Source organism: Microcaecilia unicolor, chromosome 1, assembly GCF_901765095.1.
Source record: "Microcaecilia unicolor chromosome 1, aMicUni1.1, whole genome shotgun sequence".
Classification (NCBI taxonomy): domain Eukaryota; kingdom Metazoa; phylum Chordata; class Amphibia; order Gymnophiona; family Siphonopidae; genus Microcaecilia; species Microcaecilia unicolor.
Genome location: NC_044031.1, coordinates 525329699 through 525552014, shown reverse-complemented (window position 1 = coordinate 525552014; position 222316 = coordinate 525329699). Strand labels below are relative to the sequence as shown.

Sequence of the window (222316 nt, the reverse complement as noted above, 5' to 3'; positions counted from 1 at the left end):
CACTCGACCTCAGCACCGAGGAGACCTGTATGGATGGTAGAAGCTGGTCGCTTTTCTGAGTCAGGCGCTGCACCATTTTGGCACTTCTATTCCACAGTGGACTCTTCACCTTTACACTTCAAACCAGAGAACACTAAAAGGTTACTATTATTTAGATTTTTTTTCTCCACTATGGGGTCCTTAGCTTGAGGTGTGGTATGTCAGAGTCATTTTCCTTTATAAGAAAAAACACATAAAAAAGGATAACATTTTAAGAGCTGGTGCAAACATTATATTCTCCAAGTACAATAGTTGTCATGCATCAACAGAGCTAAAAGTATTGAGCCTCACTGTATGAAATCTGCAGTCAGTCCATAGGAGCCAACATTTTAGAATAATTAAGGGGTACTAAACTCATCACAAATTATCCTTCCTTGGGCAGAGTGAAGCCAGCTGTTTAATATTGGGGATGCTCAACACCCACAGGGCTGGCACCTATGGTCAGAGCCAAATTAATACTAACTTGAGCTCTAGGAAAGTTAGTATTAATCCTCATTTCTTCATTCCTCATGCCCCCCCTCCCCAGACTCTTCATTCATGGCCTTCTCCCAGTAGTTCACTTCTCCAGAAGTAGCTATGGGCATGGCAGCAATAATAGTCTGTGAATCAGCACTGGAACTAGGCAATCCGTTAGACAACCCTACCATCATGCATTATGGGATGGGTAGTGCTACTTTCAATGGGAGAATCAAGGACACCTACATGCTTAGCTTGCACTAAAAACGCTAGTGCATCTTTGTAAACAGAGCCCTATGTATGTAACTCAAGTGTCCCAAAAAGGTTACTTTAAATGTGGACAATTTGTTCTTTGCCAATATTGCATTGTGACTATACTTGATACTAATAAACAATATAACCTGTATTCCACAACAGAATGTAATACAAAACAGGTTATATATGGCATACAGTGTCCATGTTCTAAATGGTATCTGGGTCAGACTAAGAGACCTATTAAATTTTGCATAGCACAGCATTTAAGTCATCTCAGGATCCACTAGTAGATTATTGGGCACAATATAATCATGAAATTAAAGATTTAAGATTCATTGTTTTAAAACAAGTTGAACTGTCAAGAGGAGGAGATCTATCATTGGTACTGGTAGGAATAGAACAAAGCATGATTTATAAGTGGCAAACAGTAGAGCCATATGGTTTAAATAAAGAAGTGGAGTAGATTTAAACCCATTGGATGCACACTATTTTAAGGGTGTTTATGAGAGTGCTAATAGTTCCAGTTTACCAGTTTACTTGATCAGTTTGAGCTACCGCTCAGAGTTTCTTATTCACTGGAAAGTGTCCGTGAAAATTTTAAATGGGAGTTTTGTGAGTAAAATTTATAGTTATTTTATAAGTAATTAGTAATTTTGTAGAGTGGAGATTGTGTAACATTAGCTTGGTAGTATAAATGTAAATGTTTTTGTTCTTTGTCTGGACTCCTGAAGACACCAAAAGCAGCAGACCATGGTTCCAAGTAAAGTCCGGTCCAGGTATTTAGTTAACTAGGCTGTGTGGAAGAACAGAATGGTTGATTTGATTGAAGCGCTTAAGCACATTGATTTGGAAAAATGTTTTAAAAGTTTGTTGTAAGCCAGTAAAGATTGATTTATTGAATGGATAAATGGTTCAAAAGGTAAGATACTTATTGTGACTAGTAACCATTAGTGTAATTGAAACCTTTGTTTTGTATTAGATTGGTAGAAATCAGAGATGCCAAGGGTAGATTTCCTCAAAGAGTGAGATTTATGGAGGTAAGATAATTATTGTGACTAGTAACCATTAGTGTAATTGAAACCTTTGTTTTGTATTAGATTGTTTGGTAGAAATCAGAAATGCCAAGGGTGGATTTCCTCAAAGAGTGAGATTTATGGATAATGCAACAGAAGTATAAAGGTACAATGTTTTACATGTGGAAGAGAGAAAATAAAATGATAGCTTTCTTTGGTGCTTCTGAAAGTGGAGGTAGAATTATGAAAGTTTTCAGGATTTTGACAATTAAGGTAGTATTAGGAAAGTTTTCAAAGGAATTTGACCAGGTAACTTAATAGCTTGGTAAATTCCCCAGGCTGAAAAATTCCCTTCATTTAGTATGTACACAGGTACATTACTAACAGTGGACCTCTCCACTCCAGGTCAGACTTTCAAAGGGAAACTCTGTTTATAAGACTAACCCCACCAGAGACACAAAACATACACGAATGTACATTCCCTCTTCATACACGTGCTGTCTTGCTCCTTATACACACATGCACATACATGCACTCTGTCAATTTTTAGACATAAATTCCTTCTCTGACCCCCTCCCCACCAGGGCTGTGCTGTTTCTGCATGTCAGGTGCTTAGTCACCCCCTCCCCCTCCATCATGTACATGCATTTTCTCAAGCTGCAGTAGACCCTTCACACTTCCTGTATTCCTCAAACACTGTACTCCTTCTCAATACCCCCCCCCCCCCAAAAAAAAAAAAAAAACTCTCAAGCCAGTCCCTGGTTTTACTGGCTGTCTCCAAGGCCACAGTCTGAGTTCACAGCCAGCCCCTCCCCCAGCAGTTGCAGTTCAGTCCCTTGTTACTGTACAGCAGCCTTTCCATTGGCTGGATACTACCACAGTCTGTCAGGCATGCCGAATCACACCATTAGGCCCCGTTATCCAGCTCACATGCCAAACTACCCTCCTTTCACATATTGGCTCCCTACCTTTGCTCTTGCCTTCACAATCTGACATTTTTTCTTTCTCTCCCTTTCTTGCCTCCTGCTCCCTTCTGCAGGAATCCAGCAAATGTCCTTTGCTACTGTTCCTCCCCCCCCCCCCCCCCCCCCCCGGGTCCAGTATCTCCCCTTCATCCTCCTTTCTCCTGCAGGTTCCAGCATCATTTCCTCTTCACCTCCCCCAGGTCTCATCACTTCATTTCCTCCCATCCATAGGTGTTCCTTTAACCTTTCTGTAGGTTGCCAGCAATGGCAGCACTCAAGATAGGCTGCCTCTAGACAGCTTGTAGGGCTTTCCTCTGCCACGTTCTGCCCACTGGAAACAGTAAGTTGCATCAGAGGAGTGAGACAAAACAGGGGGGGAATCCCACAGGCCAGCCAGTACAGTTTGTCTTGAGCACTGCCATTGCCAGCGACCTATGGCACGTTTAAAGGATCACCAAGGGAGGGGGGAAAAAGGAAATGAGTCAGGACCTGTGGGGGAAGGAGGAAGAGGGAGAGAGACTTGAATCATGGGGGTGAGAGGACAGCAGAAAGGGACACTTGCTGAATTCCTGGGGAGGGTACAGAAGGAAGAGAACATAGTAACATAGTAGATGACAGCAGAAAAGACCTGCACGGTCCATCCAGTCTGCCCAACAAGATAAACTCATATGTGCTACTTTTTGTGTATACCTTACCTTGATTTGTATCTGTCATTTTCAGAGCACAGACCGTATAAGTCTGCCCAGCACTATCCCTGCCTCCCAACCACCGGCTCTGGCACAGACCGTATAAGTCTGCCCAGCACTATCCCCGCCTACCAACCAACAGCGCCACCTCCCACCACCGGCTCTGCCACCCAATCTCAGCTAAGCTTCTGAGGATCCATTCCCTCGGAACAGGATTTTTTTATGTTTATCCCATGCATGTTTGAATTCCGTTACCGTTTTCCTCTCCACCACCTCCCATGGGAGAGCATTCCAAGCATCCACCACTCTCTCCGAGAAGAGGCAGGGAGAGATGCTGAAACCCATAGAAGGGAGCATGAGGGAGGGAAGAGGTGAGGAGAGATGCTGTCTCCAATCCCTGGGCCAGCAAGGAAGAGAGATGGAGACAAGCTATCTCCAGAAAGGGGGGGTGGCAGTGGAATAGGAGAAAGGAAAGAGTGAGGTGAGAAACTGGACATGGGGAGGGGGATAGAGACAGAGAAGGGAAATGCTGAACTCAGGAGACAGGGGGACTAAGTGGTGATGCTGGATAAGGCAAGAATAGGGATACAGAGAGGAGAGATGCAGAACATGGGAGGATAGGAGTAGAGACAAAGGGAAGATGCTGGACAAGGCAGATAGGGGAGCAGAGGAAAGATGAATGGTGGACGTGGAGAAAGAAAATATGACACTGAATTTTTGTACATCAACATCCCACAGTTAGAAGCTATTCAGACTATTAGGACAACATTACAACAAAGAGACAAGGTCATGAGAATCCCCACTGAATTTTTGGTTGAATTGGCCAGCATTGCTTTACAGGAGAACTATTTTTGTTTTAAAGTCACCCACTACAAGCAGATCAAGGGTACTGTGATGGGAGTCACTATGGCCCCGTCTACTGCCAATTTATATGTTGGCGATTTTGAAAATAAATGTTTAGGAGTACATGAATATCAGGATTATGCTATGCTAAGCTATGCTATATGATTCTTATATTCTGCTAAGTTCAAAAGAGATTCTAAGCAGATTACAAACAATAAGTCCTTCAGGAGTATTTACAATTGCATATCTAATACATTAAAAAAAAATCTTTAATCAATTGCACATCTAAAACATTAACTACAGTTGTATATCTAATACATTGAAACTATAAAGTATCTTTCTCATCAAATACACTGAAACTAAAAAACACCTTTTTCGTCAAACAAAAAACACTTTCCTGAAGGAATAATATTGTAATATTCTGTGAATTTCTAAAGGCAAGTCTGTTCCAAAGCCTAATTCTCACGTGTAAAAAGATACTCTAGCATGGTTTTCTTACAAACACCCTTGAAAGACGGATAGTTTCATTTCAAACTGCATTCCAATCTACATGAGGAAAAAGATTATGGGAAATCCAAAGAAATTAATCAGTCTACCAGATCCATCACCATACAGCATTTTGTACATTATACATGCTTGCTTAAACTTCAGTCTTGAAGATACAGGAAGCCAATGTAGCTCGTTCAACAGTGGGAATGATCTTTCATATTTTCCCAGGCTGTAAATTAATCTTGCTGCTGTATTCTGCAGAAATTAAAGTTTTTGTAATAGTTTTATAGTAAGATCCCCCAAAAGCGAGTTACAATAATCTAAGAATGGAATCAGGATTGCCTGTGCCACTGTTCTAAAGTTATCCGGGTGTAATTTAAATTGAATTGCTCTCAGCTGCCATAATCAGAAAATTATTTTTTAGATAAAGCCTTCACATGTAATTCAAAAGTTAAGTCTGAATCAATTATGACTCCCAACACTTTTGAGTGATCCTCAATCATTAGTTTCTCACCTGTACCCAATTCCAAACACTAATCACCAAAATAAACAACCTTAGAGGCATATTTTCAAAGCACTTTGGGAGGCTAAGTTCCATAGGTTTCTATGGAACTTTGGGAGGCTAAGTGCTTTGAAAATGAGCCTCTTAGTCTTTAGTCTGTTCAATTTCAGAAAATTGGCTTTAGCCCAATTATCAGTTTTGATGGCAATCTTGGTCAAGAAAGTCATAGTATCTTCACACTTTTCTTGACAGTCACACAAGAAAATATATCATCAGCATATGAGTAGACCAATACTCCCAAAGTTCCCATTGTACATAAATAGATGTTGAACAAGGAAAGTGACAATGGTGACGCTTAAGGAACTCCGTAGTCTGCATTCCACTGCAAGGATATCTTAGAATCCTTTCTTACACTATAGAGCTAATTTTCGAAAGAGAAAAACATCTAAAAAGTGGCATAAAGCAGCATTTGGATGTTTTTCTCACAAAAACATCCAAATCAATATTTTCAAAACCAATTTTTAGACATTTTTCTATAAAGACTGTCAAAAGTGCGTTCAAAACAAGGGGGCGTGTCAGGGGGTGTTAAAGGCGGGATTTGGGCATTCCTAACACTTGGATGTTCACAGCCATAATAGGACAAAACAAAACCATCCAGGCCTAAAACTTTTGAGCTAGACCTGTTTTTATAACTAATAAGGCACAAAAGGGTGCCCTAAATGACCAGATGACCACTGGAAAGAATCGGGTAACCTCCCAAAAATGTGAATAAAAATATGACTTCCCAGCCTCTATGACAGCCTAAGATAATAGAGCCAAGTCTATTAGAGCAGCATGCAGGTTCCTGGAGTAGTGTAGTGGTCAGTATAGTGCACCATGGCTTGGGGAACTCAGATCCCTGTCTCTCTCTACTTGTCACATGTGTAGAGGAAACTGTGAGCCCTCCAAAACTCACCAGAAACCCACTGTACCCACATTCAGGTGTCCCCTTCAACCATAAGGGCTATTGTGTTACGCTCTGCTACACTTCTCCAGGATGGGTCGGTTTCTGTTTCCTAACCCGGCAGCCGTCATCCGGCTTGGAGCAAGAGCAGCAGCCATCTTGGCTAGCTCAGGAGGGGGCAGCCATCTTGTCTAAACGAGAACAGGAAGGAACTCCATGTCTGGTCGTGGGAGGATCGCCTATGGGGGCTGCCATGTTGGATGCACCTGAGTTTGGTTTGCTCTGATTGCTTCACTATTTAAAGCACTGCCTCCAGGCCTTCTTTGCTTCGGCCTCAATTGTTCTGAGGAGTTGCTGTGGGAGTGCTGTTCACTGACTGTTCTTCTGTTCCTGTTTACCTGTGCACCGGACCTTGGCTAGTTTTCTCGGATTACGCTTGTTTGCTGCCTGCCTTGACCCTGGACTGATTTTGACTATTCTTTGCCTGTCGGAGTACTGGTTCTGGACTGTGTCTGTTTCCTGCCATCCTGGTCAGCGGCTGTGCAACCCCACCGGTTCCAGAAGTCCTGGTGGCCGCCTGCAGCTGGGAGCTCAACTCCCGGTGAACGGTGGTCGCTTTCCAGGTGAAGCTAGGGGTTGTCTGGCTGCCTGACTGAGTGCGGTAGCACTCCATCTCTGCCGTGCTCTGTCGGGGCACAAGGGCTCACTACTACCGGGTCATAACATATTGTAGTGGTGTACAGTTGTGGGCAGTAGGTTGGGGGGGCTCAACATACAAGATAAGGGAGCAACGGTGAGATGTGTACCTGGGAGCATGTTTTTGAAGTCCACTGCAGTGCCCCCTAGGGTGCCCCATTTATCTCCTGGAATGTCTGGGAGACCAGTCTACTAAAAATACTGGCCTCTCCTCTATCCTAATGGCTTGATGTTTTATGGACCAAAAAAAAAAACGTCCGAAGCACAAAACCTTGTTAAAAACAGTATTTTCGAAAACAAAAGATAGATGTTTCTCTTTTATGAAAATGAACTTCTTTCCTATTCAGATTTTAGACATTTTTTGCAAAATATCTAAAGTCGGACTTAGATGTCATATCGAAAATGCCCCTCCATATATCCTCCTCTGTAAAAACTCACTAAACCATTTCAAAACAGTACCACTCACTCCAATCTGACTAAGCCTATTCAATAGTTGTTCTTGGTTCACCACATCAAAGGCGGCTGATGTACTATCTTGCTCTTCAGTTATACACACATTGCTTTTTTTTGTAGGAAAAATGGTACCGGTACTCATTATGGGTGGGGTCACCATATATGGCTCCACCCATAAGGTAGTCACACCCACAGTAGCCACACCCCTTATACCAGCCATGGCGCATATAAACAGGTATCATTGAAAATACTATATCGGTATATGAGAAAAAAATAACGTGATTTTTTTTTCATTATAAATAATTTCTGTAAGATGTTACAGCTCCAGTATACCCAGTGCAAAAAAAAAAAAAGAGATGTAAATTCTCAAACTGGACATATTCCAAACACTAAAATGAAAATAAAATGATTTTTCTACCTTTGTTGGTGACTTTGTTTTTCTGATCATGTTGGTCCCTGTTTCTGATTCTGCTGCTCTCTATCTGTTCCCTTAACTCCGTTTCCAGGGCTTCCTTTCCATTTATTTCTTTACTTTCCTCCTTTCTTCTTCATTTCTTGCTCTACATCCATAGGTAAAAGCTGGGTCCTTCGCAGACTTGACTGGAGGAGGTATAGTGGATCCAGTTTTTGCTTATTTTCTCCAGCCATGTGCAGTTTTTCTCCTCTTTTCCCTTTGCTTCATCTCTGTCAGTGTCGGGCCTCTCAAGGAGAAACAGGATTTGTGAGCCCTTGGGCCACTGCTGTAGAGCGACAGTGGCAGGCAAACCCCCAACCAGTACTGGGCAACACACCAACACGGCAGGGAACTGCAGATGTAGATAAACAGGCAGGGATACAGGACTGGAACAGACTTCACCTACACTTGACCACCATTCCCCAGGGGTTGAGCCCCCAGGTGCAGGTGGCCGGCAGGACTTACAGGATCCAGGAACACACACAGGGGAAAGGACTCAAGAGCAAGCTTGACTAACAGGGCCAGGAATCAGGACACAGAACTTGGGAAACCTCCCCAGATAACAGGACTCAGCAACAAGCTTGCACAAACAAGGACTGGAGGGAAAGGCAGAGGGAAACAAGAACACAAAATAGACAGACAAGGCTAAACCCAAAGCTGGGCTACAACTACCACCTAATACCTGAACACAACAGAAGGCTGAACACCAGGCAGCCACCAACACACAGGGAAATAAAACAGAAAGCCCACAAACAGACAGAACACTGAGGCAGAGGGCAGAAGCCCACAAACCAACACACTAAGGCAGTAGGCAAAAGCCCACAAACAGACACACTAAAGTAGGAGGCAAAAGCCCACAGACAGAACACTAAAGCCAAAGGCAAAAGCCCACAAACAGAAGCAGAAGTGCAGAAGCACACCAACTGACCTATAGCGATGCAAAAGCAAAGCCTGAATGTTCCCTGGTGCTTAATAAAGTCACTACAGGTGAGGTCACCAGCAGGGTGGGGCTCAGCAACACAAGAGCAGAGCACAGCCTGGCTGGAACAGGATCCCGGAATGGACTAGCCTGGACTGGAACGGATTTCAGGATTTCCACCCAGGCTTCAGGATTTACACGCCGACTTAGCTTGGCTGGAGGAACCCCAAAGCAAGTCAGACAGGAAATATAGTCACAATCGTGACAGTCAGTATGCATCTCCTTCCTATTCTTCCCTCCCCTCTATCCATATGCTCCTCCTTCCTCTCTCTTCCATCCATGTCCAGCATTTCTCTTCTCTCCTCCCCTCCATCCATGTTCATCTCACTTCCTCTCTCTTCTCTCTCCTCCATCCATGTGCAGCATTTCAACTCTCTCCCCTCCATCCATGTCCAGAATTTCTCGTCTCCCCTAAATCCATTTGCATCTCCTCCTCTGTCTTCCCTCCCCTCCATCCATGTACAGCATTTCTCCCCCTCCCCTCCATCCATGTTCATCTCACTTCCTCTCTCTTTCCTCCTCTCCATCCATGTCCAGCATTTCAACTCTCTCCCCTCTCTTCCATCCATGTGCATCTCCTTCCTCTGTCTTCCCTCCCCTCCATCCATTTTCAGCATTTCTCCTCTCTCCCTTCCCCTCCAACCATGTGCATCTCCTTCCTCTTTCCTTCCCACCAACATTTCTCTTCCCTGCCCTCCACTCCGTCCATATCCAGCATTTCTCCTCTCCCCTCCCCTCCCCTCCATCCGTGTTCATCTCCTTAGTGTCTTCCCTCTCCTCCAACCATGTCCAGCATTTCTCCTGCCCTCCCCTCCATCCATCCATCCATGTCCAGCAACTCTCCTCTCTCACCTGCCCTCCCCTCCTATCCATGTCCAACGATTCTCCTCTGGCTTCCCCTTCCATCCATGTCCAGCGATTCTCCTCTCTCCCCTTCCCTCCCATGCATGTCCAGCCCAAGAGACAGGCAGAGCTCCAGAGTCTCAATGCATGGATGAGACGATGGTGCAGTGAGGAGGTTTTAGATTTGCTAGGAACTGGACAACATTCTGGGGAAGGGGGAGCCTATTCTGAAAGGATGGGCTCCACCTTAACCAGGAAGGAACCAGGCTGCTGTCATCGGCATTTACAAAGAAGATAGAGCAGCTTTTAAACTAGAAACGGGGGGGGGGGGGGGGAGGCTGACAGTCGCTCAAAAGCGCATGGTTCGGGATAAGGTATCTTCCAAAGATATCACCAACACAGGAAAGATAGGGTATCCTGATAGTGAGGTTGCAAAAGAGACCATAGAAGATCAGGGGTCCTTAAAATAAAAATCAGACAAAAGATTGCAAAATTAATACTATCAAGTACTGAGCATGATGTAAATAGGAACAACAAATATAGTTTGAAATGTCTATATGCGAATGCCAGGAGCCTAAGAAATAAGATGGGAGAGTTAAAATATATTGCATTAAATGAAAAATTTGATATAATAGGCATCTCTGAGACCTGGTGGAAGGAGGATAAACAGTGGGACACTGTCATATCAGGGTACAAATTATATTGTGTAAGTCTTAGGGTGGATCGAATTGGTGGAGGGATAGCATTGTATATTAACGAGAGCCTTGAATCAAATAGATTGAAAATTCTGTAGGAAAGAAAACACTTCTTGGAATCACTGTGGATTGAAATTCCATGTGTAAAGGGGAAAAGGATAGTGATAGGAGTGTACTATCGTCCGCCTGACCATGATGAACAGACAGATGCAGAAATGTTAAAGGAAATTAGGGATGCAAACAAACTGGGCAACACAATAATAATGGGTGATTTCAATTCCCCTGATATTGACTGGGTAAATGTAACATCGGGGCACGCTAGGGAGGTAAAATTCCTTGATGAAATAAAGGACCGCTTTATGGAGCAACTGGTACAGGAGCCGACGAGAGAAGGAAAAATTCTAGACCTAGTCCTTAGTGGAGAACATGATCTGGTGCGGGAGATAATGGTGCTGGGGCCGCTTGATAACAGTGATCATAATATGATTGGATTTGATATTAGCTTTGAAGTAAGTATACATAGGAAATCAAATACGTTAGCGTTTAACTTTAAAATGAGAAGAACGGTGAAAACAAACTTTGAGGAGCGGCTGCGAGGGTCAAAAATTTACATCAGGCGTGGATGCTGTTCAAAAACACCATCCTGGAAGCCCAGGCCAAATATATTCTGCGTATTAAAAAAGGAGGATGAGATTATGCAGAAGCTGGCGGTCACGTGATGCGTCGCGAGCAGTAGCCACGGTTTAGCGCTGCTCCGGGACCCCCGCTTGTCCGACGCCCGCTGCTTAACTTTAAAATCCTCCGTACCTGGACATTTGATCACCTCCAGTTCCGTGACGTTTGCATGGACCAATTTCTTATATCCATGCCGTCGGGAGTGCCCAAAAAAAGCGCAAAGCGCGAGAAGGAGAAGGTGGCAGCTTTGGGAGGCGAATCCAAGATGGCATCGGGTTCGCCGAAGAACGAGGCTGAGTTTATGCCCCGCCAATTGTCTCAGCTGGCAGCCGCGGTAGGTGCAGCGCTGGAGCCTCGGTTCGCTTCTTTGGAGGGGCAATTTGGGAAATAAGGGAGGGAGGGGGAGTATACTGTACTTGGGGGTCTGTGTGTGAGAGGTGGGAGGGATAGGCCACGGAAAAGCAAGTCACGGTCTGAATGTGTGACAGCACGCCGCTGCGGGAGATGGAGAAGTCAGGATCCCTGGGTGGGGGCTGGGCACCCGGGGGTGGTATTAACGTTAAAACTTTTGATGTGTACACAGAGGGTGACTTGGGATCCATGTAAACTTTCAAACACCTAGATTAATTTCCTGGAATGTCTCTGGCATTAACTCTCCAGTAAAGCGTTCAAAAATTCTAACAGCTCTGCAGCGTCACAAAGCCTCCATCGCATGTTTACAGGAGACAAAGTTGTCTGATGCAGAACATGTGAAATTGCGGCAGCGATGGGTGGGAGAATGCTTTTATTCCTCCGCGCAGGGGAAGAGAGGGGGAGTGGCAGTACATATTCACAAGAATTTACATTGTAAGGCGCGGGTAGTGACTTGTGATACCCAAGGACGGTATTTATTACTGCATTTAAATGTTATGGGCCAAGAGATTTTTTTGCTTAATATATATGGGCCCAATGTCTATGACCACTCCCTTTTCCAGCATAAAGATAGACTTGGGCTACAACATTCAATGGCACCGTGGATTCTCATGGGAGACTTTAATCAAGTAATGGATGGGCAGCAAGATAGATCGACCCCGGGAGCCGGAGTAGCAGTGGGCAGGGGTAAAGGCTTGCAATATTTATGTAACGTGTTAAATGTGGTAGACCCCTGGCGATTGATGAACCCTAATGTACGAGACTATACTCATCTCTCCCGAGCCCACGGTACCTGGTCAAGGATAGATTACATCCTGATAGATGGTAGTCTCTTCTCACAAGTCACACACATGGAGATTGGCCCTATGGAGGTCTCAGACCATTCCTTGATATGGGCTGATGTTGATTTGGGGGCGGCGCGTCTGAAGGGACGCCAGTGGCGTTTTCCATCACACTTGGTCGGTGACCCACATTTTCAAGAATATCTTAGGCAAAAATGGTCGTTGTTTGCGGACATTCATGCGGGGCATGAGTCAACGGCACAGTTATATTGGGATACGTCGAAGGCTGTCATGAGAGGGGAAATAATCTCTTATATGTGCACGTGGGCAAAACGTATGGCACAGGGGATAATACTGTTGGAGCATAAGTATCAGATGGCAAAACGTAGACACCTAGCGTCCCCCTCTAAATTATCTAGGGAGGAGATGGTTTTAGCGCTTGCAGCATTAAACTCCTTAATTCATGAACGTACTAAGAAGCAATTATTTAATCGTTTCTTTGCTTTCCACGATATGGCAATAAGCCAGGTAAATTGTTGGCTAGAGTGGTAAAGAATTGGAGTGGCAATCGGTTTATCCCTTCTTTGAAAAAAACAGATGGTACAAGAGATAATAGTCTGACAGGGATACTTCAGCTTTTCCGTGATATTTATGCTTCCTTATATGCGGCCCCGGATGCCCAGAGTGGCCCCTCTGTAGCGAGTTACTTAGAAGACTCAGGTATACCGCATTTGCCGGTGGAAGTGATAGACCAGCTCAATGCCCCTTTGAGAGATAAAGAAATTCAGGCAGTGGTTAAATCTATGAAGAGAGGCACTGCGCCTGGCCCCGATGGGTACACGTCTGAGTATTATCAGTGTATGTTGGCCCAGATTCTTGGTGCGTTGACTGCCTTTTTTGAAACATGAGTAACAAAAGGGGAGTTCCCTAAACACGCTAATGAGGCGTTAATTACACTTATCCCAAAACCGGGAAAGCCGTTGGAATGCCCGGAGTCATATAGGCCCATCTCACTTATAAACGTGGACTTAAAGATCTTGGCCAAAGTGTTGGCAGAACGTCTGGCGCCACACATGACCACTTTGGTGGGAGAGGGTCAGGTCGGGTTTGTATGGGGTAGACAATCTTTTGCCGGCTTCCTGCTTTTAATATACCTAGATTTAGTAGCCCCTCCCCCTTGTAGATGAAGTGGAATATTCTAAGGGGTATAAATAAAGGTGGGAGTCGCAATTTAATTGCGTATATCCTGAGGTGTCGAACAGGAGGGTTCGGTGGGACGGTTTGTTTCCCCGAAGGTAGGCTGCCATATAAATTATTTCAATAGCAGTATAAAGAACTAATTGATTGTAAATGAGTAAGGGAATGAGGTGTAGCAGAATAGTATGAAAATGTTTTATTGTTATAGGTGCGGGGTATTGTTCCTCCTGAGGAAGGGGTTTCCTGAAATGCGGTCTCGCATCGAGGAGCGAGAGGTTGGAGAGAAGTTATAATGTCAGCAGGATTTAGCTGAAAGTAACCTACAAACGAGCTGTTCAAACAGCGGGTAATATAACCTGATTGTTTATTCCACATCTCTGTCAACCTATTATCTTGCTGACCTATAGGAGTCCCTTGACCCCTGATGCAGGCGTTCGTACGCCGAAACACGGACCGTGTCGGCTCTCCATTATAAATAAAGAACTACATTTTTCTCAATCCTGAAGGCCCAGAGCATTGGGGCAGCCATCGCCATAGCATTGAGGATTTAAAATGTGTGGTGTTATAACAAATTGCCACACATCGGGGAGGAGGTGATGTGACAGCAAAATTATTGGCCATGGAACAAAGACTTATTTTTAGTTGGGATATGGTGGCTCCTAGGGGTCTAAATATAAAAAAGGAGGACGGAAGACCAAATGACAGCCGGCATGGTTAAAAAGTGAGGTGAAGGAAGCTATTAGAGCTAAAAGAAAATCTTTTAGAAAATGGAAGAAGGAACCGACTGAAAATAATAAGGAACAGCATAAGGAATGTCAAGTCAAATGCAAAGCGCTGATAAGGAAGTCTAAGAGGGACTTCGAAAAAAAATTGCGTTGGAGGCAAAAACACTTAGAGGTGTATTTTCAAAGCACTTAGACTTAAAAAATTCCATAGGTTACTATGGAATTCTGTAAGTCTAAGTATTTTGAAAATGAGCCCCATAGTAAAAGATTTTCTAGGTATATTAAAAGCAGGAAGCTGGCAAAAGAATCGGTTGGACCACTAGATGACCGAGCAGTAAAAGGGGCGATCAGGGAAGACAAAGCCGTAGCAGAGAGATTAGATGAATTCTTTGCTTCGGTCTTCACCGAGGAAGATTTGGGTGGGATACCGGTGCCAGAAATAGTATTCAAAGCTGACAAGTCGGAGAAACTGAATGCTCTGTAAACCTGGAGGATGTAATAGGGCAATTCTACAAACTGAAGAGTAGCAAATCTCCTGGACCGGATGATATTCATCCCAGAGTACTGATAGAACTGAAAAATGAACTTGCAGAGCTATTGTTAGTAATATGTAATTTATCCTTAAAATCGAGCATGGTACCGAAAGATTGGAGGGTGGCCAATGTAACGCTGATTTTTAAAAAAGGTTCCAGAGGAGATCCAGGAAATTATAGACTGGTGAGTCTGACATCAGTCCAGGCAAAATGGTAGAGACTATTATAAAGAACAAAATTACAGAGCGTATTCAAAAGCATGGATTAATGAGACAAAGTCAACATGGATTTAGTGAAGGGAAATCTTGCCTCACCAATCTACTACACTTCTTTGAAGTGGTGAACAAACATGTGGATAAAGGTGAGCCGGCTGATATTGTGAATTTGGATTTTCATAAGGCGTTTGACAAAGTACCTCATGAAAGACTCCAGAGGAAATTGGAGAGTCATGGGATAGGAGATAGTGTTCTATTGTGGATTAAAAACTGGTTAAAAGATAGAAAACAGAGAGTAGGGTTAAATGGTCAGTATTTTCAATGGAGACAGGTAGATAGTGGGGTTCCCCAGGGGTCTGTTCTGGGACTGCTGCTTTTTAACATATTTATAAATGATCTAGAGGTGGGAGTAACTTGTGAGGTAATTAAATTTGCTGACAACACAAAGTTATTGAAAGTTGTTAAATCGCGAGAGGATTGTGAAAAATTACAAGACTGTGAGTCTAAATGGCAGAAGACGTTTAATGTGAGCAAGTGCAAAGTGATGCATGTGGGAAAGAGGAACCCGAACTATAGCTACGTAATGCAAAGTTCCAGGTTAGTGCGCTTCCCGTCAGCAGCCCAAGGGATCACGATTCCAGACTACTCCGTGAGAACCTGACAGTTATCTGTACAGCGTATAGTAGATCAATGGTCACGTGATTTTGGTCCTTATATGGTGGAGGATTTCCTAAATAGCTTGAAGGATGGCCCTCGTTTGGTTCATAGTGTCCAACTCTAGGAACCCCACTATCAATTTTTGATGCATATGTCTGTACATCCCTCAAGAGCAAAAAAGATGGGTCTCCCTTCAGATGGGACCTATCCCAAATGTGGTGCAGCTGAGTCTACGTACAAATATTATATCTGGGACTGTTTCTTGTATTCAGCTCCTCTTGCAACATCTCTGGACCCATCTGAATGGTATTCTCCATCACTCGTGGGTACCTATTCCTCATTTTTGCCTTTTGGATAATACTTCTACAATCGTGGAGGACACACAGTCTTTTTCTTCACAAGGCCACACTGAAAGCAAAATGTTGCATCTTACTACAATGCATATGCTCGGACCCACCCACACTATTTCAATGCTGTAATCAGATGCACACCTTACTATGGAACATATGTCACTTGATCTCCAGGGTTCTAAGCAAAAACACATCTTATGCATATGGCTTCTGTTTTTGAACACTATGAGTATGCGTATACGATCAATGTATTTAAATACCTTGACAGTTTGAGTACCCTCCCCTTTTTATTAGGCTTTCATATGCTGGCTCAACAATTCTTGCTCTATATGATGGGAGGAGGCCTTGTTCAATAGGGAGAGAAATGGGGGGGGGGGTTGAGGGATTGTTGTTACTGATGTTATCTGTTGCTTTCATTCACATTTTTCATTGTAATCTTATATGAGAATAAAGATGACCCAAGCCCTGCCAGCAGAAGAGATCCATCTGAGCAATGGGGAAGTCAGCAGCACGCTTTCAGCCACGGATGCTGGCACTCTCCATGCATGTTCAGTTCATGCTCATGTACAGACGTTGCTCAGTCAGCATGGTGGGCTCAGGCAGAGTACCTCAGAGATATCTCTAGATAGAAATGTTTGCAGTGGCAACAGGGGAGCAAGCTAAGTATGGGGGAGGGCAAACCAAAGCGACATTTCCACACATCGTATGCCTCCTTCCTCTTGCTTTTATACATTTATAGAAATGGGGGGAAAGAGTAATATCTGGAGAGCTTTGTATACTGTGATAAGTATAGGTCCTGCCCTGACATGAAGAAGCCTCCAGGGGGAGCTCTCCCAGTGAAAAGCCTGGGTAATGACCTGAAAGGGGCCACTAGAGGGAGCTCCATCTTACAGATGACAGCCAAAAGCCAGGAAGGAAATGGTCTGCCCTTGTAGGATTAAGGGTAGAAGAGCCCATCACAGAATGGAGGAGGGCATTTTCCTTTTAACTGGTGGGCCTAGTTAAGAAGGTTCTAGACCCTTCTAGAAGCAGGAGGAGGGCCCAGAAAGGGGTGGGGAAGCTATTAGCAGCTCCATAAAAAGGCACTTCCAAGGAAGAGGAATTCAGGAGGGAAGGGGACGTGGAAGAAGGTTGGAATCCTGTGGTTAACCGGAGAAGCTGATTGGAACGGGCTGAGAATCCCAGGGCATGGACTCCAAAGAAGAAACTAGGAAAGCTGGACCAAAGAAAATTACCTGAAAGACTCAAAGAAAGAACAAAATTTTAATTGTGCTTTGTGATAACGGCAGTGTGAAGAAAACACTAGATTAACATAAGACTTGGACTAACAGCCATGGGGTGGAGGACGGGACCGTATGGTTATGGTGTGAGAAAGTCCTGTCTGTGGGGAGGTGGCTGTTGGACTGAGACCCCAAAGCCCTACAAAAGGGGCTCAGTCCTATATCACATGTGGCGGCAAGCACTACATCTGAGCTTGGAAGAAGCCAATTGTTGGTGGAACTTGCATAAGGCATCGGGAGTCGTTGCTGCGGGAGCCTCAATCGGCAGTGCACTAGCTCAGGCTGCAGGAGATGTGAACAGAGAGCTTTTAGCTCCCACGGAGTTCTCCCTGGAGTCTATTTGGAGAGCTATCCAATCCTTGACAACGCTTGTTTCAAAATCTGCTAAAGAAACGACCCTCCTTGTGAGTAAAGTAGAAACATTAACTAACTCTTTAGAAACAGTAAAGCTAGAATTGATGAATCAGATACAAATGCAACAGGAAGTAAAAGATTTAAAATCTACTACTGATATATTAATTAAAGATACAACTTTGACTTCTAGGAAAATTGAGCAACTTGAAAATTATAACAGGCGACTGAATTTAAGGCTTCTAAATTTTCCTATGACTGCAGGATTAACCCGAATAGATATATATATGTTGGAAATTCTACATTATCCCTCAGCAGCTATTCCCCCTTTAAATAAGGTGTATTATTTGCCTTTGCCTTCTCAATCCAGGGTTAATCCTAATGGACTAAGAAATTTACCACCGAATCAGGAGCCTTTAGAAATTCAAGATATATCAGCTTTACTGGAAGATTCACTGTCGGAAGTTACTAACAGGAGGACACTAATAGTCTTATTTGTCTTTGAACAGGACTTGAGTTCTGTATTGAAACTGTACTTTAAAAATGCTTAAAAAAATTTTTGTGGACAGAGAATATGGGTTTTCCCAGATGTTATAAAGACTACACAGGATAGACGAAAACAGTTTTTAGCTCTTAGAGAAGAGACGAGAGCGTTAGGAGCAACATTTTTACTAGCCTATCCTTGTAAATGTCTAGTTAGAAATCTGGGAAATAAGTATGTTTTCTTTATACCAGAACAACTTTGTACATTTCTAGATATGAAAAAGCTCTCCAATTGTCATATTGGTCAGGAAAAGTGAGCCCTTGGGCCACTACCAATAACCGGCAGTGGCAGGAGAACCACCCAAACAGGCAGCAAGGTGGACCACAGACAGACGGGCACAGGCTGGACTGGAGCAGCTGGACTGGAACAGAAGCAATAAGCAGTAAGCAGGAGAATAGTCCACAAATCAAGCAGAGTCTTACTGGCAGACAGCAAAGCAGAATAAACCAGGAAACAAGCAGGGTCTTGGGCAGGCAGCGAGCAGAAGAATAAACCAGGAAACAAGCAGGGTCTAGCTGAAACTGAAAACAGCAAGGTTAGCACTACAACAAACTCTCACAGATGAAAACTCTTCTGAGGACCTCTGTTGCAAAGGCAAACTAGAAAGTTTCCAGGTGGTTAATAAAGGCAAAATACTAGGGAGGTCACCAGGTATGGGTGCTGCTTTGTTCAAAAAATCCCAAGACAGTCTGGAAGGCTGGAAGATCCGGACCGGACCGGAATGATTTCTGGAACATGGGAAACAACAAGCAGATAGTCCATCGCAGCCACCAGGTCTGACCACCAGGTGGCGAAATGAATGAGCGGCACAATCGTGACACCAATACACCGAAGGAATGAAAAGAATGTATTGATTATGTATAGTATGCGGAAGTTAGGACAGACCATATACCTATTTGTCTTTTTCTTTTTGTTAAGGATCTCCTTATCTGTAAAATAACTCCCCCTCCTTTTATGTGGTCTAAGGAAGTCATAGTTTAAGTACAATTATTAAAGGTTATTACTGCAATGTCATAACTAATGAATGCATTCTATTTCTGTGTTTCTTAGCTTTGCAAGTTAATGCTTCTAAAATATAAAATTAAATAAAATACTTAATGGAAAAAAAGAATTTGCATAAGGCTGAGGAAGGAGTAGAGCCTCATTTGCATACTACCTCAGAGCCAGCGAACCAAGGATGTTTTCCTGCCCAAGGTAGCCGGATCAGCTCAAGTGATGCATGATGGAAAGGAGGATCCTGCCCTAGGAAGAGTGCAAAGGGAGGGGGGGGTGGTCGGTTGATTAAGTCACCCTAAGTTAGAAAGAGTCCATTAGACAAGACCCTGCAAGTATGTTCCTTTGATAAAGCTGTTGTCTCTAAGTAATTTCTTACAAGATAAAAGACTCAGGTTATTTTAAATATATATGAAAAAAACATTTTTTTTAGTGCTCAGAAAAATCCACGTGACCAACTCAAATGCTCAAGTGCAAAGGTCACTGTTCTCTATCATCACACTACGAGTGAAATGTCCAACTAATAGTTCAGATAACTGAAGGCAAAAATTGAATGTCCACTTATCTTCTCTTGACAGGATAGACCCTCCAAACATCTTTATCCACTGCAATAGTGCTCAACATGTCACATACTCGAATAGATGATAGAGACAGTGTATATTCACAAGGTACAGATCCCCAACTTGGATCCTAGTTTCACCAGCAACAGCTTCTTGAGGGGGAAATCTAAAAACAAAAAACAGTGTAGATAGAATCAAACACAAAATAAAAATAAAAAAAGCGGAATGAAGGAACAGACTGGTGAGATAGCAAACTGCCTACTTACTGAAAATGATGTATATGATATGGAAACGCCAAATCTCCTTTTAAACCCGATGCTGCCCATTCTGCTTCTTTGTTTAAACCCAGCAGGAAAGCAGTAGCACATTGAAATATCAGTCTTATATAAAAATAGTAAAAAAGGCCCATTTCTGACACAAATGAAACGGGCGGTAGCAAGGTTTTCCTCAGAGTGTGTATGTTTGAGAGAGTGAGTGTGAGAGTGACTGTGTGAGAGAGAGTGAGTGTGAGAGTGACTGTGTGAGAGAGAGTGAATGTGTGAGTGTGTGTGACAGAGAGAGAATGAGTGTGGGTGCGAGTGTGTGAGAGAGAGAGAGAGTGTGTGAGACAGATAGAGTGTGAGAGTATGTGTGCGATACACAGACTCTCTGTGAGACCGAGAGAGTGTATGAGATCGAGTGTTTGAGAGTGACTGTGTGACATATAGAGAGTGAATGTGATACGGTGTGAGACATACAGTGTGTGAGAGACAGTGTGTGAAAGAAAGACACTGCCTGTGAGAGAGAGTATGTGTGTGACAGAGATACCTCCCCCCTCCCTCTCTGGTCTCAGGACCCCCTCCCTCTCCCCCTCCTCCTCCTCCCCTCTCAGGTATCAGGACCCCCTCCACTCTGGTCTCAGGACCCCCTCCCCCTCCCTGGTCTTAGGACCCCCTCCACCCCCCTCTCTGGTCTCAGGACCCCCTCCCAATGTCTCCCCTCTTTCGTTCTGCATCCTTCCATCCAGTGTCTCCTTTTTTTTCCGTACCCTTCCATCCAGCGTCTTCCCTCTTTCTCTCCCCATCCTTCCACCCATCTACCCTCTCTCCTGGTCCTTCCATCTACTTTCTCTCTCCCCATCCTTCTATCCAGTGTCTCTCTATCTCTCTACCCTTTTTCTGTTCAGTGTCCCTTCTCTCTCCACATCCTTCCAGTCTCTCCCCTTTCTCTCTGCATCCATTCATCCATCTCCCCCTTTCTCTCCCCATCCTTCCATCGTGTCTCTCTCCCCATCCTTCCATCTGTTTTCCCTCTTTCTCTCCCCATCCTTCCATCCGTCTACCCCCTCTCCCATCCCGTGTCTCTCTCTCTATCCCCTTCTTTCCCTCCAGGCCCACCCACCACAGACCTGCCAAGTCTCCAGCGAAACACGCTACGCCAGCTCCCATTTCTGGCCACTGCTGCTTCTCTTGTTGAGCAGCAGCGGCCGCTACAAAAACAGCTGGCCTTATGGAATTTAAAGAGGGTTTGGACAGATTCCTGAGGGAAAAGTCCATTGAACATTATTAAAAGTTTTTTTTCTTTTTTTTGGTTTTGCCGGGTTCTTGAAGCCTGGATTGGCCGCTGTCGGAGACAGGATGCTGGGCTTGATGGACCCTTGGTCTTTTCCCAGTATGGCAGTGCTTATGTACTTACGTTTTTAAAAAGCAAGCGCAGCACAGCAGGCAGCCATCAGGCACTGGCTGTCAGCTCTGCAGCTGCTCCTCTCACCTCGCACGTTGCTGCGCTCCTCCGGGGTCATCCTCCACGTGAGAGGCTGCAGAGCCAACAGCCAGTGCCTGATGGCTGCCTGCGGTGCCGTGTTTGCTTTTTAAAAACAGCTGTTTTTGTTTTTGTAGCAGCCGCTGCTGCTCAACAGGAGAAGCAGCAGTGGCCGGAAATGGGAGCTGGCGCCACGTGTTTCGCGGGAGACTTGGCAAGTCTGTTTGGGTGGGCGGGCCTGGAGGGAAAGTGGTTGGGCCTGGGCGGCGACCTCGTGGGTGGAGGGGGGAGCAGTGGCTGCGGCAACCTCGGGGGGAGGAGTGGTGGCAACCTGAGGTGGAGTGCGGGGGTGGAGGGGGGAGCGGCGGCGGCAATGACCTTGGGGGAGGGGCTTGGTGGCAGGGGCGGGGCCTCGTGCTGCTGTCGTGCGGTTGGTCAGTGCTGCATGTGACGTCAGCCCGGCTTCGGAGCCTAGCAGACCAACTCAGCCACGAACACAGGTAGCAAGACAGAACGTTGGAGGTGAGAATTATTATATAGGAAGAGCTGCGTAATATCACCCCCCCCCCCCATTCAGATCCACCTGTTGTAAAACCACAAATTTTAAATCCTTTGATTCTTTTCTTGACAGTGAGACACTAACGGTGTCTCAATATGACCCAATCAAATATTACTTAGATGTTGGGCCACTCTGTGCTTAATAGGTCTCTTCGTTTGACCAATATAATATAGGTGACACGGGCATGTAATACAATACACAACTTGTTTAGAGTCACAATCCAAATATTTTCTTAAATCAAACATCCTATCTGAACGGGGAATAGGCACTTGAGTTGTTTCCCATGCATGCTGACAATATACACAGTGTCCACACGCTACATGTCCATAAAGGGACTGGTCAATTTCCAAAGTAGCCAAAGAAGAACTGGTAAGATAATCAGCAAGATTTTTATTGCGTCGATAGGCAAATTGTACTGCTCTTCTTAATGGAGGGTGAATTTATAGCATTTGCCAATGTTTTAATATAATCCTTTTTATATCAAATGTCAATGAAGAATAAGATAAAACACAGATAAGCTTAGATGTAAGCGGATGTTGTCTACGCATTAATAGCCACTCTCTTTGTGCATATAAAGCACTCATATGCTTTCCTTACTATAGCTTTTGGGTATCCCCGGTCCAAAAAACGCTGAAACATCACATAAGCTTGATCCCTGAACTCTTCCCTCAAGGTACACTTAGGAGTAAAAATTGACCAACTGGGATATTGTCCTGCAGATGTTTAGGATGGTGACTTCTATAGTGAAGAAGAGCATTGCAATCAGTCTTCTTATGAAAAATAGTAGTGGTAAATCTACCATTATGGTACATGACCAAATATCCAGGAAAGCTATAGTGTGTGGATGATAAACCTCTGTAAATTTAATATTAACATCACAACTGTTTAACCACTTTAAAAACAAAGATAAATGTGCCATATCTCCAGTCCAGATGAAAAAGATGTCATCTATAAAGCACCTCCAAAGTGGGATAACCTCAAAATACTCAGACTTATAAGCAAAATTGCATTCTAAGCGGTCCATAAACAGACAGTGTAAGGTCTCCACCACCAGGAGACTCTTGGAGACTCTTGGAAAAAGTCTCCTGCACCAGGAGACTCGAGTCCCTCGGCCCTTTAGCTGAGCTGTGTACTGTAATCCACTGCTAAAGAGCACACGGCAATCCACAAGGTCAGATCAACTGCTCTTCCAAAGGTAGTTCCTACCACAGCATTTCTCAAGAAGCATAGCAGTTCAATAGCATAGTATTCAAAACAAAATAAAAAAAAAGCCAAAAGGCTCCAAAATCTCAGCAGTTCATATAAAGCAGTTATGCAAAGCAATTCTTCAAAGTAGTTCAAAAAGGACTCAAACTCCCAGCAGTTCATGTATAGCAGGTATACAAAGTAATTCTTCAAACACAGTAGCTCCAGAAAGGGTTCAAACCCTCCCCAGCAGTTCATGTCAGCAGTTAGGCAAAACAATTCCCCAAACACAGCAATTCAGGAAGGGTTCAAACTCCCAGCAGCTCATGTATAGCAGTTATGCAAAGTAATTCTCCAAACACGGTAGATCAAAAAGGGTTCAAACTCCCCAGCAGTTCATGTAAGCAGTTATGCAAAACAATTCCCCAAACACAGCAGTTCAGAAAGGGTTCAAACTCCCAGCAGTTCATGTATAGCAGTTATGCCCAAAACCACCACTCCTCCTCTCTCCCTTTCAAAAGAAATCAACCTAGGGAGAGTGGCCAGGGTCCCTGCCCAACCAGGCCAGCATTATACCCTGACCACCACCCGCATGACCCTTCCGTAGTAAACCTGTTCTCTCGTGGGATAGTCACTTTTTCCCTTCTTCTACCAGGCTCTCCTCCCAAGCAGCCCTCTGCTGTTTCACCTCCTTTCCTTCCAGTTTAGTCAAAGCAGCAATCTCCATCACCTCCTCTTGCTCTATTCTTCCTCCTTTTCTTCCCCTTGCCAGTCCATAGGTTCCTCCCCACCCCCATTGCTCAGCTGCTCTCCATTTGCTTGATTGGGCAGGTTCAGAACTCCTTCCCTCATCTTGGCTCTCTAGGCATAGGCGCCGACTCCGTGGGTGCTCGAGCACCCCCAATGTTTTCACCCGCCCAGGCAGGGGCGGGGGGCGCTGCTTGCCCCTCCGCCCTTGCGGAAATGATGTCAGAAGAAGGCGGGACACTGAGAGGGAACGAACGAGCGAAGCGAAGGGAAGGCTAGGGGGCAGTGCTTCCACTGATGCTGCGCAGGCTCAGTTGCTGCGACGAAGGTAAATTTAAAAGATTTAGAGAAGACGGGCGGGTAGGGCAGGTGGACATGGGAGCGGGAGGGCAGGGGGGAGAGAAGCATTGATCGATGGATCTGGATGGGAGGGCAGGGCCCAGGGAGAGCGGAGAAATTGCTGTACAGGGAGGGGAGGGAGGAGAATTGCTTGAGATGGATAGATGGAGGTGGGCAGGGGACAGAGGAGCATCAATGGACATGGATGGGAGGACAGGCCCAGGGAGAGAGGAGAAATTGCTTGATATGGATGGATGGAGGTGGGCAGGGGACAGAGGAGCATGGATGGACATGGATGGGAGGGCGGGGCAGGGCCCAGGGAGAGAGGAGAAATTACTTGATATGGATGGATGGAGGTGGGCAGGGGACAGAGGAGCATGGATGGACATGGATGGGAGGACAGGGCCCAGGGAGAGAGGAGAAATTGCTTGATATGGATGGATGGAGGTGGGCAGGGGACAGTGGAGCATTTATGGACAAGGATGGGAGGGCAGGGCCCAGGGAGAGTGGAGAAATTGCTGGACATGGAGAGGAGGGCAGGGGAGAGAGGAGAATTGCTGGATATGGATGGATGGAGGGAGACAGGGGAGAGAGGAGCATCGATGGATGTGGATGGGAGGGCAGGGCCCAGGGAGAGTGGAGAAATTGCTGGACATGGAGAGGAGGGCAGGGGAGAGAGGAGAATTGCTGGATATGGATGGATGGTGGAGAATTGCTGGATATGGATGGATGGTAGATGGATGGTGGGGCAGGGGAGAGAGAAGCATGGATGGACATGGATGGGACGGCAGGGCCCAGGGAGAGAGGAGAAATTGCTGGACATGGAGGGGAGGAAGGAGAATTGCTTGATATGGATGGATGGAGGTGGGCAGGGGAGAGAGGAGCATCGATGGACATGGATGGGAGGGCAAGGCCCAGGGAGAGTGGAGAAATTGCTGGACATTTTCTGTTTCCGCAAGGGCGTGACCAGAGCTGAGAGAGAAGGAAAGGCTGAAGCACCGAGCCTGCTCACCTTTCACTGCTGCCGCCGGGACCCCGAGGTAAGATGAGTTTTAAAATTCTGGGCGGCATGCAGGAAGGCGAGGACGGACCGGCGGAGGACTGTTGTGGGAGAAGAGGTCAGGCTGGGGTTGGGACTGGCACTCGGAGGAGAGGGGGGCCTGGAAATTGGAGGAGAGGGAGGGGGCAGGGAGGGGGAGGGAGGGGGCGAGGGAATGCACCACCTGTTAAAAAATTCAGCACCCCCCAATCATTTTGAAAAGTTGGCTCCTATGATACACTCCTAATGAATGAGACTTGGCATCTTGGCATACATGCTTTTCCTAAATTATGGGTAGCTGGCCACTAGAGGGAGCTCTGGAAACCTGAAAGGAAGTAATTAGAAATAGAAGAAAGCAGAGAAGAGGGCAGAGAAAAAAAGAGGCTAGAATGCTGTCAGAAAGATAGTACACAGACTATATTCCCTTCCAGCCCTATGTCTCAGGCTGTGTTCACTTAAGAAACCTGAGCAGTTAGCTGTTAGGGCTTTTAAGCACTTTTCCAAAACATAAAAGAAAGTCTTGCTGTTATTTAACCCCTTATATCAGGGGTGGGCAACCTCGGTCTTTGAGGGTCACAATCCAGTTGGGTTTTCAAGATTTGACTCCATTTTATGCAAATAGATCATTTGCATATTCATTGGGGAAATCCTGAAAACCCAAGTGGGTTGCAGCCCTCAAGGACCGAGGTTTCCCACCCCTGCCTTATATGTATAAAAACTGATGGCAGTAAAAGACCATATGGTATATCCAGCCTGCTCATCCAAATCAACAGCCCAGTCTCTACAACCCCTTCTCCTTCAGAGATCCTTTGTGCTTGTGCCATGCTTTCTTGAATGTTGATACTCTCCTAATCACCACCTGTACTGGGAGGCTGTTCCTCATATCTATTACCCTTCCAGTAAAGAAATATTTCCTTAAATTACTCCTGAACCAGCTTTTACCCTCATCCTAAGATCCGTAGTTATGAAACCTCCTTTCCACTGCAAAAGGCCTTACGCATGTGGAAGTAGATAATTTTGTTTCAGAAATATACCTATTAATGTAGAGTTAGCTATTAGATTAGAATTCTAGATAGTGTATGCAATTAGCCTATACATGACTATACTAGCCCAGATGTGCATTACCTCACTGTCAGAGAAGCAAAAGCAAGGTATACTGTTATTTGACATGGAGGGGCATAATCGAATGGGGACGACCATCTCTAAGGGTGCCCATCTCTAAGGAAGTCCCCGCGAAGGGGCGGGGCATCCCGTATTATCAAAACAAGATGGGCGTCCATCTTTTGTTTCGATAATACGGTCAGGGATGCCCAAATCTCAACATTTAGGTCGACCTAAGAGATGGGCGACCTAAATGTTGAGATGGGCGACCTCGGTTTTCGCCGATAATGGAAACCGAGGACGCCCATCTCAAAAATTACCAAATCCAAGCCATTTGATCATGGGAGGAGCCAGCATTCGTAGTGCACTGGTCCCCCTGACATGCTAGGACACCAACCAGGCACCCTAGGGGGCACTGCAGTGGACTTCACAAATTGCTCCCAGGTGCATAGCTCCCTTACCTTGGGTGCTGAGCCCCCCAAACCCCACTCCCCACGACTGTACAATACTACCATAGCCCTTATGGGTGAAGGGGGTCACCTACATGTGGGTACAGTGGGTTTCGGGTGAGTTTTGGAGGGCTCACATTTACCAGCACAAGTGTAACAGGTAGGGGGGGATGGGCCTGGGTCCGCCTGCCTGAAGTGCACTGCTCCCACTAAAAACTGCTCTAGGGACCTGCATACAGCTGTGATGGAGCTGGGTATGGCATAGGGGTTGGAAAAAAATGTTTCTTACATTTTTTTTTGGGTGGGAGGGGGTTGGTGACCACTGGGGGAGTAAGGGGAGGTCATCCCCGATTCCCTCCGGTGGTCACCTGGTCAGTTCAGGCACCTTTTTGAGGCTTGGTTGTGAAAAAAAGGGACCAAGTAAAGTCGACCAAATGCTCATCAGGGACGCCCCTCTTTTTTCCATTATCGGCCGAGGATGCCCATCTCTTAAGCACGCCCCCATCCTGCCTTCGGTACACTACCGACACGCCCCTGGGAACTTTGGTCGTCCCCGCGACGGAAAGCAGTTGAGGACACCCAAAATTGGCTTTCGATTATGCTGATTTGGGCGACCCTGAGAGGACACCCATCTCCCGATTTGTGTCAAAAGATGAGCACCCTTCTGTTTCGATTATGCCCCTGCTAGTGACCTCTGAGAAAGGAAGATGACCTAAGTCATTCATTTTTGGGGTAGTGACCAGCTGATATCCCCACTAAATGATTGATATTCAGATAGGCTACAGGTGAAGGATAGTACCAAGGGAGATATTACAACATATGCATGAAGTCATTTGTTACCTGACCTATTCACCTGTAATAATGAATCTTTTATATGCATCTTTTGATCTTTTGTATTCACTAAATCAGATCTTCCATGTAAGGGGCTAACCACAGTCCAGAATTTAGAACATACTTTGTCTGCACCAGTGGCGTAGCCAGAAAACCAATTTTGGGTGGCACAAAAGTTTCTCTGCCTCGCCCTACCTTCACCTCAAAATATAAATACTTTAGCTAATGAGGATCCTCAAACTCTGTCAGTTGAAGACTTCCTCTGAAAGTGGCCAGAACTTCCCTTTACCAAGCTTGGCAAGCAGCAGCAACATCCCTAAGCGACCAAAGCTGGCACCCCTTGCATCCTTAGTTGTCAGTAACTCAAAGATGCTGTTGCCAACCGCAGAGCTTGGTAGAAGTGAACTCTGACTGCCTTTGGAGGATGGATGCTTGGGGAGCCCCATCAGCTATGGTTTATCTTTTTTATTGAAGACAAATTATCCTGTACAACAAAAAAATACTAAGCGATAGTTATACACTCAGATTTGTAAGTCTATATCACAACAGGAATAAAGAACATCAACCATGTCCACAACTTAATACAGTTTTTAATAAATTCCCCTGCCTCCCCAAACAACCCCCTACCACCCCTCTCTTCCCCCCTCCCCCCCAATTTACCAAAATTCCCTCCCTCCCTTTTACAATCCCTCCCCCTCCCCTTTCTTATGCATTGCCTGGGAAACTATTAAAAGTTCAGCAACCTACTCCTGGCTGCTGGGGTCAGTGTATCTAACAATGGGTGCCAAGTATCTAGAAACCGCAGACCAGGTCCAGAGTTAAAGTCATGCACCCCCATCCTTTCGACTCTCAACAGCAGGATCATACGAGTCCGCCACTGGGAATAGGATGGATAATTATAGGATACCCACTCCGACAGGATCACTTGCATGGCAACTACTATGGTTTTGTGCACAAAAGTTGTAAATCCTTTCGGTATTGGTCGGACGAGTACAGGGTGGCCCAGCAACAAACCTGGGTCATATTTCCACCTGGTCTGCCAAATATGAGACACACTGAGGCTCATTTTCAAAGCACTTAGCCTCCCAAAGTTCCATAGAAACCTATGGAACTTAGCCTCCCAAAGTGCTTTGAAAATATGCCTCATAGTGTATTAACTGCTTCCAATAGCTGACAATGCCCCTGCACCTCCAGAGCATATGCCCAAGAGAGGCTCCAGGCTCCTTACATTTGGGACACTCCCCCCACGGAGAGATCCCCATATGGAAAGCCCTCCTAGGAGGAATGTACAGTCTAAGTGCCACTTTGTACTGAGTTTCCCAGTGCGAAACCATAGAAGTGTGTTTCCTCAAAGTCAAAACATGAGTTTTCAACTGAGATATTGTAAAATCCATCGGAATATCCTGCTTCCACTGGGATAACAACTTAACATAATCAGGTTCTTGCACTGTGTCTCTAATGTGCCTGTGGTAAAACTTGAGCGGCACTTGCTGTTGTGCTGCTAAGGAAAATGCTGAGGCCAGTTCTTCCTGAATGTCTTCCGCTAAATCCTCCCAGGGCAAGGACTGGATATAGTGCTTTAACTGACTGTAGTGAAACTCGTCTGAAGGGGGCAGACCAGATTCCTCCTGGAGCTCCTGGAATGACTTTATCCGTCCTTCTGGAGAGACTACATGCAATAAGTATATCATCCCTTTCCGCTTCCACCTTTGGAAAGCTGGATATAAAATGCCTGGTGGAAAAGCAGGGTTTTCACAAATCGATAGAAACGGGGTAGTTTTTGCAGAGAATTGATGTAATTTACAGACCCATTGCCATACAGCTTTCGCCGACCTCAGAATTCCTGTCTTTTGCAGTATATATGGCGAGGGAGGCCCAGCTGTATGCAGGTAGTTACTAAAATGTGTTTCAGGATACAGATGCATTTCTATAGAAGTGGCTGTATAGTCCTGGGTTCCACGGAACCAGTCATTGATATGTTGCATTCCGCTTGCCACTGTCATATATTTGATATTTAATAGTCCCAGGCCTCCGTACTCCACTGGAACACTTAATGCGTAATATGACAGACGTGGCCTTTTCTTCTTCCATAAAAATTTTTGCACCATTTTTATCAGCTTCTGTTCATCAGATTTTTTTAGAAACAATGGGAGTGACTGAAATGTGTAGAGCCATCTGGGGGCCATAACCATGTTGAACAGCGCAATCCTTCCCATCAGAGAAAGTGGCAACGGCCCCCAGGCCTCCAACTGTCTATTAGTGTCTCGCAATAATCTCTGCACATTTTGCACATACAGTTGTGATAAATCCCTAGTGATGGTGATTCCCAAGTATTTCAAGGAGGTCTGTGTCCATTGGATGGGGGAGCTCCCCAGCCAGGTTATTGGTTCTTCTGACAACAATGGCAGGGCTATAGATTTATGTAAATTTAAACGAAACCCAGAGTATCTCCCATACTGCTCAATTAACCGCAGCAAATTTGTTAAGGTCTTCGCGGGCTCTCTCAAAATTACTAATAAATCATCTGCATAAGCTAGAATCCTAATATCCTTTCCTGCCAGATTAACCCCCTGGAGGTCTGGGGCTGAGGAGACCTTCCGCAGCAACGGTTCCAAGGACAATATAAATAATAAAGGGGACAAGGGACAACCCTGTCGTGTACCCCGGCTTATTTGGAACTCTGGCTCTCTGACTCCATTTACAAACACTCCAGCCTAAGGTTGACAATAAAGTGCCTGAACTGCATGCGTGAACCACCCCTCTATACCCATGGCAGCCAGGGTCTGGTGCATGAACTCCCACCCCACCTGGTCAAAAGCCTTTTCAGCATCTAGACTCAAGAGCAGGGTGGAGGCCCCAAGCTGCTGGCTGGCCGCCATAGCCATCAAGGTCTTCCTGATATTATGAACCGACTGACGGCCCCTAACAAACCCAACTTGCTCTTGACTGGTAGATATTCTGCCAAACGCTCAGCCATCAGCTTTGCCAATATTTTAGTGTCAACGTTTAGCAAAGAAATTGGTCGGTAAGATTCAACGTTATCCAAAGGCTTCCCTGGCTTGGGTATTAAAGTTATGAGCGCTGAGTTGGCATGCCTCGGAAATTCTTTTTTCCCCACCACCTCCTGATAATATTCCAGCAAGGATGCTAGGGCCTCCCCTGACAGTATTTTATAGTACTCCCCTGAAAATCTATCTGGGCCCGGGGCAGACCAAAGCTTTAACTTTTTAATCACACCTTGCAGTTCTAACATTGTTATCGGTTTGTTCAGGTTCTCCAACTGCTCCCCTGTTAGTCTTGGGAGCCCAATCTGGGTCAGATATTCCTGCATCTTTTGTGCCGAGGGAGACACCCTGGATTTATATAATGTTTTAAAGTACTCTGTAAAGGCCTGCCCGATCTTTCGACTATCTGTTATTAAGTTCCCTTTTGCATCTCTCAATGCAGTCACTGTCCTTGGGGCTCCCGAATTTCTAATCAGCCTACCTAACATTCTTCCTGCCCGGTTACCAAACCTCTGCAACTTATATTTGTGAAACAGGGCAGACTTCATCTCCTTTTCATGTAATAAGCTATTTAACGCTGCCTGGGTAGCTTTTAGATTCTCTAAGTTAACTGGTGTGGGGTGGTGAAGATGTATTCTTTTGGCCTTTTGCAACTGACGCTCCAAATTCAGGATGCCTGCCGCTTTCTTCCTATTTTTCATACTAAAGTAGGCTATAATGGCACCCCACAGGACTGCCTTCGAGGCCATCCAGAACAACTCAAGCTGATGAACAGCATGCCAGTGATTATCGTCTATATAGTGTTCCCAACTTTGTTGTACGTGTGCCCGTAATTGTAAATCTTGATGGAGGCCCACTGGGTATCTCCACCCCTACCTCCCCCAGCCACCGCAGAGTTAACAAGGTCTAACCACACCATAGCATGATCTGCTACTTCCTCTGGGCCTATAGATGCTGCAGCTACCAGGTGGAATAAGGAGCGAGCAAACAGAATATAGTCAATCCTGACAAATGTGCCATGGGCCCTCGACCTGTGCGTGTAATCTTTCTCTCCAGGGTGGAGTATCCTCCACGGGTCTACCAGGTCGAGGGTCCTATTAAATGTCTGAAATTCTTTGGCCTGCACTCCTCTGTACTGAGAATCTTTTGCACTGGAGCAATCCTGCCTCGGGTCCAAGACCGCATTAAAGTCTCCCACTACAATCAAATCCCCACTATTACTCTGTAAGCATTTCCCCGCTAAGTTGGTAAGGAAGGCCGGATTATGGTTGTTAGGTCCATAGAGGACCAATAGCAAAATGACTCTACCAGACAACCATATTTTTAGCAATATGTGATCCCCCTGGGCCCCTTTGTCAATTACAGTTGCTTTGTATGGGAGCCCCTTTCGAAACAGCACCGCCACCCCTCCTTTACGACTGTGGGATGACGCCGCAAATACCTCCCCCACCCAATATTTTTCCAGCTTAGAGTGTTCTAAGTCTGTGAGGCGTGTTTCCTGCAAACATGCAATATCAGCTCTGTGCCTCTTAAGTGCTGAAAGAATCTTGGATCTTTTGATTGGGGAGCTGATACCACCTACGTTCCAAGATACGATTCTAGTAGTCATCCCTGGAACCTCCCGCTCTCATTGACCATATACTCCTGGGATGCTGCAAGTCCCTCCAGCCCCAGATCCACCCTCTGCAGATAAAACTCCAGCAGATCACTTTTTAAGCCTGTGTGATACTGCCCCCTACACTGTCGAAACATACCCCTAGTCCCATAGCAAACAAATATTCCCTCAGAAACCATAAGCCCTTTACCCCAATCCCCCCCCTCAAAACTAACCCATTTGCCATATTCCCACACCAAAACCGGGAATTAGCAATGGAGCACCTAACGTGTCAAGAGCCCTCTACTCCTGCCTGCTGAAAACATTTTTATAGCTATTACTGCTACAGAAAGAAAATGAAAACCTTTTGAAACCTGTTCTCCCATAGGGTTTATCATTGTTCTCAGTCTCCTTCCAGGATACCTTGATCCTGGAGCTTAATTTTTGCATCTTCCAGTGACTTAAACACTTTCCATTGTCCATGCACCAGCACTTTCAGTGCCGCTGGGTATTGTAGAACAAAACGAATTTGTTTCTGGACCAATGCAGTGCATAATGGATGAAATTTACGTCGCCGCTCCTGGACACCTGATGAGTAGTCCTGAAATATCAGGATTTGGCGGCCTTCATGTTTCAAATCTCCTCTGCGGATCTTAAACCCCTGCAGCACTTCCAACTTATGCCTGTAGTTGAGGAGCCGCGCCACCACCACTCTAGGTCTTTCCTGATTTTTCCTGTTATGGCCCACGCGGTGCGCTCGCTCAATTACCAGGGGCCCGAAGCCATCCGACAAGGCCAGCTCCTTTGATAACCACTCCGTGAGCCAGTCAACCAAGTTTTTTTTCAGGTACTTTTTCTGAAAGGCCCACGATGCGCACGTTGTTCCTGCGGGAGCGATTTTCAAGATCTTCTAATTTGTCCATGTGCTCCTGGAGCTGCTTTTTAATCTCCCGCAGGTCCGTACTATAGCCCTGGGAATCATCTTCCAGGGCAGATACCCTGGTCTCCAAATCCTCCGTTCGGGTCCCTAAACCTTCCAGCTTCGTTTGATAAGAGTCCAGCTTTTGATCCAGAGCGTCCCACTTGGGTTGCCAAGCATTTGCCACCGCAAGCGTTAACTGCTCAAGCTGCACCGCTGTGAATATTTGGTTCGCCGAGAGCGGATCGTCCGCCATCTTGGATTCCGTTGTTGGCGCTTTACTCTTTTCCTTTTCTTTTTTTCCGGTGCACAACGCCATTCCAGCAGGGGATTGTTTAAGGTATTTGTCCATATGATATATAGAGCTCAGGTTTCCTTTTTCTACTTGCGATTTGCAGTATTTTGAAGGTTTATAGAGTGAGGGCTCAGGAGCTGAGGCAAGGCACGTCTGCTCAGCTCATCACGTCACGTGCTCTCCCGCCCCATCAGCTATAAAGCAAGGGTAAGGGCCAGTGTTAGACATGCTCTGGCCCAGGTCAGAAAATAAAGGAGGGCACTCTCTCCAATCCCCTCTCTTCCCTGCCTCCCTTCCGATTTCTGTACCTATCACACTGACAGACCCTCACCAAAAATAGAACAAGGGATCACAAGTTAGAAATAAAAATATTTACACAAAAATTGAATTGAGAACCCCAAGAAGTTAAACTTAACATGTACTACAACCCTGAAGAAATAAAAACAAAAATGCATTTCCTTTGTACTGAACACAATGCAAAGACATTTGCTATGCACTTTTCACAAAGCTAACATATTCCATTTAAACATTCAAAATAAAATGCTTTTTTCTACCTTTGATGTCTGGACGTTTTTATTTTTCCATTATGTTGCTTCTAATTTCCTGGTGTCTACTAATTCTTCTTCAAGTGACTACTGTGCATTTGTCTTTTCTCCTCTCTACTGTCTATTCCCTCACTACATCTACCTCTGACATACTGATCATTCCTTTTTAGCTGCTTCCTCTTTTTTTTATTTTCTGCCTCTCTGTCAACTCAAATTTTACTCTTTCTCGCCTTTCTCCTTCGTTTTACTTTACAGCTGCCTATCAGATCGTCATCTTCTTCTCTCACCCACTACCTCTCCCATTACCCAACTCACTCCTTCTCCAGCCATTCCCTTTCATCTTTAATCTACTCCCCATTACTATAGTTCTATCTTCTATAATCACTATCCTCTCATCCATTTCCTTGCCACCCTCTTCCTTCTCCCCCCTCCAGCATCTCCCACATGGTTCCACCATTCCCAGCATCTTCCTCCATCCACCCTTCTAGCTCCCTGTCCCTTCTCTTCTCTCCACCCCTGTCCCTTCTCTCCTCCCCTCCCCATGGTCCAGCATTTCTCCCTCTCTCTTCCCTCACTCCCATTGTCTGGCATCTCTCCATCATTCTCATTTTCTCCTGGATCCAATATCTCCCTCTCTCCCCTCTCCTATGAATCTCCCCTGCCTCCCATCCAACCCCATGTCCTACATCTCCCCCTCTCTCCCATTGTCCACATCCTTCTTTCCCCCTCCCTTGTACCCCAGATTCAATATCTGTCTTCCCCCTCCTTCCCATGCAGTATTCTCCTCCTTCCTCCACCATGTCCAACATTTCTGTCTCTCTCCCACTGTCCACCATCTGTCTCCCCCTCCCTTGTGCCCCAGATCCAATATCTCTTTCTCCTCCTCCCATACAGCATCTCTCCCTTCTTCCCATCCACTGTCATGCCCAACATTTCTCCCTCTCTTCTCCGTGCACCATCTCTCCCTCCCCTCCACCCCCATATACAAGATTTCTCCCTTTCTTGCCCCCCCTCTACCCCTTTGTCTCTCTCTCTCTCTCTTCCTTCCCTCCACCCTCATGCACCATCTCTCCCTCCTCTTCACCTGTGTCCAACATTTCTCCCTGTGTTCTCCCTCCCCCTCCATGCAACATTTCTCCTTCTCCATCCACCCCATATCTCTTGTCCCTATCCCCCTCTCCCTCCAGGCAGCATTTCTCCCTCTCCTCCCACTATACAAGATTTCTCCCTCTGCTCTGCTGCTTGTCCGGTACCTTGGCTGAGCACCAAATGTAGCTATGCGCACCTCTCCCCAGGCTCCGCTTCGCCGCATGATTGTCGCTGTATGCAGTCTTCCTCTCGCCCGCCACGCTGCACTGCCATTCACACAGGCAGCCGCGCTACCCCCCGCCGCGTCCATCCAGTCCTCTGATGCACTTCCTGTTAAGACCGAATAGACACGGCAGGGGAAAGCGCAGCCGCCTGCATGAATGGCAGCACCGCGCGACAGGCGAGAAGAAGAATGCAGAGCGATGCAGCGAAGCGGAGCCTGGGGAGAAGCAGCGAGCGAAGAAGGATGTGAATGGGCGCCTGGGCGGGCCTGGAGGGAAAGTGGGTGGGCTTGGGCCCATCCAGGCCCACCCATGGCTACACCCCTGGTCTGCACCTCAGACTCTATCTGCCCGATATTCAGAACTATTTAACTGACTAGGACCGGCTCCTGCCAATTAAATAGCGCTTAACTGGCTATCCATGAATAATCAGCGAGAGGTAGCTGGTTATCTCCTGCTGAATATTCATGGTCAGCGCTTAGCAGATAACTGGCTATATTGCGCGATATAGCCGGCTATTCATGAATATTCAGCACATTGCCAGCTAAGTTTGGTGGCCAAATTGGGCCGCTGAAATATCAGGCCTATCACTGGTCAGTTTAAACTTAACCGGTCATCGTTGAATATCAGCTTGGCGATATTCCATGCTGGTCACTGGAAACAGTCCAGCATTGAATATTCGGGCTCAGCACTAACCACAGAAGGCAGCCCGGCTAACTCCTGCAGTCTGAATATTGGCCCCTTTGTGTCCTCATATATCAATATATTAATTAAACAATTGTTTAATCTGAGCACAGGCTAGTGTTTATTCAGTTCACAGGTTTATAGTCCATTAGAACTGTCAACTTTCTGACAGAGAAAAACATTAAACTTGCCTCACTCCATGCCCCTTCCTTGCCCCACCCATGCCCTGCCCCAAGTCTCTTGCCATACCTACTGTTGCACCCGTCTCCTCCCCTGCCCCTCTACAACCAATTGTTTGCACTAAGATTGTCATCTCAAAAGAAAAAAATCACACACTTATGTTCATTCTATGATTATTTCACAAACCCTGTCTGATTTTAGGACAAACTAAAATTATATTAAAGTTTCGATTTCCCCTCCAGAAAGCCAACACACATTATCTCCACTAGAAAACACTATGCACAAAAATACACTCAGAATCTTACCATATCATAACAGCACTGTCATGCGCCCCGCTGCACCCTGACCCTATCCGGCTCACCTTGCGGGTCATGGGTGGGGTGGACTGCCACAATTGCACCAGGGAGCCTGGAACGGCGTGTCAGTGCCTGGAAAGGAGGCTGTCTGACATGAGGCACTGTGTCACATGCACTCGTACTCGGCATGTGGGCACGCTGACGCCATGCACAACCAGAGGATGTCAGAGGCGGGTCCTTGAAAACTGACACTTAATGGGCTATCACCACCTTTGCATTGTTTGCCTCTTCCATGAAGTCTCTGCCAGGTCCAGCTCCAGCTTCAGACAAGCCGCTCCAGCTTCAGACAAGCCGCTCCAGCTTCAGACAAGCCACTCCAGCTCCAGTCAGGATGCTCCAGCTCCAGGCAAGCTACTTCAGCTCCAGCCAGGATGCCTCACCTTCAACCAAGCTGCTCTAGCTCCAGCCAAGCCGCTCCAGCATCAGCCAAGCCACTTCAATCAAGCTGCTCCAGCTCCAACAAAGACACTCCAGCTCCATCCAGGACCCCCCTAGCTTCAGCTAAGTCGCTCCAGCTCCAGCCAAGCCACTCCAGCTCCAACCAAGCAGCTCAGCTCCAGCCTTAAGCCAGCCCTGCTCCAGCCTTGCCATCCTCCTACAACTCGGTGACTCATCTGCCACCGTACAGGATCCTGGCCCTTGGGATGGGCCTGACAGTGATCCAAGGGCTCACCATCAGGTTAGTGACAGCACGCGACATGAGCTTTACGGAGTCACCCACCCTACAGCTCGTGCAACAGATGGCCATCCAGCTCCAGCAGTTATTGGGAGTGGTGCAAGAATTGACACATCGGATGGACAGTTTTCAGAATCCAAGGGTAGTGCAAGCCGTTACACCTGCCCTACCTGCCAACCCAGCAATTGTCACCACCTCTCCCGATTTGGACATCTGTTTAGTGCCCCCACCTCGTTTTGATGGGAAACCAAAAGCCTGCCATGGCTTCCTGAACCACTGCCGGATTGTATTCGAGCCACGAAGTTGTGGGGAACATTTTAAGTTGGACTAGATACCCCTGGTGGAACAGAACTGGGTACAGAAAACTCTTAGAATTAATTTTGCGTTGTGGACACTAGCAGTTTGCTGTTTACCTTTTGTTTGTTACACTAGTGTTAAAACTGCTTGGTTGCAATAAAGGAATAAAGGAGTGGATTACTTTGTGGCCTTGACCTGAATGCAGGAAAAATATAAAGCTGGGAGTGTTGACCAAGCAATAGAAGGGCTCAAGGGACCCGGGACCCAGGGTTGTTTTCACAATGGCACCCCAGATGGGACTGATGCGCTGAACAACCACAGGGAAGATGGGATGTGATCGACGGCCACATGAATATGTTTGCGTGAAGAGGACCCCCAGTCACCCTTAGCAGAGCGATTTCCAGTGTCACATAAGGTAAGGGGTACTGAGTGTGGACACTGCTGGACAGGTGGAGAAGCTAAGGGGAAAGCAGAAGGAGCCTTCAAGGACCCAGGTGGGTTGGTGAAACCTTGGGTGGGGACTTAAGGAGCCATACTTGGATCCCTGTCCATATTTGTTTCCAGACCAGCAGATACCAGAGTGGATGAAGGAGCATTCTGTTCAGGGAAGATAGAAGCCCAACTGGAGGCCAACAAAGTATTAAAAGGCAATAATTTATTTCTTATCTGGTAAAAGTACATGGGAGAAAGAAAGAAAGTGGAGTGCAGAGAGTGAAAGAGTTGTAGTCTGCACTTGGATTTGCCTGTTCTTTCCTTCAAGTCCTGTTTCATCTGGAGAGACCTTGTGGAGATCAGAGACATGGGTCAAGGCAAATCCAGGAGGTCTGCTAAGACAGAGATCCTCCTGCCAGGGAAAACTCATCCTGGAGGAAAGCCCTAAAAAAAGGGCAATGGGAACTCTGAAATATGGGGTACCATGGGTCTGAGGGGACCTTTGCTGGGGAGGTATGTTGTTGACTGTGAGTAACTTGGGGATTCTGAAGGTGGGGCCAAGGCATTTGAAGGCTTAAAGGGCCCACGGGAAAAGGGTACTGGAGGGACCAGAATGGGAAATAGGTGATCATGTTGTGGGGGTGTCCAACTTGATTGCTGGGTGTTGTATGGATGACCAGATAAAGACGGTGTCACGTGAAGTGCAAGGAGAAAAGCGGTCTTCCAGTAGTTGTATGTTATGTTTGGTGGGGGGCTACACTGGGAGAGGAATGTCTGTATGGAATGAGCCCTGAGAAAGGGATTGGAGTTTCCAATGGGTTGGTGAAAACTGAACCTGGGCACAAGTTGGGACCTTGTAGCCAGTGGAAGCCCAAGGAACCAGTCCCATATAAGGTAAGCAGGGCACAGGAAGGCCTACGGGAAAATATTGCCCAGGTGGATGCAGAATTGCAGACCTTAAGGGAGTTGGGAAAGAACTCTAGTAAGGTAGAGCAGCACCTGCAGGAAGCTGTAGACTGGAAAAGGGATTTATCGCAAGTCCTTATAAGAAATATGCAGGCATTAGAGGCAGACAGTGAACATATTATGCAGAAAAATGCCCAACGTTTAGTAATGGGTCAAGTTGGGATAGACCTGGAGAAGCACTGCCAGAAAGTAGAGGCAGACACAGCTCAGAAACTGGAAGTGGTTCAAGCTGAAGCTCAGTATTAGCAGGAGATTAGTGAACAGCTTCTATCTACAGTGAAGGAAGAGCTGTTAGAAGAACAAAGGTGTAGAACCGAGAAAGAGCAAGAGTTGGCCCAAGTAAGGGGAGTGTTAAGAGACCTTAAAAGGCAACATGAGGCTCAATTGGCAGAGGTGCAGCAGTAATGCATGCAAGCTAGAGCGGCAATGACCATAGAATTACAGCAAGCCAAGGAACTGGCTATGAGCTTAGAGGAGGGTAAGTAAGCAGGGAAATGAAGTTCAGATGGTGGAACTGCAGAGGGCATTGGAGCAATCCGGGTTTATGTTAGACATAGAAAGGCATCAATGCAAAGCCTTGGCTGAGGGTCTACAGCAAGCCAAGGGGGAATTAGAACCTCAAGTGGATAAATTGCAGCATGAGCATGCACAAGAACTCACTGAGTTAGGAGAAGAGATGCAAGTAGCTCAAAAGAGAGCTGAGATTCTGGATAAAACTAACTAGGAGCAGAAAGCTCAGCTAGATAAGTTGCAACAAGTACACACCCAGGCAATAATTACCTGGATATCAGAGGTACAGCAAGCCCAGGGAGAGGCCAGGGTCCTCAGCAGGGCAAAGCAGGCGTGTGAGGTTCAGATAAAGGAACTGCGACAAGTATACACCCAGATTATGGCGGAGCTAGCCCTAGAATTACTCCAAGTGAAGGAAAAGTCAGAATGCCAAGAAAAGATAAATCAGGAACTGATTTGTAAGTGCAAGGAGCTAATGGTTAGAATAGAAAGCCTCAGGCAGGGTCAGGAATGGGTAGAGCGAGAGCGGGAGTTTTTAGGAAATCAGGTGAAAAATCTCCAGCAGCAACTCCAGGTGGTGGAGCACGCACGAGAAGCCCAGTTAGAGTTCAAAGAGAAGGTTAGAATATCCTTCCTGACTAACAAGGAGTGGAGGAGAAGCCTAGTGGTTAGCGGACTTTGATACTGAGGAGCTGGGTTCAATTCCTACTGCAGCTCCTTGTGACTCTGGGCAAGTCACTTAACCCTTCATTGCCCCAGGTACAAATAAATACCTGTATATACTATCAGGTTTATTTTCGAAAGAGAAGGGCGCCCATCTTCTCACACAAATCGGGAGATGGGCGTCCTTCTCTCAGGGTCACCCAAATCGGCATAATCGAAAGCTGATTTTGGGTGTCCTCAGCTGCTTCCCGTCGCGGGGATGACTAAAGTTCATGGGGTCGTGTCGGCACCATAGCGAAGGCTGGACTGGGGCGTGATTAAGAGATGGGCGTCCTCAGCTGATAATGGAAAAAAGAAGGTCGTCCCTGACGAGCACTTGGCCGACTTTACTTGGTTCATTTTTTCTTGCGACCAAGCCGTGAAAATGTACCCAAACTGACCAGATGACCACCGGAGGGAATAGGGGATGACCTCCCCTTACTTCCCCAGTGGTTACCAACCCCCTCCCACACACATAAAAAAAAACTTAAAATTTTCTTTTTGCCAGCCTCAAATGTCATACCCAGCTCCATGACAGCAGTATGCAGGTCCCTGGAGCAGTTTTAGTGGGTGCAGTGCACTTCAGCCAGGCGGACCCAGGCCCTCCCCCCCCCCCCCCCCCACCTGTTACACTTGTGGTGGTAAATGAGCCCTCCAAAACCCACCCAAAACCCACTGTACCCACATCTAGGTGCCCCCCTTCACCCCTTAGGGTTATGGTAGTGGTGATCATTTGTGGGGAGTGGGTTTGGGGGGGTTGGGGGGGGCTCAGCACCCAAGGTAAGGGAGCTATGCACCTGGGAGCAATTTTTGAAGTCCACTGCAGTGCCCCCTAGGGTGCCCGGTTGGTGTCCTGGCATGTCAGGGGGACCAGTGCACTATGAATTCTGGCTCCTCCCACGACCAAAGGGCTTGGATTTGGTCGTTTTTGAGATGGGCGTCCTCAGTTTCCAATATCGCCGAAAACTTGGGACAACCATCTCAACATTTAGGTCGACCATCTCTAAGGTCGACCTAAATGTGGAGATTTGGGCATCCCCGACCGTATTATCGAAACGAAAGATGGACGCCCATCTTGTTTCGATAATACAGGTTTCCCTGCCCCTTCGTGGGGCCATCCTGCAAGGACGCCCTCATGAAAACTTGGGCACCCCGTTCGATTATGCCCCTCTATGTAAACCACTTTGAATGTAGTTGCAAAAAACACAGAAAGGTGGTATATCAAGTCCCATTTCCCTTCCCCCCCCCCCCCCAAACCATGGACTTAATGTAGGCAATCCCAGGGAGATAGAAGCAGAAAATCTGCTAAGAATGCCCAAGATACTAAGGAAGCAAGGAAGAGAGCGAGTAAAATCCTTGCCCAGGATTTATTCCAATAGCAACTTGCTGGGAGATATTAGAAAAGCCACGAGTAGGCGGCTGCCTAACTCAGTTGGGAGTGAGGTTTAGGGTTCACCATGTGCAAGCTCAGAGTCCAGTGGAAAAGAAGAGCCTTAGTGGGGAAAAAAAGGTAGGGATGTCAGAATTAAAGATAAAAGCCAGAAAGGAAGGTATAGAAGCCTCTGTAAGATAGATAAAGGTTCCCTCCAAAAGGAGGTTGTGAGAAAACAAGTAGTCCCCAGACCTTAGAAGGGAACCAGAGAGAATAGAGTGCATGGAACCCAGGAGGGGTCTTGGAGGGGGAAAACTCCCAAACCTGATATCAGGAAAAAGGATGAGAGAAGATCATGGGAAATCTTTAATCTGCTACCAGGGGAAAAGGAAGGTCCGGAGAAGGGAAATCGTAGGAAAAATTAAAAGGGTCCAAATCCCAGCCAGGAGCTTGGGTGGAAGGAGTTTTGGGTTGAAGCCAAAAAGGCGGCCCTCACAGGGTATGAAAGGGATGTCAAATACCAAGAGGACAGGAGAATTCCCAGGTAAAGTCAAAAAACTTCCAGGAGAAGGGTATAGCCCCAGTGAAAGGTAAGGGACAAAAATCTGGTAGGAAATCCCTATGGAGGGGCCCCCTAAGATTTAGGATGGGTACTAGATGGAAGTTTGGATGGATCATCCCTAGGATCCCAGATCAAAGTATTAGGCTGCGATGGACCCTAATTGCAGTTAACCCTACCTCTAAGAAGAGAGGGAGAGACTTCCCCTGGGAGAGGGGGAAAGTTAGTGGCTTCAGAGGAGGAGTGTGTGGCAGGCAGGGTCAGTCACAGTCTGAAGATCTTTGTGCAGGCAAATTACATGACTATGCAGAGACCCTGTTCTGAGGCTGATAAAGCAGGGGCGTAGCTACGGGTGGGCCTGGGTGGGCCCAGGCCCACCCAATTTCAGCTCTGGCCCGCCCACCCACTTTTCCTCCAGGCCTGCGCCAGCCCCAGCTTGCCGGCCACTGCTGCTTTCCCTGATGAGCAGCAGGGCCGGCGCTACAAAAAGAAGAAGCGCTTAGCTGACTGAGCTGAGCGCCAACGCTAACGACGAGAAAAAATGTTTTTAAAAAAACACGGCACCGCAGGCAGCCTCGAAGCATTGGCTGCTGGCTCTGCAGGCTCCTCCCGTCTCTTACGTCACTGCCCCTGCTTCACTCCAGGGGCAGTGACGTAAGAGACGGGAGGAGCCTGCAGAGCCAGCAGCCAATGCTTCGAGGCTGCCTGCGGTGCCATGTTTTTTAAAAAACATTTTTTCTCGTCGTTAGCATTGGCGCTCAGCTCAGTCAGCTGAGCGCTTCTTCTTTTTGTAGCGCTGGCCCTGCTGCTCAACAGGAAAAGCAGCAGTGGCCGGCAATGGGAGCTGGGGCTGGTGGGCCTGAATCGGGAGAGGGAAAACGGATGGCAGGATGGGGAGAAAGAGGGAAAATGGAAGGATGGGGAGAGAAAGAGGGAAAACAGATGGGAGGATGGCAGAGAAAGAGGGAAAACGGAAGGATGGGGAGAGAAAGAGGGAAAACAGATGGGAGGATGGCAGAGAAAGAGGGAAAATGGGAGGATGGCAGAGAAAGAGGAAAAACGGAAGGATAGGGAGAGAAAGAAAGAGGGAAAACAGACGGAAGGATGGGAGAAAGAGGGAAAACAGATGGAAGGATGGCAGAGAAAGAGGGAAAACAGATGAATGGGGAGAGAGACACTGGATGGAAGGATGGGGAAAGAAAGAGGGGAGATGGATGAAAGGATGCAGAGAAAAAGGGGAGAGACTGGAAGGATGTGGAGAGAGGAGGGACAATGAACAGAAAAGGGTAGAGAGATAGACACTGGTTAGAAGGAGGGAGAGAGACATTAGATGGAAGGATCAGGAGAGAGGGTAGATGGGTAGAAGGATGGGGAGAGAAAGAGGGAAGACGCTGGATGGAAGGGTAGGGAGAAACAGGTGACATGATGGAAGGATGCAGAAAGAAAGAGGGGAGACTATTGGACAGGGGCGTATCTGCGTGGGGCCACAGGGGCCTGGGCCCCCCGCAGATTTTGCCCCGGACCCCCCCTACCGCCGTTAACCCTCCCTCCCTCGCCTACCGCCGTCACCTACCCCGAGGTCCGCTTCCTCCGGCTTTTTAAAATATTGCTTCAGCTGGCGGGGGACCCCAACCCCCCGCCAGCCCAGCCGCGATCTTTAACTTTTTCATCCTCGTCGTGCAGCGCGCCATGAAAGCTGCATGCATCTTTAGATTCAGTTGGATGGAGTCTGACGTCGCAGCACGTTGTAACGTCAACGTGCTGCGACGTCAGACTCCATCCAACTGAATCTAAAGATGCATGGAGCTTTCACGGCGCGCTGCACGACGAGGATGAAAAAGTTAAAGATCGCGGCTGGGCTGGCGGGGGGTTGGGGTCCTCCGCCAGCTGAAGCAATATTTTAAAAAGCCGGAGGAAGCGGACCTCGGGGTAGGTGACGGCGGTAGGCGGGGAGGGAGGGAGTGTTAACGGCGGTAGGGGGGGGTTGACAGCGGCGGCGGTGGGGTTGACGGCGGTAGGGGGCGGCTGACGGCAGTAGGGGGGGCTATAATGTGCCCCCTCACTCTAGCCCCTGCCCCCCCTACCGCCGAACCTCAGATACGCCCCTGCTATTGGAAGGATGGGGAGAGAGAGAGGGGAGACACTGGAAGGATGGGGAGAGAAAGAGGAGAGCTGCTGCATGGAAAGGGGGAGTAGTGAAAGATTGGAGAATAAGAGAAGGGGCATGGGGAGAACAAGGGTGAGAAAAAGATGAAAAGCCATAAGTAGATGAAGGAAATTAAAGAATGGATAGTAAGAATGAATTAAATCTGGACACAGAGAGAGGCAGAAAAATATTGAAGAAAGCAAAGAAAAAGGAGAAAAATGACAAATGGCCAGGAAACCCTGGCAGAAGAGTTAAGCGAAAACGAAGGAAAGCAGAATCTAGAGACTGGGAGCAACACAATGAGAAAAGTAAATGGCCATACAACAAAGGTAAAGAAAATAATTTTATTTTTAATTTAGGATAAAGTAATATGGTGTTAATAAAGTTTCAGAGACCAATACTTCCTTCCATAGGTCTGGAGAGGATACCGTAACAGCATTATACTGACCTGAGGCAGGAGGTTTTGGCCTCTGAAAGCTCATTGAAAAGGGTGTTAGGCTATTAAATAAATTGTCTGAAATCTGATGCACTGAAAAGCAGCACTTTACCCTGAGTGACAAATGCATCTGATTAGTGTGACTAAATTTTGCTGGGGGGGTGGGGTAGAGAGAAAAGTTTGTGCTCACCCACTTTGGGTTCAGGCCCACCCAAAATTGGCAGTCTGGCTACGCCACTGTGATAAAGGAGAGTCAGAGAGCTGCAATATCTTGAGGTGGGGATGTGTGATAAGGCAATCCAAGATGGCCCCTCTAGGGGGTGGATTCCCAGCAAAACAACCCTTAGGGATAAAGCTTCTGGCCTTAGACATAAGGGAGGGAAAGAAAAACTTGAATGCCCTCAGGAAGAAAGGATTAGGATGGTTCCTCCTAAGCTAGAGGTAGAGTTACCTTGTTTGGCTGCCAGGGGGAGCCTCAGTGGAAAGTTCAGCTCCATTGGGTGAAAAAAGCAAGACGTGCTTAATCAGGAGGGAAAGCTGGGGGAGCAGCCATTCCCAGCTGAAAATAGGCAGGTTTGTGCCAGAAGGGCAGAGAGGAAAGAAAGCACCTGAGAAGAGGAAGGTGTCACTCTCTCCCTCCCACCCAGAGGTTATGGACTGTAGGAAGAAAGGTAACCCTAACTCTGGCTGTGAAGTAGAGGGCGGTGAACTGGAATAGGAAGCCTGCTAAAAGAATTCCAGGTACTGCAAAAGGCAGTTGTAGGAAGCCACAGAAAGAAGCTTATTGGAGTGGGGAGCTGCCAGCCCTCGATAGTGAAGGGGGCATTATATGGGCTAAATCCAGTATAGTGGAGTGGAGGAGTAGCCTAGTGGTTAGTGCAGTGGACTTTGATCCTGGGGAACTGAGTTTGATTCCCACTGCAGCTCCTTGTGACTCTGGGCAAGTCACTTAACCCTCCATTGCCCCGGGTACAAAATAAGTACCTGAATATATGTAAAACGCTTTGAATCTAGTTGCAGAGGTGTGGTAGCCGTGTTAGTCCACTCTTAAAGGTTATCAATAAAAATCAAACAAAATAAAACATGGAAAAGAAAATAAGATGATACCTTTTTTATTGGACATAACTTAATACATTTTTTGATTAGCTTTCGAAGGTTGCCCTTCTTCGTTAGATCGGAAATAAGCAAATGTGGTAGCAGATAGTATATATTGTGTATCTGGATTTTCAAAAGGCGTTTGACAAGGTACCTCATGAAAGGCTACAGAGGAAATTGGAGGGTCATGGGATAGGAGGAAATGTCCTATTGTGGATTAAAAACTGGTTGAAGGATAGGAAACAGAGAGTGGGGTTAAATGGGCAGTATTCACAATGGAGAAGGGTAGTTAGTGGGGTTCCTCAGGGGTCTGTGCTAGGACCGCTGCTTTTTAATATATTTATAAATGATTTGGAGATAGGAGTAACTAGCGAGGTAATTAAATTTGCTGATGACACAAAGTTATTCAAAGTTGTTAAATCGCGACAGGATTGTGAAAAATTACAAGAGGACCTTACGAGACTGGGAGACTGGGCGGCTAAATGGCAGATGACGTTTAATGTGAGCAAGTGCAAGGTGATGCATGTGAGAAAAAAGAACCCGAATTCTAGCTACGTCATGCAAGGTTCCACGTTAGGAGTTACGGACCAAGAAAGGGATCTGGGTGTCATCGTCGATAACACACTGAAACCTTCTGCTCAGTGTGCTGCTGCGGCTAGGAAAGCAAATAGAATGTTGGGTATTATTAGGAAAGGTATGGAAAACAGGTGTGAGGATGTTATAATGCCGTTGTATCGCTCCATGGTGCGACCGCACCTTGAGTATTGTGTTCAATTCTGGTCGCCGCATCTCAAGAAAGATATAGTAGAATTGGAAAAGGTGCAGGGAAGGGCGACTAAAATGATAGCGGGGATGGGACGACATCCCTATGAAGAAAGATTAAGGAGGTTAGGGCTATTCAGCTTGGAGAAGAGACGGCTGAGGGGAGACATGATAGAGGTATATAAAATAATGAGTGGAGTGGAACAGGTGGATGTGAAGCATCTGTTCACGCTTTCCAAAAATACTAGGACTAGGGGGCATGCGATGAAACTGCAGTGTAGTAAATTTAAAACAAATCGGAGAAACCTTTTCTTCACCCAACGTATAATTAAACTCTGGAATTCGTTGCCGGAGAAGTCCATAAACCGCTACTAAATGGACTTAGGGAAAATCCACAATTCCGGGAATAACGTATAGAATGTTTGTACGTTGGGAAGCTTGCCAGGTGCCCTTGGCCTGGATTGGCCGCTGTCGTGGATAGGATGCTGGGCTCGATGGACCCTTGGTCTTTTCCCAGTATGGCATTACTTATGTACTTATGTAGTTGCAAAAACCTCAGAAAGGAAGTATATCAAGTCCCATTTCCCTTTATCAAGACAAGCAACTTGAAGTGGGATTGGCCACTGCTGGAAGCAGGATACTGGGTTGGATGGACCATTAGTCTGACCCAGTACGGCTGTTCTTATGTTTTTAAGACTGAAGGTCCAAACATAATTTAGGGTCCCTTTTACCACAATGTAGGGCTACTGTGCAGCAAAACAGCACTACTGCCGGGTATGCCCAGGTGCCTTGTGGTAGTTTTGGTTTTGCCACGCGCCGTTTCCCACGCAAGAAAATAATTTTTATTTTCTAGCATGGAGGTGGGAAGTAGCCTACGTATTCCAGGCAGTAATCGGGCAGCACGGGCACATTGCTGTACGCTGCCCAATTACCGCACAAGTAGTGATTGAGCCCTTACCGCCCGCTAAATAGGAGGCAGTAAGGGCCGAACACTAATTTGGAAATTTTTGAGCTGCACTATAAAGCGGCTGGAGCGCGCGGGAAATCCATGCACTATAACTACCACTGACTACTTTTTAGCATAGCTTAGTAAAAGGACCCCTTAGTTTTGTTTTTCTGCTTTTTTGTTGGTTTCTTATTGAAATCTTTCTGTCTTCATATGTTGCTGGCAGTAAATCTCTCCTTAACCTGGATTGGAATATAGTGTAGTCTTCCTTATGTTATTTGTTGAGGTTTTCTGGTTTTCCTTATTTAAATTAACATTGTTATTCATTTTAAAAATTCAATAAAAAAAAGTTTGCCATTATAGTAGATTGTGTATGGCCAAGTTTTAAGTTATGAGATACTACTGACATTCTTAAAAAAGTTGAATTGTTTCCGTAAGTGTTTATGTGGTTCGTTGATGCAGGACAGTTGTTGGGCAGGTTTAGGGACTTTTCTTTTCTAAAGCTCAGCGCACGCTAAGTGCCACATGGCCCATAGGCAGTGGTGTGCTGGAGTTGGCTCACACTGGCTCATGTGAGCCAATTGTTGATTTATGTCCAAATTTGCGAGCCGGTTGTTGCTCTAATCAGATGGGGCAGGAATGATCCTCATACGCTCCTGCCCATGCAGTTTCCACTCTCCTCTGTACTGAAAGTGACTGCCGTTTCAGCGGCAGTCTCACAAGATTGCTGCGGGAACTTGCAGCAGTCTCGTGAGATTTCTGCGGGAACTCACAGCTAACATTTTCAATAGTACGGACTATGGAGGAGAGTGGAGACTACATGGGCAAGAGTGTATGAGGATCACTCCTGCCCCAGCTGACTACCAGGACTGTGAGAGGTAGGAGTGGAGGCCTGTGTGAGGTGGGAGCATGGAGCGGGAGGGGTTTTGAAAAACATGCTGCGCGAGGGAGAGGACAAGCTGCATGGATGAGTGGATTAGAAGGGGACAAGCTGTGTCGATGAGAGGGAAAGAGGACAAGCTGCGTGGATGTGAGGGAAAGAAAAGGACAAGCTGCATGGATGAGAAAGAAGAGGACAAGCTGCATGGATGAGAGGGAGGGAAGGGGACAAGCTGTGTGGATGAAAGGGAGAGAACTTAAGGGACAAGAGAATGAGACATGCCATATATGGAGGGAAGGGTAAAGGGAGAAATGCAGCATATAGAAGGGAATGGAAAGGGGGCATGCATGCTACTCATGGATGAGAGGGGAAGGAAAGGGGAATATACTGCTCATGGTTGTTTGCTTTTTTTTGGGGGGGGGGGGGAATATATTGCTCATGGATATTTACTGTTTTGGAAATTTTGTATTTAGTGGATTATGGAAGAAAATGCATTTGTTACTTTTACCAGTATTTTCACTGCATATGTAATCTTGGCTTTCTTGGGGGGTCTTGAGTTTTTGTCTGCATATTTCTTGTGGTCCCCTATTTTGTATAAGTTGAGGGTCTGTCCAAGTTCTGCATATGTGACCGAGGTGAAAGACTCTGCTAGCATGTAGTGTCCACGTAGGAACGTGTAACCATCCAGTTTGTTCCAGTTTCTCAATAGTGGGTAATTGGTATATAGGGTGAGAAATAGTGACAGTAAATCATCTGTCAGATTTAATGTCAATAAATTTATTGCGTAAATAATTAGCAGATTGGGATGAATAGCAAACAGAGATTGCCAAGTGTGGCAAAAATCAATTGGACATTTAGAATTTACAGTAAAAAATATTGTATGTTTTAATATTATTTGTAAATTGATTGCTGCCTGCATACATAATTTGTACCAATAGAATGTATAATACAGTTACGTACACATCTATGGGTGTGTTTTTTTTTTTTTTGGAGAGCCTGTTAAAAATTTACCAGCACACCACTGCCTACAGGTATAAAATAGGATGCACAGCATTTAATGCACTCTATTGTCTGTTAGTGTGCACAAAGCTTTAGGACAAGGGTCTGAGTTCCTTTTACCAAGCCACACTAAAAAGTGGCCGGTGCTGGTGTCAAAACATGAGTTTTCCATGCGCTGTAGCAGTAAAATGCCCACCATGCCATATTTCTTTGTAATGGCTACGCACTAATTTCCCCACTAGCACATGGCCGTTACAGCGGGAGCACTGCCATCTATTTAGAAGGTGGTAAGGGCTCCTGCACTACTTGGGTAATGTGCTCATGCTACTCAATTAGCAGAGGCATATCTCCCACACTGAAAAACAAAAAATATTTTCCAGCACAGGATGTGTGCTAAGTGGAAAACTACCTTGGAACCCCTCAGCGCATCCCATGGGAGTGTCCTTTTAGCGTGTGGAAGACCTGGGTTAGGTTTACTGCACCTTAATAAAAGGACTCCTATGAAATCTGTTATCAGGTACACTCAAGGGCATTATTGTTAAAGTATACCATTTGCACCTGTAAGCCCAATACCTACCCATGTTAAAGGGGAAGAATTTGATGTACCGTCTTTCTGTGGTTACATCAAAGCAGTTTACATATATACTGGTATATATTTTATACTTGGGGCAATGGAGGGTTAAGTGACTTGCCCAGAATCACAACGAGCTGCACTGCGAATGGACCCATGGGCCCACCCAAAACGTCAGGTCTGTCTTTCACCACTGCTATTGTTTTCCTAAATAGAAACCATAGAATGAAAAGAAAGTAACAAACAAACAAAAAAAACCAACCAAAAATCATTACCATCAAAAATCAACTCATGAGGCACAATAAGAATACTTATAACTTTTTGATTGTTATGGTCGCTGAAGACCTTATTTTGGCTGTACAATCCCTTCCGCCCTAAAATCCGCCACACCTTGCCCAAACACCATCAGCCGCCGGCTGCTATGGCTGTGGATGACGTCACTTGAAACCGTTGCATTCACGTCGAGGCGGAGGCGTGACGAAATGGCGTCACGCAGGAGGTAGGGGCGGTGCCGCTGCCGCTGCCGCAGCAGTTGGGTCGGTGCCGGTGGAGGCTGAGAGACTGACGGAGCAGCGCGCGGCTGTGGCACAGTGTGTCTTTGGAATAACTGTTAGCGCCATACGGGAGCTGCGGTGTCAGGGGTTTGGAAATAGGCACGACCATGGACACCAGTAGTGAGCAAGGTGAGGATCTTTTTGCTCGAGATATATAGCTCGTAGTGTGTCTGACGTCCTATGGTAGTCGTTGTGTTCGGGTTGCAGTATGTGTGACTTGTTTTCATTGCTCTCTAGGGGGGGGGGGTGTGACCCCCTGGCCTGTGCTGTCTGGGTTGTAGTAAGCGTGTGTGCGCGCGCCTTTCAGCTGGGGTGGGGTGTTTGATTTTTAGACGGTGAGAGTGACGTTTTGTTTTCTTTTCCCCAGCCTGTAGGATGAGGGTATTTGCAGGTTGTGGCGTGTCAGGTGGGAATAATGAGTTTTCTTTGACAGGTCCTCAGGGAAGTGGAAATAAGCTCTGATTTTGTGGGAGAACAGGCGTGTGTTTTCTTTATCTGATTTCCTTCTTTTAGTGTAAATAAATGAGTAACTGGGGTGACAAACGAGGTGAACGCGTGCAAATGTTTCTCTTTGATTGTTTGTTTCATTTTCTTCTCTACTGCACCCCATCCCCCTTACATAGTTTCTCATTGTTACACAGTGTTTTGGAGTTTGAGGAAATCCCGGGTTGTGCAGCTCTCATGTGGGCTGGTAGTTCCTCTTTTTGAAAGGGGGCGTTATGAACGTGAGTGAGTTGCTGGCAGGGGGATAAACAACAGACGTGTCTCATTTAGGTGAGATCAGACGGCCTATGGATTGGCTTCTTTTCCAAAATAAGGTAAGCATTTGACACCGGAGGAAGGCTTCATTTGTTTTTTTTTTTTTCCTGGAGGTTATCAATAGAAATCAAACAAAATAAAACATAGAAAAGAAAATAAGATGATACCTTTTTTATTGGACATAACTTAATACATTAATTGATTAGCTTTCCCTTCTTCGTCAGATCGGAAATAAGCAAATGTGGTAGCAGATAGTGTATATATAAGAGAAACATCAAATCATTGCTTTGCTGGAGGAAAGTCGAACAAATATGCAAAAACCAAGATTGCATTTCCTACATGGTTGCTGGTGATCTATACAGCTTTCGAAAAGTAAAAAAAAAAATGTATGTATGGTTTATTTAAATATTACTGCTTCCCTTTTTTGAAACCTAATTTATAACTTTATATGTTAATTTTTGGGGGGACTTTTGTATAGGTGCTGTTTATTATTACAATGTTTACTGTTTTTTTTAAAGTTATCAGATGTTTGTACTGCATTTATATTTTAACACCTATCTTGTAAGATGGTTGCTGCATTAGTTTCTAGATAGAATCAGCAAAGCACCTTGATTTCCTTAAATTCATGCAGGCAAAATTATCTAAAAGAAATATTATAATTTGACATATTACATCAGGAATGAAGTATATGTCAATGTGAAACAGGATGTACTTAATAATCTTTTGCTCATCAGGCTGCTTGGATTTTAAAAGTTATTGATACTTTTGCTTTAATGTGCACTCTATGGATGGATCTGTAAAGTTTTTCTTTTGGCAGCAAACCTTATGAACAGGGCAGGATTAAGACAGGCAAACTAGGGACGTGCCTTATGTTCAGAAGTTTAGGGTAAAACATCCTTTTATCAACCACTAAATTATAAGAGACAAAATAAGACAGTGAATATATTGATAGGGAGTTTTCAGGTTACCCTGGCACTTCAGGATACCAACTCACTTTGTAGACTTGGGAGCTCAATTTTGAAATCAACCGTTTAACGACTTTCCATCAATTCTCATATACATCATTGGTGAAAATAATTTTTTTGTGTGTGTATTATAAATGTCTATACCCACCAATGTGAATTTCTCTTTTTCAACAATGTGAGTCTCTTTGTCTCAGTAAAAAAGCAGAAAGGCCACTAATATCCAATGATATAAAGCAAAATAATAAGCACTGAATGTTAATCTGTTATTGAATGACAACAGTAATAAAACTTTCTAGGCATCAAATGTGTACTACAGAGCACTCCGTTTTGAAGAATCCTTCAGGGGCAAGAATAATTCCACAGACACCAATAACAGTGTGCCCAGAGTCCACCAGCCAATCAATCCAGTGTCGTTCAGCAGATGTGGCAAACGTATCCCATTCTTACAGAGACATGATAAAGGCACACATGAGCGTAATCAACATCATGATGTTATCTATCAACAAGCTTTTTAAACTAGCAACTTTTTAGACGATGGTAGACCATTGAAATCATTGAACCCTTGAGTTGCCACTGATTGAAGCTCAAAAATCTAGTACCGTTCCCTTAATGTTAGAAGGGCGACCCTATCACCCTGATAAATCATATGGACGTGGTCAATAACAAACCAAGTTATGAGTAAAATCGTGTTTCTGTTCAAGACAATGAGCAACCATAGGAGCTATTACTGTATTTTTCGGACTGTAAGACGCACCGGACCATAAGACGCACCTAGGTTTTAGAGGAGGGAAATAGGAAAAAAAAATTTTCCTTTTTCCCTCCTCTAAAACCTAGGTGCTCCGGTGCATCTTGTCTGAATCCCTCCCTCCGAGTTCGGGATCGTCCTCCCCCCGGCCCTGTCACCACTTCTCCCTACTCACGTCACGCGATCTTCCCTGGTGGTCTAGTGATGTTGGGGCAGGAAAGAGCCCCCTCTTTCCTGCCCAGCGCGCTGCTCTCCATCCTCCTGTATGCAGCCTGACGGTCTTGGTGAGATTCAAAATGGCTGCCGAGACGTCAATTCTCGGCGGCCATTTTGAATCTCGCTGAGACCGTCAGGCTGCATACAGGAGGATGGAGAGCAGCGCGCTGGGCAGGAAAGAAGGGGCTCTTTCCTGCCCCGACGTCACTAGACCACCAGGGAAGATCGCGTGACGTGAGTAGGGAGAAGTGGTGACAGGGCCGGGGGGAGGGTGATCCCGAACTCGGAGGGTGGGCGGCAGGCCTGCCAGCCAGCCAGCCAAATCTACCTTCAGACTACAAGACGCACCCCCCATTTTCCTCCCAAATTTGGGGGGGAAAAAGTGCGTCTTATAGTCCGAAAAATACGGTAAGTTTTATTATTCAGTCAGGTCTGATGTTCATTTCGAGATTGATAAATGGATTGGTTATTTACATTGGATGACTGAATATATATTTATTTGTTACATTTGTACCCCACATTTTCCCACCTATTTGCAGGCTCAATGTGGCTTACATAGCGCTATCTCTCTTGTCATGGGTTTTGTTTGACAAGTTTAGGATGGCACTGTGAGATGTGCTCAGGACTCGAGATTAGGATAGCCAACTTTAGCCTCATTTAGGATTCAATAGTCTTTTTTTGCAAAAGGTGATGACTGTGTCTGGACATTTGTCTGAGTTAAGCATTATATAGCTCTTCAGTTCCTTGTCTGAAGTACAGAGATTGTGAGAGGATGCAGCCAGTGGGAAGACTGCTTTAGTCACAGGAAGGAGGAGACTGAGCCCTGCAGGGGATTTGGAGAGCGATCCTGTGTTACCAGTGAGTGTCCTGGGTGTGGGGGAGGGGGGGAGGGAGGGGTTGTTGAAAAGGCAGCAGGACCTTAAATGAATAGGGGAAAGCATGAGGGGTTTGTTGCTTTTCCTGATGGCTTCTACTGTGTAAGAACTTTGTGATGATGGTTGGGACTCTGAAGAATGAGCTGTTGTTGTCTGTTGCTCATATGCTCAACACCAGACGAGAGAGAATGTCTAAAAAGTGCACACCTATGCCTGTGTATGTCTGTCTATCAGAAAAAAGAATGTCCATGAATATGTGTAACTGAAGAGTGAGAGTCAATGCATGTGTGTGTTTGTCCCCACCAGAGAAACAGTCCCCTGTAGTTTCCTTTTGAAAATTTGGGCTGCAGTGGAGAAGTCCAATAGAAATATACCTGTGCATATATTAAATAAAAGGAAAGGGATATACCGCCTTTCTGTGGTATTTTGCAACTACATTCAAAGCAGTTTACATATATACAGGTACTTATTTTGTACCTGGGGCAATGGAGGGTTAAGTGACTTGCCCACAGTCACAAGGTGCTGCAGTGGGAATCGAACCCAGTTCCCCAGGATCAAAGTCTGCTGCACTAACCACTAGGCTACAGACTGGGGAATTAATTAGCTGAGTAATTTGGGTCAGTTCTTGTGAAAACTGACTTAATACTGACTCCACTCTCTACATCCTTTCAGAAGCACTAAAGAAAGCTACTTACCATTTTTTTTCACTTCTTCCATTTATGAAGCTTTTTTCACAGGTAAAACTTTGTAAATTTATACTTCAGACACATTGCCAATAGGTTTCACTTTTTGGGGCAGTGTATCCTTGGCATCTCTGGTTTCTGCCAGAGGCAGTGGATGGTGAAAATGACTTGGCAGCTCTGGAGTACTGGGCTGAGAATCAGGGAAGTTGTGCAAGGTATCCAATCCTGTTTTTTGTGTTTGCACTGCCTGAATCTGCCTGTTGAAATAAGTGCTACAGACACCATAATGCACTAGGATATGGTTGTAGAAATCCAGGACTGGCTTAAAATCTCCCTCCTTTAATTGGGTAACTTGCCAACTCTATTGGAAGCATATGTTTATGTAATCTCCATGCTCAGTCATAAACTATTACTGCTGTCATGCCTAAAGTTAGACTCTGCAGCTTTTTCTGCTACTTTTGGAGAGGTGAAGATGGTAGGGGGAGAGGATTAGGAGGAATAGATAGGGGTCCATGGTAAGACTTTTTGCCTGGGGCTTAAATACACTATTAGTTAAACCCAACAACAACAAAAAGCCTGTCAGAAACAAAAAAAAAGTTAAATACTTCACTTAGAAGGAGAAGATGCTGACCATCTTTATGAAGTTTTGTGTTGAAAGCTTCACAGCATTCTTAGCATTGGCTAAGAAGTGGGAAACCTGACCCAGGGACTGAACTCTGGTTTTACTCCTGCATTTCTATATTGCAATTAGCCATATTTAATCAATGTAGAATCAGTGGCATGGAGCATATAATCTATAGTCAGACATGAACAAGCCATCATTTTCTAGTAATCAAGTGGGTACAATAAAGTGTTCCACATGAGGGCCCAGATCACATAGGCAAGGATTTGGGGGTTAAAAGTAATTACAAGGGCTGATGCAGAAAACCATGTATTAGGGCTGTGTGCTAAATTCTGTTTAGTGTTTTCTAATACACTTGTAAAAGAAAAAAATTGCTCCCTGATGCATTAAACAAATCAAATGCAACTAGTCTTGTGTGTACTAATGTGAGAGAATGTGCACATGGGTTTGTGCTGGCTGCAGCTATCTTTTGATGAACGAGAAACTTGTGTTGCTTCTTTGACTCGTATGTGCATATATCTGCGCATGTGGTGGAATGCTGTTCTGATCAATGTGAAACAGAAGAAACTAGTCTCCAAAAGTATATAGCGTAAAACAAAACAGTGAAGATGACTTAAAAAGTGACCAATGCTTTTTAATCACGAGCTCACCCTTGAGATTTCATTGCTGACATAGCTTTATCTTATCTTGGCGCACAAGACACAGCAGCTCCTATTCAGACAAACTGAAGATGAATATTTCAAGTGAATGTATTTATTGAACACAAGAGACTCCTGATGCAGGCCTCATAGGCTGAAACACAGCTGTGTTGAGTCTTGTTCATCCTTCAATAAACAGTTATTTTTATCTGGAGCGTCGTCCAATTTTTAAATCATCTTTGCTGTTTTGTTTTACGGAATGCTATTCTGTGCATACAGTTTTGCCATACTGTTATTTATACACAGAATAGCATTCCAGTACATGTGCGGATGTATACCTCTGCAAGTCAAAGTGCCGACACAGTTTTTGCAAGTTACCAATTTTGTCAACAGTCCAACATTCTTTTGTACCAGCATACCTCCCTCCTCAGCTTCTATTCAAGGAAGCTAGAAAACATTAAGGGACCTTGTGTGAAAAAAAGGACAAGGTCTGTCATGAAACGCCTTGCCCACCCACTTGGGGTTACCCTGCGGCCACTTAGAGGGTCTATCTCCAACACAGCTCAGGTCTTCTGCACCTGCTGCTTGTGCTCTACACTAGCACCCTCCTCCTACCGACTGGGTCGCAACTGCCTCTGGGTGAGTCTTCTACTCTCATATTATCCCCAGTGATTTCTAGGTTACTGGAACCACACTCCCAGTGGTCCCACAGTTCCCAGAAAGCACTCACAGACCTAATACACAAACCACCAGGATTCTTTATCCAGATAGAGGCAATAAACTAAATATTGTTTATTGTCTTTTAAAAAATCAAACAGTGGAAAAGAATAATGCAGTTAGCAAATAACAGGTAACTGAAATATGGATCAATTATAACACTAACTAAACATTTGCATACTTCCTAGAAAGTACCTTGGGAGATCAGGACATATATAGTTGTTCAGTTATCAAATATAAATGTGTTTTTGGTTTGGTTTGGTTTTATAGGGCTTCAGCAAAGAGCTCTCTCTCTTTTCTCCTGTGCTAAAACTGCTGGGTAATTTCAAACCCCAAGCCAATCAGAGCCCAGTCAAGAAGTTATAAAAGTATACTGCTCACAGTACTGCAGATTAACTTCTTCACTAAGTGAAACTAAAAGAAGGCATGTACTTTTCTATAACAGCTTTAACATAAAACATGCACCACCTGCTGGCCAAAGTAGAGAAATGCACTTCGAGTTAAAGGCAGGTTTAAAACACACTGTTCTGTCACAGTCCTGTATGCTCGCTGATAAAGAGAAGAAACAAAATCCTCACTAGCATTGACTACAGAAGTCCTCCTCAGGACTTGGATTTAAAATCCTGGGCTCAGCCTTTGGCTCTTCTTTTCACTTTTCTGGTCTACAAAATCCTGAGTGATTTTTTTACTCGTTCCAAAACTACAAAGACTAGGGTACACTCAAGGAAGTTACATGGAAATACTTTAAAAACAAATAGAAGGAAATATTTTTTCACTTAACAAATACTTAAGCTCTGGAATTATTTGCCAGAGGATGTGGTAACAGTGGTTAGCACATCTGGGTTTAAAAATGGTTTGGCAAATTCCTGGAGGAAAAGTCCATAGTCTGCTATTGAGACAGACATGGGAAGCAACTGCTTGCCCTGGGATTTGTAGTTTAGAGTGTTTCCACGATTTGAGTTTCTGCCAGGTACTTGTGACCTGGCTTGGCCACTGTTTGGAAAACAAGATACTGGGCTAGATGGACCATTGGTCTGACTCAGTATGGCTACTCTTATGTTCATCTGTACCGAAAAACCTAATATTTTAATTTCCAAGGGATTTAAACAATCTGTGTCATAATGGCAGCATGTGGCTTTGCATATTGCTTGTGCACAGAACATTTTACATTGTGCACTAAAGCAGAACTAACCAGTGTGCGAAGCTTAGTGCACTTTATTGCATTGGCTTATCAGGTGGGTTTTTAAATAAGACTCCAATATGACTAGCGAAAGAGCAGGATGCCCACTTCAAAAAAGCCATTCCAGCCATATGGTACTGCAAGGCAGAGTGGAAGAGCAATGGAGGAGCAGCTTGTAGAACAATCAGATGGGATGTAGGGGTGATCAGAGAGGCCTCTGTGGACCTGCAGAGTAAGTGTACTTGGGGTTCTGACACAAATGAAACGGGCGCTAGCAAGGTTTTCCTCGAAGTGTGTATGTTTGAGAGAGAGAGAGAATGTGTGTGTGAGTGAGAGAGAATGAGTGAGAGACAGACAGACAGAGTGAGTGTGCGAGTGTTTGTGTCAGAGAGAGTGTGTGAAAGTGTATGTGTGTTGAGAGTGAGTGTGTGAGAGAGGGATAGAGTGTATGTGAGAGACTGTGAGTGTGTGTGTAGGGCTCCGAGTTCCATGACCCCCTCCCTCCTTTCCTCCCTCCCTCCCCAGCGTGTTCCATTCCCCCCTTTCCTCGGAGTATGGATGTTTGCGAGAGAGAGAGTGTGTGTGTGAGAGAGAATGAGTGAGAGAGACAGACAGTTTGTGTGTGTGTGTCAGAGAGAGAGAGTGTGTGAGAGACAGAGTGTGTGTGTGAGTCTGTGTGTGAGAGAGAGTGTATGTGAGACAGAGAGTGAGTGTGTGTGTGTGAGAAAGTGAAGCCTTCAAGCCTTGAAGCATTTGTGCGCTCTGTAAGGCTCCATCTCCTCAATGGACGACACGTAGTTCCGGAATGTTGCAGGAATGCTTCAAGGCTTGAAGACTTCATTTTTTCGGCTTCAGAACGTTGGAGGTGCTGGAAAAAGACCAAAGGTCCATCGAGCCCAGCATCCTGTCCACGACAGCAGCCAATCCAGGCCAAGGGCACCTGGCGAGCTTCCCAAACGTACAAACATTCTATACATATTATTCCTGGAATTGTGGATTTTTCCCAAGTCCATTTAGTAGTGGTTTATGGACTTATCCTTTAGGAAACCGTCTAGCCCCTTTTTAAACTCTGCTAAGCTAACCGCCTTCACCACGTTCTCAGGCAACGAATTCCAGAATTGAATTACGCGTTGGGTGAAGAAACATTTTCTCCAATTTGTTTTAAATTTACTACACTGTAGTTTCATTGCATGCCCCCTAGTCCTAGTATTTTTGGAAAGCGTGAACAGACGCTTCACATCCACCTGTTCCACTCTACTCAATATTTTATATACCTCTATCATGTCTCCCCTCAGCTGTCTCTTCTCCAAACTGAAAAGCCCTAGCCTCCTTAGTCTTTCTTCATAGGGAATTCGTCCCATCCCCGCTATCATTTTAGTCGCCCTTCCCTGCACCTTTTCCAATTCTACTATATCTTTCTTGAGATGTGGTGACCAGAATTGAACACAGTACTCAAGGTGCGGTCACACCATGGAGCGATACAACGGCATTATAGCATCCTCACACTTGTTAGAGAAATACAGCCAGGAAATTACTAAATGAAAATTGCATCAACATACAGGAAAAAAAAACATTACGCTTTCTCAGACCACAAAGTTGAGAGGGGGGTGAAATGAATAGAGAAGTTTACATACATATAATTATTACTTTAAACAAAACAAGCTGCATTCCTCCCATTAGAAATAAAGATGTTATTTCAGTTGTCTCCATATCTAGAAACAACTTTAGCTGATCTGGTGAATAAAACACATTTTGTCATACCCATTTTTACAATGCATTTACATGGATATGCAAGAAAAAAGGACCCCCCCATACTTCCAATGTCCTTTTCTTCATGGCTAAAAAAAGTTTCCTTTTCTGTTGGGTTTGCTTTGTAACATCAGGATATATCCATATTTTTCCCCTCCAAAGAGGGTGTTAATATTCTTAAAGTAAAGTCTGATAATGGCATTTAGATCTTGCTCATATACAAAAGAAACAATGAAAGTAGTTCTTTCTGCGGTGTTGTCCAAGGATTGTTCTAATAAAGCTGAAATATTATCCAAGTCATTATTTGTATTTCCTACATCTCTTGTTTTCCCTTCTTTCCTCTCAGGATTTGCAATGTAGTATATTTTATTTATAGGAGAATAGCTTCAAGTGGAATTTTTAATTTTCATTTAAACATCTTTTAAACAGTTCCAACAGGGAATTTCCTGAGAGTTTAGAAAAATTTAAAAGACGCAGGTTCAACCGTCTATTATAATTTTCTATCTGTTCAATTTTACGACGTAAGTCAGCATTATCCTTAACAGCTAAATTTTTAAATTCTTGAAGTAGTTCAACATCCTTCTGTGTATTTATTACTTTTGTTGTTAATTCTTTACCTGCTGTTTTACTTCTTCAAGTTTTTCATTTAAAGCATGTACTTCACCTGATGATTTTTGTATTGTTGCATCCATTTTATTCAGCTTCAGCCAAATCATCTCCAAATTTACCTCTGGAACTTTCTCTGAGAAACTAATCTCAGGACTAGGTGCATCGGGAGGACTGGATTGATAACCCCTGAGGAGAAAGTGTGCTTCCTTCTAACATATGTATATACATTATGTTTAATGAAATTATTTATATACCAAACCTGTTTTGGACAAGTCCAGCAGAGTGGTTCACAAAAAAAAAAGGAAAATGAAAGTACACTATACAGAGAAGGGAATGAAAAGAAAGGTTCAAAGAGACAGAGAAAGCCCACTGCATCAGACCTGTAGCCTTTATCCAGTACTGTATGGACAGTTAAACCAATAAATCTTATATAGCATTAGCATTAATTAATAGGTCTTTAAAAAAGTATTTAGATCTGAATGGAACTTTTTTTCAATTAGGTTCAAGACTTAAGTTGCACAGAGGACCTTTCCAGATGGTTGAACGTTGCCTGAACTCAAAGCATGCTGCTGTTGGAAGAGGAATCATTAACAAGTTTCCTGTTTCAGAGCAGAGCAAATATTTAGGGAGTATATTCACAAATTATTTTGTAATATCTTGATAATATGCTCTGTGGAACAGAATCAAAATTATAACTCCTAAAAGGCAATCAATGCTAAACCATTCAGTAAGGCAAGTTTACCTTATTGAATCACAAAAATAATCTTTAATTTATGAAATATGTAAATATTTTTATACATTTTAGTTCAATTTCATTAAATTCAATTTTTTAAAAAGGTTCCAGGGGTGATCTGGGAAATTAGACTGGTAAGCCTGACTTCGGTGCCGGACAAAATAATGGAAACTATAATAAAAAATAAAATTATTGAACACATAGACAAACATGGTTTAATGGGACAGAGTCGGTATTGATTAAAGGTAAGTCATGCCCTTGCCAGTTTGCTTCATTTCTTTGAAGGCATGAATAAACACACGAATAAAGGCGAGCCAGTTAATGTAATGTATCTAGATTTTAAGAAAGCTTTTGACAAAGTTCCTCATGAGAGACTCCTGAGAAAATTAAAAAGTCATGGGATGGGAGGCAATGTTATTCCATGGATTAGGAATTGGTTATTGGACAGAAAACATAGGGTAGGGTTAAATGGCCATTTTTCTCAATGGAGGAGAGTGACTAGTGGAGTGCTGCAAGTATATGTACTGGGACCGGTGCTATTTAACACATTTACATATAGTACATCAACCGGCTCACCTGTATCCATGTGTTTTATTCATGTGTTCAAAGAAATGAAGCAAACCGATGAGGCAAGACTTGAAGCCAGGCTGACGCTGACCCATTAAACTATGTTTGTCTAGGTGTGCCGTAATTTTATTCTTTATAATAGTTTCCACTATTTTGCCTGGCACTGACATTGGGCTTCCTGGTCTATAATTTCCTGGATCACCCCTGGAACCCTTTTTAAAAACTGGTGTTACATTGGCCACCATCCAGTCATCAGGTAGTACAAACTATTTTAACGACAGATTACAGATCACTAACAACAAATCATAGCAATTTCATATTTGAGTTTTTAGTACCCTGGTGTCCAGATAATTTATCACTCTTTAACTTGTCGATTTGGCTCAGTATGTCTCTCAAGTTCACTGAGATTTTTCAGTTCTTCTGCATTGCCACCCTTGGAAACCACTTCTGATTCAGTTAGATCTCTTACATCATCTTCTGTAAAGACCGAAGCAAAGAATTTATTCAATGTCTCTCTTTGCTATGGCCTTGTCCTCCCCGAGTACCCCTTTTGCTCCTTTATGATATATACAGATTCCCTCACAGGCTTTCTGCTTCTGATGTTTCTCTGTGGCAGGTTTTTCTTCATATTCTCTTTTAGTCTTCTTTATCAGTGCTTTGTATTTAGCTTGAGTGCTTATGTTGCTTCTTATTTATTTGGATCTTTTTTCAGGGTGTTCTTTTTGCTCTGTCTCTTTCACTTCACCTTTTAACCATGCTGGCTGTTATTTTGCTCTTTTTTTTCCACCTTTTGTTAAATATGTGGAATGCAACTGATGTGGGCTTCCATTGATTAGTTCACACTGCTTAATGTCTGCTAACCCAGTCATTTTAGGCGTACAGTTGGATAACCTTCTAGCACATTTTAATACTAGTTTTTCTATAATTGATTATCGGTGGTTATATCACTTTTCCAACACATAGAATGGTCATATTTCAATTGTGTATCTGAGGAAGCAGTAATGTATTATAGATTTAATGGTGCTGTCTCCACAGCTCCTTCCTTGGACTGATCACATGCTAATAACCTTTTGTTTGCTCGAGCACAGCAAGGCATGAACTATTCAATTTTGTCTGGAATGATATAGGGACTTACTAACTCAGGATAACTTCTCGGGCACTCTTTGGAAGAGAGCTAATTCCAACAAGCCATTTTGAAAGAAAAATGTCATTTATGGAACTCTTGTTTTATCTAATGTTTGATACATTAGTACCTTTGACCCTGCTACTCTTGAAGCATCAGTTAGGAGAGGCAGAATGTCTGTGGCTGGGAAAAAATTAACTTCCAGTATGCTTTAGGTGTATAAGAAGTTAGCTTAAACATATAAGCAATCCATACATACAGCTAAGAGAAATTACTTCTCATCATGTATTTTGAAGGCCCCTCACTAGGCTGCTCTATACAAAATATTGCATAATTTAACCAATTCCACTAGACCGAGGCATCTGATGTCGCCTACTGCTAAGATTATTACCCGTCAACGTTCTCTTTCTGGTCTTTCTACATTATCAACTACTGCTTCTTTGACTGTTGACATACAGCTCCTGGGATTGTTTCTTCCTCTTTAAGTAGTACATTGTCTGGTTACAAACTGCCAACAGTGACTAATAACATAGTAGATGACAGTAGATCTGTGCTATCCATCCAGTCTGCCCAACAAGATAAACAGTGACTAGTTATATAATAGATGATGGTAGTTAGACCTGTGCTATCCATCCAGTCTGCCCAACAAGTTAAAACTCATAGCAATAAGGTATCAAGTGATCTTGGTTTGTCCTTGCCATTTTCAGGGCACAGACCGTGGAAGTCTGCCCGGCACTGGCTTTGCTTCCTAATTGCTGGAATTGCCATCTAATTACTGCTAAGTTTGTTTGGTTCTGTTCTTTTCATAAAGGATACCTTTGTGTTTATCCCATGCATTTTTAAATTCCATTCCATATCATCAAGCAGATCAATCTATAGACTGGTGGGTTCTGTCCATCTACCAGCAGGTGGAGATAGAGAGCAATCTTTTGCCTCTCTATATGTGGTCATGTGCTACTAGGAAATCCTCAGTATTCTCTTTATCTAGCAGGTGTGTGGTCACACGCAGCAGCTCTGGCTTGGTCTCTACGCCTATTTACTTAGGCTTTGTTGAGTACCTGGGGTTGAGGGCTCTTCGTGAGCAAGTGCAAACCTGGTGGTGTCAGGTCCCTCCTTTTCTACCCCCTCCCGCTGGCTCTGTTAAAATAAAAAACACAAAACAACATAATCTTGAAGCAGAAAAGATTTTACTGCAGCTGCTCACTGGGACACAATTTGTTGCAGCTCGGAGCAAGAAGCAGGTAATTTTATCTTTTCCTAGCGGGCAGGGGGTTCCCCCGAACGTTTCCCTCGTGGATCTTGGCGTCGGCCGGTAAGGGCGCGAAAAAGCGTTCCACGGATCGTGATCGTGCAGCTAGTGGGGAGGCGCGGGGATCGGAGGCAGAGAAGCCCTTTTTGGGCGCCCTTCCGGACTTTGCTGATTTAGCTGATTTTTCCTCCACTGGGGCGTCGGCGGCCTTTCCCGCCTTAGGCACCCATCCCTCGATATCCGCCCTTCCGACGTCGGCCGCCCATGCAGCTCAGACGGCCTCTGGTATGGCCACCTTTGAGTTGGGCGGCGGTAAGAAGATGGCGCAGTTTAAGTGCCATGCTTCCCGCGCGGCTCCTTCACGGAGTGATGCGCCGGACGCCATCTTGGATGCGCAGCGTGCCTCTCCCCCGCTCTATGGAGTGGAGGTTGAGAGTTCCTCTAGGGCTGTGGCCCAGGTTGCAGAGGTGCACAAACAGGGGGGTTTCTCTCCCGAGTTTATTTTGTTGCTGCATCAGGCCTTTCAACTGCAAAACGCTGCTCCTGCTCCCCTGTCAGATATGGGGGAAGAGGCCAGGTCCGTTTCCTTGGAGGAGATTTGCAGATCGGCGACTTGGGTGTCGGCTCATACCTTCTCACGGCATTATTGCTTGGACGTGGCAGCACAGGCCGAGGCCCAGTTTGGAGCTTCAGTGTTGTGTTCTGGGATTTCCATGTCCCGCCCTGGGTGAGTACTGCTTGGGTACATCCCACCAGTCTATGGACTGATCTGCTTGATGATATGGAAGGTAAAATTATGTATCATACCTGATAATTTTCTTTAGCAGATCAATCCATAGTCCCTCCCAGATATCTGTATTGTTTGTTCTAGTTCAGTTATATTTCAGTTTCAAGTTTAGACTTCAGTTCCTGTTCAGGAGGACTTCGAGTTCAAGTTCTTCCACTTGGATTTCCCTGGAGTTGGAACGACTTTGTGTTACAGTGAGCTGCTGCTTCTTTCCCCCAGTTTCGACGGTGGTTGGATTCATAACTAAATTATGCCAGTGCTCCCTCCTGCTTCATGCGGTAGTAGGGTAGCTTTGTTTCCCTCTCGCTTTGGCAGTGATGGGTTAAGCCAGCTCCTCCTGCGGTTGCGGTAGCAGGACATGCCAGTTCCCCCCGCGTCAGCGGTGGTTGGGTGGCGGAGTGTCCCTTCGTGGGTGTAATTCTCTGTTTGGTGATTCCTGTGGATGGAGCTTTGATATCGACTATACTGAGAATTTCCTGGTAGCACATGACCACATATAGAGAGGCAAAAGATTGCTCTCTATCTCCACCTGCTGGTAGATGGACACAACCCACCAGTCTATGGATTGATCTGCTATGATTCATGGAAAGAAAATTATCAGGTATGATGCATAATTTTACCTTAATTTTCATCTCCACCACCTCCTATGGGAGGGCATTTCAACTATCTACCACCCTCTCCTTGAAAACTTGTTTCCTTCTGTTATTCCTGAGTTGGCCCCACTGCAACCTAAGTTCATTTTCTCTAGTTCTGCTACCTTTCCATCTCTGGAAAAGGCTGGTTGTATGTTAATGCGTTTCAAATATTTCAGAAGCTTTTAGAACCATCAAAGTTGGTGCAGCTCCACATGGTCATTTCCCATCAAGTTTGACACGGTTAACCACAAATTACTTCCTTTTGCAGGAAACAGGTTTTACCAGCACAGTGTATGATTGATTGGTTTGTCTGGTATTTCTCCAGATATGTTAACATTAAGTGGAAAAAACCCCAAATCTCACCCCTACTCACTTTTTTGTGGAGATCTTCAGGGCTCATTGTTGGCCCCTGTTCTTTTTTTGACATCTTTGTGGCTCCTTTACTTTGCTTGGCTCAATCACCGAGTCTTGCTCCATTCATTTATATCAATGATGTAGTTACTTTGTATCATTAATCATACTAGTTTGCAGGAAATTCAGTCCTTGACCCAGAAACACAATAGGCTTACAGACTGGCTTAGTCTAAATAGACTGAAATGTAAATCCTGTAAAAGCTTGTGAGGTCCTTTTTTGCTAAGAGTTGGAACCTACTACTAATCATTTCTAGAGTGCTACTTTTATCTGTTGCTAGAGGGCTCACAATTTTTTATTTTTTTTATTTTTTTTTAATCTGGGGCAATGGAGGGTTAAGTGACTTGCACAAGGAGCTGCAGTGGTTGCCAGGATTAAAGCCCACTGCAGTAACCATTAGGCTACTCTATCTAATTACATGACTCCCTTTATATAGCAGGTACTAAGATTACTTTTGGACCAAGTGTGAAAGTCCTGGGGATTATACTCGATCAAAAATCTGTTTGTTTTTTTTCTTTTTTTTTGTGCACAGATTTCTAGCCTGGTTCAATGCAGTTTTTACAAGTTGAGGATGATGTATTCAGTTAGGAATGTATTCTCTATAGCAGCCCTTCATATATTAACACACACTTTTATAATCGGTCAGCTTGACTATTGCAGTGCACTCTGTAATGATATATGGACATTGGACAACTACAGATGTCCAAAGTATGGCCATAAAAAATAATAAAATCTAAAATATTTGAACGTTATTCCATTGTTAAAAGCAGAACACTACTATTACTTATCATTTCTAAAGCGCTACTAGACGTACGCAGCGCTGTACACTTGAACGTGAAGAGACAGTCCCTGCTTGACAGAGCTTACAATCTAATTAGGACAGACAAACGGGACAAACAAGAGATAAGGGAATATTGAAGTGAGGATGATAAAATAAGGGTTCTGAACAGGTGAATAAGGGTTAGGAGTTAAAAGCAGCATAAAAAAGGTGGGCTTTTAGCTTAGATTTGAAGACGGCCAGAGATGGAGCTTGACGTGCCGGCTCAGGAAGTCTATTCCAGGCATATGGTTCAGCAAGATAAAAGGAACGGAGTCTGGAGTTTGCAGTGGAGGAGAAGGGTGCAAATAAGAGAGATTTACCCAGTGAACGGAGTTCCCGGGGAGGAATGTAGGGAGAGATGAGAGTGGAGAGGTACTGAGGAGCTGCAGAGTGAATGCACTTGTAGGTCAATAAGAGGAATTTGAACTGTATGCCGAAACGGATAGGAAGCCAGTGAAGTGACTTGAGGAGAGGGCTAATATGTACATAATGACACTGGCGGAATATTAGTCGTGCAGCAAAATTTGAACAGATTGAAGAGGAGCGAGATGGCTAAGTGGGAGACCTGTGAGAAGCAAGTTGCAATAGTCTAAGCGAGAGGTGATAAGAGCGTGGATGAGGGTTCTGGTAGTGTGCTCAGAAAGGAAAGGGTGAATTTTGGTGATATTATAGAGAAAGAAACGACAGGTTTTAGCAGTCTGTTGAATATGTGCAGAGAAGGAGAGGGAGGAGTCGAAGATGACCCCAAGGTTACGAGCTGATGAGACAGGAAGGATGAGAGTGTTATCCACAGAAATAGAGAATGGGGGAGGAGGAGAGGTTAGTTTAGGGGGAAAGATAAGAAGCTCAGTCTTGTCAGACAGGCAGGCTGATACTTTGGCCTGGATTTCAGCTGAGATTTCTGGTGTGGAGAGGTAGATCTGGGAGTCATCAGCGTAAAGATGATACTGAAAACCATGGGATGAGTTCAGAGTACCAAGGGAAGAAGAATAGATAAAAGAAGAGGTCCAAGGACAGATCCCTGAGGTACACCAACTGACAGTGGGATAGAAGTAGAGGAGGATCCACTAGAGTATACACTAAAGGTACACTGGGAGAGAAGAAGAAACCCAGGAAAGAACAGAGCCCTGAAATCCAAGTGAGGACAGCATATCAAGGAGTAGGCTGTGATCAACAGTGTCAAAAGCAGCAGATAGATCAAGAAGGATGAGGATAGAATAGAGACCTTTGGATCTGGCCAGCAACAGATCATTTGAGACTTTAGCAAGCGCAGTTTCAGTTGAATGAAGGGGGCGAAAGCCAGATTGAAGTGGATCAAGAATAGCTTGAGATGAAAGTCAAGGCAACGGTGGTGAACAGAGCACATTCAAGTATCTTGGATAGGAAAGGGAGGAGGGAGATGGGGCGATAGTTGAAAGGAGAGGTAGGGTCCAATTAAGGTTTTTTAAGGAGTGCTGTGACTACGGCATGTTTGAAGGCATCAGGAACAGTCACAGTGGACAGTAAAAGATTGAGGAAATGACAGATAAAAGGGATGACAGTAGGAGAGATAGTGTTAAGTAGATGGGTGGGAATAGGATCAGAGGAACAGGTAGTTAGTTTTGAGGAGGAAATAAGATGTGTAGTTTCCTCTTCAGTGATTCAGAAAAGGAGGCAGGGGTTGGAGGGTTGAGAGAATGAACTAAGGGAAGGAGAGGTGGAGGTGACCTGGTTGAGAATTCAAGTTTAATCTTGTGACCCTTATCATGAAAGAACTCAGCCAGAGTCTGGGGGGAAAGTGAAGGGGGGGGTGGTTTAGGCGAAGGCACTTTGAGGAGAGAGTTCAGTGTGGCAAAGAGACGTCAAGGGTTTGAGCCAAGAGAATTTGTCAACTGGATGTAATAGCCTTGTTTGGCAAGTAAAAGAGCAGACTGTAAGGAGGTCAGCAAGAATTTGAAATGTATGAAGTCAGCATGGGCATGGGATTTCAGCCAAAGGCGTTTGGCAGAGCGGGCACAGGAACGTAGGTAGTGGATTTTAGAGGTCAGCCAAGACTGGGGATTGGTACGTTTTACAGAATGGGGAATGGGAGAAGCGGGAGTATCCAGAGCAGAGGAGAGAATAGTATTATAGGAAGAGACAGCCTCATTGACAGACTTGGATAAATATTGTGGTAGAGAAGAGATTTGAAACACTGGAGGACAGAGTAGAAGGATCAATAGCCTGAAGATTCCTAAATGTATTGGTTAAGATTGGACGGGACTGGGGGGAGGGTGTTTAAGTGTGAAAGTTATCAGATGATGGTCAGAGAGGGGAAGAGCTGAGGCACAGAAACTGGGAAGTGAGCAGTTTGAGAAGAGGATAAGATCAAGACAGTGGCCATTCTGGTGAGTGGAGGCAGTGGAGCACAGTTGAAGATTGAAAGAGGATGTTAAAGCAAGAAACTGGAGAAGCATAAGAGTCAGAGGGATCATTAGCATGAATGTTAAAATCCCCAAGAATGAGGGAAGGAGATGAAGGTTCAAGAAAGAAGGAAAGCCAGGCATCAAAGTCAGTGAGAAAGGAAGAAAGGGACTTATCAGGGGGTCGATAAATGACTGCTACTTGGAGAGGCAGAGGAGCAAAAGACGGATTGAGTGGACTTCGAAGGAAGAAAAACAGTGAGATTGAGGTGGAAGAAGAGGTTGAAATCTACAAGAGGGTGAGAGTAGTAGCCCGACACCACCTCCGCAGCCAACCAGCGAGGAGTATGTGAGAAAAGATAACCTCCATGGTATAGGGCCGCGACTGAAGCAGAGTCTTCAGGGTAAAGCCAAGTTTCAATTAGGGCAAGCAGATGGAGAGTACGAGAGATAGAGGTCATGGATGTAGGAAAGTTTGTTACAGACAGAACGGGCATTTCACAGAGCGCAAGAGAAAGGCAGGGAAGCAGGGGGGAGGAGAGGAACAGAAATTAGATTGGAGATATCATGGTGTGACCTGCACAAATAGGATGAGAGCTGATGTGGAGAACCAGGATTGGGATTAATGTCCCCAGCGGAGAGCAGGAGAAGGAGCAAGAGAGTACAGAGAAGTGTAGGAGAGGTATGACGACAGCGACGAAGGCGAGATGTGCTCAGAATGGAGATGGATGAATGGAAGGAAGGAAATGTTGAAGGTTGAGAGCTGAGAAAAAGGAAGAGGAAAAAAGATGGTGAGATGATGAATACAGAGGATGGACAATGTGTTCCTGCAGTGTACAGTGTTTTCAGATGGAGAACAGATTAGGAAGGGACAGTATCAAGAAGAAAAAGTGTACTGGAGCCATAAGTAGTAACTGGGAGAATAAATGTAAAGAGAAAAATGCCCCCTAGAGCGGAGGCCCTGAGTGGATCGGAGTGGACCTGGGAGTCACCCCGGAGAAGGCTGTAAAGGATATGCAGGTGAGCTGCAAGTCCTCCACAGCACCTGAAAGGCAGCCGGTGGTAGAACTGGGCACCTCTCAGCCGAGGAAAGGCTTACCAGGGGTTAGGCCGAAGTCAGCATTCCTCCCTCTGAGGGTCACCTGATCCTAGCCAAAAAGCACCTGGAAACCCTGGGCACCTGGAGTGAGGGCCCTGGGAAGATCGAGGTGGACCTGGGCGTCACCCCGGATACAGCTGTGAGGATATGCAGAAGGGCTGCAAGTCCTCCACAGCACCTGGTGGGAGCGCTGGGCACCTAGAGCGGAGGCCCTGAGTGGGTCGGAGTGGACCTGGGAGTCACCCCGGAGAAGGCTGTAAAGGATATGCTGGCTGGCTCCTTGTGAGTCGCAGAATAACTATCTATAGTCCTTAAAGTTTCATACAGGCGGCGGTGAGTGCTTGTGCAGGATAGACATGCTTCATGAAGCTCAGCAATCCCCAGTAACTGACTGGCCTCACTATGTCCTTTTAACTTGGATTTTGTCCTAGTATCTTGACTTGGACTAGGCAGTTAGTGTTGTACCCACAAAATATATGGTGCCAAAGCAGTTGAAACCAAAACCAGCTGCTTTGATCAAAGATATGTACGTGGGAAAACTTTTTTTTTTTTTTTAAGGCCTCCACGTAAGTGGCGGAAAAACCTTCCAAGAGTCTGACCAGGACTCCATCTGTTTTGGATTTATTGGAACTAGCTATAGACCCTTTAAAGGGTGGATGGCAGAAAAATTCATGAAATGAAATTTTAAGGCAGAAATTGCAGATCTGGTGGTGGATAAGCTTGAGCATTTTGAGGTCATTAACACCTAGATAGATGTGGTGGAGGCATGCCTGTTTGAACTAGAAGAGGATGCTGTGGGGGCTAGAAAGGAATAGTTATAACAGCAGCGAGTGAAAACCTAGATAGACGTGGTGGAGGCATGCCTGTTAGAACTAGAAGAGGATGCTGTGGGGGTTAGAAAGGAATAGTTATAACAGCAGCGAGGGGGGGCACGTAATGGTAACGACCTGAGCGGATGTCTTTAGCTCGGCTCCCCTCTCCCTTGCTTCTTTAAGCTGTTTTTTTGTTGTTGTTGTTGTTGTTGTGAGAGACCAACGATATCAGAGAGAGAGCGCTGATTACTGTACTGAGAAAAGAGCGACTCTTTTGGCTGGGGATCCCCGAATATCTCGGGCATGCCAATGAAATCTGTGAAGCCAGGCAGAGAGAAGGCAGTACTTGCTTGGAAAAAAAATGGCGTCACCCGCCCCACATGCTTGCTCACAGCAAGAATTCTCAGAAGACACCATTCAAGTATCTATGCGGAATTTGTCTCAACTCCTTGATGATAAGTTGGCGAAGCTTAATGCTGGCATGGAGGAGGTCAGAGTTGCTAGCCATGTAGTAAGAATTCAGCATGTCGAGGAATGAGTATCTGTGCAGGAGGATCGTGTGGCATCGATGGAAGGCCAACTTTGGCGCCTTGGAGGAACAAATGCGTTCCCTATCAGATAAAGTGGAAGACCAAGAAAACAGGGGCTGAAGAAAGAATCTACGAATTATTGGTATTCCGGAGGATGTTCCTGATTCTGCCCTAATGGACCTGACTTGGAAATGGCTGCCACAAACTCAGGGTTTACCATCTGATATAGGCCCTGTGCAAGTGGAATGCATCCACAGAATTGGAGTCCGTAAGGAGAATTCTAATAAACCGAGACCGGTTATAGCTCGCTTCCTCAATTATGCAGTCAAGGCCAGACTGTTAGCTCTTTTCAAGAAGCAGCATTCTCTAGAATATAAGGGAACCCGCCTGTTGTTATTCCAGGATTTTTCAACTCGTGTGGCAGAACAACGCAGGCTGCTGGCGCCATACTGTTCTCAACTATACTCTACAGCAGTGATAGCAAACCTATGGCACGCGTCAGCCAGTTCCCGCCCCGTGCTGTCGCCTCAGTCAGTTCCCGCCCCCCCTCCGAAATTTAAAACTCATACCTGCTCGGGGGTTAAGGAGGCGTCGGCAGCGACAGCAGCAGTGAAAAGCATGCTGGGCTGGCTCGGCATGCCTTCAGCCTTCCCTTCTGTCTCTCAAGCTCTGATCCCGCCCTTGCGGAAACAGGAAATGAGGGCGGGACCAGAGCTTGAGAGACAGAAGGGAAGGCTGAAGGCGCGCCGAGCCAGCACGCTTTTCATTGCTGCTCTCGATGCCACCTTAACCCCGAGCAGGTATGAGTTTTAAATTTCGGAGGCGGGTGGGCGACCTGGTGCTCGGAGGGAGGGAGGGAGGAAGGCCTGATGCTGGGAGGGAGGGAGGGATGCCTGGTGCTTGATGCTGGGTGGGATGCCTGGTGCTGGGTGGGAGGGAGGGAGGGGTGCCTGGTGCTTGATGCTGGGTGGGTGGGAGGGAGGGAGCGGAGGGGTGCCTACTGCTTGATGGTGGGTGGGTGGTAGGGAGGGATGCCTGCCTGCCTGGTGCTTGATGCTGCGTGAGAGGGAGGGAGGGATGCTTGGTGCCTGGTGCTGGGTGGGATGCCTGGTGCTGGGTGGGAGGGAGAGGTGCCTGGTGCTTGATGCTGGGTGGGAGGGAAGGAGGGGTGCTTGGTGCCTGCTGCTGGGTGGGATGCCTGGTGCTGGGAGGGAGGGGGAGAGGAGGGCAGGGGGGAGAGGAGGGTGGCTGGACATGGATGGATGGAGGGGAGGGGAGGGCAGGGAGGAGAAAAACTGCACATGGATGGAGAAATTAGGCAAAAGCTGGATCCACATTATACCTCCTCCAGTCAATTCCACAGAGGAGGACCCAGCTTTTACTTATGGATAGAGGGCAAGAAATGAAGAAGAAAGGAGGAAAGTAAAGAAATAAATGGAAAGGAAGCCCTGGAGTTAAGAGAACAGATAGAGAGCAGCAGAATCAGAGACTCGGACCAATATGGATAGAAAAACAAAATCACCAGACAACAAAGGTAGAAAAAAATCATTTTATTTTCATTTTAGTGTTTGGAATATGTCCAATTTGAGAATTTACATCTGCTGTCTTATTTTGCACTGGGTATACTGGAGCTGTAACAGCTTACAGAAATGATTTATAATGGAAAAAAAAAAGTCATGTTATTTTTTTCTCCTATACTAGTATAATATTTTCAATGATGTCTGTTTATATGCGCCATGGCTGGTGTGAGGGGTGTGGCTACCATAAGGGTGGAGTCAAATGTGACCCCGCCCATACTGAGTACCGACACCTGTTATTCAGGTTAAATTGCCCTGTTGGCACTTTGCGATAAATAATTAGATTTTGAGTTGCTGTTTGGGCACTCGGTCTCTGAAAGGTTCGCCATCACTGCTCTAGAGGTATCAAGTTTGCTTTTCAGTTTCCTGCTAAAGTTCGTATTGCCCACGATAACCGAACTGTAACTAACTAAAGCTAAGGAGTTAAGAGCTTTTTTGGACAAACTGCCTCACTCGCAGCAGTCCTAAGTCTCTGTGGGATGGTTCCTAACTGTGATAATGTGATTGAGCACTATCGAGTTCTTGCATAGTTATACACCGAAGGAGTTTAGTTTGAAAACGGAATAGATGCTGATCCTGAAAATGTAGAAGTACTGGCATTGTATGGTCTCTCAGAAGAGGCACAGGGAGGGTACTAGACCCTTGCAGGTTAAATCATTGGACCAAATAATTGTGTAAATGATTGCTGGGTAAGCAGGGGCCCAATCCTTGGTGCCTCTGTTATCATTTGAGTGTGTTTTTTGTTTTTCTTTTTGAGTAATTGATAGTGTTGATAATGTGTTCTTATACATATATTTTGCTGGTTTGGAGGGGGAGGGGGCTTTTTGGAAGTAGAACAATCGGAGACGTTTTGTCTCTGTAGGGTTGGAAGTGTGTGAGTGGAGAGAGGGTGGGGAGTGTGGTGGAAGTTATGGTTGTGGGGGTGTTCTGGTTGATTGTGTTGTGTTTGGAGTGGTGGTGGGGTACTTGGAGGGTGGGTGGTGGCGCGAGGGGAAATATTTGGGAATGTAAGAGGTTTGGGGTAGAGGGGTTTTGTTGGGGGGGGGGGGTGGAGTACGGTAGGGGGGTTCCTAGTTCCTATGTCTGGGACAATCTAATAAATCATATTTATGTAGTCGGAGCGAATAGTCATCGTCTGTGGGGGCGGTTTGGCTGGGATGCTGTCGCCAGTTATTTGTAGTATCTTCCTTTTTGATAATACTGTGCTTGGGTGGAAAAATGGGTAGTATGCGGGTTGCCACCTTGAATGTTGATGGTATACACTCACCAAGCGCACAAAAATTCTTACCTATGGTAAACGCTTGAAGGTGGATGTTTTATTACTTCAAGAGACGCATCTCTCACACACTGAACATGCCAAATTGAAGAATTGGGTAGGAGAGTTAGCCTTTGCTTCTTATAATAATAGGCAGAGGGGTGTAGTCATTCTTATAAGTCTCTTGATTGCACGAGACACAGGGTTATACAAGACCCCGAGGGGCGTTATGTTCTGTGATTGGGGGTGATTCAGGGGTTTCGAGTAGCTCTATATTCAGTATATGCTCCAAACGTGTACTCCCATAAGTTTTGGGGTTTTTTTCCTCATTGCAGGTGACTCTGGCCCCCCTGAATGATTATAAGTTGATGGTGGGGGGAGAGTTCAATATTACAGTAGATCCATTGATAGACTGTAAGCCGCCAAAGCCTAGGGTGAAGGGGGCAGATGGGGGAAAGGTGCCAACTTTTTGATACGCGAACTGGGATTGCTGGATGCGTGGAGGGTGCTTCACTCGGATGTTCATGATTACACTTTCTATTCTCATGTACATAAGGTACAAAGCACGATTAGACTACATTCTGCAAGCATCATCATTATTATCCTTGGTGCGGGTGGCGAATATAGACGCAGATGTGGTATCGGACCATAATTTATTATGGGTGGATTTGGGTATTCCCAGAGGACCGAGCTCTTCTGGTTGGCGTACGAATCCCACCCTGTATCAGGACACTGGGTTCCGCAGGTTTCTGGGGGAAGAACGGGAACATTTTTTTTACCAGATAATCAATTCTCAGAGGTGGACCCCATAATATTTTGGGAGGCAGGGAAAGCAGTGATGAGGGGGAAAATTACTGAATATACGAGTCGCGTCCGTAAACAACGGGATGGAGAGCTTCTTAAATTACTCGAATAGCTTAAAGGGGTGTGTGCTGGTGCCCTGAGGGGGGATGATCTTGGTACCAGAGATGTGTATTGGAAGCTCAAGAGGCAAATCAATGAGGTGTTAAACCAAAGGTCTCGTCTGGATGTTCAGCTTTATAATACAACTTGCACTGATGGGGAAATAAGGCAGGCAAACTCTTGGCGGCGGTGGTTCATAGTAGAGCAGCTAAAAAACGTATTACTCGTATAAAAGATAAGAATGGCCAATTGCTCACCTCAGGGGAAAGTATTCAGAAAGCTTTCGTTAACTTTTATAAATCACTGTATGATGCAGGCAATTGTGATGTGCAGGAGCGAGAGCTTTTCTTTAAGGATTTACAACTGCCATCCTTGACGTCGGACCAGTTGGCAAGTTTAAACGCCCCTATCCAAGGCCTTGAAATTCAGCAAGCGGTAAAGAGACTAAAACGGGCGAAGGCGCCAGGGCTGGATGGTTTGGGTCCTGAATTTTATAAAGTTTTGGGCGTTCAGCTGATTGGCCCATTTGGGGACCTGTATCATCATAGCCCATAGATCTGTAGCCCAGATCATCATATAGGAGCCCTCACTCACAGTACTATTGTCGTGCTGCCCAAGCCTGGTCGAGATGCAGAACAATTGGGGTCTTACCGTCTTACCTGCAAACAGGTGGGAAAATGTGGGGTACAAATGTAACAAATAAATATCTGTATTAAATCAAGACATTAAGCTCTTTGCAAGTATACTGGCTGCCAGGTTGGGTAAAGGGTTGACTTGATCCATAAAGATTAGACAGGTTTTCTACCAGGCAGATATGCTTCTAGAAATATATTGAAACGATGAAGGCCATGCAGGCGAAGGGAAAGCTTCCTGGGGATGCAATTATTGCTAGTCTTGACAGCGTTCTTGGCAGGCGTCCAGGCCTTGTATAGAGCTGCTACAGCGCAAATTCTAATTAATGGGTGTCTCAGTGAGTTGGAGAGGGGAACTCGACAGGGGTATCCTCTGTCCCCTATGTTATTCGTATTGTCTTTGGAACCATTGGCTAGTAAGATTTGTCGGGCCAGGGACATATGGCACCTTATGCCTGGAATGGACTTCCTGAGCCTGTACGCCTAGCTCCAACTCTGCCTGTTTCCAAATCTATGCTGAAAACCCACCTTTTCACCACTGCTTTTGGCTCCTAACCACTACTCAATTCCCCTATCCTTGTTCCTTCTCACCCAGTACTTTCCTCGCCCTTAATTGTCTTGTCTGTCTGTGTTCTTAGATTGTAAGCTCTATCGAGCAGGGACTGTCTCTCTGTGTCAGGTGTTCAGCGCTGTGTGCGTCTGGTAGCACTATACAAATGTTAATAATAATAATAATAGATGGAATTCGGGTGGGATCACAGGAATTTAAAATTAATCTCTTTCCGATGATATGTTGGTATTTCTGGAAAAAGCGTCCTGGGGAATCCCTATTTTAGTAGGCCTTATCCAGCAATTCAGCTCCTTTTAGGGGCTGAAGATTAATTTTGACAAATCAGAGGCTTTGGCTATATCTGCAGACTGCGATAGCAATCGTTTGCCAAATTTCCCGTTTATTTGGTCTACAGGGTTGCTGAAATATTTGGCGGTATACCTCCACTTAGATATGGATGTCGTATATAGAAAAAATGTGCGGGAGAAATTGGAAAATATCAGAGGTTGGGGCGAAGTTGGAGTTTGGAGGCGGGTATCTGTGTGTGTCATAGAAATTGTGTGTGTGTTGAACAATGTTAGAGGGGAGGGGGCGTGTCTGGTGAGTTGGGAGGGAGTGAACTTGGAGGGCTTGGCGGCGGGGGGGGGGGGGGGCTTGTAGGGTTGAAGTCTCTGATGTTTTTCCCCTCTTAGCATTGGGAGGTGTGTTTCTGTGAACCGCCTCCTCCCTCTTCCTCCCTTTCAGCTGTCCCTTGTTATTAGTGTGGTGGGGGTTTTTTGTTTTAGTTTTGTTTGGGGGGGTGTCGGGTTTGTGAACTGGGAGGGAGTTGCAGGGGGCTTCAATTGTGGTTATTGTTTTTCTAGTGATAGAGAGAGAGAGATGTTAAGGCGCTGCAGCAGGCAACAGCTGTTCATTTCTCTTCCTTTGCTCTCTCCTTTAGTTTCTTGTTTTTCCTTAAATTATGCGAGTGTGGGACACAGGGAGGGAGGGATGCCGGAAGGGAAACGATCAGCTGTTGCTTGCTGCTGCTTGGTTTGTGTGTGTGTGTGAATGTGTGTGTGTGTGGGGGGGGGGGGGTTGTTGGCAGGTGTTTTGCGCACTGTGAGGGAACTTATGCGAATGCGGGACACAGGGAGGGAGGGATGCCGGAAGGGAAACGATCAGCTGTTGCTTGCCGCTGTTTGGTTTGTGTGTGTGTGTGGGGGGGGGGGGGGGGTTGTTGGCAGGTGCTTTGCGCACTGTGAGGGAAGTTATGCGAGTGCGGGACACAGGGAGGGAGGGATGCCGGAAGGGTAACGATCAGCTGTTGCTTGCCACTGCTTGCTGTGTGTGTGTGTGCGCGTGTGTGCTTCGCGCTGTCCTCCTCTTGTTTCCCTCCACCAACCTCTGTTTTCTCAACTTGTATATGTGAGACAAATATGCTATGTTTTTTTTCCTTGACCGTCCCTTTCACTGTCTTACGCCTGTGCTGTTGCTCCACTTTCATCCTGTAATCTCTGTACCTGGCAGTTGAGAGAGGATGGGGTAACTTTTTTGACAGGCTGCTGTCACCGGTGTCGCACGCTTCCCGCCACCATGTGTTTCTGTTGTCTGGCAATGACTGACCGGGCAGGTGGGTTGGGCGGTTTTTTAAGACAGTTGATTGGTTCTTCATTCCTGTGACGTCGCGTTTGTTTGCTTGTTAACTATGCAGCGTTCCGTTCCCTCGACGTGAGGGCGGGGACAGTGAGAGCCAATCCAACGCTGAACTACAGACTTACGAACCTTACACTGCCACAGTGCCACGGAGTCAGCTTCAGAACGTTGGAGGTGCTTTTTATTATAGTAGATAGTTGGGCATCTTGGTGTTTAGCACACAAGAATTTTTAGTGTGAGCTAAAATTAACGTTAGTGCACCTTTTGTGAAAGACCCCCTTAATTACCTCACTAGTTATTCCCATCTCTTGATCAATCATAAATGTTAAAAACTATCAGTCCTAGCACAGACCCCTGGGAAACCCCACTATCTACTCTCATCCATTGAGAAAACCATTTAACTCTTTCTGTGTTTAACCAGTTCTTTATCCACAATAGGACACACCTGCTATCCTATGACTTCTGATCCTTAGGAGTCATTCAAGGTACTTAATCAAATGCCTTTTGCAAAATTCAGATATACGATATCAACTGGCTCATCTTTATCCACATGTTTATTCACTCCTTTAAAGAAATATAGTAGGTGGGTAAGGCATGATTTCTCTTGACTAAATCCACGTTGGCTTTGTCTTATTAATCATGCCTATGTATATGATCTGTGATTTTGTTCTTTATAATAGTATCTACCATTTTGTCCGGCTCGCTGGTCTATAATTTCCTGGATCGCCTATGGAACCCTTTTAAAAAATTGGCGTTACATTGGCCACCGTCCAATTTTCCAGCATCATGCTTGATTTTAAAGATAGATTACATATTACCAAGAATAGCTCTGCAAGTATATTTTTAAAATTGTGTTAGTACTCTGGGGAGTATACCAGAGTAACGTGTATTACTATGCTTCAGTTTGTCAAATTACCCCATTACATCTTCCAGGTTTACAGAGATTTATTTGTTTCTCTGACTCATCAGCTTTGAATACTATTTCTGGCACTGGTATATCTCCCACATTTTCCTTGGTGAAAATCGAAGCAAATAATTCACTTCTCTGCTATGGCCTTGTCTTCCCTGTGTGTCCCTTTTACCTCTCAGTAATCTAGCGGTCCAATTCATTCTTTTACCGGCCTATTATTTCTAGTATACTTCTTCTTTTCAGTCTCTTTGCCTGCATTTGACTTGCCGTTCCCTCTGCTGTTTCTTATTGTTTTCTGTTGGATTCTTCTTCCATTTTCTGAAAGATTTTCTTTTAGTTCTAATACTACTACTACTACTACTACTACTACTACTATAAATCACTTCTAATAGCTTCCTTCACCTCACTTTAACCATGCTTGGCTGTTTTTTGGCTTGCCGTCCTCCTTTTTTTAATACGTGAAAATATTTCTGCTCTGGGTAGTGTCCACGTGTGATGTAAAAATTTGACCTTTTGCAGACAAGTTCCTTTATTTTATTTATTTATTTGTTGCATTTGTACCCCACATTTTCTCACCTATTTGCAGTCTCAATGTAGTTTACAATGGTGTTGGTATACTCCGGAGTAAACAGTTACAGATACAAGGTTAAGTTGTGGTAGGAAAAGGATCATGTGTTGGGAACCACGTGAAGTTCGTGTGGTGGGACCACATGATGAAAGTTAAGAGCAGATGGGGTTGTTTGGTGATCATTACGAATTGTAGTGTTGAGGTGTCGCGAACTTCATGCGTTTATGTTGGGTCGGGAGGGTATGCAACAAAACTTTTGCAGAGCCTTCCACCGCGCGGGCACACGCACCACGCATGCACGGCTATCTTCCTGCCTGTCGCGCAAGAGTCCCACTCAGTTGTTTCTTTTCCGCGGTTAGGGAGTGACTGCTTGTCGGTCTCACTCGTTTCGGGTCGAAAAGAGCCTTCGCTTTTCAAGGTTTTTTTCCTCCTATCTCTCTTTTTTTTCTTTTGATTGCCCTGTTCCCTTCAAACTTAAAAAAAAAAAAAAAAAAAAGAAAATCCTTATTTCCTAGTTTTTGTCCGTTTGTTTCCTTTCGCTTCAGTCGCGGCCCTCTTAGGCCGCGCGTACGTGGTTTCTCATTTTTGTGCCCTTTACTTTTGGCACAATTGAGAATTTTGACTTCACCGCCGTTATTTTTCCGTCCATGTCATCGAGGACTCTCAGTGGCTTCAGGAAGTGTTCTCGGTGCATCCGGGCAATCTCAGGTACCGACCCCCATGCATGGTGTCTTCAGTGCCTTGGGCCCGACTATCACCCAGACACCTGTAAGTTGTGTCTTAGCCTTAAAATGCGGACACAGGCGTCGAGAAAAGCTCTTCGGGATCGTCTTTTTGGAGTTTCGCTCGGTTCTTCGGTGTCGATGTCGACATCGGTACCAGAGATGGCATCGACTTCAGGAGCGCACCTAATGCCAGTTCGAAGACCACCACATGCTGGGAGCAGTGAGCCGTCGAGTGGATCTCCACCTGCCTCGAAGACTTCCTGCTGTGCAGGCCCAATAGGACCCGACCCCGAGGAGGTGTGTGGATTCCACGTCCTCCTCGTCGGTACCGAGGAGTATCGATGACGTGCATCGAGCGAAGGTTAAGAAGCACCGTCATCGGTCTCCTTCTAAGCATGGTACCGGGAGCTCCGGGGCATCGAGGGATTCGGCACCCATGAAGTGTTGACCCCGGGAGGCACGCTCACCCTGCATCCAAGAGGTGTCGGTCTTTGGGCAGCCCGGTACCGCCTCCTCTACAGATTCTGCTGCAGATTCCTGCACTGACCCCACAGACCTCCTCGACAGTGACTCTGGACGACTGCGTCCGAGCCATTCTTCCAGGTCTTCTGGAAGGGTTGCTGCGTCAGTCTGCTCTGGTACCGGGGGTGCTTGCGCCCTCTGTACCGTCGATGGAAGCGGCAGCTGGCTCTCCGCCTGTGGTGAGGTCTCCGATGTCGGTGCCGCCTGAGGCATCGGCCTCGGCTCCCACCCAGGTCGACTCCCCGTCGACATCGCTGGAGGGAGCTTCATCGCCGCCGGCATGGGAGTTGACTTGTTGACATCTCCATCGAGGACATGGTTCCTTGGCGTCGAGACGGTCCCGATTTCGGACTGCAGTTAAGGAACTCTTATCCGATACTGATGAGGATGCCTCGTGGGATGAAGGGCAAGATCCCAGGTATTTCTCTTCTGAGGAGTCTTGTGGTCTTCCCTCTGTTCCTACTCCTTCTCCAGAAAGAAAGCTTTATCCCCCGGAGAGTCTTTCTTTCTCTTCATTTCTCCGGGAAATGTCTGTGGCTATTCCTTTTCCTGTGGTATCTGAGGATGAGCCCAGGACTGAGATGCTCAAGGTCCTTGACTAACCTTCGCCACCTAAGGAGTCATCCACGGTTCCTTTGCATAATGTGCTCAAGGAGACTCTTATGCGGAACTGGATGAAACCACTAAGTAATCCCACCATTCCCAAGAAAGCTGAGTCCCAATATCGGATTCACGGAGAACCTGAGTTGATGAAGTCGCAGTTACCTCACGACTCTATGGTTGTGGATTCCGCTCTCAAGAGAGCCAGGAGTTCTAGAGACTTTGCCTTGGCGCCCCCGGGGAGAGAATCTAGAACCCTGGACTCTTTTGGGAGAAAGGCCTATCAGTCTTCTATGCTCGTGGCCAAAATTCAGTCTTTCCAGCTCTACACGAGTATTCACTTGAGGAACACGGTGAAGCAACTGGCGGACTTGGTCGATAAGCTCCCTCCGGAGCAGGCCAAGCCTTTTCGTGAGGTGGTCAGGCAGCAGAAGCCGTGTCGTAAATTCCTGTCCAGGGGTGCTTACGATTCTTTTGATGTTGCATCCAGAACCGCTGCCCAAGGTATAGTGATGCACAGACTCTCATGGCTGCGTGCCTCTGACCTGGACAATCAAGTTCAGCAGCGGATTGCGAATGTTACTTGCCGGGGGGATAATATTTTTGGTGAGAAAGCTGAACAAGTGGTTGATCAGATCACTCAGCCAGGAAACCGCTATGGACAATCTTTCCCACCGGGCGCTTTCTGCTGCTACCTCATCAGGTAGACATTTTTTCCGGGGAAGGAAGAATGCTCCCTATGCTTATAACAAGCGTAGGTACAATCCTCTCTCCTTGACAGTCTTCTCAGGCTCATCCCCAGCGCGTTTGTTCTCGTCAACAGCGTGCGCCAAGGCAGGCCCCTGCAGCTCCCCAGCAAAAGCAAGGGACAGACTTTTGACTGGCTCCAGCTGAGCATAGCCACTGTAAAAGTGTCCGTGCTGGTCGGCTTGCCAGTTGGAGGGAGGTTAAAGTTTTTTCACCAAAGGTGGCTTCTCATAACCTCTGACCGGTGGTTCTTCAACTAGTCCAGTTAGGATACTCTCTTAATTTGATATCCAAACCTCCAAATTGCCCACCGGGAGCTCAGTCCTTCAGCTTCCAGCACAGGCATGTACTTGCAGAGGAACTCTCCGCCCTTCTCAGCGCCAATGCGGTCAAGCCCGTTCCACCAGGGCAAGAAGGGCTGGGATTCTATTCCAGGTACTTCTTGTGCAAAAGAAAACAGGGGGGATGCATCCCATCTTAGACCTAAGGGCCCTGAACAAATTCCTAGTCCGAGAAAAGTTCAGGATGGTTTCCCTGGGCACCCTTCTTCCCATAATTCAGGAAAACGATTGGCTATGCTCTCTGGACTTAAAGGATGCTTATACGCACATCCCGATACATCCAGCTCACAGGAAGTATCTTCGATTCCGTCTGGGAGCACAGCACTTTGTCACGTCTGTGGTCGTGACCATCCTCAGACTTACCCTATTTCTGGGAATCAGTGTCTGTGCTGGTTTCTGTCTACTTCTGAGTTGGCTCTGTTTCTGTCTCTGGGTGCTGACCACTTCCAGCATGGCGCTGATTGCCTCAGTATACTGCACCTGTGTGGATTTAACCTCTCTGTGCTTCAGTATACTATTCCTGAGTTAGCTCTATCTCTGTCTTTGTGGGCCGGCTGCTCTAATGGCTTCACTACTCTACACTTGTGTGTATTGGGCCTCTCTGTACTTCAGTGGGCTGTTCCTGAGGTAGCTCTGTCTCAGGCTGAGTGGGCTGGCTGCTTCCAGCCTGACACTAATTACCTCAATAGACTACACCTGTGTGGGTTAGGTCTCTCTGGGCTTCTGTATATGCTCCTTGCCTGTGGCCTGAAGGGGTGACCTCATCTGTCAGGGCCTTCTTAAGGAACTGGTGTTCTGGTCTTCAGTGCCTTTGCATTGCCAATGCCTACGCAGTGCCTTAGGTCCCAAGGTTAGTGTGCTGTTTGCACAGTTAGCTTTCCTTGTCTTTTCTTGTGGGCTTCCAGCCCTTCTGCTTTGCTAGTTACTATCACCTGTGGGCCTTGCCTTCTGGCTCAGGGTATTTTGCACGTAGGCTTTCTGCCTAGTCTATTACTTACCTGTGGGCTTCTTGCTTTCCTGCTCTGGGTATTATTGCTCTGTGGGCTTTTAGCTCTTCTGTGTCTATTGTTCTGTGGGCTTCCAGCCTTTCTGTGCCCAATGCTCTGAGGGCCTCCAGTCTATCTGTGTATATCCCTTTTATCTGTGGGCTTCCAGGCCTTCTGGCTGTATTACTGCGGCCTGGGGGTTTCCAGCTTTTCTGTGGGCTTCTAGCCTTTCTGGGTGTATCTCTCTGACCTGTAGGCTTTCAGCCTTTCTGTGTATATTATTCTCTGTGGGCTTCTAGCCTTTCTGGGTGTATCTCTCTGACCTGTAGGCTTTCAGCCTTTCTGTGTATATTATTCTCTGTGGGCTTCTAGCCTTTCTGGGTGTATCTCTCTGACCTGTAGGCTTTCAGCCTTTCTGTGTATATTATTCTCTGTGGGCTTCTAGCCTTTCTGTTATCCCTGTGCAGTGGCTCTGCTCCCTGTCTGAGGTTGGTTAGCGGCTGATGCTGCAGCCATTTCTCTCCTTTCTATCTGTTAGCTACTGTAACTCCAGTCTAACCCTTCCTCTGGCAAGCGTATCTGTCATTCCCATTCCCTTGAGCTTAGCTTGTATGTAGCTCCTGTATCCTGCTTCTTAAGCCTGAACCCTGCTGTAGCACGTTGTTCCTGGATTCCTTGTTGCTTGCCTCTTCAGCTCCAGCCCAGCCACTCCAGTCCTGTCTACTTCAGCCCGTCTTAGGGTTGCCTGTCTCCTGTTGGGTGGTTTTGCCTGCTGCTGCCACCTCCGTGACAGCGGCCCTAGGGCTCATGTTTCCCCGAGAGACCTGACACACTTCCAGTATTGTGTGCTACCCTTTGGTCTGGCGTCTGCGCCCAGGGTCTTTACAAAATGCCTGGCAGTAGTTGCAGCGTCGCTACGCAGACTGTGAGTGCATGTGTTCCCTTATCTTGACAATTGGCTGGTGAAGAACACCTCAGAGGCAGGAGCTCTACAGTCCATGCAGATGACTATTCAACTGCTGGAGCTACTCGGGTTTGTAATAAATTTTCCCAAGTCCCATCTTTTCCTTGTTCAGAAACTGGAATTTATAGGAGCTCTGCTGGACTCAGACGGCTCGTGCCTATGTTCCAAAAGCGAGAGCAGACAATCTTCTGTCTCTAGTTTCCATGGCCATGGCGTCTCAGCAGATCACAGCTTGGCAGATGTTGAGACTTCTAGGCCATATTGCCTCCATAGTCCATGTGACACCCATGGCCTGTCTTCACATGAGATCAGCTCAATAGACCCTAACTTCCCAGTGGTATCAAGCTGCGGGGGATCTAGAAGATGCAATCCAGCTGTCCGCCAATTTTCAGAATTCCCTTCAGTGGTGGACGATTCGATCCAATTTGACCTTGGGACGTCCCTTTAAAATTCCTCAGCCACAAAAAGTGCTGACAACGGATGCGTCCCTCCTGGGATGGGGAGCTCATGTAGATGGGCTTCACACTCAAGGAGTTTGGTCCCTCCAGGAAAAGGATCTTCAGATCAACCTCCTGGAGTTACGAGCAGTCTGCAACGCTCGAAAGGCATTCGGAGATGGGCTGTCCATCCAAATTATCCAAATTCAGACAGACAATCAGGTTGCCATGTATTACATCAACAAGCAGGGGGGCACCGGATCTCGTCCACTGTGTCAGGAAGCTGTCAAGATGTGGCTTTGGGCTCACCGTTACGGCATGTTTCTCCAAGCCACTTATCTGGCAGGCGTAAACAACAGTCTGGCTACCAGATTGAGCAGGATAATGCAACATCAGGAGTGGTCGCTAAACATTGGCATTGTCCACAAGATCTTCTGAGCATGGGGCACCCCCTTGCTGGATCTTTTTGCCACTCAGGTCAATCACAAAGTCCCTCTATTTTGTTCCAGACTTCAGGCCCACGACAGACTAGCGTCTGATGCCTTTCTCCTTCATTGGGGGAAGGGCCTTCTGTACGCATATCCTCCCATACCTCTGGTGGGGAAGACTTTGCTGAAACTCAAGCAGGACCGCGGAGCCATGATACTGGTTGCTCCTTTCTGGCCGCATCAGATTTGGTTCCCTCTTCTTCTGGAGTTGTCCTCCGAAGAACCATGTACATTGGAGTGTTTTCCAACCCTCATAACTCAGATCGAGGGGGCGCTTGTGCATCCCAACCTCCAGTCTCCAGCTCTCACGGCCTGGATGTTGAGAGCATAGAATTCGCTTCCTTGGGTCACTCTGAGGATGTCTCCCGGGTCTTGCTTGCTTCCAGGAAAGATTCCACGAAGAGGTGTTACTTTTTCAAATGGAGGAGGTTTGCCGTCTGGTGTGATAGCAAGGCCTAGATCCTTGCTCTTGTCCTACACAGACCCTGCTTGAATACCTTCTACACTTGTCAGAGTCTGATCTCAAGACCAAGTCCGTAAGAGTTCACCTTAGTGCGATTAGTGCTTTTCATCAACTTGTAGATGGTAAGCCTATCTCTGGACAGCCTTTAGTTGTTTGCTTCATGAGAGGTTTGCTTTTGTCGAAGCCCCCTGTCAAACCTCCACCAGTGTCATGGGATCTCAATGTCGTTCTCACCCAGCTGATGAAAGCTCCTTTTGAGCCATTGAATTCCTGCCATCTGAAGTACTTGACTTGGAAGGTCATTTTCTTGGTGGCTGTTACTTCATTTCGTAGAGTCAGTGAGCTTCAAGCCTTGGTAGTGCATGCTCCTTATCTCAAGTTTCATCACAATAGAGTAGTGCTCCGCATGCACCCTAAGTTCTTGCCGAAGGTGGTGTCGGAGTTCCATCTTAACCAGTCAGTTGTCTTGCCAACATTTTTTCACCGTCCTCATACCCGCCCTGCTGAATGTCAGTTGCACACCTTGGACCGCAAGAGAGCATTGGCCTTTTACGTGGAGCGGACGGACAAGCCCCTTCAGACAGTCTGCCCAAATGTTTGTTGCTTTTGATCCCAATAGAAGGGGAGTCGCTGTCGGGAAATGCACCATTTCCAATTGGCTAGCAAATTGCATTTCCTTCACTTATGCCCAAGCTGGGCTGACTCTTGAGAGTCATGTCACGGCTCATAGTGTTAGAGCCATGGAAGCATCGGTGGCCCACTTGAAATCAGCCACTATAGAAGAGATTTGCAAGACTGGGACGTGGTCATCAATCCACATATTCACATCTCACTACTGCCTTCAGCAGGATACCCGACACGATAGTCGGTTCGGGCAGTCGGTGCTCAGAATCTGTTCGGGGTTTAGGATCCAACTCCACCTCCCTAAGCCCTTTTTTATTCTGTTCCAGGCTGCACTCTCAGATGTTCTAGTTCGTAGGTCAATTCTTGTTATGTCCTCGCAGTTGCGAGGCCCAATTGACCTCTCTTTGTTGTTTTGAGTGAGCCTGAGTGCTAGGGATACCCCAGTCATGAGAACAAGCAGCCTGCTTGTCATCGGAGAAAGCGAAGATACATACCTGTAGCAGGTATTCTCCGAGGACAGCAGGCTGATTGTTCTCACAAACCTGCCCCCCTCCCCTTTGGAGTTGGCCTTTTCCTTGTTATTGCTTTTTGATCTGAGCGGGACTCTCATGCGACGGGCGGGAAGGTGGCCGCGCATGTGCGGTGCGCGTGCCCGCAAGCTAGAAGGCTCTGCAAAAGTTTTGTTGCTATGGAAGATTTCCGTTTGTGGGCCCGCCGTGGACATCGACCCAGTCGTGAGAACAATCAACCTGCTGTCCTCGGAGAATACCTGCTACAGGTAGGTATCTTCGCTTTTCTGTGTGTTTGTTTCCATGCATTGAGTGCATTTTCATTTTTTGTTTTTTTTTCTATGGTGGTTCAAGTTTTCTGGATTGTGTTTTGAGTTTTTTTAGTTCGTCATTGAACCTTGGTACCGAGTTTTGTCTTTTTGATGTTCTTGTCTCTTAGGGTGCTATTTCCTTTAGTACGCTTCTGCATCTGGCCTTCCAGTGGTTGAGGTAGTGCATTGAGTCAATTCGTGTTGTCCATTCGTTGTCATATATCTGTTGCCAGAATATTTGTGGATCAATTTGCCCTCTCGTAGTATAACTTGTTTGTTCTGGTGTACGGTTTGAGTCCTTTCGCCAATTTAGGGATAGGTTCAGTTTGTAATGATCGGTCCAAGGTGCTTCTGACCATTTGATATCTGTTATTGATAGGGTTTGATCTGTGGATAGTTTGTGTGATAAGAGGTCCAGTGTGTGGCCCTTGATGTGGGTAGCTTGCATGTGAGGCCATGTGAGGTTCCAAGACTGTAGGAAGTCTTTGCATTCACATGCATCGGTTGAGTTGGGATCTTCTAGGTGAAGGTTTATGTCGCCTAGTATTAATGTATTGGAGTTGTTTACACAAGTGTTTGAGATAAAATCCGTGAAGATAGACTGGCTTTCGTTCCAGTTACCAGGTGGTCTGTAAAATAGGAAGCAGGTTAGTTGATCAGTCAGGGATTTGTTTTGGATTCTGAAAGAGGCAATTTCTAGCTGAGGTGTTATGATCTCGGCGATGGTTTCGGTAGTGAATTGTGCTTGGTGGATTAACGCGATGCCTCCACCTCTTTTTCCCAGTCTGGTCCAGTGAGTGATTTTGTAATCTGGGGGGTATAATTCGAGGATTATAGGGTCCTTTTGGTTGTGGATCCATGTTTCGCTGATGAAGATAAGATCAAGTTTTTCTGATTTAATCCAGTCTGATATTGTTGATGTTTTGTTTACTACGGACCTAGCATTAATGTAACCCACTTGGATATTTTGGTTAGGTGTTATATGGATTCTTGTAAGTTGTCGTTCGTTGGATGATGTCTGTTGTGATATTTCCTTCCATTGTTTTGGTGATGACCGTAGTTGGATGGTCTTCCTTCTCTTTTGTGAGTATCAGGTTAGTGGAGTGTGGAGTGTTTGATCAGTCTTTGGTGGATTTGAAGGATGGGTATGGTATTGTATTCTGTAAGTGAAATGGATAGTGTGAGGGAGTAGATTGCTAGGAGTATTTTGATTGTGTTCATTTTGGGTTGATTTAGGTTGATCGTTTACTCACTCCATTGTGAAACACTATAGAATGGATGATCTAGTCAGAGACTGCTCAGCTTCTGTCAGGGTGGTAATTCAGAGGGCTTTGTCTTCCCCTGCCTATTGAGATACTGCTTAAGTACACCCCACTTGTTCAGACTGGTTTGGCTGGGATACTAAGGAAGGTGAAATGTATTCATACCTGTTAATTTCCTTTCTTTTTTCCAAGCATACCAGTCTGAGACCTGCCCTAGATGACTGTTGCCTGGGGACTCCCTGGGCTCTGTTTTTCTTTGTATGTACATTGGTTAGAGGTTAATTGTTGAACACTGCAGCACTACTGAATTAAAGTGGTCCCTTGGAATTGCTCATATGACATTGCACTGCTTTGGCAGTGGCATATTGGAGAGTTCCAGGAGAGCACCAGCCTATACCCTGGTGTCATTGAAAGTCTTGGTTCTCTAACTTCATCTGCTGAGAAAAGGGGACATAATTCCACTTGTTCAGATAAGTGTTGCTGGACTAAAAGGAAGGAAATTAACACTGTATAGCGGTGCTTACTTTGCATACTGTCTAATAAAATGTCCTGTTTCATCTAAATTATTTAGGGAGTTGTCATGGCAGAGGTTTGAGCTATAATATGGAAAAACTGGAATCGGTAAAATCACAAGGAATACACAAGAGTTAATCATTAAATTGCAGGTTCCAGAATTAATACATGGCTTTTGCTGTGAGGTAAATTGGGGATGTTAATTCAATGCCTTGACATTTAAACAAAGGCAGCAAGATGGCACTTAAGATAACTGTGTACCTTGTGTCTGTATGCAAGGTGACGACAGTTTAGTTTATTCAGATACTTGCTATACCACCTTCTGAGGGAAAAGTCACCAGAGTGGTTTACAGTATGTTCAGATACTAAAACAATCAATTATACATTAAACATTAGTTATGTATATCTATTTCATTATAGTGCTGAGTTAGTGAATGCCATGTTTATAATTTTATATATATTTTACTCATGGGGGAATTCTGTGGTACTGCACAATGCAGAATTTGTGCAGAATTTTGTCATTTCCTCTCCCCTCCCTCCCACTTTTGGAGCACAGGAGTAGGCCTTTGCTTAATGTGGCAGCTGAGTGTTCAGGGAGCATGGCTCCATTCCTGCTGTGGTCCCTGCTTGTTTTAGTTGGGATGTTCAGCCCCCTTTTTCTGAGTTGTAAACTTGGGATAGATACAGTATAGAGCACATGGCTTCACAATTGGCTATCTTATGGGAGTGTTGGCTGATTCTGACCATTCTGGGCCTCAGAGACAAAGGTGGAAGAGTGTTGTTCACATTCCAGTGGGTCCAGCTTGGGTAGGATAGCTTTGTCCTCTGGAAGTGTTAGTACGGGGAAGAAATATTAATTTTAAGTCCCTTTGGCTACTTGTAGCCTGAAGCAGGGTCTATTTCATTGTGAATACGATGGCCCATCTCGGGGGCAGCATGGCTATCCTGAAGAGGAGGGCCCAAAACTGAAAGAAATTGCCAAGCACACACAAAGGGAAAAACTGCTTCTGATGATCCACAATGGGAATGTGCAGATAAGCCTTCTGGAGGTCCAAGGAGGTCAGGAACTTGCCTAGATGAACCAATCACCAATCAAAGGGTTTTCATATGAAAGTGCTGGATGCGATGATGAGCATTCACTCCCCATAGATCCAAAATGGGCTATAAGAACATGAGTAGCCCTACTGGGTCAGACCAGTGGTCCATCTAGCCCAGTATCCTGTTTTCCAAACAGTGGCCAAGCCAGGTCACAAGTATCTGGCAGAAGCCCAAATTGTGGCAACACTCCATACTACAAATCCCAGGGCAAGCAGTTTCTTTCCATGTCTAGCAGACTATGGACTTTTCCTCCAGGAATTTGTCCAAACCTTTTTAAAACTACATACATTTTTTATCACATCTTCTGGAAAAGAGTTAGCTGAAGGGAGATATGATAGAGGTGTATAAAATAATGAGTGGAGTGGAACAGGTAGACGGGAATCACTTGTTTACTCTTTCTAAAAATACTAGGACTAAGGGGCACACGATGAAGCTAAAAAATAGTAAATTTAAAACAAATCAGAGAAAATATTTCTTCACTCAGTGTAATTAAACTCTGGAATTCGTTGCAAAAGAATGTAGTAAAAGCAGTTAGCAGGGTTTAAAAAAAGGTTTGGATTACTTTCAAAAGGAAAAGTCCATAGACCATGATGAAGGCTCCTTTTGAGCCACTGAATTCCTGCCATCTGAAGTATTTGACCTGGAAGGTAATTTTCTTGGTGGCTGTTACTTGTTGGGCAGACTGGATGGACCATGCAGGTCTTTTTCTGCCGTCATCTACTATGTTACTATGTATTATTAAAATGGTTGAGGTCTACAAAATCCTGAGTGGTGTTGAATGAGTAGAAGTAAATCAATTTTTTTTTACTTGTTCCAAAAGCACAAAGACTACAGGGATACTCGAAGTTGCATGGAAATACTTTTAAAACAAATAGGAGGCAATATTTTTTCTCTCAACGAATAGTTAAGTTCTGGAGCACTTTGCCGGAGGAGGTGGTAACAGCGGTTAGCCTATCTGGGTTTAAAAAAGGTTTGGACAAATTCCTGGAGGAAAAGTTCATAGTCTGTTATTGAGACAGACGTAGGGAGCAACTGCTTGCCCTGGGATTTGTAGTATGGATTGTTGCCACGATTTGGGTTTCTGCCAGGTACTTGTAACCTGGCTTGGCCACTGTTTGGAAAACAGGATACTGGGCTAGATGGACCATTGGTCTGACTCAGTATGGCTACTCTTTTGTATTGTAAAATGGACTTGGGGAAAATCCACTGCTTATTTCTAGGATAAGCAGCATAAAATGTATTGTACTTTTTTGGGATCTTGCCAGGGTCATGCGACCTGGATTGGCCACTGTTAGAAACAGGACAAGTCCAGTATTCTGTTTCTAACAGTGGCCAATCCAGGTCGCATGTACCTTGGGCCTGCCCACTCTGGCAATACTTATGTACTTAGCTTAACTATCTGAGTGAAAAAATATTTCTTCCTATTTGTTTTAAAAGTATTTCCATGTAACTTTGTAGAGTGTCCCCTAGTCTTTGTACTTTTAGAATGATGAATGAGTAAAAAATCAATTTACTTATTCTACCCCACTCAGTGTTTTATAGACCTCAATTGTATCTCCCCTCATCTGTCTCTTTTCCAAGCTTGAGCCCTAACCTCTTTATCCTTTCCTCATACGAGAGGAGTTCTATCCCCTTTATCATTTTGGTTGCTCTTCTTTGAACCTTTTCTAATTCCGCCATATCTTTTTTTGAGATATGGCGACCAGAACTGAAAGGAATACTCAAGGTGCGGATGCACCATGGAACGATAAAGGCATTATAGTATTTTTGAACTTGTTCACCATCCCTTTCCTAATAATTCCTAGCATCCTGTTTGCTTTTTTGGCCTCTGTCACTCACTGAGCAGAAGATTTCAGCGTATTATCTATGACGACACCCAGATCTTTTTTGTGGACCCTAGCATCAACTGTGATTCAGATTATTCTTTCCATTGTGCATCACCATGCATTTGTCCACATTAAATTTCATCTGTCATTTGGATGCCCAGCCTTCCGATTTCCAAAGGTCTTCCTTCAATATTTCACAGTCCACATGTGTTTTAACAACCTTCAATAGTTTTGTATCATCTGCAAATTTGATCACCTCACTCGTTCTGATTTCCGTATCATTTATAAATGTTAAATAGCATCTGTCCCAGTACTGATCCCTGCAGCACTGTTCACCTTCCTCCATTGAGAGAAATGACCATTTAACCCTACCCTCTGTTTTCTGTCCAATAACCAATCCCTAATCCACACCAGAACCTTGCCTCCTATTCCCCTATCCCATGACTCTAATTTTCTTAAGTCTCTCTTGAGGAAGTTTATCAAAAGCTATCTGAACGTCTAGATACACTACATCAACCGACTCACTTTTATCCACATGTTTATTCACGCCTTCAAAGAAATGATGTAAATTGGTGAGGCAAGACTTCCCTTAGCTGAACCCATGCTGACTCTGTCCCATTAAACCATGTTTATCTAAGTGTTCTGTAATTATAATAGTTTTTACAATTTTGCTTGGCACCAATGTCCCTTCTTTGGGACCACAAAATAAATGGAATATTGCCCTAGTCCCTTTTCCGCTTCCGGGACAGGTTCCACTGCCCCCAGCTCTTGAAGATGATGGAAGAGGAACAACATGCCCCCAGTCAGAAACACCGAGAGGCCCAGTTTGTCCTCATTGTGCAGGCCTGACAGTTCCGGCCCATCTGGAGGAGCTTGACTTGCTGGACCCTTTGGGGCCTTGGAAGGGAGCCTGCATTCCACAAAACAAAAGGCGCATGTTCCCATATACCATCTTTCTCTTTTGATCTATGCGCTGGAAAAAAAGATTTTAAATGCTCCCTGGTTTCAACCTAATTAAGGTTTAAAAAAGAACTTTTGTAGTTAAAAATAAAAACTGTGTGTTGAGCACCTTTGTGATACCCCGGGCAAGTGTTGTGGGGTGTCCCTGTGAATAACACAGGTGCCTGCCTTGTAGCGCTGCCTTGTAGCGCTACAGAAGTTTTTAGTAGTAGTAGACAGGTATATAAATGTAAATAAATTATTTAGCTGCTCCTTCAGACCTGTTAATTCACAGGCCAGGAACATCGAGTGCAAAATCTCTATGGTTCAATAAACAGTCTTGAGCAGGCCTCTGGCTGGCAGGTCAAACAGACTGTGGCTGGTGGGGCTGCCACGCCTGAACATAGCCCATAAGTTCTCAGTTGCTTCAGCCAGACCTCAAAGCAAGGCTGTCAAGTCTTAAACAAGCAGTAAAATGGACTTACCTCTGCCAGGTCACAATTACTATGCAGGAACTGCAGCAGCATCTGCTGGGCTTCTAGTCTTCCTTTCCTGGGCTTCCTTAACCTTAGGCCCCATCTTGCATATTTCCTGGTTCCGGCTCCACCCCTCCTCCCAACTCATTTCTTCTGGGACAGAACTAGGTAGGGCTCTTAAGGTGGCTCAGTCTGTCTATGGGACTATTCTTAAGGGTGAGGGGAAGAGTTCTATAAACCCCCTCAGAACCTGATTCTTGTAACATGCCTGTTTTTGTGGCCCTTTACTAGGTGAAAAAAATCTCAGTGCCAATCAGGGGCGTATCTGCTATGGGGCCACAGGGGCCTGGCCCCCGCAGATTTGCCCCTGGACCCCCTTACCAATGACGCTCTCAACCCCCTTCCTCCTGCCGTCACTCCGCTGTTGCACCTCACCTCCCTTTGCTGGCGGGGGACCCCAACCCCCGCCAGCCGAAGTCTCCGTCCTTCCTTCCTTCCTTTGTTTGAGATTGGTGGTTTCTGACGTCCTGCACGCACGCACGCATGCACAACGTGCAGCATGCAGGACGTCAGAAACCACCAAACCCAAACGAAGGAAGGACGGAGACTTCGGCTGGCGGGGGTTGGGGTCCCCCGCCAGCAAAGGGAAGTGAGGCATGACGGCAGAGTGACGGAAGGAAGGACGGAGACTTCGGCTGGCGGGCCAGCCCCCGCCAGCAAAGGGAGGTGAGGCGCGACGGCGGGAGGAGGGGGGGGAGTGGTGGCGTATTCGTCTTCGTCTTCAGCGGGGGGGGGGGGGGCTAAAATGTGCCCCCTCTCCTCGGCTCTGGCCCCCCCTACCGTTGAAGTTCAGATACGCCCCTGGTGCCAATACAGTGCATGCTAGGGTATCCCTATAACTAGCCCTTCGAAATGATGCACTGATAAATAGAATTGACTACCACTCTAACCAATGGAAGGTTATTGCATTCTAACTATTCCTCTGTGTACATCTGTACCTACACAAACTGGCATAGTTTCTATAACTGAGATTAAATAGAAATGCTACCAACAAGGATATGTAGCATCTGTTTTGGGTAAATTAATGTGGCGGCTGCACAGTGGAGACTGCTTTGGCTTTTTGACGTCATACCATCTCGTGTCTTATTAAAACACCTTGAGTTTTCCAGTGAGCACCAGCAGGATATACTGATGATTTCACCAGAAATGATTAGTTTTTCTCTTCCTGGTAGGTGGGAATAACACTCTTGTTAAGAACAGTGCAGACAGAAGACAAGGAATGTGGACTTAAATGGGCCATAGAGGTCAGAAAACATGAGTAATTTCAGTCTATTCAGTAATGGACGTTCTTGCTATCCTCAAAATCGTTCTGCATAATACTGTATGAAAGTCCTTTTTTGGTAGCAGTCCAAGGCTGAAATGTCAGAATACACACATCAGAAATCCAATATAATAATTTGCACCTCCGTCTGGATGCCTGGGTTCGTAACACAGTTCCCATTGGTCCGCTCTGGGGATGACATCACAGGGCGGACCAATGGGAAGTGAGAGAGGAGGGAAGCCAGCACCAGCCTCCGGAGGTGAGTACAGAATCAGGCGGCCGAGTTCCATGACCCCTACCTCCCTCTCTCCCTCCTTCCACTCCTGTCCGAGTTCCATGGCCCCCCTCTCCCGCAAGTTCCATGACCCCTACCTCCCTCCCTCCTTCAACTGACGTCCTCCCTCCCTCTCTGTGGCCTCCGAGTGCAAGCAGGACGTGTGCGGCAGCTCCTCCCCTTCATAAGTGCTAAGTGCCGGCTGTTCTTCAAAACTTTTTACTTCCTGGTCCGCCGGCAACAGTGAAGTGGAGCAGGCACGACATGGCGCTTCAGACTTCTTTCGCTTCTGTTTCACCTGTGCCTCTGGTCCCGCCTTCATTTCCTGTTTGCGGAAGGGCGGGACCAGAGGCACAGGTGAAACAGAAGCGGGTGGCCCTTAAACTCGGAGGACAGGGAAGCAGGGGGCCCTGGAACTCGGAGGACAAAGACGGGGTCCTGCAACTCAGACGACAGAGACCGAGAGAGGGAGAGCTGGAACTCTGAGGACAGGGGAGCATGGAACTCTGAGAACAGGGAGTGGGGCCTGGAATTCACATGACAAGGAGGGAGGCAGGAGGCCAAGCTGCAACTGCGAGGAAAACCTTGCTAGTGCCCGTTTCATTTCTGTCAGAAATGGGCCTTTTTTACTAGTTAAAAATAATTCATAGGATTTTGTGGTTTAAGTGTACACAGCAACTGCTTGTCTTTGGTTGTTCCTGGTTTAATGAAGTGTGTGGAAATGCTCAAGGGATGATGCAACTGCATCTCTCTTCTGTGCCCTATGTTTTCTACTTCAGCAAGCCAGCTTTTTCTTTTGTCAGCTTCCATGCTGTTCCTTTTTCAGCCTCTTAATCCCAGTTTATTAATGATTATTAAGGCAGCCTTCCATCTGTGGTTGTCCGTTTTGAAGATAAACAGTTGAAAGATCTGTTCCTTCTGTATAATTGTGGTAACTTTTGAGCATTGCCCTAGGTACCATTTTAGAAAAGGTGATTTTTTTTTTTTTTTTTTGGCTAGGTTTGTTGTCTCTTTTGGAGCCTCATTATGCAGTTCCCCACGTAGAGTATGGAACATGTGGGCAAATTCCCTGCCCACTAACCTTGACAAACTATCACATTTTTTTGTACACACTTAATACATGCACTTTTTTGTTAAGGTGAAAGTAATCTTTGACACTTGTTGGTCATAACTATGGAGGAGTGGCCTAGTAGTTAGAGCACTGGTCTTTGACATCCAGAGGTGCCCGGTTCAAATCCCACTGCTGCTGCTTCTGCCTCAGGTACAAACTTAGATTGTGAGCCTTCCAGGGACAGGAAAATATCCAGTGTATCTGAATTTCTCTGAGGACAAGCAGGCTGCTTGTTCTCACGACTGGGTTGACGTCCACGGCAGCCGCCACCAACCGGAAGAAAACTTTGCGGGCACGCCCACTGCGCATGCGCGGCCGTCTTCCCTCCCGTGCGCGACCGTTCCCGCTCAGTTTTTTTCTATTCCGCGCTGGAGAGAGATGTGTTACCCGTCTCTCTCTTTGTCAGCCCCGGAAACCGGATTGCGGCCTAGCTGCGGTTTTTCTCTTTGTTTTGTACGCGTTCGCGTCTTTTTTTTCTTCAAAAAAAAAAGAAAAAGGAGTTGTCCTCGGCGTTCGTAGCCGCGAGGGCGCTTCGTCGCAGCCTTGTGGCCGCGCGGTCATTTCTTTTTCGGGTGTGCTTTCACCGCCACCATAGACGACTTTGACCTCGCCAACGCGATTTTTCCATCGATGTCCTCGAAGGTCCCGAGCGGATTCAAAAAGTGTGGTCGGTGCGGCCGGCAGATCTCGCAAACCGATACCCACGCTTGGTGCTTCCAGTGCCTCGGCCCGGAGCATAATACCAAGACGTGCACCTTGTGTCTCGGGTTAAGGAAGCGGACACAGGTGGCGAGGCAAGTTTTTCAGGACCGTCTTTTTGGAACTTGCGCCGGCCCTTCGACGTCGATCTCAACGGCATCGGTGTCGACAGCCGGGTCTTCGGTACTGGTACCGATGTCGACAAAATTGGTGCCAACTCTGGCACCGACCCCAGGAGTACAGGTACCGTAGGCCCGCCGGCCTGCCGGTGACGGCGGGGGTGACCGGCCGCGCGGGCAGTCTGCCCCGGCTACTCCCTCTACCCAGGGCCATCGGGACCGAACCCTGTCGGATCTGATTCCTCGAGGCTCGGGGGGGGGGGGTTCCACCTCCTTGTCTCTCCCGCCGAGCGCCGATGACGGGCACCAAAAGAAAGCAAAGAAGCACCGTCATCGGTCGCCCACGGGACTGCCAGCTCCGGTACTTCGAGGGACGACTCGACGCCCAAGAAGCGGCAGTGCCGGGAGGAGCATTCCCCCTCGGTTGAAGAGGTATCACTGCGTCAATCCGCGGGTACTTCGGTACCGTCTCCTGGACCCGAGCAGCTTCCGGCACCGACACCCACACCGGCCCCCCTGCCTTTCCCGACAGCGGGCCTTGACGAGTGCCTCCGAGCCACCCTTCCTGAGATTCTGGAAGGGCTGATGCGCCAAGCTCTGCCGGCACCGGGGGTGCTTGCGCCCCCAGCGCCGTTGATGGAGGCGCCGGTGTGCTCCGGCCCGATGCCGAGGCCTCCGATGCCGAAGCCGCTTGCGGCACCGGTGTCGACCGCCACGCAGGTGGAATCCCCGTCAATGGAGGGAGGTTCGTCCCCGCCGGCACGGGAGCCCACCGCTCGACGCCATCATCGAGGACATGGTTCCTCGCAGTCGAGACGGGCCCGGTTGAGGTCTGAGCTGAGAGAGCTAATGTCCGACACCTAGGAAGAGGAGGCCTCGTGGGGGGAGGAGGAGGACCCCAGATATTTCTCCTCAGAGGAGTCTATGGGTCTTCCCTCCGACCCCACTCCTTCACCGGAGAGGAAGCTCTCGCCCCTTGAGAGCCTCTCCTTTGCCTCCTTTGTCAGGGATATGTCTATTTGCATTCCCTTTCCCATGGTTACTGTGGATGGGCCGAGGTCGAAGATGCTCGAAGTCCTCGACTATCCATCACCACCTAGAGAGTCTTCCACGGTGCCGTTGCACAATGTCCTTAAGGAGACACTGCTTCGGAACTGGCTGAAGCCACTATCTAATCCCACCATCCCCAAGAAAGCAGAGTCCCAGTACAGGATCCACTCTGACCCAGAGTTGATGTGGCCTCAATTGCCTCATGACTCGGCGGTCGTGGACTCTGCTCTCAAGAGAGCACGGAGTTCGAGGGATACCGCCTCGGCGCCCCCTGGGCGGGAGTCTTGCACTCTGGACTCATTTGGGAGGAAGGCCTGCTAATCTTCCATGCTCGTGACCCGCATCCAATCATACCAGATCTACACGAGCATCCACATGCGGAACAATGTGAGGCAACTGGCGGACCTGGTCGACAAGCTCCCCCTGGAGCAGTCCAGGCCGTTTCAGGAGGTGGTCAGGCAGCTGAAGGCATGCAGAAAGTTCCTGTCTAGGGGTATCTATGACGTGATGTGGCATCTCGAGCTGCGGCCCAAGGTATAGTGATGCGCAGACTCTTATGGCTGCGTGCCTCTGACCTGGACAACCGAACCCAGCAGCGGCTGGTGGATGTCCCTTGCCGGGGGGATAACATTTTCGGCGAGAAGGTCGAGCAGTTGGTGGACCAGCTACACCAGCGGGAAACCGCTCTCGACAAGCTCTCCCACCGGGCGCCTTCAGCATCCACCTCTGCAGGTGGACGTTTTTCCCGGGCCCGGCAGGCTGCACCCTACGCTTACAGCAAGCGTAGGTACACCCAACCGGCCCGAAGGCCTCCTCAGGCACAGGGACAGTCCCAGCGCGCTCATTCCCATCAACAGCGTACGCCTAAGCAGCCCCCTGCGCCTCCACAGCAAAAGCAGGGGACGGGCTTTTGACTGGATCCATGGGAACATAGCCACCATCAAAGTACCCGTACCGGACGACCTGCCAGTCGGGGGGAGGTTGAAAGTTTTTCACCAAAGGTGGCCTCTTGTAACCTCCGACCAGTGAGTTCTCCAAATAGTGCGGTGCGGATACACCCTGAATTTGATCTCCACTCCGCCAAATTGCCCACCGGGAGCCCAATCCTTCAGCTCCCATCACAAGCAGGTACTTGCAGAGGAACTCTCCGCCCTTCTCAGCGCCAATGCGGTCGAGCCTGTGCCACCCGGGCAGGGATTCTATTCCAGGTACTTCCTTGTGGAAAAGAAAACAGGGGGGATGCGCACCATCTTAGACCTGAGAGGCCTGAACAAATATCTGGTCCGAGAAAAGTTCAGGATGCTTTCCTTGGGCACCCTTCTACCCATGATTCAGAAAGACGATTGGCTATGTTCCCTGAATTTAAAGGACGCTTACACTCGCATCCCGATACTGCCAGCTCACAGACAGTATCTCCGATTCCGTCTGGGGACACGGCACTTTCAGTATTGTGTGCTGCCCTTTGGGCTCGCCTCTGCACCATGGGTGTTCACGAAGTGTCTCGTGGTGGTTGCGGCGTATCTATGCAGGCTGGGGGTGCACGTGTTCTCGTATCTCGACGATTGGCTGGTCAAGAGCACCTCAGAGGCAGGAGCGCTTCGGTCCATGCAGTGCACTATTCACCTTCTGGAGCTGCTGGGGTTTGTGATAAATTACCCGAAGTCCCATCTCCAGCCAGTCCAATCTCTGGAATTCATAGGAGCTCTGCTGAATTCTCAGACGGCTCAGGCCTTTCTTCCCGAAGCAAGGGCGCAGAATCTCCTGTCCCTAGCTTCCCAGACCAGAGCGTCTCAGCAGGTCACAGCTCGGCAGATGTTGAGACTCCTGGGTCATATGGCCTCCACGGTTCATGTGACTCCCATGGCACGTCTTCAAATGAGACCAGCTCAATGGACCCTAGCTTCCCAGTGGTGCCAAGCTACCAGGAATCTAGAAGATGCCATCCGCCTGTCAGTTGCCGCAATTCGCTGCACTGGTGGACGATTCGGACCAATTTGACCCTGGGACGCCCATTCCAAATTCTGCAGCCCACGAAGGTGCTGATGACGGATGCATCTCGCCTGGGGTGGGGAGCTCATGTCAATGGGCTCCACACCCAGGGACTGTGGTCCCTCTAGGAACAAGATCTTCAGATCAACCTCCTGGAGCTCCGAGCGGTCTGGAACGCACTGAAGGCCTTCAGAGATCGGCTGTCCTACCAAATCATCCAAATTCGGACAGACAATCAGGTTGCAATGTATTATATCAACAAGCAGGGGGGCACCGGATCTCGCCCCCTGTGTCAGGAAGCCGTCAGGATGTGGCGCTGGGCTCGCCAGTTCGGCATGCTTCTCCAAGCCACATACCTGGAAGGCATAAACAACAGTCTGGCCGACAGGCTGAGCAGAGTCATGCAACCGCACGAGTGGTCGCTCCATTCCAGAGTGGTACGCAAGATCTTCCGAGAGTGGGGCACCCCCTCGGTGGACCTTTTTGCCTCTCAGACCAACCACAAGCTGCCTCTGTTCTGTTCCAGACTACAGGCACACGGCAGACTGGCGTCGGATGCCTTTCTCCTCCATTGGGGGACCGGCCTCCTGTATGCTTATCCTCCCATACCTTTGGTGGGGAAGACCTTGCTGAAGCTCAAACAAGACCACGGCACCATGATTCTGATAGCGCCTTTTTGGCCCCGTCAGATCTGGTTCCCTCTACTTCTGGAGTTGTCCTCCGAAGAACCGTGGAGATTGGAGTGTTTTCCAACTCTCATTTCGCAGAACGATGGAGCGCTTCTGCACCCCAACCTTCAGTCTCTGGCTCTCACGGCCTGGATGTTGAGGGCGTAGATTTTGCTTCGTTGGGTTTGTATGAGGGTGTCTTGCTTGCCTCTAGAAAGGATTCCACTAAAAAGAGTTACTGTTTCAAGTGGAGGAGGTTTGTCGTTTGTGAGAGAGAGGCCCTAGAACCGCGTTCTTGTCCTGCACAGAACCTGCTTGAATACCTTCTGCACTTATCAGAGTCTGGTCTCAAGACCAACTCAGTAAGGAATCACCTTAGTGCGATTAGTGCTTACCATCATCGTGTAGAGGGTAAAGCCATCTCTGGAGAGCCTTTAGTCGTTCGATTTATGAGAGGCTTGCTTTTGTCAAGGCCTCCTGTCAAGCCTCCTGCAGTGTCATGGGATCTCAACGTCGTCCTCACCCAGCTGATGAAACCTCCTTTTCAGCCACTGAATTCATGCCATCTGAAGTACTTGACCTGGAAGGTCATTTTCTTGGTGGCAGTTACATCAGCTCGTAGAGTCAGTGAGCTTCAAGCCCTGGTAGCTCACGCTCCTTATACCAAATTTCATCATAACAGAGTAGTACTCCGCACTCACCCTAAGTTTCTGCCAAAGGTGGTGTCGGAGTTCCATCTTAACCAGTCAATTGTCTTGCCAACATTCTTTACCAGACCGCATACCCGCCCTGCTGAGCGTTGGCCTTCTATCTGGAATGGACACAGCCCCACAGACAGTCCACCCAATTGTTTATTTCTTTTGACCCCAATAGGAAGGGGGTCGCTGTCGGGAAACGCACCATCTCCAATTGGCTAGCAGATTGCATTTCCTTCACTTACGCCCAGGCTGGGCTGGCTCTTGAGGGTCATGTCACGGCTCATAGTGTTAGAGCCATGGCAGCGTCAGTGGCCCACTTGAAGTCAGCCACTATTGAAGAGATTTTGCAAGGCTGTGACGTGGTCATCTGTCCACACATTCACATCACATTACTGCCTCCAGCAGGATACCTGACGCGACAGTCGGTTCGGGCAGTCGGTGCTGCAGAATCTGTTTGGGGTTTGAATCCAACTCCACCCTCCAGGACCCAATTTTATTCTGTTCAGGCTGCACTCTGTTAGTTGTTCTTCGTAGGTCAATTTCTGTTATGCCCTCGCCGTTGTGAGGTTAAATTGACCTGGGTTCTTGTTTTGAGTGAGCCTGAGAGCTAGGGATACCCCAGTTGTGAGAACAAGCAGCCTGCTTGGCCTCGGAGAAAGCGAATGATACATACCTGTAGCAGGTGTTCTCCGAGGACAGCAGGCTGATTGTTCTCACCTACCCTCCCTCCTCCCCTTTGGAGTTGCGTTTTACTCAATCCTTTGCTTGTCATTCAACTGAGCGGGAACGGTCGCGCACGGGCGGGAAGACGGCCGCGCATGCGCGGTGGGCGTGCCCTGCTTGCGGGACCGCCCGCAAAGTTTTCTTCTGGTTGGTGGGGGCTGCCGTGGACGTCAACCCAGTTGTGAGAACAATCAGCCTGCTGTCCTCGGAGAACACCTGCTACAGGTATGTATCATTCGCTGCAACTCACCTTGAGCTACTACTGAAAAAAGTGTGATCAAAATCCAAATAAATAAATGAAATAAAGTCTGGAATCTGGATCCATTTTACTCTGGAAGTCAAGGCTGGCTGTGATTTACAATGACCTGGACCATACAGATGTTTTTTAGCCACTGCAGTTTGACATTCTTAAAAATTCATATTTGAAATTCTTGAGCAGTACTTATTACACAGTAATATTTTCTAGAAAGCTATCAGACTTCAAAGGGTGTTCTTAACAAAAACACTTAAACATGGCATGGAGGAGTAGCCTGGTGGTTTGTGCAGCGGACTTTGATCCTGGGGAACTGGGTCAATTCCCACTGGAGCTCCTAGTGACTCTGGGCAAGTCACTTAACTCTCCATTCCATAGCGTCCCTCAGATCAATCCAGAGACTTGTGGGTTATGTCCCTCTACCAGCAGGTGGAAATAGAGAGAACCTCAGAGGTTTGCTATATGTGGTCCTGTGCAGCCACCTCAACCTCAGTATTCTCTCTATCTAGCAGGTGGAGGGACATTCCTGTTCAGCTTTGGTTTGCTCTGGCTTCTGGTGTCCCTTGGGGCCTGGTTGAGCACAGACGAGTTGAATGGCTGCTTGCAGTTTGCTGGTGTACACCTGGTGGTGCCAGATCCCTCCCGGTCTCCCCCTACGATTGCCTCTGTCATCCCGGGACTGGATGCTTGACCGGGTGTTTTCTTTCTCTCCTGCCTCAAAAAAAAAAAAAAAAGTTAAGCGGTTCCTTTAAGCCTGTTTTGGGGGGTAATCAGACAGAGGAACTTGCGGCAGTGGTGCTGGGAGCGACTCGGGGCAGTTAGTTGAGTTAGACTCATGTCGGTACCTTCGGAGGTGGCAAAGCGCTGCTCCGTGTGTGGGAGCCGGAGAGCAGCTTCGGGAGAGTGTGAGTCCTGCCAGCGTCAGGCCGCCACGAGTAGGCAGTGTGATGTGGAATCCCCTCAAGCGGGCGGTGAGGCAGAGATGCCGGGGGGATGTTCGGCAGGCTCCTCGGGAAAAGAGGTGCTCTGAGCGCTGGTGGGCGCCATTTTTTCCTAGTCAGATGCGTTCTTCCGTGCGCTAGTTTCAGGCCATGGACCGCACTTCTCCGGGTCCGGCTCCAATCGACGGGAGTCTTGTGGAGAGATCCGGGGAGTGTATTTCTGAGCCTTTTTCGCCGGAATTTATTTTACTTATTCATAATGCCTTTTCTGTTGAAGTCAGGGGTTTCTCTCCAGCAGGCCCCAGCCGTTGCCCACAGGTTCCCCCTTTTGAATTCTCAGTCTTTACTGCCCAAATGTCCTTGGGTGGATTTTGTGGACCCAGAGGACGTCTCGGATCCGGATGACCTGGTTTTGTCTGGGGGGTCTCCTTCAGATTCAGTGGATTTCATGGAGAAGACCGTTTTACCGCATGAGGAGGGTGATGATCCCACCACAGCCCACCTTTTTTGCCGGGAGGATCTTCCCACCCTTATGGTGCAGGCATTGGATGTTTTGGATATTTCTCCCCCAGAATCTTTGGGGGGGGGGGGACTGGCCCACTGCACTCGATTATGTCGGGCACCAAATGCCCGCCTCGTTCCTTTCACGTGCATGAGGTGATGAAAATCCTTATTTCCGCGCAGTGGGATACACCAGACAGTGGGCTTAAGGTAGCTAGAGCTATGGCGTGGCTCTATGCACCTCTGACTTAGAGCTGTTGAAGTTACCTACGGTGGATTCTTTGATCATAGCAGTCACCAAGAAGACCACTCTTCTGGTTGAGGGTGGCATGGCGCTTAAGGATCCTAAGGATCGTAAGTTGGAACTTCTCCAAAGCTCTCCTTCGAGGTTGCAGGGCATGGTTATGCCTGTCATGGGTGCATAAAGCCTCCTCTCTGGAGGATCTGATCACCTTTCTGCCAGCCTTGGAGTCTGGCTTGGCCTTCCTCGCTAATCTCCTTTATGATCTCTTGAGGACTTCCGCCAGGAGTGTTTCCCTTGCGGTCACTGCACCGGTGGCTTTGGTTGCTCAGAGGCCTCAGCCCTTTTGTAATGACCAGAACCCAACCTGTAGCCAGATCCTCTCAATGATGGGGCCCTGGTTCATCTCCTGCCAGTTATCAGGGGCAGGCTGTACCGCTTTCTGACAGAATGGTCCAGGGTAACATCTGACAAATGGGTCTTGGCAGTCATCTGAGATGGTTACAAATTGGAATTTGCGTGGCCCCTAGTGGACTCCGTTCTGGATTCTCCTTGCAAATGCCCCACCAAAGTGTGAGCAGTTCGACATACCCTGTTCAACTTGCAGCACCTGGGGGTAGTCCAGTTGCCCTCCCCCCCCCTCATTTATTTTGTGGTTACAAAGAAGGGCGGTTCTTGGAGGCTGGTCCTGGATCTCAAAAGTGTCATCAGATTATTGTGGGTTCGACATTTCCGCATGGAAAACCTGAGATCGGTTATCGCAGCGGTACAACCAGGGGAGTTTTTGACGTCCCTCGATCTCAAGGAGGCTTATTTACACATCCCGATTTGGCCTCCCCACAGATGCGACCACGTATGTGAACAGGAAGGGGGGCACCAGGAGTGCTCCCCTAGCGTGTGAGGCTGCTCGGCTCTGCCAATGGGCGGAGGCCCATCTCTCCCTCTTGACAGCAGCTCACATAACAAGGTTGCAAAATATTCAAGTAGACTTTTTCAGTCGCCACAAGCTGGATCCAGGGGAATGGGAGCTCTCTCCTCTAGCCTTCAGTCAGATAACAGCTCATTGTAGGCTCCTGGTGATGGACTTTGATGGCTTCCATGCTCAATGCCAAAGTGCCCCACTTTTTTCAGCAGAGGATGGGAGCTGGGCTCGGAAGGAATCGATGCCCTCCTTCAGCCTTGGCCCTGGGGCCTTCTCTATGCCTTTCCCCCTTGGGCCATGTTGGGCAGGTTGCTGACTCGTATCGCCAGTCACCCTGGGCGAGTGATTCTGGTTGCCCCTGATTGGCCTTTGTATATGGACCTGATCCAGCTTCTGTTTGATCGCCCCCTCTTTCTGACTGCGACAGATAGGCTTCTGCTCCAGGGGCCGGTTGCGATGGAGGATTCCTCCCCATTTGGTCTTATGGCCTGGCCCTTGAAAGGGCACAGTTGAGATGGAAGGGTATCTGAACCCTGTTATTGCTACCATGCTTCAGGCTCAGAAGTGCTCCACCTCAGTGGCTTACGCTGGGGTGTGGTGCTCCTTCAAGTCGTGGTGTTCAGGATTTTCGGCGACTTTGGCCTCGGTGTCGGTTATTCTCGCCTTCCTTCAAGAGGGTGCGCAGAAGGCGCTCTCTTAGTGTTCGCTAAAGGTGCAGGTAGCTGCTGTGGCCTGTTTCATGGGTAGTCTTCAGGGGGCGTCCATAGCCTCCCATCCTGATGTAGTTCGGTTCTTGAGAGGTGTGAACCGTTTGCGCCCACCTCACGTGCTTGTAGTTCTGGCCTGGAATCTAAACCTTGTCCTCAAAGCTCTACAGCAACCTCCCTTCGAACCTTTGTCGGGGATTACTTTAAAGGATCTCACCCTGAAGGCAGTTTTCCTGGTGGCCATCATTAAGTTGCAGGCCCTTTTCTTGCAGAGACCTCCATGGTAAAGGGAGGCAGGGGTGTCTCTCCAGACATTTCCTTCGTTCTTGCCCAAAGTGATTTCACATTTCCATTTAAGTCAGTTGCTGCATTTGCCGGCCTTTCGCCGTGAGGATTACCCTGAACACTTCCAGGCGCTTTGCTGCTTAGATGTGAGACGGGTTCTTATCAGGTATTTGGAGATGATGAATTAGTTCTGCCTTTCAGATCACCTCTTTGTGCTCTTTTGGGGTCGCAAAAAGGGTGATAGCATGTTGGTTGCGGGAGGCCATAAGTTCAGTGTATGTAGCCTTGGACAAGTAGGTTCGGGTACATTCTATGCGGGCTCAAGCTTCCTCAGGCTGAGTCCTGTTTGGTTTCTTTGGAAGATATTTGCAGGGCCACTACATGGGCGTCAGCCCATACCATCACTTGTCATTATCAGGTGGATGTTGTGGTCTGGCAGGATTAGGTTTTTTGGGCATCAGTGATTTCTGCCGGGGTGGGGTTGTCCCATCCTACTTGAGTACTGCTTTGATACATCCCACACGTCTCTGGATTGATCTGTGGGACGCTATGGAAGGAAAAATTAGTTCTCACCTGATAATTTTCTTTCCATTAGTCCCAACAGATTACTATTATTAGCATTTGTACAGCGCTACCAGACGCACGCAGCGCTGAACACCTGATCAATCCAGAGTCCCGCCCTGGTTTTGGTATCTGGTACAGAAGTTTGGTTTTGTTTGTTATTTGGTCGTGTTCGACAGTTGAGAATGTTTCCTTTGTGTGATTATTAAAAAAAAAAAAAAAAAAAAAAAAAAAAAAAGAGAGAGAGGCTATAGATGGTGGTTGAGTTTGTTGGTCTTTTTATGAGAGGCAGGAGAGTTTATGTAATGAAAATTGTCCACTGCTTTGGTACCGGTCATACTATCTCCACCTGCTGGTAGAGGGACATAACCCACAAGTCTCTGGATTGATCTGTTGGGACTAATGGAAAGAAAATTATCAGGTGAGAACTAATTTTTCCTTGCCCCAGGTACAAATAAGTACCTCTATATAATATGTAAACTGCTTTGAATGTAGTTTTAAAAACCACAGAAAGGCAGTATATCACTCCCGTTCCCTTTCCTCTTTAACTACATTTAACTTCTTTTCCATGTTTTATTTTGTTTAATTTCTATTGATAACCTCTTTAACTACAGAGCTTGAAAGTTACTAAAATCTGGAGAAAGTGCTTGTGTGCTGTACAGATGACATGCATCGTAGATTGAACTGTAGTCCTTCTGTGTTCTAGACGATTAAGGATATCCTGGTTTGGTTGTAATCGGATGACTTTCATTTTTTGTAACTGAGTATACCTTTGTGTAATTTTACAGATGACTAACAGAGCTGGCAGGAGCCAAGATGTGTGCTGAGCTGTGTGCATGCTCTAAGAAAATTGCTTCCGTGTAAGGTTTTGAGAGAGAACAATCCAAAGAAGTTTAGCCAATAGTGTTTACCTCAGGGGAGGCAATGTTTTGTTATTTCTGTAATCTGAAGTCTAATAATTTATTAAATGGATATGTGCAGTGCAGAGCATTTAATTGGGTGACGTTTGAGTCTTTTCAACAAAATGCTTCTTTATAGTATCTTGAAATGTGATGGCCTGTTTTGTTAAAGTAATGAAGCAGAACATCCAGTTAAGGTAACAGCGAGAGAGTGACAGCAAGAGGATCCAGAAGAATGACTTTGCAGCTGACCTGAGGTGAAAGTCAACAGTGATATATGCTTCACAGTTTCCTGGTATGGATTCCAGAGAGTTGGACGTACAGGAAGACTATCGGTCGCCATTTGATTTCAATATAGGAGTGAATAGAAATTATCTTTTCTTGTTACCAAGTATAAATATAACACCACCAGGATCACCTACACTGCAGAATATTGGTAATGTCTGTATTCTTTTGCCATATTAATTTTTCTAGATTGAAAGTGTATTAACAATGTGTAGTTTTTACAAAAAAAACTTGAGTTTAAATATTATCAAATGCATGTGCTGTAAGGCAGAATGATTTAAATGTTTCAGACCATAGGTTTTCAGAAAACGGCACTATGGTGGTGGTCTTCTAGATATTAGAAACTAATTGATACTTTTCTATTTAACCTGACCCACAGCCATAAACATTTTGAAATGTTTGAAGAGAAAAAAAATTGCCCCTGTGTAGACTGAACTAAAATGAAATAAAGTTTTAGCCAGTAGTGGATAATGAATTGCAAACCCTGTAAGTTGGTTTGATTTTCTGCATGGGATGTTCTTGCTTTTTTTAATGTGTTTAAACCGTGAGATTTCTAGCTTCACATAAGTCGATCCTTATTTATAGGATACAAATTTGGTACTGGTTACTGTAGTAAAACTGATAGCGGCTGATAGTATGTTATCCAACTGATGTGTTGGAAGCATGAACTCTTGAGGATAAGAGTCTACTTTGCATTGTAAACCATTTATTGCATCTGATAGAGATCTTCAGTACATTTCAAGCAGGGGCCAGTTTGTGAAATGTAAGAGTCAAGACAATCACTGGGTAAAGCAGCAGACACTCTGTCAACCTCCACCATCCTGTTCCTACACCAAGTCCCCTTCAAGCTGGCTCTTCCCCTGCTTCCATTTTTTAAATTTTTCTTCCCCTTCTTTATCTGGAGGTTTGTTTATGGTGCTACCTTTTGAACAGCTGTTCTTTTATTTTTTTTTTCCTTCTAGCACAACATGGCTTGCAATAAATTTGAACTGCATTGTGTTTAGGCAGCAAATAGCTCAAGCTCACTGAGAGCTGTGTGATAGTTATTAAACATGGTAACTGATTTTGATTTTTTATTTACTGCCTTCTTGAAGGAGTTCACTCAAGGCGGTGTGCAGCAAGAATAAGTTAAACATAAGCAATAGACAATTCCAGCAGTAAAAATATTCAAACAACAATGCATAGTAAACTACATTACAATGTCAGCACCATACACAATAAAACATTTTAATAGACAGCATAGGGTGTAAGCAAAGATGGAACATATAGATAAGACAGAGTAATGGGAGTAAGAAAATAAGGTACTAATTTAAAGAAAGTTACAAATGAGGTCAGAAAGGTGCTTGAACATTATCTTACGATAGCTAGGATTTGTTTACTAGCTTGATAAAATTTACTCCAGGTAGTATACAGCAAGCATAGCTTGATCTAAACAACTTAAACTGTGTTAACAGCATAACAGTAGTAAAATAATCAACTGTAAGCATAAAGTACTATCAGATTGTAGGCAAATTCTTATATGCTGCTGTAGCCAAGGTTTGGGTGTGGTGTATTCTTTCTGCTTCCATAGGAGGCACTTTGGCTATTTATGCCCATTCCTGTGCTGCCTGATGGTTCATGATGGCATTTTCCTGCTTATGGTGTACTGCGCTGCGTATGCCTTGTAGTGCTGTAGAAATGGTAAGTAGAAGTAGTAGTTCTAGCTGGGATGGTGAATGTCAGTCTTGTTTCCAGCATCGTCCTATTACATGCCCACCAGTGGTCCCCAATCTCCCCTCTCTCTTTTTCCCTCATCCTCTTCTTGCTACCACCACATCACAACAGGCACCAAACTCTTCTTTTTTTTTTTTTTAAGAAAGATATGCCAGCAACAAGTATGAGAAAAATGTGGGGAGAGAGCGTGTACTGGAGAAAGAGTTGAGGGCCACACTTGGGGTCAGTGGGTGCATTGAAGAATACCTGTTTATAATGTGATAGCCTCTTGTTGCAGTTCTTAGACTAACATAGCTTACCTATATGGATGTTTGTTGTGCTATTGCTTGCTTAAGCAAAGGTCTCCAACATTGTACCACCTATTGTAAGCAGTGCATTAAAGTGCACTAAAATACTGCATACTTCCTGAGCCCCTACGTCTTGCCCCATCCTTGGCCACCTTTAAATCTAGACTGAAAACCAACCTCTTTAACATTGCTTTTGAGTCGTAACCACTAGCCTCCACCTACCCTCCTCTCCTCCTTCCTGTACACATTAATTGATTTGATTTGCTTACTTTATTTTTTGTCTATTAGATTGTAAGCTCTTTGAGCAGGGACTGTCTTTCTTCTATGTTCGTGCAGTGCTGCGTACACCTTGTAGTGCTATAGAAATGCTAAATAGTAGTAGTAGTAGTAGTAGTTTAGAAAATTTTCATTAGTTCATCATTGCTGCTTAGACACCTCCATAATCAATTTTTTTGTGTTAGTTCTGCTCTGTGTTCTTGAATCAGGACTAAAATAACTAGTTGAGTTCATACCTGAAACAGCACATTTCTCTAATTGACAAGTGGTGGACTGAAATGAATTTAAGTTGAAAAAATGAAAACCAAAATTCTATGGTTTGGCAGCTTTGAATCAATAACTGTTATGGAATTAACTTTGGAGTCAGGAGAAATTTTGAAAATTGAAAAAAGAAATCAAGGGTACTGGATGTGTTAACCTATCAATCCCAGCTAAACAACTTAGTTAAAAAGAGCTAATAGCTATTAGGTCCTCTGTAAGTAAGAAAAGCTTTAGGATTATTACCCTATCAATGTTTCTTCCACATCTAGATAACTGTAACTCTTCGTATTGTACATCATCTTTGAAACCACAAAGAAAACTCCAATTCTTGCACAAAACTGCATCTAGGCACATTTTTTTGTTTGAGCAAATTTGAGAGGGCCACTCTCTTTTGCTGGAATCCTTACATTGGCTTCCAGTTAATTCGCGAATAGTGTTTAAAATGTGCTTGTTTTAAAAAATCTTTTCATGGTTCAGATTCTGAAGGTGGATTTTAAATATTCCAATTCCTTGTCATCAAGCAGATGAAGCCATTACGTAGGGGTTGTGTCCATCAACCAGCAGGGGGGAGATAGAGAGCACTCAACTTTTCACAGTGCCTCATGGCCAGCTAGCTCCACTGCCTCTTCAGTATTCTCTATCTCCCCAAGCAGGGTGGCTGCAGCTTCTTCGAGCTCCATCAAAAATCTGCCTGGGGGTGGCTCCTGGCTTGCCAGTTGTTAGCCGGGGTGTTAGAGGCTATAGCAGCTTCCCTTTGAAGGCACATAGGTCAGCCCTTTCCCTGCCTTACCCATGCCCCCGTGGATGTGGACATATTAGCTTGCTTTTCCCTGTCCTTTCCCACTCAGTGGATGCAGGCACATTGGTTCGCCTTTCCCACTTATCTGAGCCTCCGGAGTGTTTTTATTTACCTCTTTTGCCTCTGCTTTCCTCACAGCGTAATAAATAAATAAAGTCGCGTTGCACTTTAGCGCAGCGATATTGGAAAAGAGGTTTTTTTTCTTGAGATTCTTCTGCAGGACTGGAGCTGTGATACTCAGTCTAGTGAGGTAAGAGTGTTTTCTGACTTCTCCGGGGTGGGCCCGCGATCGGGACGTTTTTGGCGCGAACTGCCATTTTTGAATTTTACCGCCATTTTCGGCGATGGCTGCGGAGACTGTAAAGCGCAGTTCTAAATGTGGCAAGTGAAAATCAGCAGCGGGGCTCTGTAATTCGTGCTTGTCAGACGGTAGAGCCGACCCGAGCATGGCGAGCGGTGATCTTTTGCGCTCTGAGCTGGCAGTGGACGCTATTTTGGATTTTCCACATGGCGCGGCCTCCGTTGCGATGGAGAGCCCTGAATCCGGGGGGGGGGGGGGGTTCTCTGAGTGAGGCTAATAATAGAGTTGATAGCCCTGGGCAGGATCCGGGCGGTCAGGGAGCGGTTTTCTTCCCTGATTTTGTTTTAATGCTGCATAGGGCGTGCATGCTTAAAAGAACTCTTCCACAGGGATCTTCGGACCCTCTGCCTGCCCCCCCCTCCCCCCCCCGGTGGATCCTGGCCTTTTGGAGTTGGCTTTGCCTGTTTCTTATCCTCCTGATAAACGCAGAAGGGCTAATTACCCTTCTGAGTGTGGCACACCCCCCTTTTCCCCCCCGTGGTCGGGCTATGAGGATTCTGAGGGGTCTGGCAGAACTTCTTGGGCTGAGGAGCCAGAGTCGGGTGCAGAATTGCCACAGGAGCTTGATGATCCGTCTGTGGTGAGGATTTTCCACCGCAAGGAGCTGCCAGCGCTTATTTCAGATGCCTTACAAGCCCTCTCGATTGAAGATCCTGGGAGTGGCGCAGCCTCCTCTGTTAATCGAAGGATGGCTAGTACCAGAAAGCCTGCTCGAGCCTTTCCTTTGCATGACTCCATCCAAGAGCTTATTTTGGCTCAATGGGCTGACCCCGAGGGACCTTTGAAGGTTGCCAGGGCTATGGGCAATTATATCCTCTGAGTGAGGAACATTTGGCTCGCTTTGCAATGCCTAAAGTGGATGCCCTGGTCATGGCTGTGACAAAGAGAACTACCCTCCCTGTTGAAGGAGGTGTTGCCCTGAAGGATATTCAAGACCGCAGACTTGATTCAGCTCTGAAGCGGTCCTTTGATTTGGTAGGTCTCACTGTTCGGGCGTCTGCATGCAGTTGTTATGCTGCTAGAGCCTGCCTGGCTTGGTTACAGCAGGCAGTGGAACATCCAGGTGATGGAGCGGAGACCTTATCTGTAATGGCTCCGCGGATGGAGTTGGCCTTGTCCGTTTTGGCTGACGCCCTTTATGATATGGTCAGAGCTTCGGCTAAATAAATGGCTGTAGTAGTGGACAGCTTCCTAAAGGAAAAGTCCATAGACCGTTATTAAATGGACTTGGGAAAAATCCACTATTTCTGGGATAAGCAGTATAAAATATTTTGTACATTTTTGGGATCTTGCCAGGTATTTGTGACCTGGATTGGCCACTGTTGGAAACAGGATGCTGGGCTCGATGGACCTTTGGTCTTTCCCAGTATGGCAATACTTACGTACTTATGTAACACATGGAAACAATCCCTAAGAAAGTACAAATACGCTATAAGACAGACCAAAAGATCATCCTATAATACTAAAATAGGGACAGATTACAAAGACACACAGAAATTATACCAAGTCATGAACAAACTCCTAGATACCAACCTGGTCACTATATTGTATTGAGTACAGACATCTGCGCCCTGGAGCATCGCATCCGAACATCCGACTGTGAGTGAAATATCTATATCTATTCACTAAAAGAAACCCAAGATAAGAAAGTGACCCAGGTCTGATTGGAGTGCCACTGCTCACTCCAATGATTCCATCTCCTCACAGTGGATGCAGTTAATCGATAGGAGACAATTTAAACAAGAACCTCACCCTCCCTATTGTACACGGTCTACTCCAGCCCAAACTGTACTGATCCAAAATGAATGCCGTCAAATCACTCCTAGTAATCTACTCCCTATCACTGATTCACCTAACATTAACCACCCCACTCGCAGAAAACAACATCTATAAAAATAATTCTCACCTTGAACATTCTGAAGCTCACTCTGTGGCAGGGACACACTGAAGCCCTGCAGTGTTGGTAGGCTAGGCTGTCAGCACCACTCACTCACTCTCAGTCAGAGACCCACCAACAGCCATGCCCCTTCCGGACATAATTTGCAACCTCAACGTTCTAAATGAAGCTGCAACTTCCGCTCTTGCATGGTGGTGTAGATCGAAATTTGGATTTTTCACACAGGACTGTCTGTCCCTCCCTCGCGTCACGATGTTGTGATGTGGAGGGCGGAGCTATGACAATCAACGCATCGCACAGCAGCCCCACCCTTGCGTCTACACGTCATGACGTCGAGGGCGGGTCATGGAAAAAACTAACGTACTGCGCTCTGCAATGCCTGCCCCACACCGTCCCTCCAGCCTGCCACCCACGGAACGACGACAGAGAGACACAGATGAAGCGATGCCCCTTCCAGGCTCCGAAACGCTCTGCCTGCGCCCCCCCCCCCCCAGCAACATCAACCCCCTCGCCACCCTTCCCTCGCTGTCCGGCCGCTGCTGCTGCAAAAAACAGACACAACCTAAAGGTGAGAGGGAGGGAGGCGAGCAGGCAGGCAGGCAGCCTGAACGTCTGAAGGAGGGAGCGAAGCAACCAAACAACCAGCCAGCCTGAATGTGGGTGGAACGGAGGGAGGGAGCCAGCTTGATCATTGCAGTGCCAGGGATGAAAACCTTGCTAGCGCCCGTTTCATTAGTCTCTGAAACAGGCCTTTCTTACTAGTCATACCGATATTACACAACTATCAAAGACTGTCCATATACCCCACAACCCACCAAACTGTCAATAACCAAAACAAAGGAAGAATACCAACTTGTGGACAACATCAACAGAACAGAAAGAAAGGTTAAAACAACCACATGCTTAAAAATAAATGACAGCTAACAAAAATCCACACAACACCAAACCTAGTAGCCCCATACCAAAAAATTCAAGTGGGGTACGTTAACGTCAATCTGTTGTAACAGACTGGATCACGTCAGAAAACCTTGATCTAATTTTCATCACAGAAACCCGAATCCATGATCAAAAGTACCCCATAATCCTTGACCTTTGCCCCCCAGGATACAAAATCACTCACTGGACCAGAAAGGAAAAGAGAGGCGGAGGCATAGCATTAATCTACTGATCCCACTTTACCACCGAAACCATTGCTGAGTCCATAACAACCCAACTTGAAATCGCCTCAATAAGAATCCACAACAAATCCCTGCTTGATCACCTGAACTGTGTCTTGTTCTACAGACCACCAGGTAACTGGAACGAAAGCCAGTCAGACTTCACAGACTTCATCTCAAATACTTGTGTTACCAACTCCAATATACTAGTAGTAGGAGACATCAACCTTTACTTAGAAGATCCAAACTCTACCAATGTACATGAATGCAAGGAATTCCTCCACCTATGGGATCTCAAATGGCCACACATGCAAGCAACCCACGTCAAAGGGCACACACTTGACCTCATCGCACACAAATGGTCCACAGACCAGAACCTGATGATAACAGACATTAAATGGTCAGAAACACCTTGAACCGATCACTACAAACTAAATGTATCCCTAAATTGGTGGGAAAAGGGCTCATACTGTATACAAGAACATAACTACCTACAGCACAAGAGGCCAAATAGACTCGAAAACATTCTGGCAACAGATATACAATAACAAATGGACAGCATAGACGGATTCCATAAACTACCTCTCTGAATGGGACAAAAGATGTAGAAGCATACTAGACGAAATAGCACCCCTACGAACAAGGACATAACTCAATACCATGGTTCAACGTCGAACTGAAAAAGCTAAAAAACGCAAACCAGGAAGCTCGAACAAGCATGGGCAAAAATAAAAAATTGACCACACACTCAACGCTTGGAAACAAATGCAAAGAAAATACAAATACGCAATAAGACAGACCAAAAGGTCATATTTTAAAACTAAATTAGGACCAGATTACAAAGACATGAAAAAACTATACCAGCTCGTACACAAACTACTAGACACTACCTCGGTCACCACAACTAATACAGACATCCCAACGGCAGACAAACTTGCCAAATACTTCAATGAAAAAATCGTAAAACTACGCAACTCACTTCCTCAGAACACTACTGATATTGAAAACTTCATCAATGGTCTGGATCCAACCTCAGGAGAATCCCCAGCGGACCGAACCTGGTCAAACTTCACTCTGCTCTCGGCCAAAACAATTACCCATGCGATCCGCAGGTTCTCAAACACTCATTGCAAATTGGACACCTGCCCCAGCCACCTAATAAAATCTGCCCCCGACTGCTTCATAACAGACCTCACATCCCACCTGAACTTCATGCTCCAACAAGGTCTCTTCCCTAAGGAAAATGGTAACATCCTACTCACCCCTATACCAAAAGATACCAAGATAAATATAAATGAACTCACCAACTACCGCCCAGTGGCATCCATCTGATCTGCTATGGATTTACAGCCTGTCTCACTAACACAGACTACCCAATAATTACCATGGATTCTTTTGGATTCGTAATGAGTAAATGAAACCTTTATTAGAGGAAGCTAGATTCTACAATGATTCTGATATATACAATGATTAACTATATGCACACACTGATTAGCTATATACCTAAACAATCATTACATCACTGGGCTTTACATCTCCATTCATCATTGGGCTTCTATATCTAAGCAATGCTAAGAGTTCTTAGACCAGGAACAGAAGTAATCAATCATCACTGGCCCTCTATAGGACAGATATATACATATATATACATACATCATCACTGGTCAGGGATTTCAGGCTCTTAACTCATCAGCTGGGGAGGCCAGGTCCAACGAAAGCTTGAAGTCTGAACACAGGAATGGATCCAATGATTCCTGCTTCTACACAGCACGTCTGCTTGTAGATGACCTCAAGCTTTCGCTGTAGCATGACCCCTTTTATAGAGAGTTAAAGCTTGTTTTCAGAGCAGAGGAAAATTACCAGAATGAACAGGAAGATGCAGTCACATGCTCTCGGTTTCAGACAACAAAAAACACTGGCCAGGTGGTTTTCCTCCTGAACCTCAAGCACATCCTGCATCCCCCCTTCACCAGCTGGCTTCAAGGACATTCCAGCCTGTTGTTGAGATGTGGAAGAAGAGTTACTTTTGGTCAAAGACAGAAAGTTACTCTCGGTCAAAGTTAAACAGAATTACTTCTAATTAAAGATACAGGCCCCAAGTGCACTGGTCTGTCAAGGCAGACAGAGTTGAAAAGCAATCTTTTAAAATTCACTTCCATTACACCATCCCACTAGCAGTCAAACTTGCTGAAAAGTATGGTAACCAAACAACTTACAGATTACATAAACAAATTCTCAATATTACATGAATCACAATCTGGATTTCGCCCCCTCCATAGCACCGAAACAGTGCTAACTACTCTCCTAGCCAAATTCAAGCAGGAAATAGCAACAGGCAAAAGCATACTCCTCCTTCAATTCGACATGGTAAACCATAATATACTATTAAGACTCCTAGACTACTTCGGGACTGGTGGAAATATACGTAGCTGGATCAAAGGTTTCCTCACAACCAGAACATACCAAGTGAAATCAAACTCAAACATATCATCTCCGTGGAAAGCAGACTGTGGAGTACCGCAAGGATCACCACTATCACCGATCCTCTTCAACCTAATGATGACCCCACTAGCAAAGTCCTTAGCCATCCAAGGCCTCAACCCATTCATCTGTGCAGACGACGTTACAATATACATTCCTTTCAAACACGACTTGACAGAAATCACCAACAAAATCATGCTCAGCTTGAATACTATGAACTCATGGGCAAATGCATTCCAATTAAAACTCAACACAGAAAAAACACATTGCCTCATCCTCTTATCCCAACACAACATGAACAAACCTACAAATTTAAACACCCCAGATTACACCCTTCCTATCTCAGCCTGAAAATCCTTGGGGTCACAATCGACCGTAACCTCACACTCGAGAGCCAAGTGAACTCTACAACCAAGAAAATGTTCCACTCTATGTGGAAACTCAAACACGTGAAACAATTCTTCCCGGGGGAACTTTTCGCAACCTGATACAGTCAATGGCACTAAGCCATGCTGACTACTGCAATGGAATCTATGCGGGATGTAAAGAGCAACTCATAAAGAAACTTCAGACTGCTCAAAACACAGCAGCCAGACTAATATTCAGAAAAATGTGATTTGAAAGCACCAAACCCCTCTGAGAAAAACTGCACTGCCTTCCAATCAAAGAACGCATAGCTTTCAAAATCTGCACCCTGGCCCATAAAATTATCTATGGTGAAGCCCCGTGATACATGGCCGACCTCATAGACCTACCAACCAGAAACGCAGTCAGATCAACATGAACATGCTTAAATCTCCACTACGCAAGCTGTAAAGGACTCAAATATAAATCAATTTATGCATCCAGCTTCTCCTACATAAGTACACAATTGTGGAGTGCATTACCAAAAGCTGTGAAAATAACGTACGACCATCTTAACTTCCGGAAGTCACTAAAGACCAACCTGTTCGAAAAGGCATACCCTACCGACCCAACTTAAGTGCCTGAACCCTGCAACACAGCGTAACCAAAGCTCGTAATGAACACTATATAACTCTCCTTCTCTGCTATTTCCAACCTTATTAGACTACAACATCACTTTGTATTTGTTTCTCTATCGGAGTTGGCGAACGCCTTCACGGTACTATGTAAGCCACATTGAGCCTGCAAATAGGTGGGAAAATGTGGGGTATAAATGTAACGAAAATAAATAAAATCAAACTCAAACATATCATCACCATGGAAAGCAGACTGCGGAGTACCACAAGGATCAACGCTATCACCAATCCTCTTCAACCTAATGATGACCCCTCTAGCCAAGTCCTTATCCAATCAAGGCCTTAAGCCCGTCATCTATGCAGGCGATGTTACAATATACATTCCTTACAAATCTAAACTGACAGTAATCACCAACGAAATCACGACCAGCTTGAACATCATGGATTCCTGGACAAATGCATTTCAACTAAAACTCAACAAAGAAAAAACACAGTCGTATCCTCTCACCCCAACACAACGCGGACAACCCCACAATTATCAACACCCCAGATTACACCCTCCCTATCTCAGACAGCCTGAAAATCCTCGACGTTACACTGGACCACAACCTAACACTAGAGAGTCAAGTGACATCCACAACAAAGAAAATGTTCCATTCAATGTGGAAACTCAAATGAGTGAAACAATTCTTCCCGAGGGAAACCTTGTGCAACCTGATACAATCAATGGTACTAAGCCATGTAGACTACTGCAATGGAATTTATGCGGGATGCAAAGAACAAAAATTAAAGAAACTTCAGACCACCCAAAACACGGCAGCTAGGCTTATCTTCGGAAAAACATGATTTGAAAGTGCAAAATCCCTCTGCGAAAAACTACACTGGCACTGCTTTTAAAATCTGCATTCTGGTCCACAAAATTATCTACGGTGAAGCCCCGGGATACATGACAGACTTGATCGACCTACCACCTAGAAGCACATCTGAATCAACATGAACGTACCTAAATCTGCACTACCCAAGCTGCAAAGGACTCAAATACAAATCAACCTACGCATCCAATTTCTCCTACATAAACCCACAACTGTGGAACGCATTATGAAAAGCCTTGAAAACTACGTTCGACCACCTAAGCTTCCGGAAAAAAACTAAAAACTAACCTGTTTAAAAAGGCATACCCTACCAATCCATCATAAATGCCTGATCTCTGCAACACAACAAACCTAAAGGACGAAATGGACATAACACAACTCTTCAGTTGAACAATTCCCTAATGTGGCTGTGCCACATGAGCTTTCACTTTGTATTTGTTTACACCGGAGTATGCAAACTTCTCTTCGGTACTATGTAAGCAACATTGAGCCTGCAAATAGGTGGGAAAATGTGGGATACAAATGTAACAAATAAATAAAAAATAAATCTGATGTTTTTGTTAATAAGCTCTGCACAGAGTGGGTGAAATTGATGGCGCTTCTCTTGCACTCCTTGTGAAAAATCTTGAAAAAATTAACAGACGCTGGTCCTCGTGCCGTAGCAAATCCCTTTTCATGCGGAATCCCTGCATGATTTCCAGCTTGTGCGTGTAATTAAGGATTTTCACAATGACAACTCTGTGGTCTAGAGGGTGCTCCACCACCAACGGGCCCACCGAGTCTGTCAGGGTCAGTTCTTTAGACAACCAACTTTCAAGCCAAGTAGATAAGTTTTTATCTGGAATACGTTCTGAGAGTCCCAAAACGCGGATGTTTTTTCTTCTTGAACGGTTCTCTAAGTCTTCCAACTTGTGCGATAGATCTACTACTTGTTTGCTCAAGCGCAGAAAATCAGGGGTCTGTTGTCTCGAGTCATCTTCCAACGTGGCCACCCTGGTTTCTAAATTGCTCGTTCTTAGCGTCAGTCCATCCAGCCCTGTTGCGAAACTGTCTAACTTTTGTGTAAGTCCCAGCGTGGTTCTAATGCTTTTACCACTACTGACATTAATTGCAAGAGTTGTTTCTCTGAAAAGCTTACAATGTACGCGGGCGCGCCCTCCACCATCGTGGATTCCCTGTTCCCAGGCATTGCTCTTTCTTTCTTCGTTGTTTTTTGAGCTATCGTCGCTGGGGACTTCTCCAAAAATCTGTCCATACAACCCACACTTCGGTATCAGTTAGGGAGGAGCTGTATAGCATAATATACTATTTATTGGCGCGCCGAGGGTCCCGGAGCTGCAACTCAAAGCTGCTTCTCAGCTCACAGCATCGAGAGATCTCTGTGGAATTGGGACTTATATACCGCCTTTTTGTGGGGGGTTTTTTCTGCAACTATATTCAAGGCAGTTTACATAGTATATACAGGTACTTATTTGTACTTGGGGCAACGGAGGGTTAAGCGACTTGCCCAGAGTCGCAAGGAGCTGCAGTGGGAATCAAACCCAGTTCCCCAGGATTGAAATCCACTTGACTAACCAGTAGGCTACTCCTCCACTCCACAAACCCACAGAAAGGCGGCATATCAAATCCATGGCTCTTCACCCTTACGTTCTCTCTCGGGACTGTTAGAAATGGCTGCTTCGAGACCCTGTGACACTGGGAGCAGTGAAGCATCAAGTGGGTCTTCATCTGTCTTGATGCCTTCTGCTATGCAGACTCCGAGGCATCGAGAAAATTCAACGTCCTTGTCGGTACCGAGGAGCTTGGGTCATGTGCATCAAGCAAAGGCCAAGAAGCACAGACACAGATCTCCTTCGATGCATGGTGCCAGGAGCTCCTGGGTGCCGAGGGATTCGGCACCCGAGAAGTGTCGACACCGGGAGGACCGCTCCCCCTCTATCCAGGAGGTGCCGATGCATTCATCTCCAAGCAGCAGAGATCCTTTTCCTACACCAGCCCCAGCAGTTCTGCAACCTGCGCCTACTACTTACTACTACAGCTTATCATTTCTATAGCGCTACTAGACGTACGCAGTGCCTCAGCCGATGCCACAGTCTTTCCTGATGGTGGCCTTCGATGAACGCATCTGGGCCTTGATCCCTGAGCTTCTGGATAGCCTAATGCAGCGATGTATGTCGATATTGGGGGTGTTTGCGCCTACTGTACCTACCACTGCGGCCCCGCCTGGCCTTCAGCCCGCAGTGCAACCACTGATGCTGCTTGAGACACCGGTGTCGACAGCCATCCAGGCCAGCACACCCTCGATGTCGGTGGAGGAAGCTTCACCGGAGTCGAGATGGAAGCCAGTTTCTCTACGCTGCTCTCAAGGGCATAGATCCTCGGCATCGAGGCGGGCCCCCGGTCTTGGACATCCCTTGGGGAAGTGCTGTCTGACACCAAGGAAGAGCGCTCATGGGAATCAGAAGAAGATCCCAGGTACTTTTCCTCTGACCAGTCCTATGGGATTCCTTTTGAGCCCTGCCCTTCACCTGAGAACCTCTCTTTCACCTCTTTTGTACAGGAAATGACTTAGTCCATTCCATTCCCCATAGAAGTGGAGGATGAGCCCAGGGCCAAGATTCTCGAGGTCCTGGACTATACCTCCCCTCCTAAGGAGGCAGTGACGTTTCCTCTGCATGAGATACTCATGGAAGTCCTTGTATCAACTGGTAGTTCCCTCTGTCTGTTCCTGTGGTTCCCAAGAAACTCAAGCAGGATCGTGGGACCATGATTCTGATCGCTCCGTTCTGGCCGCGTCAGATCTGGTTCCCTCTTCTTTTGGAGTTGTCCTCCGAAGAACCGTGGAGATTGGAGTGTTTTCCAACCCTCATTACTCACACCAAGGGGGCGCTTCTGCATCCCAACCTCCATTCCCTGGCTCTCACGGCCTGGATGTTGAGAGCGTAGATGTCGCCTCCTTGGGTCTTTCTGAGGGTGTCTCCCAAATCTTGCTTGCTTCCAGGAAAGATTCCACGAAGAGGTGTTGTGCTTTCAAATGGAAGAGGTTTACCGTCTGGTGTGACAGCCAGGCCCTAGATCCTCGTTCTTGTCCTACACAGACCCTGCTTGAATACCTTCTGCACTTGTCCGAGTCTGGTCTTAAGACCAACTCTGTAAGAGTTCATCTTAGTGCAATTAGTGCTTTCCATTATCGTGTAGAGGGTAAGCCTATCTCGGGACAGCCTTTAGTTCTTCGCTTCATGAGAGGTTTGCTTTTGTCAAAGCCCCCTATCAAGCCTCCTACAGTGTCATGGGATCTCAATGTCGTTCTCACCCAGCTGATGAAACCTCTTTTTGAGCCACTGAATTCCTGCCATCTGAAGTACTTGACCTGGAAGGTCATTTTTTTGGTGGCAGTCACTTCAGCTCGTAGAGTCAGTGAGCTTCAGGCCTTAGTAGCTCATGCTTCTTTTACCAAATTTCATCATAACAGAGTAGTCCTCTGCACTCACCCTAGATTCTTGCCAAAGGTGGTGTTGGAGTTCCATCTTAACCAGTCAATTGTCTTGCCAACATTCTTTCCCCGGCCTCATACCCGCCCTGCTGAATGTCAGTTGCACACATTGGACTGCAAGCGAGCATTGGCCTTCTATCTGGAGCGGACAAGCCCCTTCAGACAGTCCGCCCAAATGTTTGTTTCTTTTGATCCCAACAGAAGGGGAGTGGCTGTCGGGAAACGCACCATTTCAAATTGGCTAGCAGATTGCATTTCCTTCACTTACGCCCAAGCTGGGCTGACTCTTGAGGGTCATGTCACGGCTCATAGTGTTAGAGCCATGGCAGCGTCAGTGGCCCACTTGAAGTCAGCCACTATCGAAGAGATTTGCAAGGCTGCGACGTGGTCATCTGTCCACACATTCACATCTCATTACTGCCTACAGCAGGATACCCGACGCAACAGTCGGTTCGGGCAGTCAGTGCTGCAGAATCTGTTCAGAGTTTAGAATCCAACTCCACCCCCCTAGGCCCATTTTTATTCTGTTCCAGGCTGCACTCTCAGTTAGTTGTAATTGTTTAGGTCAATCTCAGTTATGTCTGAGGCCCAATTGACCAATGTTTGTTTTTTTGAGTGAGCCTGGGGGCTAGGGATACCCCAATCGTGAGAACAAGCAGCCTGCTTGTCCTCGGAGAAAGCGAGGTTACTAACCTGTAGCAGGTATTCTCCGAGGACAGCAGGCTGATTGTTCTCACATACCCGCCCTCCTCCCCTTTGGAGTTGTGTCTTCCCTTGTCTTTTGCTTTCTACTGGACTGACGAGCAAGCTCGCGTTCGGGCGGGAAGACGGTCGCGAATGCACAATGCGCACGGATCACGCGAGAGCTGTCAAACTTCTGTTGCTAGGAAGATCTTCCGATCCTGGGGGCTGCCGTGGACATCACCCATTGTCTTTGGAGTGGAGGAGTAGCCTAGTGGTTAGTGCAGCGGATTTTGATCCTGGGGAACTGGATTCAATTCCCACTGCAGCTCCTTGTTACTATGGGCAAGTCACTTAACCCTCCATTGCCCTAGGTACAAATAAGTACCTGTATATACTATGTAAACCGCTTTGAGTGTAGTCGCAAATAACGCAAAGGTGGTATATCAAGTCCCATCCTACCCCCACCCCCGATCAGAGCTTGAATTATGTTTAAAACATGTACATTAATCTTCAAAATTTTGTTTGTCGTGGTACCAGACTATATGGCTGTCTTAACTGTATTCTTGGCTAGAAATGCAAAACCAACATTTGAGAGAACATCTGCTGTTACATCTACTTAGTTGTAAAAATGTAACCTATAAGACTGTTTATACAGCTGGATTTGGTTATCTAGGTTCTACATGGTGGAATCTCATCCCAAAAGAAATCAGAAGTATAAGCTCATATCTTCTATTCCGAAAAGCTTTGAAGACTTATCTGTTTAAAAAAATCGTTTCTCCACCTAATTGTTAATTTGAAAGTTCAGTTTATTAAATGGAAGCTGTTGTATACCATTGTTCATTATAGGCCACATTGAACTGAAACTTGTTTTTGGATAATGTGGGGTATTAGAATGAATGGATAAATAAAGATACATAGACACTGGCACCGGAAGCATCGACCTAGATGGCTGCCAAGACTTCAGTATCCACTAGGAGTGCACTGGCATCAAGGAGATCTCCACCTCACTCGATGTCAGGCGCTGAGAGTAGGCCCCGGGACCAAACAACCTCGGACTTGACATTTAGGATGCACATGGGTTCAATGACATCCTCTTTGGCATCGAAGGACCACGATGCTATGCATTGGGGGGAAACCCAAGAAGCATAAGCATCGATCCTCCTCTATTATACGTGGTGCGGGGAGTGCCAGGGCATCAGCATTGCAGGTACCCGAGAAGCAGCAGCACTGGGAGGAGCACTCCTCCTCCTTGGAAGAGATGCTGGTGTGCAGGACTCACAGCAGCCAGGTCCCTGCTACCGGTCTGTCACAGACACCTCAGGCTGCCTCTCTTCCGACTCCCTTGCCTTTGCCAATGCCTTCCTTCAATGAGCCGAGCCATGCTCAGGGAAGAGCTGGCACAGATGCTGCAGTTGTAAACTGCTCAGTCATCGAGGGCACTTGTACCAACTGCAGATCCATCCCAGATTCTTCCTGAGGCTCCTTCCATGCTGGTGCAGAGATCCTTGGCGCCAGCACCTTAAAGGGTGTTGACCTCAATGCATACAGTACTGCTGTTGATATTGGAGGAGGAAGCTTCACCAGAGTTGGAGAGTAGGGCTGTATCTCGGCACTCTTTGGGGCATGAACATAGAGGCACAGACTCATTCAGTATAACCTTAGTACGGTGAAGAGTCTGAGTGGGGACCATTCATGGGATTCAGAGGAGGAGCCACATTACTTCTCAGAGGAGTCGTCGTATGGGGTACCTTATGATCCCTTGTCACCTCACGAGAGATGAAAATCTCCACCTGAGAGTCTCTTTCACTGGTTTCATCGGAGAGATCGCTTCTGCCATCCCATTTCATCTGGAAACGGAGGAAGAACCCAGGGTAGAGATGTTGATTCTCCTCCTAAGGAAGGGGTCACTGTACCATTACACTGTATCCTTAAGGATGCACTGATGAAGAACTGGGAATCTTTCCTCTCAGTGCAGGCAGTCCTTCCAGCTCTATATGAGCCTTTACTTGCAGACTTTTATCCACAGTACACTAAGTCTTGTGGATGCTCTCCCACATGAGCAGGCCACAGAGCTTTGCCAGTTGGCCAGCAAGCAGCTAGAGTGTAGAATATATCTGGCCAGGGGCACGTATGATTCCTTTGATATAGCATCCAGGCTGTCCACTATCCAGCTTATTTTCGAAAGAGAAAAACGCCTATAGTGCGACCTAAATCGGGAGATAGACGTTTGTCTCGCAAAGGCGCCCAAATCGGTATAATCAAAAGCCGATTTTGGGCGTTTCCAACTGCACTCCGTCGCGGAAATGAATAAAGTTGACAGGGGCGTGTTGGAGGCGTGGTGGAGGCGGAACTGGGGCGTGGTTATCAGCCGAGGAGAGATGGGCATCTTTAGCTGATAAAAAAAAAAAGGCGTTTTTACCGCGATTTTGGGTCACTTTTTTTAGACCCTTTTTTTTCACGAACAAGTCCCAAAAAAGTGCTCCAACTGCCCAGATGACCACTGGAGGTCGGGGATGACCTCCCCGGACTCCCCCAGTGGTCACTAACCCCCTCCCACCAAAAAAACCCCCCACTTTACAAACTTTGTTTTCCAGCCTCTATGCCAGCCTCAAATGCCGTACCCACCTCCATGACAACAGAATGTGTTCGATCCTCTCACAGCCTTTCCCTGGGTCAGATGTGGCTCTCGGGTGCACTACAGGGTCACATCAGCATTGCATTGTGGTGGGTGTAGGGTATTGGGCTCCATGATTTCATTAGCTTGTGTTACAGTCTCACGATGTTGGTAGTTGGTAGGCTCTTCTCCCGTGGTGCTTGTCCCCTGCCTACTGGGTCAGAGTGTGCCCTGTTGTGTTTCCTGTTGTAGTCCATGCGGTAGTGGCCATTTTTGTAAGCCACTACCTTTCCTGTGGTAGCCACGTTAGACAACTTAGTTCTTACCTTGAATGTGGCTGAAAGAGGGCATTGTACAGCATTCTGCCAGCTCTGACCTACTGCTAATATCAGTACCAGGGAGACTCGTTGCCAGTGGGGCACAACCTCTGATCTGCAGTTAACTGTGAGTAAAGGCGGTTATTCCAATAAAGGACGTTTTCGGAGAGATTAGTCTTCAAGTATCAACTGGTGTGCCAGTGTTATATAGCAGCATCCAGTCCTAGAGGCCTGCGTGTATGCAGGTCCCTGGAGCACTTTTAGTGGGTACCGCAGTGCACTTCAGCCAGGTGGTCCCAGGCCCATCCCCCCCACCTGTAACACTTGTGCTGGTAAATGGGAGGTCTCCAAAACCCACTGTACCCACATGTAGGTGCCCCCTTCACCCCTAAGAGCTATGGTAGTGTTGTACATTTGTGGGTAGTGGGTTTTGGGGGAGGGGGGTTAGGAGCTCAGCACCCGTGGTAAGGGAGCTATGCATGTGGGAGCTTTTTCTGAAGTCCACCGCACTGACCTAGGGTGCCCAGTTGGTGTCCTGGCATATCAGGGGGGCCAGTGTACTGCGAATCCTGGCCCCTCCCACGACCAAATGGCTCGGATTAGGACGTTTTTGAGCTGGGCGTTTTAGTTTCCATTATCGCTAAAAAAAACAAACGCCCAGCTCAAAAATGTCCATTTTTTTCGAAAATTCGGTTCGGCCCGCCCCTTCACGTACCCGTTCTCGGAGATAAACGCCCATGGAGATAGGCGTTTCCATTTGATTATGCCCCTCCATGGGTGTGGGAATGCGCAAACTGACATGGTTGCGTGTCTCTGACTTAGAGCCAGTGGTTCAGGAGAGGGCAGACATTTCTGGGTGACAACTTGTTTTGGAGATAAGGTAGAAGAGGTCACCGACCGCATATGGAAACATACGGACAGCATCCAAACTCTCTCTGCTTCCTCTAGCTGCATCCTCTTCCTCGTGGAGATTTTTGAGTGGTTCTAGATGACAAACCTACTATTCTGACTGTGGATTCTTCAAATATTCTGTTACAGTTACACACTGTGTTGTGTCAAAGACCACCAAATTGCCCACCAAGAGCGTTGGCGCTCTGCTCTCAGCACAGGCAGGTACTTATAGAGGAAATTTCCACCCTTCTACAAGCCAATGCGGTCAAAACCATTGCCCCCAGGGGACAAAGGTACAAACAGATCTCCATGTCAATCTCCTTGAGCTCGGTGCCATTTGGAACGCTCTAAAGGCTTTCAGAGATCAGCTACAAAACCAAAGTTTCATCCAAACAGATAACTAGGTTGCAATGTTATATGTGAACAAGCAGGGGGTACTGGATCCTACCTTTATGCCAGGAAGCAGTTGGCCTTCCTTCATGGGATGGCCCTCAGAGCCATATACCTCCCAGGAAAGGACAACTGCCTGGCAGACAGACTGATCAAGGTTTTGCAACCGCACGAGTGGTCTCTCAATATGGGTGTAGCTTGCAAGATCTTCCGAGAGTGGGGTATCACCTTGGTGGATCTTTTTGCTACTTGCCTCAAAAACAAGGTCCCCTAGTTCTGCTCCAAGCTCAGATGACACAGTAGACTAGCATCAGATGCCTTTCTCCTACATTGGGGGAAGGAATTTCTGTATGCGTATCCTATGATACCTCACATAGAGAAGACTTTGCTGAAACTCAGGTAAGACCAGGGAACTATGATCCTAATTGCACCTTCGTGGCCAAGGCAAATCTGGTTCCCTTTTCATGAGTTATTCTCCGAAGACCTGTAGAGATTGGCTTGTTTTCCGGACCTCCTCATTCAGAATGAGGGGTCTCTTCTACATCCCAACCTCCACTCCCTGGTTTTCACTGCTTGGATGTTGCAAGCATAGAATTTCAAATCTTGGATTTGCCAGAGGGTGTCTCCCGCATCTTGTTGGCTTCCAGAAAAGACTTCACTAAGAGGTTACTCATTTAATTAGAGGAGGTTTGCCATCTGGTGTGAGGGCAAGGCATTAGATCTCCCTTGCTTGAATGCCTCCTGCACCTCACTTAATTGGGTTTGAAAACTAACTCTGTAAGGGTTCATCTCAGTGGAATTAGTGTTCATCACCGTGTAGGAGGTAAGCCCATCTCTGCCTCTGGTTGTTCCTTCATGTGAGTTTTGTTATTGATAAAACACCCTATCAAACCTCCAATTGTGTCATGGTATCTCAACGTTGTCTTCACTCAGCTGATGAAAGCTTCTTTTGAGCTGCTTGATTCCTGTCATCTGAAAGTATTTTACCTGAAAATTTGTGGCGGTCACTTCAGCTGACAGGGTCACTGAGCTTCAGGCCCTGATAGTGTTGACCCACCTTACACATAGAGTAGTTGTCCACATGTAACCTAGGTTCCTTCATAAGGTGGTGTCGGAGTTTCATCTTAATCAGTCAATCATTCTACCAAAACTTTTCCCAAAACCACATGCCCAACCTGGTGAGAATGTACTTCATACCTTGGATTACAAGCAAGCCTTAGCCTACTATGTGGAGAGGGTTAAAGGTCATAGATAGTCCACCCAGCTTTTTGTTTCTTTTGACCCAAACAGGAATGAGGTAGCCATTGGCAAATGCACAATTTCTAATTGGCTAGTATATTGCATCTCCTTTATTTATACCCAGACTGGGCTGACTCGAGGGTCAATTCAAGGCTCATATCAGAGTCATGTCAGTAGCCCACTTGAGGTCAGCCTCCATAGAGGGGATTTGCAAAGCTGCGAGTGGCCTAGTGGTTAGAGTGGTGGACTTTGGTCCTGGGGAAATGGGTTCGATTCCCATTGCAGGCACAGGCAGCTCCTTGTGACTCTGGGCAAGTCACTTAACCCTCCATTGCCCCAGGTACAAATAAGTACCTGTATATAATATGTAAGCCGCATTGAGCCTGCTATGAGTGGGAAAGCGCGGGGTCCAAATGTAAGAAAAAAAAAATCTGTTCACAAATTCACATGTCATTACTGCTTTGAGCAGGATTCCCTGCTCTAGACTTCATCCTCCTAGGCCTAGTTTTCTTCTGTTCCAGGCTGCAGCTCCACAACTAGTAATCAGATTGTTTCAGGTTAATTTGAATAATAGGCCTAGATGTTTCGAATCCCTATTGTCCTAGCATTGTTATTTTTTGGTCAGCCTGGTAACCAAGGATTCCTAGCTGTGAGAATATGATGGCCTGCTTGTCTTCAGATAAAGTAAAGTTACTCATGTGTAGCAGATGTTCTCTGAGGACAGCAGGCGAAATATTCACACACAGCCTCCACCTCCCCTTGGATATGTATTCTTTAGATTTTTACAATGATTGAGTGATCGTTGCTAGTGCATTATGCGGGAAGGCACCAGCACATGCATAATGAGATGCTGCTAGAAACTTCTTTATCTTGCTAGTCAATGTCCAAACTGGCTCCTTCGGATTACGTCACCCAGCTGTGAGAATATTTGGCTGCAGTACGCGGAGATCACCTGCTACAGGTGAGTAACTTTGCTTTACTTCTCCATACCCTCGACAAAGTATTTCAGCAGGTTTTGATGATCTATACTAACAGTTCACTCAGTTATGTGCTACCTGACATTCATTACAAGCGACTTTTGCCCTGTCATCACAGTCCAACAAGACACAGTCTTGTGGTTGCCATTATGGTCATGACTTAGAATTTTGTGAGTTTTTTTTTGTGTGTGTTTGTTGTTGAATAATTGAAGCTTTAGGTAAATTCTGGTTTGTCAAATCTCTGTCCATCAATGTCTAAGTGTGGGTTTTTTTTTTTTCATTTTTAAATCTGCGGAATAAAATTCATTTTGATGTGATATATTAGCACCGATGGCTTAAATAACAATAACAGGAATCATGTAACACTGCTTACCTTGCACAAATACTATTAGCCAGTTGTTTCAATGAGTTACAGGGTTTTAAATTATCTGTTTTCCTTGTATTCTAGGTTTATTGAAAACAGAGACAACAGAAGTTGAGGAATCTGCAGTTAGTACAGTAGAAGCATTATCAGAAGAAGAGCAAGTAAAATTAAGAAAAGAACTTGAAAAGGTAAGGTTTTGTGATTATCAGTGTTTCCCACTGAAAGCTACTGAAGCATTCAATGTATGATATTTATTAGTTCAGTATTTGTTCCGCATCTCTAAACCAAAGAAAAATTCACGAGTCATACCTAAATACACATAATTAAACGCAGAACAATGCAAACATTCATATGCAAAAATGAAAACAAAAACCTAGAATCTTTTGTTTACTGTCCAAAGTCAGCACCCCTGATCATTTTATCCTGTATAGGTCTGTTGGCTTTAAGTAGCTTTCTAAACATTAAAACATCCTATTCCTCCCTAAAGGCTTCTGGCAAAGAATCCTATTATTTTGGGCTTGCAACTAAGAACCTAGTTTGGTGTTCTTGCAAGATGTGCTATCTTAAGACTGAACTAATAATCTTTGAGTCTCTGCAGAATGCAGGGAATGACTTGGTTTGTAAGGTATCAAGCTATCTCTTGGAACCCTTGGCTTATTGAAGGTAATCGTCTACAAAATTCCGCTGCCCACTTATTGGCAGTCTGTAGAAAGAAGGAGCATGGTTACACCTCAAAAGATTGAGAGGTGATGGTAATAAACGGTAGGAGGCTTACCACACAGCTTAGCATAGCTTCAGTTCACAGATGTCTGTGTTATGGCTGCTATATACACAGAGGGGTTTAACATAAAAAAATGTGCAATGAATTCTGTAGACATAAGCTCGCTCTTTTTATTTAAATACTAGTAAAAAAAAGGCCCGTTTCTGACACAAATGAAACGGGCGCTAGCAAGGTTTTCCTCGGAGTGTGTATGTTTGAGAAGAGTGTATGTGAGAGTGACTGTGTGTGTGTGAGAGAGAGAGAGTGTATGTGAGAGTGACTGTGTGAGAGAGAGAGAGTGAATGTGCGAGTATGGGTGTGTGAGAGAGAGTGAGTCTGGTGCGAGTGTGTCTGTGAGAGAGAGAGTGTGTGTGTGAGAATGAGAGTGTGTGCAAGTGCGTATGTGAGACACAGTATGAGAGAGAGAGTGTGTGTTTCACACATACAGTGTGTGCGAGAGAGAGTGTGTGTGAGACACAGACTCTCTGTGAAGACTGAGTGTGTGAGTGACTGTGTGAGACGTAGAATGTGTGAGAGAGAGTGTGTGAGAGTGAGAGAGAGTGTGTGAGAGTGAGAGAGAGTGTGTGAGAGAGAGAGAGAGTGTGTGTGACAAGAGATACCTCCCCCCCCCCCCCCTCTGGTGTCAGGCCCCCCTCTCTCTCTCTCTTGTGTCTGAGCGTTACTGTGCAGGACGCTGAGCTCTGGCTGTGCTTCAAGGAACTGACCAATCCTATTTAATAGAATTCACCTCCAACATTCTGAAGCCGAGAAACCTCGTGTGGTTGGTCACTTCTGCTTGTGACGAACCCGGAAGTATGTGATGTCAATTCAGGTGATGGATTCAAAGAACAGGAATGCCTCAGCCATGCAGTCAGCTTCAGAATGTTGGAGGTGCGTTTTATTATATAGGATTTTGGTAATGATGGCAATAGCTATTGAATCCAAATGCAAAAAACTGTACTGAACCTGAGTATACATTTAGCATTCGATATGTATATCTAGAGAGCAATTCTATAACTTACGTGCATAAATTTGAGTATGTTTAACACATGTGAATGTTTAGAATACTTCCACAGTACATAGATACAAGAGCAGCATACACAGAGGTGGAACATAGGTGGGACTAAATACCTAACGAAAAATACTGCAAGTTATGTGAATAGTTGCTGCAGTTAAGTGCACTCTCCTACACCTATGGCTGGTGTAAATGCGAGTGCCTAAATGTTAAGCACAATGATACTGGGTTATACTAGTGTTCTATAAAGGATCCTAGGTGCCTAGGTTCCCTTATCGAAAAGGTTCTTCCTGCATACCTTTGGGGCACTTAAATGGAGGCACCTAGTTACAAACATAAGAACATAAGAGTAGCCATACTGGGTCAGACCAATGGTCCATCTTGCCCAGTATCCTGTTTTTCCAAACAGTGGCCAAGCCAGGTCACAAGTACCTGGCAGAAACCCAAATCGTGGCAACACTCTACACTACAAATCCCAGGGCAAGCAGTTGCTTCCCATGTCTGCCTCAATGGCAGACTATAGACTTTTCCTCCAGGAATTTGTCCAAACCTTTTTTAAACCCAGATACGCTAACCACTGTTCCAGAGCTTAACTATTTGTTGAGTGAAAAAATATTTCCTCCTATTTGTTTTAAAAGTATTTCCATGTAACTTCCTCGAGTGTCCCCTAGTCTTTGTACTTTTGGAACAAGTAAAAAAAAATCGAGTTACTTCTCATTCTACACAACTCAGGATTTTGTAGACCTCAATCATATCTCCCCTCATCCGTCTCTTTCCCAATCTGAAGAGCCCTAACCTCTTTAGCCTTTCCTTGTATGAGAGGAGTTCCATTCCCTTTATCATTTTGGTCACTCTTCTTTGAACCTTTTCTGATTTTTCTATATCTTTATTGAGATACGGTGACCAGAACTGAACGCAGTAGTCAAAGTGCAGACGCACCATGGAGTGATACAAAGGCATTATAATGTTTTCGGTCTTATTCACCATCCCTTTCCTAATAATTCCTAGCACCTGTTTGCTTTTTTGGCTGCTGTCGCCATGTACTGAGCAGAAGGTTTCAGTATATTGTCTACAATGAAAACCAGATCCTTTTTTTGAGTCCTGACCCCCAGTGTGGACCCTACTAGCATCAGGTAACTATGATTTGGATTATTCTTTCCAATGTGCATCATCTTGCATTTGTCCACATTAAATTTCATCTGCCATTTGGATGCCCAGTCTTCTAATTTCCTAATGTCTTCCTGCAATATTTCACAATCCACACGTGTTTTAACAACCTGAATAGTTTTGCATCATCTGCAAATTTGATGATCTCACTCGTCATTCAGATTTGCATATCATTTATAAATAAGTTAAATAGTACCGGTCCCAGTACAGATCCCTGTGGCACTCCACTGTTCATCCTCCTCCATTGAGAGAAATGATCATTTAACCCTCCACTCTGTTTTCTGTCCAATAACCAATTCCTAATTCACACCAGAACCTTGCCTCCTATCCCATGACTTTCTAATTTTCTCAGGAGTCTCTCATGAGAAACTTTATTAAAAGCTTTATGAAAATCTAGATACACTACTTCAACTAACTCACCTTTATCCACATGTTTGTTCATGCCTTCAAAGAAATAAAGCAAGTTGGTGAGGCAAGACTTTCCTCGGCTGAACCCATGCTGACTCTGTCCCATTAAACCATGTTTGTCTACGTGTTCTGTAATTTTATTCTTTAAAATATTTTCCACTATTTTGCCAGGCACCGACATCAGGCTTACTGGTCTATAATTTCCTGGATCATCCCTAGAACCCTTTCTAAAAATCGGTGTCACATTGACCACCCTCCAATCTTCAGGTACTACAGACGATTTTAACGACAGGTTACTTGTTAGTAAGAGAAGATCAGCAATTTTATGCTTGAGTTCTTTGAAAACCCTTGGATGTATGCCATCCGGCCCAGGTGATTTACTACTACAGTGCAATCCGCTTAAGTGCAAGGGTCTGGGACCAAAGAAATACATGCAGTTAACCGGAGCGTGCACTTAACCATTGTGACCCAAAGAAGCTTGACATCTGATAAACATATATACAGTACTGTTTATTATACGTACAGTATACAGTCTCCGTTAACTGACGTTAGGCTTACTTGAAGTAATCAGTTGTAGTCCTCTGTACGCTATTGTGTCTGTGAGTTCCATAGACTACGTCTGCCAGACAGTAAAAACTGTCATAACACTGACATCCAGTGGCCTCCAGATAGGCCCGCACGGTGTTGAGACTTTCCAGCGCGCTTGCAAAAGTGACAGGAGGTTGTTGAATTTCGTCAGCATGTGCCTCATTGCTCATTTCATCATGTGTTTCATCATCAGCCGTTGCCTGCGTGTAGGTGCATATCTCGACATCAGTGCTATCGTCAGCTGTTTGTAGATCATAATCAACAGCTACGTAGCGATGAAACTCCTCTTCAGTAACACCAGCTGGGATGTCAATAGCCTGTTCATCTGACGCGTTTGCAACAGCTGCATCTGTTTCGTTCCTCTCCACATCTTTAACAAAGCTTGCCCGATTGTAGCAGTTCACAATGGTTGCCTGTGTAACCAGGCTTTTTTTCTGCATATGTATGGAATCCAACAGTGATAAATTACGAGCCAGTTCAACAGCACGTTTATCCTTGCCAGTCTGGTCATCCATAACGCTCATCATGCAACGTAGCACAAGAGCCCGATAATATTCTTTGAAATTGGCTATTATGCCCTGATCCATAGGTTGGACCAGAGAGGTTGTGTTTAGTGGCAGGAAGACCACCTTGACGTTAGACAGCCTGACATCATCACTGTGTGCAGCACAATTATCACAAAGCAACAAAATCTGACGCTTTTGTGCCCACATTCTAGTGTCTAACTTCTTTAGCCACTGCTTCCAAATTTCCCCCGTCATCCATGAATTTGCGTTGGCCTCGTATGACACAGGAAGTCGCTTAACATTCTTGAAGCAACGGGGCTGTTTGCTCTTTCCAATGGCGAGTGGTTCTAATTTCTCACTCCCATCCATATTGCAGCAAAGGAGGATAGTCAGTCGGTCCTTCGACGTTTTACTTCCTGTATTTTTGGCTTGTTTGAATGCAAATGTTACATCAGGAATTGCTCACCAGTAGAGACCTTTTTCGTCACCATTGAAAATGTCACGAGGTGCAAACTCCTCATTCAAGATGGTAGGAAGAACTGAAACAACCCAATTTTCAGCACCAAAGTCATCAGCGTCTTGTATTTCACCATGCTGTTTCTTGAATTTTATGTTGTTCATCTCCTTCCATCTTTCCAACCATCCAACAGTGGCTTTGAATTCAGTTAGTCCGAGACTTTCAGCTAGCTGATTTGCTTTCTCCATAAGCAGTGGACCACTGGCAAGCAACTGCTCCTGACTGGAGAAAACCATTGAAGAAGAGCATCTTCTCTACCTCCTCAGCTTTTCCCGCCCGTTTACATTTCCTATGTGGATTTGTATTGTTTTGCCAGTCTTCCAGAAGCTGATCTTTCTGCTTCAAGATACGTGAAATTTGACTGGGATTGACACCATATTCTTTAGCAATAGATGCTTGACTTTGTTTTCTAATTTTTTAAGAACTTCTATTTGTTCAGCCAGTGTTAAAGTCTTACAGTTGTGCGATGACGACGACAACTCCAGTGTACACTCAAACTTTCTTTCGCTTATTCTGCCTGTGGCAGTTAACCAATGAGATTTCAAATTTATCGCCCCTTTGTCACGTGCCAATCTGCTTCCATGTTCCGTGTGTGCGTTTATGCGGAGTCTTTCCTGCAGAGGAGCAGTCTTAAACCATGCATGTAAGCGAATCTTGCACTTATCAGTGGTGCGCTAAACCGAAGATTGTCCCCATAGAAATTGATGGTGCCAAAAACGGGACCAAAGTATGGCATGCGCTTATCCAACGTGCACTTAAATGGAGTGCACTGTATTTAATTTGTCAGTTTGACTCAGTACATCTTCCAGGTTCACAGAGATTTCTTTCAATTCCTCTGCAATATTACCTTTGAAAACCAGTTCCGGTACAGGCAAATCTCTTCCGTAAAGACAGAAGATGCTGAGGTTGCTGGTCCACATGGCTTCCACGGTTTATGTGACATCCATGATATGCCTTCACATGAGATCCTCCCAATGGACCTTAGCCTCTTAGTGTTGTCAGCCTACGCGAGATCTAGCAGGTATCATCCAAGTGTCTCCAGAGTTTGTTCATCTCCTCTGGTGGACCATTCGATCCAATTTGACTCTGGACTACCATTCCAAATTCCTCAGCCTCAATAGGTACTGACGACTGATGGGGAAATCAGGTAGATAGGCTTCACAATCGGAAAGCATGGTCTCTCCAGGAAACAGGTCTTCAGATCAGTCTTCTGGCGCTTCGGGTGATCTGGAACGCTCTAAAGTCTTTCAGGGATCAGCTGTCCCACCAAATTGTGCTCATTCAAACAGGCAACCAGGTTGCAATGTATTACACCAACAAGCAGGGGGTCACCAGATCATGCCCTCTGTGTCAGGAGGCCATTCAGATGTGGCGAGGGCTTGCCAACACGGCATGTTCCTGCGGGCCACTTATCTGGGGGACAAAAACAACATTCTCCGAGGACAAGGAGGCTTCCTGTTCTCACATGTGGGTCGACATCCGCGGCGGCCCAGGAATCGGCAAAAAATTTTGCAAGCAAAATAAAATCAAAGACTTTCGAGAGAGTTCTGTCATGCGGGCAGCGCGAACCACTCATGCGTGAACGACTTCCTACCCCCCGCCCGAGCGTGCCTCTTCAGTTCTTTTTTCTCCGCAGTGAGGTGCGGTCTGTTTTCCTGATCGCTTCTTTCAGGCCCAGGAAGAACTTCTCTATTTCGAGTTTGGCTTTTTTCTTTTTTGATTTGTTAAAAAAACAAACTGTTTTTAGGTTAGTTTCCTGTATTTTCTTTTCCTTTTTTCCCCTGTTAAAGTTTCCTTTCTTTTTCGACCCGGCCGGCCTTTTGGCTGTGCGGTCAGTTTTTTCCCTTTTTTGTGCTTTTTCTTTTTTGGCACAATCGCGTCGTTTGATTTCGCCAAAGCCGTTTTTTCTTCCATGTCATCGAAGACACCCAGCGGCTTCAAACATTGTACTCGGTGCAACCGGACCATCTCAGGTACAGATACCCACGCCTGGTGTATCCAGTGCCTTGGACCAGACCATAGTCCAGCCACTTGTAGTCTGTGTCTTCGTATGAAGAAATGGACCCAAGCGTCTCGAGAAGCCCAACGAGAGAAGCTTTTTGGGGCTCAGTCCGGTCCTTTGTCATTGGTACCGAGGTCGGCGTTGACATCGACAGGAGAATCGACGTTGAGGAGAGAGGTAATGGCTGCTGAGAGACCAACTCACGCTGGGAGCAGTGAGGCGTCGAGTGGGTCTCCACCTGCCTCGAGGCCTCCTGTTAATGCAGGCCCCCCGGGACTGACCTTTGTCAGACCTGGCCCCGAGGAGACGTGAGGATTCCACGTCCTCTTCATCGGTACTGAGGAGTCTCAATGACGAACGTCGAGCAAAGGCTAAGAAGCACCATCATCGTTCTCCTTCGACGCACGGTACTGGGAGCTCCAGGGCGTCAAGAGAGTCGGCACGTGAGAAGCGTCGGCGCCGAGAGGACTGTACCCCCTCGGTACAGGAGGTGCCGATGCGTCGGTCTCTTGGCAGCCCGGTACCTGCTCCTGAGCCTCCACAGATTCTGACCACCTGTTCCACCGGCCCCGCAGCCTTCTCCGATGGCGGCTGTCGACGAGCGTATCTGGGCCTTGTTTCCAGAACCTCTGGAAGGTTTATTGCGACAATCAGCTTCAGTGTCGGGGGTGCTTCCACCTTCTGTGCCATCTGCTGCAGCGGTGTCTGGCCCTTCGCCTGTGGTGAGGTCTCCGACTGCGGTGCCGCCTGCTGCCACCCAGGTCGACTCCCCTTCGACGTCAGTGGAGGGAGCTTCGCCGCAGTCGGATCGGGTGTCGACTTCTCAACATCGCCACAGACGACATCGTTCCTCGACGTCAAGGCAGGTCCAGTGTCGAAGTACCTTGACACAGGTTTATCCGACACTGAGCAGGAGCGCTCGTGGGAATCAGAAGAAGATCCCAGGTACTTCTCTTCTAATGAGTCCTTTGGGATTCCCTCTGACCCTTCCTCCCCTTCGCTGGAAAGAAGACTGTCTCCACTGGAGAGTCTGTTTTTTTCCTCCTTTGTCCGGGAAATGGCTGTGGCTATTCCTTTCCCTGTGGATGTTGAAGATGAGACTGGGACTGAGATGCTCGAGGTCCTGGATTATTCTTCTCCACCTAAAGAGGCTGTGACAGTCCTTCTGCATAAGGTACTGAAGGAAGTCCTTATGCAAAACTGGTCCGCCCTTCTGGCCCTGTGGTTCCCAAGAAAGCTGAGTCCCAATACCGGATCCACGGTGAACCTGTATTGATGAGGTCCCAATTACCCCACAATTCCATGGTGGTGGATTCCGCTCTCAAGAGAGCTATGAGTACTAGAGACTATGCTGTGACGCCCCCAGGCAGAGAAGCTAGGACATTTGACTCTTTTGGGAGAAAGACGTATCAGGCCGCTCTGCTCACTGCCAAGATCCAGTCATACCAGCTCTTCACGTGCGTACACTTGTGGAACTCAATATGTCAACTGTCCAGCTTGGTTGATACACTTGCTACGGAGCTGGCCGAGCCTTTTGGCCAGGTGGTCAGGCAGGAGAAGGCGTGTCGCAAGTTCCTGGCCAGGGATACGTTTGACGTGACATCCAGAATCGCTGCTCAAGGTATAGTGATGCGCAGACTCTCATGGCTGCGCGTCTCTGACCTGGATCATTCTGTCTAGCAGCGGATGGCGGATGTTCCTTGCCGGGGGGGGGGGGGGGGGGGGGACAATCTTTTTGGAGAAAAAGTAGAGGATCTAGTTGATCAGATCAAGAAGCATCATTCTGCTACTGCCTCCTCATCTAGGAGGGCTTTTGGAGGGAGGAAGCGTGCCCCCTATATCTGCTCTAGGTGTAGATACACTCCTGCTTCTCGGCAGCCTACCCAGGCTCAGCCCCAGCTCGCTCGTTCTCGTCAACAGCGTGCGACTAAGGCCCATTCTGCTCCCCACCCCAAAAGCAAGGGATGGGCTTTTGACTGGCTCCAGTTCAGCATAGCCTCTGTAAAAGTGTCCGTTCCGGATGACTTGCCGTAAGCTCTTCCGAGCAGGGACCGTCCTTAATTGTTGGTTTGTGCAGCGCTGCGTGACCCTGGTGGCGCTCTGGAGGTGTTAAGTAGTAGTAGTACCCTCATGTCCCCTTACGTTCCCGCCCGTAACCTCCGCTCACAGGACAAATCCCTCCTCTCAGTACCCTTCTCCACCACCGCCAACTCCAGGCTCCGCTCATTCTGCCTCGCCTCACCCTATGCTTGGAATCAACTTTCTGAGCCCTTACGCCAAGCCCCCTCCCTACCCATCTTCAAATCCTTGCTCAAGCCCACCTCTTCAATGTTGCTTTCGGCACCTAACCTTTGTACCTTTCAGGAAATCTAGACTGCCCCTATTTGACTGACTGTACATTTGTCCTTTAAATTGTAAGCTCCTTTGAGCAGGGACTGTCCTTCTATGTTAAATTGTACAGCGCTGCGTAACCCTAGTAGCGCTTTAGAAATGTCTAGTAGTAGTAGGTTAATGTTTTTTTCACCAAAGGTGGCCTCTCATAACCTCCGACCGGTGGGTTCTTCAAATAGTCCGGTTAGGATACACCCTCAATCTGGAATCCAAACCTCCAAATTGCCCACCAGGAGCTCATTCTTACGTCTCCCAGCACAGGCAGGTTCTTGCAGAGGAACTCTCCGCCCTTCTAAAGGCCATTGCCATCCCTGGGCACCCTTCTTCCCATGATTCAAGAGAATGATTGGCTATGCTCTCTGGACTTAAAGGATGCTTATACACCCATCTCGATACTCCCAGCTCACAGGAAGTATCTTTGATTTCGGCGGGGTACCCAGCACTTTCAGTACCTTGTACTGCCCTTTGGTCTGGTGTCTGCTCCCAGAGTGTTCACAAAGTGCCTAGTGGTAGTCGCAGCATCGCTACGCAGACTGGGAGTGCATGTGTTCCCTTATCTCAAAGATTGGCTGGTGAAGAGCACCTCAGAGGCAGGCACTCTACAGTCCATGCGAATGGCTATTCAGGTGCTAGAACTACTGGGGTTCGTGATCAATTATTCCAAGTCCCATCTCACCCCAGTTCAAAAATTGGAATTCATTGGAGCTCTGTTGAACACAAAGACAGCTCGAGCTTATCTTCCCAAGGCAAGGTCAGACAACCTCCTGTCCCTAGTGTCTATTGTTCTAGTGTCTCAACAGATCATGGTTCGGCAGATGTTAAGACTTCTGGGGCACATGGCCTCCATGGTTCATGTGACTCCCATGGCACACTTACACATGAGATCAGCTCCATGGACCCTAGCTTCCCAGTGGTATCAAGCTGCAGGAAGTCTAGAGGATGTGATCCAACTGTCCACTGACTTCGGAATTCCTTTGCAGTGGTGGACGATTTGATCAAATTTGACCTTGGGATGTCCATTCCAAATTCCTCAGCTGCAAAATGTGCTGACGACAGATGCATCCCTCATGGGGTGGGGAGCTCATGTAGATGGACTTCACACTCAAGGAGCTTGGTCTTTTCAGGAAAAAGGTATTCATATCAATCTCCTGGAATTGCGAGCGATTTGGAACGCTCTAAAGGCTTTCAGAGACCGGCTGTCCAACCAAATCATATTGATTCAGACAGACAATCAGGTTGCCATGTATTACACCAACAAGCAGGGGGCACCGGATCTCGCCCTCTGTGTCAGGAAGCTGTCCAGATGTGTCTTTGGGCACACCATCATGGCATGTTTCTCCAAGCCACTTATCTGGCAGGTGTAAACAACAGTCTGGCTGACAGGCTGAGCAGGGTAATGCAACCTCACAAGTGGTCACTGAACATGGGTGTAGTTCGCAAGATCTTCCGAGCATGGGGCACCCCCCTCAGTGGATCTTTTTGCCACTCAGATCAATCACAAGGTCCCTCAGTTCTGTTCCAGGCTTCAGGCCCACGACAGACTAGTGTCAGACGCCTTTCTCCTACATTGGGGAGCAGGCCTTCTGTATGCGTATCCTTCCATACCTCTAATAGGGAAGACTTTGCTGAAACTCAAACAAGACTGCGGAACCATGATTCTGATAGCTCCTTTTGAGCCACTGAATTCCTGCCATCTGATGTATTTGACCTGGAAGGTCATTTTCTTGGTGGCTGTTACTTCAGCTCGTAGGGTCAGTGAGCTTCAGGCCTTGGTGGTGCATGCACCGTATATCAAGTTCCATCATAATAGAGTAGTCCTCCGCACCTAAGTTCCTGCCGAAGGTGGTGTCAGAGTTCCATCTGAACCAGTCAATTCTCTTGCCAACATTCTTTCCCCGTCCTCATACCTGCCCTGGCGAAAGCAGTTTGCATACCTTGGACTGCAAGAGAGCATTGGCCTTTTACGTGGAGCATACACAGTCCTTCAGACAGTCCACCCAGTTCTTTGTTCCTTTCAATCCCAACAGGAGGGGAGTCGCCATCGGAAAACGCACAATCTCCAATTAGCTAGTAGATTGCATTTCCTTCACTTATGCCCAAGCTGGGCTGACTCTTGAGGGTCATGTCACGGCTCATAATGTTAGAGCCATGGCTGTGTCAATGGCCCACTTAAAGTCGGCCTCCATTGAAGAGATTTGCAAAGCTGCAACGTCATCATCAATCCACACATTCACAACTCACTATTGCCTTCAGCAGGATACCCGATGCAACAGTCTGTTTGGGCAGGCAGTGCTGCAGAATCTGTTTGGGGTTTAGAATCCTACTCCACCCTCCTAGACCCATTTTGATTCTGTTCCAGGCTGTACTCTGTTAGTTGATTTTGGTTTCAGGTCAATCTATGTTATGTCCTCGCCGTTGCGAGGCCTAATTGACCAATGTTTATTGTTTTGAGTGAGCCTGGTTGCTAGGGATACCCCACATGTGAGAACAAGCAGCCTGCTTGTTCTCGGAGAAAGTGAAGATACTTACCTGTAGCAGGTTTTCTCAGAGGACAGCAGGGTGATTGTTCTCACAAACCCGCCCTCCTCCCCTTTGAAGTTGTTGATGTTGTTGTTTCTTGTTTGTATGCTTTTTGATTAAACTGAAGAGGCATGCTCGCATGGTGGGCGGGAAGTCGTTTGCGCATGTTCGGTTCACGCTGCCAGCGTGACAGAACTCTCTCGAAAGTCTTTGATTTTATTTTGCTTGCAAAATTTTTTGCCAATTCCTGGGCCGCTGCGGACGTCGACCCACATGTGAGAACAATCAGCCTGCTGTCCTCAGAGAATACCTGGTACGGGGAAGTATCTTCGCTGTCTGGCCGACAGTCTGAACAGGGTTATGCAACCGCATGAGTGGTCTTTCAACATGGGCATTGTCTGCAAGATCTTCTGAGTGTGAGGCACCCCCTCAGTGGATCTTTTTGCTACTCAACTGAAGTCCCTCAGTTCTGTTCCAGACTGCAGGCTTATGACAGCCTTGCATCACATACCTTCCAGGTCTTCTGTATGTGTATCCTCCCATTCCTCTTGTGGGGAAGACTTTGCTGAAACTCAAGCAAGGCCACGGGATCATGATCTTGATTGCACCTTACTGGCCTTGGCAGTATTCTCCGAAGTATCCTCTGAAGAACCATGGAGATTGGAGTGTTTTCCATCCCTCAGAACGAGGGATCTGTTCTGCATCCCGAACTTTGTCTCTGGCCCTCACAATCTGAATTTTGAGAGCCTGGAATTTGCTTCTTTGGGTCTGTCAGAGAGTGTCTCTCGGGTCTTGCTGACTTCCAGGAAAGATTCCACTAAGCGGAACTGTTCTTTCAAATGGGAGCAGGCTTGGCATCTGGTGTGAGGACAAGGCCCTAGATCTTATTTACTGCTGTACACAGACCCTGCTTGAATACCTTCTACACCTCTGAATCTGGTGTCAAGATCCACTCCATAAGGGTTCACCTTGATGCAATGAATGCTTAACACTGTGTAGAGGGTAAGCCCATCTGTGGGCGGCCTCTAGTTGTTTGCTTCATGAGAGGTTTGCTTTTGTCAAAGCCCCCTGTCAAACCTCCACCTATGTCATGGGCCTTCAATGTCGTTCTCACCCAGCTGATGAAAGCTCCTTTCGAGCCATTGACTTCCTGCTTTCTAAAGTACTTGACCTAGAAGGTCAAATTCTTGGTGGCTGTTATTTCATCTTGTAGATTCAGTGAGGTTCAGACTCTAGTATTGGATGCACCTTATACTAAGTTTCATCACAACAGAGTAGTCCTTCGTATACGCCCCAAGTTCCTACCTAAGGTCATGTTGTAGTTCCATCTGAAGCAGTCGGTTGTCTTGCCAGCTTTCTTTCCCCTACCTCATGTCCATCCTGGCGAGAGCACCTTGCACACTGGAAGCGAGCATTGGCCTATTATATGGAGTGGACAAGGCCCCACAGACAGTCCGCCAAACTTTGTGTTTCTTTTGATCCCAATAGTATGGGAGTCACTATTGTGAAATGCACAATATCTAATTGGCTGGCAGATTGCATTTCTTTCATTTACACCCAGGCTGGGCTGTAGACAGCCATAACAAGGCTCACAATGTCAGAGCTATGGCTGCGTTGGTAGCCCACTTGTGGTCATTCTCCACTGAAGAAATTTTCAAGGCTGTGATGTGATCTTCAGTCCACACATTCACATCTCATTACTTCCTGGAGCTGGATACCTGATGTGGCAGTCGGTTTGGCCAGACAGTGTTGCAGAATCTGTTTGGGGTCTATAGTCCAATTCCACCCCCTAGGCCCATTTTATTCTGTTCAAGGCTGCACTTTCACTCAGCTTGTATATAGTTTCAGATCTGAGTTATGCCCTAGCTATTGCGAGGCACAGTTGACCAATGTTTGTTGTTTTCAGTGAGCCTGGATTCTAGGGATTCTCCACTCGTGAGAATAAATAGGCCTGCTTGTCCTTGGAGAATGCAAAGATCCTTATCTGTAGCAGATATTTTCCAAGGACAGCAGGTGTTATATTCTCACAATCCCTCCCAGCTCAGGACCGGGCAAAATGGTGCCGCATTACCCATTTGTCAGAATATAAGGTCTGCTGTTCTCGAAGAATACCTGCTACAGGTAAGTATCTTCGCTATGCTACCATCAATAAAAAATGACAACGTAAATGCAGCAGCTCATAGGTTTGTTTACTATATTTTGAGTGTATGTGGAAGACAACTGCGCAGGGAAGAGGAAACAGAGACAAACCTAATTGGCTTCAACTTTTTGATGTCATACCTTCTGTTCTCAATCAAACTTCTTTTCTCTTAATGTACATTTCTTGTTATGCGTACCAGGAGAGTAAAGAGTAGTGTTGTTCCTTAATAGAACCCTGTGTAGCTCAGGCAATTTAGTATTTTATCTCTGGCAGTTGGTAAATGGTAGGGTTACCATATGTCTGGATTTACCCATACATGTCCTCTTTTTGAGAACATGTCCGGACGGGTTTTGCCAGTCCTCCTGTTTGTCCGGATTTCTGGACAAACGGGCGGCGGGCCTATCCTAGCCTCCCCTTCCCTTACTTACTATCTACTGCCTGGTGGTCTGGTGACCTCTTCGGGGCAGGAAAGAGCTCCCTCTTTTCTGCCCGTAGCGCTGCCCTTGCCCTGCATCCTGTTGCTGTGACAGTCTCGGGATTCAAAATGGCCACCAAGAGTTGAAGTGGCCTCGCGAGACGTCAATTCTCGGCGGCCATTTTGGATCCTGAGACCGTCACAGCAACAGGATGCAGGGCAAGGACAGAGCTCCTGGCAGGAAAGAAGGGGGCTCTTTCCTGCCCCAAAGAGGTCACTAGACCACCAGGGCAGTAGATAGTAAGAAAGGGGAGGGGAATATGTGATGGGGCGGGGCAAGGATGCAAAAGGGGTGGGGCAGGGGGACAGGACATGTGTCCTCTTTTTGAGAGGACAAAATACGGTAACCCTAGTAAATGGTCACTGTGCAGCTTCAGGTTTGAATTTTACTTTTAGCTTCTGATCTGGTTGGTGACTAGTGTATCAGAAGTTAGGGGGTAGGACCAGCAAAGTTGTGTGGAGAAAGGTTGCTGATATTGTAGTATAATTGGTCTTTTGAGGTCCCACTCCATCTTCCCTGTTTCCCCAAGCTTTAATTTGCTCATCTTTCTCAGCTCTTTCTTCCTCCTTTCTCCTCCCCCAATTCCCTTGCTTTCTCCAAGCCATCTTCCCCCCCCCCCCCCACACCCCCCCAGCAAAACCTCCAGCTTTTTTCTCTGTTCCCCATCTCGAGTTTTGTTCGCTCTCTCTATTTCTCCATTCTGGCTTTCAGCTTACCTTTGGCCCTGCCAAGCGGTGCCCATGGCTACAGCCATCTTTCACTAAACTTTGGGGCTGTGACCATGTGCACAGACACTCATGGTTGCAGCTTCAATTACATGCCTGTGGAAATCTGCTCCCACTGCTGTAGCTGCATTGCTCTTCGTTTTGCATGCACAGCTGCTGTCTCCATTCACTTTCTGCAGGTGGAGTTGTCTAGACTTGTATAGCTGCGACCTCATCTTAAAACCACTATGAGCTGACATTAGTAGCTGTGGCCATCCACCTCTGGGCTGCTGTCCTGTTGGCTGTGGCATTCTCCGAGGACAAGCAGGCTGCTTGTTCTCACTGATGGGTGACGTCGACGGCAGCCCCAGGACCGGAATTCTCCCTAGCAACAAAGAGTTTGCTAGCCTCGCGCTCCTGTGCGTATCGCGCATGTGCGACCGTCTTCCCGCCCGAACGCGAGCGTGCTCCTCAGTTTTGTTTTTTCCGCGGCTCGGGATGCTGCTTTGCTGGTGTTCTCTGCCCCAGAGACCCCTCGCTGCGGTTTTACGGACTCCCCGTGAGTTTTTTCGCCGTTTTTTCGGCTATTTTCGCTTTCGTGATCTTCTGTTTAAAAAAAAAAAATTTTCCTTTTATTTCGTAGAACTTTGCTCCCGTAAGTTTTCTTTCTTTTTCTTCGGCAGCCATTTTGGGCCGCCCGTGCGGAACCCCTTTTTTCTTTGTTTGGTGTCCTCTTTTTTTCGACACCATCGCGTTCGACCTCGCCGGCGTGATTTTTCCGCCCATGTCCACGAAGCCTACCAGCGGCTTTAAAAAGTGCATGTCGTGCAACCGGACAATCTCGCTCACTGACAGAGACGTTTCGTGTCTTCAATGTTTGGGAGCTGGTCATTGTCCCAACGCCTGTATTTTGTGCCTCCAATTGAAAAAGAGGACTCAGGCGGCGAGATTGGCTCAGTGGAACATTCTGTTCGGAGCCAGGTCTGGTCCTTCGGTATCGACGGAGTCGGCGGTATCGAGGTCATCGCCGGTATCGATGTCGGTACCGGAGACTGCATCGACGTCCGGAGTGCAGGTAAGGGCTGTCCATAAGTCCCATGCTGGTGGCAGTGAGCCATCGAGCGGGTCTCCACCTGCCTCGAGGACTCCTGTTCTACAGGCCCCCCCGGGATCGACCTTCTTCGGACCCGGCCCTGAGGAGACGTGTGGATTCCACGTCTTCCTCTTCGGTACCGGAGGGTACCGTTGGCGTGCTTCGAGTGAAGGCTAAGAAGCATCGCCATCGGTCACCTTCCTGCCACGGTACCGAGAGCTCCGGGACGCCAAGGTCTTCGGCACCCGAGAACCGCCAACGCCGGGAGGATCGCTCGCCCTCCATTCAGGAGGTGTCAGTGCGCCCTACACAGGACAGCTCGGTACCAACTCCGAGCCCCAGACAGATTCTGTCATCGTCGCCCGTACCGGCTCCTTTGCCTTTCTCTACAGCTACTCTGAATGATAGCCTCCGGGCCGTACTGCCAGAGATTCTGGGAGACCTGTTGCAACTATCTCCGGTACCTTCGGTGCTTGCGCCGTCGGTACCGTTGAGGGAGGCAGCGGTTGGCTCGTCGCCCATGGTGAAGTCTCCGACCCCGGTACCGCTATCGGCCACCACCCAGGTTGACTCCCCGCCAACGTCGCTGAAGGAAGCTTCATCGCCTGCGGCTCGGGGGTCTTCCTCTCGACAACGCCATGAAGGACATCGTTCCTCGGCATCGAGACGGGCCCAGCTTCGGACCGGTTCATCAACTCATGTCCGATACCGATGGAGAGGACTCGTGGGAAACGGAGGAGGACACCAGGTATTTCTCGGATGAGGAGTCCTGTGGTGTGCCTTCCGATCCTACTCCCTCACCTGAGAGAAAGCTTTCTCCCCCGGAGAGTCTTTCTTTCTCCCCCGGAGAGTCTTTCTTTCTCTTCATTTGTCCAGGAAATGTCTACGGCCATTCCCTTCCCTGTGGAGACGGTGGATGAGCCCAGGGCTGAGATGTTCGAGGTCCTAGACTATCCATCTCCACCTAAGGAATCTACCACAGTTCCTCTTCATAATGTCCTTAGGCAGACATTGTTGACGAACTGGGTGAAACCATTAACTACTCCCCACATTCCCAAGAAAATTGAGTCCCAATACCGAATACACGGGGACCCAGAGTTAATGAAGACCCAATTACCTCGTGACTCTGGGGTGGTGGATTTGGCCCTTAAGAAGGCCAAGAGTTCTAGGGATTACGCCTCGGCGCCCCCTGGGCGTGAGTCTAGAACCATGGATTCTTTTGGGTGGAAGGCCTACCATTCTGCTGTGCTCGTGTCCAAAATTCAGTCTTACCAGCTCTACACGAGCATTCACTTGCGGAATAACGTGAGGCAGTTGGCAGACTTGGTGGACAAGCTCCCTTCTGAGCAAGCCAAGCCTTTTCAGGAGGTGGTCAGGCAGCTGAAGGCGTGTCGTAAATTCCTGTCCAGGGGTGCTTACGATACTTTTGATGTTGCATCCAGAGCCGCTGCTCAGGGTATAGTGATGCGCAGACTCTCATGGCTGCGTGCCACTGACCTAGACAGTAGAGTCCAGAAGCGAGTGGCGGATGCGCCTTGCCGGGGGGGGGGGGGGCGGATAATATTTTTGGTGAGTGGGTCGAACAGGTGGTCGAACAGCTCCACCAGCGTGACACTGCATTTGACAAGCTCTCCGATCGGGCGCCTTCAGCATTTACCTCAACTGGTAGACTGTTTTTTTGGAGGAAAGAGGAATGCTTCCTACGCTTTTAATAAGCGCAGGTACAAGCCACCTTCCCGAAAGCCGGCTCAGGCTAAACCCCAGCGCGCTCGTTCTCATCAACAGCGTGCGCCTCAGCAGGCCTCTGCAGCTCCCCAGCAAAAGCAAGGGACGGACGTTTGACTGGCTCCAGTTGAGCATAGCCGACATCAAAGTGTCCGTGCCGGACAATCTGCCGGTCGGAGGGAGGTTAAAATTTTTTCACCAAAGGTGGCCTCTCATAACCTCCGACCAGTGGGTTCTCCAAATAGTCCGGCTAGGATACGCCCTCAATTTGGCCTCCAAACCTCCAAATTGCCCACGTCCTTCAGCTTCCAACACAAGCAGGTACTTGCAGAGGAACTCTGCGCCCTTCTCAGCGCCAATGCAGTCGAGCCCATACCACCGGGGCAGGAAGGGCTGGGATTCTATTCCAGGTAGTTCCTTGAGGTAAAGAAAACAGGGGGGATGCGTCCCATCCTTCACCTAAGAGCCCTGAACAAATACCTGGTCCGAGAAAAGTTCAGGATGCTTTCCCTGGGCACCCATCTTCCCATGATTCAGGAAAACGGTTGGCTATGCTCTCTGGACTTAAAGGATGCTTATACTCACATTCCGATACTGCCAGCTCACAGACAATATCTTTGATTCCGTCTGGGAACACGGCACTTTCAGTACTGTGTGCTACCCTTTGGTCTCGCCTCTGCGCCCAGAGTATTCACAAAGTGCCTGGCTGTCGTAGCGGCGGCTCTTCGCAGACTGGGAGTGCACGTGTTCCCCTATCTCGACGATTGGCTGGTGAAGAACACCTCAGAAGCAGGAGCCCTACAGTCGATGTGGATGACTATTCAACTCCTGCAGCTACTAGGGTTTGTGATAAATTATCCAAAGTCCCACCTTCTTCCTGTACAGAAACTAGAATTCATAGGAGCTCTGCTGGACTCTCAGACAGCTTGTGCCTACCTTCCCGAGCCTTCTCCTGGCTCTCGTCTCTCAGGTGCGGGCGTCTCAGAAGATCACAGCTCGGCCACATGGCCTCCACAGTTCATGTGACTCTCATGGCCCATCTTCACATGAGATCAGCTCAGTGGACCCTAGCTTCCCAATGGTACCAAGCTGCCGGGAATCTAGAAGACGTCATCCATCTGTCCACGAGTTTTCTCAAATCCCTACATTGGTGGACAATTTGATCCAATTTGACCCTGGGACGTCCTTTTCAAATTCCTGAGCCACAAAAAGTGCTGACTACAGATGCGTCTCTCCTGGGGTGGGGAGCTCATGTCGATGGACTCCACACCCAAGGATTTTGGTCCCTCCAGGAAAGATGATTTCAGATCAATCTTCTGGACTTACGAGCGGTCTGGAACGCGCTAAAGGCTTTCCGGGATCGGCTGTCCTATCAAATTATCCAAATTCAGACAGACAACCAGGTTGCTATGTATTTCATCAACAAGCAGGGGAGCACAGGATCTCGCCCTCTGTGTCAGGAAGCCGTCAGAATGTGGCTTTGTACTCGCCGTCATGGCATGTTCCTCCAAGCCATGTACCTGGCAGGCGTAAACAACAGTCTGGCCAACAGGTTGAGCGGGATCATGCAACCTCACAAGTGGACTTTCAACTCGGGAGTGGTACGCAAGATCTTCCAAGCGTGGGGCACCCCCTTGGTAGATCTTTTTGCCACTCAGATCAATCACAAGGTCCCTCAATTCTGTTCCAGGCTTCAGGCCCAAGGCAGACTAGCGTCGGATGCCTTCCTCCTTCATTGGGGGGAGGGCCTCCTGTATGCGTATCCTCCCATACCTTTGGTGGGGAAGACTTTACTGAAACTCCAGCAAGATTCCGGAACCATGATTTTGATTGCGCCTTTCTGGCCCCGTCAGATTTGGTTCCCTCTTCTTCTGGAGCTATCCTCCAAAGAACCGTGGAGATTGGAGTGTTTTCCAACACTCAGAATGAGGGGGCGCTTCTGCATCCCAACCTCCAGTCTCTGGCTCTCTCGGCCTGGATGTTGAGAGCGTAGACTTTGCCTCCTTGGGTCTTTCAGAGGGTGTCTCCCGAATCTTACTGCTTCCAGAAAAGATTCCACTAAGAAGAGTTACTTCTTTTTATGGAGGAGGTTTACTGTTTGGTGTGACAGCAAGGCCCTAGATCCTCGTTCTTGTCCTACATAGACCCTGCTTGAGTACCTTCTACACTTGTCTGAGTCTGGTCTCAAGACCAGCTCTGTAAGGGTTCATCTTAGTGCGATTAGTGCATACCATTACCATGTGGAAGGTAAGCCGATCTCAGGACAGCCTTTTAGTTGTTCTTCCTCCGCTCTCGATCTCAGTTGATAACACCCTCATCCTCCCCGTCTCATCTGCCCGCAACCTCAGAGTCATCTTCGACTCTTCCCTCTCCTTCTCTGCACATATCCAACAAACAGCCAAGACCTGTCGCTTCGTCCTCTTTAATATCAGCAAGATTCGCCCTTTCCTCTCTGAGCACACCACCCGAACTCTCATCCACGCTCTCATCACCTCTCGCCTTGACTATTGCAACCTACTCCTCACTGGCCTCCCTCTTAACCATCTATCCCCCCTTCAATCAGTTCAGAACTCCGCTGCACGCCTTATATTCCGCTTGAACCGATATACTCATATCACCCCTCTCCTCAAGTCACTTCACTGGCTTCCGATCAGATACCGCATACAGTTCAAGCTTCTCCTTCTTACCTACAAATGCACTCAGTCTGCAGCACCTCATTACCTCTCTAGCCTCATCTCCCCTTATATTCCTGCCCGTAACCTCCGCTCACAGGACAAATCCCTCCTCTCAACACCCTTCTCCACCACCGCCAATTCCAGGCTCCGCCCATTCTGCCTCGCATCACCTTACGCATGGAATAAACTTCCTGAACCCCTACGCCAAGCCCCCTCCTTACCCGTCTTCAAATCATTGCTCAAAGCCCACCTCTTCAATATTGCTTTCGGCACCTAACCTTTATACCTTTCATGTAATCGTGAATGCCCCAAATTGACTACCCCTACTTGACTGACTCTACACTTGTCCTTTAGATTGTAAGTTCTTTGAGCAGGGATTGTCCTTTTGTGTTAAAATTGTACAGCGCTGCGTAACCCTGGCAGCGCTTTAGAAATGTTAAGTAGTAGTAGTTGTTCGCTTCATGAGAGGTTTGCTTTTGACAAAGCCCCCCATCAAACCTCCTACAGTGTCATGGGATCTCAATGTCGTTCTCACCCAGCTGATGAAACCTTCCTTTGAGCCACTGGATTCCTGCCATCTGAAGTACTTGACCTGGAAGGTCATTTTCTTGGTGGTAGTTACTTCAGCTCGCAGAGTCAGTGAGCTTCAAGCCTTAGTAGCTCATGCTCCTTATACCAAGTTTCATCATAACAGAGTAGTCCTCCGCACTCACCCTAAGTTCTTGCCAACATTCTTTCCCCGTCCTCATACCCGTCCTGCTGAACGTCAACTGCATACATTAGACTGCAAGAGAGCATTGGCCTTCTATCTGGAGTGGACACAGCCCCACAGACAGTCCGCTCAAATGTTTGTTTCTTTTGATCCCAACAAGAGGGGAGTGGCTGTAGGGAAACGCACCATATCCAATTGGCTAGCAGATTGCATTTCCTTCACTTATGCCCAGGCTGGGCTGAGTCTTGAGGGTCATGTCACGGCTCATAATGTTCGAGCCATGGCTGCGTCAGTAGCCCACTTGAAGTCAGCCACTATTGAGGAGATTTGCAAAGCTGCGATGTGGTCATCTGTCCACACATTCACATCTCATTACTGCCTACAGCAGGATACCCGACGCGACAGTCGGTTTGGGCAGTCTGTGCTGCAGAATCTGTTTGGGGATAAAGTGGAGGAGTGGCCTAGTGGTTAGGGTGGTTGACTTTGGTCCTGAGGAACTGAGTTCAATTCCCACTTCAGGCACAGGCAGCTCCTTGTGACTCTGGGCAAGTCACTTAACCCTCCATTGCCCCAGGTACAAATAAGTACCTGTATACAATATGTAAGCCGCATTGAGCCTGCCATGAATGGGAAAGTGCTGGGTACAAATGTAACAAAAATTTTAAAACAAATCCAACTCCTGCCCCCTAGGCCCATTTTTGTTCTGTTCCAGTTAGTTGTATAAGTTAGGTCAATCTCAGTTATGTCCTCGCCGTTGCAAGGCCCAATTGACCAATGTTCGTTGTTTTGAGTGAGAACAAGCAGCCTGCTTGTCCTTGGAGAAAGCGAAAGCTACATACCTGTAGAAGGTATTCTCTGAGGACAGCAAGCTAATTGTTCTCACAATCCCGCCCACCTCTCTTTAGGAGTTGTGTCTTCCCTTTCTTTGCTTTTTACTGGACTGAGGAGCACGCTCGCGTTTGGGCGGGAAGACAGTCGCGCATACGCGATACGCACGGGAGCGCGAGGCTAGCAAACTCTTTGTTGCTAGGGAGAATTCTGGTCCTGGGGCTGCCGTTGACGTCACCCATCAGTGAGAACAATCAGCCTGCTGTCCTCGGAGAATACCTTCTACAGGTATGTAGCTTTCGCTGACTGTTAATGGTTGCTTACTGCACAGAGAATTCTGCAAGGCAAATGCAATATTCTCTGGGAATTCTGCATTGCACAATTTGTGCAGAATTCCCCAGGAGTATTTGATAGGCCTCAGTTTACCAAATTGACATGTGTGCATATGAGCCATGTTATCTCTTAGGTTATGCCAGTGGTTCCCAAACCTAGTCCTGGAGGCACCCCAGCCACTCAGGTTTTTAAGGTACCCACAGTAAATATTCATAAGAGAGATTTACATGCACTACCTTCACTGTATGCAAAAGTATCTCATGAATATTCATTGTGAGTATCCTGAAAACATGACTGGCTGGGGTGCCTCTAAGACCAGATTTGGGAATCACTGGGTTACACATTATTTTGGAGTACCACTGAGGATGGAATGGTGGTAGTCTACCGCATCAAGCCCTGAGCCTTGAAGACAGTTCCTTTCTGTACCATATTTACACGTAGTAGTTACCTGAGTAGTCTCAAAAGCTAGTCACTTTCCATAAGTTGTATGTTTGATTTTTATTGATGGGACTGGATGTCAAATGATAGCCTCCTTTATGTATAACATTTTGTCTTGTAAAAATTGATTTTTTTTTTTGGTCTATTGATAACTTAGGTAGAAGAGGAAATCCAGACGCTTTCTCAAGTTCTAGCTGCCAAGGAGAAGCATTTAGCAGAAATCAAACGAAAATTAGGAATCACGCCACTGGCAGAGCTGAAGCAGAATATTTCCAAAGGGTTTCAAGATGTGACTTCAACCACAGTGTATGTCTTCAACACAGAAATTGTTTTATACTGATGTATATATTACCGCACCATTAACTAACTGGTCTTTCACTTCTTGCCCCCCATTACTTAGTAAGTCTGTAATGTTTCTGTAAGCCAAAGATTTCTATAGGCCTTTCTGATGTCAGGGTAGGATTGCTGAGGAAGCCATTGCAGAGCCTGAGGATGGATCCAAAGAACAATTCAAGTCTTGTTATCTCAGCTTATTCTAGCATCGGGCTGAGTGAGCATTGAGCCTGTCAATGACTTGTAGCATTAATGAGTTTTTTTTCTTTTTCTCTCCTCTTTGACAGCCAGCAGTTCACATCGATCATATCTAGTCATATAGATGGGTCACGGCACCAACCCATAACACATTTTCTGGACTATTTCAATGAAGACTTGAAAAAACATCTGGGCATATGCAACCACTTGTCTTTTTCTATGAGCACAAGCAGTATAACAAGTCTTCACAGCATGAGTGATATCACCAACAGAGCCTGCGCAAGAGCTACTACAATTTAGTGATGCTAAAAGTTTTTTAGCCCCCTTGCTGTGCATGCATGTCATTTCCTACCTGCCACTTTTATGCAGGACCACATCAGTCTTCATCTTTCTGCGGATCTGGGTGTGAAGCCAGAAACCAAGAAGAGAAATTGTGCATTTCTTAACCTCGAGGGGGGGAGGAGGCGGAGTCTGTCAGATATGCCGGATGGTCAGAATAGTGAACGCCCTCTTAGGCCTAAGCATCAGCCAGGTACTATTCCTTGTTTTTCTTTATGATTCCGCCTTCACCATAGTGTAGTTTGATTTAGCCATGGCTGTTTTCCCTTCCATGTAATCGAAGGTTCCCAATGGCATTAAGCACTGTGCTTGGTGGCAGTCGGACCATCTCTGGGGCTGATGGTCATTCCTGGTGTATCCAGTGTTTGGGGCCAGACCATAAATCGAAGTGTATTCTTTGTTTGCTATGCCAAAAAGAACACAGAAATCCAGAGAGGCTCAAACAAAGAGAATTTTTGGAGCGAGGTCCGAATCGTAGGCGTCGACATTGGTGCTCACACCGGCATTAGGAACATCTGGCCCTATGGCTACTAGATCTCTAACAGACACTGGGAGTGGAAACGTATTGAGTAGGTCTCTATCTTCCTCAACGCCGGCTGCTATGCAAGGCACCCGGGACTGGTCTTCATCGGACCCGAGGAGAGGGGAGGATTCGACGTTGGCCTCAATCCCATTCAATGCATGGTATCAGGAACATCAGAGCACCGAGAGAATTGGTACCCGAAAATCATCTGTGCTGGGTTGTAAGCCCCCCCCCCCCCCTTCTATTGAAGAGGTGCCTTCACACATGTCTCAGACTAGCTGGGCCCCGGTACCTGAGTCAGCACAGTTCAGCAGGCTGTCTCTGAACTGATACCCCAGCCTTGACCAATGTCCACCCTCGATGAGCAGATCTGGGCGTGCTCCAAAAGCACCTGCCAGGACTTTTAAGTAGAGTTCATTGGCATCAGGGGTACTTGTGCCAAGCCATGACTGTATCACCTACCTCATAGGGCCTTCAGCCTGTGGTGAGGGCACAGACGCCGGTGCTGTGTGTGGTACCGGCATCAACAGCTGCCCATGAGGATACTCTCTCGACGTCGATGGAGGAAGTTTCACTGGAGTCGAGAGTAGAGCCTGCATCTTCGCACCATTCCAGGTCGGGACATGGTTCCTCGTATCCGAGGCAGGCATGGTCTTGGCCCTCCTATGAGGAGTTTTTTTGCTTGTTCCGATAACGGACTGCTCATGGATGTATGGTGATGATCCTTGGTACTTCTCGGAGGAGTCCTATGGTATTCCATCAGACCCCCCCACCCCACCACCACCACCACCACCACCACCACTACCAGAAGAGAGACAAAAATCTCCACCAGAATGTCTTTCCTTCCCTGCTTTTGTGAAGGATATGGCTGCTGCTATCCCAATTAAGTTGGAGATGGAGGAGGAGCCCAGGGCTGAGATATTTAAGGTCCTGGACTATTACTGTTCATCTAGAGAGGCTGTCACTGCCCCTCTTCACAAGATCTTACATGATGTTCAGGTGAAGAATTGGGATTCCCCTCTGTCCCAGTCCTCCCTAAGAAATTTGACACCATGTATCGGATTCAGAGTACACCTGGATTTGGTAAGCCGCAGTTGCCTCCTCATTCTCTAGTAGTAGAATTTGTGCTCAATGGGCCAGAAGTTCCAGAGACTGTGTTGGCACTCCAGGCTGAACTCTGGACTTATTTGGGTGTAAGATCTATCAGGCTTCAATGCTCATTTCTCATATCCAGTCATATGAGCCTTTATTCACTGTCCTTGGTACGCAGTATTACTGATTTGGCAGATTAGGTCCCCCTGGAGCAGGCCAAATCACCACTCGGCCAAGCAGCAGAAGGCTTGTCGCAGATACCTGGCCAGGGGCGCATATATCTTTGATGTCACGTCCAGGATCTTTGCACAAAGTATAGCGATGTGCAGGCTCTCATTGGTGCGTGTCTGACTTGGATCCAGCGGTCCAGCAGAGATTGGTGGATGCCACTTGCTGTAGAGATAATCTTTTTGGAGAGAAGGTGGAAGAGGTCACAGACCTCATTAAGAAACACATTGATACCATTTACACACTCTCCCAGTGGACACCTGTTCCCTCTTCTTCTAGGAGAGTTCTGGACAAGTCAAAACAAGGTCCCTACTATTCTCAAAGACATAGGTACACACCTTCTTGCCCTGCTCAACCTGTTCAGCCCCAGTACACTTGTTTTCTTCAACAGTGTGTGCAAAAGGCCCAGCTGGCTTATCAGTCGAAGCAAGGGACAAGTTTAGATGGCTTCAGCAGAGCATAGCCACAGTAAAATTCTGTGCTGGACAACCTTCCAGTCAGAGAGAGGCTGAGAATTATCTAACAAAGGTGACCCCTTATAATCTCCGACAGGTAGGTACTTCAAATTATCCATCTCAGTTACGCTCTTCATTAGCAAATGAGACCACCAAATTGCCCCCCCCCCCCCCCAACCCCCATGAGCAACTTTCATCAGCTCTTGCAACATGGAAGTACTTGTAGAGGAACCCTCCGCTCTTCTCAAGGCCTATGAGGTCGAACCTGTTCCACCAGGGGATGAAGGGCTGGGATTCTATTCCAAATACTTCCTTGTTCCAAAAAAGACAGGGGGGATGCCCCACTCTATACCCAAGGGCCCTGAATAAATATCTGGTTAAATAAAAGTCAGGATGGTTTCCCTCGGCACCTTTCTCCCAATGATTCAAGAACAAGATTGGTTATGCTGACTGGACTTAAAGGATGCCTACACGCATATCACAATATTTCCAGGCAATAGCAAGAATCTCAGATTTCAAGTTGGGACACAGTGTTCTGCCATTTACCAGATGTCTAGCAGTAATCGCAGCATTTCTACACAGACTGGAAGTCCATGTGTTTCCCTACCTGGACAATTGGTTAGTGAAGAGCAAAGAAGGTGCCCAGGAGTCTTTTGAGAGAACTAGTTGGGTGCTACAGCTACTAGGGTTCACTTGTAACCAACCACTTGTAACCACTCACCTCCACCTACCCTCCTCTCTTCCTTCCCGTTCACATTAATTGATTTGATTTGCTTACTTTATTTTTTGTCTATTAGATTGTAAGCTCTTTGAGCAGGGACTGTCTTTCTTCTATGTTTGTGCAGTGCTGCATACGCCTTGTAGCGCTATAGAAATGCTAAGTAGTAGTAGTAGTAGTAGTAATTTTAAACTACCCCAAGGCCCATCTACTTACTCCCTGTTCAACAATTGGAGTTTATAGGAGCCCTGCTAGATACCATTCTATGGCAAACAGTTAAATCCACATAGAATCCCTTTGTGTATTAGATGCTAAATAAAAGTTTTTCTTTAGACCGGCTACAATTGGTCTGAAGCCAGGGCCAGTGTTAAGGTCTCTAGCGCCCCCCTGCAAACTAGCAGTTGGTGCCCCCCCCCCCCCCCCCCCCCCCGGTGTCCAACATCTCCTTTCTCTCTTCTTCCTCCCCCCCCATCTCCCACCCCAACGACTTTTTCAGCCCAGTACCTTAAAAGGTGAAGAACAAAAGTTTTTATTTTTTACTCAACAGCTTTTTAATTTGTTTGAAAGTTTCCTTTATGTAGATATAAATACCATGAAATAAAATTGAATGTCATTAAAACTGCTTAAAAATTATCGTAGCTGGTGGAAACAGCACTAATAAAGGCTATATTTTGTGCTTCTTTTTCTACACTGTTCTATACAATACAGTAATACATGGCCAAATTTCAGTGAGGATATCCTGTTTTACTGATGGGTTCATCTTAACTGTTGCTGTAATCTGCCTTGGGAAGCCTGGTGTTATGAGAATTGGAAATAAAATTAAACACTGGCCCATGGAATTGCATCTTCATCTCATACAAGTGGATTATTCTGTTTTGAGCATGTTTCAGAGACAAGTGGTTTTCAGAAGTCAAAATAACTAAAATAAATATTTTTTTCATGCAGATCTCTCATTTGCTTAAACATAACTAAATTTACTATAAGTCCCTAATACAGTCCATTGGTTTTCTTATATTTTGTTCTTGTGATGACTTATATTGTGCCAAAACCTGCCATCATCCCCCTCCCATATACTACAAACCCTCTCTCTCACACACTACAGTCCTACCTTGAAGGGCCCGCTCGCCCTGGTGGTGTAGTGGCCTCTGCGGGATCAAGAAAGAATTCCACTCTTTCCTGCCCACTGCCACTACTCTGTTTCCGCTTTGCTCTTCTGTGCTGCGGGTGGCGCCGCCGTGTTTTCAAAATGGCTGTCAAGACTTCAGCAGCAGTCTCAGCAGCCATTTATAAAATACAGCGGCGGTGCCTACAGCACAGAAGAGCAAAGCAGAGATGGAGTAGGGTAGGATCTTACCCTTTCCTGCCCTCACAATCGCAGAGGCCATTACACCACCAGGGCAGCCTTCAAGGATCTAGGTAGGTCTTGGAAAGGCAGTAGTGTGCGGCTGCAGTGGCCAGTGAAGTGCCACGGGTAAGCATTGGCAATTTCTGGTGCCCTCAGAATGTTGGCGCCCCCTTATCATGCATACCCTGTGTACCGCATTCCGACGGCCCTGTCTAAAGCAAACGGTGCAAGCACAGTAAGCTTTGTGCAGGGGGCCCTCAGTCCACTGTGTAGAACCATTCAATTTAAATAGCAGTGAGAATATACGAAAGAGTTGCCTGATCTTGGTGTGTCTGCTAGTCAGCCACCCTCTTCCTTCCACCATTCCCAGGAGGGCCACATCTTCTGTGTCAGGGCCCAGTGGTGATGGAAGACTTGGATCTCTTTTGTCTTATGGCTTCACCCTTGAGAAGCAGCACCTGAGCTACAGAGAGTATTCTACTTCAGTTATAACCACTATGCTAAAAGTTTGTTGGCCTTCTATTTCCTTAGCTTATTTCTGGGTGTGGAGAGTGTTGAGTGCTGGTGGTTAAGTTGTAGTATGTCACCTTGGCAGGCAGACAGGAATCATCTTAGCCTTTCTTAAGGGAGGACTTGAACAAGTGTTGATTGTCAACTCAAGGTGCAAGTGGCAGCTTTGCCTCTTTCCAGGGGTAAGGTGAAAGGGGTCTCTCTGGTGACACAGGTGGCCAATGTGCATTTCTTTGAGAGGTTAACCAGATTCATTCTCATCTCAGAGGTACTGCCACAGTGAGACCTTAACTTGGCTCTACAAATACTCAGTCTTTCTCAGGAATTTTAGGTGGGGCTCAGTATTATAGACCCTTTTATTCAGGGATCTTTCTTTGTCCTTTGTTTGATTTGGTAATGGTTTGAACAGTTCTTTCCTTTGATGGGGGTTTCTCCATTCTACATGGAACGGGTGGTTTCACTGCCATCTTTTTTTTCTATATATATATTTGTAAAGTTTATTGAAATAAATCTCAAACAGCAGTACAAATCCAAACCATTTTCTACAATAACCATCCAATATTCTCCGAACCCACCCTTGGGGATTGTACATGAAAACTTGAATGTATAACAAAATCTCTTTTAATTCCCCCCCCCCCCCCCCGTTCCACCTTTTGATTGTCCCTTTCCTCCCCCCCCCCTCAAACATCCCATCTATTCGTGCCTATATATCTGTTCCAAACGCTTCCATTCCTCTGCTTCAGAATTGTACCTCCCCCTTTGTTTATCTGTTAATTCCTCCAACATGGAAATTCCTCTAATTCTCCCAATCCAATTCTTCACCATGGGCCCACCCTCCTGTTTCCAAAACGCAGCAATCATAGGTTTTGCTGCCGCCAAGCCTATCCTCTTGAGCCTTCGTTCCCATTTCTCCCCTCTTTGATTCCCCCAGCCTAATAAGCACCATTTAGGGTCACATGGGAATGGAATTTTCAATACCTCGGTCAATAACCCCGTTACTCCCCCCCAAAAGTCCCGAATTGGAGTGCATTCCCACCACACATGATAGAAAGTGCCCTTTTCCTTCCCACATCTCCAACATAGATCTGAGGAGCCAGGAAACATTGCTTTCACTCTTTCGGGCGTATAATACCATCTGCTTAGTATTTTGTAAGCATTCTCTTTAATTAAAACGCAAATAGATGCTTTCTTAACTTCCCTACACACCCGGCCCCATTCAAAATCTGTCAGTTCCTGCTTCAGGTCCTTTTCTCAGGCCTGCATGTACGCATGTTTAACAAATTGTGCCCCTCTAATATGATCATAAAGCCTGGAGATCCCCTTCCCCCATAATTCTATCTTGCTCCATATATTCTCTAACCCTTCCTTTTCAACTAATTTGTCTCTAACCCACCTCACCGAATTTATATAGTGTATGACTAGTGTATAAGCATATTTGTCAGTGGCCGGCAGCTCGTAGGCGTCCTGTAATTCAGCAAAAGGCTTGATACCTCCCTCCGTAATAAAGTCTCTGAAGCGGATCAGCCCTTTGTGGAACCACGCATCGAAAATCCCGCCTTGTGCTCCTGCTGGAAATCCAGGTTCCTGGGTAATCCAGGCGTATGTGGATTTACTCCTGGACTCTCTCAATTTGTATTTAAGAGTGCCCCATAGTCTCAGCAAGTGTGAGACAAATGGATTCAAGGATAATCGCTTATACCTATTGTTTGGGATTGAGGCCCATAACAACTCCTCTAGTACAAAGATCTGTTTCAATCTAGCTATAGGGAATAGATCTACCTTGCTCCAAACTGCAATTTGCTTAAGCTGTGAAGCCCAGTAATACCAAACTATATTTGGCATTCCCCTCCCCCCTTGTTTGGGAGTATCTTTCGAGCCAATCTTGCTGATGCCCCCCCCCCCCCCCCCCCCCCTCAGACAAATGCGCCCAGATCCGATTGTAACCATATCAATTCCCATTTTGGTACTGGAATTGGCAACGTCTGAAATAGAAATAGTAGCCTGGGTAAAACATTCATTTTCACAGAGGCTATACGGCCCCACCAAGAGAGCCACCCTTTCTTCCATTTGTTTAGATCTCCTCTGATTTCCCGTAGTAAAGGTAAGTAATTTAATTGAAATAATTTATCCAGGTTCCGGGGGATCCATATTCCTAAATATTTAAAGATCATCCGTGATTTTAAATTTAAAGGCCCTCCTTATCCTTTCCTGCTCCAAGTCTGATATAGTAACCCCCATTACTTCAGACTTATCATAATTTACCTTGAACCCCGAAACTACCCCATAAGATTTTAATTACTATGGGTAGAGTCAACATGGGGGCGGAAATGTAAAATAGAATGTCATCCGCAAAAAGTGCAATCTTGTGCTCCCGTCCTCCCATCCGGACCCCCTGAATATCTTTAAGGGAGCGTATCCATTGGGCCAATGGTTCTATAACTAGAGCAAAGAGCAGTGGGGATAGCGGGCACCCCTGACATGTACCCCTTTGTATAGAAAATTGCTCAGAGTACTCCCCATTAACCTTTATTGTGGCTACCGGGTTTGCGTACAACCTCTTCATCCATTCTATAAAGCTTCTTCCCATCACCATTTGTGTCATAACCTCCCACAAGAAACCCCACTCCACCCTATCGAAAGCCTTCTCTGCGTCAATTGTGAGCAGTATCAAGGAGTCCCCCCTTCTTTGAGCCCTCCACATAATATTTAGAGTCCGTCGTATATTGTCTGCTACTTGCCTATTCGCTACAAATCCAGCCTGGTCTTCATGGACCAAGAGGGGCAGTATTTTACTCAAGCGGTTGGCTATTACTTTAGCTAAAATTTTAACATCTATATTTAACAGGGATATCGGCCTATAGGATCCGCATAGTGCTGGGTCCCGCCCTGGTTTTAAAAGGACCGATATCCCTGCCGCTCTCATTCTAGGAGGCATGTCTTCCCCCCCAAAAACAAGCATTGCCGACCCTGACCAGTATGGGAGCTAATTCTTGACCAAATATTTTATAATATTTTCCCGTGAACCCGTCCAATCCCGGGGCTTTCCCTCCTTTTAGTCCTTTAATGACAGCACTTCCGACTCTGAAATCTGGGCCTCCAGTTCAACCCTTTGGTTATCTGTTACTTTGTTCAGGCCTATGCCCTGTAAATATTCTCGCACCGCTTCCCATAAGCCCCCTTCTTCTCTTGCATATCATTGAGTATAATAATGCACAAATTCTGCCCTAATATCTGCATCCTGGTGTAATATATGTCCACCCCCCTGTTTTAATTTTGTTATCGTATTTTGTGTTTGTCTATGTCAGAGTTTCCTAGCCAACATATTACCCGCTTTGTTACTATGTTCAAAAAATTTCTGTTGCAATAACTTCCTTTGATATTCCATTTCCCCAACTGCAGCTTTTGCAGCTCACTTCTACATGATACCAATTCCTAAAATACCCGTGAATGCCCCCGTTTGATGTAGCAGTTCAAGAGTTACCAGCTTTTGCCGAAGCAACACTTCTTGGGTCTCCCTCTCTCTTTTTTGCTGCACTCCTTTTTTAATAAGATGTCCCCTGGCAACTGTTTTAAGGGCATCCCACAGCATTCCATCGGATACCTCGCCATTATCATTGAATTTCATATACTCTGTAATGACATTTCGTATCTCCTGATAATCTTGCTCCTTATCTAGTAAGGATTCGTTTAATCGCCAAACCGTCTCCCCTCTTGCCTTGCCCAGCCCCCCCAACCTTACCCAAACTGGGGCATGATCTGATGCGTGTATACTTCCTATCTCTGACCCCTTTACTGCTCCCCATAGAGATCAACTACACCAAACCGCATCTATTCTAGCATGTGAGTAATGGGAAAATGTCTTTTGATCTGGATGTTCCAACCTCCAAATATCCAACAGATCTAAATCCCGCATCAGTCTAAGGAATTTCCCCCTCGTATACTTTGCCCCATGCTCCTTACCTTTAGAGTGATCCAACTCCCCTACAGAGAAGTTAAAATCTCCCCCGAGGACTATCTGGCCTTGGGCAAAAGACACCAGATCAGATCTGATCCTATCAAAAAATGCCCCTTGTCCATCATTTGGTGCATATATGTTAATGAATGTGAAAGGTTAATTCTTTATCTTTCCCTTGAGTGCTATACATCTACCATCCCTCGCTATGTATTCATGTTCTTTATTGAATTGTAGGTTCTCTTTAACATAAATTACCAGCCCTCCAGTTTTACCCCCCTTAGGATTTGCACATGGGTACCCCTCGCCGAGTCCCTTGTGTCGAATCAGAGCTTCATCTCTTTTCTGAATATGGGTTTCTTGCAGCATGTTCACATCCCAATTTAATTTTCGTAACTCTCTGAATATAATGCTTCTCTTCCCTGGATTATTTAGGCCATTCACATTCCAAGACCCTACCCTCAACTCCCCCCCTCCCCCTCAACTGGCCTTCCGCCCTTCTTGCCAGTGTACTCCCAAAGGAAGTAGGTCCCCACCAGAGATATCTTCCCGACAGCATACTCCCTTATAATTCCCTCCCCCTCCCTCGTATCCATCATCATTCAACACTCATACCGGATACCATACATGGTTACTACTCATGACAGTGACCTTCAATGCCTGTTGGAAAAGGTCCCCTCAATGTCTCTTATCTTGTCTTGCTCAGTCCACTCCCTCAGCTCCATCTTCTGTCCTCGTCTCTTTCAGGGGAGATGTTCCGTTCCCTCCAGATGTTGTCGTTCCTCCTTGCTGTTGATGATGCACTATCCCAGCCTCTGCCGGCAGATCTTCACATCCTAGATCTTTCAGGATTTTCCAAGCCCCTTTAGATGTTTAATTTCCTGTGTTTATCTCCAACTGTAACTAGTAGCCCAAACGGGTACAGCCACCGGTATCGTAGACCCACCTTCTGTAAATATCGAGTCACTTCTTTAAATTCCTGCCGCCTCTGGAGAGTGAGTTTAGCCAAGTCTTGAAATACTCTGGGTTTGCAGTTTTTTCTAGCTGAAATCCCCCAGAGCCTGAGCTGCTTTCCACACGGCTTCCTTCGCTCCATATTCATGGAAGCAGGCTATAATGTCCCGGGGTTGGCCCCCTCTTTGCGGCCCCAGGCTCCGGTGTGCTCTGTCTATAACAAGGTGTTCGTTAGCACTGTCATCTCCACCCCTTGGTCTTTCTTTGAATAAGTAGGAGCACAGGTCTTGCACAACTTTCGCTGCATCTCTGAACTGCTCTTCTTCAGGTATGCCTTTAAATCGAAGGTTGCATCTCCGTGAGCGATTTTCCAAATCCTCTACTGTATATTCCAAGTCCATTCTCAATTGCTGTTCTTTTTTGAGAGCCACCTGCAAGGTTTGCATTTCCTCTCCCATCGTGTCCATTCTCTCCTCTGTCTCAGCAACCCTGGACCCCATCTTTAGCTCTTTGTGAAGCTCTGCCACAGAAGACTGTATGCTCCTTCTGGTAGCTATCATCTCTGCCTTTAATTCTTTAAACCATCTGGCTATCTCCGATTTATCAATTTCAGCACCACTCACTGTCAGCTCCTCGGGGTTGGGCTTGGATTCTGATTCTCCCGCCGCCATTTTGCCGCCTCGTGGCACCGATCACGGAGCGGCGATTTTTCCCACTCCGTCTTTCTCTGCTATGTATTTAAACTTAGCGAGCCGCTTTCTCGCTGCCATGCTGTGTAGCTACGTTCGCGTGCTATTCTGAGGGTTCTGCACTTCGTTTTTGGGGAAGTTAAAATTTCAGCCTCGTCGAGATCGGAGCTCTACCATCAGGCCTCCATCTCTGTGCGCTGACGTCACTTCCTCCTCCACTGCCATCTTTTTGTCACCCATCTTTCTCAGTCATCTGTGTGAGATTGGGCTCTGTGTAAAGCTGGATGTTTGCAGAGTCTTGTTAGACTATTTAGAGGTGACAAATGCCTTCAGGAAACTGAACAGTCCATGGCCTACCCAAAAAGACTGCTGAGGACATATTCTTTGTAAGGGCATCAGTATATATTCCCTTAGGCTCCTTCAGTGCTTTAAGTTAAGAATTCTGTTGTCCAAATCAGCTGTTTTTGGCAGTAGGCGTGAGAGGTTTTGATGCTTTAAGTGTTGATAGGGGAGCACAACCCACTGGTCTAGCATGTGTCAAGGAAAGGAAATTTTATCAGTTAAAACCAAATTTCACCATAAATGTTTTTTTTTAAAGTTTTTATCTATTAACTTGCGAAAAAAAAATTCTTCACTGTTTAGACTGCCCCCCCTTTTTTTGTTAGAAGACTACCTTTAAACATGGCTTTTCTCTCCCATAATGCTATTGAAAACACTACGTGGCAAATGACTTGATGAGAAGAATACTCAAAATATACAAAATAGTAAGCATACCTCATTTTACTTCATTGAGTGATTTTATCAATGGCTCCCTATCCGTTTCCGTATTCAGTTCAAGCTTCTCTTATTGACCTATAAGTGCATTCACTCTGCCGCTCCCCAGTACCTCTCCACTCTCGTCTCTCCCTACGCCCCCCCCATCGGGTACTCCGTTCTGTCGATAAATCTCTCTTATCCGTCCCCTTCTCCTCTACTGCTAATTCTAGACTCCGTTCCTTTTATCTTGCTGCACCTCACGCCTGGAATAGACATCCCGAGCCTGTACGTCTAGCCGTTTAAGTCCAAACTTAAAGCCCACCTCTTTACCACTGCTTTTGACTCCTAACCACCACTCACTTGCCCTGTCCTTTATCCTCACCTCTTATTCCCTTACCCTTAATTGTTCTGTCTGTTTACCTGTCTTATCTAGATTGTAAGCTCTTTGAGCAGGGACTGTCTTTTTGTGTATTGTGTACAGCGCTGCGTATGCCTTGTAGCGCTATAGAAATGATAAATAGTAGTAGTAGAAGGAAAAGACCTCAGATTCTTGACTTATTATTGTGAATGGTTCCACAGAACTGCCAGACTTCCTCACCACTCTGAAAAACCTCCTGATAACTGATCTTGGGAATTTTTATGGCATTTTTATAACTTTTTTTTTAAGGTTTCTTAAATGCTTTCTTGCATATTTATCAAATTGTCTTACTGCTAAATTGTTAGGGAGAGGTTATCCAGACAGAATTTTAAAACAAGCCTATACAAGAGCAAAATACAATCATAGAGAACACCTGTTGAGCTGCAAGAAAACAGATGATCCTAAAGATATATAAACATGTATTGTGCAATACACTGTAGGAACCCCACTGGCGGCTAAAATAAATAACATTGGAGAATCATACAAACTCATCCAGCATTTAAAAACCAACAACTAGGAATAGCTTATTCCCATAAAACCAACATCAGTGAAATACTACAAAGCAATGATTTTTCAGTGACTTCAGATGAAGAAATTATGGGACATAAAAGCTGTGGAGCATGCATTTTTTGCTCCAACGTGCTGATTGCCAAAGAATTCATAAATCTGATGGACAAAAAATATTTTTGAAGAGTAATACTGACTGTAATAGCATTCATGTAGTTTACGTTTTAATTTGTCCCTGTCAGAAAATGTATGTGGGCAAAACCACTAGAGCTTTAAAACAAAGGTTAAGTGAACATAAATGTAATATGCTCCACCAGAAAATAGATGCTGCAGTGGTTGCGCTTAACACAAAACAGCAACATCAATTCCAAGACTACCATTGTTTAGTCATTGATCAAGTAACCTACTCTATCACAGGGGGAGATTGAGACCGAAAATTATTACAAATAGAACAAAGATGGATATACAAATTACAATCGACTTTTCCTAAAGGTCTCAACAATAAAGCAGAATGGAAAGTGTTCCTCTAAGCGAAACAATTCTCTAAGTAAAATCAGATAGATTCCCCTATAGGTTCAAGTATGAAGAGGTAAGAAGCCAGTCAGTATATGAAGTTAGCTTCCTTTTAAAAAAAAGCAGGGGGCCATGTTTTATTTGGACTTGCCGGGTGAAGAAAGCCAGAGAGTTTGTAATCAGGTAAATGCCATAAATCACAATAAATAACTGGAGTAATATAGTTCATGTAGCATTAGATTTTACATGTGGATTCTCTTTGTGGACAGGACACTTGCCGGTTTATCTCTCGAAAAAGCTTACAGTGAAACTGAGTCACTCAGAGAAAACCGACAAGCAGCAATTCTGAATTTTTTTTAGGTATATTACAAGCAAGAAGCAGGCAAAAGAATCGGTTGGACCGCTAGATGACCGAGGGGTAAAAGGGGCAATCAGGAAAGATAAAGCCATAGCGGAGAGATTAAATGGATTCTTCAGTCTTCACCGAGGAAGATTTGGGACAGATACCGGTGCCAGAAATGGTATTCGAACCTGACGAGTCGGAGAAAGTGAATGAAATCTCTATAAACTTGGAGGATGTAATGGGGCAATTTGACAAATTGAAGAGTAACAAATCTGGACCGAATAGTATTCATCCCAGAGTACTGATAGAATTGAAAAATGATCTTGCGGAACTATTGTTAGTAATATGTAATTTATCTTTAAAATCGAGCGTGGTACCGAAAGATTGGAGGGTAGCCCATGTAACACCGATATTTAAAAAAGGTTCCAGAGGGGATCCTGGAAATTATAGACCGGTGAGCAAAGAATTCATTTAATCTCTCCGCTATGGCTTTGTCGTCCCTGATTGCCCCTTTTACCCCTTGGTCTTCTAGTGGTCCAACCGATTCTTTTGCCAGCTTCCTGCTTTTAATATACCTAAAAAAAAATTTACTGTGTGTTTTTTGCTTCCAATGCAATCTTTTTTCGAAGTCCCTCTTAGCCTTTCTTATCAGCGCTTGGCATTTGACTTGACATTCCTTATGCTGTTTCTTATTATTTTCAGTTGGTTCCTTTTTCCATTTTCTGAAGGATTTTCTTTTAGCTCTAATAGCTTCCTTCACCTCACTTTTTAACCATGCCGGCTGTCGTTTGGTCTTCGTCCTCCTTTTTTAATACGCGGAATATATTTGGCCTGGGCTTCCAGGATAGTGTTTTTGAACAGCATCCATGCCTGATGTAAAATTTTGACCCTCGCAGCCGCTCCTCTAAGGTTTTTCCCACCGTTTTTCTCATTTTATCATAGTCTCCTTTTTTTAAAGTTAAATGCTAACATATTTGATTTCCTATGTGTACTTACTTCAAAGCTAATATCAAATCCGATCATATTATGATCACTGTTATCAAGCAGCACTAGAACCATTACCTCCCACACCAGATCATGTGCTCCACTAAGGTCTAGGTCTAGAATTTTTCCTTCTCTCGTTGGCTCCTGTACCAGCCGCTCCATAAAGCAGTCCTTGATTTCGTCAAGGAATTTTACCTCCCTAGCATGCCCCAATGTTACATTTACCCAGTCAGTATCGAGGTAATTGAAATCACCCATTATTATTGTGTTGCCCAGTTTGTTTGTGTCCCTGATTTCCTTTAACATTTCTGCATCCATCTGTTTATCCTGGCCAGTTGGACAGTAGTACACTCCTATCACTATCCTTTTCCCTTTTACACATGGAATTTCAGTTCATAGTGATTCCAAGATGTGTTTTGTTTCCTGCAGAATTTTCAGTCTATTTGATTCAAGGGTCTCCTTAATATACAGTGCTACCCCTCCACCAATTCGATCTTCCCTATTACTACGATGTAATTTGTACCCTGATATGACAGTGTCCCACTGGTTATCCTCCTTCCACCAGGTCTCAGAGATGCCTATTATATCTAATTTTTCATTTAGTGCAATATATTCTAACTCTCCCATCTTATTTCTTAGACTCCTGGCATTCGCATTTCAAACAATGTTGTTCCTATTTACATCATGCTCAGTACTTGACAGTATTAATTTGCACTCCTTTGTCTGATTTTTATTTAAGGACACCTGATCTACTATGGTCTCTTGCAACCTCACTGCTGGGATACCCTATCTTTCCTGTTTTGGTGATATCTTTGAAAGATACCTTATCCCGAACCATGCGCTTTTGAGCGACTGTCTGCCTTCCCCCAGTTTCTAGTTTAAAAGGAGAAGTGTAGATAGTGGGGTCTTCGGTCTGTGCTGGGACTGCTGCTTTTTAACATATTTATAAATGATCTAGAGATGGGATTAACTAGTGAGGTAATTACATTTGCTGACTAAACAAAGTTATTTAAAGTTTGTTAAATCGCGAGAGGATTGTGAAAAATTACCTTACTAGACAGGGAGACTGGGCGTCTAAATGGCAGGTGACGTTTAATGTGAGCAATTGCAAAGTGATGCATGTGGGAAAGATGAACCCGAACTTATAGCTACATAATGGAAGGTTCCACGTTAGCCGTCACCGACCAAGAAAGGGATCTTGGCTTCGTTGTTGATGATACGTTGAAACCCTCTGCTCAGTGTGCTGCGGCGGCTAAGAAAGCAAATAGAATGGTAGGCATTATTAGGAAAGGAATGGAAAAAAGTGAAGATGTTATAATGCCTTTGTATCGCTCCATGGTGCGACCACACCTCAAATACTATGTTCAGTTCTGGTTGCTTCATCTCAAAAAAGAAATAGTGGAATTAGAAAAGGTACAGAGAAGGGTGACGAAACTGATAAAAGGGATGGGACGACTTCCCTATGAGGAAAGGCTAAAGCATCTAGGGCTTTTCAGTTTGGAGAAGAGACGGCTGAGGGGAGATATGATAGAGGTCTATAAAATAATGAGTGGAGTGGAATGGGTAGACGTGAATCGTTTGTTTGCTCATTCCAAAAATACTCGGACTAGGGGGCATGCGATGAAGCTACAAGTAGTAAATTTAATATGAATCGGAGAAACATTTTCTTCATTCAACGTGTAATTAAACTCTGGAATTCGTTGCCAAAGACTGTGGTAAAGGCAGTTAGCTTAGCGGGGTTTAAAAAAAGGTCTGGACAGCTTCCTAAAGGAAAAGCTGATCGACCATTATTAAACTGACTTGTGGAAAATCCACTGCTTATTTCTGGGATAAGCAGCATAAAATGTATTGATCTTTTTTGGGATCTTGCCAGGTATTTGTGACCTGGATTAGCCACTGTTGGAAACAGGATGCTGGGCTTGATGGACCTTTAGTCTGTTCCAGTGTGACAGTACTTATGTACTTATGTCCTTCTGCTTTAAAGTCCTCATTTGATAAATATGAAAGAAAGCATTTAAGAAGCCTTTAAAAAAGTTATAAAAAATGTTATGAAAATTCCCAAGATCAGTTATTAGGAGGTTTTTCAGAGCGGTGAGGAAGTTCGCCTGGCAGTTCTGTGGAACTATTAACAATAGTAAGCCAATCATCTGAGATCTTTTCCTCCGTTGATAAAATCACTCAATGAAGTATGTTTGCTATTTTGCATTTTTAGAGTCTCCCATAATTCTGCAAGAAGGGCTGCAAAATTCGCCCTATCTAGTGAAATTTGTAGGAGACTGGGGGGTCCAGCTGAACTAGGTCACAGAGTTGGAAGACAATATGCCATGATGGCAAATTTATCTTCCTCCCCTTGATACCTTTTTTAGTCCCCTCTACCATCACCACATGCTGATCATACTCTTTGGTCAGTTGCTGTACTGAGCTGTTCAGTTTTACTAGGCAAGCACGCCCTGGGCATCAGAGGAGGAAGATATGTAGTTGCTGTGCTTGTCCTCCTGCTGTGTGATCCTCATAAAGGGAGGGGGAAGCAAGAGGGGATTGAAGTAGGATTTTGGATATAGAGTCTTTGGTGGGGATTATCCAAATGAGGATTTGGGAGATGGGGATGTGGTGAGTGATGTAAAATGGGATGGGAGTTAATGGTCTGGGAGGGTGTATTGTGAAGGAACCTTAGGCATGCGCAATTGTATGAGGCAGAAAATGGACTGAGGGAGGAAGAGAGGAAAGAGGATGGAATGAAAATGAGGAGAAAGGGATGTGAGGTGGAGCAAACCTGGACGTGTCCCTTATTTCTCCAGATTTCTCCCCACCCCAATCCCAGTACTACTTCCTCCCACTTCAGTATTCCCCTTTGATCCCATTTCCACTACCACCACCTTCTACCCTTTGCTTCCCCAAAGATTGTTGAACTTCTTATTTATCTTGGCTTGGATCTCTTTCAGGGAGAGAAAACTAACAACATAGCAGCAGCTTCAGAGAGCATTTTCCATCTCACAGATAGGCTGCAGAGAATACCTTCTCCTGCTTCCACCCACCCTACCCCTCTACCCACCCACCCCTAGAGTGACATGTCTTATATAACCTCCCTATCAACCCACTCATTACTTTACCTCACCCATTTCTATTCTTCTATCACCTTCTCCCACTACTCCAACCAGAGTTACACCTAATCACACTGACCACCCTTCAACATCTTCTGTCCTTCTGTGACTGTTCTCTTGTGCTTGACTGCTTAAATATTTTAAATTTAAATGCTTTACTTTTTGTCTATTAGATTGTAAGCTCTTTGAGCAGGGACTGTCTTTCTTCTGTGTTTGTACAGCGCTGCGTACACTTTGTAGCGCTCTAGAAATGTTAAATAGTAGTAGTAGTATTTATCTTCTTTTACCTCAATTAGCCATCCTGATCTTTCATCCCTCTCTCCTCCTCGTTTCCCCATCTCCAGTCCTCCATTTTCCTTCCCTCTCCTGAACCTCCTCCTTCCCTCTCCTCCACATTGATAACTGAAATTTCCCACTCATTAAATTCCCAAAAGAACAAAATCAAATAGACCCAATGCATCACTGGAAGGTTAATTTATTTTTATTATGCAAAATAATTGTAAAATGTGTAGTATGTAAAATAATTAAAATATAAAGCCCCTCCGAAGGGACACCACCTTGTAGGGGTGGAGGGGCTTCCGTGTTTCAATGACTCAGAGGGCTACTTTGGAGAGATTCGGGGATATCGGTTTCTGCTTCGGGGAACAGCAAGGCTTTTTCGCCGAATCTCAGTGGAGAGGGAGTGACTTTGAGTCCCCCTGCTGGCATGACCCCTCCAAGACCCGGAAACAGTAATGCTTCGCTGTGGAGGTCGACAGTGGAAACGCCCGAAGTGGATTAGGATTTTCACGCGACCCGAGGAGGTCCTGGCGCAGCATCGACTCTGGATAATAAACCAACTGGGGGATTGGAGAGTGAGCTCTTCCCCCCCCCGAAGATATCTGGAGCGGTTTCTGTGGAGAAATTGGATCTGGTGAAGCCAATAATGTCACAATGGACGTGCTATGGGAAGTGCTGCAGAGTGTGAATAACTCTCTTCTTCAGATGTTGAAAAATTTTCAGGAATAAACATGTGAGTTAATTTATATTAATACTTATCAAACAAAGTAGAAGTCCAAGATATAAAAATAGAGACTTTGACTAAAAATGGTTTCTGTACGAAAAATCAGTTAATTTGGTAATGAAGGACAGCTATGTTTCTTGTAAAAATTGGAATTTCTGGAGAACCAATTAAGGAAAAATAACTTGAGAATGATAAATTTTCCTTTAACATCCTATATATCAGCTACTGAACTGTTGAAGAAATATTTCTCTGATATTTTGCAAATACCTTCTGATAGCCACCCTCTGGTGTCTAAAGTGATTTATATTTCCCTTAAATTTTTCTTTATCAGAAATTACAGATAGTTATATTATTAGTAACTTTCCCCTTTTATTTAGATAGGAACAATGTTTTGAAATTGTATTTCAGACACATGGCTGATAGTTTTTTGGGTTCAAAGATGAATATATTTCCTGACATATCAAGGGAATCGCAGACTAGGCGGCGTGAATTCTTGGCTTTTAAGCCAGGAATCATTGCCCTAGGTGGGACCTTCCTAGTGCGATTCCCTTGTAAGTGTTTTATTTCCTTATTACTTATTTGTTGAACCTAAGTTTGTGAAGTTGAAAGAACAGATGAAGAACCCTCTGCAGCAACTTCCTTTAGTTACCACTGTACCGGCTGCAATTACTGATTAACCTTCCTCCCTCCCTCAGAAAATGTGAATTGTAAGATTAACCATTTTGAGTTTTTCTTATTTTCTTGAGATTGTTTTCCTGATCTTGGATCTCCCAATTGTGGACAATTATATAATATATATTGATGAGAGAAAATGTTTTCTTTTTACTTTATATTAATTTCTGTTTTTCCTTACATTTATGTGATGTGAATGTAATTAAGTAAAATGATAAAATAAAAAATATATATAAAGGGGAAAAGTATCAGACTTGATATACTGCCTTTCTGTGGTACAACCAAAGCAGTTTATATATTCTGTGCAGGTACTTTCTCTGTCCTTACTTGGCTGGACAAGTAAAGTGTAATCTTTTTTATGTTTCAACAGTTTTTATTGATGACAATACAGAGTGAACATACAGCCAGCATAGCATATGTACTCAGAACACATAGCAAAAAAGATATTATATTGTGTCATCAAACTTTTAACAATCTTAATCTCCCCATTTCCTACCAAACCCCCACCCCCTCCATATTTGTTAAAACTATTTAATGTATAAACAACTTTATGAAGAACAAAATATCCGAAACAGTGAACATCAACTAATCCATATTTTAAGGAATCAAGAACAAAACCCCCTACCCCACCCCCCTTCCTAACACAAACAACAACAAAAAACCTCTACAGATTCCTGAGAGATAAAACTTCCCTAATCACATGAAAGTGTCACATTTGTACTCAATAAGGCAATAATGAGGCTGCATCCCTGAGGACTTAAAATTTGTAGGTAAGGATTCCACAGCAACAAGAACTTCTGCCTACGTTTGGGGGATCTCCGCGCCTCTTGAACTTTCCAAGTAAGCAGCAGATGCACTTGATTCCTCCAATGCCAAAACGCCAGAGACTCTAGGGAAGTCCAGTATTGCAAAATGGCCTTTCGGGCCACCAAGCTGTTTGTTTAATCTTTTTTTGGTACTTAGAAGGTCCACATTAACTTTTTAGTTATAATTAACATATTACATTTTTCTTTTTTTTCACTCTTAAACTATTTTTTTAATTACTGATTTTTTTTTATCTTTTTGTTAATTTAGATACCGGAAGACATCTGAAACACTTACTCAAGCTGGACAGAAGGCTTCTGCTGCCTTTTCATCAGTGGGCTCTGTGATTACCAAAAAACTGGAGGATGTAAAGTACGTTTCCTCCTGTGGTACATTCAGGATCTAATGTATGCTATTTTGCCTTTGAACAAAAAAAGTCCTTTATACCCAGGGCTGTCAGAAAGTGTGAATAAGAAGGGTTACACACTTGTCTGTCAAGCCATGATGGAGGCATCATGCTTCCCTTTTAAGTCTGTGAGTCTGCATGCAGCCCCCCAAAAAAGGCATAGACTGAAAGTAACCCTAGTCCTAGGTACTATTTTATCCAGTGACTGCCTTGTCAATACCATTGCTATTAGGGTGCCTCAAGCTCCCATCAGATCTGGTGATTTAGAACAGTACATGAAGTAATGCCACAGTTTACAGAATAAACTTCGTTTCACTTTATCCTATGTAATATTAGGATCTGCAAGAAATTTTCAATTACTTAATGCTTTTGTGCCCATACATTTTTATTACTGTTTCTGTAGCTGTAAGTACAGCTGCAGTATGTCAGATTTGTGAAATTTTGTCATGTTAACATTTAATTGCCAATTTAACCAGTGATGGGACATTTTCATCACCTCTTAGTCATTTATAATTGTGTGTTAGGTTTTGGTTTTTTTTTTGTATTTGATGCTTTTATGGAGTCATATTTTTGTTTGTTGTGGTATTTTTGCATCCTCATACCAAGGGCTGGATTTTATTATTATGTGACTGACTTTTGCAGCATATTTTTTGTTTTTTACAGTTAAAACCAAAACCACTAAAAACACCTCTTAAGCAGCAAAGTGATTGATGCCTTCAAAATATGGCCTGTTTTGAGTTTAGAATAAGATTAGTCTATTTCCAAAAACTGCTCAAATTATTCACAAGGTAAAGACAGCCCTCATATTCCCATACATAATCAGGTCCTAGTAAAACAGCTACTTTTATACCTGAAATAAGTTTTGTTCACGTATGTTTTGTAGTGTAATTACAATATACTACGTCAAGCATCACAAATGAAGGCGACCATGTTTCATAAATGTACGCTGGCTGATTGAAAGGATATAAAAGATATCGTACATTTGCATTGGTTATCAATGATAATGAAGTCAGTCCAGATTTTTTTGTCCTAAGTGTAGCCTTCATCTCTACATTTTTATTTTTATGGTTGCTAGTTAAATGTAACTCTTTGCTTCATATGTCACTTTTCATTTTTTGATTATTGAATTGTTAGATTTATTGGAACTTGCTTTCTTTTTGTTTTTTACTGCTTACTCTGGCTTCCTGTAGATTGCAGGCCATTTCACACTCTGTTAGGTAAGGTAGGAAACAAAGCATTTTGTGAAATCAGTCATGCCAGTACAAACTATTTTTAATAACATATTACCATTCTTGTTTAGACCACATAATTTTTTTTTACTATGTGGAGCCTTTTATTCATTATGTATATGCTAGGAATCTGTATTTGAGTCCATGGGTATTCAGCTTTGGTTTATCTAAGAATGGGAACTGATCCAGGGCTTGTAAACAGGAAACCTTCTTTTTAAAATTGTAGATCAGTATGTTTGTGGGCATGTGAGCACTGGAGGCAACATATTGTGTAGAATGATCTAAAATAGAGGTGACAAACTGCAGTCCTCAACATACACAGAGATCTGGTTTTAGAATATCCACAATGATTATGTATGACAGATCGGCATGCGTTACCACGATTGTGTGCAAGTATACCTATCACCTAAACTAACCTTGTTGTGTGCTCTTAAAGATTGGAGCTGGCCATTCCTACACTTTATATGGTCAGCTAAGAGCTCAGGATAGGGCCCTACACTGTAAGAGGTACAAGACATAAATGAGGAGGATGGAACCATAAAAAGCCTAAGTTGACATGGGTAGCTTCTAGGCCTGTTTTGACCTGGGATTTGATTGCAGGGTTTCTGTGTCATAGTTTGGGGCTGGGAATACTGCGAGAGGATAGGAGTCTCAGCTGTCAGACAAGATCCTCTTAAGCTGTGTTCTGAGGGGGAGCTATGGCTTGAGGTACTTGGCTGTGATTGAGCCAGTTTGGGAGTATGATTATATCCAGAGTAGAGGCAAATGAGAATTTATGATTTGTAGCCCAGTAGTGCCAGGTTCAGTTTGAGCTGGAAACCCAAAAGAAGCAGGAGAAAATCAGAGTCAGACTGAAAAAAATAGATCTTTTCACCCATACTGCTTGATAAGTGTGCATTTAGGAATGGAGAGGGAGCTGAAACAGAACCTTTGCACTGACTTGGGGAAGCCTTTGTAGTGTTGGCAGAACTAGTTTGAATATTTTGTGTTCATTCCTGGTGCATAGAAATAAACTATTAAAACTTCAAGGGCTTACGCTGCAGAAACTAAGTAAAGAGGTGAAGTTGTGCACAGTTAAAATGAACTACAGAATAGGGGGGGAGCCATGAGTGCCATGGCATCCCCAAAAGTTTCCCTACCCCCCCCCCCACCCCAAACGAGAGATTTTCTTCCTTACCTCCCTCCCACGGGGTGGAAACACTATTCTCTGAGGACAAGTAGGCCAAATGTGTTCTCACATGTAGGTGATGTTATCTGATGGAGCCTGGTGCGGATGCTGCCTAGTTCGTTTTTTTTTTCCCCAAATTTATATTCTGCTTAAAACCAAAATGAGTTACAGTCAAGCATACATAATTTAAAAACACAGACAAAAATACACCATATCAATTGCCTCTCCAGCAATTCTCAAAACTAAATTGAGTTCATCTCTCAGAATAACTACTTGAATCCAGTCTGAAGTTATTCTTCCAAGAAAGCTTTTATGAAATAGTGAGTTCCTTAGCATCAGCAGCAGATGAATCCAGAGACTTGTGGGTTGTGACCATCTACCAGCAGGTGGAGATAGAGCGCTGCACTGCCTTGTAGGATGGAATGCTCCTTGATCAGTCAGTATTCTCTATCTCCAACAGGTGGATAGATGGTCTGTCCCAAGCTCCTGGTCTCAACTGATAGTGGCTCCTGCTCTGGGTCTCTCAGTTCAGTAGAGCTTTGGGGTGCACAACTGAGCGGTGCCGGCTTTAGGGGGTACACCTGGTGATACCAGGTCCCTCTCCCACCTTTCTCCCCTCTCCAGCCCTTCCTCCATTCTCTTTCCTCGCTGAAAAAAATTGGGATAAGTCTTTAAAGCCCACATCCATGGCTACAGGAGAGATACTGGTTTGGACCAGTATAAAGGGCTGAGTAATGGAGAGGATGTGAGTGTGCTTCCAGCAGCACTGAGTTTCATAGGCAGGATTCCTGATGGCTGGCTCTCCCAGGGTGAGAGTAAAATTTCTTTCACCTTTGGGTCAGTTGCGGCCTTTTGTTTTCTTTGCAATGGCTGCCAAAGTTGTTAAAAGCTGCCCCCGCTCTGGGAAGCAGAGAGCAGCATTGGGGCAGTGTCCGGGTGGCTGTGCAGGCTGTACTCTGGCAGAGGGGCTGTGTTTGGGGAGGCCTCATTAGTTTCCCACACAGGAGAGATGCTGGCTCTTTCTCATGAGGCCGAAAGTGATCCGGCAACCTTTTTATAGCAGCGTGATATGGGAACTGACGCTCCTTTACCCAGCACTGCTTCAGAGGTCCTTATGCACGTGTCAACTGCTCTGGAGGTTTCTTCCAACCTTTTTTCTTCCCTGAATTTGTTCTGCTGCTCCATAATGCCTGTGTGTTGCAGAAGTTTGGTAGAGTAATTGAGCCTTTGGAGATTTCTGGCTTGTTCTGCCTCAAAGTCTCCACTGATGGACCCTACCCCTAAGAGGAGATGTTTGCACTAGAGAGTTGCATGGGGACAGAAATCTAACCCATCCAAGCTAACCCGTCCCCACCTCAAGTAATTTCCTCCATCCTAACCCCTAGCTTGCCCTGCCCTTGCTGTGCCGCAGTCACCTTGATTCCCTCCCAAGAAATCCAGATTCTATAAGCAGTAAAAATGCTAGTAAAAGTAACATAAATTAATTTTCTTCCGTACTCTAGATACAAAATTAAGTAAGATACACATAACCATGAGCAGCATGTCCTCTTCTCCTCTCCATCCTCTTATATCCCTTGTGCTCTGTTTCCACTTTTCCCTTCCCCACTCCTCCATGTATGTCCCTCTTACCAATTTTTTTTCTCTCTTCTCTGCACCCACCCACCCACACTCCCTCCACCCTTTTTACCAAGGAGGTTAGATAAAACAGGAGATAGGATGAATCTATCTAGCCCATTATATGGGCTGAAGCCAGTAGGCGGATTGACATCAAACTGGTTCGCCCAAAACAATAGCAAACACTATTGAAAACAATAGCAAAAAGAATGTTAGAAATAAGAGACTTTTTTTTTACATTTATATCACACATTATCCCAACAAATTCTGATTCAATGTAGCTTACATTTGAAAATACAGTGAGACAAAATAATAGAATTCAGTTATATCATTGGCGCAAGTAGATGGATATGTCTGAAACATTTAATAAAGTTGAGATTAGCATGTATACCCAACTGGGCATTTAAAAAAAAAGGCAAGTGCATTTTTATAATATACCATTGGATACTTGCAGACGGGATATCCCATTCACAGTCACAATTCACAAGTATAATCCTCTCACGAATAACTCACTCACTGAGGATAGGGCTTCAGATACTTGGCTCTAGCCAATATTACTTAGCTTGAACCGAGACGCTCAGCCGTCACTTCAAAAGATATTTCTCTTATGTAGGTGAAAACAACTGGCGAGTATCCTCATAAGCCCAGTACCTCAGTCTGTGCTGCCTATGCGTTATGCTTGGCTAACTACCCCTCTATATAAGGGAGTACTTAATTGCCATGCAGTATAAGTTCTCAGTGGGTGCGCCTGACAGCGAGCTGCTGTTTCGCTAAACCGCTTCTTAAGGAGCCAAACCCATCTGTCTTTCTGTAAAATAAATACACAGCATTAAGTATAACTAGAAAATGGGAGAGTAAATAACTAAGAAATACGTGGAAACGCAGTATCTAGCTAATAGCCTACCTGAGACCTTAAAGTGCAGTCTTTCTGATAAATTTCAAAATGGCGGCAACTTTTTCAATCTGACGCCTACTGACTCAACCAATCTGCTTACGCGGTTTATTTAAAGGGAACCTGACAATCCCAACCCGACAGAAACCATGCTTAAAAATCAACCTCTTACTCTATTGTAATCAGATTTACAAAAAAGCCTTCCATTCCATTCTATTATTCATCCCTCTTGGAACTAGGGCTTTCAACCTATATATCCATCGTTGCTCCCTAGCCCACTATCCTGTTTTCCAAACAGTGGCCAAGCCCAGGTCACAAGTACCTGGCAGAAACCCAAATCATGGCAACACTCCATGCTACAAATCCCAGGACAAGCAATTGCTTTCCATGTCTGTCTCAATAGCAGACTATGGATTTTTTTCTCCAGGAATTTGTCCAAACCTTTTTTAAACCCAGATACGCTAACTGCTGTTCCCACCGTCTCTAGCAAAGAGTTCCAGAGCTTAACTATTCGTTGAGTGAAAAAATATTTCCTCCTATTTTTTTTAAAGTATTTCCATGTAACTTCCTCGAATGTCCCCTAGTCTTTGTACTTTCAGAATGAGTAAAAAATCGATTTACTTCTACTCATTCTACACCTCTCAGGATTTTGTAGACCTCAATCATATCTCCCCTCAGCCGTCTTATTTCCAAGCTGAAGAGCCCTAACCTCTTTAGCCTTTTCTCATACATGAGGAATCCCATCCCCTTTATCATTTTAGTTGCTCTTCTTTGAACCTTTTCTAATTCCGCAATATCTATTTTGAGATACGGCGACCAGGACTGAACACAATGCTCACTGGAGCGATACAAAAGCATTATAGTATTTTTGGTCTTATTCACCATCCCTTTCCTAATAATTCTTAGCATTCTGTTTGCTTTTTTGGCCGCCGCCACACACTGAGCAGAAGATTTCAGCGTATTATCTACAATGACACCCAGATCTTTTTCTTGAGTGCTGACCTCCAAAGTGTGAACCCTAACATCAGGTAACTGTTATTCATATTATTCTTTCCATTGTGCATCACCTTGCATTTGTCCACATTAAATTTCATTTTCCATTTGGAAGCCCAGTCTTCCAGTTTCCTAAAGTCTTCCTGCAGTATTTCATAGTCCACAAGTATTTTAACAACCTTGAATAGTTTTGTATCATCTGCAGATTTGATCACCTCACTTATCATTCTGATTTGCATATCATTTATAAATATGTTAAATAGTACTGGTCCCAGTACAGATCCCTATGGAATGCCACTGTTCACTCTCTTCCATTGAGAGAAATGACCATTTCCTGGTCCACACCAGAACTTTGCCTCCTATCCCATGACACTCTATTTTTCTCAGGAGCCTCTCATGAGGAACTTTATCCACATGTTTATTCATGCCTTCAAAGAAATGAAGCAAGTTGGTGAGGCTTGCCTTGGCTGAACCCATGCTGACTCTGGCCCATTAAACCATGTTCATCTACGTGTTCTATAATTTTATTCTTTAGAATAGTTTCCACTATTTTGCCCGTCACCGCCGTCAGGATTACTGGTCTTTAATTTCCTGGGTCACCCCTAGAACCCTTTTAAAAAATTGGTGTCACATTGGCCACCCTCCAATCTTGATGTACTACGGATGATTTTAACTCATGCCTGAGTTCTTTGAGGACCCCATTGTATTTATGCCCACCGGTCCAGGTGATTTACTACTCTTTAATTTGCCAATTTGGCTCAGTATATCTTCCAGGTTCACAGAGATTTCTTTCAATTCCTCTGCTTCATCACCCTTGAAAACCATTTCCGGTACAGGCAGATCTCTTACATCTTCTTCCATAAAGACAGAAGCAAAGAATTCATTCAGTTTCTCCGCTATGGCCTTGTCCTCCCTGTGCGCCTCTTTTGCTCCTTCGTGATCTAACGGTCCCACGGATTCCCTCGCAGGCTGTCTACTTCTAATGTACCTGAAAAGGTTGTTACTGTGAGTTTTAGCCTCTGAAGCAAGTTTCTCTTCATATTATTTTTTAACCTTTTTTATTAATGCTTTGCATCTAACTTGCCAGTGCTTATGTTGCTTCTTATTTTCTTCATTTGGGTCCTTTTTCCATTCTTTGAAGGACAGCCTTTTGGCTGTAATGGCCTGTTTTACTTCACCTTTTAACAATGCTGGCTGATGTTTTCTCTTCTTTCCACCTTTGTAAATACGTGGAATGCATCTGGACTGGGCTTCCAAGATGGTATTTTTGAATAACATCCACGCTTGTTTTAGTATCCTAACCTTTGCAGCTGATCCTTTTAGTTTCTTTTTAACCATTTTCCTCTTTTTTTTACAGTTGCCCTTTCGAAAATTCAATGCAGCTACAGTAGAATTCTTTTGCTGGTTCATCCCTGATAGTAGCTCAGACTTAATCATGTTATACCTATTGTTTCCCAGGGGACCCAACACTGCTACTTCTCGCACTATGCCCTGAATGCCACTAAGGGCCAGATCCAAAATGGCTCCCCCTCTTGTTGGTTCCTGAACCAGCTGCTCCAAGAAGCAGTCATTTATTACATCTAGAAATTTTATCTCCCTGGCACTCCCTGATGTAACATTTACCCAGTCAATATCAGGGTTGTTGAAATCACCCATTGTTATAGCATTGCCCAATTTTCCAGCGTAGCACAGCCCTACAAGAATACTCCTTCCCTTCAAATATGAAATTTGTATCCATAATGATTCCACACTGCTATCTGTATCATATGGAATGATTATTTTATTTGACTCAATTCCCTCTTTAACATATAGCGCAAACCCCCCCCCCCCCCCCCATATGATCCTCTGTATCATTGCGATACAATTTTGTATCCTGTTAACGGTGTCCCATTGATTGTCCTCTTTCCATCAAGTCTCTGAGATGCCTATTATATCTACCTCATCATTTAGTGCTATATATTCTAACTCTCCCATGTTATTTTTTAGGCTTCTAGCACTTGTATACAGGCACTTCAAATTGTGTTTTTTTTTCCCTTTGATTTACAAGTTGCTTAGAAGTTGAAGGGGATAGAGGGGGTCACGTGATGCCATCAGGCTGAGAAGACACTCGTCTGCTCCGCTCTACCTCACCAGCGTATAATCTGCAAAATTACTGATTTCTAAGTTCCCCCCTGGAGCATAAAGAGGGTTGCGAGGTTGTATTTGACCCCAGCATTGTTATTTGGAGGAGTTTGGACGGTGCAAGTCATCAGGTCTGTGGGGGTAAGCCGGCGAAAGCGCCACAGCCTATCAGAGACTGCGTGCAGCCAGGGAGCCCCAAGATGGCGGTACATCAGTCCTCCGTGGTTACACTGCAGGAGGAGGCGATAAGAGAACTAACCAAGCAACTTACAGCAGTACTGGACGACCGCCTCTCTAAGTTACAGGCCTCAGTCGATGATATCAAGGAAACTTTGGAGCGGCAGGCGACGCGATTACAGCAGGCGGAGGAGCGCATTTGCAGACAGGAGGATCGATCAGAGGCCCTTGACAGTCAAGTACAGGCGGTGGAAACACTAACACAACAACTGGTGCAAATGACGGATGATCTGGAGAACAGAAGTTGACGCAATAATGTGCAGATAATCGGCATACCCGAGTCGGTCCAAGATAAGGAGTTGCGGGACTTTATTGAAACGTGGCTTCTTACGCATCTAAACGTTTCCATGTCTCCCAGCCCTCTTCAGGTTGAATGGATGCATCGGGTTTGGATGGCTAGAGAAGGGGGAGCAGCGTCCGAGACCGGTGTTGGCACAAGTCCTGAATTATGCTGATAAAGAGAAACTGATGCGGGCATACCGTGTGAAACGTACAGTGGACTATAAAGGAGCAAAAATTCTGCTGTTTCAAGATTATTCCACACGTGTTTCGGAACAAAGATGCCAGATGGGCCAACAATGCAAAACTTTATTTGCTAAAGGGATTCGGTATGCTATACTATACCCAGCAAGGTTTCGGGTAACCCACGATAATAAAATTTGTTTTTCACTGACCCGTTGGACCTAAAATTCTATGTGGATAAGCTGTAAGTGACACTCTAATGCTTCTCTGCTGAAATCCAATAACTGCTTCCTATTTTGCTAAGAATGGGGGGAGGCATGGAGGTTGAGATACCGCATTGCTATCGGGAGAAAGAAACTGAGCATTGGACATTTACCCATCAAGTTCCTGGTCGAGTTGTTGACATTTTGGAAAACAGCTCATCTTTATTATATTCTCAAGCATTCTTCCACAAGTGACTTCCTGCGGCCTCACTCAGTGCAGTGCTGCATGAAGGGGACTCCTTTGGACTTGATCAGTTCTAGTTAGGTGGTTTGGTTTGGTTGATCAGGGATGTTTCTTTTTATGTAGTACTGGTTGGTTTTGGTGCTGGGGGGGAAGGGGAAGAAGAGGGTTAGGGGAGGGGGGAAGAATTGGTATGATTGGGAAGCTGACTGGAGGTAGGATTGTTGGGATTTCAACCTTGATATGTGTATGGGTGGTGTGATGTTGGCTTGGGGAGGGGGACTAACTAGAAGGCTGGGTGGGGATATTGGGGTAAGGGAGAGGGGACAGGTCTCTTTAGGATGCAAAGTACAATGGTACAAATGTTTATGGTACCTCATGGGTGTCTCCTCTGGTATTTCCGTGAGATATGGCAGGGCGGGGGGTTGTGCTGGGAGGCCCCTGAGCCAATAGTGTACTGTAAGTTTATAGACATTCAATTAGAACATCATTATTATGCCTGCGGCTAAGCTACGGGGTAGTAACACTAAATGTAGATGGCATCCATTCTCCTATAAAACGAACCAGACTATTACAATATCTTAAGAGGAAGGAAACGGATGTAGCGTTACTGCAGGAAACGCATCTGAATAACGTAGAACACGCTAAGTTGCGGAGAGAATGGGTGGGAGGTGTATTATGCCTCCTTCAGTGACCGACAAAGAGGAGTGGCCATATTAATTACAAAATCTTTGGCCTTTACACTCCATAACACATACCAAGACACGGACGGACGGTGGGTCATTGTGTCAGGAGTGCTGCAGGAGTCCAAGATGGCGTTTTATAGTCTCTATGCCCCTAACATATACTCACAGCAATTTTTTCTCAGGTTAGAGCCAAGCTGGCTGTAATGGATGAATACCCTCTAATAGTGGGGGGGGGATTTTAATATCACAAGTGATCCTTCTATAGATTGTAAACTGCCCAGACCACCTATAAGTGACCACATGCACAGGGGTGTTAACTACCTGGTGGAGGAATTAGCAGTGCTGGATGTATGGCGACTGTTACATGAGGAGGAACGGGAGTTTACTTTTTTTTTCCCACCCACACAAAGTACACTCTCGCCTGGATTACATATTGGTATCTAGGGCTTTCTTACGATCTGTTTCACAGGCAGATATAGGGGAGGCAGAAGTATCAGACCATGCCCCGGTGTGGGTTGATATGCAGTGGGGCACAGCGTCTCGCTCCCAGCGGTGGCGCATGAACCCCGCTTTGTACCAGAATATGGAATTTAAGATTTATTTACGTAAAGTATGGATGGACTACCTTGCTGAGTATTGGGTGGAAGATGTGGGGACCCCTCTTATTTTGGGAAGTGGCTAAGGCAGTAGTTAGGGATAAAGTTATTGCATTTACCTCATCACTTCAAAAAAAGAGGGAAAAGGCCACGCTGGAAGCGGCAGATCAGCTTCAAGCTGCTCGTCACGCTTTATTGGCCCAACTGGTGGAAACTAACCGTCTTTTATATTTAGAGAAGAGAAAAGAGTTGAAAAGCCTCTTAAATGAGTGGGCAATGAATAATATCAGACTATATAAATATAAATTACACAGGTGGGGTAACAAAACTGGAAAATTATTGGCATCGGTGGTACGTCCACGTTCTGACAAAAGTTACATCACGATAAGGGACGCCATGGGGAGGTTTCATAGTACACAATCTGAGATATATACAGAGTTTGCAAGTTTTTATACGAGACCTTTTTTGATCGGCTGCAGTTGCCTAGACTCACTGAAGAGCAGGTGGCAAAAATGCGCCGTTAAATGGTAAAGAGGTGCAGAGAGTCATCAAGAGATTAAAACTAGCTAAGGCCCCGGGTCCAGATGGGTTGGGGTCTGAATTTTACAAAATTCTTCAGGATATTCTTATACCTCCATTTATTGTTATGTGTGAGGATATTCGGGACTCCCAGAGAATGGGCAATACATTAAATCATGTTTATATCACAGTACTACCAAAGCCCGGAAAGGACCCTGAACTGGTGGGATCATATCGCCCCATTTCCTTAATAAACCATAATCTTAAGATTCTGGCAGGAGTCATGGCAGATAGGTTAGGAGCATTCCTTCCCACTCTCATACACGCAGATCAAGTGGGATTTGTATTGGGCAGATTCGCATCAGCTAATATTTTCAAAGTGTGTAGAGTGTTATGTGAAGGGGCAAGGAGATCTGGGGATGCCATCCTGGCCAGTCTAGATGCCGAAAAGGCCTTTGATAAAGTACCTTGGCAATACTTGTTCTGGGCCCTTCAGCATTTAGGTATATCGGGAGCTTTCTTGGACTGGGTGCTGTAGGGGTATTTCCCTGTGTGTCTCACTTTGCTGGTCTTGGCCTGCGTAATCCTATGACATCAAGATGGCGACTGCAACCTATGACCTGCACAGCAGTGATTTAGCTAATTCAGCTTTCTGGAAAATCACTAGCAGACATGTAACACCAAGGACATGCAGTGAGCAAACCAGCCCCCTTTTATCTCCCTGAGAAGCTGAAAGGCTCCAGCAAGCCGGGTGAGAAACAGAAAATGCATACCACAATGTAACAACTTGAAGGTCAAGAACAACGGACCCTTCTTGCCATGCAGGGAGCTGAGGAAGATACAGATTGGGTTCCTGCAGTCACCTGACTGAGAGGTACTGGGAAAAGTGGGAACAAGGAGAAATTAGTTAGTCGGAATCCTTGGAAGAGGGTGGAAGCTGGAAAGAAGACCGGAGAGACCTGATAAGGTCCACCATCTTGAACTGTGTATCTGGAGAAAAGTACCGTGTGGTTCAGCTACCTGCAAGGAGTGACGTGTGCCCTCCCTGTCTGCTGCAGAGTACCAGTCCTAGCTCTGACTGACTTGCTGGAACTCAGCTTGAGTCTGTGAAGTATCCTGTGCCAACTCCTGAGAGACTGCCCGGAGGTCAGCCTGGTGAGAGACACGGTGATTTATTTCCTTTTCTTCGGGGTTTAGTGAGTGGTAATTACCTGAGCAAAAGACTAGGTATAGTCATACCGTGATCAGGAGATAAGCTGCTAACAACCGTACTACCTCGTAACATAGTTGTAGCATTCCAATCAGTTGTGTAATTTTACCTGGTAACCAGTAAGGAACAGAGTGTGTAGTGTGACAATATAGTTTGTAAGTTTATCAGCCAGTATTTTTGTATTCAGCTAAAGCTTTGCCAGAGTTTCTATACTTGTATCTTATCTATATTTCTTATCTATAATATAGATATATATATTTCAGCCTGCTTTCTCAATTTAATTTCTCTCTATCGGAAGTAATTGGTGTAGGGCCAATCCAAGGTTCCCCCCCTTCCCTAGACCGAGTACAGAATATTTTGCTTGCAGATAGTTCTGTTTGGGGAACCTTGGCCACGGGTGACTCTGGGGGGAGATTTCTCCAATCAGTATCACCAGTGGTATAATCCTACAGTGCGGGTACTATATAGTAATCCCTCGGCCCAAGTTATCATCAATGACACTCTTACGTCCCCCATTGCTTTGGGACAGGGCATTAGACAGAGATGCCCTCTCTCCCTATTACTGTTTGTACTTTCCTTAGAGCCACTGGCGGCCCGAATTCGACAGGAGGAGAGGTTAGAGGGTATTCGGGTGGGGGAATGCGAATATAGGGTGAATTTGTTTGCTGATGACATGCTGCTACTTCTCAGTAATGCAACAAATACGTTGCCAGTGGTGATGGGGCTCATACGGGAATTTGGTTAATTTGCGGGACTCTGCATTAACTTTGGAAAGTCGGAAGCCCTGCCCGTCACTGCTCCCTGCAGTAGCACTTCCTTAGTGGATTTTCCTTTGGGATAGGCTAGGACAGGGATTAAATATCTGGGGGTGTATTTAAGTGCAGATTCCATATCATCAAGCTGATCAATCCATAGACTGGTGGGTTGTGTCCATCTACCAGCAGGTGGAGATAGAGAGCAAACTTTTGCCTCCCTATATGTGGTCATGTGCTGCCGGAAACTCCTCAGTATGTTCTCTATCTCAGCAGGTGGTGGTCACACACAGCAGCAGCTCTGGCTAGGCCTCCAAGCCTAATTCTTAGGTTTTGTTGAGTGCCTGGGGTTGAGGGCTCTTTTGAGCAAGTGCAAACCTGGTGGTGCCAGGTCCCTCCTTTTCTCCCCCCTCCCGCTGGCTCCGTTAAAAAAAAAAAAAAAAAAAAAATTTTGAACGTCCTTAAAGGCGTTTATTTCGACGTTTATTTAAACGTTTATTGCAGCTACTCACTGGGACACCAGGTCGTTACAGCTCGGAGCGGCAAGCAGGTAATTTTTACCTTTTTATAGCGGGCAGGGGGTTCCCCGATTCTTCTCCTCGTGGCATATGGCGTCGGAGGGCGAGGGCGCAAAGAGTCGCTCCCCGGATCGCTTGAGCGCTTCTAGAGGGATGCGGGGGTCTTAAAGCCTGATTCGCCCTTGTTGGGTGACACTTTAGTGACCGATGAATGTCCCGGTCCTTCCTCCGACGTGGCGGTTTTTCCCGCCATAAACGCCCATCCCCCGCTCCTCGCCTCCGCCATCTTGGCCGGCCACGCGGCTCGGACGGCTTCTTCTTGGGCCGCCCTTGAGGTTGGAGACATTAATGCCATGAACGCCCTTAATTTGGGCGATGGCACAAAAGCGGCTAAAGTTAAGCGCCGTTCTTCCCGCGCGGCTCCTTCACGGAGTCTCGCGCCGGACGCCATTTTGGATGCGCAGCATGTCTCTCCCCCGCTCTTGCGAGCGCCGGTTGAGGGTGCGTCTAGGGCGGTTGCCCAGGCTGCGGAAGTACACAGTCTGGGGGGTTTCTCCCCCGAGTTTGTTTTGCTGCTGCATCAGGCCTTCCTTATGCAAAACGCTGCCCCTGCTCCCTCGTCTGGTAAAGAGGTTGAGGTTCCCAGAGGTAAACGCCTTCAGGTTGATTCCCAGGCCTTGGAGGACTTTGTCTCCTCCGATGTAGATGAGGGCAGCGTATCTGAGGTCTCCCAACGGTCCTTTGCGGATTCCTTGGAGGAGACGGATCCCCGCTCGGATGGAGCGGATGACCCCTCTGCAGCGCGGCTTTTTAGCTCAGAGGATTTGTCCAACCTGTTGGTGCAGGCCATGGACACTTTGAAGATTTCCTCTCCGGAGGACGTCTCTCCCTCAGCCCCTGTTGGCTCTGCCATTATGCTGGGGACGAAGCGCCCGCCTAGAACCTTCCACGTGCATGATGCCATGCACACCTTAATTGCGGCTCAATGGGATGTCCCGGAAGCGAGCCTTAAAGTGGCTAGGGCTATGTCCCGCCTCTATCCTTTGGCTGAAAGTGAACGTGAGGCCTCTCTGTGGCCTACCGTGGATTCTTTAATCACTGCGGTGACTAAGAAAACGGCGTTGCCGGTGGAAGGTGGCACGGCCCTAAAGGACGCCCAAGACAGAAGATTGGAGGCGGCCTTAAGGTCGTCCTTTGAGGCAGCTGCTTTAAGTTTGCAGGCCTCAATTTGCGGCTCCTATGTGGCCAGGGCGTGCCTGACTATGGTGCAGCGGGCTTTCCCCTCGATCTTTCCTTGAGGGCTGATTGGCCGGCCCTGGAATCGGGCTTAGCCTATTTGGCAGACTTGCTGTATGATGTCTTGAGGGCCTCAGCGAAAGGCATGGCTCAGACAATCTCTGCGCGGCGGTGGCTTTGGCTGAAACATTGGTCTGCTGACCACGCCTCTAAATCCCGCCTGGCTAGATTGCCTTTTAAAGGCAAGCTGCTCTTTGGGGTCGAGCTGGACAAAATCGTGACCGATCTCGGCACGTCTAAGGGCAAGAAGTTACCAGAGGTCAGGGCTCGGGCTAGTACTCGCCCTGGTACCTCCAGAGGACGGTTTCAGGAAGCCCGTCGGTACCGCCCGGGCAGGTCGGGCTCCTCTGCCCCCTCTTCCTTCAAGAGGAACTTCTCCCCCAAGCAGCATTCCTTTCGCAGAGACCGCCGTCCCGGAGGTGTCCCCTCCGGTCCTCCCCCAGGGTCTCGTACCCAATGACGGGGCCTTGGTCCACGCCCCAGTACAGATTGGAGGACGGCTGTCCTCGTTTATGGGCGAGTGGACCACAATAACTTCAGACGCTTGGGTGCTGGAAGTCATCAGAGACGGCTACAAGCTAGAGTTCTGCCGACCCTTAAGAGACGGGTTTGTACTCTCTCCCTGCAAGTCTCCGGTCAAGCTGTGGTAGTGCAGCAGACCTTGAACAATCTGATCCGCCTGGGGGCGGTCGTTCCGGTGCCAGAAAATCAGCTTGGCAAGGGATGTTACTCCTTTTTCTTTGTGATACCAAAGAAAGGAGGTTCTGTACGGCCTATCCTCGACCTCAAAGGGGTCAATTGGGCCTTGAAAGTTCGGTACTTTCGCATGGAGACCCTCCGCTCTGTTATAGCGGCAGTGAAGGCAGGAGAGTTCCTGGCATCCTTGGACATCAAGGAAGCGTACTTGCATATTCCCATCTGGCCTCCTCATCAACGCTTTCTGCGTTTTGCAGTACTGGGCCGACACTTCCAGTTCAGAGCCCTCCCGTTCGGGTTGGCTACTGCTCCGCGGACCTTCTCCAAAGTAATGGTGGTCATCGCGGCCTTCCTGAGGAAGGAAGGAGTTCAAGTCCATCCTTATCTGGACGACTGGTTGATCCAAGCCCCCTCTTATGCAGAGTGCGGCAAAGCTGTGAACCGGGTGGTTGCTCTTTTGAGCTCCCTGGGGTGGATCATCAACTGGGAGTAAAGCCAGCTGCGCCCGACTCAGTCCCTGGAGTATCTGGGAGTTCGATTCGACACCCAAGTGGGCAGAGTGTTCCTGCCAGACAAATCGGATTGTCAAGCTTCAGGCTCAGGTGGACTAGTTCCTAGTAGCCTCCCCTATTCGGGCTTGGGACTACATGCAGCTGTTGGGCTCTATGACGGCCACGATGGAAGTAGTGCCCTGGGCCAGGGCTCATATGAGACCACTACAACAATCTCTGCTGCTGCGCTGGACTCCGATGTCGGAGGATTATGCTGTGCGCCTTCCCTTGGACCCAGCAGTGCGCAAGGCGCTGAGCTGGTGGACGCAGACAGACAAGTTGTCTGCAGGAATGCCTCTGGTGACCCCGGAGTGGATTGTCGTCACGACAGACGCCTCTTTGATGGGCTGGGGAGCCCACTGCTTGGGAAGGACAGCGCAGGGGCTCTGGTCTCCTGCAGAGGCAAGTGGTCTATCAACCTCCTGGAACTCAGAGCCATTCGGTTGGTGTTGTTGGAGTTCATCCCGGTACTGGTGTTGAAGCCTGTACGGGTCCTGTCGGACAATGCCACGGCTGTGGCCTATGTCAACCGCCAGGGAGGTACCAAGAGCGCCCCTCTAGCCAAGGAGGCCATGAATCTATGCCAGTGGGCGGAAGCGAACCTGGAACAGCTGTCAGCGGCCCACATTGCCAGAGTCATGAATGTCAAGGCGGACTTTCTCAGTCGCCATACCTTGGAGCCCGGAGAGTGGCAGCTATCTGCTCAGGCGTTCTTGGACATCACGAAGCGCTGGGGCCAGCCGAGCCTAGATCTGATGGCGTCATCAGCCAATTGCCAAGTGCCCGCGCTTTTTCAGCAGAGGACGGGACCCTCGATCCCTGGGAGTAGATGCTCTCCTCCAACAGTGGCCGACACAAGAGCTTCTCTATGTGTTCCCGCCCTGGCCCATGTTGGGCAGGGTGCTAGACCGGGTGGCAAAGCATCCCGGCAGGGTAATCCTGGTGGGTCCGGATTGGCCCAGACGTCCCTGGTATGCGGACTTGATCAGGCTCTCAGTCGGCGATCCTCTGCGGCTGCCAGTGGAGCAGGGCCCGTTACATCAGGGTCCCGTGGTGATGGAGGATCCCTCCCCCTTTGGTCTTACGGCCTGGCTATTGAGCGGCAGCGTCTGAGAAAGAAGGGCTTCTCAGACAAGGTCATCGCCACTATGCTGAGAGCGAGGAAGCGCTCTACTTCTACTGCTTACGCCAGGGTTTGGCGTATCTTTGCAGCGTGGTGTGAAGCAGGCTCACTTTCTCCCTTCACTGTTCCAATTTCTTCAGTGTTGGCGTTCCTGCAAGAAGGTCTGGACAAAGGCCTGTCGCTCAGTTCCCTGAAAGTTCAGGTAGCGGCTCTGGCTTGCTTCAGGGGCCGCCTGAAGGGTGCTTCCCTGGCTTCGCAGCCAGATGTGGTGCGCTTTCTCAAGGGAGTTAATCACCTGCGCCCTCCTCTGCACTCAGTGGTGCCTGCGTGGAATCTGAACCTGGTGCTAAGAGCATTGCAGAAGCCGCTTTTTGAACCCTTGTCGAGGGCATCTCTGAAAGACCTGACGTTGAAAGCAGTCTTTTTGGTGGCTATCACTTCAGCCAGAAGAGTTTCCGAGCTCCAGGCGCTCTCATGTCGAGAGCTTTTTCTGCAGTTCACTGAGGCAGGAGTGAGTATTCGCACAGTGCCTTCCTTCCTGCCCAAGATTGTTTTTCGCTTCCATGTGATTCAGCAGCTCTGTCTCCCTTCCTTTCGTAGGGAGGTCTACCCAGAGGAATACTCTGCTCTCAATTTCTGGATGTGAGACGAGTCATCATCAGATACTTGGAAGTGACCAATGATTTCCGGATATCGGATCATCTGTTTGTCCTGTTTACAGGTCCTCGTAATGGTCTGCAGGCTTCTAAGCCTACAGTGGCAAGATGGGCAAGGAAGCCATTGCAGCGGCTTAGGGTCCGTCTCCTTGGAAGAGATTTGCAAGGCGGCAACTTGGGCTTCGGCCCATACCTTTGCCAGGCATTACCGCTTGACTGTGGCTGCTCGGGCGGAGGCCCGGTTTGGAGCTTCAGTGTTGCGGTCAGGGATTCTATGTCCCGCCCTGGGTGAGTACTGCTTCGGTACATCCCACCAGTCTATGGATTGATCAGCTTGATGATATGGAAGGTAAAATTATGTATCATACCTGATAATTTTCTTTCCATTAATCATAGCTGATCAATCCATAGCCCCTCCCAGATATCTGTACTGTTTATATTCTGGTTGAATTTTAGGTTCAAGTTTAGCCTTCAGTTACTTCAGGAGGACTTCGTGTTCAAGTTCTTCTTCACTTGGATTCTTCAAGAGTTGAGACAAGTTTGTGTTACAGTGAGCTGCTGCATTCCTCTCCCCTCCGTTTTAACGGGCTGGATTGAGATTTAAATTCTGCCGGCACTCCCTCCCCGCTTCGTGCGGTTGTAGGGCAGCTTTGTACCCCTCCGCTTCGGCGGTGTTAGGGTCAGTCAGCTCCTCCCGCGGTTGCAGGATAAGCCAGATCCCCCCGCATCGGCGGGTGTGGTGTCCCTCCCCCGCTCCGCGGGGATGAGCTGGACGGATTCCCCTCCCCCACTTGTGTGGGGATGAGCTGGGTTAATTCCCCTCCCCCCGTTTCGGCGGTGGTGAGCTGGGCAGAGTGTCCCTTCGTGGGTGTAATTCTCTAAGTGCTGAGTCCTTGCGGATGGAGCTTTGATATCGACATACTGAGGAGTTTCCGGCAGCACATGACCACATATAGGGAGGCAAAAGTTTGCTCTCTATCTCCACCTGCTGGTAGATGGACACAACCCACCAGTCTATGGATTGATCAGCTATGATTAATGGAAAGAAAATTATCAGGTATGATACATAATTTTACCTTATGAATGGATGTATAGGAAGAACATTATTGAGAAACTTGAAGAGATGCGCAGATTGTGTGCACGTTGGAATGATCTCCCAGTCAATTTTCTGGGCCGCGTTGCCCTAGTGAAAATGATACTCCTACCTAAAATCTTATACCCGCTATAGATGTTGCCTTTCTGGGTCAGGCAGAGGGAGGAGGGGCTATATCGGAGTACAGTTAGCTCTTTTATTTATTTATTTATTTTTTTAAATCGTGTTTATTGCAATCCAAACATAAACAGTTTACAATTATATTTCAAGTAACATAACTTATGGAATACAGTGTTCGTCTTGCCTTTTTCTTTATTCCATCCTATCCTATTCCCATCCCTTCTCCCCCCCCCCCACCTCTCCCTTCCCCCCCCCCCCCCCCCCCCCCACCTCTCCTTCCCTTAACCCAACCCTTTCCTGTCAAGCATAAGTCAACAGTTCAATATTTTACTTCTTGCTACTGGAGTGAGGGAGTCCCAAAACGGGGACCAAGTATTACAAAATTGCTCTCCTTTTCTGGAGGCCAAGTCCGGTATACCCTTCTTTTCCAATGCACATGCCTGGTCATCGCCGATCTCCAGTGAGGATTGTGGGATGGTCCTCCGTCAACCACCATTGCAGTATGGTTCGCTTCGCCATTAATATAGCTCTGCACAAAAAGCCTTTAAAAACCCACCGCACTGGTCTTTGCAGCCTGATACGTCAAAACAGTTGTCTTGGACACAGCTTCCAAGATGAGTTCCTGATCTGTGTCACATTGGCATGTAACTCGGTCCAAATGTTTTTACTCGGACACAGCTCAATACATGTGCCCCAAATGGGCCTTAGCACCGTTGCATTTAGGGCAAGAGTCTGTTTCTCGTAGTGTTGCTCTATATGCTCTGTAAGGAGAAATATGCAATCGGAGTAGGAATTTGTACTGCATTTCCCACCAAGCCGCATTTGCGGTCATTTTGTACATTGCTTTTAGGCATTCTCCAATTTGCTCTGGTTGAATATTTAAATGCAGTTCAGTATTCCAAGCCACGGCCACCTCCTTGTAATCCAGGGTCTCCAGGGCATCTCTCAGGTTGCGGTGGAAGTAATGAGTGTACTTTCAGCTGTGCATCCAGTCCAAGCATTTCGCTAACCTGGTCCCAAGAGTCCACATTCAAAGAGCCCGCCGGTAAGAGGCTACATAATGTTTCAATTGTGCATACGCAAACCAATCATTCACATTCGCCCCGTACTCTCTTCCCTCAGCTCCTCAAGTGATTTTATTCCCCCTTGGTCAGTTACCACTTGAAACAGATATTTTATCCCCACCGCGCCCCACCTCTGAAAGGCAGGTGAAGAACTCCCCGCCGGGAATGCCGAATTTCCACTAAGTAGCAGCAATCCCGAGACTGAAGGACTTGACGACCGAAGCCGACAGAGTCTCTTCCAGGTGGTGCGCAGCAGGAGACAGCACATATCGCAGCGGCCCCAACTGGGTCAAGTCCACCGATGGGGCGTGTAACCACCATGCAAAATGGGTGTTTCCCAGGAGGGCAATCTCTGTGTCTGTGCAAGTAAAATAGTGGGAGGTGGCGAAACCAATATGATATGTGCCATATGTTACTAGCTAGGGCGAACAATTTAAGCTCCAGTAGCCCCAACCCCCCCCCCCCCCCCCCCTAATTCGGGGTAACATTACTTTAGAGAGTGGTATGCGGGCCCTCTTCCCCTGCCACAAGAAATAATTAATTTTTTTCGCAGCCACTTTCCCTCTCCGGGACGTAATAGTAGTGGGAGCATTTGCAACACACATAAGTCCACTTGGGAAAGAGGACCATATTGTAAAGCGCATGCGGCCTAATAATGAGATCGGGAGTGCCTGCCACCTTTGCAACATTTCGTGGTCTGTTGCTTTAGGGGTACCACATTAAGTGCATACAGCTCAGATAAGTCTATAGGGATATAAACCCCCAAATATTTAAGCCTAGTTGTCTCCCATTGAAAGGGGAATTTGCCTGTCCACTTTGTCCTGATCTCCGCCTGAGTTGGAAGGGCTACCGACTTTTGAAAGTTTAGGGAAAATCCCGTGAGAAACCCAAATTCGTCCAGGGCCCCCAGCAGATGCTGCACCGATGTTTCAGGGCGGGTCAAAGTCAGAAATATATCATCTGCAAATGCTAGTACTTTGACTCCTGCGCGGGCACAGAAGGCCCCACTATATCTGGGTCCCTCATGATGGTCCGTAGAAGAGGTTCTAAATACAATAGGAACAAGAGAGGGGATAGTGGGCAGCCTTGTCTAGTTCCCCGTTGGCAATGTAAATGCTGCTGATTGGGTCCCATTTGTCATTATGCTGGCCGTGGGGCTTGAATATAGAGCCGCTATAGCCTCCATAAACCAGCCCTCCAGTCCCACCAGCGTAACACCCCGAAAAAGATAACTCCACTGCACCTTATCGAATGCTTTTTCAGCATCGAGACTCACTAATAAAAGTGGGTTGTTTGTGTTTTGACTATGCGCTATGGACAGGAGAACCTTTCGCACATTTACCGTAGCCTGGCGGCCTCTGACGAAGCCGACTTGATGGTCCCCAATTAAAGATGGTAAGTGTTGCGCTAGTCTGTCCGCCAATATCCTTGCCAAGATCTTAACATCAACATTGAGCAACGATATGGGCCTATAGGATTCCAATTGGTCTTGCGGCTTTCCCCGGCTTTGGAATGAGAGCAGTTTAGGGCTTAATTTTCTCTCGGGGAGAAGCTACCTCGCCCCACCAGCCTCTTCATAGTATGAAAGTAGGGGCCCCACCAAGACGTGACCCAGTATTTTATAGTATTCGCTGGAAAACCCATCTGGTCCAGGGGCCGATCGGAGTGGTAGGGATTTTATTACTTTTTGTAGTTCCTGCGCTCTAATGGGGAGAGACATTTGTTCGTCTTCACTTTTCGCTCCAGGCGCGGCATGGCCGCGTCTTCTAAATAATATTCTATCAAAGGGCCCTGGAGTTCTCCCTTATTGGAATACACTTCCTGAAAGTAATCTCTAAATGCCTTTGCTATTTCCTCAGGTTGGGAAAGCCATGGCCCAGTACCTATTTGATATGGGGGATAAATTTCCGTTGCTGTTTTTGCTCTAGCTACCTTGCCAGGAGTCTCCCTGTTTGTTTCCAAAACATTGAAAATTGAGGTGCTTAGCAAATAGTAGCCCCTTATATTTCTCGTGAATCATCGAGTTTACGCCACCAAGGCTGGACGTCACTTTCTCTAGATTTTCTCTATTTGGGTTAGCTATATGCGATCTTTTTGCCGCCCTGTAAGCCGACTCCAGCCAGAATGCCCCCGCTGCCAGTTTCTCTTTGCTCGCGCACTCATAAATGCAATTATCTCTCCGCGAGAACAGCCTTGGAGGCTTTCCCAAAATAAAGCTGGTGAGGCGCAAGAGTGCGCGTTCGTGTCAAAATAGAACTGCCAGCGGGCTTTCACATGATCTACAAATTTCCGATCCTGATATAGGTGCGAAGGAAATCGCCATAATCTAGAAGCATCCCTCCTGGTCCCTAGGTTTAATTCTATCCCTATCAGGGAGTGATCAGAGATTTCGGTAGGGCCTATAAAGGCTTTATGCACTCTGAAGAGCCAAGATTGGGTTAGTAATAGTAATCGATCCGTGACCACGTTTGGTGAACCCTAGATTGATGGGTATAATCCTTGCTCTCAGGGTGCAATAATCGCCACGGATCAACTAAGTTTAAAGATTTGCATAAGGCTGGCAGGCCTCTCCCACCACCCTCCGCTGCCACAGGGAAGATCTGTCCATAACTTGATTAAAGTCCCCCACCCATACCCACGGTGCATCTGTGTATTGTAGGCCCAGCGCCATCAGGCGCTGGAAGAAAGAGGAGGAATATGAGTTAGGCCCATACACTGTGCATAAGTAAAATTTTGTTCCCTGGTAATTTAGTTGAAGCAAAACTATACGCCTAGCTTGGCTTGACAGGGCAGGCCCTTTTTTAAAAGGACGGCCACTCCACCACGCCGATTCCCTGAGGAGGAGTAATAGCTTTCACCCACCCATTGCTGGCAGAGTTTCGCGTGTTCGTTATCCGAAAGTTTAGTTTCTTGGAGAGACGCGATGTCCACACCATGCACCCTCAATTGGGACAATATCTTATATCGTTTGATGGGGGACGTAATTCCCGCTACATTCCAAGACAGAATTTTTTAATTCAGTTTTACCTTTCATGCATTATTACTAAGGTTCCTACTGGACTGTCTCGTCGGACTGTTTACACTCCAGGAGCCCAGCCCTCCCCAGGAGTGTCTCCGCTTTACCACTGGTCCCAGTACTCCCCCACCATATTCTCTGTGCTCCCATGTGCTCCCTCATTATGCTTATCTACACCTATGCTTGTCCCCCCCACCATTCCCCCTTCTCCCCCCTCCCTACCCCCCATCCCCCTCCCTTCCTCGTCCCCCCCCCCCCAAGCCACACAGTCTCTACCCACAGCATCTGCTGCGCAGAGAGTGCTAGTCACGTAATGTTATGGGATCCCCCCCTCACAGCCCTCCGCTCCCTTCACATCAACCCCATGCATGCATAACCATTCAAACCACATTAAAGTTCTATAGTTAACATTTACCCTACATTAACTGTCTCTTAACTGTGACGTTACCCCGCCACATAGTGTTGGAGCAGTTCTCACAGCAGGCCTGTACTGGTGCCTCCTCCAGCTGTTTCAGAGTTCTTTTGTACAAGTCCGGACTCTATCAGCCATTCTGACTTGAATTTGGCGATTGCACACCTTGTAGCTGGTCCCGGCTTCTTCTGAGGAGTGGAACGTTTTCCAACCACCCTCCACGAGGACCTTTAGCTGGGCCGGGTAAAGCAGCATAAACCTCTGTTTATTCTGGGCCAAATAGTGGCATAACGGGCCGAACGCCTTCCTGCGCGCCTGCAACGCAACAGAGTAATCCTGAAAGATTTTTACTCCTGCGCCATCAAAGGTTAAGGTATCCCATTTTGCCTGTGCACCTCTCAATATTTCCTCTTTATGAAGGAAATTGTGGACCTTGATTATTACTGCTCTCGGTCTATTGTTGGCGTTGATCTTACGTCCCAGTCTATGTGCCCTTTCCAAGCACAAAGGCCCCGCGCTGTCTGATAGAGCAAATTCCAGCTTTAGCCAGTTTTCCAGCTGCGTTGACAGGGAGCGATCCAACACCGACTCAGGGATGCCAATTATGCGCAGGTTAGATCTGGATCGATTTTTCCAAGTCGTCTAGGTGTTCCTTTTGTAGTTTCAGCTCTTTTTGTAAGTCCTGCATAGAGATTTCTCTGTCCGTCGCCGAGTCCTCCAATTCGGACACCCGCACCTCCAGCTCCCCTGTTCGGTGCGTGGTTTCGCCCAAATGCGTTTCCACCGCTGCCAGTTGCTCCGACAATTTTAGAAGTTGCGGTTCAAGCGCGGATTTAACCGCATCAGTTATTTGCTGCAGTTGGAGCGGGTGAAACTGCGGAGGTGGTTCCTGGAGTGCATCCGTCGCCATCTTGGATTTTCCAGGTCCGCGTGGATGGTCGACACCTTTTTTCACTGCCCTGCTGGGCGTCGCTCGTGTTTCGTGGGTCACAAAGTGGTCCATAAGCCACTCTACGCTGCCGTGCGGGGTTTAGAGCTATTCCACTGTCTTAGTGTAGCATTTGGAGCGCGAAGGCGGAGAGAGAGCCCCAGAGAGATGGAAAAGCACAGCTTCCTCTCTCAATCCATCACGTGACCCCCCCTTAGCTCTTTTATTTGGCACTCAGTGTCCTCGCATTGCCTTTACTAAGTTAACCCATGCTAGAGCCAAGGGGGGATTGCGGCTCCCAGATCTACGGCTCTATAACGTAGCCTCGTTGTTAAGGTGGGTTCATGAATGTTATACTTTGTCAGACAGATATGCCTTGCCAGGGTTCTGGCATAGTTGGTGCACTCCTATTGACATATTTTCAGCATTGGCGGGGGGGGGGCGACGAGGTGGCAGGCATAGGGTGGGCAGAAACCAGTTTGTGACAGCATTGGGAAAGGCATGGAGATGGTGGAGAGGTATAATAGGAGGGGCTAGGAGAAGGTGGATCCCTTTTTGTCTATTAATAAAGTGGACTTTCCAGCAGGGGAGGAGCATGGTTCCTTTAGGCTCTGACAACAAGGGGAGTGCCAATATCTGGGACAATTGTCGGAATTGGGGGGGATCTTGCTTCCCTACCTTTGATGTGATCAGGCGAGCATGTCACCTCCTGAATACACAATTTTTTTGTTTCTTACAAGTAAGAGAATACTATAGCTCAGTGGTGAAGTCGGGGGGCACCCCGATTTGCTTCATCAAGTTAGATAAAATCTTTCAGGCTATGCCAGCTTCCTCTTATCATCTTTCACAATGGCATGTTGTTAGTAGATAATCGACCCACCCCTCATATGGAGGTCCTGGCCTCGATTTGGAGCAAGGATGTTGGCGAGACAATCTCCCGGGAATCTTTGGGGGGGGGGGGGATCTTCGAGGCTATTCCCAAGGTCTCGGTGAATGCCGCCCTTCAAGACATCCAGTACCACATTCTTTACAGAGTGCATATCACTCGACAAAGAGGGAAGGAGATGGGCTGTGGAGTGATGATACATGTATAAAGCCATGGGGCCCCGGGCACTATTCTGCATTCGTTTCTGGAGTGCCCATCTCTTGCAGTTGTGGACCCAGTCCTTGGCAGTTATCAAGCGCATTTTAAATAAGCCACTGGAATGGTCCTATACTGCATCGCTTCTATTTGATGAGACACAGTTGCGAGGGGAGGGATTGAACGAGGCCCAATGTCAGTTTGCCTTACTAGCTACATTGTTGGTCAAAAAGTGTATATTGCAGTCTTGGGTGGATTCAGCACCCCCCTGCATAGCTCAATGGACACACCTTATGACAGAAATGGCAGAATGGGTAGCCCTACAATACTCCTCAGCTACATCTAGGAGGCAGAGAATGGTTAGAGACATATGGAACACCTACTTACAACTAACTCTAGAAGAGATCAGGGATGAACCCCGGACTATATGAGAGAAATATCCATTATTGACGCTGTTATTTGGAATGTGAGTGAATAAGGGAGACCTGGGTGGAAGGGAGGATAGAGGGGGATGGGGTTTAGCTGGGTAAGGGGGCTAGAATAAAAGTAAAAATGAGGAGGAGCAGAGGTTCATTACGCTTTCGTGATAGCCTGGAGTTCTTATGTTTCACAAGGCATTCGGTTGTATTCAATTCTGTTATGTGCTTATGTGGCTTAATGCTTCAGTATAATGGAAGCAGAAGGTGTTGCTTGTAATTGATTCAGTGAATAGACATGGTGGTAATTCTGTGACTTCAACTCAATAAAGATATTTTCAAAAAAAGAAGTTGAAGGGGATAATTCGCATCCTTTATCCTGCTCTCTAAGTAAGCACACCTGGCTTACTTTAAGCATTGTTGAAACCTCTCTACTGGGATTCCCTAAATGTCCTGTTTTAGTAGTATCCTTCAAGGATACTCCACACCGAACCATGCGCTCCTGGGCGACTGTCTGCTTCCCCTCCCCCCCCCTCATTCTAGTTTAAAAAGCTGCTTTATCTCCTTTTTAAAAGCACCAACAGCCTGGTTCCATCCCGGTTAAGGTGAAGCCTATCCTTTCCAACAGTCTCACCCTTTCCCAGAATGTTGCCCAGTTCCTAACAAATTTAAATCCCTCATTCCTGCATCATCGTCTCAACCATGCATTTGTGTCCTGCGTGTGGAATGGGGAGCATCTTTGAAAACGTGATCCTGGAGGATCTGGATTTCTGCTTTCTACCTAAGAGCCTAAATTTTGCTTCCAGAACCTTTCTCCCACATTTTCCTATGTCATTGGTATCCACATGTACCAAGACAGCTGGCTCTTCCCCAGCGCTATCTAAGATCCTGTCTAGGTGATGCATGAGATCTGCCACATTCGCACTAGGCAGGCAAGTCACCAGGCGATCCTAATGTCCACCAGCCAACAGCTATCTATTTGCCTAATGATCGAATCACCAACTACAACAGCTGTCCTAACCCTTCCCTCCTGGGCAGAACTTTGGAGACATATCCTCAGTGCGAAAGGATAGTACAAGCCCTGGTGGGCAAGTCCTGGCTACAGGAGTACTTCCTACTTCACCAGGGTGATGCTGTCCTTTTAGAAGACCTTCCTCCTCCAAGGCAGCACAGGGGCTATCAGACTGGAGTGGGACTTCTCTACAAACATCCCTGTAGGTCTGCTGTATTTATCTGTCTCCCTCAGCTCTACCAAGTCTGCCACTCTAGCCTCAAGAGAACAGACCTGTTCTCTGAGAGCTAGGAGCTCTTTGCATTGGGCACACACATATAACTGCTCACCAACTGGGAGATAATCTTACATGTGACACTCAGTGTGAAAGACTGGATAGCATCCCTCTTGCTGCTGGACTGCTGACTCCATCTTAGTATTTTTGAGTTTTTCAATAATTTAAAACTTGCTAAGGTATTAAGGATATTAATCTAATATAAAAATGTCTTTAGTTTTATGGTACAAGCAACAAAGCCCGTTTCGTAAAAATGAAACGGGCCCTAGGAAGGCTCTCGTGTAAGCGATTTCTCCTCTCTCCCCTGCCCTCCCCTCCATGTCCAGCGATTTTTCCCTTCCCTCCCCCCCCATCCAATCCATGTCCAGCGATTCTCCTCTGCCCTGCCCTCCCATCCGTGTCCCGCGATTCTCCCCTCGCTTCCCATCCCATCCATGCCCATTGATTCTCCTCTGCCCTGCCCTCCCATCCCATTCATGTCCAGCGATTCTCCCCTCCCTTCCCATCCACGGCTAGTGACTCTGTCCTTCCTGCCGCCCTGCCTTTAAGCTGTTCATCTTATCTCAGGTCACAGCAATGGCAGGCTTGGCTTGCGTCGCCTCCAGCCTTCCCTCTCAGTGTCCCGCCCTCCTCTGACGTCATTTTGTCTTTCCACAAGGGCGGGACACTGAGAGGGAAGGGAACGCTGGAGGTGAGCTGACATCATCTCATTTGCTTGCATGCTGTTACGAACCCAGCCAGCCATCCAGGGGAGCAGAGTGACCAATTATTATATAGATATTGTGTGATTTATTTAGTGCTTTCTTTTTAGAAGGTAATGAAATGTATTTAAAACTCTTTAAGAGCACTCCTTGCTTATTATCCTAATTACAATATCTGACTATAAATGAAGAGTTGAGATGGGGTGGGTGGGATGAAGACTAAACTAGGTCCTGCAGTGCCTGCTGGAGTCTTATTAATGCTGTGGTACAAAGTTCAAGTTTTAAAACTAGGGGGTAAAAGATTATGAAGATTGGTTGCTAAAGTTTGCTTTTTTAATATTTTTATTCTGCTTATGCATTAACCTACAATTCCTCCTTAAACCCAATCTTTAAGTTCCCATAGCTTTGTAAATCACCCTGCATCGCCTGCATTTCAGACTTAAGAACTTCGACCAGCTGTCCACCTCCTTTTTTTTTTTTTTGTAATTTCCTTGGCAGTCTCAGAAACGTTCACAGTGTCCTCATCCTCTGATTTGCCACGCTGTGCACCGTATTGGACACTTGTTCTCCCGCTCTTCAGCTTAGCAGTCAGCTGCGATCTGTGCTCACAGGCAAGTTCCTAAATGCTTTCTGGTGCGCATATTATCAAACCCCTATATCGTGGGCTTGAAATATCCACTCTGAGGAGGGTAGGAGAGGTGCTTAAATAAGCTGATATCACTTCCTCGTAACTATTATAGTTTTTATTCTGTCAGGTCAGTACATTTTTTTATTCTTACCCAGTTTTCGTTATGAAGAAATATTTTAGTTCTAGTTCTCAAGAACTAATAGCAAAAATGTTCACGTTCCATTTGGAAAACAGATTTCAGCCACACAAAAAGCTGATCTGGAGCAGTTCCTGTCAGAATGATGATGATTTCTCTGGTATGCCAGGGCCAATATACCTGCATCCCTGATATCATCACGGATCCAGGAGTCATGGTATACAGCACCCATACCAGAAACCAGGCAGCAGGCCATGATGAAAGAGTTCACACACATGCTGGAATTGGGGGTCATCAATGAATCCAGCAGTAATTGGTCATCCCATGATGTTCTGGTGCCAGAACTGAACAGGGGCATCCAGTTTTGTATCAATTTCCAAAAGTGAACATGGTTCTCCAAACTGGAAGCTACCTGATGCCAAGGGTTGACAACTTATTGAAAAGGGCAGGCCTCCACTGGGGAGGCCATTCTGCGAATTCACCACCCTTTCCATGAAGAAGTATTTCCTTAGTTAGTTCTTGAGTTTGTTACCTTTTCACCTTCATTCTGTGCCCGCACATTCCAAAGCTTCTTCCAATTGAAAGAACTCCCCTCCTGTGTATTTATGCCACAAAGTGTATTTAAATGTTATCTAAAAAGATTTTTTTGATGTCTTTATTAAGTATTTTAATTATAAGTGTTACATCTTGTAATTTTATATTATATTCCTGTAGATTTTTATTTATGCACTTGTTGTGAATTTAATTTTTTTTTTAGGGGGAAGGGGTGGGATTGCTTGTAGACTCCCGACTCAGGCTTGTGTGGGCGAAACATGACTCGTGTCTAGTCTTTTGAAGACCAGTTAAATAATTTCTGTGTAGCACCTTTTCTGTGACCTCTTTTTGCTGTGGTTACTGCCGCTGGTTTGTTTGTCATGCCCCCCCCCCCCCCCCCCCCCCCCCCCCCGTGGATCACCTATGGAGGATAGTTCTTCTTCCGTTTTAATTTGTTTGATTTTTTTTTTTCTAATTTAAATGTTTCTGTCATATCCCTTCTCCTGCTTTTCTTCCAAAGTATACATATTGAGATCTTTAAGCCTATCCCCATACACTGTGACACAGACCACTGACCATTTTAGCAGCCACCCTCTGGACCGACGTAAAGGCATGTGTTCATACTAACTCACTTTGTGCCATCCCATCTTCTAAGAATGTAGTGATCAGAGTAAGTGGCTGGCCTGGGGATCTGAGTAAGGGCTGGCTCTAGGCTAACCAATGCCCTCTGCAAAAATGGAAAGTAAAACCCCATTTGGTGGGTAGCAGCTTTAGTAATGGTTACGCCGGTGGGTAGCAGCTTTAATAATGGTGACTTCAGCACATTTATTCTTTTTTTTTTCCCCCAAACATCCCTTTCTTCTCCCCCACTCTGACCAACATAATATCCCTCTCCCCCCCCCCCCCCCCCCCCCGTTTGTCCCTGTATTCATGATGTGAAGGATATTGGGGGGGGGGGGGTGGATACCACAATAGTAATAACACTAGAGAGTGACACGAGGATGGGGATCCGTGGTAACCGCGGGGACAGGGACAGAGCCCACGGGGATGGGAGCGGGGACAGAGCCCGTGAGGATGGGGACAAACTTTGTTCCCGTTCACTTTCTACTTTGAAGCCTGTTAATGAACTGAACTGTTATTTATGTTTGAATGATGCAGATGACAATATTTCTATTGCAGGAGGGACTGTGGAAGACAGGAAAAGCTAGACTGAATCCTGAGATTGTTGATGACTTCTTATTTATCCACAGATTTAAAAAATCATAACAGTACTTCATAGGGCATATTTCTTCCCTCTAGGACATACAGAATGGGTTGTATTTTGTACCCCTGGACATTTTAGCAGGGTGAATTAAGATTCCTTGGGGTAGTAGAAGTTAGCTGTTGTTGAGGTTGGAAAGGTAGAGGGTGGTGGTGGTGGTGGTGGTAGTGGGAGGGTTTATTATAGTTGCTTATTGTTGTTATTGTTTTCTATTTGTAATTATACCCTAGAGTTGCAGTGTCATTCTCTAAGTAACACCCATTCACGATGCCCTTTTCAGCCACACAGATCCCCCCCTCCAAAAAAAAATAAAAAGTAGGCCAGATCTGAATTGACCTGCAGAGCTGTTATGGAAATGAGTAAGGAAGCCGGGCTCAGTAGCAGAGCGAAGAAGAAAACCAAACTAAGAACCACATAGTTGCCGGGGGGGGGGGGGGGGGGGCACAGTTGTATCCTTGCCCTCTTGCAGCATTTCACCATCTCTTCCATCACCTTTTCCTGTTGCTACCTCCTATTTCTTTATGCCAGTGCACATGATGAACCTACTTGGTCCCTCCCTACTATCTCCCATGGATGTAACAGGGAGAATGATTTTTAGTTTTGTGAAAGTGTTCCTTTTCAATTTAAGACTTGACTGCAGGTCTTCTCCATAACTGCCATAGAGGAACATTAAGTTTTTTTCAGACTATTGTTATCACTTCTACATCAACTCCCTCCTCTTTGTTTTCAGTAAAATAACTTGTTTATCCCGTTGGTTGCAGGACTGGAGGATAAGGCAAAAATACCAATTATTCCCCACCCTTAACACAGCCTAACTAGCACAGACATTAAGTTTCAAGTTTATTTAGAACTTTCTATCTCGCCTAACAGAGCAATCCATCTAGGCGGTGTACAGACTAAAAGGAGAAGACATACATAACTTACAAGACACAAAAGGAAATGGAGAACTACAATATTAATAGAAAAGATGGGGAAAGGGAAATAACATTGGGGGAGGGGAGGAAACTTTATCAGGAAGTGAATTCAGCTTGAATAAGAAATTAGGTGTATGCATCACAATATAGAAAAGTTTTGAGTTTGGTTTTGAAGAAAGCTAACAAAGTGGTTTGACAAAATGAGATGGCAAAGAAATTCCATAGCTTAGAACCTTGGTAAACAAAGATGGTGGAGGGTCTGCTATGTTCATGAAAAATCTCCCTGTGAGACGAGATGCAGAGGAGATTAAGTTGAGAGGATCTAAGAGCACAAGTTTGAGTATATGGTGTGAGATATCTCAAAAGATAGAGAGTTTTGTAAACAAGTATAGAGTTTTATAAGTGATACGATGTCAAACAGGAAGCCGGTGTGAAGGTTTAGTTTTGAGAGGAGATGTGATCAGATTTTTTTAAGGTGACAGAGGACCCATGGCAGTATTTTGCATTAGTTGTACTACTACTACTACTACTTAGCATTAGCGATGTTGATCTTTAATACGGATGCCTAAATAAGAGAGTTAACAATAATAGAGTTGAGAAGTAACCAGTGAGTGAATTAAGACATTAATAGCAGAGGGATTTAGCAGAGGCTGGATAGATCTAATAAAACGGAGCTTATAAATTAGCATTGAACAACTTTGGAAATTTGGTCGCAAAGTATAGGGGTGAGTCAAAATAAATCATAGAATAGATAGAGCGTACTAGTGTAACTGGGAAATCATTTAATAGAATAGGAGAGACTAGGATAGAACATTCTGTTGCAGGAAATAGGATGGCTTTGGATTTTTCAGGATTAAGGATCAATTTATTGTCAGAAAACCATGTTGTAATAATTTTGAGTTGGGAACTAAGTGAACCTAAATCAGAGGAGTCTGTGGGATTGATAGAACAAAGAATTTGGAAATCTTCTGCTTAGACAAATATGCCAGGGTGAGGAGAGGTGCGAAGAAAATGTTGAAAATCTTTACTGAACTTAAAACGATTTTCCAGTGTTCATGTATCTATTCTAGCTCTGGTTATTCTTAGTTGTCTCTTTGAATTTCCTCTCTGGCTTCAGATTTTCTCTCTTAATAATTCGTTTCAAGTATTCCTCTCATTTCTTTGTACTTTTTCTTTCTTCCATGCATTTATCTCTCTGCAGCCTGCCTCTTTTCAGCTTCTCATCTCATTTCCTTACCACTTGCCCTTCCACATTTTGCCTTTTTTCATCTTCATGTCTTTTTTCTTCTTACAACCTCTCAGCACCTCTTATCCCTATCCCCATCTCTTTCAGCAGCTTTCTTTCTGCAGATTATATCCCCTTTGCCACCTGTTCTTATTTTCTCCATATATGTCCCTTCTAGTCCTTTCCCTCATTACAGCCTATTTTCCCTCTTCCTACAGCCTGTTTTTATACTCTCTCCCACAGCTCCACTTCCAGCCCATGTCCCAATCACTCAGCCTCTCTTCCCTTTTGTCAGGCCTATTGAAGGGAAACATGATTTGTGAGCCCTGGGCCACTGCCGTAGAGCGACAGTGGCAGGCAAAACCCCCAACCAGTATTGGGCAACACACCAGGGAATTGCAGACGTAGATAAGCAGGCAGGGATACAGGACTGGAATAGACTTCACCTACACTTGACCACCATTCCCCAGGGTTGAGCCCCCAGGTGCAGGTGGCCGGCAGGACTTACAGGATCCAGGAACACACACAGGGGAAAGGACTCAAGAGCAAGCTTGACTAACAGGGCCAGGAATCATCTTTATGCTGATGACACCCAGCTGTATCTCTCCACACCAGACATCACGCGGAGACCCAGCAAGGTATTGGCTTGCTTATCCGACATTGCTGCCTGGATGTCCAACCGCCACCTGAAACTGAACATGTCCAAGACCGAGCTCATCGTTTTTCCACCAAAACCCACTTCTCTTCCTCCACTTTCTATCTCAGTTGATAAACACCCTCATCTCCCCGTCTCATCTGCCCGCAACCTCAGAGTCATCTTCGACTCCTCCCTCTCCTTCTCTGCGCATATCCCAGCAGATAACCAAGACCTGTCGCTTCTTCCTCTTTACATCATCAAAATTCGCCCTTTCCTCTCCGAGCACACCACCCGAACTTTCGTCCACGCTCTCATTACCTCTCGCCTTGACTACTGCAACTTACTCCGCACCGGCCTCACACTTAGCCATCTATCCCCCTTCAATCCATTCAGAACTCTGCTGCACGTCTTATGTTCCGCCAGAACCGATATACTCATATCACCCCTCTCCTCAGGTCACTTCACTGGCTCCCGATCAAATACCGCATTCAGTTCAAGCTTCTCCTTACCTACAAACGCACTCAGTCTGCTGCCCCTCACTACCCTCATCTCCCCTTACGTTCCCGCCTGAAACCTCCGTTCACAGGACAAATCCCTCCTCTCAGTACCCTTCTCCACCACCGCCAACTCAGGCTCCGCTCATTCTGCCTCGCCTCACCCTATGCTTGGAACAAACTTCCTGAGCCCTTACGCCAAGCCCCCTCCCTGCCCATCTTCAAGTCTTTGCTTAAAGCCCACCTCTTCAATGCTGCTTTCGGCATCTAACTCTTACCTTTCAGGAAATCTAGACTGCCCCAATTTGACTGCCCCTATCGGACTGACTGTTCACTTGTCCTTTAGATTGTAAGCTATTTGAGCAGGGACTGTCCTGTGTTAAATTGTACAGCGCTGCGTAACCCTAGTAGCACTTTAGAAATGTTAAGTAGTAGTAGTAGAATCAGGACACAGAACTGGGGAAACCTCCCCAGGTAACAGGACTCAGCAACAAGCTTGCACAAACCAGGACTGGAGGGAAAGGCAGAGGGAAACAAGAACACAAAATAGACAGACAAGGCTAAACCCAAAGCTGGGCTACAACTACCATCTAATACCTGAACACAACAGAAGGCTGAACACCAGGCAGCCACCAACACACAGGGAAATAAAACAGAAAGCCCACAAACAGACAAACACTGAGGCAGAGGGCAAAGCCCACAAACCAACACACTAAGGCAGTAGGCAAAAGCCCACAAATAGGACACACACAGAAGCCAAAGGCAAAAGCCCACAGACAGACACACACAGAAGCCAAAGGCAAAAGCCCACAGACAGACACACACACAAGCCAAAGGCAAAAGCCCACAGACAGACACACATACAAGCCGAAGGCAAAAGCACACCAACTGACCTATAGCGATGCAAAGGCAAAGCCTGAAAGTTCCCAGGTGCTTAAAAAAGGCACTACAGGTGAGGTCACCAGCAGGGTGGGGCTCAGCAACACAAGAGCAGAGCACAGCCTGGCTGGAACAGGATCCCGGAATGGACTAACCTGGACTGGAACAGATTTCAGGATTTCCACCCAGGCTTCAGGATTTACATGTGACAGTACCTCCCTCTCAAAGGCCCTCCAGTCTCCTCAGAGGAATCTGGTTTCCACGGATAACTATGGTGAAACCTCCTGATGAGTTTCGAGACGTGAGCCTGGAGTATAAGACTGGAATTCACATCGTGGCTGTCACTGAAACTCGCACTGGACTCAGCATCTTGACCAGAACTAGAACTTGGAGTGGACTCAGCATCTTGGCTGAATTTGGAACTTGAAGAAGACTCAGCATATTGGCTGGGACTGGAACCCGGAGTAAACTCAGCAGCTAGACTGGAACTGGAACTTGACTTGGACTCAGCATCTGGGCTGAAACTGGAACTCGACTTGGACTCAGCATCTGGGCTGAAACTGGAACTCGGCTTGGACTCAGCATCTGGGCTGAAACTGGAACTCGGCTTGGACTCAGCATCTGGGCTGAAACTGGAACCCGGCTTGGACTCAGCATCTGGGCTGAAACTGGAACCCGGCTTGGACTCAGCATCTGGGCTGAAACTGGAACCCGGCTTGGACTCAGCATCTTGGCTGGAACTGGAACTCGACTTGAACTCAGCATCTTGGCTGGAACTGGAACTCAGACTGGGCTCAGCGTCTGGGCTGGAACTCGGACTGGGCTCAGCGTCTGGGCTGGAACTGGAACTCAGGCTGGACTGCAGGTAAGCCCGGAGCTTGGGATTACCAAGACGCCTTCTTTCAGCGTCAGCCTCCAGAGTATTCCGCAGGACTGGAAGGGAGATAGGTAGGTGGCGGTATTCACAGAGCGGGGTTATAGGATCAATGGCAGAAACTGGGTTGTCAGCGATCATAAGCTCCCAGACCCGCTTTCTCTCTGCTGCCACTTCAGGAAGTCTCTTCAAGGCTGGCTCAGCAAAAGTGTCATGAAGGATCAAAAACCATAATTAAAACTGGAACCGAACTTCACACGGGAAGCAGGAGCAAAACCCGGGTGGTGACCCGGATTGCCAACAGGAAAAAAAGTCCTAGGCTGGAAGCCCAGCTGGAAGGATGATCTTGCCGAGCTCATGGCCTTTGCATTCTATCTGGCCTCTTGAAGGGAAACAGGATTTGTGAGCCCTTGGGCCACTGCCGAAGAGTGACAGTGGCAGGCAAAACCCCCAACCAGTACTGGGCAACACACCAACACGGCAGGGAACTGCAGACATAGATAAGCAGGCAGGGATACAGGACTGGAACAGACTTCACCTACACTTGACCACCATTCCCCAGGGGTTGAGCCCCCAAGTGCAGGTGGCCGGCAGGACTTACAGGATCCAGGAACACACACAGGGGAAAGGACTCAAGAGCAAGCTTGACTAACAGGGCCAGGAATCAGGACACAGAACTTGGGAAACCTCCCCAGATAACAGGACTCAGCAACAAGCTTGCACAAACGACTGGAGGGAAAGGCAGAGGGAAACAAGAACACAAAATAGACAGACAAGGCTAAACCCAAAGCTGGGCTACAGCTACCACCTAATACCTGAACACAACAGAAGGCTGAACACCAGGCAGCCACCAACACACAGGGAAATAAAACAGAAAGCCCACAAACAGACAGAACACTGAGGCAGAGGGCAGAAGCCCACAAACAGACAGAACACTGAGGCAGAGGGCAGAAGCCCACAAACAGACAGAACACTGAGGCAGAGGGCAGAAGCCCACAAACAGACAGAACACTGAGGCAGAGGGCAGAAGCCCACAAACAGACAGAACACTAAAGCAGAAGGCAAAAGCCCACAAACAGACAGAACACTAAAGCAGAAGGCAAAAGCCCACACACAGACACACACTAAAGCAGAAGGCAACTCCCACACACAGACACACACTAAAGCAGAAGGCAAAAGCCCACACACAGACACACACTAAAGCAGAAGCCAAAGCCCACAAACAGACAGAACACTAAAGCAGAAGGCAAAAGCCACAAACAGACCACACTAAAGCAGAAGGCAAACTCCACACACCAGACACACACTAAAGCAGAAGGCAAACTCCCACACACAGACACACACTAAAGCAGAAGGCAAACTCCCACACACAGACACACACTAAAGCAGAAGGCAAACTCCCACACACAGACACACACTAAGCAGAAGGCAAAAGCCCACAAACAGACACACTAAAGTAGGAGGCAAAAGCCCACAGACAGAACACAGAAGCAGAAGTACACCAACTGACCTATAGCGATGCAAAGGCAAAGCCTGAAAGTTCCCAGGTGCTTAATAAAGGCACTACAGGTGAGGTCAGCAGCAGGGTGGGGCTCAACAACACAAGAGCAGAGCACAGCCTGGCTGAAACAGGATCCCAGAATGGACAAGCCTGGACTGGAACAGATTTCAGGATTTCTACCCAGGCTTCAGGATTTACACGCTGACTTGGCTGGAGGAACCCCAAAGCAAGTCGGACAGGAAATGTAGTCACAATCGTGACACCTTTACAGCTTTTTGCCCTTGATAGCCCATCACAGGAGCATTTTCTGTCCTGGGAGTAACTCCTTTCAATTCACTTTACTGCTTCCTAGCCTCTCAATTCCTCTCGCAGTGCTCTGCCTTTTTTTAAAATCAATTTTAACTGCTAAATGCATTACTTTTGGCAACATGTGTAAGACTGTCAAGACAATAAGTCTGTCTCCTTTCCTTTTATCAGTGTCTGTTGCACTTTCCCTCCCCATTGGCAGCTGTAGGTGGGATGTATATCTATCCTAGGCTACAGCAGCATCCTACGCTTCCCCCTGCACCAAGTTGGTCAAAGACAGCCAGCAGGGGGAGCCTGCCTGCCTTCTTTCCTAGATGCCATGCAGCATGGAGCTTTTGCTCCAAATCAGTAGAGAATATTGGGGGATGCACGCATTTGTTTTTTCACTTTTTTAAACAACTTCGTACATTGTACATTTATAGGTATTGGAGTAATGTGATATACAGTGCTAGTTCTGTATGTTTTATGCACGGTTATGGTTCAACTGTTGGTTTTACTATACTACTGCTTCTTGTCTTGTTGGCTGCTAACCTTTGTATAGCATGCTTTGAGTGAATGTAACTATGTACACTGTTATAGGTGACCATTATTTTGTTAGGTAGAAAGTGTGACCCCATCTTGATGATAGAGTAAAAGACCTTCGTTACTAAAACTCAAGGGGTAGGCAACCTTGGTCCTTGAGGGCTGCGACCCAGTCAGGTTTTCAGGATTTCCCCAATGAGTATGCATGAGAACTATTTGCATGCACTGCCTCCACTGAATGCAGATAGATCTCATGCATATTGGGGAAATCCTGAAAACCCAAGTGGATGTGGTCCTCAAGGACTGAGGCTTTAACCACTTCCAAAGATTACGGTCATATGGTTAGTGCTTGTCTTTAATGTGACTAATCTGTTGCTGTCTCTTTTTTTAATGCTGACCTGTAGTATACGCTCCATACAGCATTCAATTAGCATGCCTGCTATGAGGTAATGTATTTATTGTTAACTTAGCCATTGCATTCATGGGAATAAATAAAATAAATACTTACTTATTTACTGGGCCAAAAATTTAAAACTGAGAGATTTGATTCTGTTAGATATTTTTTGACACTGTAAATGTAAACCAAAACACAGTTTTCTCCAAGGACAAGCAAGCCGAGTTATTCTTACATGTGGGTGACATCATCAGTTGGAGCCCTGGTGCAGATGCTGAATCGCTAGCACTAGAAAAAGTTCTAGCTGCATTCCACCATGTATGTGCTGGTGCCTTCATGCTCGAGCGCGGGTCCCTCAGTCTCTCTTTTTTTTTTTCCCACGGAGCTGAGAGGATGTGTTCATGTAGTCTTCTTGTGACGCTGTGCTTATCAAAACATTTTTTTGCTATCGTGATGATGATTACCTCCTTCCCTTGAGGGTAATTATCTTCTTTTTTTTTAAATTTATTTCTCCTGTTTTCCCTTCCTCATATTTTTCTCCAGTGGTTTTTGCTTTTCTTTATTTTCACAGTGGCTCCAAGCTTAGACTGCAGCCTTGACCTCAGTTTGAGCGCTCCCTTATTTTAATCAAGGAGTTTAATTTAGCCAAAATTCTTTTTTCGATGTCCCAGAAGTCTCCCAGTGGCTTCAAACAGTGTTCTAAGTGTCGCAATGTTATTTCACTCATGGACCTGCACAAGTGGTGCATTGGATGCCTTGGGCCAGATCATAACCTCTCTGTTTGTGATCATATGCAGGCCAGGACACAGAGAGGCATATTTTCAAAGCACTTAGCCTCCCAAAGTTCCATAGAAAACCTATGGAACTTAGCCTCCCAAAGTGCTTTGAAAATGCCTCAGAGTGAGAATATTTTTTGGCTCTTCGAAGGCCAGACCATCGATTTTGGCATCAGTGGAATCTATCTCCATGCTGCTCTACCACTGGGAGTGCACCAGTATCGTGTGGGTCCTTCACTTGCCTCGACAACGGGCACTGTTAGCAAGCCCCGAGATTGGCCAGCATCAGATTCGACAATAGGGAGACGCTTGGATTCAGCGACATCCTCATCGCCATTGGGGGAGCAAGCCTTTATGCACGAGGGGAAGCCCAGGAGCAGAAGCATCAGTCTTCCTCGACGCATGATGCTAGGAGCACCGGCGGCATCGGCTGTCCGATAGCCGAGAAGCGCCGGCATTGAGAGGAACACTCCCCCACCTTGGAAGAGGTGCCGATGGCACTAGTCATCGAGGGGCCCAGTCTCCATCATCAGTTCAACACCAGTAACTTTGCAGACTGCCTCCACTTTCACCCCAGCTCCCATGCCTTTGCCAATGTTCGCCCTCGATGAGCACTTCCAGAGCATGCTGTGGCAGGAGCCGGCACATTTGCTGCAGGGAACTTCTGCTTTGACATCGAGGGTGCTTCCACCTCAGCGTTACAGACCCAGGCCCTCTCTGAGGCTCCACCAATACCGGTGCCCAGAACATCAACATCAGCACCTCGCAGAGTGTCGGAGCTGAGGCCTGAGCAGGCAGTACCCCTTCTGCCTTTGAGGGTGGAAGCTCCTGCAGTCTGAGAAAAGGGCTGCACTTCGACACTCCTTGGAGTGTGAACATCATTCCACTAGATCAAGGCCAGTGCAGACTCAGTCCCTGATTCTCCAGAGGAAGAGGAGTCTGATTGGAAACTATTCACGGGTATTTGGTGAAGATCTACATTACTTCTCAAAGGAAGAGTCACGTGATATCCTTCTGATCCTTCATCTCCTCTAGAGAGACTAAATCTCTTCAAGAGGTGCTCCTTACTGGTTTTGTCAGGGAGATGGCTGCAGCCATCCCATTTAAGTTGGAGATGGAGAAGGAGCCTATCTTTGTGGGCTATAAATCTCCCTCCAAGCAAAGGGGTCACTTTGTCATTGCATCCTATCCTTAAAGATGTACTAATGAGGAACTGGGAATCTCCCTTTCAGTGCAGGTGGCTCCTAAGAAGGTGGATACATATAGTATTTTATTCAGAAGGCTCCCATGATTCAAGAGGGTCCAGTTGCCTCCCCACTCTTTGATAGTCGAATTCACTTTCAAATGAGTTAAGAGCTCTTGCTCTGGTGCCTCGACGGTCCACGGGGTGAGAGGCCAGAACCTTGGATTTATTTGGGAGGAACACTTTTCAGGCCTTGATTCTTGTTGCCCACATCCAGTCCTACCAGCTCTACACAAGCCTTTACTTGGAGTCTCTAGTTATAGTACACTTAATCTGACGGATTCTCTCCCTCTGAAGTGGGCTGCTGATCTTCGCCAGTTGGCCAGTAAGTAGATGGACTGTCGGCATTATTTGGCCAGAGATGCTTAAGACACTTTGATTGCGTCCAGACTCTCATGGGTGTGTCTCTGACCTGGACAGGCTGTCGGGAGAGGTTGTCGGATGTGCCCTGCGAGGGGGACAACTTATTTAGAAAGTAGAAGAGGTTGCTGATCTCATTAAAACGCATACTGATACTATCCACACTCTCTCTGTTACCTCCATCTGCATCATCTTCAACAAGAAGATTTTCGACTGGGCAGAGGCCCCAAGTCCTACTACTCAAAGGTATAGGTACCAGCCTTCGCTTGGTCTACTCAGGCGACTCGGGGCCCCATTCCAGGCCTTGCCAGCCCCGTCCCAGAAATCCAGCAGATCCCTAGTCAAAGCAGGGAATGGGCTTTGATTGGTCCAGCAGAGTATAGCCGTGCAAGAGTATCCATTCTGGACAACTTACAGATGGCCCCTATAACCTCTGACCAGTGGGTGGTTTCAAATAGTCCATAGCAGGTGCACTCTAAATTGGTGTTAGTGACCGCCAAATTACCACTGAGAGTGTCCTATATCAGCTCTCAGCATAAGCAAGTACTTCTAACAGGAACTCTCTGCCCTTCTGCAGGCCGAGTGGTTGAACCCATACCACCGGGAGGAGGGGCAGGGATTCTATTCAGGTATTTTCTTGTGATCAAGAAAACGATGGGATCCAGCCCGTTCTAGACTTAAGGGCCTGAACAAATTTCTGTTGAGGGAAAAGTTCAGGATGATTCCCTGGGCATCCTACTTCTTTTCATTAGGAAAACAATTGGCTGTTCTCTCTGGATTAAGGATGCCTATACCCACATTTTGATACTTCCTAGTCACAGGAGATATCTTGGATTTCAAGTGGGGAAACCCTTACTTCCAGTATCACATTCTGCCATTTGGCCTAGTGTCTGCCCCCAGAGTTTTCACCAAGTGCCTGGCAGTAGTCGCAAAATATCTACGCAGACTGGGAGCATATATGTTTCCTTACCTGGACGGTTGGCTGGTCAAGAACACATCTAGAAGGAGGCAATCGAGTCAATGCGGTTGACTATTAGGTGCTAGAGCTACTGGGGTTTGTCGTAAATTATCCCAAATCCCATCTCCATTCAGTACGACAATTGGAGTACATAGGAGCCCTGCAAGACACAGTGCAGGCTCGGACCTGCCTTCCTCTAGCAAGGGCGGATACCTTCGTAGCACTTGCCTTGCAGGTCAGCAGCAGCTAGCAGGTTTCAGCTTTGCAGATGTTGAAACTGATGGGCCACATGGCCTCCACAGTGCTTGTCACTCCATGGCATGACTTCATTTTAGAGTGGCCCAATAGACCTTAGTCTCCCAGTGGTCTCAAGCCACAGGGAACCTAATGGATGTCATTCACATCCCGTCAGAGTAGGCTCACGCTCTTCTCTGGTGGACGATCCGGTCCAATTTGACACTGAAACTTCCATTCCAAATTCCACTGCATCAAAAGGTGTTGACAATGGATGCATCCAACCTGGGTTGGGGAGCTCATATGGATGGGCTTCACACTCAGTGTCAGTGGTCAGCTCAGGAAGCTCATCTTCAAATCAATCTCCTTGAGTTACGGGCCATTTGGAATGCTGTAAAGGCTTTCAGTGATTGATTCCAAAACCACATCATCCAAATTCAGACAAGACAACCTGGTTGCGATATTCTTGTGTCAAGAAGCGGTAGGAATGTGACAGTGGTGTCTCCTTCACGGGATGAGCCTCTGTGCCGTATCCCAGCAAGAACTGCCTGGCCGACAGACTCAGCAGGATATTGCAACCGCATGAGTGGTCTCTCAACATGGACGTAGCCCGAAATACTTCTGATGCATATCCTTCTGTACCTCTGATAGAGAAGACCTTGCTAAAACCCAAGCAAGACCGAAGCACCATGATACTGATCTCTCTTCATTGGCCGCTACAGATTGTAAGCGGGTCACCCTTCCAGGCTCTGGCCAGGGCTGACCCTGCTTAGCTTCCTTCACACACAATCACGGTTGGGCTCTACCCTTCTCGGTAATTCACCAGGACTCTGCCTCAAACACAGGGGAGTTCCCTGCCTCCTCTTCACCTTTCACAAATGTTCACCAACATCAGGCTTCTTATAACTAAAGGTTTTATTAGTTGCCCTTTAACATAATCTTCATGGCTTATTCCTTCTTTAACTTTTCTTCTTCAATTCAAACATTTCTTCTTTGACTCAACCATAACCAAAAAGGCACTTACTCAGAAGCAGTTCCTCAAACTTTCACAGTTCAAACAGCCAAACAAAAGCATTTACTTTTCTTTCTCAGAGGGCAGTGCAGCTGTCACCTTTTCAGCAGAGAACTTCAAAAGTCCACCGAGTTCAGCCAGTACCTTCAAGGGGATCTTCTTCCTCCAGCTGCCAGGTCTCCAGCTCCTCTTCCTCTTTTTCATCACTCAGGCAGGTATAAGGTGGTTAATTAGCTTCTCCACCCCTTTAGGCTCTTCCCCCTAATTCCATGCAGAACCCAGCCCAAAACCACCTACACCTGTTTCCAGCCCAGAACTCTCCTTGGTCCTAGCAACCTCCACCTGGACATTCCCCTACTGGCTCCCTCTAGTGGATCCTGGGCATTTCCCCCCATTTCTATGGGAACAGCGCCACCTAGTGGCCTACCCAGGATAGGACAGCCCCTTATTCTTCACAAGATATGGGTTCCCTCCCCCTTCTTTTGAAGTTGTCTATAGAAAATGCGTGGTTGTGCTGTTTTCCAATACTCATCATGCAGAATGAAGGGTACCTTCTGCATCCCAACCTCTAATCTCTGGCCCTCACGGCTTGCATGTTGAGAGCGCGTAGAACATGAATCCCTCGGATTGCCTGAGGGTGTCTCCCGTATCTTGCGGGCTTCCATGAAAGACTCCACTAAGAGTTGTTAGCCTTTTAAGTGGAGAAGGTTTGCCATCTGATGTGAGGACAAGGCCTTAGACTCCTTCTCTTGCCCTACACAGACTGCCTGAATACCTTCTGCACCTCTTTGAGTCTGGTTTCAAAACAAACTCTGTAAGGGTTCATCTTAATGCAGTTGGTGCTTATCAACTTGTAAGAGGTGAGTCCATCTCTGTACAAGCTTTAGTTGTTTGCTCCATGAGAGATTTGTTGTTGACAAAACCTCCTACCAAACCTCCAGTTGTGTCATGGGATCTGAACGTAGCCCTCCCAGGTTATGAAAGCTCCTTTTGAGTCTCTGGATACCTGCCATCTGAAGCTTTTGACCTGGAAAGTTATATTTCTGGTGGTGATCACTTTAGCTCGCAGAGTCAGTGAGCTACAAGCCATAGTAGCTCTCCCACCATATATTAAATTTCATTATCCCAAGTTCCTTCCTAAGGTCATGTTGGAGTTCCATCTAAACCAGTCAGTTCTATCAACATTTTTTCCCAGGCCTCATGCCCATCCTGGCAAAAATGTACTACATATTTTAGACTGCAAGCAAGCCTTGGCCGTCTATATGGAGCGGACTAAAGCCCATAGACAGTCCACCCAGCTTTTCGTTTCTTTTGACCCCAACAGGTTGGGGGTGGCCATCGGCAAACGCACACTTTCAAATTGGATAGCAGACTCCTTTTTTGATGCCCAGGCTGGGTTGACTCTTGAGGGACATGTCATGGCTCAAAATGTCAGAGCCATGGCTGATTCAGTACCACGCTCGAGAGTTGGTCAGTAAGGCACCAGTGCATGCATGTAGTGGGATGCTGCTAGATCTTTCTCTAGTGCTAGCGATTCAGCATCTGCACTGGTGCTCCGTCAGATGACGTTACCCACATGTGAGAATAAGCGGCCTGCTGTCCTCGGAGAACACCAGCTTCAGGTAAGTATCTTTGCTTTATCTGAAAATATTTTGAGTTGTACCATAAAATAAGTCAAACTGTTTAATAAATAGATGTGGCCATATGCAAGCTTTCTTCTGCATAATCACTCTGAATTGGTGATGTGTACATACGCTTACAAGATCATGATGTGTGCCCTCCAGGTATGACTAGCCTGTAGTTTACTTTTGTAAATTATTGCTAGTTGATTGAATTTATGTGCAATATGTTGTACCAGGTTTTTACCTGATTTCTGAAGTGTTAGCAATCTTCTGTACCATGATATTCTCTTCTTTTTATGCCATTTACACTGGTAGAAACTCAATGTGGGGTTGTCTCTTTGTTCTTTTGCCTATATCTGATTTTAAGACAAGCAGTTAGGTTGCCCAGAAGCATTTATGATAGAACCTTTTATTCCCTGCATAGCGCAGCTGTAAGTGGAGCTATAAACTTTATCTCATACTAACAGAGGAAATTAAATTTTTGTTCAGCTGATTCACCATTCTTTCTTCTCTTTTCTAGAAACTCTCCCACTTTCAAGTCATTTGAAGAAAAGGTTGATACTTTAAAGGTGAGTCTCTTAATAGTGGATTCACCTGGACGTGCTGTGAATGTCATGTTAGTTCATTTCAAAGATAATAAATATCTTTTTTATTGGAGTACCTTAATATATATTTGACAAGTTTTCAAAGGTAGAACTACCTTGAGGTCAAGTATGAGCAAAAGATAACAAGTATTGGAATATATATGAGAAACCTTAAGCATGTCAATGACTGTCTCAAGGGAAAAGTCTTCAGTACAAAGACTAGGGGACACTCAAGGAAATTACATGAAATACTTTTAAAACAAATGGGAGGAAATATTTTTTCACTCAACGAATAGTTAAGTTCTGGAACTCTTTGCTGGAAGATGTGATAACAGCAGTTAGCATATCTGGGTTTAAAAAGGTTTGGACAAGTTCCTGGAGGAAAAGTCCATAGTTTGCTATTGAGGCAGACATGGGGAAGCAACTGCTTGCCCCAGGATTGGAACAAACAAAGGGCATAACAAACCTGAGCAACAGTGGGTGACACAAAAGGCTATATTACCAAAAAAGCCCAACAAAACTTAAAAAGGAAAAACCAGACAGGAGGCATAATAAGCAAATCAAATCGGCTGTGTGATCTCCAGATCTGCAGCCCTTCACATATATTAATCATTTGCCTTCTGTACTGGATTGAATCCTTTAAATTATTTATTTATTTTTATTTTCGAATTGCTTTTTATATAAATTTGCAATAAAACCAAAACAGCAACCCCAGTACTTTAACACCACAATGGCACAGTGCTGAGGATAAAGCAAGGCTCCCGACACCCACTATGTGGAAAGCATGGCGTTTCGGTTCTACAGAACCTGCTTCCAGGGTAATTTTGGACATGTCGTTGAACAAATTACAGACCGCAACATTTAGGCGGCAGCTGGCAAACAGACCTTTTGTTGAGTCTGTATAATGCACTTCATTATTTTTAGAGATATATAGGGGATCTCTTGAACTGATGTGGAAGGAAAAGGAGGTCTCGGAAACGAAAAGGAGGTCTCAGAGATGGGGTGGAAGAGGGAGGGAAGATACAGAATGAGAAGAGAGGAACTGATGTGGAAGGAAAAGGAGGTCTCGGAGAGGAAAGAGGAAAAGGAGGCCTCGGAGATGGGTGGAAGAGGGAGGGAAGATACAGAATGAGAAGAGAGGGGCTGTGGAGGAGTAAGGATGATTGGAGATATGGAGAGGGGAAGAAAGGGAGAGAATCCAGGAGACTTCCCACCCCTACCAAATCTCACTTTGCTTCTACCACTTGGTCTTATTTTCTCTTACCTTGGTCTCTGTCATCCTTTTCCATCCCAGGTGCCAATATGCACACATGTTACCATTCCTTCCTAAGCTCCCTGTCATGTGCTCTCCCCATTTCCTGAGCCCATTTTTCAATAACTCCCATCTACAAGCCCCTTTTTAACACAATTCTTACCTCTTTCACAAAATGTCCCCTATCCCTACATTATCAAACAATTAGGAGCCCAGCACCACCTCAGGCCATATGTTGTAATGCCCAGTATCTCCAGAACTCTGGGTATTCATATAACTTGTGCTACCTTTCTCCATTTTTTCTTCCTATTTTATTTTTATGCAGTTTGTCTAAACTTGTGTTTTATCATGATTTGTTTCAGTCTAAAGTTGGAGGAACCAAGCCTGCTGGTGGTGGAGATTTTGAAGAGGTCTTAAATTCAGCTGCCAATGCTAGTGCCACTGAACCTCCTTCAGAAAAGAAACTGGAAGCCCAATGAAATACCTCTGCTGCCTTGTTCTGCCACAACACTGCCAGGATGCTGCAAACAAAAGTCAAACAGTTATCCTATTTTTTGCTGTTTCCACTAGATACGTGCTTCTTTTTTATCACTTTGCTTTCTATCAGTTATTTTGATCAGATAGATTGTGGCTTAGGAAATACAGAAGTGCCAACTTTATATTATAGAGTGACAATTGTGATTCAAAAAGTGGAACGTTGTGTTTGGGAAGGCGGAGGGGAGGTGTATGCTATATTTAAGGATCTCAATCAGATTTTTGTGTTCTGCACAACAAAAGCCCATGATTTTTGAAGATCACAAAAATCTAATTATTGGCAGAACCTTGAAAATATCTTGTTGGAGGTCTTTCTTTTCTTTCTTTTTTTTTTTTTTTTAGTTGGGACTTCCATAATACTTGATTTGTCCATATTTAAAGTTGTTAAGGTGCATTTTGTTGAAAGGGAATTTTTATGTATATTCAAATATGTTAAATCAATTACTCCCTGATATAAAGTTAATTGTGGTCACATTCCAAAATTGACTTCAAATTGATCTTATATTATTGAGAGGAAAAATGATAGCAGGGTAACTTTGTTTAGATTCTGTAGCATGATCACTTTTTCTTGCTTCTCTAGTACTATGAAAAAAAAGGCAACTTCACTCTTATTTTTATGCTGAACTGAAGAACATTCATTCAGCACACTTGTGATTACCTCATGTTGTGACAGATCTGAAACCTGAATGCTTATCAGTAGAAATGGGCAGTGTACTGACCAATACAAATCCTGCTTTTTACCTCTATGTTTAATTTTAAAAACAAGGAAAAAATACAAGGAGAAAAACAGGCACACACAGAACGGACCATTGCAAATTGATTTATCCAGGCATCTGTATCAGGTTCTTGTCTTGTGACAGAGTATCTAAAATTTCTTCAACTGTCAAAAATCTAACATCTAAGGATAAATGTCTCTTCGTGACCTACTTTCATACGTGTCCCTGTACAGACCAGTTTATAATTTGCTGATTATCCTTTTTATTGGTTTAGCTTTGGAATGGTGGCGTAGAATCAAATGTAGATACACTGGATTCATGGCAAATGATGTTAATGTTAGAACAGACGGATGTCCTCTTTGTTAATTTTCTGAATTTCTTTAAAGGGGAAATAACAAAAAAAAAAAAAAGATTGGGAAAATAACTGCATCAACAGAGCTTAGGGGAAATTTTGATATTAACCACGTTAACCACAGGAGTTACATAATAGTAATTTATTAATCAAAAGTTGGTTATTTTTTGGTGCTTGTTATAATCTTAAGCACCTTCCTATGAGACTGTGTAACAAAGGAAATGTGCATCTTGATAGAGCCATTGGTATGAAGAAAATAGATTTTACATGTGTACAATCCACATATAGTTTACTGTAATGCAGAGAAACATCCATCTATATTTGTCATTGTGAAGTTGAACTCTGAAACAGTAGCAGATAGAGAAATGATGTTCAATTTAGTTTAAAATGTGTTTGTGACAAGAGCACATTTTACTTAGGTCTGCTGCAGACCTTGTACAAAGGGCTATGCTTATTTATATTTCTTGACAGTCAACCTTGAGAGCACACATGCAGGCTTTGGAAGTAATTAGTATAGCACACAATGTGCTGTTGTCTCTGGCTTATGTACCTCTGATGCTGTTTCTTTGCTAAATGTCACCAAAATTGGAATGAGTAAGAATTTTTTTGGATTTCTTTGCTAAAATCAGGAAAGCATCATTTACTGTCTGTTTCTGTTAGGAAATCAAAACGAAATTCTAAACCTTGCTGCTCTTGTTGGTGATTTAAAATTTATACACTGTATTTCCAGCCTCTAGATTCTGTAAGCACAACAGATTGACTTTATATGCTCAGTTACACGTGAAAAGCTTAATAAGCTTTGTATTTCAGCAGTATATTCTGTGTTTGGACTTCATGTTTAGTTTAGACATCAATATAATTTATTAAATAAAGATTTTTGGATGACCTGATAAATGTCATGAGTAACATATATATAGTAATGACGGCAGATAAAGACCTGAACGGTCCATCCAGTCTGCCCACAGAACACATCTGAATTTTAGTGTTCAAAAAATATCAAGATACAAACTCTTTAAATCACATTCCACTGTTAGAAGGGAACAGAAAGATCTTAGGGGCCCTTTGACTAAGCCGCAGTAGGGGTACCATAGCAATGGCATGCAGCAAATTGGCCCTACAGCTGGGCTACTGCATGAGCCTGGTGGTAATGTCAGTGGTGCCATGTGCCATTTCCGGCACTCAAAAAATAATTTTATCTTTTTTAGCGCCAGGGGCT

General features: G+C 46.1%; 1 protein-coding gene across 3 annotated transcripts; it reads left to right on the top strand.

The window, feature by feature from the left end:
* The first annotated feature begins 50316 nt into the window (after window positions 1-50316).
* TPD52 (tumor protein D52) lies at window positions 50317-221915 on the top strand. Of its 3 annotated transcripts, none has more exons than XM_030215874.1 (7): window positions 50317-50494; window positions 129516-129619; window positions 152587-152735; window positions 173137-173238; window positions 211468-211509; window positions 218183-218231; window positions 219861-221915. In XM_030215874.1, the coding sequence occupies exons 1-7, from the start codon at window positions 50473-50475 to the stop codon at window positions 219975-219977; spliced, it is 585 nt and encodes a 194-aa protein (XP_030071734.1). In that variant the 5' UTR covers window positions 50317-50472; the 3' UTR covers window positions 219978-221915. The 3 variants fall into 3 exon arrangements, with proteins under 3 accessions (XP_030071734.1, XP_030071716.1, XP_030071724.1); XM_030215856.1 differs by lacking the exon at window positions 50317-50494 and adding an exon at window positions 107207-107529; XM_030215864.1 differs by lacking the exons at window positions 50317-50494; window positions 211468-211509 and adding an exon at window positions 107211-107529.
* The last annotated feature ends 401 nt before the right edge of the window (window positions 221916-222316 follow it).

What these genes read in the sequence shown, in the direction of transcription:
- TPD52 (XM_030215856.1), top strand. Translation starts at nt 107,391, where the DNA reads ATGGATTCCAGAGAGTTGGACGTACAGGAAGACTATCGGTCGCCATTT. An exon ending in ACCTACACTGCAGAATATTG is followed by an intron (nt 107,530 to 129,515) that starts GTAATGTCTGTA and finishes CTTGTATTCTAG; the next exon opens with GTTTATTGAAAACAGAGACA. An exon ending in GATGTGACTTCAACCACAGT is followed by an intron (nt 152,736 to 173,136) that starts GTATGTCTTCAA and finishes TTGTTAATTTAG; the next exon opens with ATACCGGAAGACATCTGAAA.